This window comes from Pseudonaja textilis, chromosome 6 (genome assembly GCF_049901715.1).
Source record: "Pseudonaja textilis isolate UNSWEBS1 chromosome 6, rPseTex1.2, whole genome shotgun sequence".
In the NCBI taxonomy this organism is placed as follows: domain Eukaryota; kingdom Metazoa; phylum Chordata; class Lepidosauria; order Squamata; family Elapidae; genus Pseudonaja; species Pseudonaja textilis.
The window spans coordinates 46,295,991-46,584,348 of NC_141995.1; the positions used below are offsets into that span (position 1 = coordinate 46,295,991).

General features: G+C 42.3%; 1 protein-coding gene and 1 pseudogene across 2 annotated transcripts; both read right to left on the minus strand.

Moving 5' to 3' along the window:
* Positions 1 to 27,496: 27,496 nt before the first annotated feature.
* Positions 27,497 to 150,129, minus strand: PPARGC1A (PPARG coactivator 1 alpha). 2 transcript variants are annotated; one of them, XM_087936506.1, is made up of 13 exons: positions 150,015 to 150,129; positions 140,428 to 140,607; positions 78,049 to 78,243; positions 75,149 to 75,271; positions 72,318 to 72,522; positions 68,728 to 68,760; positions 65,415 to 65,460; positions 65,229 to 65,302; positions 46,902 to 47,778; positions 45,245 to 45,365; positions 40,941 to 41,062; positions 39,412 to 39,563; positions 27,497 to 33,445 (listed from the first exon to the last, which is right to left on the minus strand). In XM_087936506.1, the coding sequence occupies exons 1-13, from the start codon at positions 150,060 to 150,062 to the stop codon at positions 33,348 to 33,350; spliced, it is 2,274 nt and encodes a 757-aa protein (XP_087792632.1). In that variant the 5' UTR covers positions 150,063 to 150,129; the 3' UTR covers positions 27,497 to 33,347. The 2 variants fall into 2 exon arrangements, with proteins under 2 accessions (XP_087792632.1, XP_087792633.1); XM_087936507.1 differs by lacking the exon at positions 78,049 to 78,243.
* LOC113435957 (U6 spliceosomal RNA) lies at positions 112,487 to 112,585 on the minus strand (annotated as a pseudogene).
* Positions 150,130 to 288,358: the final 138,229 nt, after the last annotated feature.

Genomic DNA, 288,358 nt, shown 5'->3' on the forward strand with positions numbered 1-288,358 from the left:
TTTAAATAAGCTGCCCCATTTCATCTAACAAATCGCTTAGCGCAAAGCAGCATAAAGTTTCGGGATGCGGTGGTTAATTGTTACACAAGCTATTCATCCTTGATTAGGAAATTTCATTTCCATGTTTATAATTGTATGATAATGAGCTTACTTCCTTTTATTTCTTTGAAATCAGAGAGGAGAAGGGGGGAGGGTAGAAAGGAAGACCTGCTAGATACTCTAAGTTGCAACAATTTATTTATTTATTTCCCCATTTATTTTAGTATAGCTTTATTGAAAAGATTGGTAGGGTTGCCCATTTTGGAACACAGCTCTGGACACCTGACAAACCCCAGAACTGCACAATAGCAATAGCCCTTAAACTTATATACAGAGGTGGTACTCAGCCCCTCGAATACTGGAAGACTGCTATCATGTCCCTCCTAGTCCTTCTTTTAGAGTAGCCATTATAATTTTCCAACCTTGAGCCTATGAGAAGACAAGGCTATTTAATGCAGTGATAAGAATATCTTTGTCCGGAAGAAATTGCACCAACTAAATCTTGGAAGAGGTATTCTTGGCCATCGGATTTCTGGTCATTTAAGTAAATAAATATATCATTTTCCAGATATGTAATTGTTCCTATCTAGGAAGGAGAGCATCACCCTTCTATACCATCCAAACTGGAATACTTTCCAATTCATAGTTCTGGAAATCATGAATAATATTGATTAGATGAAGGCTTTTGACAGCATGATCTGCCACAGTTCTATCACAGAGGTGTAATTATGGAGAATAAAATATCTAGCCAACTCCACATGCAAAACATTTTTCACCAGTTTAATGCCAAAAGCTAGATAATTGAGAAAGACCATGACTGATGAACATCACTGGATGGTTAAAAAAAAAAAAAAGCATGAACAGCTAACGTTACATTTTGTTGGATATTAACCTGGGACAGAAAGTTGAAAACAGCATTCATTCCTACACTGAGTATTAAGAATGATGTATTGGTCATAAATGGAAATAGTGATAAAGGTAAAATAAATAAAAATAAATAGGCCATACAATCTTGCAGAGATGATACTTAATCACTGCATTGGATTCTCGGCTATCAAAACCGTCAGTCCATGAATCAATTAAGCCGCCATATTTATGCTTATATCAATTAATCCAGTCAAAGCTGGTGTTATAATCCAAGTGATCCCAGAATCTGCAGAATCGGGGCATTGGGTATCATCTTCACTGAAACATTTTGGAAACCCTGTTAATTTTAATGGGCTATCGGGGTAAAGTTGGGAGTTTGTGAGCTTTGATTGTATTTAGGCCACAGACTCCATTGGGGAATCACAGTTTCTTCACAATTCCAGGTGTTTCAAAAAAAAATCTGTTTATTTGTTATTTACTGGTAAAAAAACAAGGGGGTACTGATACCACCTATTCCCTTCCAGGTAAGTCTGGAGCGCATACCAGGAAACTCATTTAAATGCCGGAATGTATTCAACATCTTTCTACCAAAACATTTATTTCTTCAAGACAATTTCTATGTCATCTCTGTCCTAGGATTCTTGGAAGTGTACATATTTAAGCACCATTAAAACCTCCTCCTCCTCCTCCTCCCTCTCCTTTTCCTCCTCCTCTTCCTCCTCTTCTCCCCTATCCTCCTTCTCCTCCTTCTCTCCTTTCCTCCCTTCCTCCTTTTCCTCCTCCTCCCTCTCCTTTTCCTCCTCTTCTTCTCCCCTGTCCTTCTCCTTCCCCCCCTCCTCCTCCTCCGCCCCTCCTCCTTCCATTATCTAGCACCACTGCTGATATTACCTAGTTGGGTAGTGAAATATCTGCAAGAAAACATCCAAGTTCAGAGAGCAATCAGGACTCCACCATCCAACCCTAAGCTACAAATAACACTCTCGGAGCAAGGATGGCCCAGCCCATATGTGGCAGAGTTCAGATCTCATTCACATCGCCAAAGTCAAATAAATCCCAGGTGACCATAATAGAGAGACTTGGTAACTGTAAGAAAGATCTCACACACACACACACACACACAGAGAGAGAGGGAGAGAGAGAGAACTGGAGAATAGTTACATGAAAGAAGTCCTTTAGAATTCCATCGTATGAAACACAATAGAGCCAAGTTGTAAGAAATGTTTTTCTTGCCAATGTGCAGTTATTAAGCAGATGGGATGGAGAATTGTACATTCTCTTTAACTTCCCACAGAAATGTAAAATTTTCAGCATTTACTGGAGCTGCCGCTGTAATTTGTCTTTCTCTGGTGTAATTCTGCTGGGGTGATGCACATTTTGGAAAGAAAGAGAGGGAGAGAGAAAGAGAAAGATGAGAGAGAGAGAGAAAGAGAAAGACGGGAGTGGGAGAGGGAGGAGAGAAGAGAGAGGAAGCAAATTAACTTCACGAGAAACTGTAATGTATTTTGTGTTCTGGTGTTATCAGATCCACTCCATTGCCCTTTTGCAATCAGTCAAGAAGAAAGAAGTTACAACAGGGATCCTATCCTGTCCTGGGGGTGCAGGCTTTGATTGCCCCCCACCTCTGAAATCTCAATTTTTGGGAAGACCAAAATTTCCTTATGTTGTTGGGAAGAACCGATGGCTGAAAGTAGGCACTTGGTGAGCATGATTGCCATCAGAGTGGAGAGTGGTAGATGAGCCATCAAGAGCCTTTGAAATCAACCACATGTCTGCTTCATTTTCACCTATATCATTTCTAGGGCTCCCCTGGAGCAGCAGAGAGAGTATGTCCATCAGTCTAGATCTAACCAACTTTCTTGGTTTTTCCTTGAAGCTGTTTTGCTTCTCATCCAAGAAGCTTCTTTGGTTCTGACTGGGCTTTCTTGGTTTTTCCTTGAAGAGGTTTCGCTTCTCATCCAAGAAGCTTCTTCGGTTCTGACTGGGCTTTCTTGGTTTTTCCTTGAAGACGTTTTGCTTCTCATCCAAGAAGTTTCTTCAGCTCTGACTGAACTTTCTTGGTTTCCTTGAAGACGTTTCGCTTCTCATCCAAGAAGCTTCTTTGGTTCTGACTGGACTTTCTTGGTTTTTCCTTGAAGAGGTTTCGCTTCTCATCCAAGAAGCTTCTTTGGTTCTGACTGGACTTTCTTGCTTTTTCCTTGAAGAGGTTTCGCTTCTCATCCAAGAAGCTTCTTCGGTTCTGACTGGACTTTCTTGGTTTTTCCTTGAAGAGGTTTCACTTCTCATCCAAGAGGCTTCTTCAGCTCTGACTGGACTTTCTTGGTTTCCTTGAAGACGTTTTGCTTCTCATCCAAGAAGCTTCTTTGGTTCTGACTGGACTTTCTTGGTTTTTCCTTGAAGAGGTTTCACTTCTCATCCAAGAAGCTTCCTTCAGCTGAAAAAGCTTCTTGGACTTTAGCTGAGAAGTTTGAGGTAAAAGAAGGTACAATAATTCCCCAAAGAAGCCAAAATTCCTTTACATGCACCGCAAGAACCAAAAAAGGATCCCAAAACTTTTCAGGATTAGAAAAACGGAGTTCCTGAGCCCACATGACAATGCTGGAAGAGATGGAAAAGACAAATCTATTTCTGGAAACAATGGTGCTATTGCACATGAAATTGGAGAAGCAAATGTGGCTTAGGTTTTTATTTGTTGGTTTACATGACGCAGTGCTTCAGGCTCATACCTATGGGATGCCGCCAGACATTTTCTAACTCTGCCCTTCACACTTAGAACCAAGTTTACTTATCACAAGTGCAGCTTACATTATTATCACAAGAGATAAAGTGTCTCCAAAGAAAACAGGATTAGGGGCAAGGGTGATTAGATTTCAAATTACCAGGGTAAACAGCCAACTTCCTGAGCAGCCCTGCAGAATATTTGACTTTTCTTGAAATCAGGAACATTTATCAAGAGGTAGGAATATATTGTTCCAGCGTGACTATATTGAATATGTCATTGGCAGTTTTGTGGGTTGTTCTGAAATGTGGTAACAGCCATTTCACACACACACACACACATACACGTTGCAATTAGGGGTTTGAACCATTTTGCATTTTTGACTTTTTCAAGTGGCAGGAAGTTCCAAAGACTACTCACCTTACTTTCCACCGTTAGCACTGAAAACAATTTAATAAGTTACAAGTAAAGGGCGAATGAGCAACTCAGTTTCAGTGGAGCTGCTGAAAGGTACCAACTAGGCAAAAAGAAGTTGTTTGCCTTGAAGTTAACTCTTTTATGACTCTTAATTATAGTTACCTATTCTTTTTTTTTCCTCCTTTGCTTTCATTTTTGGTACTGCTTCCTGTTATGCCACATCTAGTTTTGTTGTCCTTCTCTTCCCCTTCTCCTCTTCCCTCTCCTTCCTTTCCTTCCTTTCCATTCCATTCCATTCCCTTCTCTTCCTTTCTTTTTCCTTCCCTTCCCTTCATCATCCATTTATTTCCTTTCCTTCTTTCCTTTCTTTTCCTCCTTTTCTTCTTCCTTCCCTTCTGTTTCCTTCCCTTCATCATCCGTTTATTTCCTTTCCTTCTTTCCTTTCCTTCTTCCCTTCCCTTTCCTTCTCCTTTCCTCCTTTTCTTCTTCCTTCCCTTCTGTTCTCATCCCTTCTTCATCCATTTACTTCCTTTCCATTCCTTCCCTTCCCTCTTCCCTTCCCTTCATCATCCACTTATTTCCTTTCCTTCTTTCCTTTCCTCCTTTCCTTTTTCCTTCCCTTCTGTTCTCTTCCCTTCCCTTTTTCATCCATTTACTTCCTTCCCTTCCCCCTTCCCTGCCATTTCTTCCTTTCTCCTTCATGTTATTTATTGTCTTTTAGGATAATTCTACTGGAAGGAGGCAGGGTAATATATCCATGTGTTTCTCAGCTTATGTGGAATTTGCGAGAGAGAATTTGTATATGCAAATGGAGAACCATTAATTTTAAAAGCTAGGTCTTGTTTTAGAGGCAATTAATTCTAATAAATATAGTTATTAATTGATTTATTTTCTTCTGGTCCTATCATTTTTTATAATGTAATTTCTGGACAATACACTGCGCCACAAATACATTTAAGCAGGAGAGGGATTTTTTCAGGTTTGCTAATAGCTGAAGTGCACAATCTTAAACTGGCATATCAGGAAGGGTTTTTTTTTTTTAAATTTGTGTTTCTAGGTATTTTTCATTTAGCTCCTACTTTGTGTTATGGTGTGAACTATCTTAAATTCAGAGTCACCCTCGTTTGGGATAAATGCAGTATTTATCCTTGAGTGAGACTTAAGGTAAAGAATGTTAATGGAAGGTTGTAGGTTTTCAATTGCTTTTTATAATGAAGGACCCAACGGTTGTTTGTGTTAAGTAAATAAATGAAATTTGAATTAAATTGGAACAAACGTGGATATTCTTTCTCCAGCAACCAAGGACATTTTCTGACACCACCTACACACAAAAATCTATTTCCCAATCGGCATTTATAGAATTTTGGAACTTGGGAAAATATACGGAACGGTTTCCCCCAACACGATAGTTTCATGTACGTGGACTTTATTCCTAGAGCTTTCGGGAATGGCTGTTAGAAGAGCAGGAAGGAAAACAGAAGGAGAATAAATATTTCCTAATGTTTAATGAGAAAGGAAAGGCAGTTGTTTTCCCCTTATCTCTAAAACCTTTAAAACAACAACAAACCTAATGGAGTTAACATTCCAACTGGTTCCTTCTGTTAAAATAAAAGAGAAAAAGAAGCCAAGGAACATGAACCATCATCAATTATCATCACTAAAGTAAAGCATTTTTTTTTCCTATTCATCGCCTAGAATCCAAAGGTACGAGATTCTCTCCAAGTGTTGATGTTGAATCGCTGGCTAACCATCCACCCTAAGACAAAGTTCGGTGCAATCTTTTTATTTCAGAGTGTGGGAGAACTCTTCTGGAACTCAATTTAATTCTGACATCCTATTCATCTTCCTGCTTATTTCCCATCACTGACCCTGAGCTTATTAAAAGAAAAAAACCCAGCCTCAAGGAATGCCAACAATGGCAAGATCTCTCTTTGTTTTGGACAAGCAGCTCAGAAATATATTTAATGTTTTAAAAATGGTCATTGACTGAAAGTAGCAATTATAAACGAGTAATTTAAGTCTAATTCACCCTTTTCAATTTCTGGGCATAGAAAGGGAGGGAGGGAAGGAGGGAAGGAAGGAGGAGATGGGTGGGAGAGAAAGAAGGAAGAGGGAGGGAGGGAAGGAGGGAAGAGATGGAAGGGAGGGAAAGAAGGAAGAGAAAGGAAGAAAGGAAGAGAGGGGAGGAGGGAGGAGGGAAGAGATGGGATGGAGGGAAAGGAAGAGGAAGGGAGAAAGAGAGAGAGGGAAGGAGGGAGGGAAGAGATGGGAAAGATGGGAAGAAGGAAGAAGGAGGGAGGGAGGTTAAGAAGGAAGAAGGAGGGAGGGGAGGGAAGAAGGAAGAAGGAGGGAGGGAGGGTAAGAAGAAGAGGAAGGGAGGGAGGGAAGGAGATGGGACAGGAAGGGAAAGAAGGAAGAGGAAGGGAGGGAGAGAAGAAGGGAAGGAAGGGAGGAGGGAGGAGATGGGTGGGAGAGAAAGAAGGAAGAGGGAGGGAGGGAGGGAAGGAGGGAAGAGATGGGAGGGAGGGAAGAAGGAGAGAGATAGGAGAAAGAGAGAGAGGGAAGGAGGGAGGGAAGAGAAAGATGGGAAAAGATGGAAAAGAAGGAAGAAGGAGGAGGGAGGGAAGAAGGAAGGAGAAGGAGGGAAGGGAGGGAGGGAAGGAGGAAGAAAGAGATGGAAGGGAGGGAGGGAAGAAGGAGATGGGACAGAGGGAGGGAGGGAGGGAAAGAAGGAAGGGAGGAAAGAAGAAAGGGAAGGAAGGGGGGAAGGTATTCTGATTATAAGTCGAAGAATCACCCTAGAAATGTGGACTTTTGCATTCAAAGGCTGCCATATAGACATCCCCCAAACTGAGGCTGCACCATATCAACACCATCAACTTGAACAATCCCATTATTTACAATGAATGAAATAATTACAGCAGATTCCATTTTTGGCATTAGCTAAAGCGACATGACTTGCCACTAATCTCTGGTTATCAGATCCTTGTTTCTGATGAGTAAATTCTGCTGGCTCAAGATAGTACTTTAAAATTGGCCATTACCTTCCAGAGCAGGTGAGCAAGAATCTTGGATAGTCTTGACCCTTATAATGAGGTAGCTCTGTAATTAGCAGCTGTGTGTGATCTTTATATGGATTAGACATTACAGTGATACAAGCTTTGTTAAGGGAAGATAGCCAGAGACATTTTGATAAAAGTTTCAAAAGTTAAGACTCAGCACGGGGAATATTAGGTGCTTTTCTCTGTTTAATAGGAAAGGCTTTTGCCCTGGCATTTTAAATGCCTTCCTTGGGTATTGAATTCCTCCCACTCCTTCACAGGACCAAAGGTGCTGATATGTATATTTCAAAAGGAGGAAGAATCTTTCCCATTAAAAGCTTCCTTTTTTATATGGCTTTTAAAATGCTTGAAATTTTGAAAAGAGGCAGTTTGGTGTAGGTTAAGATGCTGGCTGAAAAGACTGGGAGTTCTAGTCCTACCTTAAGGTATGAAAGCTGGCTGGGTGACTTTGGGCCAATCACCAGGAGACTGAGAGTTCTAGTTCTGCCTTTGATGCAAAAATAGACTGGGTGACTTCGAGCCAATCACCAGGCGCCTGTGAATTTTAGCCCTGCCTACTCACAAGGTTGTTATTATGGGGAAAATAGGAGAAGGGAGGAGTGTCCATATATTTGCTACCTTGAGTTGCTTATTAGGCAATAAAGGCAGGATAAAAAAAATCTAATAAACCAATAAATTTATGTCTTCAGATGTTTTCAGGGTCGTCTATATGGGAGGGGGTCAAAAAAAAGTAACGAAAGGATTTTTTTAAAAAAATATGCAAACTTCATTTCATCTGGACTTCGCCCCCATGCTGGGCATTGCATATCTAATATAATTATTCTAAATCACTGGAATGAAACTCCTACCTAGCTGCTGTTTTAATCTGGATACCCAAACGGGACCGTCTTGGTCGGGAACATGTGGAAGAGGCAGCGGGAAGACAATGGCTAAAATGATGATGCTAGCCCTCAAACTTGGCAACTTTAAGACTTGGGAACTTCAACTCCCAGAATTCTCCAGCCAGTTGAAGTTCCCAAGTCTTAAAGTTGCCAAGTTTGGAGACTTCTGTGCTGGCCCAAATTTTACGTCTGTGTTGTCTCGATTCCCAATCCGTTTTCCTTAATAATGCTTTGCATGAAGTCGGCTTGGGCAGGAAGTAATTTATTCAAGTCATATTTAGCACTTTTTAAACAATTTGTTGAAAGGATTAGGAGGGGACTCATAACAAGCCCAGGCAACATGCTTTATCTTCCTTTCTAATTTCTTAGGCTGCCCTTTCCTTTCCCTTCCATGTAGTGCATGAGAAAATGCCTGTCCTCCCGTTTGTGCTTTGTGCATCTCATCAATAACGCAAGAAGATGCTGAACCATGAACCCCAGTTAGATTAAAATTTATTTTTGAGGCTCAACACCTATTTGCTTTTTAAAATTGCTATCATTTCATCAGGAACTTTCCCCACATCTGTCACAATTCGGGCGAGACAAAACAGCTTCATGCACTGATACGTCTTGTTTGGGGGATGGTTTCTAAATTCCAGCCACTTAGTGTCGTTCTGGGAGTTGGGTGGCCATACAGGTCGAATAAACAAGGGCCCATGAGCACCCAACAACCCAGGTGGGCAAAGGATGCCTCCTACCTCACAATTTGTTCGGTTGTGCGAAGGGGACATGATGCAGGCAACACAACATTGAGATTTATACTGGACACCATCGGGGTGGGCTCCAAAAATTTTAGCAGTGGGTTCTCTGCGTGGTTGCTGGATGAGTGTAACCTAGTTGGCCTCTTGCATCCTGATGTGGGGAGGGGGCATTTTTGCCCTCCCCAGGTTCCACCTGATGAGAAGGAAGGACTCCTGGAGATGATGAATGCTGGGAACAGTTGAGGGCAAAAGAAGAAGGAGATGAAGACGAAAGAGAAGGAGGTGGCTGGATGGAGTCCCTGAAGCAGTTGGTGTGAGCTTAAATGCACTCCGGGGGATGGTAGAGGGCAAGAAGGCCTGGAGGGACATTGTCCATGGGATCATGATTATTAAGTATGGTCGGTGGGTCCCATGAATAGACGAGGCTTGAGTAGTGAACAACAGCTCTTTATTTAACAGATAGATTCTGAGATGAGAGACCCTAGCGTGCGGCAGCTCTTCTTTTAGAGCTGGCCGTGGCTAGGCAGCCAATGACAACTCTTTGAGTTTGCTGCGCTTGGTTTAAGCCAATCGCAGCAAACCCTGTATGAGCCAATCAGGAAAGTTCAAGCCATCCAATCACGATCCGGCTTTTCTGGACCCATAGGAACGCAGGGTTTCAAGCCTGCTAATATGGAACAATGATGAGTTGGGCACGACTTCGCAACTAACAACAACAAAGGAACATTGAAAATAAAGTTTATTATTTGCCCCCTGGTCATACCCTGTTTCTCCAACAATACGGCCTCCCCCAATAGGAAGTCCCAGCATGTTTTATAGGCATGAAATGAAATTAAGCCCCTCCCCCCAAATCAAGGCCTATATTAAAACATGCAAAATGGGGGGGGGGAATGGTGCGTGGGGGCTTGCCGTTAGGAAGTACTTTTGTTGCACACCCGGATATGGTGTTGCCTGCGTTGACCCCGATATGAAGTGCCCCACCAACGCCGAGGTCAACATCCAAGTCGTCGCCGCCCACCCGCCCAAAGATGCAAGGGGGGGGAATTAAGTCACCCCCGAAAAGATGACCTAGCCATTTTTTCGGGGCTCAAAAAAAATAAGACCCGGCCTTATTATATAAGAAACACAGTAGAAACCTTGGCTCTTCTCTGTTCAGTTTAGTTAGACTTAGTTAGACTTGGCCAACGTAATCTAAATTCCCAATTCATCTAAAATCCCAAAGAGCAAACCTCAGAGAGACTTCTTCTTTCCAAAAACAATCTTCTTAAATTCCATCCGAAGCAACCCAGGAAAGACTATTTTCTACACTAAGATTTTGAGACAAAGCATTTTATTCTTTAAAAGTAGCTTGACCCCCTTACCATAAATACCTACTAATTTATATAGTCCAAAGGTTCCAGCACAATCGTTGTTTTTTTAAAGGCCTTTTTTTTTCACCTCGCACAAAAGCAATCAAGTTCCAGATGTAAATGTCACTTTTGCATGAATGATAGCTCCATTTCCAGCACCACTTGGCCTACCTTTCTTAAAAACAAAAATAAATAAATAAATCTGCACGCATGTGGTGATTTGGAATACTGAAGCAATTACAAACTCATGGTTTGTAACACTTCAATTAACTTAAGTGCTGAAATCATGCTTTGTTCATAGGAACCTGCTTAATCCGTTACCCTTACAAAGATAGGTACTAAGCAAATATTGTAGGCTCATTTCAGGGTGCCTTTGCATTCACAAATGTGTAAAGAGCAGTAACAATAACAGAGATGGAAGGGATCTTGGAGGTCATCTAGTCTAATCCTTTGCCCAGGCAGGAAATGCTACGCCATTTGAACAAATGGTTGTCCAGTCTCTTCTTAAAAGCCTCCAGGGATGAAGCACCCACAACTTCTGGAGGCAACTTCTGTTCCAGTGGTTAATTGTCCTCCCTGTTGGGAAGTTTATCCTTAATTCCAGGTTGCTTCTCTCCTTGGTGAGTTTCCATTTCTTGCTTCTCATCTTGCTTTTTGATGCTTTGGAAAATAAATTGACCCCTCTTCTTTGTGGCAGCCTCTCAAATACTGGAAGACTGCTATCATATCACCCCAGGTCCTTCTTTTCATTAGACTAGACATACCCAAGTATACCCTTCCACACCCAGGACATAAAACAGTCTCTCTGTACCTCATTTCTTTGCAGCTGCCCCTAGAGGCAAACTGTTGGCTTTGAGGAATGGAATGGAATGGAATGGAATAGAATAGAATAGAATAGAATAGAATAGAATAGAATAGAATAGAATAGAATAGAATAGAATAGAATAGAACAACAGAGTTGGAAAGGACCTTGGGGGTCTTCTGATCCAACCCACTGCCTAGGCAGGAAACCCTACACCACTTCAGACAAATAGTAATCCAATCTCTTCTTAAAAACTCCCAGTGTTGGAGCATTCACAACTTCTGAAGGCAAAGCCATTCCACTGATCAATTGTTCTCACTGTCAGGAAATTCCTCCTTAGTTCTAAGTTGCTTCTCTCCTTGATTAGTTTCCCATCCGTTGCTTCTTGTCCTGCCCTCAGGGGCTTCAGAGAATAGCTTGACTCCCTCTTCTTTGGGGCAGCCCCTGAGATATTGGAAGACTCTGCTATCAGATCACCCCTAGTCCTTCTTTTCATTAGACTAGACATACCCAGTTCCCGCAACTGTTCTTCATATGTTTTAGCCTCCAGTCCCCTAATCAACTTTGTTGCTCTTCTTTGCACTCTTTCCAAAGTTTCAACATCTTTTTTACATCATGGTGAGCAAATAGAAATACATACAGTAAGAACCCAACTACAGAATAAGCAGTGTTGAGTTGCTGGTGAACATAACAATCAACAAATACAGATACATATGAATCTCACCAGTAATGCTGTGTGTATGGGATGTGGGTTTTTGTCCTCAAACGAACATGGGTTAAATGCTGGATTCTTCCTGGTACTTCTCTTTCCTTCCAAATGCTAAAGGAAATGAAGTCTGGCTTCCCAGAATGTGTTTGTTTTTGGAGTGAGGGTTGATGGGTAGATAACCCTTAAAGGACCAACTCAGCTTCCAAACCATACAGATTGTTGTTTGATTCTGACCACTAAATGGGGCCAGCATACAATAACAGTGTATACAAAAATTATATGTTGTGGGCCTAACAATATGAGTGGGGCTGAACTTTTCTAAAATTTTTAGAGTTAATGGAATGACCTAGCATTTCAGTACAAGGAAGGATCATTCTGTGGTCAACCAAATTCTCTTTGTGTTGTCATCTCCTTTGTGGAGACAACAGAGGCAATGATGAGAGCAGGTTCCATTGAAGGATTTGGAGGGGCCATGGAAATATTTTGCCTCCGCTGGTAGTACCTCATGACTTTCCCATGCACAAAGTTAAAATAACAGCAGTAACTGTGGGAGATATCTTGGAGTCCCAGAGGACAATCACTTAAATGTGAGCCAGTCATGTGCTGCAGTTACCCCCCCCCCCCAAAAAAAGCCAATGCAGTCCTAGGCTGCATCAACAGAGGGATAGAATCAAGATCACATGAAGCATTAGTTTACGATGCCTTTACGATGCCTTGGTAAGGCCACACTTGGAATACTGCATCCAGTTTTGGTCACCATGATTCAAAAAAGATCTTGAGACTCTAGAAAGGATGCAGAGAAAAGCAACAAAGATGATTAGGGGACTGGAGGCTAAAACATATGATGAATGATTGCAGTAACTGGATATGTCTAGTCTAATGAAGAGAAGGACTAGGGGGTGATATGATAATAGTCCCAATATTTGAAAGCTTCATAGAGAAGAGGGGTTTCACCCTATTTGCCAAGGCAGGACAATAAATAACTTATGAAGGAGAAGAACCAACCTAGAACTAAGGAGAAATTTCCCATCAGTGAGAACAATCAATTGGTGGAATACGTTGCTTCTAGAAGTTGTAGGTGCTCCATTACTGGAGGTTTTTAAGAAGAGATTGGGCAATCATTTGTCCAGAATGATATAGGTTCTCCTGCTTGAGCAATGGGTGGACTAGAAGATCTTCAAAATCCCTTCCAACTCTGTTATTCTGCTGTTATTCTTTCTCAAGTTGAATTTGATTCCCATTCATAGTCTTCTTGGTCGTAAAAAAAAAAAAAAGAGGAAATTGTCATATTTTGAACCTCCATTCTATCCTATGATTCAGCTACACCTAACGGTCTTCTATTTACTAAGCAGGATCGGTCCTGGTTAGTTTCTAACTGAGTCTGACTCCACACAAGACCGATCAAATTGCAGAGCCCTCCCTAAGTCATGAGTTTATGCAAACACACACACACACACCAAAAAACCAACACCACGTCCATTTTGTCACCCATCCCCATTCTCAAAGCGAACTGCCTTCATGATCAAAACTGTCTACCTTCATTAGCAAAAGTTACAGAAAATTATGGAATGTGACAGGACAATAAACAGCATTCAAGACACTTTTTTAAAAAGTTGCATTTAGAGTCTTTCTGCATCATTTATCTAGCCAATGGACAGAGTTTTTCCTTCTCCTAATGGGGGTCAGGTGACCTTTATCCTTTGCTAGTTACACGTTTTTCTTACCATTTAAGGTACATATGCCTGGGCTTAATGATGAGCGAAGAGAAATGTCCTAGATAAATAAATCCATCGATGGGCTGGAATAAATCTTTGGCCTGTCAACAGAGTGAAGGAAATGAACAGAAATAGCCAAGATGTCTGTTTTATGATGGGAGATTGAAAATGACATCTGCAGGACTGGAGCCAAAGGCAAGCTTTCATTGGACTATCCTTGCAAAAAAGAAGAAAGAAAGAAAGAAAAGAAAAAAGGATGGGTTGAGGAAATTGTCCTGTTTATTTTTGTCCAAGCTTTCCATCCCACCAATAAATTTAATCCCTTGCTACTGGTTACATGTTGTCTAAGAGATATTTTAGATTTAGCTGTTGTTTTTATTGCTGCTATTGCTGTTATTGCTAATTAGATCTCTAATCTGATTGATCGCCAAAGTTCTGAGTTAAAATGTTAATAACCAGGGAAGGAGAAATAAGATCACTTCCAGGAAAGGCATGGCGGACTGAAGACGACTGTTGAAAACAGAACCAATGATTGAGGGAGAACAAAGAGCTGGCATATGTCCCAAAGGTGCTTTTTTTTAAAGAGACAACTGGACTTTTTTGTTTTTCTTAGAAGACGTTTCACTTCTCATCCTGGGAAGCTTCTTCAGCTTTGACAGGATGGTGGGGATGCAAGGATTTATATCTCTTGCAGACAGCTGGTCATTTGCGTTCTTTTTAGAGAGTCATTGAGGCCACTTAGGATTGCATTAGTTTTTTTGGCTGCTGCTGCACACTGCTGGCTCATATTTAGCTGGTTTGTCTGTCTCTATTAGAGTGTATACAGCTTTACTATGTAGGAACAATAACAGTAAACAAAGGTTTGTAATAAAGTAGTTTTATCTACAAAAGAATATATACTGTACATACATGTACTACAGACAGAGGTCAAACAAGCTGCAAATTACAGTAGGGAAGAACACACAGTGAGAGAAAGAGATGCCCTAACAGGGCCTCTTCTTATTACATAGTCTCTTAAAGGGATAACAGCCAAAAACCTTGCTGACTCATTCCCATCATTGCATCAGCTGGACAGTTCTTAAATCACTACCCTGATAGCATCATCAAGAGCACCTGAGTAGTGCAAATGGGTGTAGAGTCTTCTTGGAACTGTTGAAAGGAGACCCATTTGCACCACTCAAGTGAGCCTGAGAACATAGACAGACCAGCAAGTGGCCTCAACCACTCTCTGAAAAGATGCAAATGACCAGCTGTCTGCAAGGAGTATCAATCTTTCCGTTCCCCACCATCTAGCCAGAGCTGAGGAAGCTTCTCAGATGAGAAGCGAAACGTCTTCAAGGTTTTAAAAAAGGAAGGAGAGACTTTTGTGCCATCTTTTGTGCTACGAGATGCATTTGGATCTGTGACCATCTCAGAATATGTCCCTTGTATTCTTTCTTTCCTTCTTTATTCTTTTGTGAATAGCAGCTGAAGTGGTTATCACTTGTTATTTCATAATTTTCCAATTCAGCCCATGGCAAAAAAATGGATAGAAATATTATCCATGTAAAACGAACAGAAGAGGAATCGGTCAGAAGATAGAAATTAGCTATTTAAGCAAAAACCAGAATTCCTTATCAAGTTTCTTGTGTTCTTTGAAATTTTTGCCCATTACGTTCTCTCCAATGAGCCACAAGCAGATGAGTTATCCAGAAAAACCCCAAATTTGCTTTCCTGTTCATACATATGAAAGAACCTGATTATTATTATAGTTCAAGAACAATATTTGTTGCTATTGGGGTTGATTGGGAAGCCTTGATTTGCATTTGTTTGTGGCCTTTGTGAATGAGAAATCATCTCACATAAGATATGCAACAGCTCTTTTCTTCCTTCAGAGCAAATAGCTTTGGCTAAAATCATTCAGTATTAATTGGGCTTTCCTGCATTAACTAGCATTTTGAAAATCAGTTCTATCCTTCCTCCAACAGATTATTTCCAATGAGTTCTATAAACAGTGATTACACCTTATGCCAAGAATAAATAACACCGCCAAAGAAATAATAAACTGCCTGAAAATAGAAAAAGACATATTTTTGTACTTGTTGAAATTGTTTACTATTGTGCTTCTAATATCTCCTTTTTAAGAATTTCTTCGCTGTCATAGCTTTCCCTTCACATTAGTTTCTTCTGCTATGGAGGCCCAGTTGTCATTGTCCTATTAAAATTTGCTTTTTTGAAGTCAGGTTAATCAATTCCACTTTTCCTGAAGATCAAGAACTCCAGGATTGCATCAGGAATTTCTCCCCATGTTCATCTAATTTGCATGTCATTGATTGATCTTCCTCTTGATGTCTCTAGTTAAAGACAACCAATTCTCTTGCATGTTTTTCCATCTTCTGAAAGACAAAAGTTCTCAGCAACACCAAGGAATCTTCTGGAAGGACCATGCTTGACAGATGTTAGGAAAGTTAACAGATAACAGATAATCAGTTGGAAGTGACCTTGTAGGTCATCTAGTCCAACCCCCCACCCTAGCGGGAGACCCTACACCATTTCTGACAGATGGCAGTCCAATCTCTTCTTGAAAGTCTCAAGTGATGGTGCTCCCACAACTTCTGAGGGCAACTTCTGTTCCATGGGTTGATTGTTCTCCCTGTCAGAAAGTTTCTCCTTATTTCCAGGTTAAATCTCTCCTTGTTCAATTTCCATCCATTATTCCTTGTCTGGCCTACAGGCACTTTAGAAAATAGCTTGACCCCTTCCTCCTTGTGGCAGCCCCTCAAATATTGAAAGACTGCTATCATATTTCCCCTGGTCCTTCTCTTCGCTAGACTAGCCATGCCTTGTTCCTGTAACAGTTCTTCATATGTTTTAGTCTCCAGTCCCCTAATCATCCTGGTTGCTCTTCTCTGTACTTTTTCTAGAGTCTCAACATATTTTTTGTAATGTGGCGAACAGAACTGGATGCAGTACTCTAGGTGTGGTCTTACTAAGGCTTTATAGAGCGGTATTAGTACCTCCCTTGATCTTGATTGTATCCCTCTGTTAATACAACTTAGGATTTCATTAGATTTTTTGGCTGCTTCTGCACACTGCTGGCTCATATTTAGCTGGCTGTCCACTAAGACTCCAAGATCCCTCTGACAGTTACTGCTATTGAGCCAGGTTTCATCCAGTCTATATGTGTACTTTATGTGTAAGTTAGATTTTCCCATCCCTATGACTTCACGCGTATCTGACATTTAAATCCTGAGTCTCGAGCCAAACTTCCAAAACTTCCAAAGGATTTATTGGGAGCTAAAAGGTCCAGCACTGCCTGGGTGTAGCCAACTCTGAGACACATCATTCCTTGTCACCCTTGACCCTGGTTTTCCCCCACCCCCTGGGTGTATCGTAAATCATATTCTCCAATGAGACACGTCCATAGCTCAGAATCATCAATCAGGCTCTCCAGTTAGAATTTTGCACGGCAGAAACTTCAGTCACCTAGTTACTATCTTTGAAAACATTTATGGAATGCACTTTCGGTTTCCAAGTTGCTGCACTGCTCTCCCCTCCCTTTCTGTTGGGAACTCTAAAAAGACCATAGAAATATTTTATGAGTTGACAGCATATCTGACATATCTACAGTTTATTTTTGGAAGACCTCTGAAGATATCCAACTTGACTGCACATGGATCAACAGCACTGATCCATGTGCATCTACCACTTATTTTAACCCAGGTGCTCTTAACTCTTATTTTCTTGTCTTTTTCATTGACTTTGTTTTCTGAGAAAGGAAGAGGAACAATTCAGTTCCTCCATTCATGTTAACCAAGGGCATCTTGGGAAGAGCCTGTTCTTTAACACTTCTGTTCTAGGCTTCAAGTTGGCACCCTTGAATCCCAACTGGCAGCTCCGGTAAAGAGATAAATGAATTACCATCAAAACTCTCATTCAGCAAAATAGGAAGCCAACAACATTTGTGATGTGTGTCGCTGAGGAAACAATCTCATATAGAGCTGACACAGCCCATGTAACATGCTGTACGACCAGTTTACTAAAGTAAGTATGGCCAGGAGGGAGCATAATTAATCATTATTCAGTGATAGCTTCTACCCTCCAGAACTCACTAGCTGGAGTGCCCAACCAAGACTATGTCTAACTAATATATCACATTATTCATGCTACAGAAAGTTCAAATTAAAATGGCATGGACTACTGGAAGGGTAAGGGGAAAAAACAGTTTTCAAGGGGGTAGATGGCATTTTTTTTTCCTTGCTTCTAGGCAAAACTAGGAAACCGAGCTGGCAAGACAAGAAGACACAAGAGAGAAACAGATTCAGGAGGTCACAGTGATACAGGTAAAGGTAAAGGTTCCCCTCCTTGCACATATGTGCTCGTCATTTCCGGCTCTAGGGGATGATGCTCATCTCTGCTACAAAGCCGAAGAGCCAGCGCTGTCCGAAGACGTCTCCTTGGTCATGTAGCCAGCATGACTCAACACCTTTGAAGGCGCACGGAACACTGTTCCCTTCCCACCAAAGGGGCCCCTATTTTTTCTACTTGCATTTTTTAAACATGCTTTTGAACTGCTAGGTTGGCAAAAGCTGGGACAAGTAACAGGAGCTCACTCCATGATGCGGCGCTAGGGATTCAAACCGCTGAACTGCCGACCTTTCTGATCGACAAGCTCAGCGTCTTAGCCACCGAGCCATACAGGCATTCCTTGACTTAACACAACGGGGACCAGGGTTTCCATTGTTAAGCAAAGTAGTTGTTAAGTGACTGGCACCCAATTTTTATGAAATATTTTGCCATGGTTGTTCAGAAAATCCTTGCAATTGTTAACTGAATCATAAGGTCATTACCTGTCTTTCCTCATTGACTTTGCTTGTCAAAGGTTGCAAGCAATGATCACATGCAACGTTCATAAACACAGGCTGGTTGTTGAGTGTCTCCATTTTGATTGTCAATTGGAATAGAGCTGGAAAGGACCTTGGAGGTCTTCTAGTCCAGCCCCCTTGCTCAAGCAGGAGATCTTATGCCATTTCAGACAATCTACTCTCTTCTTAAAACCTCCAGTGATGAAGCAAACACTCACAACATCCAAAGGCAAGCTGTTCCACTGGTTAATTGTGCCACTTCAGACAAATGGATGCTAAGTTTTGGGAATGTTTTTTTTTTTTTGAAGAGAAAAGTTTAAATCCCAAAATAAAGGATCCTAAAAATCCTGAACATGAAATATTGATATCTCTTTTGAATATCTTTGGGACCATACAGCATTGCCTTCTCAAAGATGATGGAACAAAATAGATGCAAAGGACGTGAAATTATTTATTTTTTCTCTGATTAAGAAAGGGTGGAAGAAGAAGGAGAAGGAGGAGGAGGAGGAGGAGGAGGAGGAGGAGGAGGAGGAGGAGGAGGAGGAGGAGGGGAGGAGGAGGAGAGAGGAGGAGGAGGAGGAGGAGGAGGAGGAGAGAGGAGGAGGAGGAGGAGGGAGGAAGGAGGAGGAGGAGGAGGAGGAGGAGGAGGAGGAGGAGGAGGAGGAGGGGGGGAGGAGGAGGAGAAGAGGAGGGAGAAGAAGAAGAAGAAGAAGAAGAAGAAGAAGAAGAAGGAAGAAGAAGAAGAAGAAGAAGAGGAGGGAGGAGGAGGAGGAGGAGGAGAGGAAGAAGAGGAAGAGGAAAGAAGAGGAGAAAGAAGAAGAGGAGGAGGAGGAGGGAGGAGGAGGAGGAGGAGGAGGAGGAGGAGGAGGAGGAGGAGGAGGAGGAGGGAGGAAGAAAGGAGGAGGAGAAGAGGAAAGAAGAGGGAGGAGGAGGGAAAGAAGAAGAGGAGGAGGAGAAAAAGAAGAAGAGGAGAAGGGGAGGGTGTATATAAGTATGTCAGAGAGAGAGAGAGAGAGAGATGATGATGATGATGATGATGATGATGATGAAACTACAGATTTGGCAGTTTCTAAAGAAACATTCAGCAAGTTCCTGTCCTGTCTGGCAAACAGTTTCAAACTGTTCCCAACCTCTACACAAGTTTACACAATCACAAACCCCAAAACTGATACCACTGCAGATACAGTATTTTCCCCATGAGACAGGAGTTAAACCGAGTGAAACTGCTCTGCTGGGGGTGCATCAGGAAGCTCCCCCTCTAAGGGACCTTGGCTTCATGTCTTAACCACATTCCTGCCCGTCGTGATGAGTTGTTTGGTGTCTAGTGATAGAATCTGTATAGAATTGCTTCCCTAAGGGATTAATTCCACCTTTGATTCAATCTGGGGAGGTTTAAATTAAATCATGAAGTTACAAACCTCCAAGGAACTGGTGTACAGTTGGTGAACTTCTCTATTACTTTCTGCTATTGGATAAAGTAGAGAAAATTGATTTGTGGCACAGCAGAGTCAGGGGCCTGTGAACCAAGAATATCAATGTTGAGGCCAAGTTGACACAACCTGCTTGTGGTCATAAGAGTGCTCCGTGGAAAGATTAATGAGCACTGAACGCAATCAGAACCACACACGTTGCCTTCATGTTAAACCTAAAACCCAGTGGCTTTTATGAGTTTGTTTGTGCTAAAACAGGTTTTCCTACTCAAATGCCTCTGTAAGTACAATGGACTAAGGCAGAGGTCAACAAACTTAGCAATTTTAAGACTTGTGGGACTTATAACTCCCAGAATATCTTTGCCAGCCATGCTGGCTGGGTAATTTTGGAAGTGGAAGTCCACATGCCTTAAGGTTGCCAAGTTTGGAGATCCCTGGACTATGGTTTCAACAAAGTACCCTGTTTCCCCGGAAATATGACCTACCCTAAAAGTAAGTCCTAGCTTGATTTTTAAATGGGAACCCAATATAAGCCCTATCCCCCCAAATAAGCCCCAATTAAGACTCTGCCCACTCCAGAGTGCATGAGTAAAAATTAAACTGGGATGGAGATAGCAGGAGTGGAGCTGCCCTACTACTTACCTTTGGACAGTTGTAGCCAAGCCTCTCACATTCCAACACCTGCCTTGCTGGCCCAATTCTTCTGCTGGCAAGGCTGGCAAGGTTTTCCTGAAAGCCTCTGGAGCTGATAACAAAGCTCTGGCTCAATCCAGAGGTCTCTTATCGGCTGCAGAGGCCTTCAGGGAAGCCTTGCTGGCCATAGAAGAAGTTCCTGAAGGCCTCTGACAGTGTGAAAAGGAGGCCAGGGGTGACACACACAAGCGAGGTTAGTCAGTGGATGACATCCCCTGAAAATAAGACCTGGTGCTTATTTCTCCACTTCCATGCTTTGTGTCAAGGTTATTCCTACATCCTTGTGCCGCTGCCAATGCCAGAAAATTTGATCGTGATGAAAATAAGGTATAATGAGAGTGGAGGTGGGAGGGAAGATAAGACAGCCGCAAGGACAATGATGTCCATTTTACCCCTTCATATTAATCCAAGTGAAGAATCAGGCACAGCTGCCATTCCAGAAATGCAATATCCCATAGTAAGGTAGCATAACCTAATCTTGAAATCCTGCCCAGGTTTCTCCCTATCCCATCTTGTACTTAGGTAAAGGTAAAAGGTTCCCCTTGCACATCCATGCTAGTCATTTCTGGCTCTAGGGGGGAAGGTGCTCATCTCCATTGCAAAGCCAAAGAGCCAGCGCTGTCCGAAGACATCTCTGTGGTCATGTGGCTGACATGACTAAACCCCTTAAAAGGTGCACGGAACACTGTGACCTTCTTCCCACCAAAGCGGTCCTATTTTTTTACTTGCATTTTTTTACGTGCTTTCAAACTGCTAGGTTGGCAGAAGCTGGGACAAGGAATGGGAGCTCACTCCATTACGCAGTGCTGGGGATTCGAACCACCGAACTGCCGACCTTTCTGATCAACAAGCTCAGCGTCTTAGCCCCTGAGCCACTGCGTCCCTAATATTGTACTTAGCTTCCCTCTATTTAGAATTAGAATTAGAATTCTTTTATTGGCCAAGTGTGATTGGACACACAAGGAATTTGTCTTGTGCAAATGCTCTCAGTGTACATAAAAGAAAAGATACATTCATCAAGAATCATAAGGTAGCCCCGAGCCAAGCTTCAAAAAAACTCAAAAGATTTATTAGGAGCAACATGCTGGCATTAACCTAAATGAAACCAACTCTGGCATACGTAATTTACAGTCACCTGTGACCTTGTTTCCCCTCCTCCCTCCTGGGTGTGTCATAAGTCAGATTCTCCAACAAAACACTGTTCACGGGCTGGGTGTCATCAATCACATTCTCCAATGAAGGGTTTTCCCAGCCAGAAGATCCTAGCTACAATCTTTTTAAAGATAATGGTGGAATGTACTTCTGGTTTTACTGCTGTACAGCTCCTTTAGATCCACCCACTTTGTTTATGGCAACTTGAAAACAGGCATAGGAATGTTTTACGAGTTGACACTCCCCCATTTTTTCTGTATTTGTTCCAAAGGTGTTTCCCCCTCAAATGGCAGATATTCTTGTTTTTTTTTTCCCCTCCTTGTACCTGTTTCACTTCTCATTCAAGCTTCTTCAAGTCCAAGAAGCTTCTGGTATGAGAAGCAAAACATTTTCAAAGAAAAACAAAAAACAAGATTGTCTAGGTGCGTTTTGGAGGGGGTGGGAACCACCTTTAGGACAACCATGATCTGGATGATTGAGAATCTCCATTGACGGGTTTTTTACACTTGCACAAAATCCCCCAAAGTTTTAGAGTACAGATTCTACATTTTGAATAACAGAGTTGGGAGGGACCTTGGAGGTCTTCTAGTCCAACCCCCTGCTTGGGCAGGAAACCCTACACCACTGCAGATAAATGGTTGTCCAATCTCTTCTTAAAACCTTCCCGTGTTGGAGCATTTACAACTTCTGGAGGCAAGTTGTTCCACTGATGTAATTGTTGTAATTGTCAGGAAATGTCTCCTCAGTTCTACGCTGAAGAAGAAGATAGATGGAAACATTTCTTTATCCCTTTATTTTGTCTTGCAAGCCTGATGAATGTTGCACTTAAAAAAAGAAGAAGGGGAAAAATCACAGGTTCTTGTTCTACGATGAGCCTTGAAGAAGAAAATCTCGTAACAGTGTGGAGGACAAAGATGGCAGGAATACCCAGGAATCTGTCTGCCCAGGGAGCTTTATCCTTCCTGTTGTAGCATTTCTTTCTCCCAGTAGATTATTTCCCAGCAGTTGCAGGAAATCAGTGGTTTCACATTATTGAAAATGCTGGTCACATTGAGGCAAATTTAGAGTCATCATATTACACAGTTATTCTAGGTCATTTATAGATCGGATTTCTACTACAGTAACTCATTACCGCTATCCCCAAAAGGAGAGAGATAATCATGGACTATTGGAAGCTCATCTCTAAAGGGATATTAGGGTTTCATTTTATTTTTCTTCCCTTCCCCCAAACTGTCCCAAATTACTGGATTGCTAGCAGGAGAAATGACTCTTCCCTGCCTTACAATCTCCGCTCGCAAGCTTGTAGTGGGTTATACAGTAGATATTTGGGACCAATTGCTATAATTTTTATCCTCAATTTGGAGGTGGCCCTTTCCTTAGTTACTGGTCTTTTGGGCATTAGAAAGGAATGGTTTGGTTATGATGCTGATGGTTTGTTAATGTTGCACATCCTGGACATGAATTGTTTCAACTTCTATTCATGCAATATCAGGGGGTTTCAATTCAATTGTACAGAATGTGAAGGATGCATGTTTGTGTTTATTTTCATAGTCATAATGGACATTGAAGACGGTATTTAATTTCATTGTACGAGGCGCAATGACCATCAAATAAACTATCCTCAAAATGACATTGCACCAGAACACAAGGGCAGTTTTCCCCCCGAATGCCATCACTCTGCTAAACAACTAATTCCCACAAAACTGTCCAACTATTTATTAAGACTATTACTATTCTTCTCATCCTTCCTGTTACTTGTCTCCTTCTACTCATGACTGTAACCTTGTTGCTTGTATCTTTATGATCTGTATTGTTTTATTTAGTTTCCTAGTATCATTTTGATTGCTTCTTTAGTATCCTATCAGTAAGTGTTTTATCTTATGATTCTTGATGAATGTATTTTATGCACACCGAGAGCTTCTGCACCAAAGAAAAATCCCTTGTGTGTCCAACCACACTTGGCCAATAAAGAATTCTATTCTATTCTATTCTATTCTATTCTATTCTATTCTATTCTATTCTATTCTATTCTATCCTATCCTATTCTAATTTTTCTATTCTATTCCTATTCTCTATATTCTATTCTACTGTATTCTATTCTTTATTCATTCCTTTATTCTGTTCTATTCTATTCTATTCTAATTTTTCTATTTTTCTATTCTAATTCTATTCCTATTCTATTCTCTATATTCTATTCTATTCTACTATATTCTATTCTTTATTCATTCCTCTATTCTATTCTATTCCGTTCCATTCCATTCCATTCCATTCCATTTCATTCTTATTCTTATTTTTATTCTTATTCTTGTTCTTGTTCTATTCCATTCCTAATTCTAATTCTATTCTCCTGGCAGATGCCATACTCATCCCTTTGTATCGACAAAGTTCCCAGGCTGTTGCCTAAATGTCAGAGAACCATCCTGCAATTTGGAAATGTGAAATGCAATATGTGATAATTTGAAGGAGGTTTGGGAAGAAGGAGGGCTTTTGACCCAAGGATGTCTGAAAGACATAGTAAAAATACCTATGTTTTTCATGCCTGCAATCCTAGAAAAAAATCCCTTGATTTTTTAATTTTTTTTTTTGAAAGGCAATTGCCAGCATCATATCTGGTTCTTCTTTTTTTTTTTTTTAACAATAATTTTAATCACTTTTTAGGACCAAAACATAATAAAAACCAGTCAAGACTTAAGAGACAGTTTGAAACTTCTTTTGCTTGATTTTATGAGCAGTGAAGTCTGTAAAATCAGTTACCTGGGTTGGTGAGAAAATGTAGATTGTTTTTTTATATATATTCAGAATTAAAACAACACCATTTCTAACTGAGAAGCATTTCCAGGGATTTTAGATGGAAACTCTTCTCTAAGGAATCAGGAAAGGTAGAAAATGGCTAGAACTGAACTGCTTTTTAATGATGATTAGTTGAATAAATTATTGTAATGGTGGTGGAATTTACCCAACATGGCAAACTAAACAAGCCATATCCCACATGCGTGGCATATAGTATGATTAATGCTACATGTAAACTCGATTCTTGTTTTACTGAGGTTCTGTTCTGGGGTTGCCTGGTTTAAACAAATCATGATCTATAAAAGGCTATATTTTGATTGCAGACAGGTTCTTGAACACATGAAACACTCAGCATTCGTTTCTTAAAAAATAATTTATTGCTTTTTTTTCTCCCCATTACAATAGAAGACACTCAAAATCAAGAAAGAAAGAAAGAAAGAAAGAAAGAAAGAAAGAAAGAAAGAAAGAAAGAAAGAAAGAAAGAAAGAAAGAAAGAAAGAAAGAAAGCTGTAAACGTTTAGTTTGGCATTCACACAATCAAAAGTTAAAATACCTGTATCTTCAACCTACAAAGCAATTGACGGCAAGAGCTGCAGAGATCGAACAGGTGCTACAGTATGCAAACAGAACTTGTGAAAAAGTTCTCATTTATTATTATTATTGTTATTCATATTATTATTATTATTGCTATCTACCTACTTCGAAATACAAAGACAAAATGAGGCAGAGGGAGCAAGCACAGGACACAGAACAAGACACAGTGGGGTTTACAAGAACATAAAATGCTGGTGATGGAAGAATGAAGGGAGTTATTAGGCTTGCCTGCATGGACCACCGGAGAAATCGGTTCTCTGATACTTCAAAGAAAGAGGAAAGAGGAGAATTGAGACAGGTGAGGATTTGACCAAGTGATAAACGCCAAACAACCAGCAATTAAGTGCACTCCAGTTCAGCCCTGCTTAAAATGAATTACTCATTCGAATTACTTGTAGGAGGAGAACAAGGGTGACAATAGGTCAAAGGAAGACTAGCAACCAGGGTTTAATTTTATTAAAAGGCACAAGCTTTTGTCAGCCGATGTGTCAGAGGGAATGAGCTGCAGTTCGCAACCACTTATGCAGGGGTGCGATTTAACCGGTGTAACAACTGGTTTGGTGAGTGTTTGCTACTGACCATCTCCATCAATCCCTGTGTGTTACACAGCTGACACGTGGCAATCCACTGTGCTGCACGAATCAGCTGAGCTTGAAAAACAGGATATAAAGCACAGCCTAGAACCTGGTCGGGTGAGTGGGCCCAACAGCTGATCATTGGAGCAAACTGAATGGTTCGCTCCCAGCTGATCCTCAGGGCCCAAACCGGTAGAATCCCACCTCTGCACTTATACCTTTTAATGAAACAGTGTTCCACTGCTAGCAAACACCTTCTGAATTCTGGGTTTCCATGCCCTTTTCGAGGTGGTTCTCGACTTATGACCACAACTGAGCCCAAATTTTTTATTGTCAAGGGAGACATTGGTCAGGGTAGTTTTTTTTATCCTGTTTGAATGACCTTCCTTGCCGCAGCTGTGAAGAGAATGATGGCCATTGATAAGTTAGCCACCTGGTTGTTAAGTGAATTGAACTTCCCTTCTTGGCTTTGTCAGAAGGTCACAAAAGGGGGATCACATGACCCTATGACACTGCGACCGTCATAAATATAAGTCAATTGCCAATTTCGACCACATGCCCATGGGGGTGTGAAAGACAGCTGCATTTTTCAATGCTGTCACAACTTTGAACGGTCACTAAACAGACTGTTGTAAATCCAAGGGCTATCTGTAACTGTAAGATCTTATGCTTGTGCTGTCATAAAAGGTTTTGCTACTCAACTTTCACCCTTTCAAAGGTGCTTGGTTCTACCGGATACTACCTGATCACAGTAGAGTCTCTCTGAATAAAAGACAGAAGGAAAAAAAAAACCCACAGGAACCGTGCCCATTATATCCTCCACAAATTAAATGGGATTTCCTGTGATTTCAGCCTACCCACCCTGGGATACAAATGCACCACGGCTTCCTTTTGGGACTGACAGCATCTGGAGGAAAAACCCATTCTGACTTTTTTTTTTTTGCTCCAAATCACGTGGCTTGTGTTCAGAGGTTGATTGCTTTGGGAAAAGTAGACCACATTATATTGTGTTTCCCCAAAAATAAGACCCTGCCTTATAATTTTTTCCCACCAAAAAAGGCACCAGGTCTTATTTTCAGGGGATGTCATCCACTGACTAGCCTCACTTACGTGCATCACTCCTTGGCCTCCTTTTCGCTGTCAGAGGCCTTCAGGAACTTCTTCTTCTGTGGCTGGCAAGGCTTTCCTGAAGGCCTCTGCAGCCGATAAGAGACCTCTGGATCGATCCAGAGCTTTGTTATCTGCTCCAGAGGCCTTCAGGAAAGACTTGCCAGCCTTGCCAGCTGCAGAAGAAATGGGCCATCCAGGCAGGTGTCAGGGTGTGCGAGGCCTGGCTACAACTGTCTGAAGGTAAGTATTAGGGCAACTCCACTCCTCCATCCCCATCCTTGCTTAATTTTTACCGGTGCACTCTGGAGTGGGCAGGATATTAATTAGGGCTTATTTTTTGGGGGGGGTAGGGTTTGTATTGGGTGCACATGTGAAAATCAAGCTAGGACTTACTTTTGGGGTAGGTCATATTTTCAGGTTAGATTTCACAAAAGCAAGACGGTTTTTCTTCTCTTCCTTTCTCGTGAAAGGCAGAACTGGCTTAGACACGAAAGCTATGGCAGTGGACTTATTTTGATTCAGGTTCTTCTAAAGCCTTGCTCCAGAGAAACACTAAGCAGGACAGATCAAATATGAAAGATCTTTCCTTAAAAACGCTTGCCTTGTCTCTCACAATGGGAACAAGCAAGGAAGAAAAACCCCAAGTGTGCTTTTTTTTTTTTTTTCAAGAGGCAACTGGACTCTCATTTTTTTTCCTTTGAAGATGTTTCACTTCTCATCCAAGAAGCTTCTTCAGCTCTGACTGAATGGTGGGGAATAGGATTTATACTTCTTGCAGACAGCTGGTCATTTGCATCATTTTTAGAGGGTCCTTGAGGCCACCTGGAGGTTTATCTGTGTCCTCATAGTGCCTTTTTTAAGAGGCAACAGGACTCTTGTTTTTTCCTTTGAAGACATTTCACTTCTCGTCCAAGAAGCACGGGAACTCAATTTTTCTAACCCTGAAAGGTTTCCAGATCCTTTTTCTCTCCTCTCTGTGCATATAAAGAAATTTGTGGTTTCTTTTTGGGGGGAATTATTGTACCTTCTTTTACGTCAACCTTCACAGCTAAAGTCCGAGAAGCTTCAAGATGAAAAATCCAAGCTGAGAAGCAAAACGTCTTCCAAGAAAAACCAGAAAGTCTCAGTTGACTCTTAAAAAAGAACCTCTGGGACAACCATGAACCTGGAGAACGGCAAATCTTCCTAGACTTCAAGAAGGAAAAGGCTCTGCTTGTATACGGAGCGTGGGCCATTTCATGATCTCCAAATCTTGACGGCCTCCTCCAAGGATTATCAGGTCCAATCAACACGATGAGTGGCAAGAAACTGTGGGGGGTTATAGTCTAAAGCAGGGGTCTCTGATCTTGGCAACTTTAAGACTTGTGGACTTCAACTCTGGGAGTTGAAGTCCACAAGTCTTAAAGTTGCAAAGGTTGGAGACCCCTGGTCTAAAGTATCTGGAGGCTATTAGATAGCTTAGCATGGGTCCTATCTCCTTGAACACCTAACTTTGGAACCCCTACAAATCATGGTGTGATTTCTTCTACTGATATGAGAAAGTTTAACGTGAGAGACCTAAGCAGGAAACTTTATTCACGTGATCCAATTCTCCTCTGTCCTCCACTACAGGGAATATATCTCTTCCTGTTATATGGGTGTGCAAAGATGCCATATTGATCACACAACTCATAAAGTATTCCCTCTTTCACGGCTCACAAAAATGTATTAACAATTGCAATAGTACTTGGACTTATATACCATTTCGCAGTGCTTTATAGACTTCTCTAAGAGTATTGCCTCCAACAGTCTGGGTCCTCTTTTTACTGACTTCGGAAGGATGGAAGGCAAAGTCAACCTTGAGCCAGTCAGGATCGAACTCTGGACAGTAGGCAGAGTTAGCCTGCAATGCTGCAGTCTAACCACTGCGCCACCAGGTAAAAATGTATAATTTTTGTATACCTGGGGGATGAATACCTTGGCACGTAGATCTATCGGCTGTGTTTGAACAGGGCCTTATCTTTCAGCGTGCATGTGAAGAAAAGCTTAATTATACTTGAACAATTAATTCTGCTACATAAGCAGGTAGAGAAATGCCGATAAAAGACATTTGTTGTTTTATTTTGACCAACCACGAGGGACAGAGTTGAAGTCCACTAGTCTTAAAGTTGCCAAGGTTGGAGACCCCTGGTCTAAAGTATCTGGGGGGCATTAGGTAGCTTAGGATGGGTTTCTTAGAGCCTGACGAATTTAGAGGAAACTCTGGCATTTTCTGGAAATGCAGTGAACGCCCTAAAAATTAGGACTGTAAGAAAAACGGGAACATTTTACCAATTTTGTGATCTCTTAAGAGGCATCAATAATGGAGGTGCTTTTGTTTTTCAAGAGGCAACTGGTCATTCTTTGTTTTTCCTTGAAGATGTTTCACTTCTCATCCTAAAAGCTTCTTCAGTTCTGGCTGAATTGATGGAGAACAGAAAGATTTATGTGTCAGTCAGAGCTGAAGAAGCTTCTTGGATGAGAAGTGAAACGTCTTCAAGGAAAAAACAAAGCCCAGTTGCCTTTTGGGGGGTGGGGGGGAAGCACCTTTGGAACAATCCTGTCCTGTGTGATGGAGAATCTCCATTGGCAGTTAACATGTGGAGCCAAAATGTAGGATTTCTTTGGCTTGGGAGGATCTTGGGCAATTGGTTTGGCTGAACCGGTAGTGAGTTTTACTACCAGTTCATCTGAACTGGTCCAAACTGGTAGAATACCACCCTTTCCTCCATCCTTTGAATCTCCTTCCCCAAACCCTCATTGGCTCTGCCTTCCTCGGAGAGCTGGCCTCCACCTGTCTCAACCCCATGAATGGGAAGACGTAACAGGAATGGACTCCTCTTGTAATGGTGCAGGTGGAGTTGGAATCCAGAGAAGTGATGGACGATGATGACTTGGGACAGACACGATGTGAAATGAGATGATGCACAAATTCGTTCTTTTTTTTTTTTTTTAGCAGCTTGTACTAGGTCAGCCCAGAAACTTACAAATGGACTCTACAATTCTGAAAGCTCCCACAGATTTATGGGGGCTCCTAAGGCCATAACAGTGCATAGCTAAATCATAGTAAAGAAGGAAGAAAGAGCCACTGTTTCGTAAGGGGGGAAAAAGGACATTAAAAAAAAACTTAATATACATTTAACAACCTTACAATAGGGTGTGCATCTTAGGTATAAAATTTCCACTGGCCTTTTTTTTATTATTTTAGTCACCTCATAATTTATAATAAATAGTTAATCACAACTGATAAATATGCCTCTTTTCAGTAAACAAAGGAATGAAAGTTAGTGTTTATACAGGATGTATACATTTAAAGTCATAGAACACTGCCAATGAAAAGCTTACTGGCTTCAAGAAAGAGTGTTCAGAAACACAGAATTATTTTAAAAGCAGAACTGTGCTCTGTACCACAACAATTTGTTTTTTTTTATCAAATTAAAGCCACAGCAGTGAAAAGAAAGCAGAATTTTTTTATAAAGATTTCTGACTTCTAGTTTTGAAACTATCGATAGATAAAATAAAAACTTATCTTGATTACACTTTAAGAAGCAGTAAATAAAATAATGAGATCTCCTAGAAAAAAAATGAGAAATATCTGCCACCCCCCACACACTTTAATAAATTTTATGTATATAAAAGCACTAAAGATATGCAAAAAAGGAAGGGAGGGAGGGGGGGAGGGAGGGAGGGAGGGAGGAAGGAAGGAAGGAAGGAAGGAAGGAAGGAAGGAAGGAAGGAAGGAAGGAAGGAAGGAAAAATAGAGATATTAGTTATACCTAGGTGGTTAAGATTTTAAAAAATTCAGGATACAGGCAAAGTTAAGATAAATCCAAACCCCAGACAAATTTGCACCAAAAAACACATTAAATGAGAATGTAAACAGGACAGCAGTGTTAAGCTCAGCCAAGCTAGATTGCAAACTCTGCTAAACCATCTGACTGATATCTATTGGGCTGAATACCAAATAGGCCTAGAAGTTAAACTGACCACAACAAAGCTTCTCAATCAATCAGAATAGAGCTGGAAGGGACCTTGGGGGTCTTCTAGTCCAGCCCCCTGCTCAAGCAGGAGACCCTGTATCATTTGAGACAAGTGGCTATTTAGTCTCTTCTTCAAAACCTCCAGGGATGAAACACTCAACTTCTGAAGGCAAGTCCTTCCACTGATCAATTGTTCTCACTGTTCAGTAGTTTCTCCTCAATTCCAGGTTGCTTCTCTCCTTGATTAGTTTCCATCCATTGTTTCTTGTCTTGCCTTGTTAGTTACTCTGACAACTCTGCTAGTCATTCTGTTGCTTGTTAGTTCTTATCTTATTTCTCAAGAGCCTCTTGCTAATAGTGGATAACAAAACTACTAACTTGGGGTATATCAAGTTAGGTTCCTTGATAATATATCCAGATTGGTTGGCCATTTGTCTCTGAATGCATAGATGTCATCTCTAGAAAATCCTCCGGTCATGTTAGTTTTAATCACTTTCCTAACTCCCTTAATGACATTTGTAAATAACTAGAAGCATTTCTTCAGGAAACACTTTGAACTTTGACACCCAGTAATTTCACTAATTCAAGACAGGACATTTGTAGTCCGGGAAGTTGTAGAATGCTCTCTTCTTTTTTTAGCAGACTGTATTTGTGATTTAAAGCACATTTTTATTCTGAATATCAGAATTGGAAGAGACCTTGGACTTCTTCTAGTCCAACCACCTGCTCAAGCAGCAGAACCTATATCATTCCAGACAAATGGCTGTCCAATCTCTTCTTTAAAAATGTCTAACGTTGGAACACGCACAACTTCTAGAAGGCAAGTTGTTCCACCGGTTGATTGTCCTCACTGTCAGAAAGTTCCTCCTTAATTCCAGGTTGCTTCTCTCCTTGATGAGTTTCTATCCATTATTTCTCATCCTGCCTTCTGGTGCTTTGGAGAATAGCTTGACTCCCTCTTCTTTGGGACAGCCCCTCAAATATTGGAACACCGCTATCCTATCACCCCTAGTCCTTCTTTTCATTAGACTGGACACACCCAATTCCCAATTCTAATCCAGACAAAGGCATCCTATGTGTTTTCAGCAAGCAAGACTAGAAATATTTGATTGGAGTTCTTCATATTCTATTTAGAACATTAGTTAAGAGGTTGCAAGACTCCAATTCCATGTCCAATATGAATATTTGGGGTGGGTGGGGGGAAAGAAGTGTGTATCGCAAGTATAGGTTACTTCTAGAAAACTTCTTTCCTTCAGAATAATCCCACTTCTCTTCTTCTCCCCTCCAACCAAACATTTTAGGACCATGCAGCTTTCCAGATGTTAAATCTTGAAATCCAGCCTATTCTAGTTTGGAAGACAGCTTCTATCACTTGCAAGGGCTAAACTGTGTGGAGAAGAAGAAGGAGAAGGAGGAGGAAGAGGAGGAGGACGGGTGGGGGGGGCGGAGGAAGGCTTTGTGAATCTCTAATCTATATCTATGACCTGGTACATCCCTTTCAACCTGCCTTAACACTACCAGCACAAATAGCAATCATATTGCAAGAGACACCACTGGCTGAGACAAAAGTGATAAAAAGATTAAGAGGCACCTCTGCTAATTGTGTTACAAGGGAGGTTTTGAATATTCTTAACTTTGGCTGAATTCTGATCATTAAAGAAAGGGAGATGGTCAAGGATCAGCATTTTCCCATCCAGTGCACACACTCACACATTCATTTGCACACTTTACTTTTTCCTTTTTTGAAAACAATCAAATATAGATAAGCGTTAAAGTTCAGCTTTCTAAATACGATAGTGTACAATATTGTTTCGCCTTGTATAATTAATTACATTTGAATAGTCTCGATTAAGAAAAAAAATCACTTGGTTTTTTTTGTTTGTTTAAAAGAACGCTGCATTTACAGTGCATAGCTCTAACAAAAAGAGAGAGAGAGAGAGAGAGCGTCCTTTTTTCTCTCTCTCATACACTATGTACACGAAATAAAAATGCTCCATTTCTCAAATGTAGTCAGGTACATTCTTTTCTCCTTTCCTCCGTAAAGGTTACCCTCAATGGTTCTGTAGAGTAACGCCATCTGGGTTCATCAAGGAAGAAAGAAAAGAAACCATCCCACATGCTGATGTTTTAATAAGGAGGATCTTGAAGTTTCCCTATGTTAGATCACTCTGTTTTGGGGACACACACACACAAACACACTAAATAAAAATTTTTTAAAAAAGGAAGTCACAATTAAAACAGCAAACTTTTAAAACCCTCTAGGACGTTTTTCGACCTTCCACTGTTTTCGTTTTTCTCCCCTGACAAGCAACCCAAGAACAGAGCATGGGTTGTTTTGCAGTATCCGCCGTTCTCTTTTGAGATTGTCATCCTCTTAAAACAACCCAATGTGAGAAGCTTGCTTTACGGGAATTTGTTTTTTAAAAAAGAAAGAAATGAAATAAAATAAAGCACCCAAACACAGTTGTGTATCTCAGATGCCAGCAGCTAAAAGTTTTCTAATTGCTCCATTCAGGGAAAACAAAGAAACAAATGCGCCATTATGTACATATTTTCTAAGTTTTGTTTGGACTCGATCTCTATGGAACTGCTGCCCCTTCTCAAAAACCCAACCACCTCCTTCACCCTGGAAAAGCAGCACCGTAACTTTAAAAAGAGATTACACTCGTGTCGTGATCAGTCCCAGCTGCCTTCTCTTCGTCTGCCTCGACTTGTGTCCGCGCAAACCACGTTTTTTTGTAAGGGAGAAATGCAGAGGGGGGAGATGCAGGTGAAGGATGGCTTCTTTACGGGCTATGACCGAACGGCACGATGCTTGGTGAGGTATTCCGCCAAATTCCCGCTCTCCTTCGCCACGGCCAATGTTACCTTCGGAAGCTCCGTTGCACCTCTTTGAGTAAACTATCGAAATCCATGGAGTCGTACTTGCTCTTAGTAGAAGCAGGATCGAAATCGTCTGAATCTGGAAGTAAAATAAACTTTTGAGGCAGGCTTAGGGGCCTTCTTCCTGACAACCTGACCCTACCAGCTCAGGTTTTTTTTTTCCAAAACAGGTGGACTTTCAACTCCCAGGTGTCAGCGTTCCAACTAACCAGCTCCAAAAGCAATCAACTCCGAGACAAACATTTCCTCAAAGTTCTATTTTATTAGAGTTGTCCTATTGGCACATCTGGGAAAACCCAAATCTGAGAGTTCCAGGTTTTGCCTTCCCAAAAGAGAAATCAAAGATCCATCCCCTGCGTCCATCAGTTCATTGTCAACTCATAAAATATTTCCATGGTCTTTTTAGAACAGCCTAGAACAGAAGTGTTAAAGAACAGGCTCTTCCTAAGATGCCCTTCGTTAACATGAATGGAGGAACTGAATTGTTCCTCTTCCTTTCTCAGAAAACAAAGTCAATGAAAAAGACAAGAAAATAAGAGTTAAGAGCACCTGGGTTAAAATAAGTGGTAGATGCACATGGATCAGTGTTGTTGATCCATGTGCAGTCAAGTTGGATATCTTCAGAGGTCTTCCAAAAATAAACTGTAGATATGTCAGATATGCTGTCAACTCATAAAATATTTCTATGGTCTTTTTAGAGTTCCCAACAGAAAGGGAGGGGGGAGCAGTGTGGCAGCTTGCAAACCAAAAGTGCATTCCATAAATGTTTTCAAAGATAGTAACTAGGTGACTGAAATTTCTGCCGTGCAAAATTCGAACTGGAGAGCATGATTGATGACCCTTGGCTATGGATGTGTCCCATTGGAGAATATGAATTACAATACACCCAGAGGGATGGGGGAAAACCAGGGTCAAGGGTGACAAGGAATTATGTGTCTCAGAGTTGGCTACACCCAGGCAGTGCTGGACCTTTTAGCTCCCAATAAATCCTTTTGAAGTTTGGCCCAATCAAATCTTCATCCCTTTATTGGAGAATGTGATTGATGACACCCAGCCCATAAATGTGTTTCGTTGGAGAAGCTGAATTATGATACACACAGGGGGCTGGGGGGAAGAAAGGGTCATAGGTGATTGTAGATTATGTATCTCAGAGTCAGCTTCATACAGGTCATGCCAGCATGTTGCTCCTAATAAATCTTTCAAAGTTTTTTGAAGTTTGGCTTAAGGATTATTAATTAAGGCAATTGCCAGAATCCTGACACTGGAGACATCCCTCCAGTCACTCCCCTCCAAGTGCAGGGCAACATGTCCTTGACGCTCTGAGAAAGAATGTTGTTGAGTCTAATCTTCCACCTCTCAATGAAATCTTCTCTCCCAAATTCCCAACCTCTAAATGTGACAGCCTCAAAGCTTCCAAGTCAAATATGGCTTCCAAGGCTGACACCAGATTTCCCTAGACCAGTGGTCCCCAACCTTTTTGGTACCAGGGACCAGTTTCAGGCAGAAACACTTTTTCAAGGACCGCGGGGGGGAGACACTTTTCAAGGAGGGGGAGGAGGAGTCCGAGTTTGGTGGTTTGCTTGCAGATGGTTCATTACCTGACTAGATAACATCTGATGTTGTTACCTAGTCGGGTAATAAAACGTCTGCCAGCAAACCACCAAGTTCAGGGAGGCTCAGGACAAGCCCCTGCAGGATGGCTGAGAAGCCCCGCCTCTCAGCCCTGACTCCCTCAGCCTCATCCCTCAGGTGTCTGCCTCGTTCCTCTCTCAGTCGCTCTCTCGCTCCTCCACCAGCCCAGGAAGAAACTGCTTCAAAGAAGCCGGCACGGTGGCTTTTCCTGTCGGTGCAGTTCCTCCAAAGCGCCCGTTCACCCCCACCCGCCGCCCGCCCGTTCAATCCAGTGCCTGCCTGCCTGCCTCTGGTTGTTTCGGAGCAGCTTCAGCTGAGTAAAAGAGGCGAATAGTTATTATTCTCAGCCAAAGCTACTCCGAAACAACCAGAAATGAAGGCAGGCAGGCAGAATGGAGCACTGGATTGAACGGCGGGCGGCGGGTGGGGTGAACGGCGCTGAGAGCTGCGCCGAAAGGAAAGCCACCCTGCTGGCTTCTTTGAAGCAGTTTCTTCCTCGGCTGGTGGAGGAGCAGAGCGACTGAGAGGAACAGAGGCGGAGGAAACCGAAGCCGCTGAGCCGGAGAACAGGACAGGCTTTGGTTGCTTCCTCCTCCCCTTCTTTCATTTGTGTCCTTGATCCTGATCCCAGCAGCATTCACCGAAGGCGAAGAAAGCTGCCATTTTTATTTTATTTTTATTTTCTTTGCGGCCTGGTACCAAATGATCCACGGACCGGTACCGGTCCACGGCCTGGTGGTTGGGGACCCCTGCCCTAGACAACATATCAAGGAATTCTGGGAATTGGAAGTCTGGTAATTTCAAGTTTGAAAAATGCTGATACAGGTAGTCTTTGACGTACAACAGTTCATTTAGGGGACCGTTCAAAGTTACGACGCCACTGGGGGAAAAAGTGACTTATGACCATTTATCACACTTACAACTGTTGCAATATCCCCATGGTCACATGACCCAAATTCAGATGCTTGGCATCAGGTTCATTTTTAGGATGATTGCAATGTTTCTGGGTTGTGTGTGTGTGTGTGTGTGTGTGTCACATCATCCCCTTCTGCGACCGACCTGATGGGAAAACCAGGTTCACTTATCAAACAGGTTACTAATTTATCAACTGCAAAGATTGACTTCACAAAGGTGGCAAGAAAAGTCGTAAAATGGGGCAAAACCAATGTCTCACTTCATAATGGAAATTTTGGGCACATTGTGGTCAGAAGCCAAGGACTCCCTGCATAACACAATGCGTTTCCAGTACATTTTTTTTTCTCACAGACTGTTATAAAATTGCAACCATCATAAGTACGAGTCAGTTTCCCAGGGCCTGAATTTTGATCACGTGACCATGGGGATGCTGCAACGGTCATAAGTGTGAAAAATTACCCCAAATCACCTTTTTCAGTGCCGTTGTAAATTCAAAGAGTCTGTCAGGATTCCAGCACTTAACCTCATTTAAATCATAAGTCTCAAGCCAAACTTCCAAAACTTCCAAAGGATTTATTGGGAATTAACATGTCCGGCACTGCTTGGGTATAGCCGACTCTGAGACACATCATTCCTTGTCACCCTTGACCCTGGTTTCTCCCCCCACCCAGGTGTATCGTAATTCATATCCTCCATGGGACACATCCATAGCCCAGAGTCATCAATCATGCTCTCCAATTAGAATTTTGCATGGAAGAAACTTCAGTCACCTAGTTACTATCCTTGAAAACATTTATGGAATGCACTTTTGGTTTGCAAGCTGCCACACTGCTCCCCCCACTTTCTGTTGACTACTCTAAAAGACTATAAAAATATTTGATGAGTTGACAGAGTCACTAAATGGACTGTTGTAAGTCGAAGACTACCTCTATAGTTACATGATCCACATGAATGACATGTATTGAGAATGATAGTAGAAAGACATTGTTGTATCAGTAGGCAAAATTAGTGTAGAACCTAATTTTAATTTTACAGGCTTCACTGGCAGCAATTCTTCTGAAAGTTCTTTGATACTCTTATTGCGGCTATATTGTATTGTACTCTGTATTGTATTGAAAAATTCTCTTTTTGCAAGTCATTCTTATGGGTTATTATATTTTTATATAAGCTCTTTGATGAATTCCCAATAGAGAAGGGTAACGTTCCAATGTCATCCCAGACAGTCCTAGTAAACACATTGTTTCTCTAAAAATGTTATCCAGAACAAAATATAATTTAATTAGTCCACAAAGTTCATTGCTTTTAGTGATTAGCTATTTGGGGTTGATCTAGAACAGGCATGTCAAACTCAAGGCCTGCGAGCCAGATCCGGACTGCTGGGTGCTTAGATAGGATGGGTTTCCAAATTGTTTCCTACCAGTTGGGAGAGCGTGCTTTGCTTTGCGCATGCATGCACAGGCCTCAGAGTTTGCCTTCTGTATCAATGCTGGTGAGCGGTGCTCAGCTTTTTTAGCTCAGCTGAGGTGCGGCAATGTGCTCTGCTACACAAATCAGCTGAGCTAAAAAGCAAGGGAATATAGGAGCAGTAAGACCTGGGGCAGGTGGGCAGGACCAGCCAGAGGTGGTATTTCCCAGTTCTCCAAACTACTCAAAATTTTTGCTACCAGTATGCCAGAACCGTTCCAAACCAGCTGAATACCACCTCTGGTTGCAGGAGGCCGTTGCAGCCCAAAAGAGAGCTTGGGAGCCCTTGATCTACAATATGTCCTGATCAGGGATGGGATTCAAATTTTTTAACAACCAGTTCTGTGGGTGTGGCTTAGTTGGTAGGCATGGGTTCTTGGTCATGTGACTGGCTGGGCGTGGCCAACTCAATATCACTCACATTGAGGCACGCATCTCCTCGCCTGGCCTCTCATGACTGTGGGGATGCTGCAAAAGCCATAAGTGTGAAAAACGGTCATAAGTCACTTTTTTTCGGTGCCATTGTAACTTTGAATGGTCTCTCCACACAAGCAAAGTTCCAGCAAATGAGGAAAAAAAAAACTCCAGAGAAGTTCCTGAGACAGGAAGTCTAGTCCTGCAAAGAATCTAATAAGAGTTAATGGAGAGGCAGTTTATGTAAGCAACACCCGAATGTTTCCTTCCTGTCTTCCTTACAGGATTAGGCCAGTAATTTCTTCTAATAACCGGTTATCCAAACTGATTCGAATGTTAACAATCGGTTCTAGCGAATAAGTGCGAACCTGTAGAATCTCACCCCGGTCCTGATGCTTTATTCTCCATAAGCTGGGCCTCCCTCCTCTTCCCTGTTTAATTTATTTATTCCCTACCACTTGAAAGTCAGGATTCTGACAATTTCCCCTGACATCCGTAGACATTTTCCTAGTAAAACAGTGAAGAAAACACAGTGAAGAGGCTTGGAGAGCTAAGAAGAGCCTACTCTCAGTAATGAATAATACTCAAGCCGCTGTCAGGCCACTTATTTTATATCCTAGATGTTTTGAGATACTAGCAACACCCCTGCTTTCATCAACGAAGAAGATAAGTCAAATCAAGTCAGGACTTCAATCCGTCTTTGCTGGTTTTTATCAGCCAACGTTGCAGCAAATGATTTGTTAATGTTGAGATTTTCACTCGGCTTCTATCTCCTTGCTTTCTGCAACTTTACAGCTATCTATTTTAGCCAGTGAGCGATCGCATATTCACTTTAAACAAATGCATATTGCTGTTATCATTGCAACTGTGAGAAAATGTCAGAGGCTTAGGGAAAACTCGTGTATTCACTCCCGGAGCCAGTGGCGGGATTCAAATAATTTACAACTGGTTCTCTGCCCTAATGATTTCTTTCAACAACCAGTTCACCAAACCGGTGCGAACCGGCTGAATCCCACCACTGCCCGGAGCGTGCAAAACAGGCAGAAGAGAACATACAGAAGTATGGCATTCTGCAGACCAAGATCTTAATTTTGACCATTTCTCCAGAAGCAAATTAAATCATTAAAAGAGGCTAATAATTCCTGAACCATGTGTATTTTTAAAATATGTTATCTTAGGGGGTTAGGAGCAGAGCAATCTCAAAAATCAGAATGTCAACTGGAGAAGCATACGGCAAATGAACTTAGAAGCACATTCCAACTTTATCTTTAAAAAGATTGTAGCTAAGCGACTGAAGCTTTTGCCGGCAAAAAACTTTAATTGGAGAACGTGATGGAGGACACCTAGCCAGTGTACGTGCTTAATTGGATAAACTGATTTATGGCACACCCAGGGGTGAGGGGGGAAACAGGGTCACAGGTGACTATAATTACATTCGCCAGAATCGGCTTCATACAGATCATGCCAGTATGTCACTCCTAATGAATTCTTTGAAGTTTTTTGAAGTTTGGCTCAAGGCTCATGATTTAATTAGGGCGAACATTGGAATACTGACACAGAATGCCCTCTGGCAGACTGAAACTAAGTCTTACTACATTCAGCTAATAGTAAACATCATACCAAAATCTGCATAGTTAGCCTTGCAGGATTGCCTCTGTCCACAAAAATACAGCTGGAAGGCAGGTTCATTGGCTCTGCGTAGAGTATTTCCATTTTCTAGTGCAGCGAATGCATCACAAGTATAGCGGTAAGTGATGAATCCATAGCTATCTCTGAAAAGAATAAGAACATTAATGCGTTACAACCTTGTAGAGATATTGATTAAGGGTATACCTCCCCCACAGAAATAAAGGGAGAGGTTTACTTCAAGTCGAACAAAACTGAACATTGAAATGATGTAATAAAAACATGAACAGAATGCTGGCAAGGCAAAACATTATGTGGTAACGATTTATCCAAGATTGAGAGCAAAGTGGATAAAAGATGAATAGCTGACAATGCCTTACAACTAGAATATTTAAAAAAGAAACTGAAGGCTTGATTTTGGCTGCCCAAGAGCAAGCTATTCAAATTAACACGGCCAGAATTGAAAAATCATCAAAGTGCAAATTTTTCAAAGAGGAAAATGAAACAATAGATCATACAGTCCCAAAGGTGCTTTTTGAAAAGGGAATTGGATTTAATATTTAAATGTATGGTTTTATTATATTAAAATTTAATATTTTAATGTATGGTTTTATTATATTAGATTTATCGAATACGGAATAACAGATTTGTTAGTGTTAGATAAATGAAGATGGCATTATTGTAATAGAGGGGTTTAGAATATACCATATTTGATTTATTTTACAGTTGCCAATATATAATTGTACTCACTTCCTGATTGTAATTGCTGTCATTTATCTCTCTTTTTATTACTTTATGTTTCTGGTCATTGACCGAATAAATAATAAATAAATTTCAAACCCTCACAGTAACCCTGACATATTTATTGAGGGAACATCTCATCTCATCTCATCTATAGATAACTTCATAAACATGGGTTGAAGAGGAAAGAGAAGAGAAAACCATAGTTTGAACATTATTGCATTTTTATGGCCATTTTTCAAATCTCTGGGTTCCCCATTATCCTGTCAGAGTTGAAGAAGCTTCTTGGATGAGAAGTGAAACCAATGATGGTATTACCAGTTCGGCCAAACCGGTTGTAAAAAAAGCCAACGATCAACTGAGACGAGGAAAAAAAATCCTCCGACAATCATCTGAGAGGAAAACGAAGAGAAAAGCTCAGGATCAGCCCTCTTACCCACCTCTGTACTTTTCTCTTCTTTATCCTCACAGCTGATTGGCACTGCAGGTCTCAGCTGGTGTGGGAAAAGCTGCATGCCGGTGTTAGGCAAAGCATGCCCAACAAGCCATGCCCACCAAGCCACACCCACCAAACCGATGGTAAAACAATTTGAATCCCACCACTGAGCGAAACATCTTCAAAAAAGAAACCAGAAAGTCCAGTTGCCTCCCGAAAAAAAGGCATCTTTGCGACAACCATGACCTGGAGGACTGAGAATCGCTACAGATCTCTGAGTTTAGTGTATTTTTTTTCCCCTCTTCTGAGTGAAGGGAGTCAAAGGGGAAAGGAAGAGTAATTTTACCCATCATCTTGTAGATTCAGTGTACACTCCTCAATTTCACCGAAAACTTCAAACCGGTCTCTCAGTTCTGTTCGAGTAGTACCAGATCCAAGTCTACCAACATAGATGACGCGACGTTCTTCCTGTTCGTAAGAAGAAACGGTACAGAAGTTCTACATAAGTTAGCTCCAAATGGTAGAGTATTTCCACGAGTGCATAAAACTAAGGTGATTCTTCTCAGTCTTTCCATGTCCTCAAATAAAGGAGCGATGCCCTTGAGAAGCAAGGCATCTTAGTATTGATGTGGTAGACATCACTGCCTAAATCCCTAAAGGTGTTCAGCAATGAGAAGATCCATTTTCGGTTCCTCAGATTCTTTGGCGTAGGTCTATCCATCCACTTGATTTAACAGAATAACAGGATTGGAAGAGACCTTGGACTTCTTCTAGTCCAACCACCTGCTCAAGCAGGAGAACCTATATCATTCCAGACAAATGGCTGTCCAATCTCTTCTTTAAAAATGTCTAGTGTTGGAACACCCACAACTTCTAGAAGGCAAGTTGTTCCACCGGTTGATTGTCCTCACTGTCAGAATTTCAGCAACCTTAATTTCAGGTTGCTTCTCTCCTTGATGAGTTTCTATCCATTATTTCTCGTCCTGCCTTCTGGTGCTTTGGAGAATAGCTTGACTCCCTCTTCTTTGGGACAGCCCCTCAAATATTGGAACACTGCTATCCTATCACCCCTAGTCCTTCTTTTCATTAAACTGGACACACCCAATTCCCAATTCTAATCCAGACAAAGGCATCCTATGTGTTTTCAGCGAGCAAGATCAGAAATATTTGATTGGAGTTCTGCATATTCTATTTAGAACATTAGTTAAGAGGTTGCAAGACTCCAATTCCATGTCCAATATGAATATTTGGTGGGGGGGAGAAGTGTGTATCGCAAGTATAGGTTACTTCCTAGAAAACTTCTAGGTTACTTCTAGAAAACTTCTTTCCTTCAGAATAATCCCACTTCTCTTCTTCTCCCCTCCAACCGAACATTTTAGGACCATGCAGCTTTCCAGAAGTTAATCCTGAAATCCAGCCCATTCTAGTTTGGAAGAGAAGCTTCTATCACCTAGAAGGGCTAAACTGTGTAGAGAAGGAGAAGGAGAAGGAGAAGGAGAAGGAGGAGGAGGAGGAGGAGGAGGAGAAGAAGAAGAAGAAGAAGAAGAAGAAGAAGAAGAAGAAGAAGAAGAAGAAGAAGAAGAAGAAGAAGAAGAAGAAGAAGAAGAAGAAGAAGAAGAAGAAGAAGAAGAAGAAGAAGAAGAAGAAGAATTCCTGCAACCGTTCATCATATGTTTTAGCCTCCAGTCCCCTCATCATCTTTGTTGCTCTTCTCTGCACTCTTTCTAGAGTCTCAACATCTTTTTTTTACATCATGACAACCAAAACTGGATGCAATATTCCAAGTCATTTAACTATTTAGCTGCTCTATTCTGGGCCTGGACACCTGTTCAGATTTTCATTGATATGTTTACTTGGAAGTGATAATCTCATTCTGAATATTTTATCCACTTTAAGATACGGAGGAGAGAAGTGAAAGATGGAACAATTCTTTAAGACCACAACCTGTAATTTTATCTCTGAAGAATTACAAGCGTTCCTCAGCTATTAAGCCACCAGTCATCCAGAGAACACGTTTATAGACAGGCCGATTAAATAAAAATAGTTAGATCGTGGACAAGGAGAAACTCAAGGAGCAAAAGTTTTAGTGTTAAGTTCAAAGGCTTATCGGTATCAGGCTTATTCCGTGGCTACTGTGGTTCTTCTTGTTCTCTCTCTTTCTCTAGGAACTAAAATAGTACTCAAAAGCTCTCTCAGAATGTCAAGGACATGGCCCGAGTAAATAAATTGCTTTTACTGCAGATTGTAAATAGCTGTAAGGATGGAGCTCAGCATATATATCCCTTAAGTAATAATTCTTCTTCTTCTTCTTCCTCCTCCTCCTCGTCCTCCTTTTCCTCCTCTCCCTCTTCTCCCCTCCTCTTCTCCCTCTCTTTCTTCTCCCTCCTCCTTTTCTTGTACTAGGTGTCCTTGGATCATGAGCTGGTGTGTAAGCCAAACACTCTTTCTCCTCCTATTTCTCCTTCTTTTTCTCCTTCTCCTCCTTCTTTCTCTCCCTCTCCCTCTCCCTCTCCCCCTTCTTCTTCTTCTTCTTCTTCTTCTTCTTCTTCTTCTTCTTCTTCTTCTTCTTCTTCTTCTTCTTCTTCTTCTTCTTCTTCTTCTTCTTCTTCTTCTTCTTCTTCTTCCTCCGCCTCCCCCCTCCTCCTTGTTATTGTTGTTATTGACATCTTGTATTGCATTTCTCAAGCTGGGATGTTAATGGTGTCTCGCTGTGTTTTCATAACACTTGGGTTTTGTCCCTGATTCCTTGTTTCTCACTTGTGTGGCTCAGCTCTTATCCCAAAGCACCACTCTGAGCATACAGATACTCTTACAACTCTTAGTTAAAACTGCCCCAGGTTTTAGAGCCTAAAACGATGGCCATGCTGAGATTCTTCTACGCTAGATCTCTGCAGCTTTGGAAGTGCTGCTTAGACACAGCCAAGCTAATGAGGCAGATAGACAGAGAATCTTTCCGTCTTTATTTTCTTAAAAATACCTTGAAATGGGAGAGGATTCAGCTCATAAATCTGAAAACAGTAAAGATTGGCTCCTGTACAGTGAAATATATATTTTCTCCCCTGAATGTTCAGCAAAACAAAGAATTAACTCTGCGGAACCTCTTGGTAAGGAACAATTTGGTTGACACTAGCCTATTGAACATAAATGACTGACCAGATGGAGCATATCAGCTGATTTTCTCATATACTCCATTTCCGATAAAATACCGAAGTTGGAAGGGGGAGAGAGAAACCCATAAAGTCTCACACACCAATGTAGAGAATGCAATGAAACTACCTGATGCCAATGAGCTCCTTCCCAGATGCTTCCATAAAATTTGTCATGGATGCAATTATTTTGGGGCTTTTCTCTCTTGTTTAGAGAGGGGGGAGGGCAAAATAAACCCAACTCTGCTTTCCTCCTCCTCCTTCTCCTCCTCCTCCTCCTTCTCCTCCTCCTCTTTCTCCTCCTTTCTCCACCTCCTCCTCTTTCTCCTCCTCCTCCTTCTCCTCCTCCTCCTCCTCCTCCTTCTCCTCCTTTCTCCTCCTTTCTCTACCTCCTCCTCTTTCTCCTCCTCCTCCTTCTCCTCTTCCTCCTCCTCCTCCTCCTCCTCCTCCTCCTCCTCCTCCTCCTTCTCCTCGTCCTCCTCTTTCTCCTCGTCCTCCTCGTCCTTCTCTTTCTCCTTCTTGTTCTTTTAAGAAAGAAAGAAACACTGGGGAAAGCACAATGAAGGGAATTAGTCAAAGAGCTCAAATGTAGAAATTGAAATTTAACACTGAAAGGCACCGTATGTCCTCGAAAGCACAGGAAGCATTGAACTCACTCTTTCTTTAAATGGCAAACCGTCATGCCGTTCGGAAGGCATCCTGCCTGTTGTCATTGTGGCACAAACTTTTTTAGTGCTTCCCAATCATATTTCTTTGCAGTCTCTCTTAACTGAGCATGAAAATTGACCAGACGATACACTAGCTCTGAGTATGAAGTCCCCCATTGTTTTATTTTTGTGCCTTTGATGGCTGCCTGGATAAGTCCTCATATGTTTTTTTTTTTCCCTTGCCAAAAAGGCTAACACAATCTTGGGTTGTATAAACAGAGGCCTAGCATCAAGATCCCATGAAGTGTTAGTACTGTTTTATAAAGCCTTAGTAAGGCCACATCTGGGATACTGCCTCCAATTTTGGTCACCCCATTACAAAAAAGACATTGAGACTTGGGGAAAAGTGCAGAGAAGAGCAGCTAAGATGATTAAAGGCCAGGAAACAAAAACATAGGAAGAACAGTTGCAGGAAATGGGTATGGCTGGTCTACAGAAAGGAAAGACTAGGGGTGACATGGTAGCAATCTTCCAGTATTTGAGGGACTGCCCCAAAGAGGACAGGGTCAAATTATTCTCCAAAGCACCAGAAGGCAAGAAGCAAAGGATGGAAACTCATCCAGGAGAGAAGCAACCTGGAATTAAGGAGAAACTTCCTAATAGTGAGGACAACCAACCAGTGGAACAGAAGTTGTAGGTGCTCCATCACTGAATGTTTTTAAGAAGAGACTGGGCAACTATTTGTCTGAAATAGGGTCTCCTGCTTGAGCAGGGGGTTGGACTAGAAGACCTCTAAAGTCCTTTCCAGCTCTATCCTGATTGAATGAAAATAACAGTGCGATCTGTATAAAGCTTACAACTGCTTTCTGCCGCTCTCTTTCTCTCTGCTTTGCCCTTTCAGATTCTCGTTTTTCGTATTCTTTGCGATATTCTTCCCTCTTCAGCCTCTCGTGCTGATATTCCTCGTAGCTGTCGTATCTAGGAAACAAGTGTGAATTGTTGAAATCAAAGGCACAAGTTTCCCCAAGGATGCAAATGAACAAAGCCGGCCTCATACTTTATGTTCTATTGGCTTTATTTACTTTATTTTTTGGTATATGCAAAGCAAAGCAAACTTAGGTGTACTACCTTCATATATCTACAGACCCCTCACATATCAAACATCTGCCAATCCCTCAAATATCCTCAAATACAGACCCCTCACATATCATCCCTCAAATATTTACAGATACTTCACATTCTGGACATAAACAATTTGAGCTCCTATCCTCAAAACGACTCTACAGGGCACTGCACACCAAAACAACTAGACACAAGGACATTTTCTCTCCTGCCATCACTCTGTTAAACAGCTAATTCCCAAAACATTGTCATGCCCTGGGATATCAAACCACATAGAAAGTCTGTGTTACTATTATCCTTGCCATCTTTCCTATTGCCTGAATGCTTTTATATCATCTCATCTCATTTCATCTCATTTCTCTCTCTCTCTCTCATCTGTCTGTCTGTCTGTCTATCTATCTATCTATCTATCTATCTATCTATCTATCTATCTATCTATCCATCCATCTATCCATCCATCTCTCTACCTATCACTATCCCTCTATTACTCTCTCCCTATCTCTATTTATCTATCTCTATTTATCTATCTCTATTTATCTATCTCTATTTATCTATCTCTATTTATCATCTATCTCTCTATCACTATCTATCATCTCTCTTTATATATATATCACTCTCTCTCTATTTCTATCATTTATGTATCATCTCTCTCTATCTCAGACTCCATCTCTATTTATCTTTCTCTATATCTACCATCTATGTATATCTATCTATAAATCTATCTGTCTGTCTGTCTGTCTATCTCTATCTCTATCCATCCATCACTATCTCTTTCACTCTCTCTCTCTCTCTCTCTCTCTCTATCTATCTATCTTCTATCTATCTATCTATCTCTATATCACTCTACCTATCATCTCTCTCTCTACCTAGCTCTGTCTCTATATTTTTATTATCTATGTATCATCTATCAATCTATCTATCTATCTATCTATCTATCTATCTATCTATCTATCTATCCATCCATCCATCCATCCATCCATCCATCTCTACTTGTTTGTCTCACTCTATTGCTATCTTTCTCTTTCACATTCTCCATCTCTCTAACTCTATCTGTATCATCTCTCTCTCTCTCTCTCTCTCTCTCTCTCTCTCTCTCTCTCTCTCTCTCTCCCTCCCTCCCTCCCTCTCTCTCTCTCTTCATTTACATGCTTTCAAACTGCTAGGTGGTCTGGAGCTGGGACAAGTCATGAGATCTCAACCCACCACGTGCTGCTCGGGTCTCAAACCCTGGGCTGCCAACTCTCCAGCTGACAACCATCGCCCCCCCACCCCCCCTTGTAAATTGGAATCCGCTTCCTACCAAAGAAATGTACTGATGGAATGCAGGCTTTCCAACCTTCTGAAAGTGAGAGTTCCCTTTCATGAAGCGAAACCTGCTTCCCTTCCAGTTACCTGGAGCATTTGCCGGGTGACCTCGACCTCGACCGGGAAGATGGAGCATGGGAACAATGCCTGCATTGCGGGAAGGATCTGGACTGAGAGCGTAGTCTTTGGAACCGTTGAGCAAAGGGGTTGGGGGGGGACCCTGAATATCTGCACGGAGAATCCAGGGATGAACCAGAAGGTGATAAATCAAATAAGGTGTAGCCCGATATCTTTTCGTTTTCCTCTTCGCTGTCCTCCAAGAAACCCTCCATCGCTAGCCCCGAATTGATAAACATAGATAGCTTAGAGAACTGTTCATCACTATAATGACCATAGTCCCTCAGATTGCTAGTCTTGTTGGTCTCTTCATCAAAAACAGCTTGGCTGGGGGGACCGAAATGCTTGTTGAGTTCGGCCCGGATTTCCTGGTCTTGGAGCAGTTTCCGGTTGTTGCATGGTAAGTCCAGCTTTCTCGCCTGCCAACTTTCTCTCTCGTCCTCCTGATTGCTTTGCTCCAAGGAGGAACAAATGGGACACCACCAGCCTGTTAATTCCACCTGACTGGAGTTCTGCAGTTCCAAGGAACGGTTGAGGCATCGTTCTGTCTTGGAAAGGACCGACTGACAGTAATCGTGGTCGCCAAACAGTCTCAGACCAAGCAGCCTCGTCTTCCTCTCCTCTTGTCCCACAGGTGGCCCACTGGTCTTGCTCAGCTGCGCATACAGCTCCGACTGCTCTGGAACCTTCCAGAACAAATTGTGTCCTTGCGAGATGGAAGACTCACTGCAACGAGGTTTCGGGGAAGGTGGCATAACAGTCTGGCATGACGCCTTGGGCTTTGGTGAAGTTCTAAAAGGGTTGTCTTGGGTGGCCTTATGAGGAGGGGTGGTAGGTGGAGTTAGGCCTAAAATACAAAAGGAAGGGGGGGAAGAGGGGGGAGCAACACAGGTTAATTTATTCTTAATGTGATGACAAGGGGCATGGCACAAAAGCAACGAAGTCACAAAGGTAGGTAAAGTCCCTTTAATTCCTCCAACTTGGCCCCCAATGTTCAGTTATAATCGGCTGGAGAAAAAACTCTCCCAAGAATAGTTTTTAAAGGGAAGAAATTCCATCCAAACTCAAAGTACATATAAAATATAAATAAAAACCAACACAAACCACAATTAACAGCAGCAATTAACGAGTCAGGGCAAGATAAGGGATTTAAGACATCAAAATAATGAACCATACACACTTGGGAGGACACCAGAACTCAGATAAGATTTGAGAAACCAGAATAATTTCACGCTTTGCTTCCAGCAACTTTGCCACGTGCAGTCTGCCCTTTTAAACAGTCTTCCCAGCTGCAGCCCATGAAGGGGATCAGGGCCCTTTCCTCACCTGTAAACCACGCAACTAACGTTGCTCCCTTACCCATTCCTCCCTGCATGCCCTAGGATGAAGAGGGGGTGGCCCTGGGTCTTCCTCTGAAGGCCCTGTTGGACTGTGCCCTTCCCCAGTTTCTTCCACAGCCACTGGAGCCACACTCCCACTCCCTGTCAGCTGCTCGACCTCCCCCTTGGAATCAGATTCCAACCGGGGCATAACACTTAATATTGCAACCGATTCTGCAGTGGGATCTTATCTGTTCCACTACTGGTTCGATGATCACGCATGCACCTAACGCGCTCACGCAGCTTTCCCCACACCAGCTGAGGCCTGCAGCGCCAATCAGCTGAGAGGATAATGAAGAGAAAAGTGCAAAGGTGGATAAGAGGGCCAATCCTGCCCTTTTCTCTTCTTTCTCCTTTCAGCTGATTGTCAGAAGATTTTTTTCCCTCCTCTCAGCTGATCATGGGAAGCTTTTTTTTTTTTTACTACCAGTTCGGATGAACCGGTCCAAACCGGTAGCATACTACAATTGTGGTCACCATACTACAAAAAGATGTTGAGACTTTAGAACAAGTGCAGAGAAGAGCAACTAAGATGATCAAAGGCCTGGAGACTAAAACATACAAAGAATGGTTGCAGGATTTGGCCAGTCTAGAGAAAAGAAGGACTAGGGGGATGACATGATAGCAGTATTCCAGTATTTGAGAGGCTGACATAAAGAAGAAGGGGGGGGCTCAAATTATTCTCCAAAGCACTAGAGGGCAGGACAAGAATAGATGGATGGAAACTCATCCAGGAGAGAAGCAACCTGGAATTAAGGAGAAACTTCCTAACAGTGATGACAATTAATCCGTGGAACAGAAGTTGCCTTCAGAAGTTGTGGTTGCTCCATCACTGGAGGATTTTAAAAAGAAACTAGACAGTCACATATCTGAAATGGTATAGTTTCCTGCTTGAGCAGGGGGGCTGGACTAGAAGACCTTCAAGGTCTCTTCCTATTCTACTGTACTCTACTGTACTGTACTGTACTGTACTGTACTCTACTCTACTCTACTCTACTGTACTCTATTCTAAATTCTATTCTATTCTTTATTCCGATATTCTATTCTATTCCATTCCATTCCATTCCATTCCATTCCATTCTACTCCAATCCTCTACTCTACTCTTTTTTTATTTTCTGCCACATACTGAAATACAGGTAGTTCTTAACTTCCAAAAGTTTGGCGCTTGGCAAGTGGTTCATATTTACAACAGTTCAGCATCCTGGGGTCATGTGACTGGCTTTGGGGACCTCCTGACAAGCAAGGTCTGTGGGCAAGCCAGATTCACTTAACAACCATGTTACTAACAAATCCAGTGATTCACTTAATGTGATTCTCTCCAGCGTCCCAGTCTATGGCTGACGGAGGTCAAAAGCCACTCAGCTGGTTTCAAGGGAGGGCTAGCCCAGTCCCTTAACCACTAACCCACATGAGATGTTCATTTTAACTGTATTTACCCCATGGTGGCATAGTGGTTAGAGTGTGGTACTGCAGGCTCCTTCTGCTGACTGCTGGCTGCCTGCAATTTGGCAGATCGAATATCACCAGGCTCAAGGTTGACTTAGCCTCCCATCCTTCCGAGGTGGGTAAAATGAGGACCCAAGTTGTTGTGGGCAAGAGGCTGACTGTGTAAACCACATAGAGAGGGCTGCAAAGCATCGTGAAGCAGTATACAAGTCTAAATGCTATTGCTATTTCAATGTGTTAATTTTCGGAGTATCGAAATGCTTAAAGCTAGTAGCATTTCTTGCTCGGTATCCCCACGGTATTTTGAAATAATTGGATTTATTTACCTTCCCTTTTTATGCAACGTGGATCCTACAATTTTATAAATAAAACAATGAAACCGAATTAGCTACCATACAATGGTTAAATCTACATGATAAAGGGATATATAGCCTTGGGCGCTGATTCGCTCTTTTTAAAGCCAGATACAGGAATCCAAACAACAAAACCTGCCCCTCCTCCCCCCCCAAATAACCAATCTGTTATGAATGAAATAAAACATTAACTATATGCCGTTGAAAGAGACAGCAAGGCGCAAAACATTATGTCATATAGACGGAAACATTATGCTATCGATGGACAGCTGTGATTGTGATTTGCACAATCACAGGTTGGGAGGTTAATGGACAGTCACTCACTGCTACCCTGTGCAGAACACACACTTGTGGCACTGCAACTTTGTAAGAAAACTATGTGTAGGGAAAAAAAACGATCGAGAAATTGAAACGGCAGGTAAGCCGCCTAAATTGCCCCAGTGCTCCTTTAGCATCACAAGAGAGAAGCTGAAATTTACCTTCCGTTTAACAAATAGAGGCTTAAGTAAATAAAAGAGGAGACAAATGTCAGATCAATAAGGGTTTTCCCTCCCAGCATGTTAATTTCCTCGGCGAGATCTCTTTGTAGAGAGGAAAGATCACAGCTTTGCCGAAATCCTCAAATGAAAGAAGCCAAAGCTTTCGTCTCCAAGGTTTAGTTGTGTGCAGGAAGCATTTGCAACCCTTCTGCCTCCTTTCTGATTTTATCAAAGAGGGTGTCTCGTTCCCTGGCTCACACACAGACACATTTTTTTTAAATATTTTATTTTAACGTAATACAGTTTGCCTTCAGAAGTTGTGGGTGCTCCATCCCTGGAGGTTTTTAAGAAGAGATGGGACAGCCATTTACCTGGAAGAGTATAGGGCCGTGGCGAACCTATGCCATGTGTGCCAGAGGTGGGATACAGAGACCTCTCTGTAGGCACCCATGCTGTTGCCAGCTGTTCTTTAGGTTTATGCCACATGCATGACCGCTGGCCAAACTGGTCTTCACATTCGCCAGAAACTCGAAGACCAGCTAGCTAGCACATGCATGCGCACCGGCCAGCTGGTCTTCAGGTTTCCAGTCTGCATGAAGACCAGCTATCCAGCATGCATGCATGCACCAGAAATCAAAAGAGTAGCTGGTGACAGTGCACATGCCCACAGAAAGAAACAAGAAAACCAGCTGGCCAGTGTGCATGCACGCACCGGAAACCCGAAGACCAGGTGGCCGCCATGTGCATGTGCACTGGCCAGCTGGTCTTCGGGTTTCTGGCATGCATGCGTGTTCTGGTTTGGGCTCTCAGTGTCAAAAAGGGTTGCCATCACTGGAATAGGGTCTCCTGCTTGAGGTTGGTCTAGCAGACCTTTAAGGTCCCTTCCTGTTCTCTTCTGTATGCTATTCTGTATTCCATACTGTTGGGAACTAAATCTTTCCAGTTATGAGATGCCCTGATGTTTGTTTGTGTGCTTGAAGGAGACTCATAAATTGTCATGAGGGGAAATGCGTACAGAATACTGTAAGGTTTTTTCCAGAAAACGTAGATATTTCCTGCTTCGGGCTCCAAAATGACCTAACTGATGAAGAGTTTGGCTCTTTGTTTTTATTCTGCCACCCACAAAAATAAATAAATAAATAAATTCAACTACAGTATTTGAGAAAGTTGTACGGCACAACCATCAGTAACTTGTCTTGAAACAACAATAACAACAATCCAATATTTACTAAACAGTTTCAGGAAACTGTCATAAGGCCTAAGACAGACAGACAGACACAATTAGGTTGTGCTACTCCAAACACCATATAGAGGGCTAGAAAAATCAACAGAGGATTCCTCTATCTATCTATCTATCCATCCATCCCTCTCTCTCTCTCTCTCTCTCTCTCCTCTCATCTCTCATCTCTCATCTATCTATCTGGCATGTCACACAAAGAGCCTAATAGCACAATAAGAAAAACTTTCAAATTAGTACTTTCTCACCAATTTCTGCTTTTCTGTTTAAAGGAACTTTTCAACTTAAGGTGCACCCTACCATATGACACGTCGCACCTAAAAGTCTTGAAAGCGAGGTTTGTGTTAAATTCATATTTGCAAATGGAATGACCAAAACTGAATTTTTGTAGGAAGTGGCCAGGCTGAGCTGAGGTCAGGGTCAAACACGTCATTAGTTTGGAGTCTGCAAGGCAGCTGAGTCCAGCCCTTGGTGAATTCTATTGACTCTTATCTAGCCCCAATTTGCCTTGACCATTAGTAGATAAGATTCTTGTACATAGGCAGCATGAAATAAACTCGTAGCACTTTTGAACTCTATCCCTGCTCTTATTTATTTTTTTTGCACCAGACAGTTTGACATTTTTATGCTTCTGTTGTAGTTCCCCAAACAAGGTCAACAGTGACTAACGCTTGGATTGAAGGACTAGCAGATAACACCAGATCTCTAAGCGAACTTAAGAACTTGAAAATGAAAAGAGACAAGAAAAGAACCAGTTCTATACTCTCAACCTGAACTTATCTACGGAGCCAGCAAGACTTGAGTTTAACTTTCCCCTAAAAAAAAAAAAGGAAAATGGGACTAGGTAAAACTCACGTGATGATATTGAATGGCAAAAGAAGTTTTAAATAAGGTATTTTTCTCTCTCTCTCCAATTCCCTCCTTTCCACTTTCCTGGGATCGAAACTTGAAGAAAATTAATCCTCTCTTTATTCACAACGAATAGCGTTGTGCTTTGCCTTCCCTCTAATCACAGCAATCTTGAGTTCCATACTCATGGCATGATCCTAAATCAATAGTGCTAAAACATTCGGGGCCAGATTATTTCACCCTGGTTGATTTTTAACTCCCCCTCTCCTGCCAGCAAACGTGGTTAAAAAAAAAACATATTTTTTTGCACAGAGAGAGCGCAAGGTATATAGTCTCTGCTCTCTCTTGAACCTTCCCAGAGTTTGACAGATTTATGGAAGGACAGATGGCCATTACAGGTTGAAAGCTGACAAGAGGCAGCATTGAGAGCATTGTTAACACACTTACACAAACTCTGAGCTTCGCAGCGCTGCACCGCATGTAATTCTGACGATTGCTTTTTTATTGCCGCCTATTTTCCTTTTTTGTCAAATGGGCCTGGTGCGTGCAGGAACAAATGGCTCCTATTACCCAGAATGTAATGGGCGTCAAGACAAATCACGTAAAGCAAACAATCAAGAATATATAGGTCATATTTCAACAGGGCACAGACCCTAGCAATATTTATGATTGCTGCATTGAAATGTGCTCTCTAATAAAACAAGGACCCGCTACATCACACCGCGCCGTATTTTGGCACGGCAAACTTGGAAAGGGATACATCCGCTGGGCTAATTTGTGCTTTCAGATCTGAGATTTTTCGTTATTACGATGATTTTTTTTTTCATTTTCTGAAGGAAGGGGAATAGAACGTGTCCCAGGATCCAATCTAGGTCGGTTAGCTGCACCGGAGGTTTCGTTTTTCGAGCTTTTGGACTCATGCAGGTGCCCATCTTCAGCGAACTTCTCTCTAGCAAAGTGGGTGCTTTTGGGGTACTCTGTGTGTAGTATACTTTGGTGGTGCCTAGTTGTGTGTGGCTTTTTAATTGTTGATTGGGGGGGGTGATGGGCAGTGGTATTTTTTGTTGGTATTTATTTATTCTTTATTCTTTATTTATTTATAGGTATTTATTTGTTGTGTATAGTATTTATTTGTTCTGCAACCCAACAGGACAGACACAGACTGTCTGTGTAATTAGGACTGCAGAAAAAACAATAGCTACCAACCTGCCTTCCATGGAGGACCTGGATACTGCCTGAGTCAAAAAGAGGGCTGTGGAAATACCTACAGACCCCTCACATCCTGTACACAAATGGTTTCAACTCCTACCCTCAAAACGACGCTATAGAGCACTGCACACCAGAACAACTAGACACAAGGACAGGTTTTTCCTGAACACCATCACTCTGCCAAACAAATAATTCCCTCAATACTGTCCAACTATTTACAAAATCTGCACTACTATCACTATTAATCTTTTCATCACTCCTTATCACCCACCCCTCCCACTTGTGACTGTATGACTGTAACTTTGTCGTGCCATAGGTTCGCCATCACAGGTCTAACTGCTGATCGGCACTACCAGGTCACTAGAACCGGTGCGAACTGGCAGCATATCACCACTGGGCAAGTTTGCCATGGAGAATTGTCCAGCAGTGAGTTGGCCATGGCAAGTTTTTGCAGACCCCTCAGTCTGCCTCATCAACCACAATAAATATCACAAGTCACCCTTAACTAGAGGTTCGACCATGTGCTTGGTTCAGGAAGTGCGCACCGGTTTCCATCTACAATGTTTACCGACCCTTGTCCTGATTAATCGTGTCTCATGTCACGTACAACCGATAGGACTTGAGTGTTAATCTTTGGGCATCTAATAATTCATCTTATTTGTCGATATACCTATTCGTGAACTCTAGGAAGAAGTGAATCCGTCAAGTGTTTTGAAAAGCAGGCTACAATATCAGCCTAATTTAAAACAACAACAACCACCCACCCACAACAGATTCTTTTACATCTGAACAGTTTTGGAAATGGAATTATCCAGTGAATCATTATTTAAAGCCACTTAAGGCAGTGAACACAAGATAATGGCCTGATTCAGTGTGAAAAAGAAAACCCCAAACCAGCAGGGTTTCCATGTGACACAAAACAGCCAAAGCTCTTTGAACAGATAATAAAATTAAATAGCCATCATATAATAATAATAAAAAAAACCACATGTCAGTCAAAGAGTCAGTTTAATCTTCTTGTCACTAAAGCAGAGGATGAATATAGACCTCTGGATATATATCTAATAATTTACTAGATAGTAATCCCTCCGGTTAAAATTCCTGCCAACTGTGCTTGCTCCCCTATCACTTTATCAGAAGACAAATTTGTAGTCAGCCAGCACACAGATGTGAGAAAAGAGAGAGAAATTTTTTACAGGCCTTTGGTACTAAAGTTAAACATTCTCAGCAAAGTTTTGCGTTGCTTCTGAAAGCTCCAATACCAAATTTCTGCTGACAGCACTGTGGTAAGAAAGAAATGCCTAAATGTCAGTTTCCTTTTTGTGAGTATCCCAGGAGAATTCAGTTGCAGAAGGAAGTCAAGATATTGTAAACAAATAAACGAAGGGGGAAAAAACAGCTATATTGTCAAAGTGGGAAACCTTTACTTTGGAGCATTTTTTAAAAAAAGGCTTATCAATATTTAATTTAAGAGTATATTTATGTGTATACCTGTGGGATCTGAGTAGATATAAATCATTGCTTGGCGTCTTGCAATTGTTTTGAAGCAGGGAATACAATTTAAAAAATGAATTATTATTATTATTATTATTATTATTATTATTATTATTATTATTATTATATCTTTAGTGACATTCACAGCCTTTGGGGCTGGTTGGTAGCTCAACAGCTCGAGTCCTAACCAAGGACCTAGGAACTGCTCACGTAGCACTGGAGGATATTATAAGCTGTTCCAAGTAGGGTGGCTTTTTGTAGAATCAGGGTATTCAAGTCTGATAAATTCAGGATTTCCAAATAGCCAGGTAGCCCTTTAGGTGTTGCTCCAAGGGCTCCAGTTACAATTGGGATTAACACACGATTTCTTTTTCCAAAGTCGCTCAACTTCAATTTGTAAGTCCCGATACTTTGTGATTTTCTTCTTGCTGCGTGTCTTCAATTCGTGCATCCCCAGCTATTGCAATGTCAATGAATCAAACCTTTTTCTTTTCAACTATTGGTATGTCAGGTGTGTTGTGGACCAAATGCCTGTCTGTCTGAATTCTGAAGTCCCGCAAGATCTTGACTTTTTCATTCTCCAGAACCTTCTCAACCTGATGTTCCCAGTAGTTGTTACTATACTCAGATCCAAACTTTGGGCACAGTTTCCAGTGAATGATTTTAGCAACTCGGTTATGGCGTTCTAGGTAGTCAGTTTGTATGATTTTGCTGCATCCACTGATTAAATGATCAACTGTTTCATCTTTTTCATTACAGAGGAGGCATTTGCTGTTGGTGGTGACATGCTTTACGCATTTTGTGGCTAAGGCTTGTTCTTGAGCAGCCTACAGTTTCTTTTTTCAGCATTCCTGATTTTAGTCAATTCCAAGTAAGATTTTGGTCAGATGATGATGATGATGATGATGATTTAAAAAATATTTATTTATTTGTAATAGAGATTGTACCGACATACAAAGCTGTATCCGAATTTATCATGCCCAGTTAAATCAAGGAGATGTTCCTGAGCTGATTTCAATCCATCATTTCTGGGCGTGTTTCAGTCTGGATCCAACCAACAAGTTGCTTTCTGAATTGTCTTTCATTTAGGGCAATTTTGCAGCGATGGGGTGTGAAGCATCACACCGTGAGAACCAAGAAAGCTCCATCTGCTTTTCAGCCTGAGAAGGAGGGCCAAAAAAGACACTGCAGAAGCATGCAAAAAAATATATATATATTTTCTCTTATACACACTTGGTTGCTTCATTACCAAAACTGTTTTCCTTTTGGAGTAGAAGAGTCTTAAAAACATCCTGGATGTTTTTGGAGAACATCCCTATTTTCAATAATTTTGACAACATTGCATGATGTTTCAGGAGGAAAAGATGGGACCTTGTGGAATATATCAGTAGGCTTACACAAATTTAGATAGTTAGTCCATGCTAACGGAGACAATAACTTTAACCTCCTACAGAAAGTGAAATAATATTAGTCTGTGCAGAGATGAACAGACTAACTTTAGAAATCAAAGATAAGGGTGAGACAGAGTATTATGAAGTATTATGGAGTAAAATGTATCAATGGCTATAGAGTCAAGGAAAAAGAGAGGAAGGGTTTTCGCTTTATAGGAATGAAAGTTAAAAGTTTTGTAAACCAAAGAGAATGGAATATAATGGACAAATATGAGGTGGTACGAATGCATGAGTATAAAAGACAGTTGTAAATATGTATATAATAGTAAATAAATGTAGATAAATGTAAGTAGAAATAATAAGCAGCTATCACTACACTAATAACATAAGGGAAAAAGTAAATTAACTATTATGTGTATCTCTATACTATAGCCTGTGTGGCCAAAATGATGGCCAAGAAAGTTGCACTGTGTTCAGTTGTTTTTAACATTTATTCAAAATAATAATAATAATAACAACAACAACAACAACAACGGTTCCTAGGTCCTTGCTTAGGACTTGAGCTGTTGAGCTATCAACCAGCCCCAAAGGCTATGAAACTCACTAAATATTAAATAATAATAATAATAATAATAATAATAATAATAATAATAATAATACCACCCTTTAATAAACTGTAATTTTCTCATTTCTTCCTGGAGGAGGACATAGCTTAAATCTGAGCAAAGCATATTTTACCTCTAAACTATCCTTTTTCCTTTCGTCTTCAGTCATTGACTGAGAGGGGCAACCAGAGAAATGGAAGAAACAAAGAAGCAAAGAAATAAAAAATCTTCCCAAACTTAGAAAGCTTCTCCAAGAAGCCATTCATGGTCCAAACTCTACAGCCTTAGGAGAGATCTGCAAGGATCATGGTCAAAGATCCCTTCCTGGATTTGGACTTTAGGATAGCTCGTTTCAAAATGTACTAACCAAAGATTAGAATCCGCAAATTAAAGGACAACTCTGGCATGGGAATGTACTGCATTCAGCCCATCAAGAGTGAATCAATGGCATAGGAGAAACCTCTGTTGAAACCTCTCCCAGCCAAAAAATAAAACAAAATATATGAAGCATGACTCAGTCTTCAGTCATTTTTGTAGCCTCTACCTTGTCTTTCCAAAGGAACTCTGCTGTACCCATCAGTAAGGAAAAGACACAGGAGCTGAAAGATTAAAAGCCTGTGTCAACAATCAAGGATGGATTGGTAGGATATTTAAATTGAAATGTCAGAGGGGGAGTTTGCAATATTTCCCAGGGCACAAAGAACGATGTTTTAATTGCTGTTCTTTCACGAGACACTTTAAACAATCTCCAGAGCTAACCAGCAAAAAAAGAAGGAAAAACTTTTCCTTTTCTTCTGACAAATAGTTTTCAGCTGCTTCGTCTTCCCTGTTAAACAGGGAAATTGTGACACAGTCAAGCACAGAATGCGTTCCAGGATACCCAGCTGAAATCATTATTATATATGGGAGGGAGAAAAGGTCTTGTAAGTTACACAGCATTTTTCAAATTCATCTAAAAAAAAATCTTTTGCATTCATCTCCTGCTGAACTGACCCTTTCTAAGCCCTTCCTCTTTCCTATACTTGGTTCTCCCTTCACCAAGTCATCCATCGTCAAAAGTTCACCATAACCTCCTTGAGACAGAAACGGATTCCATCATGGGGTAACCAGCGGTAAAGTTATTCTTTTTCTTTTTTTTTTTGTTCGACTGTTCCATTTATTCTGCATTTCCTTCAAGAGTTCAAACCAGGCTTCTTGCTCCTTCAAATTTTCCCTCAAACAAGCAGAACAAGAGAATAGCAGAGTTGGAAAGGACCATGGAAGTATTCTCCAATTATTGAGTCTGTCACCTGCACCTCTATAACTGTCTGATTTGGTTCTGCAACCCAACAGGACAGACACAGACTTCAGAGAGTAATTAGGACTGCAGAAAATAACAATGGCTACCAATCTGCCTTCCATGGAGGACCTGTATCCTGCACAAGTCAAAAAGAGGGCTGTGGAAATATCTACAGGCCCCTCACATCCTGGACATAAATCGTTTCAGCTTCTACCCTCAAAACGACGCTATAGAGTCCTGCATTCCAGAACAACTAGACACAAAGACAGTTTTTCCCCTGCACGCCATCACTCTGCTAAACAACTAATTCCCACAACATTGTCAAACTATTTACTAAGACTGTATTACTATTCTTCTTCTCATCCTTCCTATTACCTATCTCCTCCCCTTATGTGTATAGCCTTGTTGCTTGTATCTTTACAATTTGTATTGTTTATTTAGTTTCCTTAGTATGATTTGATTGATTATTTAGTAACCTATGACTATCACTAAGTGTTGTATCTTATGGTTCTTGATGAATGTATTTTTTATGTGCACTGAGAGCATTTGCACCAAGACAAATTCCTTGTGTGTCCAATCACACTTGGCCAATAAAGAATTTCTATTCTTCTGTTCTATTCTACTTCAACCCCCTGCTCAGACACAGGAGACCCTACACCATTTTAGACAAACTGTTGTCCAATCTATTCTTAAAAATTTCCAGTGATGGAGCACAATTTCTCAGGCCAGCTGTGCTGCTGATTTAACTGTTTTCACTGAGAAGATTTTTTTTCCCTGTAATATCTGCAATCTGACAGGCAATGACTAGGATTAAGGCTAAAATAAGCTATTAAACTATTATAGCCACATTGATTCTTAGCAGTAAAATCCACCTTTGCTTTTCTATGTTCATTGCAGCCTGCAGATGTGCCGTTTGTTCATTTATCCCTATCACTTCTGAGATGTTCCAGTCACCAAAAACACTTATGGTCAGGAGTGGTAACAGGTAGCTGCAGTATGGTTATGGCTTTAGAGGAGTTACTGCCTTACTGTTCTAGTTCGCCGGCAGCAGATGCGGATGGCTGAGGTCTCGGAGAGCGAGGACTCAGAGGAGGGGTCTGCATGTGATGCAGGGATGGGGACAGGACCATCAGGGAGTGGAGTGCTGCCTTCGGAGCTTGTGGAGGCTGGCAGCAGTGATGCAGAGGTCCCCAAGGAGTCTGAGCCCAGTGTACGTGCGTGCAGGGCTGCTCGAAGGAAAGAGCAACTGCTGCAGCATGGGCGACTCGGGAGTAAGGCTGCAAGGTTGTGGCCCCTCCCTTAAGAGATAAAAGCCAGCTGAGAAACGGAAGTTCTTTGCAGAAAGCAAAGACGTTTTTGCACTCAAGCCTTGTGGACGTTTGGAGTATCTTGGTAGGTGTTTGGAGACTCTTTGTGTTTGAAATATTTCTTAGTAACTTTATGTAGTGTTCTTGGCAGCCTCGCACCACCTTGGCAAGGCTTGTTCTTATCAGAGACAATTAGTTGGAAACAGCCTTTTAACCGGGAAGGAATGGAATTCATAAAGAATCATTAAAAGGTTTTGCTGTTACCTCTGTTTCAGGTTTGTTTCCTTGGAATAAGGTTTGTGTCAGAACACTTACTGTCCACCCAGCAAAAGCAACACAAACAGAGGAAAGTTGTGTATGTATGTATGTATGTATGTATGTATGTATGTATGTATGTGTATATATTCATATTCCTTACTTTCATGCAATGCCCATCTTTACAGAAAATGTAATCCCGTGTTCTTATTGCCTTTGCATTGTGGGACCGTACCACAAAAAACGGTTGTAAAATTGGGCCCAATCTGTTTGGCTGCCTCGACTTATGACCATCATGACTTAATGACCAAAATAACAATCCTATCTGGGACCAAAAGCCGAGGATTGACTATATATCCATTTTGTCCTCTGCTTCATTGTAATTCTAAATTTTCTAGCGCTGCACTGCTCCATTCACTGTAATTATACTCCTTCCTCAGAAAAAAGTCGCAATTAATCAGGAACGTTTATTTTATTTTTATTTTATTATTTTTATTTTATTTTATTATTTTATTTTATTATTTTATTTTATTTTATTATTTTATTTTATTATTTCATTTTATTTACTGTATGGCATCTACAGAGGTCATGCAATCAAATAGGAACTGATTAGGTTTAAACACAGCCCACCTGTTCTAGATCTTTTGAGGGGGCAGGAAAATTCTCACTACCATTACCGTTTTATTCCAAATATAAAATGGCACCCTCATCTACAGTATATATTATAGCCATTAAAAATATTTTCATCTAAAAGGCAGAGTTCTGTTGAGCTTGTTGGGTTAAAGGCAGGGAACGTGACAATGAAGTGAGCAAAATATTTCTGGAAGTCAAGAGAGGAAGAAAACATAAAGTGAGATTCATCCAGAGATCACACCCCATGGCAGAGGTTCTCACAAATGTTTTAACACCACTGCAGAATCTGTCCCCTCTGCTTATCAATGTTCATCTCACAATATACACGTAGAATTGCATTTGGGTTACAAAACTGAAAGCAATAGAGAGAGGGAGGGAGGGAGGGAGGGAGGGAGACAGAAAATGAGAGCAAAGGAGAGATAGAAAGAGAGAGAGGGAGAGAGAGAGGGGGAGAGCAAGGGGGAGAGAGGGAGAGCAAGGAAGAAAGAAAGAGAGAGAAATGAAAGCAAGGGAGAGACTGAAAGAGAGACAAAGGGGGAGAGAGAAAGACAGAGAGAAAGAGGGAGGGAGAGGAAGCGGAGAGGGAGAGCAAGGGAGAGAAAAAGAGAGACAGAAAGAGAGATACAGAGAGAAAGAGAGTGAGAGAAAGAGAGAAAGGGAGAGAAAGGGAGAGAGAGAAAGAGAGAGTGAGAGAGAAAAGGAGAGAGAGAAAAAGACAGAGTGAGCTGGGGGAGAGAGAGAAAGAGAGAGGGGGAGGGGAGAGAGGGAGAGCAAGGGAGAGAGAGAGAAAGAGACAAAAAGAGATATACAGAGAGAAAGAGAGTGAGAGAAAGAGAAAATGAGAGCAAGAGACAGAGAGAGAGAGAGCGCAAAGCAAAATCAAGGAAGTTTCTATTTATATTGTCATAGTTTGTGCTTGGATGGCATGAACAGGCTGGCTAATGGCCTTTTCAGTTCAAGATCAAGGCAACTGCTATTTAAACGGTTATAAATAGAGCCACGGTAGCACCAGAATGACACAATCCGCAGCTGTAATTTGGACTCGCACGAGGCACCTGTGACCCTTATCATTTGTCAAAACTAATTTTGGTCTGGTTGTGTGTGTGTGTATTTTGTGTGTGTGTGTGTGTGTGTGCGCGCGCGTGTGCGTGGTTGTTGCTTTTCAGCTAAAATGGAAGTTACCCAACACATTTGCTTTTTCAAATGAAGGGCATGGAAGCAGCTGTGTCATCTTACATGGTGGGGGGGTGGAGAGAGAGAGAGAGAGAGAGAGACTATATTCTTAAGGGAAGGGACACCATTGAGAAAGGGATGTAAAACGTGCAGCATTGCTACGTATTTACCTGGATCTAGATAAACCAGAAGACAGTCAATAAAATATGCCCCTTGGCTTAAAAATAACTGAAAACAGAAAGAAAGAAAGAAAGAAAGAAAGAAAGAAAGAAAGAAAGAAAGAAAGAAAGAAAGAAAGAAAGAAAGAAAGAAAGAAAGAAAGAAAGAAAGAAAGAAAGAAAGAAAGAAAGAAAGAAAGAAAGCCTCATTCAGACAACCTCTTCACCTGCAAAACACAGATAAAAAAGACTCTCTCTCTCTCTCAAAGAAAAATATTGCAAATAGATTCTAATATATATCTTGAAGTGGGAATGAATGAATGAATGAATGAAAGGAGGGAGGGAGGGAGGGAGGAGTTGTGAGGCTCCATCACTGGAGGCATTTAAGAAGCAACAGGACAACAGGACAACAGGAAATTATAAAGGGTCTCCTGCTTGATCAGGGGGTTGGACTAGAAGATCTCCAAGGTCCCTTCCAGATCTATTCTGGCATTGATTGATTGATTGAGTGGAAGGAAGGAAGGAAGGAAGGAAGGAAGGAAGGAAGGAAGGAAGGAAGGAAAGGAAGGAAGGAAGGAAGAGAGGAATTGATGTTAGCAATGATGAATAAGACGATAAAACATTTCCACATTACTTCAAAAAAAAACTAACAGTGTATCTGTGAAGTCACTCAGATCTCAGCTGCAATACACATAACAAGAGGTTGGGATTTGCCTCCATGATTGTGGTCACCATTTTGAATGTTTGTCACTCCTGTCTCCCATGGATGCCTCTGGTTTCAACACATGTGATTGAGGCCTTAACTGCATAGTTAATGTCAGGTTAAGAACTCCTCAAATCTATTTTTCAATTCACTGAAAACTTTTCAACTTTGTCTAGGTAGGCCATTCTTGACTTACAACCACAATGGAGCCCCACATTTCTGTTGTTAAGTGAGACATCCATCATTAAGTTGACTTCCCCCCCCCCGCCATTATGACCTTTCCTGCCACAGTCATTCCACAAATCACTGCAAGTGTTAAGTTAGGGACACGGCTGTTAAGTGAATCTGGACTTTGAAAGTCACAAAAAGGGAACCCCGGGAACGCTTCAACTGCCATAAATACGAGTTGGTGGCCAAGCATCTGAATGCTGATCAAGGGGCAACAGGGATACTGCAAACAGTCGTAAGTGTGGAAAATGATCGTAAGTCACTTTTTGCAGGGCCGTTGTAACTTCGAACACTCACTAAATGAACCATTGTTAAGTTGAAGACTACCTGTAGGTACTGTGATGACCCAAAGGGGCGTACAGTAGGAGTCTCTTTATTAGCTCCAACTTTGCCCCCAATGTCCAGGTTACCTTCTGGCTGGAGAAAAACTCTCCCAGGAACAGCCTTTGGCTGCAGAGAATCAAGTCCAAAACATGGTCAACAAAAACTGTAAGTATAAGTCCAATCAAGGCAAAATGAGGTCATTAGTCCTGCAGGGCAGGAGAAGGAATTCCAGATGTGAAGGCACGGCAATAATTCAACACAGTTGGGAAGACGCCAGGAACACAAATAAGCAAAGCCACACTCCCGCTCCCTGCCAGCTGTTCAGCTTCCTCCTCCAATTCAGTCAGCTGTTCGGCTTTCTCCTCCGACAGGGGCATGACAGGTACATATGTCTAGAATATACAGTTTCTGACGCAACAAAGAGCCCCATACCTTAAGCAAAGTCCAAACTTGGCCATCTGTAACCCGTGATGGCTCATCATGCAAACAGGTCCTGTGTATCCATGTTGTCCGACATGCACGTGGAGATTTAGGTGAAAGAGTCCCAAAAAAGGGACAGCAAAGCTAAGGAAAACTCCAGGAAAATATATATTTTGGTGTCGCAAAGCCATCAGGGAGCCACAAATTCATTCCTGTTAAAATAATCTTATTCCTTTTTTCCTCCCCCTTTACACTATATCTATAGACACCTATCGTCGTCATCATCATTATCATCATCATCATCATCTTATAACGACCCCATAATTCTTTGCAGGGTGGAATCTGGGCAATTGAATAGAGCTAGCAGAGTGTTGAATGGCCGGATGCCCTTCCTGTCACCAATGCAGAGTTCTGTTCAGCAGATATATTCTCAACATGCCCAGAGAGAGAAATATTTGCCTCTACCTAGGATCGAACTCACAGCCTTCTGATTGTGAGGCAAGAGCTCCACTTCTAGGTCATTGTACCACTCAATCTACCGACCCTCACATCCTGGACATAAATTGTTTCAACTCATACGCTCTAAATGATGCTATATGGCACTGCACACCAGAACAACTAGACACAAGGACAGTTTTTTTCCCTCATGCCATCACTCTGTTACACAACTTACTCCCACAACACCGTCAAACTATTTAGTAAGACTGTGCTACTATTATTGTTTTCATCCTTCCCATTACCTATCTCCTTTTCTACTTATGACTGTAACCTTGTTGCTTGTAGCTTTACAATTTATATTGTTTGATTTGGTTTCCTAGTACAATTTAGGTTGATTGCTAATTTAGGATCCTATGACTATCACTAAGTGTTGTATCTTACAATTTATGGTGAATGTATTTTTATGATGACTATGATCATGATTTATCACTTATAGCTTTTATATACACTGAGAGCTTATGCACCGAAGACAAATTCCTTGTGTGTGTCCAAATCACACATGGCCAATAAAGAATTTCTATTCTATTCTGTTCTGCTCTGCTCTACTCTACTCTACTCCATTCTATTTCCCCCTTCCCTTCCCTTCCCTTCCCTTCCCTGTTCTACTCTACTCTACTCTACTCTACTCTACTCTACTCTACTCTACTCTACATTACACTACACTACACTACACTACTCTATTACTATTTCAGCAAGGGAATAGTCCCTTTTAAAGGAGATCTCCTCTGAGAGAATTGTGCAAGGAGGAAAAGTTATTCTCCAACACTATCCAAGTTAATTTCTTATGAGACCACCATAACGCATCGCTGCAGTCTTCATAATATCAAGCCATCCATAAAAGGCCTCCGGTGAAGGCAGAGAAAAGGGGTGTCTCACCTGCAGTTCCACAGAGTTCGGCATTCAAAGTTTCTTCCATAGTCTTCTTCTCAAATGGAGAACCCTTCAGATCACTAGAAGACAGGCCACATTTATAAAAACAAGCTGAAATGGAGTTGCTGTAGCCAAACTAGGTGTAAAAACCCCCCCACCCTCTTAGAAATATTTGCAATTCTTGATACTTACTTTGGCGACTCGGGCGTCAAAGGAAGTGATAAATTCATTGATTTGGCTGAAAGGTGGTCAGGAAAGAGAGACAGGGGGAAAAAAAGACAGATGAAATGCTTGCAAAAAAGTACAAAAACTGCACATCAGCACTTGAGGTTCATTGGTGGGGAGGCATGGAATGTTGTACGAACACAATATATAGGTGGTCCTCAACTTACAACAATTCATTTAGTCACCGTTCAAAGTTATGATGGCACTGAACAAAACATGACTTCTGTCCTTTTTTCACACTCACGCACAATGTCCTCATGGTCAAGTGTTCCAAATTCAGACGGTTGGCAGCTGACTCGTATTTATGATGGTTGCAGCATCCCCTGGGGTGGTGTGACCCCTTTTGCGACCTCCTGACCAGCAATTGTCAGATTCATTTAACAACCATGAATGGGCTTAACAACGGTTGTCAAGAAAGGTCATAAAACAGGGCAAAACTCCCCTAACAAGTGCCTTGCTTAACGACAGAATTCCCGGGCTCACTTTGTGGTCATAAGCCAAAAACAAAGCAAAGCATTTCATTTTTTTGCTGCCCTCCAAAGAATCACATAATATAGGAACTCCTTGAGTGCTCTCTGAGCTGGGTTGCTTTCTTGCTGATGTTTCATTACCCAACTAGGTAACACCATCAGTACAAACACAACGGCAAGAAGCACACGAGCAAGAGGGATCCAGAAGTAGGCTGCACAACTTGTGTTATGCAGGTAGTCCTCAAGTCACGCCCTGAAATTTACGTTGCTAAGCGAAACATTTGTTAAGTGAGTTTTGCCCCGTTTTTACAACTTTTCTTGCCACTGTTGTGAAGCGGATTGTTGCATTTGTTAAGTTAGTAACACAGCTGTTAAGTCAACCCGGAGTCCTCCTTGAGTCTCCTGTTGACCATGGGGATAAGCGGGGGGAAACACTTTTTTTCAATGCCACTGTAACTTTGAATGGTCCCTAAGTGAGCTGTGGTAAGTTGAGTATTCATTCTGGCCCACAGATATATTATACCATTCTTTTAACAACGGAACCTTTGATTGCAAAACTATTTAGGTCAATTGTACTCTAAAATGCACACCTGATAATATATTTCTCAACATCTCTCTCTCTCTCTCTCTCTTTATATATTTAGAGATAAGCAATCCAAGCTGGGTTTGGCAAGGAAGGAAACAACAGAAATTAAACCATTGACCAACATGACTGAAGCAAAGACAACAGAGTTAACTATAGGTGCAAGGGCTAAATTGGTTAATGATATATTAAAGCAAAGATCTCTGTAATGATAGCTTAATACTCTGATGATGTCAGCAGAGACTGACAAAAGCTTAGTAAATACAATAAATATAACTTTAGTTCCAGAGATTGCAAGATGTCTGTTTCTTCTCTTACACACACACACATATATATACCAGTAGTGGGATCTTACCTTAATCGCTACCGGTTTGGTGGGTGATCACGTGAGCGTGAATGCGCCCCTAATGCATATACCCCTGACAAGCCAATCAGCTGAGAGTATGAATAAACGGAAAGCTAGGAGGGACCCTTCCAGGCGCTTTTCGGTCTTTTATCCTCTCAGCTGATCATAGGATGGGAGACGTTTTTGCTCCTCTCAGCCAATTGGAGGCTTGTTTTTACTACTGGTTCGGGTGAACCAGTGCGAATCGGTAGCATACCACCACTGATATACACACACATGCAGTGGTTGTGTTTGTGAATACACACACACACACACACATACACCCACATAAAATATATAAATGAAAACAAAACCTTCACAACAATCCACGGAACAGACTTTGAAAATGTGGCTTTTCTTAACTTAGCTTTAATTTAGCCTAAGACTCACATTTTCTCTTGCATGTGACAATAGCAGGGGGGGCTATTAAAATAACAGACCCCTCTGAATATTCAGTTGATTTGACTTTTGCAAACAGCCAAGTTTTAAACTCAGCAACAGGAAAATTGGCAGCTTCTGGGATCAAATGGGAGTGATGGTTCTTCAAAACTGAGTGGGAGAAGAATCATAGATGGCTTAAATTGTGGTTTAACTTCTACACACACACACACACAAACCCTCCAACATGAGTGAACAAACTGGACATCTAGCTAACTGAAGAACAACCATGAATTCTCCAGAATTCCCCTCGCTTTGGGATAATAGCAGAAGAGGGAAAGCAGGAACAAAACTTTAAAAAGATCAGTTGGTCTTGAGAAAAAAAACAAAACAAAACATTGAGATATCCATTTTCTGTTTCCATTTCCAATTTATTCTTTAGTTTCCAGTGCTTGAAAAATTCCAAAACAGAACTCTTTATATTTTTCAAAGCAGCAATGGCTGGTGGAAAAGAAATGGCAAAAAGGTGGAGCAATTGTCACTTTTCCTTGTGGCGTCATCTTGCTTGATTTTTCTTCCATCACCACATCATCTGAAATGTTCCCGCTGCATTTCCCAAAGGCGATTTTTTTTTCCTCAAGGGGCAACTGGACTTTCTGGGTTTTTTTTTTTTTCCTTTTTTCTTTGAAGATGTTTCGCTTCTCATCCCAGAAGCTTCTTCAGCTCTGGCTGGATGGTGGGGAACGGAAGGATTTACACCCCTTGCAGACAGCTGGTCATTTGTATCCTTTCTAGAGAGCCGTTGAGGCCACTTGGAGGTTTATCTGTATCCTCAGGGTTACCTGAATAGTGCAATTGAGTATGGAGCCTTCCTGGAACTGTTGAAAAGATCTGTGTTGTAGACTGGAGATAGATGATTTCCTACTGCGTTTATTCTACTGTGGTTAAGAAAACAGTCTAAAGTTCTACCTTTAGAAGTCATGTCATCCTTCCTCACTGCTTTACATATTTAGTACTGGGGTGGAGGGGAAGGGAGAAGCTGCACTAAAATATTCCTGAGTCAATCTTCTGCAGACTGGTCCATTAAGAGTAAGATAACCTTTCCGTCCAGAATGTAATTCTATGAATGCCAGATTGATTCTGGTTCATTCCCCAGTGAGTAGAACAGGCTTAAGAAAGTCAACATTGGCATTGAGTCATTGGGCTTTGATAAATATATAGGATCGGGATTATTGATGTACTTTGGACTCAGGATCAATGAGGAAAATCCCCTTCTCTTTTGTCCTGTCCTTAAATGAAGCCCGCAGAGAAATCACTTGGTGGGAGAATCCATTGGTCCCAGCCTCATGGCTCTTCCTTACTATTTTTAAAACCTCTAAATAACAGTTTCCCCAAACTGAATAGAATTCAGAAGAGAGGATTCCTTGTAAAGTGAATAAAGCCAATAAATTAGGAAATACTTACTCTGCTTAGCAGGTGCCCCATAACATTCGTTCTCTAAACGACACAGAAATACAAGAATTAAATTTTTTTTTTTAAAAAAACGATGCAATTCTCTCTCTTGCCTTCTATCCACAAGGAAATTCATTTCATGAACATTTCTTTGCTCATCAACACAGCAATAATTTAAGCCTGTAAAAAGCCTAAGAATGGCTGTCACAGGTGTGCTTCAAAAATTCCTGAAGGACCACTATCCTGAGGTTAGCAAAGTGAGTTGAGAAACTTATTTTTCCCAACTAACGGTTCCCCAGATTTCTGCATGCTCTGCTAGAGAAAATATTAAAATATTAATAATAAGAATAGCAAAAGGAATATATACTTGGAAAAACATCAGTTTTTCCCAAACTTGGCAACTTTAAAATACATGGACTTCAACTCCTAGAATTCTCCATCCAGAGGAGTTCTGGGAGTTGAAATCCACATATCACCAAGCTGCCAAGTTTGGGAAACACTGGTTTACATGCTCCAATGATGGTTTAATACCATTCACACAACAATATCTCCCTATCCCATTTCCTTGAGAAAGAGTCACTGGGGGATAAAAATGCTAAATGCAATCTACAAATCTGGCAGACTGTGCTAACAACAACAATAATAGAAGTTGAGTGACTGTGGAAGAAGAAAGCAATGGTTGAGCCAATAGTAATAGGAACCCTTGGAACAATACCCAGAGGGGTTGCCTAGATACATGGACATTTTGAACTTATCAGACCCGAATATTTTGACTTTGCAAAAAAATCAGACTTCCTTGAACTGCCTACATGCTCAGACGTCACCTTAACAGTTCTGAGGGCCTTGGTTAGGGCTTGAACTGCTAAGATTGTACCAATCCCAGACTATTAATAGAACTGGAGAGGAAATCTTAAACAAACAAACATACAAACAATAATTGTGTATTTTAAGAACATACTTGGTTGATACCTAGGATGGTGGCACAAGACCCGTATCAACCATTAGCACCAGTCAATGATATTTGTGATACATTTTAAAAAGTTCAGTTGATTGAGATTCATGTTTAATGAATAAAAGAGAAATAATAATAATAATAATAATAATAATAATAATAATAATAATAATAGGTACATAATGGGCAATTGTATCTCTGTAAAGACAGCAACACTCGCTTTACAGAAATATATTATTATTCTCTTTTATTCATTAAACATGAAACTCAGTCATCATCATGATCATTATTATTATCTTATTTTATTCATTTTTAAATGTTCAGTTGACTGAGTTTCATGTTCAATGAATACAAGTTTTATAATAATAATAATTATAATAGTTACAATAATTTTAATAATAATCATAATAATATACCCCGTGTTACTGCCTTTACAGAGATACAAGTGCTGCTCATTATGCACCATTTACAGCAGGACTCAATGCTCCCATGATTTAATAGGTTTCTAGCTCTAGAAGAAACCTTCATTCTTCTTTCATCACATTTTGGGACACCATAAAACCAGGGTGGAGGGGCCTGGGAATGAAGTGTAAATTTTGGTTGCTCCTAACTCAGAGTTCATTAAAAAAAAAAATGGCACCGAGCTCCAGATGTTGTGCTGAAGTGTGAGAGCAGTTCTATTCCCTTTGGAAGCAGGGGATAAAAAGGAACGCGTTTCTCAAGAAGCAATATTTGTAAATGACCCTTTTCTTGGGGGATCCTAAGTTGCTGGAGGGGGAAAAAATTAGCTGTAGAAACAGAGCAATACATCAGGGCAAGGCTGACATCCTCGCCTCCTACTCTTGCCATCCCCTTACGAGGAAGAGTAACAAACGTTGTCACACCAGAGGATATTCAACTTCATTACAGATGTTCAGCTGGCCATAAAGAAACCCTTTTGTGGTTTTTAGTTCTTAAACTTGACAATAAAATGGCGAGGAGTTTTTAGATGTAATAGGGGATGATACATTTATTGCCTATTCAAAAGCTGCAAGAAAGCTGTTTTTGGTGTCTCAGAAGGAATATATTGCTGGTTTAACAATCCTTTTGCCTTCTAGTTTGGTTAAAAATACACACACGGGGAGGAGAAGATGCTCTGAGGACATCCCTTGCCCGACTTGTACAAAACAGTAGAAAAATTGACAATCCCAGCTTCCTTCTGAGGGTGAGGACCAGGGTTATTCCACCTTTGAGCTATTGCTGACAGTTGCCTCGCTCTACGTAACGGTGGAGATGTCCATAAGAAGGTAAACAAAGAGGTACAGGTTCCCCTCTCCAGTGGTGTCCAACTTCAGAGCACAGCGGTCATCTCTATTTCTTGGCCGAGAGAGCCAGCGTTGTCCGAAGATATGTAGCCAGCATGGTTATACGTCAAAGGCACACGGAACGCTGTTATCTTCCCACCAAAGTGGTACCTATTTATCTGCTTGCATTTGCATGCTTTCCAACTGGTAGGCAGGCAGCAGCTGAGGCAAGGATGGGAGCTCACTCTGTCCTATGGCGCTTGGGTCTCAAACACAGACTGTCAGTTTTCCAGCTGACAAGCTCAGGGTCTTTAAAGCCATCATCCAGCATTTCAGATGGAAAAGAAGTCAACGCCTCCAACGCTCCTTCTTTCCCTCTCTTATTTATTTATTTTATTTAGTTTAGTTAGTCAAGCATGTATGAGAAAACAAGTATGAACATAACATATAAACACATAAGTATAAACTGGTATAAGTATATACATCAGTGGTTCTGTGGCCGTGGCTTTGTGGGTGTGGCTTTGTGGACGTGGCAGGGGAAGGATACTGCAAAATCCCCATCCCCTCCCCACTAACCTGCTTTCCAGTTCTGTTTTCCTGTGCAGGGCAACCAAAGTAGACCCAGCTGATCATCTGGGACTCAATGGGAGGCAGAGAATAGATGGGGGGAGGGGCCAGTCAGAGATGGTAGTTTCCGGTTCCCCAAATTACTCAAAATTTCCACTACTGGTTCTCCAGAACTGGTCAGAACCTGCTGAATACCACCTCTGATATAGATAATAAATGAGTATGAATAAATGGGAACTGAAGGAGAGGCATGTTGGTGCGCTTATGCATACCCCCTTACAGACCTCTTAGGAATGGGGTGAGGTCCGCGGTAGACAGTTTAAGATTAAAGTTTTGGGGATACAAAGGTATCCCACTTAGTTTCATCGTGAAGCCTGTATGCCGACCACCTTGGCTTAGGGATCTGTGTGCGTGCTTTTGAACTGCTAGGTGGGCAAAGAGCTGAGGCTAGGTATGAGAGCTCCCCTCCGTCATGCGCTGGGGTCTTGAACCTAAGCTTTCCGTCTGACCAGCTCAGCGTATCTAACCACTTGAGCCACCAATCACGCTCGGGAAAGAAGCAGAAGAAAATTATTTCCAATATCTGTAAACACATCAGAATAGAATGGTGGGTCTGAGCAGCCAAGGCGCCCCTTCCCACAGAAGTTGGAAATAATTGTCTTCTTCTTTCTTCTTCTGCGTTCACCTCCCTTCACATTTATGCTTCACTGCCTCGTCCACAGTAGCTACGTGCTACAATGTCAAATGAGACACCCCTCCCCTCGCCCCCCCAAAATGATTTCTGCTGGTCACCTACCTACCTTGTAAATGATGCATCTGAGAATGCAACAGTGCCTTCTTTTTAGAAGTGTATTTGTCCCTGTTGCTGTGCCTGTTTTCTGTCTGCTTGGCCTGGCTGAGGTCATCACTGGTAGTCAGATATTTGAGAAGTTCTGAGCAGGGACGTCTTTGTGGCTTTTGTGGCTGGCAGGTGCTCTTCGCTTTATTGCTCCATGAATTCTCAGTCTTAGGGAATGAGTCGCAGCGAAAGAAAGGAAAAAGGGTGAAATTAAGGAACTGAACCTTAGCAGAATGGATACCGAGCATTGTTTTTAAAAGAGAGAGAGAGACAGAGACATAGAGAGAGAGAGAGAGAGACAGAGACAGACAAAGAGAGAGAGAGACAGAGAGAGAGAGAGAGACAGAGAGAGAGAGAGACAGAGTGAGAGAGAGAAAGACGGAGAGAGAGAGGCAGAAAAAGAGAGAGAGAGTGACAAAGAGAGAGAGAGAAAGAGAGAGAGACAGAGAGAGAGAGAGAGAGAGAGAGAGACAGAAAGACAGACAGAGAGAGACAGAGAGAGAGAGAGAGAGAGAGAGCAACAGAGAGAGAAAGACAGACAGAGAGACAGAAAGATATTAGCAGTGAAGGATTGAGTTTAAGCCACTAGATCGATGAGCTGTGAATAATTATTTCCAGAATAAAGAAGGAACATTACATTAAAATTCCTAAATGACTTCGATGCTGCTTTTTATATCCATCCTCTTACATTTCAAGGCTTCCAGGCAGCGCTATATACTTCCTAGGGCCCTACAGTTCCTTCGCTGCTACCAACAGGAAGGAAAAAAGATAGAGGAAGAGTTTAAAGCTTAATTTGATGCTGATTGCTCAAGTCTTACAACCTGTTTGCAACTCTCTTAAGTACCCCTAAATGCTCTGTTTTCAGTTACAGTGAATGGCAAGACAAACATTGTTTAATACAGACTGCTAATGGAATTACCCACTGCCAGAACCTCAAGCAATCAATGGCCATCATGGAGATTCCAAGGTGCCAAAATAATCTTCTCTTGAACTGGATGGCTGGCGGAGGAGCAAACCAGGCCTGTATATCAAACAAGGCCTATCGCTAATATTTTAAGGGCAACCACATCTCTCTCTCTCTTCTCTCTTTTTTGTCTCTCTCTCTCTCTCTCTCTCTCTCTCTCTCTTGTCTCTTTCTCACTCTCTCTCAAGCTCTCTCTCTCTCTCTCTCGTCTCTCTCTCTCACACTCTCTCATCTCTCTCTCTCTCACTCTCTCTTGTCTCTTGCTCACACACTCTCTAGTCTCTCTCTTGTCTCTCTCTCTCTCTCTCTCTCTCTCATCTCTCTTTTTTGTCTCTCTCTCTCTCATCTCTCTTGTCTCTTTCTCACTCTCTCTCAAGCTCTCTCTCTCTCTCTCTCTCTCACACTCTCTCATCTCTCTCTCTCACACTCTCTCTGTCTCTCTGCTCACACCTCTCTCTCTCTCTTGCTCTCTCTCTCTCTCTCTCCTCTCTCTCTCTTTTGTCTCTCTCTCTCTCTCTCTTGTCTCTCACTCTCTCCAAGCTCTCTCTCTTCTTCTCTCCCCTCTCTCTCACACCTCATCTCTCCTCACTCTCTCACACTCTCTCTCTCTCTTGTCTCTCTCACTCTTCATCTCTCACACACACTCTCTCCTCTCTCTTCTCTCTCTCTCTCTCTCTCAACTCTCTCACTCACTCTCTTGTCTCTCTCATCTCTCTCTCTCTCATCTCTCTCTCTTTCTCACTCTCTCTCTCTGGTCTCAAACCCAAGCTTTCCATCTGAGAAGTTCAGCATCTTTAACCCCTTGAGCTACCAGGAAAGAAGCAGAAGAAAATTATTTCCAACATCTGTAAACACATCAGGATAGAATGGTGGGTCTGAACAGCCAAGACACCTCTTTCAACAGAAGTTGGAACTAATTGTCTGCTTCACCCTGACTTAGAGATCTGTGAGCTAGCTTCTATGCCAGGGGTGGGCAATTAATTTTCCCAAGAGGCTGCAGGAGAAACTGGGACTGTTATGAAGGGATGAACCAGTTGGGCTGTGAAGTTACGTGGGCATGCAGGCATGCACAGGCATAAATTGAAAAATAAAATAAATAACACCCCGCTTCAAAATAAAAGCAATGCAGCTGTATTGCATGCATGGTGTACCCTTATTAATATTTGCTTTCTAATTTCTGATTGACCTCATGCAGGCTGGACAGAGACAGCCAGAGGGCCAGATGTAGCCTGGGGACTTATAAAATGCCCAGATCTGCTCTAGATTCATGAAAGGGATGATGTTTTCATCTATTGTCCAATTTTGTGCACTGTGGTGACACCAAGGGTAGCAGAAAAGTAGGACATCTATTTCTCCTGAAGCAAAGATCTGACATCTGTCAATATCAGTGTCAGGGTTCCGATGGATGCCCTAATTAATTCATGAAGTTGAGCCAAGTTTCAAAAGAAATCCAATTATTTTATTAGGAGCAACATGTTGGCACTTTTCGCCCCCTGTAATTTACTGCCCACCTATGACCTTGTTTCCCCCCCCCCTCCCAGGGTATGTCATAAATCACATTCTCCAACGAAGGGCTGTAGAAAACACACCTTTCCAGCTGGCTCTGGTAACCTGGGATGCAATCTGGAGAAAGGTATGCATGGAATGTGCTTCTGGTCGTAGCAACCGAGCTGCTCCATCAGTTCTCCCGCACCCCTGCCTATGGCAACTTGAGAGCAGGCCAGGAATGCTTTACGAGTTGACAACCAGACTATGCTCTGTGATGAAAGTGCAAGGGTGAGCATTTGCAAATTCATCTAAATATACGCCTTCGGAGGTGAACACGGTACCTTGGCCAGCGCAGGGTTTGCTCTGATCCTGTGGTTGGAGTTTGCATGGTTGCGTGTGCCGAGGCCGCTGCATTCATTGTAATTTAGCTGGATGTTCGCTGGCGCCAACAAGAGCTTCTTAAGCTGCAAGGAACAATGGAAGGAAGGTATTGGGTGGTTGGGAAAGGAGGGAAGGTTGAGAAGAGAAAGAAAAGAGGTTATGCGTTCTTCTTTCTTATTCCTTTTTCTTTCCAATTCACACTCTTTGATTCATGCGTTTGTGTTATTTCCAAGGACCTATGTAACTGATCGTTGCAAAGTCAGATGTTTTTGGCTCAGGAATCCAATAATTGGGGGGGGGGGGATGTAGAAGAGACCAGGAAGAGGCAATGATGAAAAGGTTTAGTTAACCATTATTTTGTTTAGCTAACATTCCCACAAGGATGTATTACATCCAGTAAGCTAATGGTCTTCTCTCTTAAATTAACAAGATGTGGCAATGAGGATGGTTCATTGGCCGTGTGTTCCAGGCACTGACAAAACCTCTACCTATTTTTGAACTTAAATCCCCTTTCTAACTCGCGATCCTGAGATGACCCCAAATAATTTGGTCCACAGGCATTTGTGTTCAAAGGGAAAAAAGGAAATTTGGAATTTTCCTTTGTGATTTCTATGTCCTACCAAAAATGTGCCAGGCTAACAAAATCGGTGGCTTATAAAGAAAACCAACATAAAATGTTTTATTGCTGGCATTCGGCACCCACAAGATTGGCCAAGATCTACCCAAATGAATAGAATAGAATAGAATTCTTTATTGGCCAAGTGTGGTTGGACACACAAGGAATTTGTCTTTGGTGCAAATGCTCTCAGTGTACATAAAAGAAAAGATACATTCCTCAAGAATCATAAGGTACAACACTTACTGATGCAAACCCAAACTGCTGGAAATGCAAACAAAAAAAATGGTACCTTCTGTCAAACATGGTGGTTATGCCCCGAAGTGAAAAAAATATCGGAAGACAACACAAACGTGGTTACAGGAATTAATTGGAAGCCAAACAGATTTTGTCCCAGAATTATTTCTTTTAGGGATAATGAAAAGGAAATACAACAGAATGATAAAGTATTTGGTGTTACCCATATTCACAGCAGTGTTGGAAGAAAGACTGCATACCATCCGAAGGCTTCAAAATTTTAAAAAAATATGAGTGTGTGGAAATGGATAAATTGACCATTGAACTAAAGGGAAAAGTAGACACCGAATATTATGCAACATGGGAAAAATGGTACCATGGGATAGACAACAGAAATAAGAAAAGAAAGTGCATACAATAAATCTAGAAAGTATAGAAATAGATTGTATAGATTGTATTGGACGTGATATGTAAATGTATTTAAAATGTCATAGTTCTGTTTATTAAGTGATTGAGTTGTGTAAAAAGAAAAAAAACCCAATAAAGTATCTCTAGAAAGAAAGAAAAAAGAAACTTTTCAAACTTTCACGCCTAACTAAAGACCGACTGGTCTTAATGAGAAAACCCTGGAGGCCCCACGCATAATGCAGTGTTCTATCTCAAAGGACTTTGGCAAGCATCTTCCTGGTAGTTGATTACATGCTTTTAGGAGATGTACTTTACAAGTTTATCTTGATAGTCCTAGTTATAAGATTCCCTGAGCTTCTCAGTTCCATTATGCCTGAAAGATTAAAGTTGTCGGGCAACTGAATTGGGTTTTCTAAAGTTAGGGTTGAGAGAGGCAATTTTTTTTTTTTTGTTATTATTGCTCTATAACTTCTCACAAATCTTCCACCTGAAGGACATTCATTACACACTTGTTCCAATCATGTGTGAGATCTACCATAGATTAATGGGCTGGATGATTTATGTTGAACTTCTCCAACTAAAACCCATGAAATATCACCTTGAAATCCAGTGTTTTTTGAATCAGAAAGCTGATGTAGGAGAGCTACAGTACGGTTTCTCTGTTTCATTGCAGAATGTTCTTGCAACTCTTTTCCTTCCTTCCTCCCATTCTTCCTTCCTTCCTCCCATCTTTTCCTTCCTTCCCTCCCTCCATCCTTTACTCCCTTCCGTCTTTTCCTTCCTTCCTTCCTTCCCTCCTTCCTTCCATCCCTTCTCTTTTTTCTTCATTCCTTTCTTCCATCCTTCCTTCTGTCCCTCCTTCTCTCCTCCATCCTATCTTTTCCTTTCTTCTTTTGGTTCTTCCTTCCTTTCCTCCTTCCTTCCCTCCCTTCTCTTTTTTCTTCATTCCTTTCTTCCATCTCTCCTTCCTTCCCTCCATCTCTCCTTCTCTTTTTTTCTTCCTTCCTTTCTTCCTTCCTTCCTCCCTCCCTCCCTCCCTCCCTTTTTTCCAAGACTTGTTCATTGAGCCAAACTTAACAAGAGCTGGATAGACCAAGGGTCTTCAAACTTGACAGCTTCAAGACTTGTGGACTTCAACTCCCCGAATTCTTCCTCTAGTCATGTTAGCTCAGGAATTCTGGGAGCTGAAGCCCATAAGTCTTAAGCTTGCCAAGTTGGAAGACCCTTGATGTAGAGGGACTTTAATCATGTCCGAATGTAAGCAAAATCTTAAACCAACCTCCATAAACCAGCAACTTATGCTTGGAATGAAATGCACATGAACGCGCCCTAGTAAGACTGCACGAATGAACAACATTCTCCCCCAAAACACCAATCAAAGGAAGAGAAGGCAATGACTCAATCGGGCTGATAAGAGCTCCTTGAGAAGGAGACCAATTTTTTCTCTTCCAGAGACTTTATAAACATCTCCCAGTTGGAATTTAGCTTTCTTGATGTGTTGAGAGTAACCAAACCGAACTGTGACTTCATAACCCCAGCTTTGTGGAGTCAAAAGACAACTCCATTTCCCCAGAAAACCTGAGGAAAGTAGACTCTTACTAGAGATGTCTCTTCTGTCTCCTGAGGTGGAGGTGAGCTGCCAGGTACCGATGAAGGACTAGCCTCATTTTCGCTGGTCACATCTCCATTTGTCAGGGCATCGAAGGAAGGCAATCCATCTTCGTCCACTGGGATACTATCCAACGTTTCTGTGAGGACTGCTAGTAAGTTTGCTTCATTCTCTTCATCTATCTTCTACTCGTGCAGAGAATACAGGGAGAGAGAGGGAGCGGGGAGGTGGGGGGAAAGGGGAAAAAAAACCATGACTCAGGCCAGGAAACTAAGAATGCACAGCCTTATACATTAACATTGAGTCGCATTAATCCCTTGCAAACCATCTGCAAACTTGCAAATCCAGGAAGGTTGCAAGTGAATGGTGACCTCCGCACACTTCTAACTACCTATTTAAAGTTGCAATTATCGTTACATTACATAGCTACGATAGAACGTTACAGGGAGAAAACCCTCACAGAATCATTTCTGCTTAAACCCCGCACTCAACATTTCGAAATAATAGGATCCGTAGTTGTAGGAATCTCAAGGAAAAGAAATCAGGGATGTTGTTTTCAGTATATTCTTCTGGCTTTGAAGTTGGCCTTCCCAAGGATGTGCTTTAAAAAAAAAATCCAAACAGAATTATTTATAAGCTTTTATCCAATTCGAGTTGCAATGATTAAAAGTAGATTAATTTCTAATCAGATGTGACTATAACATTAATCTGCATTAGATGTCTTGTTGTAAAATGAAACATTTATATTTATACATACATACATACATACATACATACATACATATTTGTTTTCTGTGGTTGTTGCGGGTATTTGTATGTGGATCTTTGGTTATTCGGGTTTTCTCCCGCGTAGGAGTGGCAGTATCTAGGCAATGTTTCGATGAAGTCTCATTCATCATCTTCAGGCTTGTGTGCTTCTCAGAAGCACAGAGCCGAAGACACAAGCCTGAAGATGATGAATGAGACTTCATCGAAACGTTGCCTAGATACTGCCACTCCTACGCGGAGAAAAACCAAATCCACAAATCCAATAATATATATATATATATATATATATATATATATATATATATATATATATATATATATATATATATAAAGTTTTCACAGGTATTTATATGTATGGTATTCAGCTTTATTCAAGTATTTTTCCACGTCATTATACTTGTGCTTTTAAAGTTGTAGCAACATTTCGGCAGAATCTCATCTGCCATCATCAGGCTTCTTTATAGTGTTTGACGACACTACGACACTAAAGCTGAATACCATAGATGATAGATAGATAGATAGATAGATAGATAGATAGATAGATAGATAGATAGATATAGATAGATGTGTGTGTGTGTGTGTGTGTGTGTGTGTGTGTGTGTATGTATGTATGTATGTATGTATGGTATTCAGCTTTGTTCGGGTATTTTATACCCATACATGTAATACCATACATGTAAGTACCCACGAAAACTTAAGAAAACATATATATACAGAACACGCCTCCAACCAATCAGAACACGGCTAACCCCCCAACCAATCAGAACACAACCAAACCCCCTACCAATGAGAACACACCCACCCAATCAGAACACAGCCAAGCCCCACCCAATCAAGTCCCACCCCACTGGCAGTTAAAGGAGGAAGCAGCTGCAATCTCATTACTCTGAAAAGCACAGAGGAGACAGAAGCCTGAAGATGATGAATGAGACTTATCGATATATTGATTTACGCGGGAAAAAACAACCAAAGATCCACATATATATATATATATGGATCTTTGGTTGTTCGGGTTTTCTCCGCGTAAGATTCAAGTATCTAGGCAACGTTTCAGCAGAATCTCATCTGCCATCATCAGGCTTCTATAGCTTGCAGAAAACAAATATATATATATGTATGTGTGTGTGTGTGTGTGTGTGTGTGTGTGTATACACACACACACACACACACATATACATATACATGTACATATACATATACAATCCTCGCATTCTTCAAGATAATACATCACAATTAGGATTCCTATTTTAGGGAGGCAAAAAAAACAAAGCTATATTATATTGTGGAGATTTGCTGTATTTGTATTTTTTTCATTAAATTTTATTTAGTTTTCAAAATTTAAAAACATAAAATAAAACTTTATACATCTTTATATCAACATCAAGACATCTTTTACATTTCCTCATCATTTTTCTATATACACATTTATTTCATTATATAATTTCAACTTAATATATAAATAAATATAGATAGATATGAATATAGATAGTATTTATATAGTTTCTTCTTTACCTACTTGTAATCTTAATTCATTTGTAATTTGATAAAATATTTTTGGTAATGTTTTCCTTTTATTTTTTTTATCCATACTCTTTTAGATTTGTTGTTTTGTTATTAATGATTTAAGCTTGGAAAAACATAATACAGCATCCAGTTTTTGTCACCAGACTACAAAAAAAGAAAAAAGAAAGATGTTGAGACTTTGGGAAAAGTTCAAAGAAGAGCAACTAAGACGATTAAAGGCCTGGAGACTAGAACATAGGAAGAACAACTGCAAGAATTGTGTTTGGCTAGTCTAGAGAAAAGAAGGACCAGGGGGCACGGAGAACAGTATTCCAGTATTTGAGAAGTTGCCACAAAGAAGGGAAAGGGGTCAAATTATTCTCCAAAGCCCCTGAAGGCAGGACAAGAAACCATGGATGGAAAGTAACCAAGGAGAGAAGCACCTGGAATTAAGGAGAAACTTCCCAACGATTAGCCAGTGGAACAGAAGTTGCCTTCAGAAGTTGTGGGTGCTCCATCACTGGAGGCTTTCAAGAACAAATTGGACAACCACTTGTTTGGAATGGTCTAGGGTCTCCTACTTGAGCAGGGGTTTGGACTAGAAGACCTCTAAGGGTACCTTCCAGCTCCATTCTGATTGAATTGAATACTCAGGTTCCCTGCAGAAGTCCATGCACAAGAGTTTTGCAGGCAGCCAAATCCACTTTTCCCCAAAAGTTGAAAGAGGAAGGAAGCTGCCAAGAGCTCTGCAGATGTTGTACTAACATACTGTAGCTCCAGCTAGGAAGATAATGGGATGGTATCTAAAAAAGCAGCATAAAACTCAAAATGAACAATTTTCCCAAACAGGGATGAGTTCAGATGGGTCGTAACTGGATTAAGTCCTATTTGGTGAAGTCTACCCTTTAGCAATTCGGGAAACAATTAAACAGAAATGCAATCATCATGCTTGTTTATTTATTTTAAGCAAACATCACCACTCCGCCCCCTTCCCCCCAAAAAAAAAGTCCAACATGAATTGACCGGATTAGGTGCAAACTTCCCTTCTTGACATTTTGCTAGTTGTGCTTATTGCGTGTTAATGAGGTAACAAGGAAACAACAAGGTTATAGGTGTTACGATGCAGCACAGTGAGAATCTGTGTAGAGGCCCTTTGCATGGAAAATCAAATCATTACTGAGGTCGGTCAATTTGCTTTGCCTGATTTCTTTCTTTTTTTTCCTCTTTCTTTCTTTTTTCTTTCTTTCCTTCCTTCCTCTTTTCTTTCTTTCTTTCCTTCCTTCCTCTTCTTCCTTCTTCTTTCTTCCTTTCTCTTTCTTTCTTTCTTTCTTTCTTTCTTTCTTTCTTTCTTTCTTTCTCTCTCTATTTTCTTTCTTTCTTTCCTCCCTCTTTCTCTCTTTCCTTCCTTTCTTTCTTCCCTCTTTCTTTTTCCTTCCCTCTTTTCTTTCTTTCTATTTCTTTCTTCCTTCGTCTCTCTACTTCCTTCCTTCTTTCCTTCCTCTCTCTCTATTTCCTTTCTGTTTCTTCCTTTCCCTCCCTCCTCCCTCCCTCCCTTCCTTCCTTCCTTCCTTCTTTCTTTTTTATATGCCACCCATCTCACCTGGAGACAATTCTAGGTGGCTTACAACAAGTAAAAACAACAAAATCAAGCATTAAAATGTTTCAGTAATAATAATAATCAGTGTTAAAAGTATAGACTAAATTCTCTTCCATTTAATTGGTTCTAGTACTGAAGATTCATTCTTATATTCCAGTTCAATATATTGCAGGCAATTAAAATGGAACATTTTTTGCAGTATCTCAGATTTCATCTAGCTATTTATCAAACCCTACCAGAAGATTTATGCAAATGGGCAGAGGTAACTCATTGCAAATAGAAGGAGAAGTAGTAAAAAAAAAGTGTTACCTTCCTAGGCTCAAAAATTCACAGAAATGGAGATTGTAGCCATGAAACAGAACTGTCCAATATTTGGACTATATATGCATATATATACATATACATATACACACACACACACACATATATACATATATATTGCATTGACAGTCAAGATACACACAGTCAAGGCTATAGCTTGCCTAATTGACAATTTTGAAAAATTGGGAGGTGGGGGTGGAGAAAATTGTTGAGAATTCCTTGGATTAAAAGAAGACCAATAATGCAATACTAGATGAAATAAAACTGCCCACTGGAAATGCCAAACATCAACCTAAAATGTACTGTATTTTGGAAGCAATAATAAAAATGTCACTGAAGAAGACCAGATCCATGGGGAAAAAAATGGAAGGCCATTGAAAAAAGAGACCTACAATGGAATGTATGATAATATAAATTAGATTTTGTAAAAGTTAAGCTTTTGCTCGAAAAGGATGATGTGAATTTATAATTATAGTCTAATAAGGAGATAATAATAATATAATATGCATAGTTGATTTATATAATATGAAGTTTAATTTAAATCAGAAAAGATAGACTGTTGATATTGTGCATAAAAGATACGTACCAACTGACACACTGTATGTAATGGAAAGATGGTTTTATTTGATGTTTTATGCTTGTACTTGTTAATGTTTGCTTTCATAATAAATAAAGAATTTTTTTTTTTTAAGAGAGTCCTACGGAACACCAGGGGACAGGATGCGATCCCTGAGTTTGGTAGGAATTCAAAGAAATGCGGGTCATTTTCAACCTGGAATCCCAACTTAGACCAGCATTTCTGACACTATACAAGACTGTTGTTAATTGAGTTTTCACCCCAGTTTATAACCTTTCTTGCCCCCGTTGTTAAGTGAATCACTGCAGCTAGTAAATTAGTCACCCGGTCGTTAATTGAATCCAGCATCCCCACTGACTTTACTTGTCTGAAGGTCACAAAAGGGCATCCCGTCCAGGGCTGAGCTTCAAATTTTTTAGCAAGGGGCTCTCTGGCCTAATGTGTGGCAGGGTGGGCATGGCTGGGTGATCATGTGATTGGGTAGTCATGAGATCAGGTGGGTGTGGCTGGGTGGTCATGTGACTGGGTAGGTGTGGCCAACTTGATGTCACTTCTTTGCTCTAATTTCCTAAAAAAAAATGGATATATACCAAAAAGTTGTTTTATTATTTCATGCATTGAATATTTAAATAAAAGACTGGATGAAACCAGGCTTAATAGCAGTGACTGTGAGTAGTGACTGTGATAGGGACCTTGGAGTCTTAGTTGAGTTTCTGGTGAGTTACAGGATTCTTATTATTTGGGAATTAATCCCCTCGGAGGCGAGTGGCTATGTTATCTGATTTTCTCCATGACTCTCCCTCACAAGCACCAAGTGGATTGTTTATCTAGTTTGCCACACTTTTACCAGGTGTGAAATGCTCTTGGCTGAACACCCAGAACTTCAATTAAGCCTATGAAGAGCTTTCCTTGGCTGCTTGTCTTTCTCAGGTTATTGGAGAGTCTTAGCTAGCCCTGTCAGCCCCCAGCAGCCCACCCCCTGACCCTGGGACCACTACGACTGTCATAAGTCCATGCCAGTTGCCAAGCATTTTAATTTTGATTGCATCACCACATGGAGGCTGCCACTTTTTTTTCAGTGCTGTTGCAATTTTGAATGGCCACTAAACAAGACTGTTGTAAGCAGTGGTGGGATTCTACCAGTTCACACCGGTTCTAGTGAACTGGTGGTTCTGGTGAGCAATTGGCCCTGCCCACCCCCCTGTTCTTTCCTGTCCTATATTTCCCTGTTTTTTAGCTCAGCTGATTTGCGTGGCACAGCAGACTGCCGCGCATCAGCTGTTTTACTCACCAGCACTGACATTGAAGCTAAGTTTTTTAGCTTAAAATGGGCAGTTTCTAAACGCTGCGCGCACGCACTCATCAAAGCAGTTGTTAAACCGGTTGCATCCCACCACTAGTTGTAAGTCGAGGGCTAATTGCATTCCCTGACAAAATGATATTCACTGGGTCACAAGTACACAGACCCAAATGAATGCCACCATCACCTAGAAAACGCTGTAAAAGAATTCTCGTTCAAAGTCGGCTTCCTTTCTTTGATAATATGGACTTTTTGCAAAAATCCTTTGGTTTTACTGATTCCAGTGTTTGCACTTTAAAAAACCAGGGTGAGGGGAGAAAAGAAAAGAAAAGAAAAGAAAAGAAAAGAAAAGAAAAGAAAAAAGAAAAGAAAAGAGAGAAACCCTCAAGCACAGTGAAGCACGCTAACATTCAACGTCTCCACGCAGACTGGACTTACTCATCACAGCCATTTTGATTAGTGTTTTGGTTTTCTTTTCTTTCTTTATTCATAAGGAGTTTCAGACGTTCCTCAAAGGAAAAGCAAAGGAGGTGACAAAGAGAACTCTGTTAAAACAATTAATGTCATTTTTCATTATTGCCCGGGTCCCAATTTACAGAGCAAATAAATCAAAGTCACCAACAGCGGATGGCTAATACATATCTGCACACAGATGACACAGGAGCAGAACTGCATGGAGGCCTAAAAAAATGACGGGAGATAACCTTTCCGGAGCTGAGCCACGCGCCTGATTTTAAGTCATATCTCATGCCCAATGTTTTTATTAGGGAACATAGCAAGAACGGGGTTGACAAAAGGGAGGAGAGAAAGAATCCCGTTTCTGCTCATCTGATACTCCCGAGAAATGAGCAAAGAGTGCAGAGAAGAGCAACAAAGATGATGAGGGGACTGGAGCTAAAACATAGGAAGAACTGTTAAGGGAACTGGACATGGCTAGTCCAGTGAAGAGAAGGACCAGGGGAGACAGGATAGGGAATTTCAGAATAGAATAGAGCTGGATGGGACCATGGAGGTCTTCTAGTCCAGCCCCCTGCTCAAATAGGAGACCTTATACCATTTCAGACAGGTAGCTGTCCAGACTGTCACCCCGTGATGAAGCACCCACAACTTCTGAAGGCAACTTCTATTCCACTGGTTAATTGTCTTCACTGTTAGGATGTTTCTCCTCAATTCCAGGTTGCTTCTCTCCTTGATGAGTTTCCATCCATTGAATCAGGATAGAGCTGGAAGGGACCTTGGAGGTCTTCTAGTCTAGCACCCTTCTCAAGCAGGAGACCCTAGACCATTTCAGACAAGTAACTGGCCAGTCTCTTCTTCAAAACCTCCAGTGATGAAGCACCCACAACTTCTGGTGGCAAGCTGTTCCGCTGGTTCATTGTCCTCACTGTTAGGAAGCTTTTGCTTCATTCCAGGTTGCTTCTCTCCTTGTTGACTTTCCATCCGTTGCTTCTTGTCTTGCCCGCTGGTGCTTTGGAGTGTTCCAATATTTGAGGGGCTGCCACAGAGAAGAGGGGCTCAACTTATTTTTACAAAGCCCCCAAAGGCCTGACAAGGAATGATGGATGGGAAGTGATCACGGAGAGATTCAACCTAGAACCAGGGAGAACTTTTCTGACAGTGAGAACCATCAACCTTTCAGCATTCCTGAAGAAAAAGACAAGGAGGAAAATGGCAGCAACATCATTTGCAAGACTGTGTAAGAGAAAGAAAGGAGCAACTTCAAGGGATAGTAGCGCTTCTGGCCTGCTGTCATGAAAACAATCTTGATTTTCTATCTCATTATTTTAACGATTTTCTTGTTTTTTTAAAAATGCTCCTCTTCTAAGGAAGGTCACAAATTCCAGTCAGGAGTTCCATCAGGATACAAGGAACGCCATTTTAGTTCTTACAATTTACAAGGTCATTGCTCCAAACCAGAATTATTATATTACCGTAGACAAAGTTTTAACTGATTTATTAAATATCTCTTCTCTGCTTCATGCTTATGATATGAGATCTTGTGTTGACAGCCCAAGGACAATGGCCCTGTTGCCTCCAGAAGCCGCAAATTTCATTATTCCAATGTTGTCACTCATTTATCCACAAGGGATAGTAGTATCCCTGCAATTATATACTCCTTTTTGAAGAGGAGTTACTCAAAATGTTCTATCTACATTTTAGTTGGGATGGCACGGCTCGCTGATCAATTCTCATAGTGCCCCCCACCCTCAAAAAATAAAAATATTTTTTCTCTGAACATTCCCAGTCATCCCGAAGTGAAATAATTCTCACGATATTAAAAAAAAGAAAGAAAGTTTTTCTCAGATTGGCACACAACGCAAAGGTGGTAGCCCTCTCTTGGTGGTGGGCACTTTCCCTCACAAAATGTGTGAAATTAACATGTCCTGCTCTGGCTGACACAACCTAAAATGGATACCAGAGGGAGGGATGCTTTCTGAGAATTTTGTACCACTAACTAGAGCATACAAAACATTTGCTAGACCAATTCTCGAATACAGCTCACCTGTCTGTAACCCGCATTGCATATCAGGCATTAACACAATCAAGAGAGTCCCAGAGATATTTCACGAGAACAGTCCTCCATTCCTTTACTCACAACAGTATACCCTATACCTCCAGACTTGAAACTTTAGGCTTAGACAACCTAGAACTGTGATGGCGAACCTATGGCACATGTGCCACAGGTGGCACGCAGAGCCATTTGTGCCGGCACGCGAGCTGACAAACTTACCTCACTGAGCATGTGCATGCCTCACAACTGACTTTTCTGCTGGTTTGAGGCCTTTTGTGGCCACCCAGAGGCTTGAGGAAGGCTTCTGCAGGCTTAGCAGGCCGAAAACTAGGCCCATTTCATCACTTCCTGTTTTTCTGGAAATACCGGAAGCGATAAAACCGGTCTAGTTTTTGGCCTGCAAAGCCTGCAGAAGCCTTCCCCAAGCCTCTGGGAGGCTGAAAATGGCCTCAAACTGGCCGAAAATCAGCTGGGAGGCCCAGTGCAGGTAAGGGGTGGGGATTGCATGTGCATGTGTAGGGGGCATTTGGGGGATGGCACAGGAGCCCAAAAAGGTTAGCCACCACTGAACTACAGTGCCTTCAATCCGACCTAAGTGTAATAAATAATTATCCATTGCCATGTCCTACCCATCAATAACTACTTCAGCTTCAACTGCAACAATACAAGAGCACACAACAGATACAAACTCAAAGTAAACCGCTCCAAACTCGATTGCAGAAAATACGACTTCAGCAACAGAGTGGTCAACGCCTGGAATGCCCTACCTGACTCTGTTGTTACATCCTGTAACCCCCACTCCTTTAACCTCAAACTATCCACTGTTGATCTCACCCCCTTCCTAAGCGGTCTGTAGGGGGCGTGCATAAGTGCACCATCGTGCCTCCCGTCCCTGTCCCAATGTTCCTCTTTTATTCTTATCCATTTCATGGATTCATAATCATGTTTATACTATGTGATCTAATACATGCTTGATCAAAAAATAAAACAAATTCAGAGGTTGTGCTTTTCTGAAACCAGAAAACGGAGCCACACAGCATGGAAAATGGCCTTTTGGTCTAAAACACCCCTGGTGAGAGAGTTAGTGCATTCACACCGTCAGAGAAAAATAACTCTTGGTAGCAGATCTGACCATTGCAAAAACAAGGGACAGATGGAAATAGGCCTCCTGCCGGGAAAAGGGAGCTGGGCAGCCCATTATATAGGGCGGGAGAGACAAAGCGAGTTTAAGCATTGATTCTCTGAGTACATCTTACTCTTAAAACACAGCGGTGAGTGGAAGGCTTCCCTTCTGGCTTATCTCATCAGATCTCCTTGGATTCTGAAGAGCTTATCGAATTGGATCTGATCTTGCCTGCTGGTTGAAGCCTGCTCCCCAGGAACTCTGACTTCAACACATTCCCAGCCCGACAGGGGATTGCGTACTTTTCCATTTTTGCCTGAAAAACTGCAGCCAAGGGAGATCAGGAATAAGGAGAGATTCGGAATTTTTTTTAAAAAAAAAAAGGGAGGGGGGGGGCTTTGAAGTCCCTGGGGACTCAAACTGTTGGATCTCCTTAAACGAACTTTTGTCGGAGTTCCATAGCCGCTCACCACAGGCCTTGGAAGAGCCCAGAAGAAAAAAAGGGATTTGAGGATGTACATGAAGTATCTATACACACACGAGACAGGCAGGTAGCTAGGTAGGTAGGTAGGTGGCTGGGTGGATGGATGGATAGATACATATGATGAAGATAGATACTATAGATGATGGATGGATGGATGGATGGATGGATAGATTCTATTCTATTCTATTCTATTCTATTCTATTCTATTCTATTCTATTCTATTCTATTCCATTCCATTCTTTATTCTGTTCTGTTCTGTGCAAGTACAATTTACGACCTGCTGAGCTGCCCGGACAGCTGAGCAGCACTGTGTGCGGGTGCACAGCGGTTGGAAGAGCCCTTTTTTCCTGCTTTTTCAACCGTAGCTGTGCCACGCAAAACAGCTGCGGTTGAAAAAGCAGGAAATAAAGGACAGGTAAGAGCCCGGGCAGGCGGGTGGGCCAAAACAGCAGCAGACACAGAACCGGTTCTGTGTCTACTGCTCTTCAGAGCTACCGGTTCTGTAGAGCCGGACAGAACCGGTAGAATCCCACCTGATTCTATTCTATTCTATTCTATTCTATTCTATTCTATTCTATTCCATTCCATTCCATTCCAATGTCTAAATTCTATTCCATTCATCATTCTTCATTCTTCATTCCTCTATTCTATTCTGTTCTGCTCTGCTCTATTCTTTAGATATCACTTCATCAAGATGATGTAAAAAATCTTTCTAACCCAGTACCACTTTGATTCTTAAACAAAGTCAACCAGCTATTCTTTTCCAATATAGTCCCACAAAACCATCATCTTGTTTTGATTCTGTTGTCATCAACAATTAACACTAATTTATTTAAAGACATTTTAAATGCCTTGTAAAGATGTGTTGATATATTTAATTAGAAGGTGGTTGTAGTCATTTACATATCCTTGACAGAGGCATGATTTTTTTAAAAAAAAGATATTATTCTTTCAAGTTTCATCATTTCTCTCCATGCTTCTTTATTTCTGTAAAGTCAGCTTAACCCTAGTTTTTCTCCCCTGCTAGTTCCTGCCCCACTTTCCTGCAGCTACTGTACAATTTAATTGTTTTAAGATGATATAGTACCTCTTAAGCTTAAAAAAAAGGTCAGGTGAATAGGCCTGTAAATCCCAGAGTCTTCCTTCCCTATTTAAAAATGTGTAGTCTACTAGCTCTTTCTTACCATCTGGGACAACCACAGTTCATTCTGAGTTTTCAAACAGCTAAACTCTGCCAGAGTTTTTAAATATATATATATATATATATATCTGAAGATTTGGTGCAGGGAAAGGAAGGAAAACAGCAGATAAGCATGGATAAATATGGAGGTACATGATAAAAACCCAGAGGATAGTAGTGAGGAAAACTCAATAAATCGCCAACCCAATTTTAGCAACTTGGAATGAAAATCATACAATATATGAGGATATCTCCCTTAAAATACCAAGAGAGAAAGATTAAAGCCTCCTCGAATTCTAAAAGCTGGCCTTCTCCACCCAAAAGCTCTCCAGCCACTACCAGAAATATTGTCCATTCACAGTTTTAAGAGTTGAAGCCTCAACAAGTGTACACAACATCACAGTATCTGTGTAGGAGATAACGAGGTGGAATGTGGGATCAAATATGTCATCAGTCTTGAGTCTTACAAGCCCACAAGAGATCTAAATCCAGCCCTCATTGAATTCCATTGACCCAGGGGTGGGTTTCTACCGGTTCTGTCCACCTCTGTAGAACTGGTAGTTCTGAAGAGCAGCAGACATAGAACCGGTTCTGTTTGCTGATGTTTTTGCCCACCCGCCCTTCCGGGCTCTTACCTGTCCTGCTCAAAAGGGAACGCAGGTAGAAATTCCTTGCACCTTTGTGATAATATTAATTGTTCTCATGATTTATCATCGTTTTTATAATTCTATTTTTATGACGTTGTAAGCCACCCAAGGTAGTGAGATAGGGAGGGACAGCATAAAAATTAATTAATTAATAAATAGTTTGGATGTGTTCCTGCTAATGGCTCAGTTCTACAATCTTTCTATTGCAGAATCTTGGAATCCATAGGTGTGATCCACAGGGATAATAGCGGTAGAGGAGGAAGGAGAAAAAGATGTTGAGACTCTACAAAGAGTGCAGAGAAGAGCAACAGAGATGATTAGGGGACTGGAGGGTAAATCACATGAAGAACAGTTCCAAGAATTGGGTATGTCTAGTCTGATGAAAAGAAGGACCAGGGGAGACAGGATAGCAGTCTTCCAATATTTGAGGGGCTCCTACAAAGACGAGGGGAGGTGGCTGTCAAACTATTTTCCAAAGCACCAAAAGGCAAGATGAGAAACAATAGATGGAAGCTAATCAAGGAGAGAAGCAAGTTAGAAATGAGGACAAATTTCCTAACAAAGAGAACAATTAACCAATGGAACAGCTTGTCTTCAGCAATTGTGAGTGCTCCATCATCCGGGGGCTTTCAAAAAGAGACTGGGCAACCATTTATCTGAAATGGTATGGCCCTTCCAGTTCTATTTATTCTATGTTCTAAGAAACTACAATGAATGCTACCTCAAAAGACTTCCAAAATGTGTATGGATTCCGAAAGCTTTTATCGACAGATAGAGGATCAAATGTTATAGCTGTACAAACTTTTGCTAATATTAATTGTATTCACTATTAATACCAGTAAGAAGTTGTTTTAATTCTGTTACATGCAAAAGAGGAGACGGTCTCTGAGCAGCACCTTTTTTTGACGGTGGCAACATTAGGAATAAGAATTTTAATTATCTCATGCTTCCCTCTTGTTTTTATACACAAAATATGCACATCGGTGTGTGTATTTGACCTCAGAAGTGCCTGGCTTATGTTGATTTCTCTCTTCCAAGGAACATAATCCTCCTAATTTTGTTCTCTGCCTATATGGCTGTCAAATCGGGATGACATGATAGCAGTCTTCCAGTACTGGAGGGGCTGCCCCAAAGAAGAGGGAGTCAAGCTATTCTCCAAAGCATCTGAAGGCAGGACAAGAAGCAACGGGTGGAAACTCATCAAGGAGAGAAGCAACTTAGAACTAAGGAGGAATTTCCTGACAGTTAGAACAATTAACCAGTGGAACAACTTGCCTCCAGAAATTGTAAATGCTCCAACACTGGAAGTTTTTAAGAAGAAATTGGACAACCATTTTTCTGAAGTGGTGCAGGGCTTCCTGCCTAGGCAGGGGTTAGACTAGAAGACCTCCAAGGTCCCTTCCAACTATTCCATTCCATTCCACTCCACTCCACTCCACTCCACTCTACTCTACTCTATTCTACTCTTATTGTATTGTATTGTATTGCATTGCATTGCATTGCATTGCATCGCATCGCATCGCATCGTATCGTATCGCATTGCATTGCATTGTATTCTACTCTACTCTACACTACTCTACTCTACTCTACTCTATTCTATTCTAAATTAGGGACAGAGGTTATCAAGCATCTGAAGAGCTGGAAAACATGACAGGAGCTGGTTTGGTGCCCAGCGGAAGGGAAGTTAGAGATGACAGATACTCAGGAAGAGAATTAAAGTTTCTCACTTGGGAAGAATTCCTTAAACGGAGTCCTTCCAAATGTATCGGCACGTCATTCTTCCAAATGTAGCCTTTGTGGGTAAGTGGAGAGAGCAAGCCATAGTTTATTAAGCGTGTTGTGCCCAAAAAGTTATGCTCATATGACTCCTGTACTTTTCAAGTGGCAACAGATCTTTCACACTTGATCTAATAGCCCAGGTTGGCACACACGGCAGGGTGACATTCCTTATATTCAGAGATTACTTTTACGGGGAAAACCGAACAGTCTTCTAATTCACTGATGGCCTTTCCAAAGCAGAGGGACAGGCTTGGCTCTGTCTGCTGTCAAATCCAATCCCTGGAGGCTTTCAGGAAGAGACTCTGTCAGAAATGGTGCAGGGTCTCCTGCTTGGGCGGGGGGTTGGACTAGATGACCTACAAGATCCCTTCCAACTCTCTTAATTTTTTAATTAATTTACTATCCCTGGAGGCTTTCAAGAAGAGACTGGACTTCCGGACTTCTGGTTTGAGCTTCTTCAGCAACAGACCAAAACCTAGTCTCTGTGAGGCTTCGATCCGTGCTCGCCGCTGGAGTGCCCCGAGCCGGCTGGTTTCGGGGCTAAGCCACCCCGTAGAGGTGGTGAAGAGGGGGGAGATTGCCTGCAGGGTTGAGGAGAGCCGCATCTCTCCTCCCCAGCTGGCCATTACTCCCTTTCCCGAAGGCAGTTGCAGCGGTGGTCAGAAATGGCCACCACAAAGAAGAACTCGACTGGAAAAGAATGTGCAGGAGGAAGATAAAGTTTTGGTTGACTGGGTCAAACAGGAAAAGAAACAAATAAGGTACCCTGGAATTGAAACTGTTAAAAAACAATAACATTGTTCCCTAAGAAGATTTTTAAGCTGAGAAAGAGAGAGAAAAGGGAAAAGATTTGGTTTTCTCCTTTTCCTATACTGACAGCTAAGAGACTTATGCAAGAAATTGGAAAAAAAATCCATTTTAACATCAATAGGCATTTAATGCTTAAAATAAAAAGTCAAAGGGATAAGAAAGATTTCTGAATAATTAAAAGCTTTTGAAAACAGGAAAGGAGAGAAAAAGAATAAAAGGGTAGGATCTGGAAGGGAGGAGACTGCCTGGAATGAAAAAAGAACTTAAAGCAAAATCTCAACAAGACTTCCAAAAGATACATTCTAACTGAAATATCGCAACAAAACCCCCAGGAAGAGAAAGTCGAAAAAGAAATAAAAAGATATAACTCGGGACTATCTGGATGATTTCTACTACTTGATGATTTCTAGTTTCTTGGTTATTGTTTTGAATGACTAAATCGGGTGGTTGTTTAAAAGTGTTTAAAATGGCACCACCTTTAGAAGAACTGAAAATGGAACTTAAAAAGTACAAAGAAGATGTACAAGAAGGGAGAGGTTCTTTTGGCTTCGTATTTCAGTTTTTAGAAATGGAGATTTGGAATTATGAGAAACAACAAGAAATGCCTGCAGAACAAGAAGATAGCGACAAAGAAGAAGCCATCTTTAATGAACGAGTAATCTTAGATGGGGGAAAAAAAGGAAAGGGGGGAAAGAGAATGGAAAGTTTAAGATTGGGAAAAACAATTCCAAAAAAAATAGAGTGAAAAATAAGTATAAAATCAGAGAGCAACAGAAGACGGAAATGCAGAAGAGAGAATTAGAAGTAGAGAGATAAGGGGGTAAAAAGGGGAGGGAGAAGATGAGAGGGAAGAAAGAAAGGAAAAGAAGTTATAAAGGACAGAAGCAAAATATAGAGAAACAGGGCCTATTTAGAGATAATGGGTGAAAACGTAACGGAAAAAGGGATTCTGCAAAGGTACATAAGATAGTACGGTTATATTCGAAGCAGAAATAATTTTAGAAAATATGAAACAATGTATGGTTAAAATGTCTGATAAAATAGCTATCAAAATTCAGTGGAATGCTTGTTAATAAATAAATGTAACAAAAGGTATATTTAATGGTTTATAAAACATATGTGAAGAGAAATAAGGGGAAAATTAATTATGGAGATTATATGTGTTTTTAAGGAAGTATGATATTTAATTGAAAAGAAGTGTTAAAGATGTTAAGATTTTAATGATTATTAATGATAGAACTGAACTGGAATGGAATGAGGGTTTATAATTACATATATTTACAATCTTTCTTTTTTTTTAAAAAAAGAATATAGTGTGTATTATAAGAATGTACCAAGCAGAATTCGATTGGAAGTTATGTATTATGTATTATACTGAAGGTCATAAAATTAAGATATATATTGAAGTTTAAATAAGAGTTGAATGGATGTAATTAAAAGATATAAAGGTGTCATACTCCAATTAGTAAATACAGGAGAAAATTTGTTTAATGAGAAAAGATAATATGAAATTGAAACAGAACAGACAAAAGTATAAATATAATGATTTGAATTGAGATGAGATAATCAAAATAAAATTGAGAAAATTAAAAGAGGGGAAAAACTATACAGAAAATGTAAAATAGTATAAGATATACAATAGAATACAAAAAGGAGCATGAAATTGAGTTTTGTGTCTGTATAAAGAAGTTCAATCCGGGACCATGCTATTTTCAAAAAAGATGTTTTACTTGTATTTTGTATGTGTGAAAACCCAAATAAAACTTTATTGAAAAGAAAAAAGAAAAGAAGAGACTGGACTGCCCTCTGTCAGAAGTGGTATAGGATCCCATGCTTAGGCGGGGGGTTGGACTAGATGACCTACAAGGTCCCTTCCAACTCTGTTAATCTAAATCTAAGAAGTACATATTCAAAAGCATAAAATACACTACATATAGATTGTGTTACAAAGAAAGCAAATGCACACTCTAGTTATATATCTGCTTCTTTCTTAACCTATTGAATCCGTAACAGGACAATATATTTGTTAAGGGTACAACTATTACCTTACAAAAATTTTAGGTGTGTGTGGGGAACTTATTGAATTTAATAACTTTCTTTGTTTTTTGAATCTGGCAGTCATAACGTCCTTCATTTCCTACAAACCTTCTTGGAAAGAAAATCTACACTTCAGCTAGAGGTTTGCTTTGCTTTGTTTCATTTTTTCGGGAAGGGGGGAATTTTCTAAATTCGGGGACCTTTAAAAATTATCCATGGGCCATCTAAGGTGCCCGTCCAAGAAACTGATGTTGGAGACCCCTGATCTAAAGGAATTCATGGATTCCAGAGGTTAAAAGATAACAGATCATCAGAGTTGGAAGGGACATTGTAGGTCATCTAGTCCAACCCCTTGCCCAAGCAGGAGACCCTACACCATTTCTGACAGATGACAGTCCACTCTCTTCTGGAAAGCTTAGAGGGACGAATCTCCCACAACTTCCGAAGGCAACTCCTATTCCATTGGTTGATTGTTCTCCCTGTCAGGAAGTTTCTCCTTATTTCCAGGTTGAATCTCTCCTTGTTCAGTTTCCATCCATTATTCCCTGTCTGGCCTTCAGGTGCTTTAGAAAATAGCTTGACCCCTTCCTCCCTGTCAAATATTGGAAGACTGCTATCATGTTTCCCCTGGACCTTCTCTTTACTAGACTAGCCAAGCCCAGTTCCTGCAACTGTTCGTTGTATGTTTTAGCTAATCATCCTGGTTGCTCTTCTCTGCACTCTTTCTAGAGCCTCAGTGTGTGTGGTGACCAAAACTGGATGCAGTGCTCTAGGTGTGGCCTTACTAAGGCTTTATAGAGTAGTATTAGTACTTCCCTTGATCTTGATTGTATCCCTCTGTTAAGACAACTTAGGATTGCATTGGCTTTTTTGGCTGCTGCTGCACAGTGCTGGCTCCTATTTAGCTAGTTGTCCACTAAGACTCCAAGATCCCTCTCACAGTTACTGCTATTGAGCCTGGTTTCACCCAGTCTGTATGCATACTTTTGGTTTTTCTTGCCTAAGTGTAGGACTTTACTTTTCTCTACATTGAATTGCATTTTGTTAGATACGGCTCAGTCTGTTCTAGTCTGTTGAGATCCATCTGGATCTTGAGCATATCTTCTTGGGTGTTGGCTATTCCTAACACCCAAGAAGCTGTTCCTTAACCCAAGGTTAAGAGATACCTCCAAGTTCTCTTTCAGCCTTCACAGGATTCAAATTCTGAAAGAGGACATGACTTGAGTAAACCTTTATTCTTGGCCCAAAGAATGTGACATTTTCTTGAAAGCAGTTGGGTGTTCCAACTTTCCTTGCTAAATCTAAAAGGAACAGGGTCTTCTATCTTATCTATTGCAAACAAAGAGCAGGAATTACTCTTTCCCCGGAGTGGCCAGTAGCTGCTGTTTATCCCAAACAGCAAACGGGTGCTTTGTAAATTCTACAGAGTAGCTCAGACAACTACACACATTTAAAAGGCGGCAGTTATTGGGAATGAGATGGGTTGAAGTTCATCATGGCTGGAACCTACCAGCTTGGGACAGCTTGTTTAGGTGGATTCCAGACCCTTGTGTAGATCCTTCCTTGTGAGTTTACATATAACATGTTATTTGTACCATCAGTTCATGAGTCACAATGTCTTTGCTTACAATGCTGATACAACCTGAAGCACCTGTCTACCAGAAGATAGCACTTGGGACTCATATACCGCTTCACGGTGCTTTCCAGCCCTCTAAGCGGTTTACCGAGTCAGCCTCTGGCCCCCCAACCATCTGGGTCCTCATTTTACCCACCTTGGAAGGAGGGAAGGCTGAGTTGGCGACGTTTCGATGAAATATATATATATACATATATACATATATACATATATACATACATACATACGTGTATGTATGTATGTGTGTATATATATATATATATATGAAGCGAAAGACCACTCATGCATCATCACAAAATCTAAAGAACCATAAAGCCTACAACCTTGACATTTGGCATGCATGATCCTCTTGACTTCTAGGTGCTCACTAAGGAAGGATTTTTCTAAATGACCATCAGAGCATTAGTATTTTATGTATTATTATTATTAACACGCTCTGATGCTAAGGAGTTCTCTTCCCCCTCCCCACCTGGAAAGAAATCTCTTCCAAATGCAAAACCCAAGCAGAGGAGAGGAGTTTCAGTTTCACAGCAGCACCAAGTGGCTTTAGTACAGAACAATTGAGCTAAGCCACGCCCAGGCTCCTTGCTGTCTCTTTCTTGCTCACACAGCAAATACTCTTTCAGTTTCCAAACAGCCCTCAACTCTCTCACACACTAACAAGGCGCTAGCCAGGTGAATACCGATGGATGCTGGTAGGCAGAGGCAGAATTCTCCCCCCCTTATTTTCCTCCCCCAAAACTAAGCCCGCCCACATAGTTTCATTGCAAAGCACGGGGATCGAGCGAGTATTTATATCTATCTATCTATCTATCTATCTATCTATCTATCTATCTATCTATCTATCTATCTCTATATATACACATACACACACACACACATTACACACATATTATATCTATACATTCTCATTTTCTCCCCTAAACACACACCCACACACCCACCCACACATACACACATACAGAGAGATACACACATACATATATATATATATATATATATATATATATATATATATATATATATATATATATATACCCCCTCCCCCCCTATCTCTGTGTTCTGTGTTTGTGTGTGTGTTTAGGGGAGAGAGAAAGAGGTCCCGTATTGGCAGGGAAGGAGGCAGGGAAGGATTCTCTTAAAACCTGCAGATAAGCTGAAATTCTTTCCCCACTATCTCTCCTCCTGGTGTAAGGCGGAAATCAGAGAGCTTAATGGTTTAGCTTGTAAGGCCAGGTTAAAGGAAAAAGCACAGCTGAAAAGGCTCTTAGGGAAGCTTAGGAGGGAACTAAAAATAGCCAGCACTTGGGAATTATCTTCAATTCCCTCCAACTTGTTCTGTGCTGCGAATGCAGATAAACTGCAGGAAGGTTTCCTTTCGGAGGGAAGCGTTTAGCGCTTTAACAGCTCTTCAATTAGTTTTATTTCTGTTCAGCACATCCCTCTCCTTCCACCCTGGGTAGAGAGAGAGAGGTGGGTGGGTGGGAAAATGAGGTTTACCTACGGATCCAGCCTTGGCTTTTTAACAAGGATCTGCCCCTTTCAAATATCCGGGTTTGATTTAAAAAAAAACAAAAAACGGTGGGAACTTAAAACAGATCGTCCAAGGAAAGTGGAAGTATAAAAGTGTGTGTGTGTGTGTGTGTGTGTGTGTGTGTGTGTGTGTGTGTATGTGTGTGTGGTCTCTGAGCTCGGGGGTTTTCTTGCAGGCGTTTCATGACCAAACTAGGTAAGGTCAGCACTGATAACGTTACCTAGTTTGGTAATGAAATGTCTGCAAGAAAACAACCATGCTCAGAGACCGTCAAGGACTCCACAGTTATCCTCCTCCTCCTCTTCCTCCTCCTTTCTACAAATCCCACCTCCTTCTAGCACTGATGATGTTACCTAGTTTGGTAATGAAACATCTGCAAGAAAACCGCCAAGCTCAAAGAGCACCAAGTACCCCTCATGTCAACCCTGAGCTGCAAATGTTCTCCTTTATTGGGAGAAATATAAGCTAAGAGACCCTTGTTTGAACATGAACAAACTGAATTTTATTAGAAGTAGCAGGTTAGGCTCCTAACAGTCAGACCAGCAAGGAATTCATCTTCAAGAGTTGTCATTCCTTCTCTTTCCACAGATATCCAAGGTCTGAGCATAGATTGGAAAAGTTGTTCCTTTTACCTCCCAAATTTAGAGGCTAGGGTTCATGCTTACAGAGTTCGTCCTATTTCCATAGTTTTATTGGATCAAACTAATTACAAAACTTCAGTGAGTCCTTTATTACTTCACAGTTAGAGGCCAAAAAAAAAAAATATGCTTCAGAAATAGCAGCACCTGACATTCAATGCCGGACTTGAATACTAAGCAAAGCTAAGACATGGATGGAAACCTACCAGGATTGTAAAAGAGGTTGGGAAGATGAAAAACCAGTGGCAAACCACACTCCATGCAATTATCAAGACCTGGGCTTAAAAAGAATTCCTCCCCCTTTTTAATTCACAGAAATCAGAACACAAAAAGCCTGGATAATTATGCTGTAAACACAACTCCAAAAAGATCTGATCACAGTGCTAAAAAGGATTCTTCTGCCCTGGCCCTTTGTCAAAAAGTAATTCAAAAAAAAATTTCATTTAAATGTTGACAAGCCGTACACATCGATGATCCATTGCTATGAATCCAGGGTAGGTTCTCCAATGTTGTATAATAATTTGTTTAATGCCCACGGGCCTGAAAAATTCACCATTGTGATGCCTTGGCAGAGGTCAGATTCTTAGGGAATATAGCTAAGAAGAATGGGGGTGTTTTTAGCCCAGAGTGTGTTGTGACCCGCCAGCGGCCACCTGAGTGGGTAGCAAACTCAAACAGTGAGGAGTTTGGGGAGAAACATGGGCCAGCCCTGGAGTCTGGGGAAGGCTCTGACAAGGAGGCAGAGATGGGGCCAGGGCCGTCTGACAGTTATCAGCTGCCTTCAGAATTGGAGATCAGTCAGGAAGAACAGCTGGAGCCTGTTCCCAGTGTGCGCATGCACAGAGCTGCCGGACGAAGGGAACCAGTGGTGGTATTCTACTTGTTCAGCCCAGTTCTGCCGTGCTGGTAGCTATGATGAGCAGCAGAGAGCAAACTGGTTCTCTCCGTTGGTCTGCTTTGGGGCCCAACCACCAGCCTGGGCTCCCAGACTCACTTTTATCCTCTGCTTTTGAAGCACGGCTGCTTTGCACGGCATAGCAGAGTGCTGCGCGGCAGCTGCTGAAGTGACCGGGAGAGGGCAGGCTTGTAGGAGGTGAGTTGGAACGCCTCCGTGCCTGCGCAAATGCCTCTGCACAAAATGTACATTTGGTGCGCTTGTGGTGCATGCGTGCAAAGCGCGCCCACCAAGCCACGCCCAACGAACCGGCGGTAAAACTTTTTGAATCTCACCACTGAAGGGAACAGTTAAGGAACCAGGGTCAACTCGGGAGTAAAGGCACAAGTGGACAGTGGGAAATAAAAGAGGAGCAAAAGGGGAGGAGGCTTTGGCAGGAAACAATTAGTTCATTTGGGTGAAGATCTGTTCCTGCATTCTTGCCAAGTATTGTCTGCAACAGTGTGGTGTCTGAAAGATATCGGCCTGGCAATTCGCCCAGCCTGATAAAAGGTCTGCAATTGGGAACTATCTTGAAAGACTGTTGAACAATACTTGATTCTGCATCTTATAATGGCAGCTAGAATAAGTTTTGCTCAAAATTTGGAAATTGGCTACGACCCCTTCAGAAAGCATGATAATCCATAAGATACATGATTGTGCCGAGATGGATAGACTAACTAAACTGCTAAAAGATCATCAAGGCAGTGAATATTACAAAACATGGGATATCTGGTACAACTGGCTAAAGAAAAGGTAACATCTGATGACCTGGCAACATTTTGAAAATAAGGGTGACGTGTAAATAAATGTAAACAAACTACATGTATGCCTATATAGAGTTTAAAAGGACGAAGGAGTTATTATGACAATTTATAACATGCTATCAGAAAGAAAGTGCAAACAATGCACTTTCATTGCTCAAACAATGCTGTAAAATGTAAATATACATTTTTAATTTTACAAATGTTGAATCAATATATTTATTTTAAAAAGAAGGAAAGAAAGACCATTGGCCGGGACTTTGCTGGAGAGGAATTCCCTGCAAATTAAATAAAAGGGGTTTTATCAGGACGAGGAGTCAGCTTCGTGCTGTTGAGGGAAGCCTAGGGCAGACCAGTCCAATCGATTCAGCAACATGCTATTAACAACTGTGTTGAACCCAGCCCTAAAAATGGCAATAATAAAATAAAGCTAGATGATTAATTATCCCCTGAACTGCATGTCCAAGTCCAACCTTTACTTGCATTTTTCTAAGACGTCCAATAAGCCAAACATTTTGGTAATACAGGTAGTCCTCGACTTTCGACCACAACTCGACTTGTATCCCCCAAATTTTCTGTTGCTAAGTGAGGCCTTTGTTAGGTGGGGTTTTGCCCTGTTTCACCCCCTTCTTGACACCGTTGTTAAGTGAATCACCAGAGTTGCTAAGTTAGTCACCTGGCTGTTAAGCAAATCTGGGCTTCTCCCCTGGATTTCGCAGGACAGAAGGTCATTAAAAAGGAGATCATGTGACCACGGGACCCTGCGACCGCCATAAAGGTGAGTCAGGTTGCCAAGCGTCTGAATTTGGACCCTGAAGATGACGCAGCAGTTGTTAAGTGTGAAAAACGGCCATAAGTCACTTTTCCCACTGTCGTCATAACTTTGGAATGGTCACCAAATGAACTGTTGTAAGTTGAGGGCTACCCATACTACAAGGGTTAGGGTTAGGGTTATTATTTAACACCGAGGGGTGTGTCATAAGTGAGATTCTCCAATGAAACACCGTTCATAGGCTGGGTGTCATCAATCACATTCTCCAATGAAGGGTTTTCCCGAGCAGAAGATCCAGTAGCCTAGCTACAATCTTTGTAAGATAAGTGTTGGAATGTACTTCTGGTTTTAAGCTGCTATACTGCTCCTTCAGATTTCCTCCCCCCTCCCTTGTTTACAGCAACTCGAAAACAGGCGTAGGAACGTTTTACAAGGGGACAGCTGAATTAACAGAGGGATGGAATCAATATCACGTGAAGTGTTCATACTGCTTTATAAGGCCTTGGTAAGGCCACACTTGGAATTCTGCATTCAGTTTTGGTCACCACAATGTAAAAAAAAGGTGTTGAGACTCTGGAAAGAGTGCATAGAAGAGCAACAAAGAGGATTAGGGGACTGGAGGCTAAAACATGGTGCAATAGGATTGTGTATTTGTTAGTAGGATTCATTGGGTTAGGGGTATTCTGTCTTTCACTGTGAGTTGCATTATATTGGAGGGGAGGTGCACTAAGGGCACACTAAGAGAGGCTCAGCCAATCTCATTATACATATGTTGTACACTGACAATAAAGGTTTGAATTGAATCTATATGTATATACATAAAAGCGAAAAAGAACTCATGCATCATCACAAAATCTCCAGAACCGTAAAGCCTACAAACTTGAAAGTTGGCCCTTATGTTCCTCTTGGCTTCTAGGGGCTCACTAAGAAAGGATTTTTCCAAATGACCATCAGAGCATTTAGAGTATTTCCTATATGATTATTATTAACACGCTCTGATGCTAAGGAGTTCTACTCCCCCTCCTCACCCGGAAAGAAATCTCTTCGAAATGCAAAAGACAAGCTGAGGTTTCAATTTCAGTTTCAGAGCACCAAGCAGCTTTAGTACAGAACAGTTGAGCTAAGCCATGCCCAGGCTCCTTGCTGTCTCTTTCTTGCTCACCCAGCAAATACTCTTTCAGTTTCCAAACAGCCCTCAACTGTCTCACCCACTGACAGGACACTAGCCAGATGAATACCGATGGATGCTGGTAAGCAGAGGCAGAATTTTTTTCCCCTTATTTTCCTCCCCAAAAAACTAAGTCTCACTACATAGTTTCGTAGCAAAGCATGGGGATCAAGCTAGTTGAACCTATAAAGAACAGTTGCTGAGATTGCGTATGTCTAGTTAAATCCAACGAAGGACTAGGGAAGATATGATAATAGCCGTGTTCCAATATTTGTAGGGCTGCCCCAAAGAAGAGGGAGTCGAGCTATTCTCCAAAGCCCCCGAGGGCAGGACAAGAAGCAACGGATGGAAACTCATCAAGGAGAGAAGCAACTTAGAACTAAGGAGGAATTTCCTGACAGTGAGAACGATTAACCAGTGGAACAATTAATCTGTGGAAAAGAAAAAAAAAGGGGGGGGGTGCTCCATCACTGGAAGTTTTTAAGAAAAGATTGGACAACTCTTTGTCCAAGTTGTGAGAGAGGCTCTCCTGCCTAGGCCAGGGGGGTTGGACTACACCACCTCCAAAGGCCCCTTCCAGCCCTCGATTTGACGATTCTATCGAATGGTTCCCTCTCGCTTTGAACTTCTAAGCAGGAAAGCATGGCTGGTAAGAAGGGAGAGCATCGTTCACCCCTCAAAGGATGGAATGGGGTTCCCCCGTGGCGGAACCGCATTATTCAGAAAACCTAATTTCCGCTCTTGTTTGGAGGGAGGTAAGACCGGGGGCTAAGACAGCCGGCTTAATGAAGGAGCAGCTGGGTGGAGTTCATGGAGGAGTCCCAGCATGGCCACCGTTCATCCTCATCCACCGTAACATCCCGTTCTCCCACCGGGAATTGCCGGAGAAGAAATTTAGAGCAGCCTCAAAGCCGTTAGGTTTCCTGCCCTCCTCACAACTCCGAAGGGAAACCCTTATATTGCATGTCCTCTCCGGGACTTCAGCTCTCGTGGAGAAGAGCCGGAGGAGAAAAACTTACCAACAGTCTGTAAGACAGATTAACAGAGTTGGAAGGGACCTTGGAGGTCATCTAGTCCAACCCCCTGCCCAAGCTGGAGACTCTAATCCATTTCTGACAGATGGCAACAACAACAACCACCTAATTATCTACTACAAGGTTCTACCCGTCAATGACTCCTTCAGCTTCAACCGCAACAATAAAATAAGGCAGGAAAGAAGGAAGGAAGGGGGAAGGAAGGAGAACAAGGAAGGGGAAGGAAGGGAAGGAGGGAGGAGAGAAAAGAAGGGAGGAAGGAGAGAAAGGAAGGGAGTGAATACCTATTCTTAAGAGGTCTGTAAGGGCATGCTTGAGGGCACCATCGTGCCTACTGTCCCTGTCCTATTGTCCCCATTTATTCGTACCTATTTCCTGTATTCTTACTTGTGTTTATTCTTATACCTATTATCTTGTAAGTGATTGACAAATAAAATAAAAAATAAAAGAAGGAAGGAAGGAGAGAAAAGGGAGGAGAGAAAAGAAGGGAAGAAGTGGGAGGAAGGAAGGAAGGAAGGAAGGAAGGAAGGAAGGAAGGAAGGAAGGAAGGAAGGAAGGAAGGAAGGAAGGAGAAAAAAGAATGGAGGGAGGAGAGAAAGCCCTCTAAGGGGCATGCATAAGGGCACCATTGTGCCTACTGACCCTGTCCTATTGTCTACATTCATTCCTACCTATTTCCTGCATTCTTACTCATGTTTATACTTATACCTACTATCTTGTAAGTGATTGACAAATCAAATCAATCAATCAAATAAATAAAATAAAAATAAAACCCAAGGATACTTTACAGCAAGAAATCATCATCATCATCATCATCATCATCATCATCAATCATAATCATAATATCCCATTAGGTCAGCATCCATGAGAAATGCTGAGAGAAAGGGTTATGATTGCCCCCAAGCTACAGGTGGACTTTTCTGTTTCTGGGTTGAAAATCCAAGGCGACGCTTTCAAGAGGAATGAGGTAAGCCAGGAGGGCACGCCAGTGGTTCCCATCCAAGGGCATGCTCATCCAAGGATCTTCCTGCTCGCCAATTTAATACTTGAAAAGGGATTGTTCTCACTCTTCCTTCAATCTCTAAAGAACATTTTTGACAACCCCAAAGTTAAGGGCAAATCATGAAAATCCTAGCCTTGAACGAATGGTGTTACCTAGTTTGGGCCATGAAATGTCTGCAAGAAAACCACCAAGATCAGAGAGCATCAAAGACCTCGCACTTCTCCTCCTCCTCCTCCTCCTCCTCCTCTTCCTCCCTTCTGCAAACCCACCTCCCTTCCAGCACTGATGATGTTACCTAGTTTGGGTAATGAGACATCTGCAGGAAAACAAGCAAGCTCAGAGAGTACCAAGGACCCCACACTCCTTCTCCTCTCCACAAATCTCTCTCCCATCTACTGTTGATTATATTACGTAGCTGGGTCATGAAATGTCTACAACCAAGCTCAGAGAGCATTAAGAATCACACAATCCTCCTTCTCCTCCTCTCCACAAACACCATTCCTTTCTAGTACTGATGATGTTACTTAGTTGGGTCATGAAATGTCTCCAAGAAAACCACCAAGCTCAAAGAGCACCAAGGACCCCACAGTCGTCGATGTCCTCCTCCTCTTCCTCTTCTCCACAAACCTCACTCCCTTCTAGTACTGATGATGTTATTTAGTTGGGTCATGAAACGTCTGCAAGAAAACCACCAAGCTCAGAGAGCACCTAGAACTCTACTGCCCCCCCCCCGTCCTGCCCCTTTCTGCAAATCCCACCCCCTTCTAGCACTGATGACGTTGCCTAGTTGGGTCGTGAAATGTCTGCAAGAAAACCACCAAGCTCAGAGAGCCCCAAGGACCCCCTCAAATCATTCCATTCCTATCACAGACGGCCCCAAGAAGGGCCATGGGTCCCGACGCAGGAGAAGGTGGCCGGAAACGACTGGATCTCCCCCCCCCCCTCCCATGGCTCTTATCATCCCCCAATGCCCCTGGACCCATCATCAGCCACCTACAGCATGCGAGCCAGCTGAGCCCTGTGCCTCCGCAGGCTGCGTCCTTCTCTCCCGTAGCTTCCCACAGAGGTTTAGTGTCACAAAACCGAGAAGACAGGATTGCAAGTGATCGCCCAGATCACAACAACCTCGTGAATCCCTGTTCAAACATGCGCTTGTACCATGTTTTCCCCCCGGGCGCTGAAAGGATGCAGAGGGAAGGGAGGGGCACTCTTGATTCTTTTGATGGATTTTATATGTTCCTATTAAAATTTAATGGTTTGTCTATTTTTACAGCCGCTCTTCTCTTTTACAGAAATACATCGACATTAACGCTAAGCACGGAAGGCTTCGCGTCAGCAACTTTCCACTGATCTGCCCAGGACTCCTGGCTACTGTTTTACCCAAAAAGCTGAGCTGGCCTTCTCTGGCCTGGGAGGCTTCCCCACACCTCGACTGGAAGATCCTGTTTTGCCTTGTCTCTTAATAAATAACGGTGTTTTTAATGCTATGTTCTGGAATGAGGAGGAGGAGGAGGAGGAGAAGAGGAGGAAGAGGGGGAGGAGGAGGAGGTAGTAGTAGTACTAGTTGTATTAGTAGTAGTAGTAGTGGGTAGCCATTCTTTTTTTGTTACACAGTTAATATGAACGATGCAGGAGAATTAAAAAAAATCCAAAACCCAGGGCAAAAGCTACAGACAGCTAGAGGAACTTAATGCTTCCCTTACAGAGAGTTTGTGCAACCATAAGTTATATACCCTGTTGTAGGTACTCAAGCACTTTGCTTCTACAATAGACGACAGGAGGATCTTTCCCAAGAAAAGGTGTATTACAGATGGGTACCTGTCAGGAAAGATTTGAGAAATGCTCGGGGTCTTATGCGGCCTGCCCCCATTTCTAATTAAAGTAGCCGCATCTTCTTCCACGATTCCTCGAGAGCCAGAAGAAAGATGCTGCTGCTTTAAGAAGTCGATTCATTAAAGCGCCGGCCTTTTTCTTCAGGTTTGAATGGAGTCTTGACAAGACTCCTTTGAACAAAATCCTAGAACCAAATAAAACTTGGAAAAGATGGTAACAAGGCACCTGTAGCTGAGGAGAAGACGCAGATCCAGGTGGATTTTTTTTTAAGGAAAAAGAAGAAAATGTCCTGTGAAGGAGTGAAGAAAGAGATTTGCATTCGCTCAGAAATAACACTTTTTTTTTTCCTTTTTGACAAGCATTGATGCCCTGCGAGATGCCATTTTTATTTTGTTCCCCTCCAAAGTTCTGAGAGTAGGGAGGTATGTGAATACTATGTGTGTGTTTGTGTTGTTCCCTTTCCTCTTCCTTTTCTTCCCTCTTCTTTTTCTCTTCCTTCTCTTCCCTATTCTTTTCCTTCTCTCCCTCCCTTCTTTTTTCCTTTCCTCTTCCTTTTCTTCCCTTCCTTCCTACTTTCCTCTTCCTTCTATGTTTCCTCTTCCTCCCTTTCCTCTTCCTTGTTTTCCTTCCCTCCCTCTCTTCTCTCTCTCTCCTCTTCTATCCTTCCTTCTTCCTTTCCTCTTCCTTCTCTTCCCTGTTCTTTTCCTTCCTTCCCTCCTTTGTCTCTCCTTTTTCCTTTCCTCTTCTTTTTCTTCCCTTCCTTCTTCCTTCCTTCTATCTTTCTTCTTCCTTCCCCCTCCCCTCTTGTTTTCCTTCCTTCCATCCTTCCTTCCCTCCCCTTTCTCTTCTCTTTTCCTTTCCTATCCTTTCCTCTTCCTTTCCTCCTCTTCCTCCCCTCCCCTCTTCTCTTCTTTTCCTTCCTTCCCTCCCTCCTCTCTCCTTTTTTCCTTTCTTTTTATCTTCCTCCTTTTCTTCTTCCTTCCCTTCCCTTCCTTCCTTTCCTCTGCAAACAATTTTCATTAACCCTCCTTTATGTCTTTATTTTAAAAGCTTACTTTGTTTCAGCCAGAACTTCACTCTTTCCTAAAAACAACATCTCCATATTTCTCTAGATGTGCAGAGCATAACCAGTAGCTCAAATGACTGGGGGTGCTCCTGTTTCTCAACATCTCTATGCCAAACCCAAATTTCAGAAAGTTTTTTGGCAAATTCATAGGCAATTAACTGAAGCACCAAAGCAACGTAAAACCTCAGCTTTCAGGGCATGGCAGGTAAACGATATTTGAAATGTTATTATTAAAGGTCACGAAAATCAAAGGGTAAGATTTTAAAAATACACATTCAGAAATAATGTATGGACTTCGTTTTCACGAGTTGTCATGAAGAGTTTTATATCCCCAAAATAATCTTTTTGGCATAACTGCCTCCTGTTTCTGAACAACATCGCTCTTAGTCATCCTCAGTTGCTGGAAGGATCACAGCTCCAAACAAGCTTATAGATTAAATATATAAATATATGAAGAAATTAATATTTGTTGCCTCTCTGCTCTGAACCTCGAGAATGGGAATATATACTTAAAATTCCTTACAGAGAGTCAAGTTTTCTGTATCCAAGCTATAGAAAAGTAGGACAGGAACCGTTATCAGTTTTAAAGAAAGCCATCCAGAGGCTGTTTTGAAGGTTGAGATATACGTATGTTGTGAATGAATACAAAAATGCATGCTATTATTATTATTTTTTGCCTGACTCAAGGGCAACAATAAAAAGATGCTTTTTTGCTTTTTTTGAAATGTGTGTTTTATATGAGAAATTACGAATGATGGAAATGAGAAAGAGGGAGAAAGGGGGATGAACAAATAGCAGAGTTATAAGCCATGGAAACTCATATTGCATAGATGACAGCATTACGTTGCTGTACAATATCCTACCGTGTTTCTCCAACAATACGGCCTCCACCAATAGGAAGGCCCAGCATGATTTCTAGGCATGAGGTGAAATTAAGCCCCGCCCCCAAACTTTAGGTCTATTTAATCCATGTGTTTCCCCGCCATTTCTCACATCGTTCGTTAAAACTACATGAGGTGAAGAGAAATGGGCGGGGGAAGGAGAGGAAGAAAACTTGCCTTTAGGAGCGCCCTGAAGGTAGCCTAGGCTACAATACCCCAATCTACTACCGATAGAACATTGGCCGATAGAAGCTCCCTGACGGCAGAGTCACCAGCCACTTCTATCGGCCGGTAGAAGCGGCCTTGGGGTGAGCGCCCACGTGCACTCCCCTCACCACGAAGCCATTTCTATCGGCCAATGGAAGCTCCCCAAAGGCAGAGTCACCAGCCACTTCGGGGCGAGGCATGGCTGCCCACGGAGCTTTCCTGACAGGAGCACCCCATGCACACTCCCCTCACCACAAAGCCGTTTTTATCAGCCGATGGAAGCTCCCCAAAGGCAGAGTCACCAGCTGCTTCTATCGGCTGGTAGAAGCAACCTCAGGGCGAGCGTCCATACGCAGTCCCCTCACTACAAAGCCATTTCTATCAGCCGATGGAAGCTCCCCTAAGGCAGAGTCACCAGTTGCTTCTATGGGCTGGTAGAAGTGGCTTCGTGGCGAGGGGAGTGTGCGTGGGATGCTCGCCCTGAGGCCACTTCTACCGGCCAATAGAAGCAGCTGGTGACTCTGCCTTAGGAGAGCTTCCATCAGCCAATAGAAATAGCTTCGTGGCGAGGGGACTGCGCATGGGCACTCGCCCCGAGACTGCTTCTACCAGCTGATAGATTTCCTCCCCCACGCACACCACCACCTAGAGCACCCCATGCGCGCTCACCTCTCCACCACGCCGCTTTTACCGGCCGATAGAAGTGGCTGGTGACTCTGCCTTCGGGGAGCTTCCATCGGCCGATAGAAGAAGCCTTGTGGAGAGGTGAGTGCGCATGGGGCGCTCTAGGTTGGGGTGCATGTGGGTGAGGAAATTAAGTCACCCCTGAAAAGACGTCCTAGCTGTTTTTGGGGGGCTCAAAAAAAATAAAACAAGACCCGGCCTTATTTTATGAGAAACACAGTAGTTTGTGTTCATACATGCTGCAAGTTCAGAAAGACTTTGAAATATCCACAATGGTGGGTATTTCTGCTGCCCCAAATTGCAGAATTAGGAGAGATGGCAAAATTGACTTGGGTGATTAGAGAAAGGACTTCCTTCCATTTTTTCTTCTTGTCCTGCCCCTCAAGTGCTTTGGAGAATAAATCAACTGTTCTGACCTAAGACTTCTCAAGATCATGAAGCCGACTTCTCATCCTGATAAAACCCCTTTTATTTAGATTAAAGGGAATTCCTCTCCAGCAAAGTCCTGGCCAACAGTCTTCCAAGAGATTTCATAACTACAGACCTTTATCAGGATTGGAGAGCTGCCAGGCCAATATCTTCCAAACACTACACTGTAGCAGACAATACTTGGCAAGTAGTCAGGAACAAATCTTCACTCTCATGAATTGAACTAATTGTCTCCTGCAAACCCCACTCCCCTTTCCCTCCTCTTTACTCCCTATGGGAGGGGCCATTCACCATCCACCTGTGCCTTTACTCTAGAGCTGACCCTTGTTCCTTAGCTGTTCCCTTCTCCTGGCAGCTCTGTGCATGCACACATCGGGAACAGGCTCCAGCTGTTCTTCTTCCCCACTGATCTCCGACTCCGAAGGCAGCTGATAACTGTTGGACAGCTCTGGCTCCATCTCTGCCTCCAACGCAGAGCCCTCGTCAGAGCCTTCCCCAGACTCCAGGACTGGCCCAGAAAAGAGAAAAGAAAGGAGAGGAGAGGAAGAGAGGACAGAAGAAGAGAAGAGGAGACCAATAGTTCTCAACCTTTTTTGTTTACCATAGATCCTCTTTAAATATGGCTATAGACCCGCCCCCAAGACTTAACTCAAGATTTAAATCATCACATTTTTTCAAGTCTTTTCAGACTCCCTGTGTCCATGTCCTTGGTGGGGTCCCTCGCTTTAACGGTTTCTTGCAGATAAGACCTGCACCACTTAACAAAAAAACAGGAAAGCATTCCAACATATAAAATGTAAGCAGATTCAGCTTTGTTGAGTCAGGAACTGGGGCAGTTGGAGCCAAGAATTTTGTATGATGGGGGGGAGAGAATCTTAAATTTCCTCCAAATATAGGGATACACAGATAAATCCATTAGACACGATTATATGATATGACACATGCATTGCGCACATAATATGAATATTAAATAGGAATATTTTGATGCCGGGTTTTGGAAACAAATTGTACATTTGCTTCCTAATTTGGGGCAAAAAAAAAACCCTGGGTGGGTTTCTTTCCAGAATTCTTAATGTGTCCTTATATTTTTTTTGCCTATATATATATTATATATTTAATATTTCTGTACATTCCTCCAACACAAGGCATTCAGCATAATATTTCAGAAGTGTGGCTAAATCTGGCTTCTATTTTCTTACCCAGTTCTGCAATTTTTTTGTTACTAACATGGTGCTCAATGACTCCATAAATTAAGGCAAATATATTCCAAAGAGTAGGAAAGTGAACTTCAGAAAAGAAAACCTGGTCAACAGCCAAATCTAATCTGGGTGATTAACCCAACCTGCAATAAAAAAAACCTTCTTGACCAAAAATAGGCTGGAGAGCTTCGTACAGTCTTCAGCTCTCATCCCACACATACAACACAATTTTAACAAAAAAGGTGATTCATTCTCCTTAGTTATTTCTTCTCTGTATAAGTTCGACTTGTCTTTGGTTTAACAAAAAATCTGGATGAGGCAAACATTTGCAAAAAATAGCATTTAGAAGAGTCCTTTGCAAACTTTGCTTAAACCTAGATCTTGTCAACAATCCTACATTTTATGATTATGCCACTGGTTTTCTCACGTATATCCTGTTTCTTGATTTTTTTCCCCCCAAACTATCCCATTTTTCCCTGCCACAAAACTCCAGGGAAATAGGATCTTCAAATCTTCCAGAGCTAAAGAAACAAATCTGACAATAGGACTTTATCGTCACTTCCACGCATTATTCAACATCTAAAAGCAGAACTAGAAAATTTTCCCTGAATGAATATTCAAATAGCCTGGCGATCCATCCGTGAAAGCAATGAGTAAAAATCAAAAGATGATTGGAAATCTGCAAATTCTATCAGACAGGATTCTTCTAATGTGGAACGTATACAGTTTATGTGTGCAACCAGGAACATGTAGGATGCATAGCGAGCAATCAAGATTTATTCAATTCTAGCTGCATACCCATGCTTCGCAACAAAACTATGTGGTCGGGCTTAGTTTTGGGGTAGGAAAATAAGGGGGAAAAAATGTGCCTCTGCCTACCAGCATCCATCGGTATTCATCTGGCTAGTGTCCTGTTAGTGGGTGAGACAGTTGAGGGCTGTTTGGAAACTGAAACAGTATTTGCTGTGTGAGCAAGAAAGAGACAGAAAAGGAGCCTGGGCGTGGCTTAGCTCAACTGTTCTGTACTAAAGCTGCTTGGTGCTTTGAAACTGAAACTGAAACTCCTCTCCTCTGCTTGTGTTTTGCATTTGGAAGAGATTTCTTTTTTTCAGGTGGGGAGGGGGAGTAGAACTCCTTAGCATCAGAGCGTAATAACAACAACAACAACAACAACAACAATAATAATAATAATAATAATAATAATAATATAGGAAATACTCTAAATGCTCTGATGATCATTTGGAAAAATCCTTTCTCAGTGAGCCCCTAGAAGCCAAGAAGAACATAAGGGCCAACTTTCAAGTTTGTAGGTTTTACAGTTCTGCAGATTTTGTGATGATGCATGAGTGGTCTTTTGCTTTTATATATATATATAGAAGAAGAAGGAGAAGGAGAAGGAGAGGGAGGGGGAGGGGGAGGGGGAGGGGAGGAAGTAGTAGTAGCAATGGTAGTAGTAGTAGAAGTAGTAATACCTTAAGGACAGTTTTTTCCCTTTGCAGCAATTAAAAAATTGCACATCTAAGTCTTGCTTAATTCATTTTAAAAATGCAAACTACATAATGGGTTTCCACCAGCTACTAGTAGTGAAACTGGCTCATTTCTTGGAAAGGTAAGGGGGGAAAAAAGGATTTTGATCCTTCTGGAGTATGGAGAATTCCAATGGAATCTGCTCAAGGAACTTCCTTTGTAGCTCCATTTAAATATCACTTTACAATAATTATTTGAAGAGGCAAGAGGACAGCAACTTAGCCATTTTTCATGGAAAAGAGCAGCTTTGAGGTCAAAACAGATTTTGTAGGTCAATTCCCTTTGGCTGACTTATCATTGGAGTTACACATTGGTCCTTTCAAGATAAGTCATCAAAGAAAATATATTTTACCTATAACTGAGGTAAAGAATATCAGAAGCTATTTCTTGGAACCTCTTTTCTATCTTTCTTTTACTTTTTTTCCCCATCTTTCTCGTACTTTTTATCTTTCTCTTTGATTTCTGTCTTTTCTCTTCCTTTATATTAGTTCTAATCTTCCTTTTCAAAAGGCTTTTTAACGCCATGCTAATCTTCTCTGCATCGTTCCAATTTTAGTGTATGTGCTGCCAAAGTGAGCACGGTTTGATTGTTATATCCTAAAAATATGTTTTGTACCCAAACAACACACTGTTCAACTGAAATTGGAATTTTGTTGTGCTACAAAAATAAAAACAAACAAACAAACAAAGGCTTTAACCCAAATGATATTTTAAAAATATTTTTTTTAAAAAAAAGAAAGAAACTGAAAATTTAATGTAGGCAAAACATATATTCTGTAGTTCTCTTTCAACTGATATTTCTTTCTTCCCTTTGACAATTTGAGCAAACATTTCTGAGTTAAGAGCCAAGAAGGGTTGTTGGGTGGCCATTCTATTTCTTAAGAAGAAAATAAGGGAATCGTGTTTTTTTTAAAAAATTTAGAATACTTTTTACACCCATTCATTCATTTTGCACCAATTCAATTCATCTGGGCATATAATTATACAATAATGAGTCTACAGATAATCCTTTCGTTTCAGGGACCAATTTGAAGTTACAATGGCATTGAAGACAGTGAGGAATGACTAATTATCATTTTTCGCACTTACGACCATTGAAATAGTCCCATGATCAAGATTTGAATGCTTGGCATCTGTCTCATATTTATTATGGTTTGCAGACCCCAATGGGGAAGCCATATTCACTTAACCTTGTTACTTACTGAATGACTGAGTTGGTTCACTTAACCTACGAGGCAAGAAAAGTTGAAAAATGGGGCAAAACTCACTTAACAAATGTCTTGCCTAGCAACATAAATTTTGGGCTCAATTAAACAACATATAGCTTTAAAACCAGAAATACTTTTATTGGGAATTTTGCTCGAAGGTTACAATAGAGAGATAACCTATATTGATTATCAATGTATTAAAAGCAGCTAGAATTGTATTTGCACAAAACTGGAAAAATGAGAAAATTCCGACAGAGGAGGAAACTATTAAGAAAATAATGAACTGTGTGGAAATGAGTAGATTGACAATGGCAGTTAGAGAACAGGAAGAAAAAGATTACTATAAGATTTGGAATTTATTCTACGAATGGTTAAATAGAAGAGTAAGAAATTGAAACATGTGATAATAGTAATAAGATATTATAATGAGTTGATTTGGATCGAGTAAGAGAATAGGTAAGGACGGAATATATTTTTGAAAGATAATAATTACAATGTTAATGATAATATAACAATTGACCAATGTAATATAAAATATAGATTAGAAATAAATATAAACAAGTAAGAAATGTATGATAATATTATTATGTGCACAAGATATATGTACCTAACCGACGCACTGTAGAACTGAAAAATGGTTTTATTTGTTGTTTTTATTATAAAAATAAAAACCTTTTGGGCTCAATTGTGATCATTAGGTCCTTAGTCCAGATTGCAGTCAAATCGAGAATTATTTAGAAAGAAGGAAGTTTGTGGCTGCATCTCGAATGTCAATTCAAATGACCCAGGATAAAAATCTAATACCACATTCTAATGATAAGATGATGACCCTTAATTTAAGATGAGTCTCCATTTCACCTCCAAAGAACAACCTGGCTAAAAGTCTCATTTGTTGCCCTTATCCTATCCATGGCACTCCTCAGATAGCCTTCCTATTTTAAAATTATTAAAGGAAAGGGAAGGAAACCAGACCGAAAGGTAAGAGAAAAAGAAATCGAGAGAATATAACTCAGCAGTTCAGAAAGTCCAACACCTCAGCAAGATGCCTCCCAACATTTTAAAGTTGTTATTAAAATAGATAAACACGCCAAGGGCACGCGCAGGGCGTTTGCACGGATAAAATCATTTCCACTGCTACTCTGGACCTATGAACATGTCATGCTTCTCATTGCAAACCAAGAAGAATCCACACCAGTTTAGCATTTGTATATTGCAGCAACAAAAACAAAATAAAACCCACATTATTTGCATAATTGTCCTTCTACTCTCTACAACTTCCATCCAGCCTGAATGCAAATTCAGAATGTGAGTTAAGGTTGACCTGAGTCGACAGAGAGAGAGAAGGAGAGACAGAGAGAGGAGAGAGAAAGAGAGAGAGAGAGAGAGAAGGAGAGAGAGAGAAGAGAGAGAAAGAGAGAGAGAGAAGGAGAGAGAGAGAGAAAGGGGGAGATATGCAATTATATAATCAATGCCAAACGTTTTAAAGCAAAACTGAATGAGATGCCCTATATACACACCATGTTGTATCATTCAGAAATCACACCTGGCTGACCTTGACTCATCTTTAGAAACCTAACCAGAGACAGATCTGGTGAATTTTTAGGCAGGAAGCCACCAAAAAATTCAGAGCTAGAATGGGAATGAACAAATAAAATTAAGTTTTAACAGACTGGGAAAAAATGGAAATATTCGGGAAACGTGAAATTTTCTGCCATACTTTTGCACAGGGTATCAAGTTCAACTTAATTTCTGTAATTTATTTAATAGTTCAGAGACAATCTTGCATTGGGAAGAAAGAAAGCTTCCAATGCACTTTAGAATAGAATAGGAGAGGAGACAGAAGAGAATAGGAATAGAATAGAATAAAGAAAAAAAATAGAATAGAGAATATAATAGAATAGAGCAAGGAAAAAGAATAGGATAGGATAGGATAGGATAGGATAGGATAGGATAGGATAGGATAGGATAGGATAGGATAGAATAGAATAATAGTAGAATGAATTAAGAATAGAATGGAATGGAGTGGAGTGGAATTATATCAGATTATAGAAGAGAATAGAATAATAGATTATAGAATAGAATAATATCAGTTTATAGAATAGAATAATATCAGTTTATAGAATAGAATAATATCAGTTTATAGAATAGAATAATATCAGTTTATAGAATAGAATAATATCCTATTATAGAATAGGAGAGGAGAGAAGTGTGAATAGAAGAAAGAATAGAATAGAACAGAAAATAGAACAGAATAACAGATAATGATGTAACAAGGCCAGGAAGGGATGCCAAACTCTCACAGGGCTTCCTACAGAGCCTTCCATACAAACAGCCCCACCAGCTATAAATCTTCCGACTACGGTAGCCTGACCTCAACCCAAGATAGTTTGTGGCTGGAATGACATCTGAGCTTCCTGGAAAAAGCTGACTCAGAGCCGGCAAAGGCCATGGAAGGCCTGATCACCTCCAGCTACTGCCCCCCCCCCCCTCAAATAATCAAAGCAAAAATAGCCCCTGGTTGGCGGAGGAGAGAAAGCGCTGGCATTCACACACAATCAGCCTTGCCTTGCTCTGCAGCAAGCTTCTTCTACCTTGGCAGTCCCTTCATTCAGCCAACCGCAAGTACCTTCTGAAACCTCCTCCAGGGAGCCAGGTTCATTCATGAGTTAGATAAAGGCTTGGGACTGTGCTATTGGTTTCCCTGGTCAAGTCCAAATCCACACTATTTATTTTTATTTTTTTGTTGAGCAAAACATTGAAATTTGGAAAAAGCGTAGAGAAGAGCAACTAAGATGATTAAAGGCCTGGAGACTAAAACACGTGAAGAACGATTGAGGGAATTGTGCTTGGCTAGTCTAGAGAAAAGAACAACTAGGGAGGACATGGAAGCAGTCTTCCAGTGTTTGAAGAGCTGCCACAAAGAGGAGGGGGTCGAATTATTCTCCAAAGCACCTGAAGGCAAGAAAAATTGGAAATGCATCAAGGAGAGAGAAGCAACCTGGAATGAAGAAGAAACTTCCTAACAGTGAGGACAATCAACCAATGGAACAGAAGTTGCTTTCAGAAGTTGTGGGTGCTCCATTGCTGGAGGCTTTTAAGAAGAGACTGGACAGCCGCTTGTCTGAAATTATATGGACTCTCCTGCTTGTTGAAGGGGTTAGACTAGAAGACCTCTAAGGCCCTTTCAGCTCTATTCTGATTGATTGATTGATTGATTGAAAGTTGCATGATTCAGTCAAGGCCTCTGCACCCAAAACTCCACCCAAGATCACAAGATTTACAAAATCCACAAAACCGCAGCAGTGAATCCAAAGATCATGACCTCACTTCTCAGCTAAACCTGCCTCAGGTTGCTAATTGCCCCCGCTTTCCCACGTAACCCACAGAAAGTACTACACCGATAGTCGACAACTTGCAACCACAATTGCAACTAGAACTGCACAATTGCAAACTAAGATGGGCCTTAAGTCACTTCTGTCCGATTTGATGACCTCTTTTGCCACGGCTCTTAAGCAAATCACTGTGGTGAATTAAGTGAACAACACAGTCCTTAAGCAAATCCATCTTCCCTTTTCCTCAACTGGTCAGGTGCTTCAACCATGGTTATTATATGCTGTTTAGCAAGTGCCCAAACTTTGGTCTCGTGACTGTCAGGATGTTATGATGGTCGTAAGAGTGAGGACCAGCCAGAAGTCACTTTTTCAGTGCCCATGGTAACTTTGGGTGGTCACTAAATGAATGATGGTAAGCCAAGAGCTATCTGTAGGTTTGCAATAAGCAAACTCTTGATACGGGAACCTGGTTTAAAGCAGGTTTAGCGGGATTATCAGTCAGCTTAACAAGCATCGGTTTTTTCCACAACATTATGACCACATTTTCCAAAAATGAGAGTCAAATCATCCCAAGAACTAAGTCCTCTTCTTATGACTACAAGTGAGCCCAAAATTTAAGTTGCCAAGTGAGACATTTGTTAAGTGCCATGCCCCCCATCAGAGTCTGAATCCGAGGAGGAAGACGAACAGCTGACAGGGAGCGGGATTGTGGCTCCATTGGCTGTGGAGGAAACTGGGGAAGGGCAAAGTCCGGCTGGGCAGAGCAGGGAAGAGGTAGAATAAGGGAGAGGGAGTTCAGAAGAAGACCAAGGCCCACCCCCTTTTCATCCTATGGCACACAGGGAGGAATGGAGAAGAGAGCAATGGGGGTTGCATGACTTACGGGGGGAGGAAAGGGCCCTGATTCCCTTCTTTAGCCACACCTGGGAATGAGAGTTTAAAAGAGATGTAAACTGAGAGCAGCTGCTGGGAGCAAACGTGAGTTTATCTTGTGTTGGCCGTTTTCTGAGTTCCTGGCATCCTCCCAACTGGTTTGGTTTACTGCCTTGTTACTTCATTTCTGGAACTCCATATCTCGCTCTGCCAGATTTCTTACCTTATTTTGCCTTGTTGGATTTATAATTTAAAGTTTTCAGTTTACAATGTTTGGACTGGAACATCTGCAGCCAAAGGCTGTTGCAGGTTCGTGGGAGAGTTTTTCTCCAGACCAGAAGGTAACCTGGTCATTGGGGGCAAAGTTGGAGCTAATAAATGGACTCATACTTATTCTCTGACTGTGATGCCTTTCTGCCATGCCCCGGGCTATCACATTAAGTGAGCTTTGCCCCATTTTATGACCTTTCTTTGCTCCCATTAAGTGAATACTGCCGTTGTTCAATTAGGTACATGGTTGCTAAGTAAATCTGGTTTCCCTACCGACTTGGCTTGTCAGAAAAGGAGGAATCACATGACCTCAGGATACTGCAACCGTCATAAATGTGAGTCCGTTGCCAATTATCTGAATTTTGGTTGTGTGTCCAGAGGGAGGCAACGGTCGTAAGTGCGAAAAAACAGTCCTACATTATTTTTTTCAATGATGTAACTTTGAATGGTCACTCAATAAACTGTTGTAAGTCGAGGACTTATTATGTATTATGGCCACAAAAAAGGTCTACAACAGAGGTTTCCCAACTTTATACACACATACATACACACACACACACAGTATATATATACACATACATATATAATTTTATTTTATTTTTTGCACAAATTGGAAAGCTTTCATAATGATAGCTTGCGTTTCACAGGGATCATTCCTGGAATTGCAACACTCAAATACAAATCCAGATTGCAGCCCTACCAGCTAACTTAGCCTCTGCAAAACGTTGGAACAGTATTGTACGATGAGGTTGGATGTCTCTTGATCCATGTTTACAAGCTCGATAAAACTAGTTGGACAGGGAATTTTAACCTGAAGGCAGATGCAGTGAAGTTATCCAGCTGTGGTTTGTAGGCAACCAGGCTTCTCTATAAGCCCTTATGAGTGTTTTCATATTTAGCTTTTTGTTTATTTAGGCTTTCATGCCACTGTAATAATTGATACTTGGATCTAGTTTTACAAGAGTTGTCACATTTACCTTGTGGGCTCAAATTAAAATGGGTTGAGGATGACTTAACTGCAGTTCATTCAGTGACCATTTCAAGGCAGATGAAAAATCCTGTCCATTTTTCAGAGTTATGACCATTGCAGCATCGCCAGGGACACCTGGTTTTATATTTGCATGCTTGACAACTGACTCACATTTATGACGGTTTGCAGCATCCTGGGGGAGGGGCAAATCAAGCCTGATTCACTTTACAACAGTGTTACTCATTGAACAATTTTCATGATTCGCTTTAAAAAGGTGACAAGAAAAGTCATAAAATGGAAGCCACGCTCCCTTCGCAAATGCCTCACTCAGCGTCGTAACATAATTGGGCTCAATTGTGGTTGTTAAGTCAAGGATTTCCTGTGCTCCCAAGAGACACCTTGTGAAAGAACAAACTGCTTTCAGTTACAAGGTCTGTCAAAAAAACATTCTCTGGGAAGGCCCGGGGAGTATTTACTATAAACTTTACACCAGGTCTGGCGTAATCACACCTAACAAAGCTCGAAGTGGCAGCTTTTCCCATTTTTAGTAGCACAACGTTGCACACATGCTGTGCACGTTGTGCAGCTATTGCAATTACTTACCTTCAATGTTACTTCAGGGAAGTAACACAGCTGAGGTGCAAATCAGCTGAGCAGAGAAGGTGAGTACAGTGCAAGGGCCATGTGATCGTCCGGATAGAACCATTTCGGAGCCAGCCAATCATCGCAACCAGGGGTTCACCCAAACTGGTCCAAACCAGAAGAATCCCACCCCTGAAGCAAATACTCTGTCAGCTTGGAAGCTATTTTTCTTTGAGGTTTCCAGGCTTCCACATTCCATGCCTGGGAATTTGGGAGAGTGGACTTCAAGGAGCAGTGGAAAATTAGCCACAACAACATTCCTTTCTCAGAGAGTCAAGGACAGGTTACCCTGCACCTGGAGGGGAGTGACTGGGAACAGTCTCCAGTTGGAACGAAGTAATGATTGGACCATTGTAAGGAACTATTGGGTGCAGGAGTTGGATTTTGGATACTCTTTGGGCTAAAGAAAACCCAGAAATCTCAGATTCGGGTTTTCCTCGGATGTGCCAATATGACATCTCTAATAAAATGGATCTTTGAGAAGATGGCAGTTTCAGAATCCTTGAATTGGGAGGTTGTTACTTGGAACGCTGACATACTTTCTTGGCTGCAATGCAGAAACACCCCGCCAGTCTTTAAAAATGGGGGTCCCCAATTCAAAGTCCGTGGATCGAGGCATGGCATGCCAGAAACCTAGCCATGCAAACAAGCGAAGCCCCATCTGTCGGATGCAGGCAGCACGTGAAACCACTCTGGTCCACGGAACCAGTCCCTGATGCCCAAAAGGTTAGAGGCCACTGTTTTTTTAAAAAACAGAAGCATAAAGTTAGGAAAACTGCGAAGCTAAGAGCCCACTATGATCTAGAACTCCAAACTTGGCAACTTTAAGACTTGTGGACTTCAACTCCAGAAAGAGAGGGAGAGAGGAGAGGGGGAGAGAGAGGCGAGAGGGAGAGAAAGGGAGAGAGAGAGAGAGAAGGAGAGGGAGAGAGGGAGAAGGAGAGAGAGAGGGAGAGAGAAAGTGAAAGGGAGAGAGAGAGAGAAGGAGAGAGAAGGAGAGGGAGAGAAAGTGAAAGGGAGAGAGGGGGGGAAGAGAGGGAGAGGGAGGGAACACTAACATCATCCACAGTATGCAGGTATACATCGTGTCTTGCATTAGACTTGGCCGCTATATTTTCTATCATTTTCTAATGATGCTGTCAGTATGGAGGCCACCTGCCCAGGTTGAATTGTAGCATTTAGCAGCAATTAGTGCCAATGTGAAACACAAAAATAGAAAGTGTTTTTTTTTAAAAAAAATGGAGATGAAACCATTACGGAGTTCAAAAAATAGCTTGCCCGATTAGCATTTATTGAAATAAATATTTCCTCCCCTACTCATTGCTGAAGGGGGGAAAAAACATATCCTCCGAGATTACCTATAAAATAATAAAGACAATGACGATGATAATTGTAAGGTAGCATTTGCTGTTAAATCCAAAAAGGAAGATTCTGACTCTTTTTTTTTCCTTTCGCATGATTTCGAAGCAATGAAAACATTCCGTCCAATCTTACTGTAACAGAGAATATGGCTCTATTTATATGACAACCTGACAACATACAATTTCATGGTTGTTGAACTGATCTGTGTTATATATTCACTGTGAATATTATGAAGGCTCGCCATTATAAATATGAAACAGGACACACTTCTTCAAAATAACTCCAGGAGCCATTTATAGCTGGCTTGTTTGTGTGTGTGTGTGTGTGTGTGTGTGTGTGTGTGTGTGTGTGGCTTCCAAGGTTACATTTGACTCAAGCAGATGTGTGACACACAACTGTGAAAGAAGTGGATTTGTGGTGACCTATGAGAAGGAAGGCTAATACACTGGAGGGGTTTGGATGGTTGTTTGGGGTTTTTTTTTGCTGGCACGACAGCTGACTCCAATTTGTATTTGCAATTCTGACTTGTAAGAACACAGCGTCCTCGTGACAGTTGTTTCCACACACAAACCAAGATAGGATGTTCATCATTTAGGGGAGCTTAGCTGCCTGATCCTGGATGAACGTTTGTCTTCCAAATGTCAGCTCTTTGACCAGAGACCGCAACACAACCACCGTCAGTTGTAACCCTGGGATCCAGAACTGCTGAGGTGCCTCGGCTTGGGCTTTCAACCTGGATGAAAGCTACAGAACGATCCCTCAACCCGGGGGGGGGGGTGGGGGATTCAGCCGGTTTGGAACGGTTTGGGAGAACCGGTTGTTACATTTACACGTGGTTCGCTGAACTGGTAGTTGAACCGATCGGCTGGCCTTTCCCGCCCCTCCCCTCCCTCCCCTCCCAGGAGTCTCCACATGGCCTGTTCTGGATGCAGGTAAGTGCAGGGTCCGTGCGGAGGCTCTGGGACGATGAAAAATGGGCCTTCCGGAATTTCTGGAAGTCCGGGAACAGGCCTGTTTCTACCTTCCAGAGGACCTCTGGACCCTGGGGAAGGTGAAAAATGGCCCTCCCGGAAGTTCTGGTAGGTCACGCCCACCACGGCCATGCCTACCCAGCAACCAAGCAGCAAACCAGTTGTTGGGATTTTTGAATCCCACCCCTGACTACTTCGTGCAGCCACTTTTAGCGCTATGTCTGGATGCCTGGACTTGCCATTCAACGGCCTTGCAACCCTGGGATCCAGAACTGGGGATGTTCCTCAGAACTCTGATGAAAGCTATGGAATGTTCCCTCAACCCCATCAGATTCCTTCCTGCCTACTTCGTGCAGCCACTTCCGGCGCTGTGTCTGGATGCCTGAACTTGCCGTTCAAGGGACTTGTAACCCTGGGATCCAGAACTGGGGATGTTCCTCAGCTTGGGCTCTCAACCCTGACGAAAACTACGGAACAATCACTCAACCCAGGGGTGGGATTCAGCCGGTTTGGATTGGTTCGGCCGAACCAGATGTTACATTTACACCTGGTTCGCTGAACCGATAGTTGAACCGATCGGCTGGCCCTTCTCTTCCCTCCCCTCCCAGGAGTCTCCACGTGGCCTGTTTTGGATGCATGTAAGTGCAGGGTCCATGCGGAGGTTCTTGGACAGTAAAAAACGGGCCTTCCAGAAGTTCCAGAAGTCCAGAAACGGGCCTGTTTCTGGCTTTCGGAGCCCCCTCCCCCAGAGCCCGTGGAGGTCATTTTCACCATCCCAGAGGTCCGAGGGAAGCCTCCAGACCCTGGGGAAAGTGAAAAAAATGGAAGTTCTGGTAGGCCACACCCACCATGGTCATGCCTACCCAGCAACTGGGTAACGAACTGGTTGCTGGGGTTTTTGAATACCACCCTGCCTCAACCCCATCAGATTCCTACCTACAGCCACTTCTAGCACTATGCCTAGGGGCCTGAACTTGCCGTTCAAGGCAATTGTAATTCTGGGATCCAGATCTCATAATGTTCCTCAGTATCCTGAGGAAAACTACGGAAGGATCCCTCAACCCCAGAATCCCATTCTATATTCTCACAGCCACTTCCTGCATTGTGCCTGATGCCTGAACTTGCCGTTCAAGGCATTTGTAATCCTGGGATCCAGAAGTGAAGATGTTCCTCAGCTTGGACTTTCAACCCTGATGAAACCTACAGAATGATCCCTCAACACTATCAGATTACTGGCCTACCTACTTCTTCAGCCACTTCCAGCACTGTGTCTGGATGCCTGAACTTGCCATTCAAGGCAATTGTAATTCTGGGATCCAGATCTGATGATGTTCCTCAGAACCCTGATGAAAGCTACGGAATGATCCCTCAACCCCAGAAGTTTATTGGCGCTTCTTACAGCCACTTCCTGCATTATGCCTAGATGCCTGAACTTGCTGTTCAAGGCATTTCTTTCCTGGGATCCAAAAGTGGTGATGTTCCTCAGCTGGGACTTTCAACTCTGATGAAGCTACGGAACGATCCCTCAGCACTATCACATTACCGGCCTGCCTGCTTCTTCTCCCTCTGCCCCAGATATCTTTCATTTTCACAGCCGACCTCTGCTACGTTGTCCCTCGAGTGCCAATTTCCACCCTCCAGACATCAGCTTTAATCTTGACCGCTCCAGGGGTAGATCAAGAAAACTGCGGAGAAACTGCCCAACAGGATTACGCTGGGCATTTTATGACTTGGACAAAAGGTTGCCCGCACACCATCCCTGGAGAAACTTAGCAACGTTGCACCTGGAGTCCTTTTGGGCTGAGAGTTTATGTGGGCTTGCTTTCAACAAGAAAAAAAAAAACCAGGGGAAAAAAAATCTGGACTAACATTGGAATATCTGGAGTAATATTTTGCCAGACCAACAGAACACACCTTGCAAAAGCTTGACAAGGAACGAGAAGTATTGTAAAGAAGAGACTGGACAGTCACTTGTCTGAAATGTTCTAGGGGCTCCTGCTTGAGCATAGGGGTGGACTAGAAGACCTCCAAGGTCCCTTCTAACTCCATTATTCTATGTTTCATGCATTAGGTATATATCTGGTTTAATGAAAAGCAGGATATGGGGTGACAGGGTAGCAGTGTTCCAATATTTGAGGGCCTGCCCCAAAGAAGAGGAGGACAAACCAAAAGGCAAGACAAGAAAGAAGTGATAGAAATAAATCAAAGGAGAGAAGCAACCTGGAACTAAGGAGGAACTTCCTAACAGTGAGGACAATCAACCAGTGGAACAGAAGTTGCCTCCAGAAGTTGTGGGTGCTCCATCACCGGAGGTGTTTAAGAAATGACTGTCTGAAATGCTATTGGCTCTCCTGCTTGAGCAGGGGTTGGACTAGAAGACCTCCAAGGTCCCTTCCAACTCTGTTATATTATCTTCTATATTCTGAGATCCATACTCAACATATGGAGGAGGAATTTCCTAACAGGGAGAACAATTAATCAAGGGAATAACTTGCCTCCAGATGTTGTGGGCGCTTCATCACTGGAGGTTTCTAAGAAGAGTCTGAACAGCCAGTTGTTTCAAATTGTATAGGATCTCCTGCTTGAGCAGGGGGCTGGACTAGAAGACCTCCAAGGTCCCTTCCAGCTCCATTCTGATTGATGGATTTCCAAATGTGAAATCCAAAATGCAGGCGAATCCCTGGAGAAGGATCGTACAGGGAAAGACAAGCTTGAGAGACAAGCTAAAGTTTACGATGCAACAGCCAAAGAGAGTTTATTTTTTTTCTTAAACAATGTTGTTGGAAACAACAGCCTCTTTATTTAGTAAACTTTAGGGCTCCCAGGTGCAAGGCCTCACCCTGTAGTTGTAGCTAAAAGTGTGGGGTTCTGTGGGGTTTATCTCACTCTCAGGATCGGCAACGGTTTAGATTTGGAGCTCAGGAGAAATGGCTGTCTTTGGTGGGGGGCTGGGGGAGGGCAAAATTTCTGTGGCTAAATGAGAAATTTGTCAAGTTTACCCCATTTTATGACCTCCATTTCCACAGTGGCTAAGGGAATCCCTGCAGTTGTTCAATTAGCAATCCGGTCGTTAAACAAATCGGGTTTCTCTGTTGCTTCGTCAGAAGATCGCAAAAGAGGAGAACGCGACCTCCCACCGGGACACTGCAACTGTCATAAGTATGAGTCAGTTGCCAACAAGCATCTGAATTTTGATCATGACCGTTGCAACACCATGGGGGTGTTGCACCAGTCATAAGTGTGAAAAATGGCCACACGTCCCTTTTTTCTCCCCAGTGCCATGGTAACCTTGGCCACTAAACCATCTGTTGTAAGTCGAGGACTTCCTAAATCGCTGTCAACTCCTATTAAAACAATCCGAGGCGTCTCTCTTGTTGATCCACAGTTAGTTTATTATTATATCTTTCATAATGTAGATAGACTAATCGGATAATTCGTGTGTTGAGCCACACACGTTAATTTGTAAACATAATAAACCTACTGCAACCATTTGCATAATAGCATTTTAATCTCTCTCTCTCTTTTTTTTTTAGCAAAAGCTGTAATTCCCTGAGAAGAAGACTGCAGTGGGGAAGGAAGGGACTATCTATCGGCGATCGTAAAAAAGGAAAAAAGGAGAGGGGGCCTTAAAATTCGGATCCTATTATGGCAGTTGGAACCTACCCAACCTGCCTCCCTAATCTCTTGAAAATGCTACTTACTGTTCCCTGATTTAGGTGTCTGGGGCGAGAATAAAAAGAAAAATGCGGCATAACAAGGGTTTTCTCCTTCGTGGTGCAATTTAGCATTCATGAAGCACGGCCGGGTTCATGCAAAAGTGCTTGGAGGCTTTCCGTCCAAATCCAGAACTCCCGTTACACACTGCAAGCGAAGGAGGAACGCAAAGCTCCCTGGGCTGAAGAGATGGCCGAGATAAATCAGGTCGGCGGAGGGGTATCTGGCTACTCACATCACCCCGACACACCCCTAATTCTGGGGACCGGTCTTGCCGAGATGCTTATCTTGCCCTTAACGGCTTGCCTTGAGGTGACAGGTTTGGGGGCAGGAATGAAGCCATGGCATTAATACACACCCACACCTCTCCGTCTGTGAGTACTGGCTGAGGCCAGTTGAGCGAGCTGCTAGGGCAAATTCGAGGAACTCATTAACCCCAGTCACACGGTGGTTGAAAGAAAACACTGGGGGGTTGTTGAAAAGTCTTTTTTCTTTTTTTTCTTTTTGGTTTTGTTTTTATGCAAGATCTGGTCATTCATTAATCCACCGGGCTGCAAATGTTGAATGACTAACTTTGCAGTAGCAACTTTAAAAGGTAAAGGTTCCCCTCACACATCCATGCTAATTTAATGCAAGTATCCATTTAATGAATTGCTATACAAGCCGACTGGAAAAAAACTTAATTCAGCCTAGAGAGAATATCACTTCCGTTCCTTGATCTCCATTTCCTTAATTTGTGAAAAAAATTAATATGTTAGACTATATAGTAAGGTTTCCTGCCTGAATGGGATTGGACTAGAACAGTGGTCACCAACCACTGGGCCGGGGACCACTGGTGGTCTGTGAGAAAACTTTGGTGATCCGCAGAGAAATGTCCCCCCCCCCCCAAAGCAATTAATCCAGGCTGCATGGGAACACAAGGCTGTGCCGCCCACATGGCCTGCAGGAACACAAGGCTTGCATCACTTGCATTGTGAACAACACAAGGTAGTGAGGGGAGGGGGAAAGGGCACCTGGCCTGGCCACCGGGCTGCTTCTTTCCACTTCTTTCTTCTTCTGCTTTTGGCTGCCCCAAACTCCTCCAGAAATGAGTCTTTGGGACCCTGCAAGGCCTCCTGCTCCAAGAGGCTCCGCTGGCAAAGACTCATTTCTGGCAGAGTTTGGGGGAGAGAAAGAAAGACTTCTGCTGCTTCTGCTGCTTTCCTTGCATGAAGTCAAAAGTCTCTCTCTCTCTCTCCCCTTGAGAATGGAGCTGGAGACGGTACCCTGCGATCCCAAATAAAGAACGATCAATCGGTAGGAAAATGGGGTGAGGAATTTTCCTGCAGACTTTTGGGGGGGATTTTCCCAGGGTCTCTGGCCTGTGGGATTTAAAATGATGAGTTTGGTGGTCCCTGAGGTCCAAAAAGTTGGTGACCCCGGACTAAAAGACCTCCAAGGTTCCTTCCAACTCTGTTAGTCTGTTATTCTCTGTCACGCTAAAATATCTTTGCTTGGTTTTCTTCCGTTCTAACTGACTGGTGGGGACATTTACCCACTACTCAGTTAGGAATGAAGTCGTTTTTTGGATGAGAAGCAAAATGGTTTCAAATGTAAGACCAAAAATGTCCAGTCACCTTTTAGAAAAAGCATCTTTGGGCCATCAAGTTAAAGCTCAGCTCCTACGGAGTTATGCTAACCAAAATTTCTGTCCAATATTTCAATGCAGATAAATTGGAGTATTATTAGCTGATCAACTTGGTCACACAAAGACTCATCATGGCTACATGTTAGAAAGAAAGGCCCACATCACCATTCCTTCCCTTATATGTTCCTCCGTTTGGCAACAACATACATTGTTTTCATCTGGGATGTTTTTCAATTTCTCCATCTAGCTGGAGGTCTGGGAAATTCCTAGGAGTGTCCCATTTATGTTCTCACCACACTGGATTCTTTCAGCTACTGAACTCCAAGCCCACCAGATGCCACCAGATGCCAACTCAGCTGCTTGTGCAGAAATAGGAAAAGTCAATTTATCAAGAAATTCTAGAATCCAGATGTTTATAGAGATTCTCAATCATCCAGCTCACAGTTGTCTCAAAGTTGCTTTCCCAAAAGGCAACTGGACTTTGTTTTTCCTTGAAAGTGTTTTGCTTCTCGTACAAGAAGCTTCTTGGGTTCTGAAGAAAGCTAGAAGATGTTTCACTTCTCATCCAAGAAGCTGTGATGACCCGGGGCGTGACACAAAAATAACCAGGTCACAAAAATAGAAGAAAGTGCCTTTAATGCCTCTAACTTGGCCCCAATGTCCAATTATCCTTGGCTGGATATCAAACTCTTAAAGAAAGTAAAGTTAACTCGAAATAAAAAACCCAACACACCACACTGAAGGAATTACTACAGTAGCCAAGGATGATTAATTGCAGACTTCTACCAGATAACGCAGCACCCATAGTTGGGAGGAAGCCAAAACACAGATAAGCTCTGACAAGAATGCACGCTTTGCTTCCAGCACGTTTGCCATGAGCAGTTTGTCCTTTTAACCAGTCCACCCAGCTGCAGTCCATGAAGGGGATCAGGGCCCCTTCCCCCCACCCCCCGTAGACCACGCCACTCATATTTCTCCCTTATCTGCTCCTCCCTGTGTGCCCTAGGATGAAGAATGGGTGGGCCTGGGTCTTCCTCTGAATGCCCAGCTAACCTGTACCCTTCCCCAGTTTCCTCCACAACCACCAGAGCCACACTCCCACTCCCTGTCAGCTGTTCCATCTCTCCCTCGGAGTCAGATTCTAACAGGGGCATGACAGAAGCTTCTTGGGTTCTGAAGAAGCCTTGAAGATGTTTTGCTTCTCATCCAAGAGCCTTCTTCAGAACCAAAGAAGCTTCTTGGATGGGAAACGAAATATCTTCAAGCGAAAACCAAGTCCAGTTGCTTTTTGAAAGAGAACCTTTAAGGTGTCTAGAAACATCCCTGTAACCCAACCCAGTTGAAGAACAACAATAATGGCTGTTATGTCCTCTGTTTTGTGTAACTTACCCTCATCCTAAACCTGGTTTTCACTGAAATAACAAACCCATATGTGGGCACTCCTTTCTGTCTGCAGATGAGGGCTAGCTCATTCGGCTCCTTGTTTCCCTGGACAGAAAAATATAAATATATCCAGCTTTGTCGTGGAATTAAAGCAAACTCTTTCATTTAAAAAGAAAAAAAAATGGGACATCAGAGGCAAGGAGGGAACATGTAGAAATGGGTAACTTAATGGGCTGACTAACACTAAAAATAAAAGATAAACGGGATACAGAATACTATTAAACATGGAACATGTTTTATCAATGGTTAGAAACACAAGGTAGGAGTTGGAAGGCGAAAGAATCCGGGGAAGGCGACTTGGAAAGGGACACTACCTGTATTATTGATAGAGGAAAGTAAGTATTAGAATGATAAGAGGAGTTGACATATTATATGATGATCAGAAGTTTTTGTACGAAAATTGATATATACTGTATAAATGTACATATATATTATTTGGTTTTTACTTCTGTTTTATGGCAGTTGGAATGCCAGGGTCAATTATACTGTATTCAATATATTTATATGTAAACAATAAAAAATATATTCAAAAAAAAGAGAGAAAAGAAATGGGTAACTCTTGCTTAGGAATAACCCAAAACCAGCTTTACTGTGCTCTCCAATATCTTCTCAAAATTATTCTTTCACCTTCGAACCGCCGAATTGCCGACCTTTCTGATCGGCAAGCTCAGCGTCTTAGCCACCGAGCCACCACGTCCCTCCTCAATACAGGTAGTCCTCACCTTATAACAGTTCATTTAGTGATGGTTCAAAATGAACATGACTGAAAAAAAGGGACACATGATCGTTTCTCACGCTTATGACTGTTGCCGCATCCCTGCGATCATGAGATCAACATTCAGATTCATTTTTACAATGGTCGTGGTGTCATTCCCCTTCCTGGGTCATGCAATACCCCTTTTGTGACCTTCTGACAGACGAAATCAAGGGGGTGGGGAAGCCCGATTCACACAATAACCCTCGTTACTAACTGAACGACTGCAGGGATTCACTTAGTGACAGTGGCATGAAAGCTCGTCAAAAGAGAGCCAAGTTTGCTTCACCGCAGTCTCACTTACACCAGCAGAAATTTTGGTTTTGACAGTGGTCATAAGGGCGAGGACTGGCCCAACGCAAGGCTAGTTCCGTTGCCCAATTTTAGACTCTGAACTTAATAACTGAGAAAGGTGAGTCCATTATGCATCGAATAGGGATTACAAAAGTGGTTTCGAAACTGGTGGAGCAGCCCAGCCTTTACTGGGGCCCTTGGGTTTTTGCAAAAGAGTGCAAATTTTTGCAGAGTTTTGGCTTCTTTTAATTGGGTGGATGGGTGGGGGAGAGCATTGGGTTTCTGGCCTTGAGCCCTTCCCAGATTGCAATCTCATTTTCATTTTGATAGGGGCAGATTCATCCTACCGAGTGGTTATTTCCTCTCCCCGCTTCTTTTCCTTCAAGTCAATAACCAGCAGAGTGTCGGGGTTTATAAGAAGACAATGCTTTCTGTCACTTTACGCACTTATACAGGGAAATAACCCTGTTCTGACCCAGCTCCCCAAACACAACAAACCCCCTGAAGTTAACACAATGATTCCTTTATTAGAAGTGCCAGCAACCCCGGCAAAAAGTTTCTCTCTCACCGCAGGCTAACAAGTCCGTCCAGCAGGGAGATGAATAGTTGTCTGTCACACCTATTCGTCTCCACCCCCTGCCCTTTATCTCCAGAGCTAGGGTGGGAATTTGCTAGCAGCGATGGTTCTTCCGTCCCAAGGACCGGCCCATAGATTTCCACTACTCTCCTCTCCTCTGCCTTTTGTGCATCCACACACCAGGCACTGTTCCCAGCTGTTCCTCCACTTCCTCATCAGCCACCTCCAGATCTGGGGCTGTTGACTCTCTATCTGAGGGCTGACGGGCAGCCAGGCTCCACGCCTTCCTCCCTCCCCCTCTCTCCCTCTCTCTCTCTCTTTCTCTGTCTCTCAGCTCCATTTCCTCTTCCCACTCTGAGCTCCCAGACTGCCTTGAAGCTGATCCTGACTCCTACACCACCGCCACCTCCTCCTCTTCCGATTCAGCTGTGGGAGGGGCCAGAGGACTACAGGCCACAACAAACCCATTTTTAAAAACAACAACAACTCCTCAGTCCTGTCTGGTCACAGATCTGATCTAGGCACAAACCCTGATCACAAACCCTGATCTAGTCCACAGTTAGAGTTCCTGCATGAATTGGGAGGAGATAAGTTCAAATAAGAGGCAAAGCACCTGCTACTTCCAAGAACATTTGGTGGCCTCTGGATCACCTCTGGCCTTTTGGCCATCACCATGCAGCCCACGTGAGGGTCAATCAGAAATTAGAAATCAAATATAAATAACATGTATGCCATGTACCAAATTCATACCGCTGAATAGGTTTTGAAGGTCACTGCTATTTTTCGTTTTTCCCAATTTACCTACATGGGTGCATGAGTGCCTACGGATCTTCCCAACTCCACAACAGACCCAGGTTCCCTTGGGAAAATTATTTGCCCATCCCTGCTCTAAAGCAGGGGTCTCCAACCTTGGCAACTTTAAGACTTGTGGAGGTCAATTCCCAGGATTCCTCAGCCAGCTTTGGGATTCTGGGAGTTGACGTCCACAAGTCTTAAAGTTGCTAAGGTTGGAGACCCCTGCTCTAAAGCATAGTTCAAAAAACATGTTGGCTGTGGGAGATCCCAAGGCTCTGTCTTAGGCCCAATACTCTTCAATATCATCATCATCAGTGATTTGGAAGAGGGGATAGATGCAGAACTCAATTTTGCAGATGACACCAAGCTGGCAGGAATGGCCACCACTCCAGAAGATAGGCTTAAGATACAGAAGGATCTTGACGGACTTGAACATTGGGTGCTATGTAACAAAATGAAATGCAATGGTGAAGAAAGTAAGGTTCTGCATTTAGGCAAGAAAAACCATATGCACAGGTATAGGATAGGTGACTCCTGGCTCCACAGTAGTAACTGAGAAGGATCTTGTAGTCCTAGTGGATAATCACTGAAATATGAGCCAGGAGTGTGTGGCAGCTGTCAAGAAAGCCAACACAGTTCTAGGCTGTATTAACAGGCTAAAACATATGAAGAACAGTTGCTGGAATTGGATATGTCTAGTTTAATGAAAAGAAGGACCAGGGGAGACAGGATAGCAGTCTTCCAATATCTCGGGGGCTGCCCCAAAGAAGAGGGAGTCAAGCTATTCTCCAAAGCACCTGAAGGTAGGACAAGAAGCAACAGATGGAAACTCATCAAGGAGAGAAGCAACTAAGGAGAAATTTCCTGACAGTGAGAACAACTGATCAGTGGGAATGTTCCATCACTGGAGGTTTTAAAGAAGAGATTGGACAACTATTTGTCTGAAGTGGTGCAAGGTTTGCTGCCTAAGCAGGGGTTGGACTAGAAGACCTTCCAACTCTTGTTATTCTTTTATTCTGGCTCAGCTCAGTTGCCTCCTATAATTTGCCAGAATGTGCTTTGTTCCTTTCCTGCTACCCAGATTTCATCTGAGGTAGAACCGACCTGCATAATGAACAAATTTTCAGCACGTGGTCGTTGGCATTACAGGTGGCATATTTTCTGCATTAGGGTCTTTAGTAATAGGAATAAGAACAGATTAGTAAATGGCAAGGACGCAATTAGTTATTGTATTATTTAATTTGGTGCAATCATCTGATTAGAGTTCATATATTTGGTATGCATTGTATGCATTGATTTTTTTTTTTAATCGATGTTTATTCATACAATGAACTTTAGCGTTCCTTTCACCATATGGATGAGATTGCAGCTTATGGAATATATTTTTCTTTCACCTGCCAACTCTTCCCAAACACGAAGAAGCAATAAAGGTTGTTTTATCTCATTTTCAGGCAGTTGACTCTTCAAATATTTCTGTGCCCACCTACAAGAATCAAGGAAGTCGTGGCAAGCACTTACCTCAGAATTTTGGAATTTTTAAAAATGTATGGCAATTGACTAATCTAAAGTTATCATCCAAAGATAGATTAAGACCACATGCCCACATTAATGAGCAATTTTAAAAAGACGGATGGGATAGGATAGGATAGGATAGTGCAGAACAGAACAGAACAGAACAGAACAGAACAGAACAGAATAATAGTGGAATGAAGAATAAATAGAGTAGAGTAGAGTAGAATGGAGTAGAATGGAATGGAATACAATAGAATAATATAATAGTGGAATGAAGAATGTGTAGAGTAGAATAGAGTAGAGTAGAGTAGAGTAGAGTAGAGTAGAGTAGAGTGGGATAGAACTGAACAGAATAATAGTGGAATGAAGAATGAATAGAGTAGAGTAGAATGGAATGGAATACAATAGAATAATATAATAGTGGAATGAAGAATGAGTAGAGTAGAATAGAGTATAGAGTAGAACAGAACTGAACAGAATAATAGTGGAATGAAGAATGAATAGAGTAGAGTAGAATGGAGTAGAATGGAATGGAATAGAATAGAATAATATAATAGTGGAATGAAGAATGTGTAGAGTAGAATAGAGTAGAGTATAGAGTAGAATAGAACTGAACAGAATAACAGTGTAATGAAGAATGAATACAGTAGAGTAGAATGGAGTAGAATGGAATGGAATAGAATAGAATAATATAATAGTGGAATGAAGAATGAGTAGAGTAGCGTAGCGTAGCGTAGAGTAGAATAATAGAACAGAACAGAATAGAATTTGTCTCTGGGTCAGAAGATCACAGTGTACATATAAACAGCAAGTAATAGGCGATAGGTCATAAATCATAGTTACAATCATTAATCATAAGTTACAAACAGCAATTGATAAATCATAAGAAAACAATAGGAAAAAATCATTAAAAAAAACCTGAAGAGCACAATTGCACAATCACAATTGTGATTGATGGCACACCCACCAAAAGGGATCAGACCATTTCAACGGGTTCTTAACACAATTGAGAGAAGTAGCTGCAATCTTGATCCACATTGCAATTTGCTTCTCTACAGTCAACCTGGATTCCCCTCCCTCCCACTCCTTTCCCCTCCACTTCCACAGCCTCATCCTAAATTAAAGCTCACACCAGTTAATCTTGGAGTTACAATAGAATTACACAACGTCTTCTACAAGGTGGAGAATTGAGGTGTATTCTCAATCAGGTAGTACGTTACTGGGTGGATACCACTTGCTTAAAAGGGCTGGGAAGAGAAGGAAGCACTAGTTTTGCAACTCTTTGGAAAGAAGGAGTTATCCCAAGGAAGGAGAATGGACATCCTAAGGGAGAATGACCTTTGAACTACTGGGCAGTACAGGTACAGTGCAACAGTTTGCTTAGTGTATCAGGGTAGTGATTTAGGAGCTGATGCACTGATGTAATGATTGGAATGAGTCAGCAAGGTTTTTGGCTGCTATCACTTTAAGAGCCTGTATAATAATAAGAGACCCTATTAGGGCAAATCTCTGTCTCTCTCTCTCCCTCCCTCCATGTTCTTCCCTGCTATAATTTGCTGATTGTTTGACTTCTGTCTATGTGTATGTACAGTATATATTCTTTTGCAGATAAAACCACTATTTATTACAAACCTCTGTTTGCTGTTATTGCTCCTGGCTTGTCTCACATAGTAAAGCCATGCACACTCTGACACAGTGACCATTAAAACTTACAACAGCACTGGGGAAAAAAGGGGGCTTATGGCCATTTTTCACACTTACTACCGTTTGCAGCCTCCCTAAATGGTTCCCGTGATCAAAATTCAGATGCTTGGCAACTGGCATGTACTTATGACAGTTGGAGCATCCCACGGTCATGTAATCAATCCCCTGTTGCAACCGTCTGGCAAGCAAAGTCCATGGGGGTCAGTGGTGGTAGGCTACGGGTTCGCCCCGCTTTAGCCGAACTGGTAGCAAAAGTTGCCAGTAGTAAAAAAAAAAAAAATCCTCCAACAATCAGCTGAGAGGAAAACGAAGAGAAAAGGTCAGGATTGGCCCTGCACTTTTCTCTTCTTTATCCTCTCAGCTGATTGGCGCTGCAGGCCTCAGCTGGTGTGGGGAAAGCTGCGCACACATTAGGTGCGCGCGCATACACGCACAATCACCGTACCAGTAGTGGAACAGGTTGGATAGTGCTGCGGATGGGAATTCACTTAACCAACTGTGTTACTAATTTAACAACTGCAGGGATTCGTCTAACAATGGTGGCAGGAAAAGTCTTAAAATGGCGCAAATCTCGCCAAGCAATAGTCTCGTGAACCAAATAAATGCTGGGCTTGATTGTGATCGTACGTCAAAAACTCTAGTAGGCTGTGGCTGATTTTTTTACCTCTCTGGTTTTTTCTTTTTACTTCTGAATATAATGCATGCTTGGAGCAGTTGAATTTAAGCCAAATAATCTTTCTTTCTTTCTTTCTTTCTTTCTTTCTTTCTTTCTTTCTTTCTTTCTTTCTTTCTTTTTCTTTCTTCCTTCCTTCCTTCCTTCCTTCCTTCCTTCCTTCCTTCCTTCTTTTTCTTCCTTTCGTTTTTAAAACAAAAAGTCTCTTCCTGATCAGAAAGCCACCTCACAACACTTTCTATAAACCTCTCAGGAGAAAAGCAAGGAGAAAATTCAATCGGCATCTCGAGCTTGCAAAACAACAACAACAAAAAAAAAAGCAAAAAGCAACATCAGGGAACTCACCCGGTTGGGTTTATCAGCATGTGAAAATGGAGTCAAAGTGATTATCCAGTCTATTTAGCTAATAAGGATAGATCTAAAATTGGCTTTTCCATAATACAGCTTCCTCCTCCAGCTTCGCTTCCAGCTATAACCTCTATGTCAGTTAATGAGTAGGTTTCGGGGGGTTACAGTGCAAGTATTTAAGGTCCAGGAGAAGAAGTTACATCCCAGCGATGACAAATTGCTCCTTGAAAGATCAGGTGGCAGTTTCATAGTCTACATTCTTCCTGCAGACAAATACCAAATTCTCTCAAAACACATACACACACACACACACACACACACACACACACACACACACACAGAGCAATCTGGGTCTATGACAATTTGCCAAGGCCAACTCACCACAGCCAACTTGCTGCAGCCAAGTCACTGGGGGCCAAGAGTTACTCTAATATTAAAGAAATGGTGAAATAAAATCATTAATGAAAGGATGCAAAAGGAGGGACAGAATGAAGTGTGAATTTTTAAATATTTATTTTAAATGTAGAGTAGAGTAGGAGAGGAGGGGAAAGAAGAGAAATAGAAGAGAAGAGTAACAGGAGAGAAGAGAAATAGAGTAGAATGCAGTATTCTAAGTGTGGTCTTGCCAAGGCCTTATAAAGTGGTATTAACACTTCACGCGTTAATAAATCCCATATAACACTTCTTGACAACAGATTCATCAATGTGAATTGTTACATTCCATTACTTCTTCACATGACTTGTTTAAAATACCCCACCTTTCCATCAAATATGAACTCTGAGGAAGCTACAGGTAGCTATTAAAACCATGCCAGCTATAACGAAGCACTGCAGAAAAAAAAACCAAGGAAGGATACCGAAACATCTTATCCCCAGCTGTTCCAAGCATGATGAGAAACATCAAGGAATTCACCTGCAACTGGAATTGAACCAATGATGAAACCAATGAGGAATCACCAAAGCTGGCCCTTCATGACCCATATACTCATTTAGTTTCAACCCATATACTCATTCAAAGTTTCAACCACACTTTAAAAAGTGACTTATAACTGTTTTTCACACCTTCTCACATAAGAATAGAACAGAACAGAACAAAACAAAACAGAACAGAATAATGAAGAATGGAATGGAACAGAATGGAGTGGAGTGGAGCGGAGTACAACAGAACGGAACAGAGTAGAATAATAAAGAATGGAAGGGAAGGGAAGGGAAGGGAAGGGAAGGGAATACAATGTAGAGTTTGGAGAATGGAATGGAATAGAACGAAGTAGAGTAGAACAGGAGTAGGAGTAGAATAGAGTAGAGTACAACAAAATAGAACAGAACAGAACAGCACAGAATAGAATGAAGAATAGAATGGAATGAAATACAGTGTAGAATTTGGAGAATGGAATGCAATGGAGTGGAGTGGGGTGGAGTAGAACAGAACAGAATAATGAAGAATAGAATGGAATGGAATGGATAGAATGTAGAATTAATGGAATGGAATGGAAGGAAAGAATAGAATAGAATAGGATAGGATAGGATAGGATAGGATAGGATAGGATAGGATAGGATAGGATTATTTATTGGCCAAATGTGATGGGACACACAAGGAACTTGTATTTGGCACATAAGCTCTCAGTGTGCATGTAAACGACAAAGTGACAGATCCTAGTTCTCCTTCATCATAGTTACAATCACTAATCATAAGTTACAAACAACGATTGATAAATCACAAGACACCAACAGGAGACGATACTAAGAAAGATGAGAAGATGGGAGAATGCTGTGGGAGTTAAGTGTTCAGCAGAGTGATGGCAAGGGGTTGGGTGTGTGTGTGGAAACAATCTTTATGTCTGGCTGTCCTGACATGCAAACAGATGTTTGTTTGAAAGAGACCGAAAGTATTGGAGCAGCCCGCAGCACAGGAGCTCAAAGGAAAGAAAAATGCAAACAAGAATTGCTCAGTGTAACATTTCTCCCTTCAACCGTTACTACCCTTCCTTCCAACCTGCTCCAGGCAGCTTCATAAACATTAACAGCCAGCGATGTTAAATGTAATCTGGGAGAATGGGAAGAATTTCAGGTTTGTCCTGGCAACCTCCATCTGGCTGATGGGTGACCCAACCACACAACCCAGCAATCCCCGTGGCAAAACACCCTGTAAATCAGACAGATAAGAAACCTTAAGGGCCCCAGTAAAAATAACTCAGATCTCCAGGATTCTTGTTAAAGCCTTTTAAGTGGCTACAACTAGTACTTTTATCCACAACAAATTAAAGGTTGCTATCCCTCTGGCCACAGTAGATCTCCTAGCCTGAAGGAAAAAAAGAGAGAGACAGATAGAAGATCTGTCTTGCTTTTATTGATCTTCAGGGAGCAGCCCGAGGGGAATTTTTTTCCAGTTGAAAACGTGGAATAAAAAAATGTCCTGGGCCAATATTATAGAAAAGGTATAGACCACAAGTCAATTTTCCGTCCAATTTTCGTGCACATCCAAAAGAGATTTCCACCTATTCAATTCGAATCGAGATTGATTGGGCCGATCAAAGATCAATCGTATTACTAATCACTGCCAAATAAACGCTCGCAATTGGACGCAGAACTTTCAAAAGTCAAAACGGATGGAACAAAATTGGAAGAGAGGGGAGAGATACCTATGGATGAGAACGTGATTAGGTTAAAATTAAGGGGCGTGCATAAGTGCACCATCGTGCCTCTCATCCCTGTCCTATTGTCCCCATTTATTTCTACCTATTTTCTGCATTCTTACTCATGTTTATACTTATACCTATTATCTTGTAAGCGATTGGCAAATCAAACCAAATCAATCAATCAATCAATAAATACGAGAACGTGCAGAAATGAATAGATTAATAATAGCAATGAAGGAGAAAGAGTGAACTGAATACTATATGGCATGGGAACTGTTTTACCAATGGTTAAATAATAAAAATGGAAACAAAACACAGCCTCAGAGGAATTAGTAATTCAAAAAATTCTAGATTGTGCTGAAATGGATACATTGATGTTAAAATTAAAAGATAAAGAAGAGTCAGGGTATTACAAAATTTGGGATAATTGGTATAAATGGTCGAACAATAAAAATAAAGATAACAGAGATTAGAAGATTATAGTTAAATGTATATGAATGTATGTAAATGTAGATATTTACATGAGATTACTTTATATAATAATAATGGCACAGCACTGTTAATATTAAGGTTAAAATATGTAAAAGTTGAACAAGAACAATAAAAATTATTGGGGGGAAATAAATAAATAATAAAAATGGGAGTTAGAAACAGAAACAAAGATGCATGAAAAGAGATAAGTAAATATGTTGAATATTATTATGCTAATAGTGTAGAATTAATAGGCAAAATATTATTTATGGTAAAGATTGCAGAATCAATATTAATTTAATGAAGGGTAATTTTGATTATGGTTTAACAAAGGTATTTGTACCCAGGCAACACACTGTTCAACTGAAGAGGGAATGATTATATTAAAAATAAATTTTAAAAAATATTATATATATAAAAAAGAGTCAACGGATGATGAATTAGGTGCTAAAGCCACTGGCATTTCCAGACTGCCATGGTTTCTCTTCAGAGCTGATCATAATTAGATTCCCTGGGGCCACAATAAACCCTGATAAAACCAACTACGAACCAATTATGACTCTCTGGGCCATCAGAGGAAGCAAACGTAGTTTCATCCCACTCACTGTTTAATTTCCTTCTGTCTACCTTTCCCCCCCCCAAAAAATTGATTTCCCCACATCTTAGCATTTGCTATAGGGGAGAGCTGCAAAACGTATAGAGACAGTCCTCAACTTACAACAGTTTGTTCGAAGATACAATAGCACTGAAGCTTATGACCGTTTGTTCACACTTACGGCTGTGGGAGCATCCGCCACGCTCATCCGGTTCGTATTTATGATGGTGTCCTGGGAGGTCATGTGATCCCCTTTATGACAAGACAAGCCCCCGGTCACATGATCAAAATTCATACATGACTCACATTTATGACCGTTGCCACATCCCAAGGTCACGTGACCCCCCCTTTTGCAACCTTTTGACTAGCTGTTATTCCCGAGATCACGAAGCCGACTCCTCATCCCGATAAAACTCCTTTTATTTAGGTCAAAGGGAATTCCTCTCCCGCAAAATCCTAGCCAACAGTCTTTCAAGAGATTCCACAACTACAGACCTTTATCAGGCTTGAAAAGTTGCCAGGCCAATAGCTTCCAAACGCCACGCTGTAACAGCAATTACTTGGCAAGAAGTCAGGAACAAATCTTCACCCAAATGAACTAATTGTCTCCTGCAAATCCCACTCCCCTTTTGCTCCTCTTTATTCCCTATGGGAGGGGCTGTCCACCATCCACCTGAACTTTTACTCCTGAGTCGACCTTTCTTCCTTAGCTGTTCCCTTCTCCTGGCAGTTCTGCGCATGCACGCACTGGGAACAGGCTCCAGCTGTTCTTCTACCCCACTGATCTCCAACTCTAAAGACAGCTGATAACAGCCAGACAGTGGCTCCATCTTTGCCTCCAACACAGAGCCCTCGTCTTCCGCAGACTCCAGGATTGGCCCATTATTCCTCCCCAACCTCGTCACTGTCTGAGTCTGCCGCCAGCTCTGCTGACCGCTGGTGGGCCACAACACCAGCAAAGTCAATGGGGGAAAACAGATTCATTTAACAACTGGGTTGCTAACTTATCCACTGCAGTGATTCACTTAACAGCTGTGGCCAGAAAGGTTGTAAAAAAGGGGGGGGAACCCACTTAACAAATGTCTCCCTTAACGACAGAAATTGGCTGCTCGGAATCTGGTCATAAGTTGAGGACTAGATTCTACCTGGTTAAATGCACCCAGATCTACAAAATTCTATCGTCCATGTCACATTTTCCCACCCCGCTGGTTCTACCCTCCAAACTAGATCCATATTTATTTATTTATGAGAAAGGTGTTTAAATCACCGCCCTCTGTAAAGTTTCTGGGTAGCACCTAACCCAAGTTGACCCAATAAGATGTTGGTGAGTTTATTGCCACTAAAGCAGGCTTGCTTTGGGTGAATTTCTCCTTCTGTCCAATGGTTACACCAACTGGTGTAACAACTGGCTTGGTGAGTGCATGCTTCGCGAAACAACCAGTTCGCCCAAACCAGTCTGTACCGGCTAAATCCCGCTTCTGTCCCATAATTTCATATCTGCAGAGTCCAAAACCACAATTCCCGAGAAACAGAATCCAATAACTCTGAGCCTTGGAAAAAATCTCAGATCAAAGATCAAAGCTGAGAGACGACTAACCCATCACCAAAAACACTAAACTTCACTCAGACAAGCGTCGGTTGTTTTTCTTACCTCAAATATGTTGGATGTCTCCGTAGGATACTGATGGGAGATGATTTCGGATTGGTCATTGTACCACTTCAGCCCACCCAGGAACCCGTTGTCATCCAGGTCATTCACGTCTAATTCGGAGAGGTCGAGTTCTGGGAGATCTGGGCAGAGAGGTTGGTCTTCCCCGACTAACGCAGCACACTGTGGAGAAGCAGAAAGAAGAAGAGAAAGAAGAGAAAGCTGAGAAGGGTGACAGAAGGATAGCTACCTCTCTGCTAATTCCCTTCCCTCACCTGATAAATCAAGCAGAGTTGGCTGTACAGATAAGTCCTCAAGTTCACTTAGTGACTGTGCCAAGTTACAACGGCATTGAAAAAAAGGGACCGATGAATGTTTTTCACATGTACAACTGCTGCAATATACAAAATTGGACACTTAGCGAATGACTCGTATTTATGACAGAGTGTCCCGGGGCCACGTGATGCCCTTTTGTGACCCTCTAACAAGCCAAGCCCATGAGGGTTCACTTAATGACCAGGTTACCAACTTATCAACTGCAGTGATTCACTTAACAACTGTGGCAAGGAGTGTCATGAAATGGGGCAAAACTGATTTAATGAATGTCTCACTTAATATCCGTTATTTTTTGGTTGCTTCCATCCATCCATCCATCCACCCACCATCCAACCAACCAATCAACTATCTAACCAACCAACCAACCATCCAACCAACCATCCAACCACCCATCCAACCAACCAACCATCCAACCAACCATCCAGCCAACCATCCAACCAACCATCCAATCATCCAACCATCCAACCAACCATCCATCTATCCGTCCATCCAACCATCCATCCATCCATCCAATCAATCATCCAACCAACCATCCAACCAACCAACCAACCAACCAACCAACCGCAGTCTTTGAACGAGAGAACTAGATAGAATGTTATGCCATGTTCCACCTCCCTCCCTTCTTCCTCCAAACCAGATACTAGCAGGAGATCACAGGGATGACACTGGAGTCTGTCTTTCCAACAGCAGCTGTCCATCTCGAGACATAATTGGCTCATGCACGAAAGGAAGCAGCATCTAAAATGTCACCAGGGCAACCCCGGCTCCCACCTTTTCCCTTCTTCTGCCAATCACATCCAAAATTATTACACCCAACACACATAAGAGCAAGCTTCCGCAGCTAAGCCACACTTTGCTCACAATAAACAGGTGCTGAAATATGTTCATGGCACGAGAAAGCGGAGCACCTGCCAAATAATGACCCAATATCTATAAGCGTCACTTTCCATTTATGGAATCCTCCCAATCTAGATCAGCTGTACTTATACGGCCACTAGATGCCTGCTGATGGACAGCTGGTTTCCAGCCAAACTTACTGGGATCATTAATTGGGGATTATTTTTTTTAAATATAGCTTGCTCCCCTCTTAAGGATAGAATTACTTCCTCATATTAAAAATAGCTAGAGGAGACCGATCAATTCTATTAGTCTTTTACCAATAGGGAACCAGACCCAGATGACGAACTGGTTGGCATCAAGGACTAAGAACCAATTCCAAGATTTGAAGGGACAAGAATCCAATTCTTCTCCCACCACCACCAGGCAGTTCTGCATTTAATATTCTCCTCGTCTGCACCTGCCTTCTTTGGGCCAGGTAGAAACCACAGGTAGATATGAATTGCAACAACCATGACCCTGAGATTTACACAATGCATTAGAATTTGTGGCACATATAGCATTTGTGTACTGTGTTTCCTTGAAAATATGACCCTGTCTTATATACTTTTTTGCCAACAAAAAAAGGCACCAGGTCTTATTTTCGGGGGATATCATCCTCTGACTAACCTCACTTGTGTGTGAGTTGCCAGCCTCCTTTTCACTGTCAGAGGCCCTTGGGGACTTCTTCTGTGGCCGGCAAGGCTTCCCTGAAGGCCTCTGCAGCCGATAACAGCTCTGGATCAATCCAGAGCTTTGTTCTCAGCTCCAGTGTCCTTCAGGAAAGCCTTGCCAGCCTTGCTGGCTGCAGAAGAAATGGACCAGCCAGGCAGGTATCAGGGTGTGTGAAGCCTGGCTACAACTGTCCAAAGGTAAGTAGTAACTCCACCGCTCCATCCCCACCCTAGCTTAATTTTTACCCGTCCACTCTGGAGTGGGCGGGATCTTAATTAGGGTTTATTTGGGGGGTTGGGCACACATGTAAAAATCAACCTAGGACTTACTTTCAGGGTAGGTCATATTTTCGGGGAAACAAGGTATGTATTCCAAAATAAGATCACACCTGGAATATTTGCGTCCCGTTTTGGTCGCCATGATTAAAAAAAAATGTTGAGACTCTGGGAAGAGTGCAGAGAAGAGCAACGAAGATGATTAGGGGACCGGAAGCTTTATTCTGTGGTTATTTGAGGGGAGGGGAATAGCAGATAAAATGCAAATGGTTGGGTTAGGATCACGATCAGATTTCAGGGGCCTCAGATGGCAAAGATATGGTTTTTTTTTCTCATGTCCTAGTCTTCCTCTGTGCTCTTGTGTGAAGTCAACTAAGGTTGACTTAGCTCTTCCAACTCATGCATATACCAGCCTATGTTCTAAGCCAGAGATGTCCACACTTGGCAACTTTGAGATGTGTGGACTTCAACTCCCAGAATTCCCCAGCCAGCATGGCTGGCTGGGAAATTCTGGGAGTTGAAGTCCACAAGTCTTACGTTGCCAAGTTTGGAGACCTCTGACCTAAGCAGAGGTTTCTTTCCGAAGTTGGAGGAGGAGTAAACTTTCTACTAACATTTAAAATACAGGTGGACCTGAACAAATGAGCCCAAAATTTCGGCTGCTAAGTGAAACATTGGTTCAGTGAATTTTGCTCTATTTTACAGCTCTTTCTTGACACGTCATTAAGTGAATTGCTGCCATTGTTCGGTTACTACCACCGTTGTTAAGTGAATCCAGTTTCCCCACTGACTTTGCTTGTCAGAAGGTTAAAGAAGGGGGATCACCTGCCCCACCCCCCAGCCCAACCCCGGGTCATGGCAAACCATCATGGATGCCGAGCGTCCAAATTTTGACGTGGGGATGCTGCAAATGGTTGTTAAGTGTGAGAAATGTCCATAAGTCCCCTTTGTTCAATAACGTTGTAACTTTGAATGGACACTAAATGAACTGTTGAAAGTCAAAGGCTACTTGTACAATCTTGGAGGGAGCGGGGTAGAATTGGAGCTGCTGCATATCTCACTGCAACTGCAATGTTTGAACCGAGAAATGAATTCAACACCCAACGGATTATTAACGGTAAAAGGTAAAGGTTCCCTTCCTTGCACATCCATGCTCGTCATTTCCGGCTCTAGGGGGCGCTGCTCCTCTCCATTGCAAAGCCAAAGAAGAGCCAGAGCTGTCCAAAGACAACTCCATGGTCATGTGGCCGGCAGAACTAAACACCAAAGGCGCACGGAACGCCGTTACCTTCCCACCAAAGGGGTCCCTATTTTTCTACTTGCATTTTTTACGTGGTTTTGAACTGCTAGAGCGGCAGAAGCTGGGACAAGGAACGGGAGCTCACTCCATGATGCAGCGCTGGGGATTCGAACCGCTAAACCACCGACCTTTCGACGAGCTCCGCATTTTAGTCCCTGAGCCACCGCATCCCTAACCAATTATTAAGGAACTGCAATTTTGAAGCCAACATTCCTTGGCCAGAGTATCCCATACAAAGCAGGTAAACAGATCACAGAGTAGAAGAGGAAGGCTTGGGTATAATAGCTCTTTTATTCTGATCCTTCCGGGGTGTAAGTGGTTAATCACTCTGGGGTTACTTGAGGTATCAATGTACTTCTTGATAGATCTTGTTCGAAGGGACCAAAAAAAGGGGGGGATTTATCGATGTTACATAGACTTGGTGGGCTCATAGAAAAATATCGTTCTCTTTGTGCACAAATAAAATAGCTGCTCAAAGGAAAATCTGTCATTTAAAAGTCTTTGAGCTCTTCTCCAGGTTGGCATTGTGGAAGTCAAAAGCTTAAGACCAGGAAGGGGGGTGGGGGGGAGGAATGCAAAACAGCTTGCCAGGTTGTTTACCATCTCCCTTCCCTCTCCTTCCTCCTCCTCCTCCTCCTCCTCCTCTTTCTTTTCTTCTTCTTCCTCTTCTTTTTCTCTTCTTCCTCTTCCTTTTCTTCTTCTTCCTCCCCCTCTTCCTCTTCTTTTCTTCTTTTCCTCTTCTTCCTCTTCCTCCTTCTTCTCCTCTTCCTCCTCTTTATCTTCTTTTCCTCTTCCTCCATTTCTTCTTCTTTCTCCACATCTTCCTCTTTTCTTCTTTTCCTTTCTTCCTCCTCTTCCTTCCTCCTTCTTCTCCTCTTCCTCCTCTTCCTCTTCTTTTCCTCTTCCTCTTCCTTTTCTGCTTCTTCCTCACTTCTTCCTCTTTCTTTTTTTCCCTTTTGTTCTACCTTTTCTTCTTCTTCTTCCTCTTCCCCCTTTCCCTTTTTTCCTCTTCCTCCTCCTCTACTACAACTACTACTACTACTACTTCTTCTCCTCCTCCTCCTCCTTCTCTTCCTCCTGTTGCTGCTCCTGCTCCTCCTCCGTTTGTAAATTCACCTCTTTTTTTCTGTCTAGTTAAAGTGGCTGCAATCTCAGAATAAGTACACACACACACACACACACACACACACACACCAGAAAAAATGGCCTGCAGAGGCCATTTTGAAGCCAAGTAAGAAATAACTATGTAGTAATAACATTCCTGACGGTGGGCTTGTAAAATAGACAACCGCTCCGTTTGGATTTTCATTTAGGTTGATCAACTACAGCGTCACTTGTAACAACAACAGTGGGGGGAACCCCCACTGGTGGACGAGGGAGAGTTAGGGACCGGGGAGGAGGGAGAGATACGAGAGAGAAGCCCAAGTGAAAGCGGAGAGAGAAGGGGGGAAAAAACCCACCTCATCCGTTCTTGTCCATGTTGACATGGTAATAAAATTAATCCCCCTGGATATAGAGAGAGCCTGGCAGTTGTGACTCCAGGCACATTAGGAGCAAGTGTTTCTGTTATTAGTTTAGCTTTGGCCTTTGGGGGATGCCAGGATGGACATGCTAAGTCTTTAACTGTCCTCATTTGACTTGGAGATAGTTGGCATTCGCTTCTCTCTCCCCCCACTCCTTTCCTTTTGCTTCTCTCTCTCTCTCTCTCTCTCTCTCCTTCTTTCCCCTCTCCTTCCTCTCTCTTCTTCTCTCTCTTCTTCTCTCTCTCTCCTCTTTCTTCTTCTCTCTCTCCTCCTCCTCCTCTCCTTTTCTCTCTTTCTCTCTCCTCTCTTCTTTTGCCCCCTCCTTCTCGCTTTCTCTCTTCTCTCCCATCTTTCATGTTCTCTCTCTCTCTGCTTCTCTGTCTGCCTCTTTTCTCTCTCCTTCTCTCCTTCTTTCTCCTCTCTCTCTCCTTCTCCTGTCTCCTTTTCTCTCTCTCTCCCCTCTCTCTGCTTCTCTCTCTTCTTCTCTTTTTCTCTCCTCTTTCTTCTTCTCTGTCTTCTTCTCCTCTCCTTTTCTCTCTTTCTCTCTCCTCTCTTCTTTTGCCCCCTCCTTCTCGCTTTCTCTCTTCTTCTCCCATCTCTACTTTTCTCTCTCTCTGCTTCTCTCTCTGCCTCTTCTCTCTCCTCTCTCTTTCTCTCCCCTCTTTCTTCTTCTTCTCTCTCTCTCTTTCTCCATCTGTCTGTCTGTCTGTCTCTTTCTCTCTCTCTCACACACACACACACAGATGCACCTCTGCACTTCCACCCCCTCCCTTTCCCAGCTTCCAGCCTAGGGCTAGGGCTTCCCAACTATACTCTTAATTCCCTAGGAGGATTTGGGGGGACACCAGTGAGACCCTTCCCTCTGCAATGGCTCTCCGTCTTGGGTCTTTCCATCAAGCCCCTTCCCCTCCCTTCACCAGGACCATCCTCCCTCCCACCTTCCACCTCTCTGGGCTTAGTGAAAAAGTGAACAATAAATGAGCCTCTCTGTTAATGAATCTCTCACAATTAAGTCTACTCCCCTCTCCCCATAACCTTTAAGGAGGCCCCAGTGCCTATGAAGGGATTTTTTTTTTAAATAAAATGATTTGAGGAAGAGTGTATGTGTGTGTGTGTGTGTGTGTGTGTGTCTGTGTGAGGGGGAAAGGCAGGCTAATTCCTGCTTATTAATAATCTGTATTTAACAACGACGTTGTCTAAAAGAAAGCGAGGAGGGCATAACTCCTTTGCCATATTCGCAGCCTCCTTGGATATCCTTAAAACCCTCCGGGGATGTTGGGGTATGCCCCCCTGAGCCTGACACACACACACACACACACACACACACACACACACACACACGTGTCTTCTGGACTGTAAATCCATGCCCGAGTATTTTAACCACCCTGGTGTGAAGCCAGAAGTACTTTTAAGAATCGAAAAGGCGATTCCTCAGAAGGACGGCGGCCAACAGAGAGAGTAAACTGGCAACGGCAATAGAGGTTATCTTTTGCACACACACGCGCGCATATACACACACACATATGCATGCACAGCACACACACAAAATGTTCTAAACAACCTGCCCTTCGGAAAAACAACCACAGGCTCCTTTTCCGTGCAACAAGCAAAGAAAAAGCCTAGGGTGCCTTGCATTTTTCTCGCTCCCAGGCTGGAATTCCTGCAGGAAGGCTGGAAGACGAGAAAAAGAATAGACGACTCCACATTTATTTCCACAGACTGGGCTTCCTCAAAGAAGCTCCTAGGAGCCGTAGGAGTAATGTATGGTGGAAAGAGAGGAGTGGGGAGGTGGTGGGATATTTGTGGGGGGGCGCACAATCCACAGCAGGGCAATAATCCATTGGAGACTCCAGAAACAAAATTAGAACATTGGGAGCCCCACCATAAAAAGTCACCTACTTAAGAGCTTGGCAAACCCCTGTGAATTATCCACAGAGGTTTGCCTGACTTGAGAGTCAAAACCGGCGAGGAGCAATTGCCGCACGCAAGCAACAGAACTTTATTCGGCAAACTGAAAACCTCCGTGAAATATTTGAAAGGAGAGAAAGAGGGAGAAGGAAGGAAAGGAAGAGAGGAGGGAGGGAGGAAGGGGAGGGAAGGAAGGAAATAAGGGAGGGAGGGAGGGAAGGAATGGAGGAAGAGAGGAGGGAGAGAAGGGAGGGAAGAAGGGGAGGGAAGGAAGGAAAGGAATGGAGGAAGAGGAGGGGAGAAGGAGAGAGAGGGAGGAAGGAAGGGGAGGGAGGAGAGGAGAGAAGGGGAGGCAGGGAGGATGAGAGGAGGGAAGGAAATAAGGGAGGAAGGGAAGGAGAGAAGGGAGGGAAGGAATGGAGGAAGAGAGGAGGGAAGAAGGAAGGGGAAGGAAGGAAGGGGAGGGAAGGAAGGAAAGGGAGGAAGAGAAGGAGAAAAGGGAGAAAGGGAGGGAGGGAGGAAGGGAAGGAAAGAAGGAAGGGAGGGGATGGAAGGAAAGAGGGAGGGAGGGAGGGGAGAGAGAGAAGGAAAGAAGGAAGGAAAGAGGGACGGAGGAAAGGAGGGAGGAAGGTCCCACCACAAGGGGGAAATAACGACTAGGGTGAAAGTAACCAAGTCTTCCCCCCAAGACCAACCAGGTATCCTGTATCTCCATACAAGAGAACCACCATAAGGTTCTCCTCTCTTGACGAAGGCACCTGGCGGGCTGGCTTCAGAGAAATCCTCGCTAAATCCCCCCAGGTGGTGGTGGGGGTTCCCCCCCTTTCTTTTCACTGCAAAGAGGGGGGCGGAGAAGGAGCTCTGGTTTAAGGCTTTGTGATTTATTTATTTTTGAAAGTATCCGGGGTCAAAAACTTTCTCCAAGTTCTGAGAACTTCGGGGAGGGGGAGCAGCCCACCCCTCTTGAACTGGGGGCTGCGTATTCATCTCTCTCTCTCTCTCTCAGGGTCCTTCTTTGCCTGCTCACAAAGGCTGAGCTTCCCTCTAGAAAGGAGGTGCTCTTGGCCCCCCCGACCCCCCCAGCCCCCCCCACTTTCACGTGCCCCACACCCATTATGAACCGTAGCCGATCGCAGTTTTGCTCTTATTGTCTCTTCTTATTAGATTCTTTATGCATTCAACGTGAAACCCAGTTAACTGAACATTTAAAAATATACCACAAATATTAACTAACACTGATGGGTGATGATGATGATGATGACGATGATTTCCATCAACATCGAGAGCAACCAAAGCCTTCCGGGCTGCACCCTTTGGGCCGTCTGGATGAACCAGCCAGGCCCCCACCACTATTACCCGGTCGTCCCCCCCACCGTCCCCCAGCGCGCCGCCGCCGTTCCCAGCCCCTTCTCGGAGTCTTCCCCACGAGCATCTCCGGCCGAAAAAAGCTCTCCCCGGCCGAGGAAGGAGCGCATTCAACCGGGTGCAACTTCGAAGCATCCTCGCTCAGCAGATGCGCCCGGAGCAGATCGCCGCTCGCTGGATCTGCGCAGCGGAGGGGATCGAGTTGAAGAGGGGTGGGGGGGTCGAGAGGTCCCTGCCCCCCCCCCAATTCTCCGTCTCCGGGGGGCCTTTCGCCCATCAGAGGCCGGCCGGGAGAGCAGCTCCGGGCTTTTCTGATGGCGACTGAACGGGAGGGGGGATCCCTCCACCCGTTAAAATAGTTTTCTAGTGCAGGACATTCCGCGCCCGCCCCCCCTCGCCCCCCCCCTCGCCCAGCCATCCCTGGCAGGAGCCGGGCTTGGGAAGAAAAAGGTGCTGAAGCAACCCAAGACTAATCTGGACACGGAGGGTGGGAGAGACAAGAGGAGAAAAGGAGGGGAGAAGGGAAGAGAGAGGGGGGGAGAGGGAGAGGGAGAGAAAGAGAATAAGAAGGAAAAGAAGGAGGGGAAAGAGAAGGAGAGAGAAGGAGAGGGTGGATGAGAGACAAAAGAGAGAGAATGAGAAAGAATCGGAGAATGGTAAAGAATGAGAGATTGAGAGGGGGAGAATGAGAGAGAGAGGGAATGAGAGCGACACAGAGGGAAAAATGACAGAATGAGAGAGGGGGAGAGAATGAGAGCGACAAGAGAGAGAGAATGACAGAATGAGAGGAGGGAGAATGAGGAAGAATGGGAGAAAGCGGGGAGCAAGAGCGACAAGAGCGAGGGAACGAGAGAGTGAGCGTGAGGGGGAGAATGAGAGAGAGGAACGAGAGAGAGAGAGAGAGAGGCAATGAGAGGCGGGGGAGAAAGAACGAGAGGCAGAATGAGAGAGAGAAAGAGAGGGAATGACAGAATGAGAGAGGGGGGCAGAATGAGAGAGAGGGGAACAGAGCGACAAGAGAGAGAGGGAACGAGAGAGAGAGAGAGAGCAACGAGAGGCAGAATGAGAGAGGGAGGGAGGGAATGAAAAAGGGAGAGAGAAGGAAAGCGGTGAGCAAGAAAGCCCAACGCCGGGAGGGTCTTCCGGCGGAAAGTCCTTCTCGGACCCCTTCCTTCTCCCGAGGAGAGACGGAGGGAGGGAGGGAAAGAGAGAAGGAGAAAAAGAGCGAGAGAGAGAGAGAGAGAAGAGAAGCGCGGGCCATGCCAGCCGGGCCAGCCGAGCCCCAGCAGTGCCGAGCGATGCCGGCTTGCCTCCTCCCGCCCCCGGGCTCACCTCCAGCTCGCTCCAGCCCGCGTCCTGGTTGCACATGTCCCACGCCATCCAGCTCCGGAATGACGGCGGCGGCGGAGCGGTGCGAGCCCCGTCCCCGGCGGAGCCCGCCCGCCCGCCCGCCCGCCCGCCAGGAGGAGGAGGGAGGAGGAGGCGGAGGGAGCCCGGCGGCAGCCCTTCCCGGCGCGGCTCCTGAGCCAGCCGGCTTACTACTCTGCCCGCTCACGTGAGCCGGCCGGGAAGGAAGGAGGCTGGACCCGCGCCGCCCGCCCCCCGCCTCGCTCGGGGGCCGCCACGGGACGGGGGGCAGAGCCAGCTGACGTCACGGCCAAGGGCTCTGCGCGGGGGGAGGAGGAGGAGGAGAGGGAGGGAGGGAGGGGAGCGCGCGTGCCCGAGCAAGCCCGCTGCGCTTGGGGGTTGGGAAGGAGGGGGGGGAGAGAAAGGGGAGGGGGCGATGGGCGAGCCTTGTATTCAGGGTGGAGGGTTTCCTAGGGTTTGAAATGGTGCCCCCCCCCTCCTCCGTCCTTTTCTTTCCCTCCTTCCCTCTCTCTCCTCCTCCTCCTCCTCCTCTCCCTCCCTCTCTCTTGGCGCTTCTCTCCCCTCTCCCTTTCCGTGTCTCTGCGTCCCTCCCCTCCCTCTTTCCCTCTATCTCCCTCCCTCCTTTCTGTGCCTATCTCCTTCCCTCTCCCTCCTCTCTCTGTCTTCCTCCCTCCCTCTCTCCTATGCCTCTCCCTTCACCATTCCCCCCCCTCCCCCTCCCCTCTCTCTCTTCCTCCTTCCCTCTCCATCTCTCCCCCTATCTCTCTCTCTCTCTCTCTCTCTCCCTCTCCCTCTCCCTCCACCACTCTCTGTCTCTCTCCCTCCTTTCTTTTTCCAACTCGTGCCCAGCATGCCAGGCAGCTGCCCAAATGGAAAAGCCGACCAGGAGACGCCAAAAGGAGAACCTTGGTCCTTACAGGTTGGAAGGGAAGGGGAGGGAGGGAAGGGAAGGGAAGGGAAGGGAAGGGAAGGAAAGGAAAGGAAAGGAAAGGAATGGTAACAAATAAAAAGGGAAGGGAAGGAACAGAAAAATAACAGAAGGAAAGGAAAGGGAAGGAAGGAAAGAAGGAAGGAAGGGAGGGAGGAAAGGAGGGAGGGAGGGATGAAAGGAAGGAAAGGAAAGGAGGGAAGGGAAGAGAAGAAAGTAAGGGAAGAAGGGAAGGGAAGGAAAGAAGAAAGGAAGGAAGGAAGGAAGGAAGGAAGGAAGGAAGGAAGGAAGGAAATCCTCTGCTCTGTTCTAATGAAGAACCCCCAAATTTGAAAAGAAAAGTTTAAAACTGCTGCTGGCAGCAAAGACAAAAACAGGAAATAAAAAGCTGCAGAACACCGATGCATTTTTTTTTTATTTCAAAAAAAGACAGACAGACAGACAGAAGGGAGAATGATAAAAAGGATGGAATTTTTTCCCTCTGCCATAGGAAATCCAGCTTACTCCCAAAGAGTTTTCTTTGAGTTGAGCAAAGGATGTTTCCATGCAAATATCCCCGCCCCCCACCTCCACCCCAAATCAAGCTCAGCATGTCCTTTTAATGCAGGGGGTTAAATAACCCGGTTCAGTCTGTTTCCATTGTGCAGGTACACTGCTCCTATCCAAGGAAGCTCTCTTTTGAAGGGTTGGGGCAGGCTGCATGAATGCTGCAGTCAATCCAAACTGCACGCTTTGGAAGGGGAGAGAGAGAGAAAAAAATGTTGACCAAGGAAGAAAACCTTGTACATTTCGGCTTAGTTGGGCAAGGAGGCCTGCCAGATGCATTTTTTAAAAAAAAATTAAAAAAATAAAAATGGATGCTCACCTCTGTTTTCATTTTTAATCCTGTGGTTTTAAACTCTAGCAGGCATGTGACGGTGAAGTGCTCTAAGGCCTGAATAGGGAAAGCCCTTGCGAGGGAATATCAGGAGGAGGAGGAGGATGATTAATCTGAACACTGCTAAAAACTCTTGGTGGGCCTCTGTTGCCCACAATAAAGCAAAGAAATTTCTCTCTCTCTCTCTCTTTCTCTCTCTCTCTCTCTTTCTCTTTCTCTCTCTCTGTGTGTGTGTGTTTCTCCTCCCTTTTCTCCCTTCTCTGCATTCTTTCTGCTGTTGCCCTTAGAAGCTGTTTTGGTATAAACATCCACAACTTGCTTTTACTCTTGCCAGCTGACCTGGGCTGTGCATTTTGCAAGCAACTCCCCAAACACACACACACACACACCCCTTCCCCTTTGTACTCCCAGGACTGTTGTTTCCCCTTTGCAGACTTTTACAACAGGTGCTTCTGTTGTGCGATAACACGGGCGGGCAGCAGCACACAACAAATGCAAGGCGTTGTTGAAAAACACACACACAAAAAACCAGGATCCCATTTTTCCTCCACCTGTGCCTTAAATTTCTTCCCTTTCTTGGGCTTTTTAAGATGAAAAGCCCCACTTTTAATTAGCTCTGAGTGCCAGGGTGGGGGGCTCCTTGGACAAGTGTGGAGAAGGCACAAGCAGGAGTCACGCTCGCAGAATTCCCCCTCCTGCTATGAAATATTCATTCGGGCTGCCATTTGCAAATTTGAGTCTTCTAAATGCTAAATGAGTAGAATGATGATCTGGTGACAAGAGCCCAGCTGACAAGAAAATGGCCTTCCTTCAAACAAACCTTCCCTCCTTACCTTTCCTTGCCCACTCAAAATGTGAATCTCAAGTCAATGTTTAACTCTTTTATGACCTGCTCCAGCTGTACCAAAGCTTGGCTTGGAAGTTCCCAACCGGGTAATCCAGCCCTGCCCTGCCTCCTTTGCGGTGTGTTTCCACTCTCTTTCCTCCCTTGGCTTGTGTTTTCACCCAAAGCAAATCATAAATCGTTCTGCAACCCAATAGGACAGACAGAGACTCCAGAGGATAATTAGGACTGCAGAAAAAACAATGGCTACCAACTTGCCTTCGGTGGAGGAGCTGTATCCTGCACGAGTCAAAAAGAAGGCTGTGAAAACATCTGCAGACCCTTCACATCCCGGACATAAACTGTTTCAACTCCTTCCCTCAAAATGACGCTATAGAGCACTGCACACTCAGAACAACTACACACAAGGGAAGGTTTTTCTCAAACGCCATCACTCTGCTAAACAAATAATTCCCTCAGCCATGTTCAACTATTACAAAGTCTGCACTAGTGTGACTATTAATGTTTTCATCACTCTTTATCACCCATCCCCTACCACTTGTGACTGTATGACTGTAATTCTGTCGCTTGTATCCTTAAGATTTATATTGACTGTTTCCTAGTATAATTTGATGGCTTATTGTACCCTATGACTATCACTAAGTGTTGTACCTAATGGTTCTTGACTCTTGAGGAATGCATATTTTCTTTGTACACTGAGAGTATTTGCACCAGGACAAATTCCTTGTGTGTCCAATCACTCCTGGCCAATAAAGAATTATATTCTGTTCTATTCTACTCTGCTTCTGTTCTGTTCTGTTCTGTTCTATCCTATCCTATCCTACCCTACCCTACCCTCCTCTACTCTACTCCTATTCTACTCTACTTTACTCTGATATTCTATTCCTATTCCTATTCCTATTCGTGGGATTTTTTTGGTTTTTTTTCTTCCCCCGGTTTTCTGCCATTCTGCATGGATGCTTTCCTGTCAAATTAGCTGACCGATAATTTTAAAAGTGGCTCAGAATTCATGGAGGAAAACTCCTGCAATCCAGGCCTTCCCCAAATAGAATTGGGATTAAGTGAGTAGTCAAGAATTATTTGCAGAGAGAGGATAGGCCTCTCAGGAGCCCAGTGTTGTGGCCCGCCAGCAGCCAGTAGAGCTATCGGCAGATTCGGAGAGTGAGGAGGTTGGGGAGGAACATGGGCCAGTCCTGGAGTTTGGGGAAGGCTCTGACGAGGGCTCTGCATCGGAGGCAGAGTTGGGGCCAGGGCCACCCAACAGTTATCAGCTGCCTTCGGAGCTGGAGATCAGTGGGGAAGAAGAACAGCTGGAGCCTGTTCCCAGTGTGCACATGCACAGAGCTGCTGGGAGAAGGGAACAGTTAAGGAATGACTCGGGAATAAAAGCTCAGGTGGATGGTCCCACATTCACTATGGTCCCATAGTGAATAAAGAGGAGCGCAAGGGCAGTAGTGTTTGCAGGAATCAATTAGTTCAATCCATTAGGGTGAAGATCTGTTCCTGACTTCTTGCCAAGCAATTGCTGCTACAGCATGGCGTTTGGAAGATATCAGCCTGGCAGCTCTCCCAGCCTGATAAAGGTCTGTAATTGTGAAATCTCATGAAAGTCTGTTGGCCGGGACCTTGCTGGAAAGGGATTCCCTTTAACCTCAATAAAAGGGGTTTTATCGGGACAAGGAGTCGGCTTCGTGATCTTGGGAAGGTCTAGGTCAGAACACCCATCCTGAGTTAACAACAAAGTCCATCTCTCCCTTTTTTGGGGTGGGTTGGGGGGGGGTGACCTAATTTCAGCAAGAGTTCAAAAAAAAAAGAGAGAGAGAGGAAATTTCCGTCCCTTTCTTTTTTAAAGAAACTCTTCCAGGTGTTTTGAAAAAGATGAAAGATTTTTTTCCCCATCACATCCAGAAGGTGCTTAGTTGGGATTGCCTGACCTGAGTGAAATCTGATTGACAAAAACATGAAGGAGTGTGAAAAAAAAAAATCCCAATTTTGGTGCCGAATCTTATTGAAAAAAACTTTGGCTCTTTTTTTTACAAAACCTTGGGTTTCTTAGGCTACGGTAGGAAAGATTGCAAAAAAGAGTTAACTTCTACCCATTGTATGTGTCCTTGCCATTCTCTTTATTTATTACATTTATATAACTATCCATCTCAAGTATACGTAGTCCATGACTTACAACCACAACGGACCCCAAAACCTATGTTGCTAAGTGAGAAATTGGTTTGTCGTACATTTTCATCCCAGCTTTTGACTCAAGAGATCCTCTCCATTTTATGTCAGCCTTCTGAACACTGCAAAAATACTTGGCAATAAACATAGTTTAAACATGGGTTTCCCTCGCTTTAATCTGACATTACAATTCCTGCATCCCCAATTTCTTTTTCTTTTCTATTTTTTTTTAAAATGAGGAGGAGATGATCATTTACAATACAGTGTCCTTCTATCTGGAAATTCCCAGAAGCACAGCATTATTTAATTTTGCAATTATCGGGTAAGGAAGATGGATTATTTCCAAAGCCCTGGAAATAACCCTCAACTTTTTCCAAGAGACAACTTCCTAACGTGAAGCATTCAAGTCTCGGCTATTCCTTATAGTCATCACCCCCATTAGACAGAAAAGACCTGTCATTCTTATTAAAAGCTCCAGCATCTAAGACAGGCATTCAAAATAAATGAACCAGAATAACACTTCGCCATTAATTAATTTAGGGTATATGAATTCACGGATGCTTTCTTTTTTCTTTCTTTCTTTCTTTCTTTTTTTTTTTTTTGAGGGTGGGTGCATTGCATACATTGAAATTCTAAAGCATGCAGAATTCAGAGCTCGGCTCTCATGAAAAACACTAGAATTCATTAAGAGAATGGAAACCTTGGGGAAGATAACATTTCCCCAAAAATATGACCTACCCTGAAAGTAAGTCCTAGCTTGATTTTACACATGTGCAGAATAGAATAGAATAGAATAGAATAGAATAGAATAGAATAGAATAGAATAGAATAGAATAGAATTCTTTATTGGCCAAGTGTGATTGGACACACAAGGAATTTGTCTTTGTTGCAAATGCTCTCAGTGAACATAAGAAAAGATCCATTCATCAAGAGTCAAGAATCATCAGGTACAACACTTAATGATACTTATAGGGTACAATAAGCAATTAAATCATACTAGAAAACAGTCAATATAAATCGTAAGGAGACAAGCAACAAAGTTACAATCAATATAAGCCCTACCCCCAAATAAGCCCTAATTAAGATCCCACCTACTCCAGAGTGCACAGGTAAAAATTAAGCTAGGGTGAGGATGGGAGGGTGGAGCTGCCCTACTACTTACCTTTGGACAGTTATAGCCAGGCCTCGCACACCCCAACACCTGCCTTAGTGGCCCATTTCTTCAGTAGCCAGCAGGGCTGGCCAGGCTTTCCTGAAGGCCTCTGGAGCTGATAACAAAGCTCTGGATCAATCCTGAGCTCTGTTATTGGCTGCAGAGGCCTTCAGGAAAGCCTTGCCGTCCGCAGAAGAAGAAGTCCCTGAAGGCTACTGGGGGCGATGCACGCAAGTGAGGTTACTCAGTGGATGATATCCCCCGAAAATAAGACCTGGTGCCTTTTTGGGTGGCAAAAAATATATAAGACAGGGTCTTATTTTGGGGGAAACACAGTAAGCCTTCCCATCCAAAATGCTTACAAAGTAGAAACCCTATCCAAGAAAAGGAAAGAAATGTCCTCCATACCTGATTGAGCTCAAATTAAACTTATCCACGTCATAATCAAAATCAAGGAGAATCAATCCATCAAGTTTAATACAGCATAGGTTTTTTTTTATAAAAAAAAACTGAGTTAAAAAAAGAAACTCACATTAAAAACTGCACTCCTTTCTCAATGCCTGTTCATAATATCATTCATATCAACATCTAATATACCATGTTCCCAATGGGAGCTCTTCTTGCTTTAATTAAATTCAGCCAACCCCCCAAAAGTTGGCTGTAACTCTGAATACAAGTTCCTATTCAATAAACACTTATATCTACTGCTTTAGCCCTTTTCCTAGTTCCCTCCATTTTTTTCCAGAAGCCACTTAACTTGTTGTCTTAGGACAAGGAAAAAATTGGCCTTATCTCGGGATCAAAAGGTCACTAGAGAATTAGCTAGATGCTTGGATTTCTGCCAAAACTGTAAAGATTGAAGTAAAGTCTTAGACTTATATTCCGCTTTATATTGCTTTCCAGCCCTCTCTAAGCAGTTTACAGAGTCAGCCTCTTGCCCTCAACCATCTGGGTCCTCATTTTACCCACCTCGGAAGGATGGAAGGCTAAGTCGACCTTGAGCCGGTCAGGATTGAACTCCTGGCAGCGGGCAAAGTCAGCCTGCAATACTGCATTCAAGGGAGGAAGGAAGGAAGGGTGGGAGGGAGGGAGGGAAGAAGGAAGGAAGGGACTAGCAATAGACCTTAGACTTATATCCTGTTTTCCATCCCTCTCTAAGTGGTTTATAGAGTCAGCCTCTTGCCCCCCCAACAATTTGGGTCCTCATTTTACCCACCTCAGAAGGATGGAAGGCTGAAAAACAACTTGCCTTCAGAAGTTGTGATTGCTCCAACACTGGAAGTTTTAAAGAAGAGACTGGGCAGTCATTTGTCTGAAATGGTCTAGGGCAGGGGTGTCCAATCTTGGCAACTTTAAGACTTGTGGACTTCAACTCCCAGAATTCCTCTTTAAGCAAAGCTGGCTGAGGAATTCTGGGAGTTGAAGTCCACAAGTCTTAAAGTTGCCAAGGTTGGACACCCCTGGTCTAGGGTTTCCCGCCTGAGTAGAGGGTTGGACTAGAAAACCTCCAAGGTCCCTCCCAGCTCTATTCTGATGATTGATTGATTTCCAAATCCCTTTCAGGTGGGACCTGTTTTCCTTCTTACTGCCCCAGCAACACAGCTCCATTCTCCCAACAAACAATACCGAACTCAAGGAAGCAAATGTACTTTATCTGGAGGAAAAGAAGAGCCAGGCGCCTGTTGTTGATTTGGCAGTTTCCCCGCCAGTCGTCCGTTTCCATTAGTCTCCCCACAACCACTTCCCAAAACCCCTGGAAAGCAGGATGGCCAACAGCTGATCGATTTTTCCTTGCTCGAGAATCATAGCTAGTTGTGCAATAAGGCAAGGGTGCCCCTCCCCCCCCCCTTCTCTTCCCTAAGGCTCTTTTTGATCTTTCCACGTATTACTTCATTTCACAGTAGTTTCCTTGGGAGGAATTCAAAGAGGGAGTGAAAGGAGGAGCAGACAATCATCCTAGAGAGATCAGACCAAACAAAAGATATGCCAACGTTGTTTTGAGCCGATCCAAGATGGTCGGGCAAGGCTTGGAATCAATAATGAGGGAAACTTGGACTCTAGTCCGTCTTCTTTTTTTAAAAAAAAATCCTTTGATTACAAAACATGGGGAAGGAAGGAAGGAAGGAAGGAAGGAAGGAAGGAAGGAAGGAAGGAAGGAAGGAAGGAAGGAAGGATGGAAGGAAGGAGAGGGGGAAGGGAAGCAAAGGAGAAAGGGGAAAGAAAGCGGAGGAGGGAGGGAGGAAAGAAGAAAGGAAGGGAAGGAAGGAAGGGAAGGGAAGGAAAGGAAAGGAAAGGAAAGGAAAGGAAAGGAAAGGAAAGGAAAGGAAAGGAAAGGAAGGAAATAGGAGGAAAGGAAAGGAAAGGAAAGGAAAGGAAAGGAAAGGAAAGGAAAGGAAAGGAAAGGAAAGGAAAGGAAAGGAAAGGAAAGGAAGGAAATAGGAAAGGAAGGAAATAGGAAAGGAAGAGAGGAAAGGAAAGAAATAGAGAGGAGGAAGGGAAAGGAAAGGAGGGAAAGAAAGGAGGAAAGGAAATATTTATAAAAATGTTTATGAATATTCACAAAAAATATTCATCATCCATTTGAACTGTGAGTAATACTGCTAGCTGAAAGCCTCTGAAAGAAGAACCAAGGACTTTCCCATTCTTCCTGTAGAGAGATCTATTTTTCAGTTCTGATACCCCCCACCCCACCCCGCCAGTCCCTCTGCATACAAACAATACACAAATGTATTTTTCTGCAGTCACATATTGAAATTGAACAGCAAAGGCCTCCCTCACTTCTACTTTTCCATAGTGGAGGAAAGGGCATTGACTGATTTGCTACATAGCTCTGCTATCAGAAAAACCAGGCAAGGAATACCTCTTCTTCCTCTTCTTCTTCTCCTTCTTCTATCCTACCATCTCGCTTACTCTTTAAGGCAGGGCTCCCCAAACTTGGCAACTTTAAGACTTGTGGACTTCAACTCCCAGAATTCCTCAGCCAGCAAGCTCATATTTTTTTTCCAAAAGACATCAACATCTGAATTCATCCCACATTTCATCCAACACAGATCCAAGAACGATTACAGCTGTACTGAGTTCAAATCCCATAGCTTCCATTTTATTTCAAATAAAAGCTAATCCGTGCCTGGTCACTCCAGATCTTGGTTTCTTACACATGTTCCTTGTTCACCAGGTCCATAATCCACCGGGTCCATAATCCAATTCTCTCAGGGGCATGGTTACATTTCTTTAGTAAAAGTTAGTATTATGTGTGATTTTTTCTTAATTGTATTGATTATTCTTAATCATAAATTAAGAATAAACCCTTGAAATAAGAAAAAAAATATGGCAAGCGTAATTCCCAATTAAATTACTGCATAAACCATGGGCACAGTATATAACAGAGAGGTGTTAAATTGTATAAAACCATCACTGGAAGTTAAGATTATAATACTACGTCTGATTTACTTTGGCCTGTTTTGTGTGCAAATTCATTGGAAAAGACAAAGATGCTAGGATTGTCCCAAAGGTGCTTTTTTCAAGAGGTAACTGGACTTCCATGTTTTTCTTTGAAGATGTTTTGCTTCTCACCCAAGAAGCTTCTTCAGCTCTGACTAGATGGTGGAGAATGGAAGGATTTATAAATCTTTTCATTCCCCAGTCAGAGCTGAGGAAGCTTCTTGGGTGAGAAGAGAAATATCTTCAAAGAAAAACAAGGAAGTCCAGTTGCCTCTTGAAGATAAGCATTTGTCCATCAATGTTTGTTGAAAACATCTTGGAGGCTGCCTGTAGCCATTTTCAAGGAAGAACAAGAAAGTCCAGTTGCCCTTGAAAAAAACACCTTAGTTTTTCCAAGTTCAATATTATTCCATTAATTAACAATGAAAAGTCTTAACTTTTAACACCCCCGAAGAAAAACAACAGGAGTCACCTACAACATACAATGTAAGGCCTGCAACAACCATTGTGTAGGACAAATAGGCAGAAGACTGGCAGAAAGCATCCACAAGCACCAACCGGCAATCAGAATTTTAATTTCACAACATCTGGACAGATTTAACCACAGTTTCAATTGGGAAAATGGGACCATCCTAAACCAAGCCAAGTCCAAAAAATGCCAGGGAATTTCTAGAAGCCTGGCACTCTGACAAAATGAAATTCAATGTAGAGAAAAGCAAAGTCCTACACTTAGGCAGGAAAAAACCAAAAGTACACATATAGACTGGGTGAAACCAGACTTAATAGCATTAACTGGGAGAGGGATCTTGGAGTCTTAGTGGACAACCAGCTAAATAGGAGCCAGCAGGGTGCAGTGGCAGCCAAAAAAGCTAAGTTGCATTAACAGAGGGATACAATCTAGATCAAGTGAGGTACTAATACTACTCTATAAAGCCTTAGTAAGGCCACACCTAGAATACTGCATCCAGTTTTGGTCAGCACACTATAAAAAAGAGGTTGAGACTCTATGAAGAGTGCAGAAAAGAGCAAGCAGGATGATGAAGGGACTGGAGGCTAAAACATATGGTGAACGGTTGCAGGAACTGGGCATGGCTAGTCTGGGGAAGAGAGAAACCAGGGGAGACGTGATAGCAGTCTTTCAATATTTGAGGGGCTGCCACAAAGAAGAAAAGGGGTCAAGCTATTTTCCAAGACACCTGAAGGCCAGACAAGGAATAATGGATGGAAATGGAACAAGGAGAGATTCAACCTGGAAATAAGGAGGAATTTTCTGACAGTGAGAACAATCAACCCCTGGAACAGAAGTTGCCTTTGGAAGTTTGGGAGCTTCATCACTGGAGGCCTTCAAGAAGAGATTGGACTGCCATTTGTCAGAAATGGTGTAGGGTCTCCTGCTTGGCCGGAGGGTTGGACTAGATGACCTATAAGGTCCCTTCCAACTCTGTTAATCTGTTAATCTAACAAATTGGTCATCAATAGACACATAGACATGAATAACATCTATAGACTATGCAAAAGAGACAACCAACCAGCCCAAAAGGGAACAAATTACTGCAAAGAAATGTTTATAAAAGGATGACCCAATAGTTCATGGGTGGTCTAGTAGAACAGTAAATTAGAAGAATGTTTCATGATTTGACAAGGGAGTTGTTTACAACTGCACACTTCCATCCAGATGCTAAATACTAAGACCAACTTTATAACTCTTGTCCGCTTGTAACACCTAAAGTAGACATCTAGTAATGACCCTCTTACATAAGGGATATCTACAATTTGTAAGGTTTGGACTTTTAATGCATCCCATACTAACATTCCCTCAGGATTTACATTTAAATGTCTTGAGATCAGAAATGGACAATTATAACTTATGAAATCATAGCTCAAAAGATTCCAAATGTTGGGTGAAGTCAATTTGACGGTTTGTTGACACAAATCCCAAAGGAAAAAGAAGAATTGTATTGGCTCTTCAAACTGGCATCTTCCAGATTGAAGGACTGCACTTGCCATTTTGACAACTCTTGGCCAGTTGCAATCCCAGCTTATCTTCCTGAAGGATGTCAGGCTAAAGAAGGTTGAATCATTGCACACAGCCTCCTAGATTCCTTTGCAACGAATCCTGTTCTCTTTGAAGCCAACTGGCTTCCTTAATACACACGTGCTTCTCTGAAAGTAATTTTGTGTAATGGCATTTGCTTCCCAGTCAACGTGCGAAACTCCACAATGTGCCATGAGCAAGAAGGATGGTTGGCAATAGTCCCAGGTTGACCAAAGTCTCAGGGAGAAGGTGTGATTTGCAGCAAAGGCATGGGAAGCTTAACTTTTAACCTAACCATTCGATTCCTTCTCCAGGATTTGGGGGGTTAGGAATTTTCCTCCCTGTTCCGTTGCTTTCCGTTCAAGACTACCCTGAAAAATATGATTGTAATGCTGATCTGCTGTTAATCCTCTCATTCAGCTTTGAAACAGTAAATACAGTTCTGGAGTCAATTCTACTAAACTCAGTGAGACTTCTTTCTCAGCAAACATGTGCTGGATCAGTGTTTAAATCCTTTAAGCCTTGTACGCAGCAAAATACGCCTTCACATTTGGTCATTATTCCCTTTGGGAAAAGCTATACTGTACCAAGGAATCCTGAAATGGGAGAAAACAGCATTCTCTAGACGTTTCGGCCATTTGCAATTCCAGGTGCTTATTTTTCTTAATTTTATGCTGGTCATAGAAAGAGAAAGGATAGAGGGAGAGCAGGAGGAGGAGGAGGAGGAAGAAGAAGAAGAAAGGAGGAGGAGGAGGAGGAGGAGGAGGAGGAGGAGGAGGAAGAAGAAGAAGAAGAAGAAGAAGAAGAAGAAGAAGAAGAAGAAGAAGAAGAAGAAGAAGAAGAAGAAGAAGAAGAAGAAGAAGAAGAAGAAGAAGAAGAAGAAGAAGAAGAAGAAGAAGAATGTACAGTTGATGGTTCCTGGCCCAGAGGAAGAAGAGAATAAAGACATCAGCTTTCCCTGAGAGAAAATAAGTGAATACCCAGACAGAGACCTGTCCTTCACTTTAGGCCCAATCACTTCAGGCCCAATCATACAAAGCAGAGGGACAGGCCCAGTCTGTGAAGAGAAACATGCAAGTATAATGGTCTCATCTAGGATGTTCCCAAAATCTACTGCAATCAGGAGATCTAATGGTTCTTGAAGAGTTGAGATGTTCTACTCCCACCAGCCTCAAAATGACATGGCCAACCTTGAAGGATGCTGGGATGTATCTTTGCTCAAGTGATAAGTTAATTCTTGATTAAATGAACTCTCTCGGGAGTCTTGTTATTGATCAAAGATAAATCACATGTTTAATATCGTTGACCTCAATCCAAGAACCCCTGATAGCTTGGATTATTCTTGAAGTCCCTTTCATATAATCTCCTACTGAAAGATATTGGGGTGCCCAGGGCCCTTCTTTTCATTTCCATCTCTTCATTGGTTAGGCTTATTACAGGGTTTTTTTGTGGTAGAGGTGTGCAGAGATGAGGTAGTCAGCTACCATTAACCAGTTGCCTGTGGGGGGACCAACCAGTTCTCTGAAACTTGGGAATAGTGGGAAGAAGAAGCTATGAGTTCAAACCACTCTGAATGGTATAAGATTGTAGGTATAAGAACCCTTGCATACCCTCATGCTGGTGGGTAGCTTCTATTTAGAATGAATTGGGAACAAATCCATGACCCAACTAGGTAACATCATCAGTGCTAGAAGGAGTGGGGTTGAGGAGGAGAGGGAGGAGGACTGTGGGGTCCTTGGTGCTCTCTGAGCTTGGTGGTTTTCTTGCAGACATTTCATGACCCAACTAGGTAACATCATCAGTGCTACCGTGTTTCTCATATAATAAGGCCGGGTCTTTTTTTTTTTTTTTTTAGCTCCGAAAAAATGGCTAGGACATCTTTTCAGGGATGAATTAATTTCTTCCCCCCGCCCCCCGCGCGCGCACCACCACCATCTCCAACAACAGCATCTGAGTTGCTCCCGCTTTTCCCCCGTCCCCGTAACAACAGGGAAAAAAAGATTTTGAGGTACCTGGGAGCACTGTGTGCTGCGTTTTGGTTTAATCCCAAGAGGCTGGGTGGGTGTAGAAGTTACAGAGGTGGCTCCCCCACCCAAGAAGCGGCTGAAACACTTCCATTGTTCCCGCCGCTGCTGCCGCTGTTGTCAGAATATCTTGGTTGGTGTTGGAAGACTTTTTGTGTTTGAAATAGTTCTTAGTAACTTTATCTGGTGTTCTTGGCAGCGTTGCACCACCTCGTTCTTATCAGAGACAATTAGTTTGAAACAGCCTTTTAACTGGGAAGGAACGGGATTCGTAAAAAATCATTAAAAGTTACCTCTGTTTGGTGTTTGTTTCCTTGGAACAAGGTTTGGGTCAGAACAGGTGGTTTTCTTGCAGACATTTCATGACCCAACCAGGTAACATTATCCATGCTAAAAGCAGTGGGGTTTGTGCACTAGAGTTTCTCTAGTGGAACGTCTGCCAAGGCCAGAGAGCACTAAGGACTGCCAAGTTCAACCCTAAGTTACAAATATTCTCTTTGATTGATACTCTTTGAATGTTTGATGTTTCTCCTCAACAGGGTCAGTTAATCGGCTCAGGTGAAGTAGAAGCCAGCAGCCATCAGCCTTAATTTGGATTCTTCCACCGAGTAAGAGTTGAGAGTTTAGTTCTCTAAGCTAAAATCCAACTTTAAGATTCCGTTACGGTATTCTGAGCTAAACGAGGAGAGGTGGATACCTCCAGTTTTGAAATACCCTGACTTACTAGGGGAAAGGTTCTTAGATCTTTCCAGTCTGGGGTTTGTTTTTTGTCAGAGGAGAACTCCCTGGAAGATTATGTTTCATTACAGCAACCTCTCTACTTTCTTGTCATTTCAGACGATGAAATTTCAAGCATATCCTACCAGGCCCCAAGTCTTAATGTAAAAATATGGGGGAAAATATCCCAGGAAAGAGAAGGAAGGAAGGAAGGAAGGAAGGAAGGAAGGAAGGAAGGAAGGAAGGAAGGAGAGGGAGGGAGGGAGGGAGGGAGGGAGGGAGGAAGGAAGGAAGGAAAGAGGAGGGAGCTTGGAAAAAGGAAGAAAAGAAAAAGAGAAGGAAGGAAGGAAGGAAGGAAGGAAGGAAGGAAGGAAGGAAGGAAGGAAGGAAGGAAGGAGGGGGAGGGAGGAAGGGGGAGCTTGGAAGGAAGGAAAGAAAGAAAAAAGAGGGAAGGAAGGAAAGAAAGAAAAAAAAGTGGAAGGAAGGAAGGAAAGAAAGAAACAGGAAGGAAGGAAGGAAGGAAGGAAGGAAGGAAGGAAGGAAGGAAGGAAGGAAGGAAGGAAGGAAGGAGAGAAAAAGTGAATATTTTTATATTATTTCCAATTTATTCCATCAAGTCTTCATATGATGAGAAATAGGAGTTACTGTAAGACACTTTCTAGAGGTGTAACTCCAATTGTTCCATGATCGTATGTTTACAAAGAAGTGGGGGGGTGGGGGGGAATGTTTGTTTCAGTTAAATATAATATCACAATGTTTGCAGATGTCCTTACTGCTGAATGGACAGTGTAGTACAAACCCTGAGCCTATTCACTGGTGTTAAGATGCCGAGATAACTTGAAGAGGTAGAAATGATTTAAAATTTCTGCTCTTAAGGAGCCCCAGGGCAAAAACTCACATTACAAACATGCACTTCAGTCCAGTAAACATATTTAAACCTGCCTCACCCGCAAGAACGAAGGAAGAAAATAGTAAATCCATTTCGAATTTCATTTGGCGGTACAGATTTTGTTGAATGATAAACATTATCGTGTCAATTGCCACAAAAATTACAGTGGCGCTTAAGCTCTGGTCAACTTTTCAGCCATTTCTCCACATCAGCAAAAGTTCTCAAATAACATGTAGAAAAGTATAATACATGCTGATTTAGGAGAAACGTCAACTGCTAAACATACATTGCTCATTGACAAAAAAAAAAAGAATTATTTTTTAACGAGGAGGCACTTTTAAAAACAATGCATTATGCAAAACAATTACCTTTAATTATTACTGTTACTACAATAGTATCATAGTTAAACTATTATAACAATATATATTATAGTATTGTTAATATAATTAGCATCACAGGGTTGGAAATGGCATTGGAGCTCTTCTAATCTAAATTATTCTTCATATTATAATAATACATAATCCTATATATTCATTGATAAATCTTATCTATGTATGTGTGCGTGATTATTCTGCCATAGGGGGTTATTTTCAGACAAATTCCCAGTTATCCTTAGCTTAGAATTTTATTTCAGTCAAGAAGGAATGTTAGAATCAAAGAAAACAGGAGAGAACCGAACTAATTCCATGTTTTAAACAGGAAGGCACAAAAATCAGAGTAAGTGTGCATTGAGCAACTTCGGAAGATTTACTGTGCAGCTTCCAGAAACTCACAACCATCTGCCCAAAGGTCAACATAAGTGTGCAACGAGCAACTTTGGAAGTATTACACTGTGCAGCTTCCAGAGACTCACAACCATCTGCAGGACTACTGTGTAGTATGTGCACAAGTACTATGAAACTCCTATTTTGCGTGTTGAAGATGAACAGATTAAATGATGTATAATTTCGTTCTTGCCCTCTCGCACCACCAAAATTTTTAACAGAGATGTTTTGATGATCACCTGAACACTCCTTCACAGAAGACAACATTGTGCAGATGCTAATAAATCCTGCACAGTGCACTGAAATATCACAACATTCTTAAATGCACGGAAAAAAATTGCTTTTCTCCGTGCAAGATAGAATTTTTATTATTATTATTATTATTATTATTATTATTATTATTATTATTTATAAATAACCTTTACTGAAAATTTAAAACATTAAAATACAAAATACAATACAGATTATTTAAAATGGAAGTGTTGTGTATATTACAAACCATTATGACAGGACAGAATTATTTTTACTTATCCTGCTTGTGAGTAGTTCTTCTGGGGTCCTTTAAAGTAAAGATTTTGATCTCTTTCTCAGTTACGCAGGCCACGATATCTCTCATTATGCCCTCAGTAACTTATTGCTCTTCGCAAGAGGCAAAGGGCCTTCAACTCACAAACCAGTTAATCATGCTGGTAAACCTAAACTCTAGTTCCATTCAAGTATTTCAATGCTCGTATTTTATTTTTTTTCTTCTCTCGGATAGCAAATGCTTTTCCTTTCTAAGAAAAATTGCCTATTTCGTAGCTTATCAGAATTTCCCTTTTAAGTAATTTTTTTTCCCAATTAAGCCTTAAATAAGGAGGAATCAAGGAAAATAGACCTTGGAGGCTTTTCATAAAATTCTTAGATGGTCACACAATGAGTAAAGAACTACTCTCAATAATGTGATATTTTTTCCCCGATGGATTTCTGATGAGGCCACTATCTCACTCTGGGATCAGTCTTTGAAGATCAGACAATATGTATGCCAGAAGCAGAGGTGGAATTCAGCTGGTTCAGATCGGTTCTGGAGAACCGGTAGCAGAAATTTTGAGTAGTTCGGAGAACTGACAAAGACCACCTCTGACTGGCCCCGCCAACCCCATCTCTTCTCCGCCTCCCATTGAGTCCCAGCTGATTGGCTGGGTCTTCTTTGGTTGCCCTGCACAGGAGAACGGAGCTGGAAAGCAGGTTAGTGGGGTGGGGAGGGGGTGGGGATTTGCAGTAACCTTCCCCTTTACTCCCAAGTCAAGCCTTGTTCCTTAACTGTTCCCTACTTCTGGCAGCTCTGCACATGCGCACACTGGAAACAGGCTCCAGCTGTTCTTCTGCCCCACTGATCTCTGACTCCGAAGGCAGCTGATAACAGTCTGACTGGCCCCGCCAACCCCATCTATTCTCCGCCTCCCATTGAGTCCCAGCTGATTTTGTTGCCTTGCACAGGAGAACGGAGATGGAAAGCAGGTTAGTGGGGTGGGGAGGGAATGGGGATTTTGCAGTATCCTTCCCCTGCCATGCCCACCAAGCCATGCCCACAGAACTGGCAATAAAAACATTTGACCAGAGGTTGTGGGTGCTCCACCATCACTGGAAGTTTTCAAGAAGAGACTAGACAACCCTTTGTTGGAAATGGCAGTGATGACTAACCTTTTCATCGTCATGTGCCAAAAGTGTGCACATGCATGCACATGTGTGCGCATGAGTGCCTGCACCCATAATGCAATATGCATGTGAACCCCTGGCCCCCAGCACATTTGTGTGTGTCTCCCGCATGTACCCCACCCCTCCATGCATGCACAGCAGATACCCAAGAATCAGCTGGCTGGAGGGAGGTGCGCAGGCACAGGCACAGTGGATCTGATCCGGGGCAACAGCTCGCATGCTGGCAGAGATGGCTCTGCGTGCCACTTCCTGCACATGTGCCATAAGTTCGATGTCATGGGCACAGGGCTTCCTGCTTGAGCAAGGGGGTTGGACTAGAAGACCTCCAAGGTCCCTTCCGACTCTCTTACAGGTAATTCTCAGCTTACAACAGTTCATTCGGGGACCGTTCAAAGTTACAAGGTCACTGGAAAAAGTTACGGCTGTTTTTCACACTTACGACCAGTGGTGGGATCCAACCGGTGTAACAACCGGTTTGGAGAGAGAGCGTGCACAGCATTTCAAAACCGCCCAATTTCAGCTCTAAAACTTACCTTCTGTCGCAGCCCCGGTGAGAAAAACAGCTAAGGCATGGCAATCCACTGTACCACGCGAATCAGCTGGGCTGCAAAACACGGAAATAAAGTAGACTAGGGCAGGGGCAGGAGGGTGGGGCCAACTAATTGCCAGAACTACCGGTTCGTCTGAACCAGTCCAAACCGGCTGAATCCCACCCTTTCTTAGTGTTGTGGTTCACTGGCAGCCTGTGCAGACAGCAGCGGAATTGGACAATGGGGAAGAAAGGGGATCAGTCCAGGAGTCTGGAGAGGACTCAGACGAGGGTCTGCGTCCGATGCAGAGATGGGGCCAGGACCATCTGGAAGTGGGGTGCTGCCTTTGGAGCCTCTGGAGTCTGACAGCAGCGAGGCAGAGGACTCAGGAGAGCCTGTTCCCAGTCTGCGTGTGCACAGAGCTGCTAGAAGGCAAGAGCAGCTGAAACAAAAGGGGCGACTCGGGAATAAGGCTGGGAGGTGATTGCCCTTCCCGTAAGATATAAAAGTAGTGCAAAGGTAGAGAAACCTTTGCAGGAAGCAAAGTTGTTCACTCTGTTTGGGTTCAACTTCGAAGCTCTTTGTACTTCAGTTGGGTTTTTTTTTTTTTCTAGTTCATTTGACACTTCTGCTATTGGCAGCACTTCACAGAAAAGAAAGTTGGGTGCTTATCTCAGGAGACCGTTTGGGATTCATTACCGGCTGGGAATGAAAATAATTCCCAGCATTGCAATAAAACAAGACATGTTTTTAAAATAAGCATGTGCATAATTACAGTCTTGGAAGCTTTGGTCAGAACACTTAGCACCATTTCAGCAACTCCAAGGTCACGCGATCAAAATTCAGGTGCTTGGCAACTGACCCCTATTTATGATGGTCCCCGTGTCCCGGGCTTACGTGATCCCCTTTCACGACCTTCTGACCAGCAAATTCAACGGGGAAAGACAGATTCACTTAACGACCCCGTTCCTAATTTAGCAACGGTGGGTGATTCACTTAAGAACGCCGGCAATAAAGGTTGTTAAATATTTGGGCACACATGTAAAAAAAAATCAAGCTAGACTTACTTTCAGGGTAGACTGTATTTTTGGGAAAATGGAGGTATTTATTTCTATTTCAGCTTGAGTGGAAGATGTTGGCACTTTGAAGAAACCTAATCTGCATCAATCATCCCTTAGAAGGATCGAGTAGGCAAGGAAACCCAAAATGGTACAAGGAATTACAGTGGTTTTGGCAGGTGACGAGGTTGGAAATAGCATTCATAAACTTGCCAGTTGTCAGTTAGGCAACATTTTTAGAAGATGGGAAGCATTATAGACATAGATATAGATATCTAGGAGGAATTATATCAAATTGCCTGTTTCAACTTACAGGGGAGAAATTGTGAATTTGGGGCTGAAACTGCTGACTGTTGTATTCCTCACTATTGTAGAACGACGAACTTCGGAGGTTTCCCTGGCAATTCTTAAAAGGATAATTCTTCTGCAGTCAGACCTTCCCTTTACGAACCAGGTCTATTCTGATCCTTTGGACTTTTTAAAATTCCAGCTAGGGAGTTTTGAGTAACATGCCTGGCTCTAGTTCTTTAACGATCATATCTGTCTATCTTATCCATCACCTTTGTGTGTATGTCTGTCTGTCTTTCTGTCTATATCATTATCTATTTGTATCAATCTATATATCTATCTATCCATCTATCCAACCATCTAATTATCTATCTATCTATCTATCTGTCTATCATCTATCTATCTCTATCATCTATCTACATCCATCTATTTCTCTCTCTATCCATCTATCTATATATCTGTGTCTCTATCATCTATATCATCTATCTACATCCATCTATTTCTCTATCTCTGTCCATCTGTCTGTCTGTCTGTCTGTCTGTCTATCTATCTATCTATCTATCTATCTATCTATCTATCTATCTATCTATCTCTATCATCTATCTACATTCATTTCTCTATCTCTATTCATTTATCTATCTGTCTGTCTGTCTCTCTCAATCTATCTCTATCATGTATCATCTATCTACATCCATTTCTCTATCTCTATCCATCTATCCATCCATCTATCTATTTATCTATCTATCTATCTATCTATCTATCTATCTATCTATCTATCTATCATCTATTTCGTCCATCCATCCATCATCTATCTATCTACATCCATCTATTTCTCTAACTCTATCCATCCATCTATCTCTATCATCTATCTATCATCTTTCTACATTCATCTATTTATCTATCTCTATCCATCCATCCATCTGCTAATTTTGTAACTTTCAAGAGACAGAAAATACTTTTTTTAAAAAAAAATGCTTTTTTAAAATAACATAGGGGTTATAAAGCACTCGCAGGAGCACACTTCCACCATACTACACAAATATTTTAACCTGAAAATTTGACTTTTCAACTTGAGAAGATGGCAAACATTATTTATTTTTACAACTGTTCACCCATCTTCAACCTGCCTTTTGTTAATTGAACCTGTTCATTAAGTGACTTCTGCCCGACTCTATGACCTCCCTTCACCACTGTGGTTACGCAAATCCCTGAGATTCTTAAATTAGTCACCATTAAATTAGTCATTAAGTGAACCTGGCTTCCCCATTTGCTTGTCAGGAGGTCGCAAAAGGGAATCACATGGGACACTGTGGGACACTGTGACCGTCGTAAATATGGTGGCCAAGCATCAGAATCCTGATCACGCGATCATGGGGATGCTACAGTGGTTATAAGTGTGAAAAAAACAGTCCTAACTCCCATTTTTTCAGTGTTGTTGTAACTTCGGGTGGTCATTAAACAGACTGTTGTAAGTCCGGGACTATCCTTATGTCCCCTCTAAGGCAGAAACGAGTCAACAAGCCTAAAACAAACCAAGAAGATAAAGAATATTATAACATTTGGAATTTATTTTATCAATGATTAGATAAGAAAATAGAGAAGTAAACTATGTTAAATTATGTTATAAAAAGGAATAGTAAGATAATATGATGTAATGATATTATATAATTGAACATAATAAAATGAATTGTATGTTCCCAGATTTATTAAAACTCAGATTCACTCGATAAGAACTATGTAAACTTATAGTTGAGTTAATAATGATACAATAATAATACAATATAATATAACATAATATGTATAGTTGACTTATGTAATATGAATATATGTTTGGAAGCGGAATACTGTAGATATTGTGACATTGCACAAAAGAAATGTGCCAACCGACACGCTGTATCTTGGAAGATGGTTTTATGTTGATATTTTATGTTTGTGTTTGTTAGTGTTTGTCTTTAAAAAAAAACTTTTATCAAAAAAAAAAGCCTAAAGCAAACCACGATTGCTGAGTCTATTCCTCTCACAAACACCCCTCCTTCCATGCCGTTTAAACAGGCACACTAAAATATCCTGCGAGTAATTTGAGACCCCCAAATGCAGTTATACACCTATATATTTTGACTATTTTAAAAGCTCGTCCCAGGGAATATTCCATGGCTTAATGTGAAAATTTGCTTGCAGCCAAGAGAGTGCCAACTTCCAGCTTGAGCAGCGTTACGTAAATGAGTCACACCGTTTCCAAAACTTGTGTTAAAGGCACATGCTTCTGGTATGACAGAGAGAGCATGGCCACAGCACATGAAAAAGGTCACAACACACACACACATATATAACTAACATATACACACACACACACACTTTTAGAGCAACACAGAGGGGGGATTTCTTTGCCGGGTAGGTGGCTGACCTGCAAATTTCCAAATCAGATAGGAACCTGGAGTAACTAATGCAACACCATGTGCTTTTCCAACAGGTTTCTGGTGTCTCTGGGTGGATTGTAGGAGTAGCAGGGAGGGAGAGAGAGAAAGTGGCATCAGTCAAGAGTTTGAACTTTGCTTTATAGGCTCAAGCCTGATGTGGATTTCAAGCTGTGGCTCTCTCCTTCGAAGGCCACTTTGCTATATAAACAATTCAGAATAATAGAGTTGAAAGAGACCTTATAAGTCATCTAGTCCAACCTCCTTAAGCAGGAGACCCTATATCATTCCAGACAAGTGGCTGTCCAATCTCTTCTTGAAAGCTTCCAGGGAGGAAGCATCCATAACTTCTGGAGGCAACTTCTGTTCCATGGGTTGACTGTCCTCCCTATTAGGAAATTTCTCCTTAATTCCAAAGTTGCTTCTCTCTTTGATTAGTTTCCATCCACTGTTTCTTGTCCTGCCTTCTGGTGCTTTGGAGAATAATTTGACACCCCACCCCTCCTCTTTGTAGCAACCCCTCAAACACTGGAAGGCTGCTACCATATCCCCTCTGGTCCTTCTTTTCTCTAGATTAGCCATATCCAAATCCTGCAAAGGTGAAAGAAGCACGGCATATGTCAACTGGTGGGAAACGGGAATAATTTTTATTTTTTAGCAAAGGTGCCGAAAATTCTAGTGACAACCCCGTGACAGCTTGGCAAATTTAGCTATTAAACATCTCTTGATATAGCCAGACTGGCCAAACCTGGTTTCTTCCATCTTCTTCTCATTCGTTTCAGGGCCTCCTTGTCCCAAACGTGAAATCCTTTATAATTTCAAGAATAACCTTTTGTGGTCCCGCTGGGCTCAGCCTTAAAAGAGAAGAGGGAGACCTGATTGGCCTCCTCTGCCTTGTAAGGAGTTACTTTGCTGTTACTAGTCCTTCCCAGGGGAACAACACACGACACTCCTTCCGTCCAGGGTATCTCGCAGCCCTCCAAGCAATGTTTTTATCTTGCTTGGTTCTCAACGCTTTAAGGGTAGGAGATGTGTGAGACCAGAGGTCCCCAAACTTGGCAACTTTAAGACCTGTGGACTTCAACTCCCAGTATTCTCCAGTGTTGGCTAGAGAATTCTGGGAGTTGAAGTCCACAAGTCTTAAAGTTGCCAAGTTTGGGGACCCCTGTGTTTAAAACACCATCATGCGAGAGAGCGGTTTGCTCCTGTCCCCGAAATGAAGATCCTTTTATATAGTGGCGGCTATTGGTTGCTGTCTCTCCTGCTTCTCCCCCCTACAATCTGTTTTTTTCTTCTTCTGTGGCTGTCCTCAGAAACATAAATCTTTTTCCTTGGCAGTAAATACGGATCCACAAGCCTCAACTAGTACTCCCTTGCAGATTTAATTCACAGTATGGGTCTGGAAAGGAGATCAGCGTGATTTTATGTTTGTTGCTGCTTTTTTCTAAAGCTTTGTGTATGTTTTGTGCTGTGGATGGATGGGTGGATGGATGGAAGGGAGGGAGGGAGGGAGGGAGGGAGGGAAGAAGGGAAGGAAGGAAAACATGAAGGAAGGAGGGAAAAGATGGGAGGAAGAAGGGAGGGAGGGAAGGAAGGAAGGAAAACATGATGGAAGGAAGGAAAAGATGGGAGGAAGAAGGGGAGGAAGGGAGGGGAGGGAGGGAAGAAGGGAAGGAAGGAAAACATGAAGGAAGGAAGGAAAAGATGATGGAAGGAAGATAGGGAGGGAGGGAGGGAGAGAGGAAAGAAGGGAAGGAAGGAAAACATGAAAGAAGAAAGGAAAAGATGGAAGGAAGATAGGAGGGAGGGAAGGAAGGAAGGAAAACATGATGGAAGGAAGGAAAAGATGGGAGGAAGAAAGGGAGGGAGGGAGGGAGAGAGAAAGAAGGGAAGGAAGGAAAACATGAAAGAAGAAAGGAAAAGATGGAAGGAAGATAGGAGGAGGGAAGGAAGGAAGGAAAACAGATGGAAGGAAGGAAGATGGAAGGATAGGAGGAGGGAGGGAGAGAGGAAGAAGGAAGGAAGGAAACATGAAGAAGAAAGGAAAAGATGAAGGAAGATAGGAGGAGGGAAGGAAGGAAGGAAAACATGATGGAAGGAAGGAAAAGATGGGAGGAAGAAAGGGAGGAGGGAGGGAGAGAGGAAAGAAGGGAAGGAAGGAAACATGAAAGAAGAAAGGAAAAAGATGGAAGGAAGATAGGGAGGGAGGGAAGGAAGGAAGGAAAACATGATGGAAGGAAGGAAAAGATGGAAGAAGATAGGGAGGAGGGAGGGAGAGAGGAAAGAAGGGAAGGAAGGAAAACATGAAAGAAGAAAGGAAAAGATGGAAGGAAGATAGGGAGGGAGGGAAGGAAGGAAGGAAGGAAACATGATGGAAGGAAGGAAAAGATGGGAGGAAGAAAGGGAGGGAGGGAGGAGAGAGAGGAAAGAAGGGAAGGAAGGAAAACATGAAAGAAGAAAGGAAAAGATGGAAGGAAGATAGGGGGAGGGAAGGAAGGAAGGAAAACATGAAGGAAGGAAGGAAAAGATGGGAGGAAGAAAGGAGGGAGGGAGGGGAGAGAGGAAAGAAGGGAAGGAAGGAAAACATGAAAGAAGAAAGGAAAAGATGGAAGGAAGATAGGGAGGGAGGAAGGAAGGAAGGAAAACATGAAGGAAGGAAGGAAAAGATGGGAGGAAGAAAGGGAGGGAGGGAGGGAGAGAGGAAAGAAGGAAGGAAGGAAAACATGAAAGAAGAAAGGAAAAGATGGAAGGAAGATAGGAGGAGGAAGAAGGAAGGAAAACATGATGGAAGGAAAAGATGGGAGGAAGAGGGAGGGAGGGGGAGAGGGAAAGAAGGGAAGGAAGGAAAACATGAAAGAAGAAAGGAAAAGATGGAAGGAAGATAGGGAGGGAGGGGAAGGAAAGGAAAACATGATGGAAGGAAGGAAAAGATGGGAGGAAGAAAGGGAGAGGGAGGGAGGAGAAAGAAGGAAGGAAGGAAAACATGAAAGAAGAAAGGAAAAGATGGAAGGAAGATAGGGAGGAGGGAGGAAGGAAGGAAAACATGATGGAAGGAAGGAAAAGATGGGAGGAAGAAAGGGAGGGAGGGAGGGGAGAGAGGAAAGAAGGGAAGGAAGGAAAACATGAAAGAAGAAAGGAAAAGATGGAAGGAAGATAGGGAGGGAGGGAAGGAAGGAAAACATGATGGAAGGAAGGAAAAGATGGGAGGAAGAAAGGGAGGGAGGGAGGGGAGAGAGGAAAGAAGGGAAGGAAGGAAAACATGAAAGAAGAAAGGAAAAGATGGAAGGAAGATAGGGAGGGAGGGAAGGAAGGAAGGAAAACATGATGGAAGGAAGGAAAAGATGGGAGGAAGAAGGGGAGGGAGGGAGGGAGAGAGGAAAGAAGGGAAGGAAGGAAAACATGAAAGAAGAAAGGAAAAGATGGAAGGAAGATAGGGAGGAGGGGGAAGGAAGGAAAACATGATGGAAGGAAGGAAAAGATGGGAGGAAGAAAGGGAGGGAGGGAGGGGAGAGAGGAAAGAAGGAAGGAAGGAAAACATGAAAGAAGAAAGGAAAAGATGGAAGGAAGATAGGGAGGGAGGGAAGGAAGGAAGGAAAACATGATGGAAGGAAGGAAAAGATGGGAGGAAGAAAGGGAGGGAGGGAGGGAGAGAGGAAAGAAGGGAAGGAAGGAAAACATGAAAGAAGAAAGGAAAAGATGGAAGGAAGATAGGGAGGGAGGGAAGGAAGGAAGGAAAACATGATGGAAGGAAGGAAAAGATGGGAGGAAGAAGGGAGGAGGGAGGGGAGAGAGGAAAGAAGGAAGGAAGGAAAACATGAAAGAAGAAAGGAAAAGATGGAAGGAAGATAGGGAGGGAGGGGAGGAAGGAAGGAAAACATGATGGAAGGAAGGAAAAGATGGGAGGAAGAAAGGGAGGGAGGGAGGGGAGAGAGGAAAGAAGGGAAGGAAGGAAAACATGAAAGAAGAAAGGAAAAGATGGAAGGAAGATAGGGAGGGAGGGAAGGAAGGAAGGAAAACATGATGGAAGGAAGGAAAGATGGGAGGAAGAAGGGAGGGAGGGAGGGGAGGAGGAGAAGAAGGGAAGGAAGAAACATGAAAGAAGAAAGGAAAAGATGGAAGGAAGATAGGAGGAGGGAGGAGGAAGGAAAACATGATGAAGGAAGGAAAAGATGGGAGGAAGAAAGGGAGGAGGGAGGGAGAGAGGAAAGAAGGAAGGAAGGAAACATGAAAGAAGAAAGGAAAAGATGGAAGGAAGATAGGGAGGGAGGGGAAGGAAGGAAACATGATGGAAGGAAGGAAAAGATGGGAGGAAGAAGGGAGGAGGGAGGGAGGAGGAAAGAAGGAAGGAAGGAAAACATGAAAGAAGAAAGGAAAAGATGGAAGGAAGATAGGGAGGAGGGAAGAAGGAAAACATGATGGAAGGAAGGAAAAGATGGGAGGAAGAAGGGAGGAGGAGGGGAGAGGGAAAGAAGGGAAGGAAGGAAAACATGAAAGAAGAAAGGAAAAGATGGAAGGAAGATAGGGAGGGAGGGAGGAAGGAAGGAAAACATGATGGAAGGAAGGAAAAGATGGGAGGAAGAAGGGAGGAGGGAGGGGAGGGAGGAAGAAGGGAAGGAAGGAAAACATGAAAGAAGAAAGGAAAAGATGGAAGGAAGATAGGGAGGGAGGGAGGAAGGAAGGAAAACATGATGGAAGGAAGGAAAAGATGGAGGAAGAAAGGGAGGAGGGAGGGGAGGAGGAAAGAAGGAAGGAAGGAAAACATGAAAGAAGAAAGGAAAAGATGGAAGGAAGATAGGGAGGAGGAGGAAGGAAGGAAAACATGATGGAAGGAAGGAAAGATGGGAGGAAGAAAGGGAGGAGGGAGGGAGAGAGGAAAGAAGGGAAGGAAGGAAAACATGAAAGAAGAAAGGAAAAGATGGAAGGAAGATAGGAGGGAGGAGGAAGGAAGGAAAACATGATGGAAGGAAGGAAAGATGGGAGGAAGAAAGGAGGGAGGGAGGGGAGAGAGAAGAAGGAAGGAAGGAAAACATGAAAGAAGAAAGGAAAAGATGGAAGGAAGATAGGGAGGGAGGGGAGGAAGGAAGGAAAACATGATGGAAGGAAGGAAAAGATGGGAGGAAGAAAGGGAGGGAGGGAGGGAGAGAAAGGGAAGGAAGGAAAACATGAAAGAAGAAAGGAAAAGATGGAAGGAAGATAGGGAGGGAGGGAAGGAAGGAAGGAAAACATGATGGAAGGAAGGAAAAGATGGGAGGAGGAAGAAAGGGAGGGAGGGAGGGAGAGAGGAAAGAAGGGAAGGAGAAAAGGAAACATGATGGAAGGGAAAGAGGAGAGAAGGAAGGAAGATGAAGGAAGATAGGAGGAGGAGGAAGGAAGGAAACATGATGGAAAGAAAGATGGGAGGAAGAAGGAGGAGAGGAGGAGGAAGAAGAAGGAAGGAAAACATGAAAGAAGAAAGGAAAAGATGGAAGGAAGATAGGGAGGGAGGGAAGGAAGGAAGGAAAACATGATGGAAGGAAGGAAAAGATGGGAGGAAGAAAGGGAGGGAGGGAGGGGAGAGAGGAAAGAAGGGAAGGAAGGAAAACATGAAAGAAGAAAGGAAAAGATGGAAGGAAGATAGGGAGGGAGGGAAGGAAGGAAGGAAAACATGATGGAAGGAAGGAAAAGATGGGAGGAAGAAGGGGAGGAAGGGAGGGGAGGGAGGGAAGAAGGGAAGGAAGGAAAACATGAAAGAAGAAAGGAAAAGATGGAAGGAAGATAGGGAGGGAGGGAAGGAAGGAAGGAAAACATGATGGAAGGAAGGAAAAGATGGGAGGAAGAAAGGGAGGGAGGGAGGGGAGAGAGGAAAGAAGGGAAGGAAGGAAAACATGAAAGAAGAAAGGAAAAGATGGAAGGAAGATAGGGAGGGAGGGGAGGAAGGAAAACATGACGGAAGGAAGGAAAAGATGGGAGGAAGAAGGGGAGGGAAGGAAGAAGGGAAGGAAGGAAAACATGAAAGAAGAAAGGAAAAGATGGAAGGAAGATAGGGAGGGAAGGACGGAAGGAAGAAGGGAGGGACTGAGGAAGGGAGGGAGGAAGGAGAGGGGCGGAGGAGAAAAGAGGTGGGGAGGAAACTGATTTCTTCTCCAAAGCACCTAAGGGCAAGTCAAGAAGTAATGGGTAAATGATCATTAAAGAGAGATCCAACCTCCAACAAAGGAGAAATTTCCTGTCAACGAGAATGATCAAGATCAAGAGAGGGACTAAGGCCACTCTGTGAGGCCACACAGCTAGAATCCTGCATCCAGTTTTGGTCACCATGCTATAAAAAAGATGTTGAGACTCTAGAAAAAGTGCAGAGAAGAGCAACCAGGATGATGAGGGGACTGGAGGCTAAAACATACAACAAACAGTTGCAGGAACTGGGCCTGGCTAGTCTAATAAAGGACCAGGGGAGACAGGAGAGAATCTTCCAATATTTGAGGGAAGGCCTGAAGGCCAAACAAGGAACAGTGGATGGAAACTGAACAAGGAGAGATTCAACCTGGAAATAAGGAGGAATTTTCCAACAGTGAGAACAATCAACCAACAGAACAGAAGCTGCCCTTGGAAGTTGTGGGAGCTTCAATCACTTGAGACCTTCAAGAAGAGGCTGGACTCCCATCTGTCAGAAATGGTGTAGGGTCTCCCGCTTGGGCAGGGGGTTGGACTAGATGACCTATAAGGTCCCTTCCAACTCTGATGATCTGTTATTTTTCCACGATGAATCCATGGAATGGCTTAACTCCAGAAGTCATGCCCCCGGGGGGGTGGGGGTGTCTTTTAGAAAAAAAACTGGGCCATGATTTGTCCGGAATGGCATAAGATTTCCTGCTTAAGCAGGAGGTTGGATAAAGCCTCCAACCCTGTTATCCCACGCTGTGTATTCTAAAGGGTTGGGGAAAATCAGGCGATCCATTAAACAGTCTAGTTTTTGGATCTAAGACTCTCCTAGCATCCTGCTCTTCTCCAGCTGAAACAGGACTGCACAGTGTAATCCGCGTGAAAGGTTTTAAAACGGCGTGTTGCTCTTTTTATTTTTAGCTATGCACAACGAAATTTGTTCTGCTGATATTTACTGCCACTGTCACCACAAACCCTCTTTTGAACTTGGGCAATAAGACTTTAGAGGAAAATCTAGATGAATAGGATACAATTCAGATCTTGTCCTGTGTGTTTTTTTTTTAAAAAAGAGAGAGAGATAAATTTTCTAATGAGAATTTCAGCTGAGCATTATAAGGCAGAATCTATCCCTTAATTAGCAATTTTATTAGTTATGCATGAGCCAGGACCAAATCTTGCTCCTTTTCTCTTCATTATGATGATGAGGGCTTGGTTGAATTTCAGCAAGAGAGCGGAAGAAACTCTGATATTTTCCAAGGTTGAAAATGTGAACTTTAAACTGAGAGTAAAGCAGAACAGCCTACTGAAGCGCAGCCAACTTCCAACCCTGCCCCCAAACTCTATACTTCTCCCACATCTGTAGGTAACAGCTGGAATTTCACATCATTCACCTGGACAGTCCTAAGGACTCTACTTGCTATTCAAAGATCTTATCACAGCCACCGACTTGGCTGATGTATACAAAGTTGGTTTCCCCATTGCGCTAACTTGTGAAGTTGCTTCCTTCCCTGAAAGCTGCCTTTTATAGAGTACTCATCTTGAATATTTTACTACCCATGTTTCCCCAAAAATAAGACCCTGACTTATATTTTTTTTGCCACAAAAAAAGCCACCAGGTCTTATTTTCGGGGGATGTCATCCACTGACTAACCTCACTTGCGCGCTTTTCACTGTCAGAGGCCTTCTTCTTCTGCAGCCAGCAAGGCTTTCCCGAAGGCCTCTGCAGCCGATAAGAGAGATCTGGATCGATCCTGAGCTCCAGAGGCCTTCAGGAAAGCCTTGCCAGCTCTGCTGGCTCCAGAAGAAACGGCCCAGCCAGGCAGGGGTTGGGGGTGCGAGGCCTGTATACACCCATCTAAAGGTAAGTAGAAGGGAAGCTCCACCACCCCATCCCCACCCTAGCTTAATTTTTATGTTAGGGATCTTAATTAGGGCTTATTTTGGGAGTAGGGCTTATATTGGGCGCACGTGTAAAAATCAAGCTAGGTCTTACTGTCAGGGTAGGTCGAGGAAAACAGGGTAATCTTAATTTAGAAGCTACCTGAGGTCAGCTGAGATGCATCTGCTCTGGAATGGAGGAAGTAAAATCAATCAAATCATTGCTATTCCCTTGGGAAAAACTGGGTTATCCATTCTGCATGGCTAGGAAACTGAACATGAAATAGCATCATGGACTATACTGAGAAGAGAGAAATTTGGGGGACCTTAGCAAAAGCAAAATTGTTCCAGTTCCCTACCAGTTGACATAAGCCATGCTTCTTTCAGGTGGCAGGAACTGGGTTTGGCTAGTCTAGTGAAAAGTAGGACGGGGTGGGTGGGTGATAGGATAGCAGTCTTCCAAGAATTGAGGGGTATCACAGAGGGGAAAGGGTTCAACTTGTTTTCCAAAGCCCCCTGAAGGCAGGACAAGAAACTATGGATGGAAACTCATCAAGGAGAGAGAAGCAACCTGGAATTAAGGAGAAACTTCCTTGCAGTGGGGACCATCAACCAGTGGAACAGCTTGCCACCAGAAGTTGTGGGTGCTCCAACACTGGTGTTGTTTTTTTAGAAGAGATTGGGCAGCCATTTGTTCAGCCATTTGTTTGGCAGAGGGTCTTTTGTCTGTTCAGGGCACAACTAGAAGACCTCTAAGGTCCCTTCCAACCCTATTATTCTATTATTCTGAAGGTGGCTTGGAAACACCACATCTGAGAAGAACTTAGATGAAATCACTGACGGGTGAGTCAGCAGGATGATACAGATGCTAGAAAGTTAATGCAATTTTTGGCTGCAACTGTAAGAAGTGTGATGTCAAAGAAACATCCAGCCATTATTCCTCTTTGCTTTCCATTGTTGAAACCACATCCACATACCATTCTGGGCACCACATATTTTCCAGAAATATATCGATACCTTAGAGAGACATTTAAACGACCCCCCAAAGAAATATACAGTATATATACTGTATGTGTGGTACCTTGCTCAGTAGTAGTAACTGCGAGAGGGACCTTGGAGTCCTAATGGACAACCATTTAAATAGGAGCCAGCTGTGTGCAGCAGCTGCCAAAAAAGCCAATGCAATTCTAGGCTGAATAAATAGAGGGACAGAATCGAGATGATGAGAAGTAGATGACACTAGATGACACTACTGCTTTAAAATTCCATCTGTAAGGCCACACTTGGAATTCTGCATCCAGTTTTGGTCGCCACAATGTAAAAAAAAAGATGTTGAGACTCTAGAAAGAGTGCAGAGGACAGCAACAAAGAGAATTAGGGGGCTGGAGGCTAAAATGTATGAAGAACGATTGCAGAAACTGGGTATGTCTAGTTTAATGAAAATAAGGACGAGGGGAGACATGATAGCAGAGTCTTCCAATATCTCAGGGGAGTCTGCCCCAAAGAAGAGGGAGTCGAGCTATTCTCTGAAGCACCTGAAGGCAGGACAAGAAGCAATAAGGATGGAAACTCATCAAGGAGAGAAGCAACGTAGAACTAAGGAGAAATTTCCTGACAGTGTGAACATCAGCTCAACAACTTGCCTCCAGAAGTTGTAAATGTTCCAACACTGGAAGTTTTTAAAAAGTTGTTGGAGAACCCTTTGTCTGAAGTGGTGTAGAGTTTCTTGCCTAGGCAGGGGGTTGGACTAGAAGACCTCCAAGGTCCCTTCCCACCCTGTTATTCTATTCTTATTCTAAATAGTGCCAGGCTGGTCTACAAGCAATGGAAAATCCTGAATAAGATTTGTACCTCACATGGCCTGTGCCAGGACTCTCTGTATAAAAGGGCGACAGGATCCTCCCCACTCCACCCCCAGGGTGACTGCGGGATCCCATATTACAATTGTAGATCACATTGTGACTGGCTACAAGCTGAGGGCGTATACCAGTCTGGTATCTGATTCCCCCACCCCCCCATATGAACGATGCTGTCCTTCAATGGATGAATATAGACCTTCTTAACATTCCTACTTTATTGCATTTTTTTTAAACCTAGGTGAAATGTTAATCTAGGTTTCGTGTCCTTGTAGGATATGCCATAGGCTAAATAAATCAATAAGGGTCTTGCTTAGCAACGGAGATTATGGGCTGTTCTGACCTAGGCTTCCCAAGATCATGAAGCAGACTCCTCGTCCCGATAAAACCCCTTTTATTGAGGTTAAAGTGTCTCCTGCAAAGCCCAGTCCCTTTTCCTTCCTCTTTATTCCCTATGGGAGGGGCCATTCACCATCCACCTGAGCCTTTACTCCCAAGTCGACCCTTGTTCCTTAGCTGTTCCCTTCTCCTGGCAGCTCTGCACATGCATACACTGGGAACAGGCTCCAGCTGTTCTTCTTCCCCAATGATCTCCAACTCTGAAGGCAGAAGATAACTGTCGGACGGCCCCGGCCCCATCTCTGTCTCCGATGCAGAGCCCTTGTCAGAGCCTTCACCAGACTCTGGGACTGGCCCATGTTCCTCCCCGACCTCCTCACTGTCCAAATCTCCTGCCAGCTCCGCTGGCACACCACAACATGGACTCAATTATGGTCATAAGTCAAGGACCACCCTGTCTCGGGGTTTGGTTTGATTCCCTCCCTCGATCGGACACGGCAGCACAGATTTCTTCATTCCTTCTCACCCTCTTCCTCTGCCCTTAGAGACAGTTACCCCCTTCTGTGTTTTCATAAAGAAGTGGAAAAATACTTCCTTAGGTTGACACGCTTTTAATTGGTTTAATAAAACAAATACTGTACGGCAGAGATAATCCTCTCCTTGTCGCCGATTGCCGAAGAGCCAAGCCTGCAATGGAGCCTCAGAAACATTGGACCCATTCACAAAGCCCATAGTTAAAGACTCTATAACTGGATAATCGAGTTTTCTATTAATTCTGCACACAATGGACTATGCATTGAAAACATTGCTGGCTTTTCTCCTCCACCCCCACCCCCACCCCGCTTACCTGTTGCAATGATTTATTTGCCTTCCCACGAACGAAAGCTCCAATTTACAGGGATAAAAATATGTCAACTTTTTTTTGGGGGGGGGGGGTGCTGCAGGCACCCAGCTTGGCTGCTCTGAAGCGATTGGCTGTGCTGAGTTCCTTTCGTTCGCGTCAGATAATAACCAAATATCCGCCATCAAATGATGTCAAAACCTAATCATGTGGCACTCAAGAGCGATGGCGATCAGTTGTTGAAGATCAAAACTCGATCCAGATAGGGGAAGAGGTGGGGGATACAAGAAGACAGGATACAAGAAGATAGGATACAAGAAGATGGATCTTGACAGACTAGAACACTGGGCCCTATCTCACAGAATGAACTTCAGTGTAGAGAAGAGTCAAGTCCTAAAAGGACAAAAGGACACATATAGACTGGATGAAACCAGGCTCAATAGCAGGAACTGTGAGGGGGATCTCAGAGTCTTAGTGGACAACCAGCTAACTAGGAGCCAGCAGTGTGCAGCAGCCGCCAAAAAAGCTAATGCAATCCTAAGTTGCATTAACAGGAGGATACAATCAAGATCGAGGGAGGTACTAATACCACCCTATAAAGCCTTAGTAAGACTACATTTGGAATTCTGCATCCAGTTTTGGTCACCACACTATAAAAAAGATGTTGAGACTTTAGAAAAAGTGCAGAGAAGAGCAACCAGGATGATGAGGGGACTGGAGACTAAGGCATATGAAGAACGGTTGCAGGAAGTGGGCATGGCTAGTCTGGGGAAGAGAGAAACCAGGGGAAACATGATAGTGGTCTTCCAATATTTGAGGGGCTGCCACAGAGAGGAGGAAGGAGTCAAGCTATTTTCTAAAGCGCCTGTAGGCCAGACAAGGAATAATGGATGGAAACTGACCAAGGAGAGATTTAACCTGGAAACAAGGAGAAACTTTCTGACAGTGAAAACAATCAGCCCATGGAACAGAAGTTGCCCTCGGAAGTTGTGGGAGCGCCATCACTTGAGACTTTCAAGAAGAGATTGGACTGCCATTTGTCAGAAATGGTGTAGGGTCTCCTGCTTGGCGGGGGGTTGGACTAAATGACGTACAAGGTCCCTTCCAACTCTGATTATCTGTTATCTGTTGTCAGATAGAATCCAGGGCTAAAACGGAGCACGGCTTATCAAATATGCAGAGAACAGTTGAGGAATGTGCAACTTTAAACAGCTTTGTTTCAGGTCTAATGGAGCAAGAAGGAAATGTTCTTTCCAGACCTGATAAGGATAATCTCACATCGTGCGTGTTTGTTGGGAGGGAAAAACCTGGGATCCAGGTTTTTTTTTAAAAAAAAATCAAGACAGGGAGAGGAATTATTTAAAACGGAATAAAAGAGTTGGAAGAGACCCTGGAGGGCTTCTAGTCCACCCCCCTGTGCAGATAGGAAATCCTATTCTATTTCAGACAAATGACTGTCCAATCTCTTCTTTAAAACCTCCATTGTTGGGAGCATCCATGACTTCTGGAGGCAAGTTGTTCCAATCATGGATTGTTCTCATTAGTTCTAGGTTGCTTCTCTCATTCTTCCTTGGAAAGCCAATCAATCAGAATAGAGCTGGAAGGGACTTTGGAGGTCTTCTAGTCCACCCCTCTTCTTGAGCAGGAGACCCTCTACCATTCCAGACAAGAGCTGCCTTATCTCTTCTTAAAAACCTCCAGTGATGAAGCAACCACAACTTCTGAAGGCAACTTCTGCTCCACTGTTCCTCACTGTTCAGTAGTTTCTCCTCAATTCCAGGTTGCTTCTCTCCTTGACGAGTTTCCATCCATTGTTTCTTGTCCTGCCTTCTGGTGCTTTGGAGAATAAGTTGGCCCCTCCTCTTCTCTGGGGGCAGCCCCTCCAAATACTAGAAGATTGCTATCATGTCCCCTCTGGTCCTTCTTTTCATCTGACCAAAACACCTCCCAGGAAGGCTGCGGGGGACATCTACAAAAGATTCCCTCCAGGAGGCTCTTCTCTCTCTCTCTGAATATCAAATGGTGCTTTTTGTTCCTCTATCACAGTCCTGACAGGTCTCTCTGCTGTTAGACTTTTATACTTTTGCATGCAAGCAGAAAAAACACCTCTGGGAGAACACATTTTTGTTGGCTAAATCAGGAAAGGAACGAGAAGAATCAATTTCAGGAGAATAATAGCAAGGGATTGATACGGCTTTGTGTTTCTTTCCCAAAGGCATCTGGTCGGGCGTTTTGAGATGGGCTGTGACCACATCCAATAAGCTATTCTTAGGAACTTCTCTATTCTGTTCTTTGAAGCTAACCAGCTAACAATAATTCTTCCTCTTCCTCTTCCTCTTCCTCTTCTTCTTCTTCTTCTTCCTCCTCCTTTCTCTTCCGGCTCAGACAATTTTCAGCATTAGTTCCACCAGGCAACACCACATAAATAACTAAGGCATCATCTTCCAGAAGCCACATTTTAAGGCTGAGGAAACCCTGACTTTTCTGAGCCAAAGTCTATGTCCGGAGCAACAGAATAACAGAGTTGGAAGGGACCTTTGGAGATCTTCTAGTCCAACCCGCACTTCAGGCAGGAAACCCTATATGTCATTTCAGACAAATGGTTGTCCAATCTCTTATTAAAATTTTTGCAGCATTCACAACTTCTGGAGACAAGTTGTTCCACTGATTAATTCTTCTCACTGTCAGGAAATTCCTCCTTAATTCCAGGATGTTTCTCTCCTTGATTAGTTTCCATCCCTTGCTGCTTCTTCTTCTTTTTTAAAAAATTTTTAAATATAAACATTCCATCTTCCATTAAACAGTGTGTCGTCTGGATACAAAAATCTCTGTGCAATAACAATCAAAATTTACCACAGCTTACATTGTATTGGTATTAATTTTCTAATCTTATGATAATACTATTGTATACAGGAGACCTGTTCATTTCTTCCTCTTAACAAATCTTCTAATAAAGAATATAATAATAATATTAAGCTTAGTAAACCTAACAGTCATGTCAATAGCAGTCATCGTATTGTATACATCTCTATCTTGACATACTTTCTATAAACATGCCTTCAGGGGCTTTGGAGAATAGCTTGACTCCCTCTTCTTTGGGGCAGCTCCTCAGATCTTGGAAGGCTGCTATCCTGTCTCCCCTGGTCCTTCTCTTCATCAAACTAGACATACTAATAATGGAATGTGCAGAGATGAGTAAATTGACACTGGCAATTAGAGAGAAAGAAGAAAAAGAATATTATAAAAAGTGGGATTTATTTTATCAATGGCTAGATAAAAAAATAGGAAAATGAAATATATTATAATATAAATATAACACAACAGTAAATATAACACAATGGTAATGATATGGTATAACTGGAATTATAATATGAATTAGAATTTGTAAAAACTGAAGTGGGCTCGAAAAGAATAATGTGAATTTGCAATTAAAGTCTAACGATGATGTAATAATAATATAATATGACATAGAAAGTTGACTGATATAATATGAATACAAATTGAAACTCAGGAGGGAAAGACTATTGATACTGTGCACAAGAAATATGTACCAACCGACACACTGTACAACTGAAAGGCTTTATTTGTTGTTTTGTGTATGTGTTTGTTTATGTTTGTTGTTAAAAATTTAAAAAATTGTAATCCAATCCTAAGTTGTATTAACAGAGGGACACAATCGAGATCAAGTAAGGCACTAATACTACTCTATAAAGCCTTAATAATCTAGTTTTGGTCACCGCACTATAAAAAAGATGTTGAGGCTCTAGAAAAAGTGCAGAGAAGAGCCACCAGGATGATGAGGGGACTGGAGACTAAAACATATGAAGAACGGTTGCAGGAACTGGGCATGACTAGTCTAGTGAAGAGATGGACCAGGGAAGACAGGGGAGCAGTCTTCCAATATTTGAGGGGCTGCCCCAGAGAGAAGGAAGGGGTCAATCCATTTTCTAAAGCGCCTATCGGCCAGACAAGGAATAACGGATGGAAACTGAACAAGGAGAGATATAGCCTGGAAATAAGGAGGAATTTTCTGACAGTGAGAACAATGAGCCAATAGAACACAAGTTGCCTTCAGGAGTTATGGGAGCTTCATCACCGGAGGCTTTCAAGAAGAGACTAGACTGTCCTCTGTCAGAAATGGTGTAGGGTCTCCCGCTTGGGCGAGGGGGGGTTGGACTAGATGACCTCCAAGGTCCCTTCCAACTCTGATTATCTGTTATTATTATCTGTAAACACACAAAAAAAGAGAGAGAAACTAGACCTACTCAGTTCCAGCAACCGTCCACTTGTTGAGTGAGAGAGACCTTGGCAATCATCAGTTCACCCAGTCTTGCAGTTCCTCTACATCGGCTCCCCCTGGGAGGCCTGAAATATTTAAATCTGATTTCATGCCTCAGGTCTGTGGTAGAAAGAGAAGACTGAGCCTCACTCCATGTGCTTGAAAGAAATGTCTAGAATGGCCCATCGTAGTTTGGAAGCTTCTGTTCTTACATGGCTGAGAGAAACCATTTAAAAATGTAATCTATTTTTAAAGAAAACACGTGTATGGAAACGGCACTACATGTGTGGAATAGCTGCCTGGAACCGAAGGACCACTTCAACTAGGTAGACATGCAGTTGGGAATTCAATAGCTGAGCGAGGAGGACTAAGATCGTATTCTAGGGACCTCGTGGAAACATCTAAGGTTTCTGAATACTCTTCAAGAAGAACTTGTACTTCTCTTAGGACCCGTCATCCCTTGCATTAAAAACTCATGTCAGCTTATCCCAAGCCAAATATATAATCTGGTTCTTAAAGCTGCTCTTTCAAGAGGCAGAGCTGAAGGGGCCTCTTAGCAACGTCTTCAAAGGAAAATCAGAAAGTCCAGTTGCCCCTCAGGAGGCAGGAGGGGGGAAAGTACCTTTGGAACAACCACGACCTGGAAGACGGAGAATCTCCATACATGGAATATGGATCCTTTTGTCCAAAATCCCGCATCTTTCAAGATTGGGGAAAGCACGACTGCAGATATGTATCTATTTTTATTTTTTTTAGATTGGGGTATGGAATAACCTCAGTAGAAAATGCAGGAAAAGAGGAGACGTTTCATGACCCAAGTTGGTAACCTCATCAGTGCTAGAAGGGAGCGGGATTTGCAGAGAGGGGGAGGAGGAGGAGGAGGAGGAGGAGGAGGAGAACTGTGAGGTCCTTGGTGCTCTCTGAGCTTGGTTGTTTTCTTGCAGACGTTTCATGACCCCACTAAGCAACAATATCAGTTGACGGTTCAACCCTGGAACTCCACATGTTTTCTTCTACTTATTGGCATTACGATCAGCCTTTCCACTACTTCTTCAGAAAGCAGCCTTGGAAAGTGAAAGGAACATTCATTTTTCATCCCCAAGAAGAGAAGGCATTTTTCATGATCATGCTCAGTTAGCAAAGGGTTGTTTTTATTTTATTTTTTTCATTGAGCTCTTGCAATCTCCCTCACGCTACGGAGAGAAAGGAAACTACAGAAGTGAATGAAATGGATTTGATGGATTTTTTTTTTTTAAATGCAAGTGTAATTCTCGGCACCTCAGCTTCCAGTGCCACACGTTGTACATAAATCCAAGAGAAAAGAGAAAAGAATCTATGAAGGTAACCCCCTTAGGCCCAGGGCAGAAACATTTATAAATAAAGAGAAGAATACTAAATCAGTTTCACCGCTCTGTTTTGAAATAAATGGGCTCCATTAATTAATTTTGTGACTCAGAGCAAATGTGTGTGGTAGGAAAAAGGGGAATCCCGCTGATAACAATCTCACAGCAAAGGATAGCTCTGTTCATGGAGATATATAGCAGCCTAAATCTTAGGATATCTTCAGGAACAGGCGAAGGACTTGGGGGGGCGGGCGCAGAAAATCAGCAGCTTCCGCCTGTAGAAAGTTCTCTATCACCAATGATTTCTCTGTGAAAAGTATTTTGGAGCCTTACTAAATATGAGAGATATTTAATATCTAAATTCGCTGAGTTGGCACTAGAATTTTGGGGCTCTTTGCTTAAAAAAAATCAAAATTAATCCAGTTTCCTACCAGTTGAGGGATGCCATGATTATTTCAGCTTGCAGGAATTGTGTTTGGGCTAGTCTAGAGAAAGAAGGACAAGTGGGGTGGGGGGGAACATGATAGCATTATTTCAGTATTTGAGAGGCTGCCCCAAAGAGGAGGGGGGTCAAATTATTGTCCAAAGCACCAGAAGGCAAGAAACAAAGAATGGAAACTCATCAAGGAGAGAAGCAACCTGGAATTAAGGAGAAACTTCCTAATAGTGAGGACAATTAACCAGCGGAACAAGAAGTTGCCTTCAGATATTGTGGGTGCTCCATCACTGGAGGTTTTTAAGAAGAGTCTGTAGACAGTCACTTATCTGAAATAGTACGGGTTCTCCTGCTTGAGCAGGCGGCTGGACTAGAGGACCTCCAAGGTCCCTTCCAATTCTATTCTGATTCAATGGATGGAAACTAACCAAGGAGAGAAGCCACCTGGAATTAAGGAGAAGCTTTCTAACAGTGAGGACAATCAACCAGTTGGGACAGCTTCTCTGCAGAAGTTGTGGGTGCTCCATCACTGGAGGCTTTCAAGGAGAGACTGGACAAGCATTGAAATGGTATCAGGTCTCCTGCTTAAGGAGGGGTTGGAGTAGAAGACCTCCAGGGACACTCCCAGCTCACTTCTGAGTATTAAAATACCTCAATGGGCAGAACGTAAGCAGGTGTAGTGCACCCTTCCTCCTAACAAATGTCTCCCTCAGCATATAAATGAGATTTTGCGAGGAAGGGCATCTAGTTTCTCCAGCAAGGAAACCTGTTGGCTCAATGCTTCTATTGATTTGCTAACTCCCAAGCCGTGTAAGAAGCACAATTCTTTCGGCTATCTCCCTCCCTCCCTCCCTCCCTCCCTCCCAAACACACGACACACAACACCCCCTACAAGCCCACTGGAAGCGTTGACCTCTCGAAAACCCAAGTTTTTGTCCTGCCACACACACAAAGCAGAGAAGGGAGAAAAGGACAGCCGAGCTTTTTCTCATTCACGCCAGAGCCCCCAGAACGTCGGCTGCCCATCCACGGTCACACAAAAGGGGAGTTCATAAGAGTTGTTGCCATTGATATTCCGGCGATTGCACAACCTACATTCCAGCTCCTGAGTTGTTGGAACAGGATCAAGCTTTTGCCTGCTTGGTTTTTTTTTTTATTATTATTATAAAAGTGGAAGTTGTTGCTGAGACGGGACAGACCGGGTGATGAAAATAGAATAGAATTCTTTATTGGCCAAGTGTGATTGGACACACAAGGAATTTGTCTTTGGTGCAAAGAAGAGCAAGGGGGGGTGGAGTTGTGTGGACACATACAGGCTCCAAAAGCCACAGGGAAAATAATGTTTGTTTAACATTAAGGAGGAAAAGAGGAAAGGAGAGAACTTAAAAAAAAAGAAAAAAAGAACAGGGGTCTGTAAATAAAGGAACACCTTGTTTGGGGTGTGTGTGTGTGTGTGTTTGTGTATGTGTTGGCATTCAGCAAAGCTTTGTTTTCACTGCTGTAAAATTCTTCCTCCTGGCAAGGGGACTCGTGTCCTGTCACCACAACATGATTAATTTTGTGGGTTTTTTTTTTTTTAAATGGGACAGCTTCCCAAAAGATCTACCTTTCTCCTTCTTTTAACGTGCTGCAGGATGAATTCTCCCAGGCCTGAAAGGGGTACAGATTGTCCTCACTGTACGGCCAAAATGCAGCCCAACCTTTCTGTCGTTCAGCGAGACTTTGGTTCAGTGGAGTTTCGCCTCATTTTGTTTCTCACCACAGCTGTTAAAAGAGAATCCCTGCCGTAGATAAGTGAGTCACCCAGTTGTTAAGTGAATCAAGCTTCCCTGTCGCAAAAGTGGATCATGTGATCCACCCCAGGGAGACTACGACCATCATTAAATAGGAATTAGTTGCCGAAGCATCTGAATTTTGACCACTATGGGGGAGCGAGTGCTCCAGCAGTCCTAACTGTGAACATGCGGTCATAAATCCCCTTTTTTCAGTGCTGTTGTGACTTTGAACGGTCACTAAATGAACTTGTTGTAAGTTGCCATCTACCTGTACTGATTGATTTAAAATATTTTACTCTTCTGCTGAAATATTAAGAAAGTAACAGAATTGGAAGGGACCTTGAAGTTCTTCTAGTCCAACCAGATGTGGGATTCAGTCGGTTCGGACCAGTTCTGGAGAACCAGTAGAGGAAATTTTGAGTAGTTGGGAGAACCGGCCAATCCTACCTCTGACTGGCCCCACCAACCTCATCTCTTCTCTGCCTCCCACTGAGAGTCCCAGTTGATCAGCTGGGTCTTCTTGTGTTGCCCTGCACAGGAGAAGGCAGGTCAGTGGGGTGGGGTGGGGAGGGAATGGGGATTTTACAGTATCCTCCCCTGCCACACCCATCAAGCCACACCATGCCCACATAATGCCATGCCCACAGAATTGATATTAAAATAATTTTAATCCCACCACTGAGTCCAATCCCCTGATCAAGCAAGAGACCCTGCACCATTTCATTCAAATGGCTGTCCAATCTCTATTCTGTTCTTTATTCTGATATTCTATTCTATTCTATTCTATTCTATTCTATTCTATTCTATTCTATTTCCATTCTATTCTTTATTCCAATATTCTATTCTATTCTATTCTATTCTATTCTATTCTATTCTATTCTATTCTATTCTATTCTATTCCATTCCATTCCATTCCATTCCTAATTCATGCTACTTCTATTCTATCCCATCCCATCCTCTATTCTATTCTATTCTATTCTATTCTATTCTATTCTATTCTATTCTATTCTATTCTATTCTATTCTATTCCATTCCATTCCATTCCATTCTATCCCATCCCAACCCATGCCATCCCATCCCATCCCATCCTCTATTCTGTTCTGTTCTGTTCTGTTCTGTTCTATTCTGTTCTATTCCATTCTTCCTTACTCCACTCCACTCCATTCTAAATATATGCAGTTCTCCAAGCAACACAAGTGACTTGCTCATTGAGATTGCTCCATCTGAGCTTCAAAAGGGCAGACAACCACTAGATGGAGACAAAGAGGTCAGTAAACATGTTGATGCCATCTAGTGGCCATGGGTCCATTACAGCCTGTGCTCAGCCACATGCAAATGGGAATCCATCTTAGTTTATTCTGCTGCAGATAAGTTTCTTCAGCAAGTTGCACGATGCATGAGCCACTGCTACTGACAGTTCCTATTCATTCATTCACTCACTCACTCACCCGTTAATTCATTCATTCATACCTTCTAAAATGCCGCAGGTTGTTAGGGTTATTGGTGACAGCTTGCAAAAAATGGAGGGGAGGGGGAGAATTGGGGAATCTTTTGCAAAGGGGCATATTTCTTTACATGTGGGAAAACAAAACCAGAAACTTTTCTAAAGACTTAAAAAAAAACAAAAATACAGAAGTTCTGAAGAACCCCCCGAACAGCTTCTGCAGCCGTTCTCTGCCTTTCATCTTATCCATTTCATCTCTTACTTCCATCTGTTTTTCTCTAAGCCAGTGTTTGTTTGTTTTTAAATAAAAAAAATGGCAACTTTAGGTTTTGAGTGGATTTCAACTCCCAGAATTCCCCAGCGAGCATGGTGAGGGGGGGGCAATTCTGGGAATTGAATTCCACACATCTTAAAGTTGCCAATTTAAAAGAAGAAAAAAAGAAAAAGGGGGGGGGGAAACCCCACCGTTCTAAACTGCTTGGTGTAAACAATACAGGCATTTTTCACCTTTTCAGCTGTCATGCAAAGCTCCCCATCCCTATAGCCTCTTCCTAGAAACGTCTTCATCAGTGGTGGGATTCCAAATTGCACGGTACCGGTTCTGCGTGCTTGGCACACGTGCTGCACTCTTAAGGTCACTTCCCCCATGCACGCAGCACTCACTGATCACTTCCCGTATGCGCGAACTCAAAGATTACTTTCCCCGTGTGTGCAGCACTCATCAATCACTTCCCGTACGTGCGAACTCAAAGATTACTTTCCCTGTGTGTGCAGCACTCATCGATCACTTCCTGTGCACGCGAACACAAAGATTATTTCCCTCACGTGCGCAGCACTCACAGATTGCTTCCCATGCGTGAGAACTCAAAGATTACTTCCCCCACGCGCACAGCACTCGTAGATCACTTCCCGTGCACACGAACGCTAAGATTACTTCCCCTGCATGTGCAGCACTCACAGATCGTTTCCTGTGAGCACGAGCACAAATATTACCTCCCTGCGTGCGCAGCTCTCACAGATCACTTCCTGTGCGTGCGCAGGACTCAAGGATCACCCTCGGTGAGGTGAGCAGTTTTTAGCTCAGCTGAGGTGCGGCAATCTGTTCTGCTGCGCAAATCAGCTGAGCTAAAAATCAATGGAATATAGGACAGGAAAGGGCTGGGACGGGTGGACGGGGTCAGTCAGAGGTGGTATTTGCTGAACTGGTCAAAATTTGCGTTACCGGTACACCTGAACCAGTCCAAACCAGCTGAATACCACCTCTGGTCTTCATGCCTCTAAATACCAAGAGAAGGATCATATACGCAGCACCCATTGTCTTCAAAGAATTCTCTCTTTTCACCTCTATATATTTTGCACACCGCTGCATCTGGCATTATTTTCAAAGGGCTCTATATAATTGCAAGAGACTTTATTTAAGGCGCCAGCATGTACGTTCACCCCTGGCTTTACTCCTTGCACAAATCAGGGCCTCCGTTGTTTGCATTGCATGCTGACCCTGACATTTCTGTGATGTTCAGAAAACGTTTTCTCCCACCCGTGACTCAGGTGCACTTTGCAATATACTTTACCACTGAAACAGCCAAACGTGTGTGTGTGTGTGTGTGTCCTTCCTTTGCCAAATGCATCTGACATTTTCTTTGCTCTTTTATAAGAACTTTTAAATTCACTGCTCCACACTCTCAGCCTGCAAATCTTTATTCTCACCCGCCCTCAAAGTGTAACGCAGGCCAAATGAGTTCAAGAGAAATATTGCTGGCCCTTCCTTTTCATGGAAATAACACTCGGTGTAATTATACCCCCTTGGCTTCGCTGTCCTTTAATTGCCAAGCCTGCAATTCACACATCAAGATACCGCGGAAAGAATGGGTTAATATTAGCTACGCGTGGTGTACCCAGCGTTGCCTTAAAATAAGCGTCACATGGGCCTTGCAATCTGCTCCATGCTGTCAGCACCGGGTTAGTCATAATAATATCAGATAACGGCTGTTCAAAGTGACATACTAACCAACATGTGAGCTGCGTGACTTTCTGCCAGGGAGGGCTGCCCTTCATTCGAACTTTGGTTTAGATATTCATAGCTGGGCTTAAAGCCCAGGGAGCAGCTGAATGGTAAGAATGCACCTTCGCCTCTCTCTTGGAGACGCCTGTTGACCGATGATGAAATTAGAACAGTGGAAGTGAGGGGATTTCAAGTCATGAAGAAAACCACAGAACTGGACCTTGGAAGAAGCTTCTCCCACTTCAAGCAAAGCTTGAGAATGGTAGAAGCAGAAGGATGGACCGTACATGCCTGTATTTTCTACCAGCTGAGCCTTTCTGTCAGTGACAACACAGGGAGACAATCCCATGTCTGGTTTACAGGCATCATTACAGCACGAGGGAGTCAAAGAAGTCATGATAAAATGGGCTCAAAATTTTGGTTATACTATTGAGTTAAGACAATTGGCAAAAGTTATGGGAAAGAAATAGAAAATTAACATTGGCAACATCGTATAAAGAGAACCAATACAAAATGTTTTACAGATGGCACCTTCTTCCAACTAGATGGGCCAAAATTAGTAAAATGTACATCACCACATTGTTGGAAATGTCACATAGAGATAGGGACCTATTATCATATGTGGTGAAAGTGTATAAAACCAAAAAGTTGCTGGTGTAAAATAAAGGTTTGGATAGAAGAGATGGTTAACCAGAAAATAGAGTTCAGACCAGAAACATTCTTACTAGGAATTATTAATGAGGAATACAGTAAAGGAACAATATATTTAACTATACATATAATAACAGCTGCAAGATTGATGTATGCCCAAAACTGGAAGAAGGAAGATACCCCTACAGAAAGTGAAATAATAAGGAAAATATTAAGTCTGTGCAGAGATGGACAGAATAACTTTAGAAATCAAAGAAAAGGGTGAGGCAGAGTATTATGAAGTCTGGAGTAAAATGTATCAATGGCTATAGAGTCAAGGAAAAAGAAAGAAAGGGTTGACGCTTTATAGGAATGAAAGTTAAAGTTTTGTAAACCAAAGAGAATGGAATATAATGGACAAATATGTGATGATATGAATGCATGAATATAAGAGACGGCTGTAAATATGTAGATAATTGTAGATAAATGTAAATAGAAATAATAAGCAGCTAGCACTATAGTAATAACATAAGGGAAAAAGGAAATTAACTGTTATGTGTATCTCTATACTATAGCTTGTATGGCCAAAACGATGGCCAAGAATGTCACACTGTGTTCAATTGTTTTTAATGTTTATTCAATATATTATTTTTTTTAAAAAGAGGGAGATGGACAGCAACAAGTCACCCAAAATGCCCAGCTGCCCTTCCACTTCTAAGCTTCTTCCTCTGTGGAGTGTGCATTCAGGTGCACGGAGGCCAAAATGAGGGGAGAAAATGACAAAACGTGTGTCAGGATGGAGTGAGGTAAACCTCACATTGGATACAACAAGTCAACAAGGTCTGCACGGAGAGGCGGGTGGGTACGTTGTATGGGTTGGTGGAAGGGGAAGGCTTACTTCCTTACCAGGCCCTCGCCACCTACTTTTGTAAGTCTACACAGTAAGTAACCTCCTACAAACAAACGGCAAGTAGAGAGAGATGAGTTACGGCAAAGAATTTTGATTCCAGGATCCAATCCAGGTCGGTCACTGGGACCAAAAGTTTTGTCTTCTGAGCTTTTGGACTTGTGCTGAAGCCCACCTTCAGGGCAGTTCTCACTTGCAGGAACTTCTCTCTAACCTCGTGTCCAGGTGGCTGAGCCCAGATTGGATCCTGCAACATTATCCTGGGACACATATATTTGCCTTCGTCCACAAGAATTAGACTGCACATCACCTGAAGACAGGTTTTCACACCTTGCCCCAAATCTTCTAATGTCCCCCCCCCCGAAGGATCATCCAACAGGATGGAACTAAAACGGAACCTGTCCAGTGGGTGGGATTCAAAAACTTTTACGACCAATTCTGTGGGCGTGGCTTGGTGGGCGTGGCCATGTGACTGCATGGGTGTGGCTCTTTTTTGCAGCCCCCACCCGTTTTGGGGAGCTTCCTAGCCACAGAGAAGCCTTGGGGGCGGGGGGCATTTTTGCTCCCCAAAGGCTCCTCTGAGGCTCTGGAAGGCAAAAAATGGAGGGGGGGGCCCTGAGCTCCTCCCTCCATTTTTTGCCTTCTTGAGCCTCAGCAAGGGGAATCCCAGCACAGCTGATCTTATCTACAGTTGATTGTCGGGAGGGGGAAAAAGAGGTGAAATACCTTAGGCAAATGTCAGGCAGGTGGGTGAGGTGAGCGAGCATTGGGCGGGATGGCGACTGGATGGGGGGGGGGGGGGCAGCCAGAACTTACTACCGGTTCGTTGACCCATGCCAAATTCTTGCTGCCATTTCACCCGATCCGGTGCGAACCGGCTGAACCTGTCCCAGAACCAGGTCTGAACTGAGAGTGGAAAGGGAGCAGCTAAGGAGGGCCAGTGTGAGCTCTTAATCTAATAATACCATCCTTTCCAGTCCCTTGCCCTGAAAAGATATATTGGTTACCATGCACCACAGGTGGTTCTAGGAAGGTTTCCTAAGGCATCAGAGACTCACCTCTTTAAATAATGGATTGACCACACCCTAGGCCCGTTTTTCTCAACCTTGGTAGTTTTTAGATCAATACATTATTATCAATACAATATTGACATCAATACAATTGAGAGAGTCCAGAGATATTTCACAAGAAGAGTCCTTCGCTCCTTTACTCGCAACAGAATACCTTATGCCACCAGACTTGAAATTTTAGGCTTAGACAACCTAGAACTATGCCGCCTTTTGTCCAACCTAAGCGTAGTACCTAAAATTATCCATTGCAATTTTCTACCCATCAGTGACTACTTCAGCTTCAACCTCAATAACACACAAGCACACACAACAGATACAAACTCAAGGGTAAATTGCACCAAACTCGATCGCAGGAAATACAACTTCAGCAACAGAGTGGTCAACACCTGGAATGCACTACCTGACTTTGTGGTTTCTTCCCCAAACCCCCCAAATTTTAACCTCAGACTGTCCACTGTTGACCTCACCCCATTCCTAAGAGGTCTGTAAGGGGCGTGCATAAGTGCACCAACATGCCTGCTGTCCTAATATCTCCCTTTTATTCATATCCATTTGATGTATTCATAATAATGTTTATACTTATATTTCTTATCTAATGCATGCTTGACAGACAAACAAACAAACAAATAAATAGATGTCTGGACTTCATCTGGAAGTTGACATTCACACAACAGAAAACTGCCTAGGTTGAAAAAGGCCTGGACTCACTCAGCTTTCTTCCTTTCCTACCCGAGACGAGCCAGGAGGAATGAAAGTCAAGATAACAAGTAGTTGCCTTAACTTTTCTACTGCTACTATTCTCAGGGTACATAAACAGAAAGAGGTATCTCAAATCTGGAGAGATTATCCTGCTGGGTGTTTCAGCGGGAACATTAAACATGTTTTCTGCAGAGGTTAGGGAACTGATATCCCCAAGTTTATCAAAACAGGTCTTTTTAATCAGAGATAACTAGTTTACAAGTTCACAACTAGTGGCTATTTAAGGTCAGGAGACTGTGTAAACTAAAGCTCTCTAAGCTGAATTCCTCACGTTTCATTCCTGAAGTTCCACAGAAACTTTGGCCTTCAAAAGATTGAAGGAGGTTTCAGAGAGATCGCATTAACAGCCTACATTAGTTCCCCACTGAAGGTTTTGGCTCCCAGATTCCACCAGTTTCTGAGAGTAGAGACTTCTTAGAGAAATACACCAAGGAAAAAAGGACATCACATGAGGAGGAGACTCTATGGTGGGGGAACTGGACTTCCGGTCAGCTCCAGAATTGAACAGGAGGGATTCCAGTTCGGACCTTTGTGGCTCTTTGAGTGTTTAAGGTTGCCGAGCCCTGAACATGGGTGGTCCTTGGTGCTCATTCCAACATGCTACAAACATTCTCCTCAAAGGGAGACAGCCTGACCACTGCCACAGAAGCCATGAAACCCTTATGGAGTTCGAACATGATTGTTGATGATCGCAGAATAACAGACCACGGAGGTCTTCTAGTCCAGCCCCCTGATCAAGCAGGAGACCCTAGACCATTCTGGACAAATGGTTGTCCAGCCTCTTCTTGAAAACCTCCAGTGATGGAGAGCACCCACAACTTCTGAAGGCAAGTTCTATTCTACCGGTGAATCGTTCTCGCTGTCAGGAGAAATCTCCACAAACATTTCCAGGACAAATGTCCAGGGCCACACTGCCTGAGTCATCTCAAATAAGAAACCAACTGAGTAGACAATCAATCCATATGTTTCTTATTGATCCACACTTGTAGGTAAAGGTTCCCCTTGCACATACGTGCTAGTTGTTTCCTGCTCTAGGGGGCGCTGCTCATCTCCGTTACAAAGCCGAAGAGCCAGCGCTGCCTGAAGACGTTTCCATGATCATGTGGCCAGCGTAACTAAACACCAAAGGTGCATGAAGTGCTGTGACCTTCCCACAAAAGTGACCCCTATTTTTCTACTTGCATTTTTTACACCATTTCGAACCGCTGGGTTGGCAGAAGCTGAGACAAGGAACGGAGCTCACTCCATTATGCGGCGCTAGGGATTTGAACTGCCAAACTGCCAAATTTCCCAATCAACAAGCTCAGCATCTTAGCCACTGCGTCCCTGTATGTATGTATCCACACATACATCCCCCTTAATGCAGATTGTCACATCTTATCACGACCTTTCCAAGTCAAGAAAAGCCACAACACTTTGTTTTAAGGTTGGTAACAATTCACTCGAAGGGTTCCCTCATCCCGGATCAAATTATAGATCTCATTGGCTCTTCGCAAAGGAAGTTGCTTAGATATACCAAGCAAAAGGAAAAATACAGGTAGTCCTCAACTTGCGATCACAATTGAGCCCAAAATTTCTGTTGCTAAGTGAAACCTTTGTTAACTGAGTTTTGCCTCATTTTGCCATTTTTCTTGCGATTTTTCTTGATTCATTTGACAGTTGTTGTGAATCACTGGGGTTGTTAAATTAGTAACCTGGTTGTTAAGTAAATCCAGCAATTCTAATTCTAATAATTCTAATTCTACTCTACTCTATTCTTCATTCCTCTATTCTAATTCTAATTAATTCTAATTCTATTCTTCCCCATTGACTTTGCCTGCCAGAAGGTCGCAAAAGCGGGTCCATATAACCCTGGGACACTGCAACCCTCATAAATGGGAGTCAGTAGCGAAATGTCTGAATTTTGATCACACGACAATGGAGATGTAGCAACAGTCATAACTGCAGAAAACAACCCTAAGCCGCTTTTCTTCAGTGCTGTTGTAACTTTGAGCAGTCTCCAAATGAACTTTTGTAAGCCAAGAATTACCTGTACAAGGACATAGCAGGCTGCCAGTTGCTCGATGGATTGCAGCATTGTTATGCAATTAATATTCATTCTAATTAAGAGATGCGATTCCTTGAAATAAAAGGTGAGAATTTGACCTCTTCATCTCATGCTTATTCTGCACCAAGTTTTTTTTTCTTTCCCCCAAGCAGTTCTGGAAAAGGAAGAAGAATGTTAAGTCTCCTGAAAGACTGTAGCGGGAGTAGACAGGAGGCACGTGAGGCCAATTATGAGTAAATATTCCCAGGGAAATATATTAAGAAAGCATACGGACGGCAACAGCTGATTGAAAAGTATTTCAGTTCACGAGAGACTGCAGACTGTTCTAGCATCACTTTCCTAGTGGATGGAATGAAACCTTCCATACGAGGTCCCCGGTGGCAAGTGGACGGGGGCTGCCAACGTCCTTGTAGTAGGTCAGCCACCTCTCGTGAATCGTTGTATCCAGAGGTGGTTTCCAGCCGGTTCGGACTGGTTCTGGCACACCAGTACCAAACATTCTGCCTAGTTCAGAGAACCGGCAAATACCACCTCTGGTTGGCCCCTGCCACCTGCCCCTGCCATTACCTCTCCTATATTCCCCCCCTTTTTTTTGGTTCTAGCTCCATTCTCCTGGGCAGGGCAACCAAAGAAGACCCAGCCAATCAGCTGGGACTCAATGGGAGGCAGAGAATAGATGGGGTTGGCGGGGCCAGTCAGGTGTGGGATTGGCCGGTTCTCCGAACCACTCAAAATTTCTGCTACCGGTTCTCCAGAACTAGTCAGAACCAGCTGAAGACCACCTCTGGTCCAGACTTGGTTATTTGAGAGATAGTCTTCTCCTGCCTGTCCCACCAGATTAAAAAAGGATGAACTCCAGCTAGGTCCATCCCCAAAAGATTGTCACCTGATGGAGCCACAGAGGCAGGGAATTCTTGGTGATCGCCCTCTGGAATCCTGTTGTAAGTAAAAAAAAAATTAAAAATGATCACCCTCACACTTTGTAGACATCTGGAGAGCTTTAGGGACCTACCAGGTCCTCCTTCCACAGAAAATGGGTGTCCTGTTACTTGAAGATGGAATTGGAGGCACATTTGCATTTTATTGGCGATTACTTCTTATTTTATTAAATGCTTTTGTGATTAGCTGCCTACAGGAACAGACAGAAAGTACACAAACTAGCGAGAGAAATAAATTGTCAGAAAAGGATTATTTGGGCAGAGTGGTTTCCCCCTGCAAGCAAGTTGGATGTTTGTTTTTTTAAAGCGATGCCTTCTAAGAACTGTTTTTTGGTGGGTTTCGTTATCCTTACCAATAGTTTGCACCTTTGGCTTTCTTCACGCAGATATTCAATCAGCCCATTTGCAACCTGGCTCGTGCAACAACGTCTGCTTATTATACTTCCATCCCTAGACAGAGCAAGTTCTTGTGGACCAGAAGAAGCCTTACACAAGTGCTTCTTTTCCCCACAGGTTAAGAGTAAATATACAGTTCTTAGAGAACATCTCCTCCAAAATGCTCAGGGCAGGAATCCATCAGCAATCCTGACAAATAACTATCAGACTCCAGTTAAGTGTCTCCAATGAAGGAGAGTCCAGTGCCTGCTGTAAACTGCTGAAAACATTTTCACTAGAAATGGCATTTATTTATTTATTTATTTATTTATTTATTTATTTATTTATCGATTGATTTGATTTGTCAATCGCTTTCAAGATAATAGGTATAAGTATATACATAGTTATGAATACATGAAATGGGTACATATAAGAAAAATAAAAGAAACAATAGGACAGAGACGGTAGGCACATTGGTGCGCTTATGCACGCCCCCTACAGACCTCTTAGGAAAGGGGTGAGGTCAATAGTAGACAGTCTAAGGTTAAAGTTTTGGGGGTTTGGGGAAGAAACCACAGAGTCAGGTAGAGTATTCCAGACATTGGCCACTCTGTTGCTGAAGTTGTATTTCCTGCAATCAAGTTTGGTGCGGTTAACCTTGAGTTTGTATCTCTTGTGTGCTCTTGTGTTGTTATGGTTGAAGCTGAAGTATTCTTTGACAGGTAGGACATTGATTTTATATACCATACTTAGATCAGACCGAAGACGGCGTAATTCAAGGTTTTCTAGGTCTAGAAATTCAAGTCTGGTGGCATAAGGAATTCTGCAACGAGTAGAGAAGTGGAGAACTCTTCTTGTGAAATATTTCTGGACTTTCTCAATTGTGCTAATACCAGATATGTAATGTGGGTTCCAGACTGATGAGCTGTATTCAAGTATTGGTCTAGCAAATGTTTTGTATGCTCTAGTTAGTAGTGTGATATTACCAGAGAAAAAGCTATGTAAGATTAGGTTAACAACTCTTAATGCCTTTTTGGCTATGTAGTTACAGTGGGCTGTAGCACTTAGATCATTAGAGATGAGTATTCCAAGGTCCTTTACAGAGCTTGGATCATCAACAAGATCTTGACTATTCAGCTTGTATTTTATTTTCTGATTTTTTTTGCTAATATGTAAAACAGAGCATTTATTTGTTGAGATTTGAAATTGCCATTTGTTTGATCATTCTGATACATAGTCAAGGTCTTTTTGAAGGGTAGCAGTATTGTCTGTGGTGTTGAATAGCTTTACATCATCAGCGAAGAGAATTCAATTGCTCTTAATATGATCACAGAGGTCATTTATGTAGAGTATGAAGAAAGTTGGTCCCAGAACACTGCCTTGGGGACATCACTATTGACAGGTACAGAATTTGATAGGACACTCCCAATTTTGACCATCTGTTGTCTGTTTGGCAGGAATGCTTCTATCCAGTTATGCAGGTGTCCAGAGATACCATAATATTTTAGTTTTAGGAGTAGTTTGTCGTCTACCACTGGATCAAAGGCTTTTCCCCCTCCCTACAACCTAACCAAAATATACTTTCTTCTCATTGAATACCACTTCTTGATCTGGATGCTGAAACATCTCTACAACATGCTGCCCCAGCATTTACAAGACAACCCTTCAGATAGTTGAAGACAAGGATCATCTCACCCCAATGTCTTCTCCTAACTAAGATCCTTAACACGGATTCCCACCACTCTTTTTAAAGGTTTTTCTTCCAATCTTCTTGATTGCTCTCCTCTGGACACACTCCAGGTGGTTAATGCCCTTCCAAAAATGTGGTGCCTAGAACAGCTATGGCCTGACCAAACGAAGAACAGGGAAGAACAATGATGGCATTTGATCAACACCGTCTTTCTGTTGGTGCACCATAGGTCTGCCTCCCTTCCCTTCCCTTCCTCTGCCTCCCTTCCCTCTGTCCTGCCTTCCCTCCCTCCTTCCTTCCTTCCCTCCCTCCTTCCTTCCCTCCTTTCCTTCCTTCCTTCCCTCCTTTCCTTCCTTCCCTCCTTTCCTTCCTTCCCTCCCTCTGTCCTTCCCTCCCTCCTTCCCTCCCTTCCTCATTTCTTCCTTCTTTCCCTCCCTCTGTCCTTCTTTCCCTCCCTCATTTCTTTTCTTCCTTCCTTCCCTCCCTCTTCCTTCCTTCCCTCCTTCCCTCCCTCATTTCTTCCTTCTTTCCCTCCCTCTCTCCCTCATTTCTTCCTTCTTTCCCTCCCTCTGTCCTTCTTTCCCTCCCTCATTTCTTTTCTTCCTTCCTTCCCTCTCTCCCTCCTTCCCTTTCTCATTTCTTCCTTCCTTTCCCTGCCTCCATCCCTCTTCATTATAATGTTGGCTTGTTTTTACTCCCAATGTGGTCTTCCCTATTCTGTTAATCGTGCTTTTGACCTCCTTCAACTGAAACAAAGAATTTTTGCAATTTGCCTAGATCTTGAGTTATCTCGTCTCTTGGCTGTCCTATTTGTTCCTCTTTTTTCCCAGATTTAATAACCACGTCTTTAGCCTGTCATCTGAGCCATTTACAAACACGTTGAGCAGTGCGGGACCTGCACTCCATCACTCAAAAAAATATTTATTTTTAATTTAGCTTGACATCCATTGGAGGGATACCCTTGTTCCAGCCATGTTTGCATTCATCGAGCAGTTTAGCCAATGGTTTGTCACCTCGTCTATCTTAGGGGAGATGTTGTTGAGTGGTTTGCAAAAGTCAAAGGACATTATGCCCACCACATTCCTCTGGATATCTAAACTGGTCACTTTCAAACATGGAGATCCGTTGGTATGGCATGACTTCTCCTTGTTAATCCACATTTGTTCCTGCCAAGCAAGGCGTCTTTTCAAAACGCTTGCAAAGCCACTGCAATCTCTTCCAGAATCTTCAAGTTGACAGTTCTCAGGTTACCCAAGTCCTCTTTCCTTCCCCCCTGCCCCATCCCATTTGCCCACCTCTAGTTCTCTGGCGTTTTACCCACCCTGCTTGATTTCTCAAAGATACCAAAAGAAAGCTTGTATGTGACACTAGCAAGTTCCTTCTGGATTGTCCCACGCAATAAGTTGGATCTGGAGGGGTAGGGCCACAGCAAAAGGACAGGCTATCAAGTATTTGTGGGTGAGAAATAAGTCCACCTATGGTTGGACCTAAGCGTAGTACACAAAATTAACTGCTACAATGTCCTACCAGTCAATGACTACTTCAGCTTCAACCACAACAATACAAGAGCACACAACAGATACAAACTCAATGTAAACCACTCCAAACTTGATTGCAGAAAGTACGACTTCAGCCACAGAGTGGTCAGTGCCTGGAATGCACTACCTGACTCTGTTGTTACATCCTCCAACCCCCACTCCTTTAACCTCCAACTATCCACTATTGACCTCACCCCATTCCATAAGTGTACTATCGTGCCTACCATTCCTGTCCTCTTGTCCCCATTTATTTGTACCTATTTCCTGTATTCTTACTCAGGTTTATACCTATACCTATTATCCTGTAAGCAATTGATAAATCAAATCAAATAAATAGTAAACAACTAAGGGTGGCATGATTGTAGAGTTCCAATACTTGAGGGGCTGCTCCAAAGAAGAGGGAGTCAAGCTATTCTCCAAAGCACCAGAAGGAAGGACAAGAAACAATGGATGGAAACTAATCAAAGAGAGAAGCAACCTGGAACTAATTCCAGCAACCTGGAGTTAACGAGATTATGTTTAATCTAGAGAGAAGTTACAATGGATGGAAACTCAACACGGAGAGAGGCAACCTGGAATTAAGGAGAAACTTCCTAACAGTGAGGACAATGAACCAGTGGAACAGAAGTTGCCTCCAGAAGTTGTGGGTGCTTCCATCACTGGAGGTTTTTAAGCAGAGATTGGATGGACATTTGCCCAGGGTTGTATAGTCTCCTACTTTGGCAGCGGGTTGGACTGGAGGATCTCTGGGGTCCCTTCCAACTCTGTTATTCAAAATTTGGTCACTTGGCAATGAGCCTGTATTTATCACAGTTGCAGTGTGCCGTGTGTGTGTGTGTGTGTGTGTGTGTGTGTGTGATGTGATTCCCTTTTGCGACTTTCGGACAAGATAAAGTCAACGGAGAAGCCAGATATGCTGAACCAGCCCGTTCCTAATTGAACAACTTCGAGGATTCACAGCGGTGGCAAGACAGGTCATAAAATGGAGCAAAGTTAGCAAATTTCTCACTTAGCAACAGGAATATTGGGCTCAGTTATGGTGGTAAGTCAAGGACTACCTATAATAGAGGTCTGAAGCAGCCTTCATGTCCCCCGGGTAGAATGGAATAGAATAACAGAGTTGGAAGGGACCTTTGGGGGTCTTCTAGTCCAACCTAAAGGTTTCGCTATCATATGCTTCTGCAACTGAGATATCATGTTTCTGCTAAGTTCCTAAAAATCTTTTTAGCTTTCTGCTCAGTGGCTGAGTGAAAATACAACACTCTTTGAGATCCCTGGGTGGATTCCTGGAATAAACAGTTTTTCTAAGGTTTGCCTGCAATATTAAACCATCAAGTATTGGTTCAACTTTTAATGCTATGATTGACGCTTCCCTCCTGTATTATAGCTTAATATCATTGCAGAAGCTGGTAAGCTGGCATGGAAAGCAGTGCCAAGGAATAAATGACACAGAAACACAGCGGAGATAATTTATCCCATTTTCTCTAAACGATGCACCTGGAAATAATTAAGAGTTCAGGAGAGGAAGAAGAACCGATGAAAGTATATTTAGGAAATTAGAGAAACCCCTCCCCAAAAAAGTGCTTTATTTTTTAAATTTTTTTAAGGTTAACCCCAAAGGAGGAAAGAAACGGGTAGGACGGTAGGAAAACATGGATATGAAATATAAAAATTAAAAGCAAAAAATGAGTAACTTGAATTCTTTGAATGCACATCTTAACCCGGTGTCCCAAGATAGACTGAGCGATGGATTAGACGAGTGACCGATTTCGTAGGCCGTCCAACTTCAGCATAACTCTTGGCGGCTGGGAGCCATTAAAAATAGAATAATACAAAGAGATAAGGCATCATGTCAGAAATGGTGTAGGGTCTCCTGCTTGGGTGGGTGAGGTGGGGTGAACTAGATGACCTACAATGTCTCTTCCAACTTTGTTATTCTGTTATATACTGTTACATCATCTGTCTCCAGCAGTGGTGATATTCCACCGGTTCAGCCCGCTTCAGCCGAGCTGGTAGCAGCAATGAACAGCAGAGACTGAACCAGTTTCCTCCGCCCCTCTGCTGTTGGGCCCATCTGCCCACCTGGGGCTCCACGCAGCAGCTGCTGAAGTGACTGGGTGAGTGCAGGCTTGGAGGAAGTGAGTTGGAATGCCTCTGTGCCTGAGCAAAGTGTGCATTTGATGCGTGCGTGCATGCAAAGGTGTGTGCACACGTACAAAAGAGCGCCCACCAAGCCATGCCCACCGAACCGGTGGTAAAACTTTTTGAATCCCACCACTGATCTCCAGTCTACAATACAGTTCCTCCACACCCATTTTGCAGATTCTGACCGGTTCTGGAGAACTGGTAGCAGAAATTTTGAGTAGTTCGGAGAACCGGCAAATCCCACCTCTGACTGGAGATTTTACAGTCTCCTTCCCCTGCCATGCCCACCAAGCCACGCCCACAGAACCAATAGTAAAAAAAAATTGAATCCCACCACTGCCCTGAGGACACAGGCAAACCTCCAAGTGGCCTCAACAACTCTCTAAAAAGGATGCAAATGACCAGCTGTCTGCAAGGAGTATAAATCCTTTCACCACTATCACCACCAGTCAGAATGGAAGAAGCTTCTTGGGTGAGAAGCAAAACCTCTTCAAAAGAAAAAAACCAGGAAAGTTCTCTAGAAAAAAAAAGCACCATTCAAATAAAAGGTGGAAAAAATGTGAATGCTACTCAAAAAAAAGAAAAAACCCATCTCACCAAAGAGACACCAACAGTCAGGCATAAAACAGGGCTCAACGCATAAAGTCCAATTAAATGGATGTATTCCCAGTCATGCCTACACAGAGGAATCTTCTCAACTAAAAGTCAGCACCAGCTTGGGGTCCCCAGAATTCAAAGAGAGTTGGACATAGTTTACTTGTGGCTACATAAAGATTCTAGGCTAATCCCTCTCTTAACTCCACCTCCACCCCTTTACCAACTATTCTTATCCAAGACCAGGGAAGAGCCAGGTTTTAAGAGCTTGTTTCATTAGTCATTTATTTGAAGAGCTGCCACAGAGAGGAGGGGGTCAATCAAGGACCTGTATACTTCATGAGTCAAAAAGAGGGCTGTGAAAATATATACAGACCTCTCACATCCTGGACATAAACTGTTTCAACTCCCACCCTCAAAACAACACTGTACAGCACTGCACACCAGAACAACTAGACACAAGGGGAGTTTTTTCCCGAAGGCCATTCCCTCTGCAAAACATATAATTCCCTCAACACTGTTCAACTATTTACAAAGTGTGCACTACTATGACTATTAATCTTCTCATTACTCCTTATGCCCATCCCTTCCCATTTGTGACTGTATGACTGTAACTTTGTCACTTGTATCATTACAATTTATATTGACTGTTTCCTAGTATGATTTGATTGCTTATTGTACCCTACAACTATTATTAAGTGTTGTACCTGATGATTCTGGACTCTTGATGAATGTATCTTTTCTTTTATGTACACTGCGAGCATTTGCACCAAAACAAATTCCTTGTGTGTCCAATCACACTTGGCCAATAAAGAATTCTATTCTATTCTATTCTATTCTATTCTATTCTCCAGAGCAACATAGTTTCAGAGGGTGGGCGCTATGATAGACAATGCCCATTTCCTGGATCAATCAAGTGGCATTTTCTAATGGGTGGGTCTTGAAATCTGCCAGGCCGTAATGAACCACCAATCCTTAAAATGCTTTAACAAGATATATAAAACAAGCCGACTGGGATGCCTAGAGAGACGAGCCGAACCGGTGATGCCACCAAAACAAGACATCTGCAAAACGCTAAACTCTTACAATATTAGCTTTAATGAGCTTCTCAATTGAAACGCTCGGTGTACAAGCAGCGACTGTTTTACAATTACCAAAACCTGGCAACCAGGCCCAGTGTTTTGGCTTCTATACAAAATATCCTGGCAACTAGCCCAGAGATCACAAAAGCTGCCAGCTCATTAACTGGCACTCTACTTCCATCTTCATTGAGACACAAATAATATGGCCCACCGTTGCTCTTCCGTCATGTGCAAGATTCAATTTGATTGGTCAGAATAGAGCTGGAAGGGACCTGAGAGGTCTTCTAGTCCAACCCACCACTCAAGCGGGAGATCCTATACAATTTGAAACAACTGGCTGCTCAGACTCTTCTTAAAAGCCTCCAGTGATGAAGCACCCACAACTTCTGAAGGCAAGTCCTTCCACTGATTAATCGTTCTCACCGTTCAGGAGTTTCTCCTCAATTCCAGGTTGCTTCTCTCCTTGATGAGTTTCCATCCATTGAATCAGAATAGAGCTGGAAGGGACCTTGGAGGTCTTCTAGTCCAGCCCTCTGCTCCAGCAGGAGACCCTAGACCACTTCAGACAGGGGGGGTTGCACTAGAAGGCCTCTTGTGTTGGACACCCCTTCCAATCCTATTATTTTAAATCAGAAAAAAAGAGGAGGGGAAACTATTTTGGATCCACATACTCAAACGGGCCATGATATGTGTGGCTCACGAACCACATTTTTTTCTGTACCTGCAAGTATTATCTAATACAATATCCATTTTTTTCAGCCAGAGACCATAGATAGATACTCTGCAGGGAAGCCATGAAGATACAAATATACAAAATGCCCTGCCTTTAACTAATTAACCTGCATGTGCATGTAGGGTTGATATTAGACGCGGATTTTACTTGTAGGTCTAGTCAGAAATTTATACATTATTTAGAAAATGTATTGGCCACTAATCTTAGGTCAGGGTTAAGTCTCTTCATGACATTTCAGCTCTCTTCACGTCATTATACAGGTAGTCCTCGACTTACAACTGAGCCCAAAAAGAGGGCTGAGCCCAAAAAGATGCTATAGAGCTCTGCACATCAGAACAACTAGACACAAGGAGAGTTTTTTTCTCAAACGCCATCACTCTGCTAAACAAAGAATTCCCTCAACACTGTCAAATTATTTACTAAGTTTTACTATTCCCACCCTTCCTATTATCTATCTCTTCCCACTTATGACTATAACCGTGTTGCTCGTATCTTTGCAATTTATGTTGTTTTATTTCTTTTCCTAGTATGATTTGATTGCTTATTAGTAACCTATGACTATCACTAAGTGTTGTATCTTATGATACTTGATGAACGTATTTTATTCTTTCTTTATGGACACTGAGAGCAGATGCACCAAAGACAAATTCCTTGTGTGTCCAATCACACTTGGCCAATAAAGAATTCTATTCTATTCTATTCTATTCTATTCTATTCTATTCTATTCTATTCTATTCTATTCTATTCTATTCTATTCTATTCTATTCTTTATTCCGATATTCTATTTTATTCCTCTATTCTATTCTGTTCTATTCTATTCTTTATTCCAATATTCTATTCTATTCCTCTATTCTATTCTGCTCTGTTCTATTTTGTTCTATTCTATTGTATTAATTTTATTCTATATCTACATTTATATCTATATCTATATCTATCTATCTATCTATCTATCTATCTATCTGTCTATCTCTCTATCCATCCAACCATCCATCCATATCTATATCTATCTATTTACACACACAAAAATAAACATACAAAAGCACACATGTACACACACACACACACATAATCTCATAAAAACAATAGGTATGGCTTTATGCTACATGTATTTACCTATACGGCTTTCATCTTTGTGTAAAACATAATGCTTGGCTAATTGTGTATTGCTGCAGAGCACAGATGTTGTTAAATTCAGGTTGTAGCACAGAAGGAAGAAACTTCAACTAACCTTGGAGCTTAAACTCTTTTTTTTTCTCTTCCTTTGAATGATCGGTTACATGCCAACTTAAGTTCTCCAGGTAGGAATGGGAGAGAGCTCAAAGCTGTTTTCTCTCATCGTGATGTGTAAGCACACTTCCTAGTTACTCATTTGAGAAAGAAATATGTTCTTTTTCATCCATTCTTATTCCAAGGCCAGGCACTTGGAAACAGATGCTGGACTGGAGCTGTGAAACAAATGACACCTTATAACTGCCACTAAATTTCATTTCACTGGGAAGCTCAACTCGAATTTGGTTGGACTACAAAAAAGCCAAAGAAATTCAATCAACCAATCAGAATAGAACTGGAAGGGACCTTTGAGGTCTTCTAGTCCAACCCCCTGCTCAGGCAGGAGACCCTGGACTATTTCAGACAACTGGCTGTCCAGTCTCTTCTTGAAAGCCTCCAGTGATGAAGCACCTACAACTTCTGAAGGCAACGTCTGTTCCAGTGGTTAATTGTCCTCACTGTTAAGAAGTTTCCCCTTAATTCCAGGTTGCTTCTCTCCTTGATTAATTTCCATCCATTGTTTCTTTTCTTGCCTTCTGGTGCTTTGGAAAATAAGTTGACCCCCTCTTCTTTTGGGCAGCCACTCAAGAACTGGAAGACCTCTATCATGTCTCCCTGGTCCTTCTCTTCATTAAACTGGACATATCCAGTTCCGGCAAATGTTCTTTGTATGTTTTAGTCTCCAGGACTTTAAATCATCCTAGTTGCTCTTCTCTGCACTTTTCCAAAGTCTCAACGTCTTCACCAAGCTAGGCAGCATTTTGAGGGGGGATAGATAACATTTGGCTGATTGATGTTCTTCCTTAACCTCCAAGCATTTGGGACACAGCACAGCCAAAAGAGAGTTTAGGAGCTGAGCTTTGTGGTCTCAAGGCTTCCGTGTGGGCATTTGAAGACAGGGTTCAAAACCTCCCACAGAATTTGGCAGAAGGAGAGCTCTTGCCTTGGTAAGGCCACCCTTGGAATCCTGCATCCAGTTTTGGTTGCCACAATGTAAAAAAGGATGTTGAGGCTCAAGAAAGAGTGCAGAGAAGAGCAATCAAGAGGATTAGGGGATGGAGGCTAAAACCTATGAAGAACGGTTGCAGGAATTGGGTATGTCTAGCGTAATAAAAGGAAGGACCAGGGGAGACAGGATAGCAGTCTTCCAATATTTGAGGGGCTGCCCCAAAGAAGAGGGAGTCAAGCTATTCTCCAAAGCACCAGAGGGCAGGACAAGAAGCCATGGGTGGAAACTCATCAAGGAGAGAAGCAATCTAGAACTAAGGAGAAATTTCCTGAAAGTTAGAACAACTAATCAGTGGAACAATTTGCCACCAGAAGTTGTGAATGTTCCAGCACTGGAAGCTTTTAAAAAGATGTTGGACAACCATTTGTCTGAATGATGTAGGGTTTCCTGCCTAGGCAGCGGGTTGGACAAGAAGACCTCCAAGGTTCCTTCCAACTCTGTTAATCTATTCTATTCTATTCTATTCTATTCTATTCTATTCTATTCTATTCTATTCTATTCTATTCTATTCTATTCTATTCCATTCCATTCCATTCTTCATTCTATTCTATTCTATTCTATTCTATTCTATTCTATTCTATTCTAATTCTATTCCATTCCATTCTTCATTCCATTCTTCATTCTATTCTATTATTTCATTCAATTCTATTCTATTCTATTCTATTCTATTCTATTCTATTCTAATTCTAATTCTAATTCTAATTCCATTCCATTCTTCATTCCATTCTTCATTCTATTCTATTATTTCATTCTATTCTATTCTATTCTATTCTATTCTATTCTAATTCTAATTCTATTCTATTCTAATTCTATTCTATTCTTTCATCCTTCAGTCTGAGAAGGTGTGCTCAGGTATAACTCCAAGCGAGTTCATTAGGAATTGTACTGTATCATAGCATTATTAGAGCTGTTAATCTATGTGGTATTATATTATTAGTATTATTATTAGTAAATGGGATAATATTTTGTACAGTATTCGCTATGTTTTTTGTTTTTGCAAATATTATTCCCAGACAAAATGCTGTCTTCCAAAAAATGTTTATAAATAAAATCTATTTTTAACACACACACACACACACACACGCATTCTAGGGTTTCTTTCTGAGCTGGGAGATGGGGCTTGTGTGCCAAGCATCCCTCCCTCCTCCCCCCCATAGGACAAGCAATACACCTAAACACAGAACATTCTTGCTAAAATGTACAATTTAATTCCCTGCTAGAGCAACAGTAGTGAGTATAAAGAGAACAGTAATTCCCAAGGGGTGCAAGGAAGTGGAGTTCTTAAGCACATCAGTTCTGGCCACTGACGTCTTCATCCTTTCGTGAGTGAGCCCAGCAGCAGAGATAGGCAAGGCTTACTGACAATAATCCTGCCTTTTCAGGGTTACTCATCAATGCCATTTATAGCCAAGAATCTGCAGCGAGAAAGTTGATGCCTGCTGTCACTTACAGGAGTGCAGCTTAACTCCTGCCAAGGAGATTTGGGAACAACGCAGCTTCCCTAAGGCGGAACCTCCAAATATATTCCATGGGTCACATAGAACATAGAATAAGAGAGTTGGGATGGACCTTCCTAGTCCAACCTTTCTTGCTCAAGTAGGAGACCCTAGACCATTTGCCCAATATCTTCTTAAAAATCTCCAGTGATGAAGCAAGCACCTACAACTTCTGGTGGCCAGCTGTTCCACTGGTGAATTGTTCTTACTGATAAGAAGTTTCTCCTTAATTCCAGGTTGCTTCTCTCCTTTGATGAGTTTCCATCCGTGGTTTCTTGTCCAGCCTTCTGGTGCTTTGGAAAATAAGCGTACCTCCTTCTCTTTGTTGGCAGCCCTTCAAATACTAAAATACTGGTATCATCTCATCCTTAATTCTTCTTTTCTTTAGACAGGCCAAACCCAATGCCTGCAACTCTTCTTTGTACGTTTTAACCTCCAGCCTCCTAATCCTCTTTTTTGCTCTTCTCTGCACTCTTTCTAGAGTCTCAATATCTTTTTTTTTTTATATTGTGGCGACCAAAACTTGATACTGTATTCCAAGCCTGGTCTTCCCAAGGCCTTATAAAGCAGCATTCACACTTCGTGTGATCTTAATTCTATCCTGCTCTTAATGCAACTTAGGATTGCGTTGGTCTTTTTGGAGGCTGTGGAGACACAGCTGGCTCATACTTAAACGACTCTCCCCATATGAGATGGATAGAGCAAATGAAACTGTGCTAAGGGGGAAAAATAGCATTTGATTTTTGCTTGCCTGTTATGCCCAGTGGTGGGATTCAGCCGGTTCGCACCAGTTCTGAAGAACCAGTGGTTAACTTTCTGAGCAGTTTGTTGAACTGGTTGTTGGAAGAAATTATTAGGGCAGAGAACCGATTGTTCAGTTATTTGAATCCCATCACTGGTTATGCCACGAACTTTTCAAGAGCTGCCACAAAGTTGATGCTCATCTAAACCCTCTCCAAAAATCCCCAAGTTGAGTTGGAGCACCTCAAGGGAAGCCCCACCCATTTCAATGTACCTATGCAAATGGGCGGGGCTTCCATTGTGATACCACACCCACTGCTCTGGCATTGCCATCGGGTAAAATAACTTTGCCTTTAAATTTGGTTTGAATTGATCCTTCATGATCTATCAGAATCTCCTCAAACTGTCTGTCTCTCATCCTTCCAGGGACAACAATCCAGTTAGTCACTATGAACCTCACCTATAATCACTCTTATATATAATCCTTTTTATCTATAAAGTTTTATTAATTTTCTATTGTTTACATTTTGTTAGTGCTTAATAAACATCATGTTGTCCGGGTTATTTTATTTGCTTAGCGGTACAAGATTGCCTTCTTAATCTCCATCCCTTCTTTCCAACCACCGGTAGAATAAATTCCATATTTGATAATATTCTGTATCTCCTTTCTGTTTGAACTTCAACATGAGTCTGCCCATTTCTGCACAATCCAGTATCTTCCTAATTATCTCTTTGTCTCGTGGTGTTTCTTCGTTTTTCCAATATTGTGCAAAATATAATCCTCACTGCACTTAATACATGCAATGTTAAATGTATATTTTGTTTATCAAATTTTTCTGCTGCTATACCTCATAGAAAAAGTTCAGGTTTAAAATCTACATGTTTTCCTGTCATCTTTTCTAATCACTTATGTATTTTGCCCAATTATTATTATTATTATTATTTTGCTTTAATACAAGTCCATCACATATGGTAATATATGCCCGTTTTAATGACATTCCCAACATTGGCTAGATATAATTTGTTCTTACATATCATCTTATAAGGACATTTTGTCCTCATACCTGTTGACATTATTCTTCCCATTCGGATACATACCGGTAAGTCCACCAATGGGGCACTTTGGTTCCAGGGGAGGCAGCGAAACACATACTCGAAATTGAACTGCAGGAGATGATAACGGGTGGATGGACAGATGGAAATTTCAAATTTGAAGTACGGGAGGATTTGCATATTTAGTTCTGCTTTATGGCTTCTTTTTGCAGAGTGGGATTAATGATCTGCTAAATTATGAGTGTCGTTGGCCGCGTCTGGGATCTTGTGCAGGGCCAACTTTTCTTTGCTTTTCCTTTTTTCTTTTCCTTTTCCTTTTTTTTTTTGAACCTTTGAAGGCATAGAGAAACTAAAACTCCAGAGGCATGGCGCATAGCGTGACAGACATAGCTGCTTGTCATTAGAAGCTGCGGAATTCAGCCCTGCCTCCCCGGATGGCAGCTACGGGCACCGAAAGCTTGCAGGCTCCTCTTGACTAATGAGATGACTCAGAAGGTTAAAGAGACTTTAAAGGCACACCAACATGGTGGGGGAAAGGGGGGGAAAAACTCTCGGAGGTTGCTCGTTGCTCCCAGCCTTGTCCTGACTAATGAGCCTTTTCATAAAATCACACTGCAACGAATCGGTCTTGGGAAAAGATCTCAACCTCTATTGATGTTTGCTGCTCCAAAGGAGGCCTGGACAGCTTGATTTGGAAGGAGAAGGCAGAAGATGAGGAGAGAACAATTTTCACTCCACCTGTGCCGTTTGGCTAATGGACGGGGCCGTCCGTGAGGCTGGTTGTCCTCCACTTGTGACCACAGTTGAGCCCAACATCTGTGTTGCTAAGCGAGTCAATTGTTCAGCGGGTTTCACCTCATTGTACGTCCCTTCCTCAACACGGTTGTTAAGAACACACATTCTAAGATTGAATTGAATCCCTGCAGTTGATGAGTGAGCCACATGGTTGTTAAGTGGATCGGGCTTCCCTGTCGACTTTGTTCATCGGAAGGTCGCCAAAGGGGATCCTGTGTCCTAGGGACACTGCTGTGATCATCATAAATAGGAGCCAGTCGCCACGTATCTGGATTTGGATCACACACCACGGGGGATGATTCAACGGTCCTAAGTGTGGAAAAGGGATCAGTCCCTTTTTTTCAGAGCCATTGCAACTTCGAACAGTCAGTAAATGAACAGTTGTAAGTTTGAGGACTGCCTGTATTGGGTTCAGCTCCTTGGCGGACTCTGTGGGAATGGGGGGAGGACTGCTCTCCCTCCTGAGGTGCACCATTGCAACCCTTAATATGCTGTTTCGTTGCCTAATGAACTTGGTGGGAGTTATACCTGAGCACACCTTCTCAGCCTGAAGGATGGAAGAATAAAATTGACGAGACTAACAGAGTTGGAAGGGACTTTGGAGGTCTTCTAGTCCAACCCCCTGCCTAGGCAGGAAACCCTACATCATTCAGACAAATGGTTGTCCAACATCTTTTTAAAAGCTTCCAGTGTTGGAACATTCACAACTTCTGGTGGCAAATTGTTCCACTGATTAGTTGTTCTAACTTTCAGGAAATTTCTCCTTAGTTCTAGGTTGCTTCTCTCCTTGATGAGTTTCCACTCATGGCTTCTTGTCCTGCCCTCAGGTGCTTTGGAGAATAGCTTGACTCCCTCTTCTTTGGGGCAGCCCCTCAAATATTGGAAGACTGCTATCCTGTCTCCCCTGGTCCTTCCTTTTATTACGCTAGACATACCCAATTCCTGCAACCATTCTTCATATGTTTTAGCCTCCAATCCCCTAATCCTCTTGGTTGCTCTTTTCTGCACTCTTTCTTGAGTCTCAACATCCTTTTTTTACATCGTGGCAACCAAAACTGGATGCAGGATTCCAAGGGTGGCCTTACCAAGGCAAGAGCTCTCCTTCTGCCGAATTCTGTGGGAGGTTTTGAACCCTGTCTTCAAATGCCCACACGGAAGCCATGAGACCACAAAGCTCAGCTCCTAAACTCTCTTTTGGCTGTGCTGTGTCCCAAATGCTTGGAGGTTAAGGAAGAACATCAATCAGCCAAATGTTATCTATCCCCCCTCAAAATGCTGCCTAGCTTGGCGAAGACGTTGAGACTTTGGAAAAAGTGCAGAGAAGAGCAACTAGGATGATTAAAAACCCTGGAGACTAAAACATACAAAGAATATTTGCCGGAACTGGATATGGAAATTTCCTAACAGTGAGAACAATTAACCAGTGGAACAAAAGTTGCCTCCCGAAGTTGTGGGTGCTTCATCACTGGAGGTTTTTAAGAAGAGACTGGACAGCCAGTTGTCTAAAATAATGTAGAGTTCCTGCTTGACCAGAGGGTTGGGTTTGAAGACTTCCAAAGTTCCTTCCAGATCTATTCTGATGGATTGATATAAAAGATAATTAGGGTGCAAAAATACATAGGCCAAACAGGACAATAAGTCACATCGATCTGAACCCAACTCCTGGTAATGTTGATTTATGGGAAGACACCTGAAAGCACTTTGTTGTGTGAGTGCATTGTGCAGCTCAATCACATCACTACTGTTTCACAGTGTTGTTTAACTGTCAACATACGGCAAAAACACATAATTCCTAGGAACCAGTGGATTCCCAAACATACTTGAAAAGGTATGAAAAAGGGAGAAAAATAAACAAATATTGGAGGGAAGCGGGACTACCGCCAATCAGGAATATAGATTCGGGGTGAAGAATAACCTCTATTCTGTTTAGTAGAACTGTTTGAACACCCGTTCTCTGCCAGAAAACAATTACTTGAAAATTCAGCAGATGTGTATGTTGACCCAATTCCAGTCGATCTTGGAATGCATTCACCCTATATTTACTTAGTAATAAGTAGGCTATCTGTCAGTAGGAAGCAGGAAAGGTTGCTCAGAGGCCCAATCCTTGGGCTGGAGTGAGCGATAAAAATATAGGCAATGCTGCATCCAACAAAATAAGAATCCGTCATACCGTAGAGGCGGGATTCAGCCAGTAGCAGAAATTTTGAGTCATTTGGAGACCCAGCCAATCCCACACCTGACTGGCCCCACCAACCCCATCTATTCTCTGCCTCCCATTGAGTCCCAGCTGATCGGCTGGGTCTTCTTTGGTTGCCCTGCACAGGAGAACAGAGCTGGAAAGCAGGTTAATGGGGTGGAGAGGGAATGGGCATTTTGCAGTAACCTCCCCCAGGAGTGGGGAGGGAATGGGGATTTTACAGTATCCCCACCCCCATGCCCACCAAGCCATGCCCACAGAACTGGGGGTACGAAAAATTTGAATCCCACCACTGTTGTACTGGCAATATGTTCCAAATTGGGGAACAAAATCTAGGATTGTCCGTAGAGGGTCAAATTTGATGGTGATATTATCGCACGGTGATCTCGCATACGTATCAGTGATTGTTTTACGTTTTTGGGGTGTGCAGCATTTGCCTCTACTGTATTAATTCAACACAATATGGCTGTCCATTATTTTGGCCGGGCAAACACAGTGGGGACTTCAGCTGTGTGAAATGTAATAGAAGCTGAATTTGCCAAATTGAAAGGCAAGGAATTTACAACGGAAAGAAACGGTGGGGTTGTACTTGTGCTACTTCTGTGCATCAGCTCTGGAGGGAAAGTACAGATAGAGGAGGGGAAAATGGATGAAAGGCAGAGAAAATGTAAGATTTTCTGAAATATCTTAATCCGATTTCTAGAATGAAATAATTCCTCCTTTTTGCCAGCTTTGGAAAAATTTGGATATGTCCTGTGGTGGGATTCAAATAATGCAACAACCAATTCTCTTGCCCTAATGATTTCTTCCAACAACCAGTTCACCAAAGTGCTAAGAAACCAGTGCGAACCAGCTGAATCCCACCACTGGATATGTCTTGAATAGCAATAGCACTTGTTATATACCGCTTTCCTATTTTCAGTGCTGTTGTAACTTTGAACAGTCACTAAGTGAATAGCTGTAAGTCAAGGGCTATTTGTATCTCTGTGTGCATGCCTGCATTCATACATGGGTGTGCATGCACACACACACGCATCTCACATGCACACAAGCGAGCAAAGTATACCAAAAAGAAAAAAGAGGGCTCGTTTATTTCAATCAATCAGAATAGAGGTGGAAGGGACCTTGGAGATCTTCTAGTCCAACCCCCAGTGCAAAGGGAAGTCCCTAAGTCATTACAGACAAAAGGCTGCCCAATCTCTTTTTTAAAAACTTCCAGAATTGCAGCCTTCCCAACTTCTGGTAGCAAGCCGTTCCACCGGTTAATTGTCCTCACGGTAAGGAAGTTTCTCCTCAGTTCCAGATTGCTTCTCTCCTTGATTTAGAAAACAGCAAATCTAGAACCTCCTTACCCTCAGAGCCTTTGCAATTTAGCTAGGGCGGAATTCTGTTTGTTCCCCTCTAATTAGGCCCTTCAACCATCTGTCCTGGCATTCACCACCAACCATATTTATGGGGAATAGACTTTTATTTGCAATGCAGTATTTACGGAAGACAGCCGTACATCCTTCAGTGTGGGTGAAGGCAACAGCCAAACAAGTAAAAAAATAAAAATAAAAATCTGTAGTGTTGGCACGAAGAGAAAAAGCAACAAATAAAGCATCCCTAAAATAAAGAATTGATGCTCCTGTCCTATTATCAAGCATTTCTCGCTTTATTGGATGACTTGCACGCTTTATTTTCAACAGCCGAGCTCTCGGGTGTCAGAACTTATCAATCTTTATTTTACCTCTGTCACAATCGCTCGCCGATCTCACCTTCCAATAACGCTTAATTAAGAAGGAGTTAGGGAGAAGTGCCACTAATTTGGAACTCAAAGGCTATATAAGAGGGACTGGAAATCAAGTGGCAAATTTAAGAACACCAGCCACAGGAGGCTCACGCTAAGACCTCGCGCAGGCTAGTCCAAACGAGATCTCTGCTATTTGCAAATTGGATCCTTTGAGACGCTTTGACTTAAGCAGGGGTGAGATGCAAATATTTGTACTACTGGTTCTGTGGGCACGGCTAGGGGAGGCGTGGCCATGTAACTGGGTGGGCATGGCTTTTTTCGCAGCACCCTCCTCCGCGCGCCCCTTTTTGCCTCTTGGGTCTCAGGGGTGCCTCCTGGATGAAGCAGTAAGACAGTGAGGGGGATCCCGGCACAGCTGATCATCGGAACAGCTGATATTTGGGAGGAGGAAAAATACCATAAGGAGTAACTGGGTGGGGCAGGGCGGGTGGGGGAGAAAGAAGTCAGAGATGTTGCGCATGCATGTGATGTTGCGCATGCGCAATAAGGACTGACTGGGTGGGGAGGGGAGGAGCAGGTGGAGAGGGGTGAGGCCAGCCCGGGGCATAATTTGCCAGTTCTCCAAACTGCACAGAATTGTAACAACCGGTTCTACCAAACCGGTCTGAACCGGTAGAATCCCCTGGACTTAAGCAAATATCATAACGCAAATCGAAGGTTTACTGTGAGAATCAAGTGTTTTTACATAAACAATTTACATTCGGGAGTGCAATTCCATCCAAGCTACTGCAACTCCTTTTCAAGATGAAGTCTTTTAAAGTCACAGGCGATAAAGCCAAATACATTTGCGTGCTAGAGTTTTTCACTTCAGGTAATCTGTACAATTTTCTGCACAAGAGCCCAGCAGGTCAGACTAAAAAAAAAAAAAAAACCATTTAGAAGTGATTTAAAATAAAAGGGAGGGGAAATAATACGACACTTTTAACATGGAAGCCAAAGGCTATCTTTCCAAAATGATATTTGGAGCAGATAACCCACACGCAGAGGGTACAAACTAGATGGAAATAGAAAGGAAGCAGGGGAAAAAAAGAATTCACACTTTCTCTCCATCTGAAATAAACTTCACTTTGTCTTCAGTACCTGCCAAACACAGGGGCTTCTCTTCTTTTATGGGACAGTTAATTAAGGATTCAACCAATTGGCGCTGTTGGGTTTGTATCTTTATTGCTTTCTGAGCTCAGGGTAAGGTGTGGGTTTGCACAGGTAAATTTCAAAGTGAGACAGGTGGCGGAATACCTATCCAGGTAGTCCTTGACTTACAGCCATAACTGAGCCCAAAATTTCTGTTGCTATGTGAGACATTTGTTCAGTGAGCATTGCCCCCTGTTTTACAACAGGCAGAAGTTTGATCCTGACTGGCTCAAGGTCGACTCAGCCTTCCGTCCTTCCGTGGTGGATAAAATGAGGACCCAGATTGTTGGGGGCAAATAGGCTGACTTTGTAAACTGCTTAGAGCAGGCTTGTCTAACCTTTCACCTTCCTGGGCCACATTAGAAGATGAAAATTTGGTTTGGGCGCACATAAAATAAAATAACAGTAACGATACCTGATCATCCAAAAACCCATAGAAAACATAGGGGGGCGGGGGGAAGAAAGCTTGCCCGCCTTGCGCCTACCTCTCCTCCTGCAAATGGCCCAGCTGGATATGGCAGGACTGGAAGGCGAGGACCGGGAGGCTCGGTGAAGCAGCGGCGGCGGCAGCTGCGGGTGCAGAAGCTGCTACAACAGCTCCGACAGCAGCGGCGGCGGCAGCGGCAGCAACAGCAGGAGGTGGCGGAGCGGGACTCTTGGGCTGCAGCTGCCTCAGCACAAGGAGCGCTCTGACGGCATCCACCTTTTCTGTTGCTGCTTGGCGTGGCGCTCGCCTCGCCCTGCCTCGCGCCTGCCTCTTCTTCTCCTCCTTGCTGGCTCGTCCTCTTGCACGAAGGTTGGGGTGGGCACTGGGCCGCATTACGAGCTGACCTGGGCCGCATGCAGCCCGTGGGCCGCGGGTTGGACAAGCCTGGCTTAGAGAGTGCTGTGAAAGCACTGTGAAGCAGGATATAAGTGCTATTGCTGTTGCCCTTCCTTTCTTCCTATTTCCTTCCTTCTTTCCTTCCTTTTCATTTCTTTCTTTCCTTCCTATTTCCTTCCTTCCTTTTCATTTTGTTCCTTCCTTCCTTTTCCTTCCTTCCTTTTCAGGCCACTGTGAAGTGGTATATAAGTCTAAGGGTTATTGCTATTGCTCTCCTGACATAATTAAGTTATTGAGTCATTCATTCAGTTTCCTTAAGAACAGGGGACAACTGGGAAATTTCAACATAAAAATTAGTATAGCCTGTCCGAATTACTATAAAGCGCCTCAGCTGGAACTCCGTGCGATAAAATCCTTATTTGAAGAGAGAAAGATAATTGAGACTTTTGCATTCCTTACTTTCAATTTGTGTGTGTGTATGTGTGTGTGTGTGTGTGTGTGTAATTTTAAGACCTTAGGCATATTATGTTCTTTACAATAATCCTCCATTGGTTTATCCAAAGAGGAAATTCAAGCTCCTTATTGCAGAGATAGTTTAAGTAACTGAGCTTAATTTCATTTGACTTCCTGTAAAAGGGGCTTAAGAGGCGTGTGTTATTTCCTTCACAACTCTTAACTACTTCCAAACTTTTGAAGCATCAGTGGCGAATAACAAAGCCTTGATTTGAATCCAATGTAAAGAAACAGCTGGAGGTAAATCACTTCCTTAATTCTGCAAAAAGTTTTAAATGGGTTTTCTTAGAATTAAGTTAATCCAAAATAATGATATTGTGAGAGCCACTTTACTCAAGAAACGGGCTACCTTCGTCTTCCTTTAATGACCCCATAATCCCTTGCAGGTTGGAGTCTGGGCAACTGAATGGAGCTAGCAGAGTGTTTTAATGGCCGGATGCCTTTCCTGTTGCCAATGAGGAGTTTTGTTCAGCAGATACTTGAGTGGACTCAATTCACAACTGTGGCAAGAAAGGTCGTAAAAGGAGGCAAAGGCCACTTAGCAAATGTCTCACTTAGCAACCATAAACTTTGGGCTCAGTGGTGGCCATAATTCAAGGACTATCTGTATTGCAGGCCATCTGAATTAATATTCAGAGGAGCAGATGAGAGAGAGTCAAGCTTCAATCATCACCATCCTCTTTTAATGACCCCATAATCCCTTGCGGGGTGGAGTCTGGGCAACTGACTGAGTGTTTTAATGGCTGGATGCCTTTCCTGTCGCCAATGCGGAGTTTTGTTCAGCAGATATATTCTCATTGTGTCCAGAGAGAAAAGTATCTGCCTCTACCCAGGATTGAACTCCCAGCCTCCTGATTTTCACAATGGGCAAAGGTCACGTGATCCAAATCCAGATGCTTGTCAACGGATTCATATTTATGATGAGGTCATGTGATACCCTTTTATGACTTCCAACACGGTTCACTTACCAACAAAACAACAGCAGCGATTTGAATCCCACCACTGCACACAAGGAATTTGTCTCTGGTGCATAAGCTCTCCATGTACATACAACAATACTGATAGATCATTGTCATAGTCATTGTATAATATCATATATATCTGAATAATGTAGAAATGTCTGGCAAAATCGGTGTTCCTATGGAGTTTAAATGCCCTCTAATGCCGTTTTTCCTATTCCACCTGTTTGCATTCTAGATCGTGTCTCTGGGTGTGTTTTCCTCTGCTTCAATCTTACCAAATGAGCACACTTCCCAGGAAAGTTTATACCACCATGAACAGAGGAACAAAACACAAATCAGCAAGCAATACAGAGAGTCAACAGACAAGCATATCAAATTCATATACTAAGGGTATAAGATCGGGAACTAAAAACTATAAAGCATAATACTATCTTCTCAATACAGGATAAGTGATTTTTTTTTTAATTACAGCCACAAACTACCAATTGTAACGAGCCAATAAGAAGGCAGGGTTTAGACAGTGTGTGTAAAAGAAAGCAATAAAACATCCCACACCCTGCATGCCTCTGTTGGGGTGCCACAAAATTTCCAGCTGTACTTTTCCTCTAATTCCATTCATGTTTTCGGAATGTATATTGATGCAGGCAGGCGTTTGTAAAGCTGCATTTCAAAAACATGGGTTTCTTTTGTGTCACAGTCACACAGACTGTGAGAGAGGAGGGGTGTTAACTTATCCTTGAAGACACCTGAAGGCAGAACAAGAGGTATCGGGTGAAAGCTTAACCAAGAGAGATCCAATCTAGAATTAAGGAGAAATTTCCCAACAATGAGAACAATCAACCAGTGGAAAACTGCTTGAGGAGGGAGAGTTGAACTAGAAGATTTCCCAAAATATATTTCAGGGTTGCAGAGCAGAGAACATATGGCAAAAAAAAAAAAATAGGCATAGCCAAATATTCATTTTTAACAGTCTTAATTTCATCCAACTGTTCAGTCCGGGAAAGCTATTCCAATCTGTTGGCTATTTCTCAGAGCAATAAATGACATTAAATATTTCAGTTTAAAATAAAAATACCCAATATCATCTCTCCAAGCCCTCTTGACAACTCTCATCCATGCTGAAACACGAGCAGTCCGACTTTGGTAAAATGGCGTAAGGTAAAATGTGGATAGATTTGTTCAGGAAAAAAAACTCACTATAGTTTGGTTTTTAACAGACAGATTGCCAAGGCTTGGATTTTGGTATATTCGGTAATCTTGGTTTATGTGATTGACATTCATCTAAATTTTAAACTTCTCTTTCTTTTTAAGTGGGTGTATATCATTGTTCTGACCTAGGCTTCCTTCGAAAGCATAAAACACAATCATAGTCCTGGCAAAACCTCTGTTATTTCCATGGCTGTGAATTACGTTCATTCACAGCCTGCAAGGCTTCACAAACAGTCTTTTGGGGAAATGTTTATAAACACCCACCTTATTGCACTTGGAATGGGGCCAGAGAATGAATTACCAGATGCAGGGCAAGGCCAAACTTGACTCAGAGTCAAACAGGAGTTCTCAAAGTTTCAGTCGACCAGATGAACTAATTGCTTCCTGCAAAAGCTCACATCCCATTCGCTCCTCTTTTATGTCCTATGGGAGGGGCCAATCATCTCCAAGGTGTGCCTTACTCCTGAGTTGACCCTGCTTTCCCAATTGTTCTTGTCTTTTGCTATCTCTGTGCATGCGCAGGCTGGGAACTGCTTCCAGAAGCTCCTCTGCCTTACTGCTGTTCTGGGCCTGAAGGCAGCTGCTGACTGCCAGCCTGCCCTGGCCTCATCTCTACCTCTGATTCAGAGCCCTCCTCCAGGCCTTCCTCAGCCCCCAGAACCACCCCAAGTTCCTCCCCAACCTCCTCATTACTGTCCGACTCTGCTGCCAGCCCCATCAGTTGCCAGTGAGCCACAACAACAATTATGATGGATGGATGGATGGATTGTAGAAGACTAGGCTGAGCCTGAAGGAGGAAGGGTCAAACATGCCATAAGCCGAGTAGCACAGTTTTTTTGCAGCTCTGCTGGTGTTTTTGCAGGAAGCTGCAAATTCTTGATGTATTTTATAAAATTCTTGGACATGGTACCAAGTGCCTCTCTTATCTCCCATTCATTTCCCTTGACTGTTAGTTGGCCAGATTCTTATAGAGAGTATAAACTTTCAACAAATCTTTATGCTCATTTGAATTGCTCGAAATGCCTGTTTTCCCAGGACTTGACCTGGATGGATGGATGAATGATGGTTTTTTATTATGATACTATGCTAGCAAAATATATATATATATATATATATATATATATATATATATATATATATATATATATATATATATATATATATATATATATATATATATATATATATAACAAAATTCAAATCAATCTAGTAAAGACATGGAATCAAGGAATTATGAAAGAATGAAAACAAATCAACAAAGGGATGAATAGGAGGTGCACTCATTTTTGTTTCTGACACAATTCTATTTCCTCTATATTCCCGATAATTTTACCCTGCAATCTGCGTAATTCTGTGGTTATTATTCTGCATAGGTTTAATTGTACAATAAATGGTAGTGTATTTGCTCCATAGTTTCCCTCTCTATATTTTACCCATTTAGCAACGAAGGCAATCATAATTTTCTCTACAATCAGTCCAAATCCCTTACAAGCAAATGACTCGTTAACTGCCTCTGGCATGAAAGTGGAAAAATTAATTTGGGTTAATCAAATGCGGAGGATGGGTGGAAAAGGAAGGCATCCATTTAAAAAAAAATTGGATTTGGAGGGGGGGAAACTCATAAGTGCACACAGGTGTGAAGAATGAAGGTACAACTTGCAAAGAGATTGCTGGTTTAAAAGAAAAAAGGAAGAGGAAATATAACACAAAAATAGGGATCAATCTTATATAGGTTTCCAGGTAGTGCTTGACTTACTACAAGTTGTTTTATGACTGGTTACAGTTACAAGTGCCTCTGAACTTCTGGCTGTTGTAAAATACCCCCTCTTCTTTGTGGCAGCCCCTCAAAAGTGGAATGCTACGATCATGTCCCCCCCACCCAGTCCTCCTTTTCTCTAGACTAGGCAAACCCAAATCCTACAAAGGTCCTTCACATATTTTAGTTTCCAGGCCTTTAATCATCTTAATTGCTCTTCTCTGCACTTTTTCCAGTCTCAACATCTTTTTTTTCTAATATCATGGTGACCAAAACTGGATGCAGGATTCCAGGTGTGGCCTAACTAAAAATTTATAAAGCGGTGCTACTACTTCACGTGATCTTCATGCAAATAGGAAATCAGGTATTTCATCTGTAGTAAAATTAACTGCCTTGGGCTGAGCCAGGTTACCAATTCATCTGTATTTTTCAGCCTTCCATGGATTTCAGTTTAAAAAGATTAAGGGTAAAGTGGAAATTTTTGTAGGGAAAGCAAAAACAGCTAACCTTAACCCTTAAATTAACCCTTAACCCAAGCCCTAACAGTAACAGTAACATTAACACTACCCCTGAACCCAAAGCCTAACCCCAACCCTAACCCCAATCCCTACACCATAACCCCAAACCTAAATCCTAACCCCAACTTTTCCTGCCACCCATTTTCTACTGTGTTTCCCCCAAAATAAGACCCTGTCTTATATATATATTTTTGCCACCAAAAAAGGCATCATCAGGTCTTATTTTCTGGAATGGGCAGGATCTTAATTAGGGCTTATTTGGGGGGTAGGGCTTATATTGGGCACACATGTAAAAATCAAGCTAGGACTTACTTTCAGGGTAGGTCATATTTTCGGGGAAACAGTATGTGTCTCTTTATTATACACATTCTCATTCTGTAAATTCCTTATCTGATGGTAAAAAAGGCCCCAAATCCTTTCTCACAAAGATCTGGCTTGAATGGTCTTCATCACATATTTCCAGAGTTCAAGACAAATCTTAGAACTTTCCTAACAGTGAGGACAATCAACCAATGGAACCATTTGCCTTCCAAAGTTGTGTGTGCTCCAACAGTGGAGGTTTTCATGAAGAGAGTGGACAGCCATTTGACCGGGATGGTCTTAAGCAGGGGGTTGGACTAGAAGACCTCCAAGGTTCCTTCCGACTCTGTTATCCTATTCTCTGTTCTCTATTAGTATATTTTCATGCTGGACAGAGAGGCACTATTGCAAGTGATCTTGAAAACACATAAAAGAGGCCATGGGGAAATTTGACGACATGACTCTCTTGAGCAAACAGGCTGTAAAAAAATATTTTTTAGAACCCACACAGGCCTCAACACATATTTACAGATATATGTGTTGATCAGACATGGAAAACCTTTCTAAGTAGGGATCACAGATCTCTCTCTAAACATACAAAGGGCTTTGCTGCTTTAATTAGAGACCTTCCACCAGAAGATTCCTGATTTTCTGTTGAAAACAAGAGTAGAACAATTGGAAGTCTTTGGAATTGGGAAATTAATTCCCCTGGTGATTATTAAGGTAAGCAGAATATACAGACTATTCTTTAAAAAGGGTGAGGCAGGGACGAGATAACAAGAAATAATAGGAAAGTTTTCAAAAGTTGTTGCCATGATTTAGGTGCCTTTGCTTTGCCTGCAGAAATTTCCACTCTTTTTTTTTTTAATTCTCTGCTAAGATCCCAGGAATGTTATGGTCAGACAGGACTGAGTGGGATAAAAATATATCATTTGTGAGCCAAAGGTATGTAACCACATGTGTAAATTATAAAGCATGTTCTCCCATGTAAAACAGAAAGCATGTTCTCAGACAACGAGTTTTTCAGCAAAGGGAATTTTCCAGAGTAGCCAAATCCAATTCCTGTAACCGTTCTTCATAGTTTGTTTGTTTTTTTGTCTCCAGGCCTTTAATCGTCTTAGTTGCTCTTCTTTGCACTCAACATCTTATTTGTAATGTGGTGACCAAAACGGGATGCAGCATTGCAGGTGTGGCCTTACTAAGGCTTTATAAAGCAGTACTAATACCTCACATGGTTTTGATTCTATCCCTTGCTCAAACAGGAGATCTTATATCATTTCAGACATGTGGCTGTCCAGTTTTCTTAAAAATCTGCAGTGATGGAGCATTTACAGCTTCTGGTGGCAAGCTGTTCCATTGGTTGATTGTTCTCAGTGTGAGGAAGTTTCTCCTTAATTCCAGGTTGCTTCTCTCCTAGATTAGTTTCCATCCATTGTTTCTTGTCCTGCTTTCAGTGGCTTTGGAAAATAAGAATAAATAGTAAATGAATGTGGAAAAGTTGATGCCACAAATTACTGCAAAAATTGTAAATGTGATTTGTTTTCAAAAGTGTAAAATGTAATAAAATTTATATTTTAAAAAAGGAAAATAAGTTGACCCCCTCTTCTTTGGGGCAGCCCCCCAAATACTAGAAGACTGCTATCATCTCACCCTTGGATCTTCTCTTCATTAAACTAGACATATCCAGTTCCTGCAATCGCTGTTTATATGTTTTAGGCCCTTTGATCATCCTAGTTGCTCTTCTCTGCACTTTTTCCAATCTCCTTTGTTGCTCTTCTCTTTCTAGAGTTACTATCTTTTCATATTGTGATGACCAAAACTGAACGAAATATTCCAGGTGTGCTTTTACCAAGGCATTGTAAAGCAGCACTAACACTTCAAATAATCTTCATATGTTTTCATCTCTCAGTCTTTCGTCATCTTAGTTGCTCTTCTCTTTACTTTTTCCAAAGTCTCAACATCTTTTTTGCCATGTGGTGACCAAAACGGGATTCAGCATTCCAGGTGTGGCCTTACTAAGGCTTTATCAAGCGGTACCGATACTTCATGTGATTTTGATTTCTATGCCTAAGGGAGGGAAAAATTTTATAGATTTTTGCAGCAAACTATCTCGACAGGTATCCATTTTCTTCGCTGGAGGGGTGAAGGGGAATGCTTCAACCGCCCTAATAGGACAGGCATTTTTGACAACCTGAAGCCCATGTGTGTTTGGGCTGTTGAGGTATAGTAGGGAGTTAAAAACAATGCGCTTGGATCCACAAGAGCCTGCTTTTGAAGGGCCCATATAACTGGCAGCAGTGGTTAAATAAAACAAAGGAGGGTTTGTTTATTCTGAAAGTAGGAAAGTTACCAGAAGAAATGAATTAACCGGCTTTAGGAACAGAAATCAGGTGGTTGAAGTCATTCTATTGTTTATGAGTTCACTTTTAAGAGAAGGCAGGCGCCATGTCAAGGGCAAAATACAATGAAAATAAAATTACCATTTAGTGCTCTTAGGTTGTTCTATAAATGGCCAGTGTTTCATTTTCTTTCTTTCTATCTATCTATCTATCTACTATTTATCTATCATCTATCTATCTATCTATCTATCTATCTATCTATCTATCTATCTATTATCTATCATCTATCTATCTATTATCTATTATCTATCATCTATATCTATCAATCTATCTATCTCTTTCTATTACCGTATTTTGCGGACTATAGAGCGCATCAGAATATAAGCCACACCCACTAAATTTTAAAAGAAAAAAATATTTTTACATATATTAGCCACACCAGACTATAAGCCGCAGATATATACATTGTGAAATGAGATATTTACACAGAAAGAGAAGAATGCTTTTCGCATGCGGCCAGACGTCTCCAAAGTCTCACCATTGATTCATTAATGCCGAGCTTACGTGCAGCAGTTGTATTTCCTTCCTGGATAGACAGATCAATTGCTTTCAACTTAAAAGCTGCATCATATGCTTTTCTTCATGTACTTTCCATGATGAGAGTATGAAAAATATTTTGCGTTCATGCGTGTTGTGCTACTTGCGTCAAGTGCGCCAAAAACTACTGGTAGTCTTCTTCTTTGCATTGACCTCTTGGGTCTGTCACGTTTTTGTGCCCTCTGATGGCAGTTAGTGAAGAAAAATCTATAGATAAGCTGCATTGTTGTAGAAGCTGCAGGGTTCAAAGTGTGGTAAAAAAGTAGCGGCTTATAGTCCGGAAAATACGGTATTTATTATGTATCTATATCTATCTATCTATAGCTATCTATCTACCTACATACCCACTCATCCATCCAGAGTGGGATTCACATTTTTTAATAACTGGTTCTGTGGGTGTGGCTTAGTTGGTGGGCGTGGCTTGGCGGTCATGTTATTGGCTGGGCATGACCAACTCAATATCATTCACATCGAGGCACGCATCTCCTCGCCTGGCCTCTCATGACTGTGGGGATGCTGCAACAGTCATAAGTATGAAAAATGGTCATAAGTCACTTTTTTCAGTGCCATTGTAACTTTGAATGGTCACTCCACACAAGCAAAGCACCAGCAAAGGAGGGGGGAAAAACTCCAGAGACATTCCTGAGACAGGAAGTCTAGTCTTGCCAAGAATGTAATAAGGGTTAACAGAGAGGCAGTTTCTGTAAGCAACACCAGAATGTTTCCTTCCTGCCTTCCTGACAGGATTAGGCCAGTAATTTCTTCTAACAACCAGTTCTCCAAACTGCTTAGAATGTTAACAACCGGTTCTAGCAAATAGATGTGAATTGGTAGAATCCCACCCCTGCATCCATCCATTGTCTGTCTATCTATCTATCTATCTATCTATCTATCTATCTATCTATCTATCTATCTATCTAATCTTTCTATTATCTAGTAGGTATCTATATCTATTTCTATTATCTATCATCTATCTATGTCTATCTATCTATCCATCAATCTATCTATTATCTATCATCTATCAATCATATCATACCTATCTCTATCTACCTTTATCTATCTATCATCTCTATCATCTCTCGATTTATATTTAGCGCCTCTCTATCATCTCTCTCTCCCTCCCTCCCTTCTCTTTCTCTTTAAAGAAAAAAGACAGAAGGAGAAAAATAAAAATAGGCCTCATGTCCTTCAGGTCAGAGTTGGGAAGGGATAGTGAAGATCTTGAACCATACTCAGTCCATAAATCCAAACTAAAATATCAGAGATAGTTGGAGGTCAAACCTGTGCCTGACAGATTCAGTGAAGCAGAATCCACCAATCCTTGTATTCAATCAGAATAGGGCTGGAAAGGACCTTGGAGGTCTTCTAGTCCAACTCCTTACTGAGGCAGGAAATCCTATGCTGCTCCAGACAAGGGATTGTCCAATCTCTTCTTAAAAACTTCCAATGTTGGAGCATTTACAACTTCTAGAGGGAAGCTGTTCCACTGGCTAATTGCTCTCACTGTCAGGAAATTCCTCCTTAGTTCTAAGTTGCTTCTCTCCTTAATTAGTTTCCATCCATTGCATCTTCTCCTGCCTTTGAGGGGGGGCTCCTTCCTAGTACAGTGTTATATTTTACACTCTGGTCTGGCTGCATCGAAACGCATTCTTCTTGTCTTGTAACTATTGGGACAATTATCAACCAAAGGGATTTTAAAGTACCAAATCCTGAAAGCATTCCCCTCGCCATTTATCTCGCATTATGCTGCCAGTTAAAATGGCCATCTCTCTGGGCCTCCTTGTCAATATCTTATGGCTCCAGAGCAAGTAACTTGATTTACTAGCTGGGGTGTTGTTGTAACCTTCACCTCCCTGTCTCTTTCCTCCCCCCCGTTCTGTTACTGGGCCGGGAGATACATTGACACTTTGATATATAAACTAGGGAATAAAGCAGAGCTGTAAATACTGCACAGCAGCCCAAGTTTCCACGTGGATCGAAGGATCTAACATGTTCATTAGTGCGTGGAGGTGTAACGACAGACGTGCACACTGGCTAAAAACTGGGGAGGTGTAACAGAAACAAATAGAAAATGTTTGCAGGAGTCAATAAAGCCCAGTTGGAAAGCTCGATAGTATTTTGGAAAGCTCTACCCAGCTAACATTTAATAAAAAGTAGCTCTATACCTGTGCTTCACTACAAAACTATGTGGGCTTAGTTTTGGGGAAGGAAAATAAGGGGGGGAGGGAATTCTGCTGCTGCCTACCAGCATCCATCGGTTTTCATCTGGCTACTGTCCTGTCAGTGTGTGAAAGAGTTGAGGGCTGTTTAGGAACTGAAACAGTATTTGCTGTGTGAGCAAGAAAGAGACAGCAAGGAGCCTGGGTGTGGCTTAGCTCAACTGTTCTGTACTGAAGCTGCTTGGTGCTCCAAAACTGAAACTGAAACTCCTCTCCTCTGCTTGTGTTTTGCATTTGGAAGAGATTTCTTTTCAGGTGGGGAGGGGGAGTAGAACTCCTTAGCATCAGAGCGTGTTAATAATAATAATATACGAAATACTAATGCTCTGATGGTCATTTCAAAAAATTCTTTCTTAGTGAGCCCCTAGAAGCCAAGAGGAAAGGCCAAATTTCAAGTTTGTAAGCTTTACGGTTCTGGGGGGTTTGTAATGACACGTGAGTGGTATTTTGCTTTGATAGATAGATAGATAGATAGATAGATAGATAGATAGATAGATAGATAGATAGATAGATAGATGATGGATAGATAGATAGATAGATATAGATAATGGATAGATAGATAGATAGATAGATAGATAGATAGATAGATAGATAGATAGATAGATAGATGATAGATAGATAGATAGATAGATAGATATAGATAGATAGATGCAGGTCTTGGCGTGTTCAGGTCTTTTCCCGTGTAAGATTGAGAGTACCTTGGTGACGTTTTGACGAGGTCCCACTCACCATCTTCAGGCTGGTGCTTTTGGCTTCGTGCTTGTGCGAGCAAAGCATGATCGGAGCTGCCGTCTCTCTATAACACGACACCTCCCCACCAGTATCTATAGAGAGACGGCAGCTCCAATCATGGTTTGCTCGCACAAGCACAAAGCTAAAGCACCAGCCTGAAGATGGCGAGTGGGACCTCATCGAAACGTCAACAAGATACTCTCAATCTTACACGAGAAAAGACCCGAACATGCCAAGACCTGCATACCCGTACCCATGAAAATCTACGAAAACAAATATATGTAGATGTAGATATACAGATACAGATACGGATACAGATGTATAGATATAGTTTTGAAGTTTCCAGGGCTGGAGGTTCATAATAGCTGCTAAAATGAAGCATGGCATTTGCCAATATCAAAGTGGGATGCTGAACTCCAGCTCAGAATGAAATCATGATGAGGAATTAAACCAGAATACCAAACCACCGTTGTTGCTCTACGAGGCTTCTGGATGCTCTCCCTGTTTAATTGAATCTCCATGTGCTGATGATATATTAATTAAAATACAGACTTAATTAACACAGGCTAAAGAAATATATGGCAGGTGCGTGGTAAGAGAGATTGGTTTGGTCAGCTGAGATGCTTTTGCATTGCCATTGCTTTATTGTTATTGGCACTTCTAAATCGGAGCCTGCAGTAGAGTTGGAATAACTGCCTCTCCGAAGCTCACCAGTATAATGCATTATGAGGCTATGAAACTGGAGGAGCACATTACATATTCATGTGCGCTTGGCTTTTCCCCACTTACAGTACCACAGTGAATCGAGGATCATTATGCACCAAGTTTGCTGAATCAGGGCTCTCCCTAGCATAAACATGGCAACAATAAATACTGGAAGGGCCACCTAACAGAGGAACCCAAGGAACAGTGTGGGATTAATGGTGTCATTCCCCCCGCCACCCCCGTCGCCAACGGATTTAAAGGAGAAAAGAGAAAAAAAGGACTACGGGGTGATATGAGAATAGTCTTCCAGTATTTGAGAGGCTGCCACCAAGAAGATGGAGTCAAGCTATTCTCCAAAGCGCTTGAAGGCAAGACAAGAAACCATGGATGGAAACCCATCGGGGAGAGAAGCAACCCGGAATTAAGGAGAAACTTCATAACGGTGAGGACAACTCACCAGTGGAACAGCTTGCCAGCAGAAATCATGGGCACTCTATCACTGGAGGTTTTTAAGAAGAGACTGGACACTTATCTGAAATGGTAGAGGGTTTCCTGCTTCAGCAGGGGGCTGGACTAGAAGACCTCCAAGGTCCCTTCCAGCTCTATTCTGATTCAATGGATGGGAATTCATCAAGGAGAGAAGCAACCTGGAATTAAGGAGAAACTTCCTAGCGGTGAGGACAATCAACCAGTGGAACAGAAGTCGCATTCAGAAGTTGTGGGTGCTCCAACACTGGAGGTTTTCAAGAAGAGACAGCCACCTATTTGAAATGGTGTACATTGGACTAGATGACCTCCAAGGTCCCTTCAAACTTTGTTCTTCTGCTGTGGGTGCTCCATCATTGGAGATCTTTAAAAAGAGACTGGACAGCCACCAGTCTGAAATGGTCTGCTTGAGCAGGAGGTTGGACTAAGAAGTCCTCCGAGTCCCCTTTCAGCTCTCTCCTGATTCTGATGGAGAAAGTACTGTGAGCAGGGGTGGGGGTTCAAGAATTTTATCAAAGGGTTCTCTGCCTGGTTGTGTCAGGATTCCAGCACTTAACCCGATTTAAATCATGAGTCTCGAGTCAAACTTCCAAAACTTCAAAAGGATTTATTGGGAGTTAACATGCCGGCACTGCCTGGGTGCAGCCGACTCTGAGACACATCATTCCTTGTCACCCTTGACCCTGGTTTCTTCCCCCCACCCAGGTGTATCGTAATTCATATCCTCCATGGGACACATCCATAGCCCAGAGTCATCAATCATGCTCTCCAGTTAGAATTTTGTGCGGCAGAAGCTTCAGTCACCTAGTTACTATCTTTGAAAACTATTTATGGAATGCAGTTTCGTTTGCAAGCTGTTGCATTGCTCCCTCCTCCCTTTCTGTTGGCAATTCTAAAAGACCATAGAACTATTTTATAAGTTGACAGGTTGCTGGGTAGGCGTGGCCATGGTGGGCGTGGCCTCATCATCCTCCTGCACTCCGACACGGGTGCGTTTTTGCCCTCCCCGAGCTCCGGAGGCTCTCCAGAAGCTGGAAACGGGCCTATTTCTGGCCTTCCCAAACTTCTGAGAGGCTCATTTTTCGCCCTCCCCGATCCTCCATGCTGGCCCTGCACTTACCTACATCCAAAATGGGCTGCGTGGGGACTCCTGGAGGGGAGGGGCAGAGTGGGCAGGACCTACCAGGAGCGGGATTCGGGGGTTCTGCAAACTGCCCAGAATCTTAGCTAGGGCCTCTCTGAAACCCCTGCGAACCCCCAGCAGTCCAGCCCTGACCGAAAAGTACTGTAGTTTTATCTTATATCTCCCATTGGGCCAAAGTCTGATCATGGTGCACAGGATGATATCCAGAATGAAGAACCGGTGTATGAATTCCTCACCTTAAAACCACAACTGAGCCTCATTTTTTTTTTTTTTAAATTTGGGACTTTAAAAAAATTGAAACAAAATGCTAATAAGTTAATAATAAAATGTTAATAAGTTGATCCCTGGCCTATTTATTGGTTTCTAAACATTTATGGGTAAGGTAATATGATAGTATTTGAGACTGCATATTCGTTTCTTTCACAACACTTTTTAAAATAATGATGATGATGATGATGATGATGATGATGATGATGATGATAACAACAACAACAACAACAACAACAACAACAATAATACTGTCAGAATTCCCATTTGGACTTCACAGAGCTCTCGTATTTTACAGTTTGCAAAACTCTTGAGGTTTTTATGCTGGTGCATTATTTATGGCTTGTTCCGCGTGATGCCAGTAGCGTTATGCAGAGTTGCGTGGAGCAAACAAGGCTGTTACTCAAGCTGGTTGGCGAGTCCAAGACAACCATCTGTCCATCCAGAATGTGGACAGGGTTTTTTTGGGGGAGGGGGTGTTCCATGTGAGAAAGTGAGAGACAGAGAGAGAGGGGGAGAGAGAGGGGGAGAGAGAGAGAGAGAAACCCAAAGCCCAGCTGGACAGGCCAGCTTCAAATTTTAGCAAATCCACGGCAATGTATTTGTCTTGACGATAGCAACAGTTGGCACCTTGGGTTTTAGCTGCATCAAAGGCATTTCAACACCAAATGCCCTCAGGATGCCGTTATGGGACACCGAATGCCAAAACAACCAGATCCTGGGACATTTCTTTCCCTCCTGCCCTCCCCCTGCAAGACAGCTAAATCCTCACAGCATTGTCTTCGGTCTAAGTGTTATTCCGTCCTGTACGGCTGTAGAATTGTCGCCTCTCCTTCTTATTGTTTTCTTTTCTCTCCCCCGTTATTGGGAAGAGGAAGAGGAGGAGAAGGAAGAGGAAGAGGAGGAGGGAGAGGAGGAGGAAGAGGAGAGGAGGAGGAGGACGAAGAGGAGGGAAAATACTGTGGGGTCCTTGGTGCTCAGTCCATTTGCATTTGCTTCACTCAAAAAATAAATAAATAAATACAGAGCCAAATCTATACTGCTCTATTTGAAAATAAGTATTTATATTTAAAATAGAGTTAGGGTTAGGTAGTCCTTGACTTACAACAGTTCATTTAATGACCGTTCTAAGTTACGATGGCATTGAAAAAAGTTACTTATAACCATTTTTCATACTTTTATACTTATACCTGCTATCTTGTACATGTTTGACAAACAAACGAACAAACTTTATCAATGACTATGGGGTATGGAAAAGGTCCTTCCCAAACCACTAATTGCACCAAAGTTTGCACCTGGAGGTGGACACATTCTGCTGTGAATTTGGAACTATTAAATTGGAATAGGATTTCCCCCCCTACCCTTACTGACAATCTTCCCTGAATCCACGTGTTCTGTTGAAAATTCATCAAGGACTCAGAAGGTAAATTAAATCAATTGCTAAAGAAAGAATTATTCTCAGATGTAAATGCTTCTGATTTTCCATTCCTACAAGTGTGTGTATTCTCGCAACAAGCCACCGGGCTTCCAAATATTTCTTCTGGATCCACCAAGAGAGAGACTTAAACTGCTCAAGTGGGACCCGCAATAACTGTCCTGATCTGAATGATCCTCCTCTGTCTCAGAATGAAGAATATTATGTGTAAGTAAGTCTACGGCAGACACCAATAACACATGTCCAATAGTAATGGGCATCCTCTTTGCAAATATCATATATCCGTTTTTTTGCAGATAGATGTCCCAAATATAACATTTGAGATAGCTAACACAGTTGGAATAGATGCAATATGTATATACACACCGTATATATAGCTAGCTTTTGGACATTTGCAAAAATAGAGGGACAGCTTTTGTATATTCTGTTCAAATACATGGTTCTGGAGTATTTAATTCTGAATTCCTGAATTAATCCTTTTACTGTTCATTTTTTTGTTTCAGTGGCATTTTTTTCCCCACAACATTAACCAAACAGAGAGGCAGACTGTATTGCCAGAGTGTAAAATGACCTTCCATGGAGAAAATTACAAATCTGGATGACGAACTATAGCTAGAATTGTCCTTTCTCTTCTCTTCTCTTCTCTTCTCTTCTCTTCTCTTCTCTTTTTCTTCTCTTCTCTCCTCTCCTCTATTCTACTCTTCATTCTACTCTACTCTATTTCATCCCATCCCATATTTTCTGTTCTGTTCTGTTCTCTTGCTTCTTGCTGAATTTGCAAACTCTTCTGGTATACTTTTGAATTGAATAATACTGTCCTCTTGAGTTTCCTAAGGTTTTGTAAGTGTATGTGTCTACAACTGTTGATATTTCAGTAGTTTAGCAACCTCCTTACCTCTCCAGGCTGAAATAATGGATGCTAAAGGTGTAATATTTGAACAATTACAGCTTCCCATAACTATCAATACAGAGTTGAGAGTCCATATGCACTTGATTATAGTGTGGTGTGAATTACTCTTATGGTCTTAATACTGGAGCATTGCAATTTATAGGGTGAGACAGACTAATTTCCCAGGCCTTCACATATCTGACTTTCATTAAAGTTTTTCACTGTTACTCAGATCTGCTAAGCACGGGAATGGGAAGGTATTAATGTGTAGAATACTTAATAAACCAAGTTAATGTTTTTAGAAATGGATTGTATGCCAAGATTGACCATTAATTTTCTTTCACTACAATGTTCTTAAGCTTGACCCTTTGTATCACTTTCCAAACTTACACTAATGTGTACTGGCATGATGGAAATAACATAACCTTCTGGCTATCTTCAGTTGGATGTTGATGATTACAAAACAGGGATAAATTATATCAAGTAAGAGCATTCATGGTGGATTATTGTAGTAGTCTTCTTTCCTTCCTCCCTCCCTCCATCCAATCATCCTTCCTTGCTTCCTTCTTTCCTTTCTTTCTCTCTCTCCCTCTCTCTCTCTCCCTCTATCTCCCTTTCTTTCTTTCTTTCTTTCTTTCTTTCTTTCTTTCTTTCTTTGTCTTTCTTTCTTTCTTTCTTTCTTTCTTTCTTCCTTCCTTCCTTCCTTCCTTCCTTCCTTCCTTCCTTCCTTCCTTCCTTCCTTCCTTCCTTCCTTCTTCAGAACACAACAGAATAAGTTAACTCTGCATCCAGGTTCAACCAGCAATAACAAGGCATGGCTGAGGGCTGAAAAGCTTTCTGGATTAAAAAAAAAAATTGGGTGGGGGACTCGGATGTTCAAATGTAGTCAGCTGCAATCTTGCCCTGTACCTTCTCCTGACCTGCCCACCACAACTGCCTCTGCAATGGCTTTTCAGCCTCTGGCATCTAAATTGTGGCCTTCATCTTCTTTTCTTAAACTCTGAGCATTTCTGTGTCGGTTAGATTCTGCTGAAAGTAACCTTAGAATCATGCAAGCCCAGAGGATTTGCTGAGGCTTTTATGCACCCAAATGTCTTATTATTTGTTTGTTTGTTTGTTTGTTTGTTTGTTTTATTTTGTCAAGCAATTATAAAATAACAGGAATAAGTATAAACATAGTTATAGATATATGAAATGGATACATATAAGAAAAATAAAAAAAGAAACAAAAAACAATAGGACAGGGATGGAAAGCACGTTGGTGCGCTTATGCACGCCCCTACAGACCTCTTAGGAAAGGGGTGAGGTCAATAGCAGACAGCCTAAGGTTAAAGTTTTTGCGGTTTGGGGAAGAAACCACAAAGTCAGACATTCCAGACATTGACCATTCTGTTGCTGAAGTCGTGTTTCCTGCAGTCAAGTTTGGTGCGATTAACCTTGAGTTTGTATCAATTGTTAGCTCTTGTGTTGTTATAGTTGAAGCTGAAGTATTCATTGACAGGTAGGACATTGCAATATATGATTTTATGTACTATACTTAGATCGGACCAAAGGCGGCATAGTTCTAGATTTTCTAGGTCTAGAATTTCAAGTCTGGTGGCATAAGGTATTCTACAACAAGTAGAGAAGTGGAGAACTCTTCTTGTGAAATATGTCTGTACTTTCTCAACTGTGTTAATATCAGATACGTAATGCGGGTTCCAGACTGATGAGCTGTATTCAAGTATTGGTCCAGCAAAAGTTTTGTATGCTCTCATTAGTAGTGTGATATTACCAGAGAAAAAGCTACGTAGGATTAGGGTAACAACTCTTAATGCCTTTTTGGCTATGTACAGTGGGCTCTAGCACTTAGATCATTAGAGATGAGAACGCCAAGGTCCTTGACAGAGTTTGGATCATCAACAAGGTCTTGACTATTCAGCTTGTATTTTATTTTCTGTTTGTTTGTTTTTTTGCCAATATATAAGACAGAGCATTTATTTGTTGAGATTTGAAGCTGCCATTTGTTTGACCATTCTGATACATAGTTGAGGTCTTTTTGAAGGGTAGCAGTATTATCTGTGGTGTTGAATAGCTTTACATCATCAACGAAGAGAATGCAGTTACTCTTCTTGCCAGAAGCCTAAGACAGGATTATGGAGATCTCACTGCTATGACTGAGCTATGATGAGGTAGCCTCTGGAATACTACGGTAGGTTACCCACTTAGTTGAGAGATTGACTTTTCTCCTTTGGATTGGCCCAGTAAAGAAAGACATCTCTGTGATTCTACCACCAAAGCAGGAAAAACTTCTTTCTCTTGGTCTATTGTCTTCTTGTGCTTCTTTGGAAATTGGAGGAGAAAAAAAAGAAGCAAGCCAGATTTTGCAGGGAAGACACTCATTCTGTTTGGCAAGGAATGAGGAGCTTTTTAATTAAACAGTCCATGTGAAACACTAATAGGAGGTTTCTGTAACCAAATCTGTGATTTCACCACTAATAAACTAAGGACATTCATGGTGGATTATTGGAGAAGGAAAAGCCTTCCTTCCTTCCATCCTTCCTTTCCTTCCTTCCTTTCCTTCAATCCTTCCTTTTCTTCCTTCCCTCCCCCCTTCTTCCTTCCTTCCTTCATCTCTTCCTTCTCTCCTCCTTCCCTCTTTCTTCCTTACTCCCTTTCTTCTCTCCTCCATCTCTCCCTTCATTCCTTTATTTCCCTCCCTCTCTCCTTCCTTCTCTCCGACCTCCTTCCTTCTGTTCTTCTTTTTCTCCCTTCTTCCTCCCTCCCCCTTCTCTTTCTTTCTTTCTTTCTTTCTTTCTTTCTTTCTTTCTTTCTTTCTTTCTTTCTTTCTTTCTTTCTTTCTTTCTTTCCTTCCTTCCTTCCTTCCTTCCTTCCTTCCTTCCTTCCTTCTTTCTTTCTTTCTTTCTTCTCCCATATGACACACCTGTATCTGTATATGTTTCATGGATTTTCCTTCTAACTAGTTTCCCTTTAGGGACAAAAGAGTAACAAGAACAAACTGAAGATTTCTGAGCTTTCTCACATCATGTAGCTGCTTTGTAGACATTAAAGATACATTTCCTTTGGCTTGTGAGATGGGAATTACAATTAAAGGAAAATAAACCACAATAAGACATTTTCAAATAAGAAAATGACTGTGACTTCCTGGACAGTAAGTTCCATGCTACCATAATTTTGTAGTCCTTCTGCTTCTCCATCCTGAATATTGCTTATATTAATTTAACGCAAGGGCTGTTTAGCTTGCAGTCCATTTATTATAAATATTTTGTTTGCGTGTAAAATTTACAGTGTTTATTAATCCATCACCCAACTCTCTGAAATATGATGGATTACGCTGCATAAAATGACATTTAGGTGGTTTAGCAATTAACTCTTTAAACTATCACTGCTAACCTGATTTTTTTTTCTTTTATGCATACCTTTCATAGCCCCAGAAGACTTCTATTAGATTTTAAAATGCAAGATAAATCTATACAGGTTGTATGCATCATTTTCTACCAACTTCAAAACTCTCCTATTGGAAAAGTTACAAAATAAGAAAACAAAGAAAACAACATTTGATTAAGAAAAATAATTTTCATTTTGGCAGTTGTAAATTTCATTCTATTGCCTTGTACTACCCTAAGGATATTTATAAACTTGACCCTGGAACACCATTGTTGAGGTAATTCCCCGTTAGGAGAATGAGCGCATACAGGGAGACGCATTTGAGAGTAGTGTTTGAATAATGCACACACAGCACACAGATACGCTGTACAGTAAATGTAGGTTTTTACTTTCAATAGCAAAGTTCAAACACAGTCCAAAGTCATTCATGGGTAAAATCAGTCAGTTTTCAGGCCAGGGATAATTCAATAACGAAGTCCAATGTCAAAACAGTTCAGTAACAGACTTACATCAAATCCAGGAATAGCAGTCAATTAGGAAAAATGGAGGAATGGCAATACTCTCCAACAGAAGGAAACAGAGACTCACTGAGACTTCTTCTGAGACTAAGACTAAGACAACCCAGGTTTCTGGCTCCATCTTATGGCCATTTGCAGAACCACACCCAATTGCAGTTTTTGCAGTCTCTTAAAGACATTGTACTAAAATGTCTATCCTGGTTTATATATTTCCAACCCAAATACCTGTTAGGTGACTTATATTCCTAACAACCATTGTGACTTTAAGTCCAGAATATTGAATTTTTTCATTCCTGCTACAAATGTAATTGTTCTGAGTGCCTATCAGCACACATTCTTTATGTACACAATGTTATTTCTCTTCTTCCAGAAAGTGACTCGTTCATGAAAAAAGAACCTCCATGTAAACAATAGTTCTTTAAATAAATGCAAATTATTTCCCTGGGCTTCTTTATGAGGGATTTTTTTTAAAAAAAAAAAATCCATATGCCGATAAATTCAAAGAGGTATGATATGTACAAGAAGCTCTCTCATTTTTTAATTTCCTTATTAGTAGGACATAAAAAAAGAACTTATCTATGCCGCCCAGGTGTCCAACTAGAGAATGATCCAGCCACCATTTTTGGAAGGTAGGAATGGATGTGACTCTCTATTCATGTCCTCCCATTCAGGTCAAGCCAAGTCAAATCAATATTGTCAGATTCAAAGACTTTACTCATCCCCTCCCATTCAAGTCAAGTCAACTCAAATCAATGTTTATTACAGTCAAAGATTCTATTCATCCCCTTTCATTCAAGTCAAGTCAATGTTTATGAGAGTCAAAGACTGTGTTCATCCCCTACCATTTACAAGTGAAGTGAAGTGAAGTGAAGTGAAGTGAAGTGAAGTGAAGTGAAGTAAGTCAAGTCAAGTCAAGTCAAGTCAAGTCAAGTCAAGTCAAGTCAATATTGTCAGAGTCAACGAAAACCAACACCGGACCCAAAACAACACATGACACCACCACCATTCTCTCTCATCAGACTCAAACCCAAACCCATCCCATAGACGAAAGACAACCACCATCCAGAAACCAGACCATGGCTGCATCACCAGCTGCCACACACCCCAACCCCCAAACCAAGCAAATGGACACACGCCATGAACACATATCCAGGCCTCAAACTCAGAGTCAAACCAAAACCCAGAACATCACATCACAGCCACCCGCTCAGGATATCACATCACAGAACTCAGGAGGTTACACCACAAAACCTCAGGATGTTGCAACACAGCCAAGGACCCAGGAGATTACAGCACAAGACCCAGGATGTCACAACAATAGAACTCAGAAGGTCATCACACAGCCTATGACCCAGGTCATTACAACCCAGGAGATTACAGCACAAGAGCCAGGATGTCAAAACAATAGAACTCAGAAGGTCATCACACAGCCCATTATCCAGGTCGTTACAACACAGGTGGCTGATAGACACACAGCCAATACCTCAGCCACACATTTTCTTACTCCATCAACCAATCAAGAAATGACAACACAGCCAACTGCCCACAGCCAAAGTATATATAGGGAGATGGCAGCTCCAATCACGCTTTGCTTGCACAAGCACGAAGCCAAAAGCACCAACCTGAAGATGGGGAGTGGGACCTCGTCAAAATGTTGCCAAGATACTTTCAATCTTACACGGGAAAAGACCCGAACATGCCAAGACCTGCATACCTGTACCCATGAAAATCTACGAAAACATATACATACATACACACACACACACACACACACACACACACACACACACACGCATATATATATATACAGAAAGCTAGATTCATAGTTGCATCCCTTAAACACTAAGTTATAGGGCTTTTTATGTGTTTTCCTATGAAAGAAGAAACATCATGTAATGCATGGCTAAATTGCAGGATTACTTCCTCATTGAGAATTAAATTATAATTTTATTTTTATTTTTGAAAGTTTTATTTGGATTTTCACAAAAACAAAATACAAATAAAACATCTTTTTTGAAAATAGCATGGTCCCAGGTTATCACCGCTTCATACAGACACCAAACTCAATTTCATGCTCATTTTTATATTCTATTCCATATCTTATTATCGTTTTATATTTTCTACATAGTTTTTCCCCTCTTTTAATTTTCTCAACTTTATTTTAATTATCTCATCTCAATCAAATCATTATATTTATACTTTTGTCTGTCCTGTTTTAACCCCATATTATCTTTTCTTATCAAATAAATTTCCCCTGTAGTTACTTAATTGGGGTATGACACCCCCATATCTTTTAATTTTATCCATTCATATTCTTATTTAAGCCTCAATGTATACCTTCAAGATTATAGCATTCAGTATAATACATAACTTCCAATTGAATTCTGCTCGGTACATTCCCAAAACATACACTATATTCTTAAAAAGAAAATATTGTGTGTGTGTGTGTGTGTGTGTGTGTGTGTGTGTGTGTGTAAACAAAGCACACATTCCATTCCAACTCAACTCTATCATCAATATTCATTAAAATCTTAACATCTTTAACATTTCTTTTCAATTAAATATCACAGTTCCTTGGGAACACCTACAAACCTTCCATAGTTAATTCTTTTCTCTCCATATTTCTCACTTATATTTTTATAAAGCATTACTAATAATTAAAAATGTTCCCATTTAATTCTCTCAATCATTCCAATTCATCAATTTATTACCAAACATTCAACTACACCACAGTAAATAGTTTATCCATCATTTTAATCATATTCCCCCAAAATTATCTCTGTTTACAATACAACAATGCTATCCTATGTACCCTCGCAAGAATCCCCCCTGCAATTAAATCTTCACCCATCATCTCCAAACAAGCTTATGGTCACAAACCCTACATCTTTTCCCTGTTTCTCCACCTCTTGTTCCTGTCCTTTATAACTTCCCCTCCTTGCCTTCTTCCCCCTCCTCTTCTCCCTCCCCTCTCTACTCCCTCGTCTCTCTACTTCCAACTCTCTCATCTGCAATCGCCTCTTCTGTTGCTTTCCAATATTATACTTATCTTTCAAGCTATTCTTCTTCTTTTTGGTTGTTTTTTTCTAGTCTTAAACCTTTCACTCTCCCCACCCCTTAAAATTATTTGATCATTAAAGATGGCTTCTTCTTTGTCCCAATCTTCTCGTTCTGCAAGCGTTTCTTGTTGCTTCTCATAGTTCCAGATCTCCATTTCTAAAAATTGAAATACAAAGCCAAAAGAACTTCTCCCTTCTTGTGTATCTCCTCTCCATTTTTTAAGTTCCATTTTCAGTTCTTCTAAGAGTGATATCCCCCCTCCCCGGGTTCCCCCCCCGGGTGGGGGGGGGGGGTCTCCCCCCCCCCCCCCCCCCTCCCTCCCCCCAACGGGCGACCCACCCCCCCCCTTTTTTTTTTTTTATAAAACCTTTTTTTTTTTCTTTTGTTTCCTTTTTTTTCCCTTCCCTTTAAAAACTTTTAAACAACCATCCGGTTAATCCCAGTCATCCAGATGCAAAAACCAAAAATCACCAAGCAATCCAAATAATCCAAGGCTGTTTCCCTCTGCCTCTTTTTTCCACTTTCTCTTCCTGGGGTTCCACTCTTTTGTTACTAAGTTTCAATTAAGATGTATCTTTGAGGAATCTTGCTCAAATTTCACTGTAAATTCCTCTTAGCCACAGTTCCATTCCCTAGTTCCAGGCAGTCTCCTCCATTTTTTCAGATCCTACCCTTTTACTCCTTTTTTTCCTCCTTTCCTGCTTTTAAAAACTTTTAAATATCCAGAAATCTTTATTATCCCTTTGACTTTTATTTTCAGCTTAGATGCCTATTAATGTCAAAGTGGATTTTTTTCAATTTCTTGCTTAAGTCTCTTAACTGTCAGTATAAGGAAGGGAAGAAAAAAAACCTAATCCTTTCCCTTCTCTCTCTCCTTCACAGCTTCAAAATCTTCTTTGGGAACAAATTTAAATTCCAGGGTACCTTATTTGTTGCTTTTGCTGTTTGACCCGGTCAACCAAAACTTTCTCTTCTTATCTTCCTCCTGCATCTTCTTTTCCGGTCGAGTTCTTCTTTGTGGTGGCCATTTCTGACCACCGCTACAACTGCCTTCGGGAAAGAGAGTAATGGCCAGCTGGGGAGGAGAGATGCGGCTCTCCTCAACCCTGCAGGCAGCCTCCCCCCTCTTCACCACCTCTATGGGGTGGCTTAGCCCCGAAACCAGCCGGCTTGGGGTGCTCTAGTGGCGAGCATAGATCGAAGCCCCACAGAGATGAGGTTTTGGTCTGTCACCGAAGAAGCTCAAACCGGAATTAAATTAGAAGCTCAAACTGAGAATTAAATTAGAATTTTATAAAGAAGCCCACCCCTAAATAGAGCTTCCTTTGCATGCTATGACTCAGAAAATTGTTGACTTCGGGTAGCTTACTCAATTATCTAAATAGGAAAGGGAAAAATCCCAGCAATTTTTTTTAATTGCATGTCCAGTGGGTAGACAAGCCATGAAGAAAGACATGATATTCACACTACAATAGCAATTGCCCTTAGACTTATAGACCACTTCATGGTGCTTTTACCACCCTCCCTAAATGGTTTACAGAGTCAGTCTCTTGCCCCGCAACAATCTGGGTCCTCATTTTACCAAACTCGGAAGGACGGAAGGCTGAGTCTACCTTGAGCCTGGTGGGATTCAAAGGTGCATGGAATGCTGTTCCCTTCCCACCAACGGGGTCTCTACTTTTCTACTTGCATTTTTTTACGTGCTTTTGAACTGCTAGTTTGGCAGAAGCTGCTGGGACAAAAAACGGGAGCTCACTCCATTACATGGCACTAGGGATTCGAACTGCCGACCTTTCTGATCAACAAGCTCGGCGTCTTAGCCACTTAGACACCACATCCCTGTTACTCTACAAAAATACAAAACGTCATGTCTGACACAAAAGACCAGATCCACAGGTTCAATCGATTTATTGCTAAAAGTGTACACACACAAATCTTCTCAGTGAATGGTCAGCACCTGATTAGAGTTAGATAAGGGCCAACAGGATTCAAGGGAGGTCAGACTTAGCACACTTGTGGTTACGTAGGGATTCTAGGCTGATGCCTCTTTTCACTCTATCCCAAGTTCTGCTATTCTTTCTTCTACAAGAGTGGAACCATGTAAAGGTATCCTCCTGAATTATGAACAAAATAGTTTGTGTGCTCAACTTCCTGTTGCATGTGAAGCTCGGGTCCACCCATGAAGGCCCAGTTAAAATGATTTATTGGTAAAAACTTATGCATAGGAATCTTCTCAACAAATGATCAGCACCTGATTAGAGTTAGATAAGGTCATTGTCAGTCAAGGGGGATTGGACTTTGTTTGTGGCTATGTAGTGATTCTAAGTTGATGCCTCTTTTCACCTCTCCCCTGATCAGATGCGCTGTTTCCATATTACATTCCCATGGGATTGCATTTCCCAAACATGTTTTCCAACGCCTGCCATACCGATTAGAAGTAGCAACTCCCTGGCTCTTCATTTAAATAATTTCAATTTAAATAATTCCAAGAATACTCCTGTCACTTTTTAATGGATCATTTAAAACACCCTACCCCTCGCCTGACCATTTTATGAAGCAAGATGAAATTGTTAGCGTAGAGATTTCCACACTAAACTGCTCTGAATTTCACTTTCAAATCGTACTTTCCACTGGGTGCTGGATTATAAATGTTAGCAGGGTAAAGGCAAATCTTCAAAAATAAACGTTTAATTTATTTATTCCTACCAGAGGGGAAACTTTTAACATTGTTTGCATCTGAATAACACCATTTCATATGTGCCTTGAAAACGTGTTTGCATGTAAAGAAGAAGAGATTCAAATGAAGTTTTAGATGCCAAGCACTCTCAAACACACCTTGTGGTATATGGTTTCCTGCCTCGGCATGGGGTTGGACTAGAAGACCATTAAGGCTCCTTCCAATCCTGTCATTCTATTCTGTTCTTCAACTGTATAATGCAATACAACAACTCTTCTGCAGTTCTACACCATAAGGTTTCTATCAGAAAATGGACAGCTTTTTGGTTTATATTTAATTTGAAGTTTGTGTCTGCTAGCACAAATACTATAAACAGGCTACCAAGTTCACTATATTCTCAAGTGACAGATGGGGAACTGGGAAAGTTTTCCAAAATAATTATGAATTTATTTATTTTTTATTCCCTTAATTATCGATATACAACATGTGTACAATGAGATCGGCTGAGCTCATTTCATGTCCTTCATATTCAGCTTTCTTCTGATCAAGTCACCCCTTGGTGACAAAGGTGATGAAGGCTGATAAGCTGTATGGTACCTATTGCCTCATTTTTAAATTTCATTTTCTATCCATCAGCATTTAGATCTGAAACTTCTACTGACAGAAATCCATTGATTAAATTAGAACCTGCCAAGTATACAAATGATACAATAACAATAACAGCGGGAATAATTTTGAAGCTCTTCAGACTTCAAAGTTCTCTAAAATAGCACAATTAGAATTCTGGTTGTTGATGTTTTTTAAAATTTTCCTTAAAAAGTTAAAATGACCTAGCATTTCTTCTGATCCAACTCAATCAGCTCCGAAACCATCAGAATTATTTTTTTGTCAGACTTTGTGACTTCAAGAAGACCCGAAATGATTCCTTTCCAATTGAAATATTTACTTTGGGGTGTTTGGTTTGAAAGTCTCTTAAATGACATTGAAAGGGTGATAATCCCAGTGATAATTTTATTCTGTAATTTTTAAAAGAAAGCCTTCTGTTTAAAATAAGTTACAATTTTCATTCATGTTGCAGAAAGGCAAGGAAACGGGGACCTTGAGGTAACATGCCTTAAACTGCATGCCATATGAAGCATGAAGACTTCATTCAATCTTCTCTATTACAACAGGGGTTTTTTTTAAAGAAAAACTTTAGATTCCAAGATCCGTGGACTTGAAGTTTGACATTACAGTGGTAAGGCATGAGTCCATCACAGGTCCAATTTCCCAAGTGGGAACAGTTCAGAGCTAAAGAAGCTTCTTGGATGAGAAGTGAAATGTCTCCAAGGAAAAACAAAAAAATCCTGTCAGAACTGAAGAAGCTTCTTGGATGAAAAGTGAAACGTCTTCAAGGAAAAACAAAGAAAGTCCTGTCAGAACTGAAGAAGCTTCTTGCATGAGAAGTGAAATGTCTTCAAGGAAAAATGAAGAAAGTCCAGTCAGAACTGAAGAAGCTTCTTGGATGAGAAGCGAAATGTCTTCAGGAAAAAAGAAGAAAGTCCAGTCAGAACTGAAGAAGGCCCTTGGGTGAGAAGCAAAACATCTTCAAGAAAAAACAAAGGAAGTCCACTTGCCCTTTTGGAAATCACCTTTGGGACAACCCTGACCTGGATGGTTTAGAAACTTCATAGACACTTAAACAGAGATACTACAAAACTTTCCTCAAATTCCATCTACTCCACTTCAGCAACAAGCAATTCTCCTTCATCATCACGGCACTGACTTTCCTTCAATTTAAGGCAGAAAACATGCAATGGAAAAACTGTCCCCTAGCATGGGATGGGACAGAATTAAGGGTGATGGCCCAGAAATAGACATCCAAAATGACTTCACGCGGCCCACAGTGATGCCGGGCCGTGGAAAATCTGTTCTCCCCAGAACCGGTCTGTGGCACCCAAAAGGTTGAGGCGCCACTGGTCTAAAGTAGAAGTGGCCTTTGGGAGACAATTGTTCTTCCAACTCTTATTTTCCATCAGCAGAAGAGCAACAATTCCAGTTCCATTAATAGTTAAAAAACTGGAGGTGGTATGCTGCCGGTTCGCACTGGTTCTAGCGATCTGGTTTCACCAGTCAGCAGTTGGCCCTCTGCCCATCCTCCCCCACCCATTCCTGTCCTATATTTCCTTGGTTTGTAGCTCAGCTGTTTGAACTCATCAACGGTGATGGTAAGGTGTCCAAGCAAACTACTGAGAACCATGTCATTAAAAGATAGATTTCAGTCTCGGAATAACCACAAGCAAACTCTAGACAGGATAATATTCTTGTGAGGGGAACCTGCTAAGCTTCAGCCAGGTGGGTATTCTCTCTCTCTGTTAGCCGTACATTTCCTGGAAGGATCATAGCTATCTTAAATAAAATGTGAAAAGGGAAAATCTCTCAAGAGAGAATCAAGGGGTTTCTTTCACTTTTTCATGTTGGCCCCTTCCTCCTGATTGATATCTTCTTGATCACCAAGGACTCAAGGATTCCAAGTAAATAATCAAAGGAGAAATTATCAAACAGGATCTGAATTCTAACTGAAAAGCCTAAGGCAAGGTTTGCCTATTTTGGAAACATTTAAATGAGATAATGCAATGTAAATAAGGAGGAGGAGGGGGGAAGTCTTCCAATTATCTACAACAATTAGTTGATGACTTTTTGACTCCAAGGTTCAACACAGAAGACTTCTATAAACATTTTTTTTTAAAGAAAGAAAAATAAACCTCTGAGGGATAAAAAAAACCCCATCCAAACGGTTTGGATGCAAAACCATCCAAAATACGTAGTTTGGATATCAAATGCCACCATGGAATAAGAGCGGTGCGCCTTTCGCATAAAAAATAATAATTTGGAAAGAAGAATCAACATTAAACTCACTAGGTCCCATGTTTGCAGCTTGGGAGAAGGACCTCAAGGAAAATAAAGTGTGAATCAGGAAAGAAAAAAAAAGGCCGATGAATGTCAGCAAAAAGGTTAAAAGAAAAATCTGTATTTGTTTGTTTGTTCTTCTCTCCGTTTTGTCTTCCAAAATCAAAAAAGGGAAGAGGCTGCAGGCTTATACCATGTATCTGGGATTAAACTCTGTCAGACGCCTGAATATAAATGCGGTGAATTCGTTATCCAAGTTGGATAGTAGGATGCTGTTTGCAGGAAAGACTTCAAAGCTGTTACAATAAAATCTTTGCTCTTATCTGTCACATTCACCACTGATAATTCCAGCTTTGCCATATGTCTTTCCTGAGGGGACTCCATATTTTTTGTCGGCCCGTGGTTTATAGGAGACTGGAAGCTAAAACATACAAAGAATGGCTGCAGGAATTGGATATGTGTAGTTTAATGAAGAGAAGGACATGGAGTGACATGATAGCAGTCTTCCAATATTTGAGGGGCTGCCATAAAGAAGTAGGGGATCAAATTATTCTCCAAAGCACCTGAAGGCAGGACAAGGAAGCAATGGGTGGAAAATAATCAAAGAGAGAAGAAACCTAGAATTAAAGAGAAATTTCCTGATATCTGGAACGATTAATCAGTGGAACAGCAGAAGTTTTGGGTGCTCCATCACTGGAGGTTTTTAAGAAAAGATTGGGGGTTGGACTTGAAGACCTCCAAGGTCCCTTCCAACTATCCCTATTCTATTCTACCGTGTTTCTCACAAAATAAGGCCGGGCCTTTTTTTTTTTTTTTGACACCCGAAAAAATGGCGACGCCGTCTTTTCGGAAGTGACTTAATTCCCCGCCTTTGCATCCTCGGATGGGCAGGCGGCAATGGCTTGGATGTTGACCTTGGTATTGGTGGGGCACTTCATATCGGGAGACCTTCCACCACCATTGCTTTCCCTTTCCCCCATGCTGCCGCAGTGTTTAGAGCAACGCCGTGGCATTTGGCGCAGCCACGTGCGGCCAGCCAGGGCTCCTCCCTGCAACTGGAGCCCGGCAGAGACACTTGGCTTCAGGTGCTCCTGTCGCCGCCTTCCCTTTGCCTTCGAAGGCAAAGCCAATTCTTTTAAAAATGATGCCCTACTACTGGTATGACAAAGCCTCCCCTGCCTGAGAGGGCAGCCAAACCCATGTGGGGAGGTGAATCTCCCGGGGCTGCAGCGCAGGATCAGCCCACCCCGGGAGAAGCGCCCAGCCGCCATCCCTGCCTGGCACCGGGCAGAGCACAAAGAGCTTCGCCTGGGGTGCCCAGTGCAGCTGACAGGTGGGCCCTCCTGCCCAGCAGCAGAGCTCTCACCAAGGCAGCGAGCACCTCCCTGCTGGGCCCTCCGCTCATCCCGCCAGGGCCGTGCCAGAGCCGTGCAGGTGGGGCAGAGCGGGGAAAGTGAGCCACGGGTGCACGCCCGCCTGCCAAACAAAAAAGCCGGGCCAACCTGAGCTTGGCTTCCTCCCAAGTCCCTCCAGCCTGAACCAGAAGAGGCCACCGGTCTCTTGAGAAACATGGTATTCTATTCTATTTTACATTCCTCTACTCTACTCTACTCTACTCTACTCCAGTTGCCTCTTGAAGAAGGACCTTTGGAATAATTTCTGAAGCATTTTTATAGCTGGCTGGGGCCCTCAACAAATATCCTTTGACTGATCCTGCAGTCAACCAGTACTGCATTTCCACCAAAATCACAAGGGATTTTTGCTTGTGGTAGGAGTGATATCATCTGAGATGCAGAAATCTTTAATGTGAAGAGAGTCATAAAAATGTCTCCTTGTTTATTGGCCTCCATTCCAACCAGTCATTTTTCCATTTAATCCTTTTCCTACCCACCCCAAATATTTGTTTTCAAGCCCCCTGAGTTCAGTGTTACAGTGTTCAGATGCTTACCTGATTTCTAACTGAAGAATGATTTATCTTTGATCTCATTGTGGATCATCCAAGTTAATTCTGGCCCTTCCACATCATTCTCATCAAAATAAAGTTGAAGGTTTTAATTTTTTTGGGTGGGGGGGACAAAAGTTTTATCTTTCCTGAAGATGGATATTGTCTATTTTTGAATTCATTTAAAGAAACTTCCCCAAAGAATTTTGTACATTCTGAAAAGGTTTCTGACTTTTTTTTTTTGCTACTTTTAGATCACAGGCGAACAGAAAAACACGTCAATCTAGAAAAAGGTATTATGTGATGGTTACTAAAAATAAAACGGATCATAAAAATTACAGTTATCTACTAAGTTCAACGAATCTAACATCTTTATAGACATTTAACCTCTTTAAAAGGGATGACATCTCTTTGGGGTTTTTTTTCAGATGTGTGTGAACGCCTGGAGAAAGTTAGCCTGTTTCAACTGAAAAGTCAGAAAAACACTTTTCCAATCAGTTTTGAAAGGAACACTGTCCTAAAATTCAGATCCTGGATGGTATTTGGCGTAATTTCTGTTACAAAACCCATAATTGTTTCCTGCACTCTTGACGATAACGTTATGCTCTCAGCAATCACAAAGGCAATCTTAAAATGTATATTCTGAGGAGATTATTGTAGGAGAAGGAGTGGCAGAATCCAGGGTGGAGTTAAAAAAGGGATCAGCCTAGAGTCTCTACGTAGTCACAAGTGGACTAAATCCAACCAAGAAGCAACTTAGAACTAAGGAGAAATTTCCTGATAGTGAGAACAATTATTCACAACTTGCCTCCAGAAGTTGTGAATGCTCCAACACTGGAAGTTTTTAAAAAGATGTTGGATAACCAGTGGTGGGATTCAGCCATTTCACACCGGTTCAGGAGAACCAGTTGTTAAGTTTCTGAGCAGTTTTGGTGAACTGGTTGTTGGAACAAATCATTAGTGCAGAGAACCAATTGTTAAAATATTTGAATCTCACCACTATGGATAAAGACCATTTGTCTGAAGTGGTATAGAGTTTCCTGCCTAGGTGGGGGGTTGGACTAGAAGATCTCCAAGGTCCCTTCCAACTCTGTTATTCTATTCTATTCTGTTCTGTTCTATTCTATTCTATTCTATTCTATTCTATTCTATTCTATTCTGGAAGATGTTGAGTAAGAGTTAATTAGAGAGAGAGAGAGGGAGGGAGAGAGAGAGAGAGAGAGAGACATATCTTCTGTCATAAAGACTTACTTACACTAAGGATTTTAAGGGCTGTGTCAGTCTCTGTTTCTATAGGACCAGATTTGTCGTGCATTGTATATAGAAATGTAATTGTCCTACTTTCTTTTAAATTGCTTTTCTTTCCCATGATTAGATTAATTGTTCCCTCTGCTTCTCGTTTCTTCTGTAACTTGTTTCTCCCCTTGCTCGCTCTTTTACATTATCCTTCATTAGATAAATTTGGATTCTTCATTTATTTTCCCATTCTTATTCATTTAATTATATTTTTCACCACTTACAGGTTTCCTACCCCAGTTTTTGTTTGTTCACATTTTAACCGTCTCACCTCAAAGTTTTAATGGGGACGTTTCCTTTTGATCTATTTTTTTTTGGGGGGGGGGTATGCCATTACCATAAAATAAAATGTAATATCTTCCTGTTTAACCTTTTCCATATTCATTGCAATTACTCCTAATATGCTAATATTATCCACCAATGCCTCAAAGCTTTTTTTTTTTAATCCATATATTAAGAAAAAATGGAGCTGGTTCTTTTTCTTTTAGCCTAACCTTTGTTATTTTTATTTGTCTTTCCAAAATTTATAACTGCTGCTTTAAAACAGGCCCTTATTCTTTACAGATTCCACCCCCGCAAATTCTTTAGCAAGTAACTCTTGTTTGTTTACATTTTCTGTTATGTTTTGATAAAGCATTTTCCCTTTCTTCTTTCAATTATCTCATTTAACATTTTCTATGATGTTTTATTATCCCTGTCTACCTGTTAAGAATCAGTTTTCTAACAAACGGTGTGTTGCAGCAAACGATCATATTTCCGTGTCTTGATTTATACATATTCAGCTAAAAGCTTAAACAATCCATGTCTCAACTCTTAACTATAAGCAAAAACACATTTTGAAAGTATAAAGGTCTGCCTTGGTAAAGCCTCACTTGGAATATCGCATCCAGTTTGGTCGCCAAGATGTAAAAAAGATGTTGAGACTCTAGAAAGAGTGCAGAGAAGAACAACCAGGAGGATTAGGGGCCTGAAGACTAAAACATATAAAGGACAGTTGTCTAGTTTAATGAAAAAAAGGGCCAGAGGGGATATGATAGCAGTATTCCAGTATTTGAGGGCTGCCACAAAGAAGAGGGAGGGTCAGTCTGTTTTCCAAAGCATCACAAGGAAAGACAAGAATCAACTGATGGAAACTAATCAAGGAGAGAAGCAACCTAGAACTAAAGAAAAATTTCCTGACAGTTAGAACAATTAACCAGTGGAACAGCTCGCCTTCAGAAGTTGTAAATGCTCCAACACTGGAAGTTTTTAAAAAGATGGCAAACCTATGGCACATGTGGCATTTTTGCTGGCATGCGAGCTGCAGGCAAACTAACCTCACTGCGCATGCGGGCGCCTCACAGCTGATTTTTTTTTTCTGGTTGTTTTGGGGCCTTTTTTGGCGTCCTGGAGGCTTGGGAAAAGCCTCTGCAAGGCTTTTCAGGACGAATTATAGGTCCGTTTCATCACTTCCTATAATACTGGAAGTGACGAAATGGGCCTATAATTCGTCCTGAAAAGCCTTGCAGAGGCTTTTCCCAAGCCTCTGAGAGGCTGAAAAAGGCCTCAAACCAGCCAAAAAATCAGTTGTGAAGTGTAGTGCAGGTAAGGGAGTGGGGATTGCGTGCGCATGCACCGGGGGCATGGGGAGGGGGCACACATTGCATTCTGGGTGCTGGCACGTGAGTGCGTGTGTGTGGTGCACAGGAAATTTTTGGCATAGGAGCCCAAAAAGGTTAGCCACCACTGGTATAGGGTCTCCTACTTGAGCAGGGGGCTTGACTAAAAGACCTCTCAGGTCCCTTCCATCTCTGTTATTTTATTCTATTCAAAATCACATTTTGAAAGCATAAAGGAATCCCAAGATTCTAATATGGCAAAAGACTGAAATTTAACATGGCAAAGAGAGACAATTAGCCCCATTCTTAGTCTTCTAATAGGGCTAGAAGAAAGACCTTTAGTCAATGTGAACCCATGAGAAATATGCCATCTACTTCTTTTGGTATTATTCTAGTGCATTGAGGTTTACGTTTTAGAAATCTGTGGTTGAATCATGTATTATTTTAATTCATATTTCAGGACAGACAGGGACTTCATTTCAGGGACTTCAAAAAGTGACACAGAACCCTGAACATAATTACACATAAAAATTAGATTTAAAAAAAAAATAAGGAGAAGAAATGAGCCCATCATTGAGGTCTATCAGTCTGAATAGCTTTCATGAAAACTCCATGGCTAACTTTGATGTCCATGTAAATTCAAACAGAAGTAAGGCAGGCTTTCCATAATCACATCAAAATAGGTAAAAATAAAATATTTCTCTTATTGTTTTATTTGAGGCAGAGATTTGTAGAAATTCGTGTACTGTTTTCTTTTAAATGAGAATCTAGAATTCCCCTTATTGGGCACAGTTTAAACTGCCAACAACTTGTTTAACTTCCTTATTTCATTTTTTTGTCCTTGTATTTAAGCAGTTTCAGTCTTCTTTAAATATTCAGTACCTAGGAGAAGTTTTTAATGTTAAATATTTAAAGAAAAATTATTTTGAAATTGGGGGGCAAATGGTTGTTGCTTCTCATGCTATTGATTTTTTTTTTCTCCAACTAGCCATTAAGAGAGAGAAACATGTTATTTTGGCTTACAAAACTCTTCAATTTAGTTATTTACCAAATGTTAGGATGGGGATTGGGGAGTGCTTATAGCAAAAAAAACCCAACAACAAGCCAAACAGTAAATCATGCAAAATTATGTTCTTTTGGAACCATACATTTTGCATTTTAATTGTTTTTAAACTGATCTCATCAGTCTTATGCTTTAAAATAAGCACTACGGAGGCAGATAAGGGAAGTATTTTTTTTTAAAGGTGAGATCAGGAAAGTGCAATAATTATAATGGATGGATATGTTTCCTTCTGATCTGCTACTTTTTATGAGTGCTAAATCGTGAACAAGCATGATGGAAGGTATTTTAATAGCGCAGGCCCACTGTGCCAAAAATGGCTGTTAGCAGCAAGAGGTTGAGATAAAATATGGCTGTCAAGTACTTTTTTAAAAGATCTCCCTGCCTAGAGAACAAGTTTTTATTCTATTATTATTATTGTTGTTGTTGTTGTTGTTGTTGTACACAAAAATGACAGTATGCACAGCAGACGAGATAACCATGCTGGGTTTTGTATCACAAATCACTAGTCGAACACTTCCCAAGCGTTTAGAACTGCGTGATGTATCGGCGGATTATGTGAGCAGATCCCAGTAAGGTGGCCTTCTGCAGCTGACCAATGGTGATCTTGTCAGTGCCAATTGTTTTTAAGTGCTTGCCTAGGTCTTTAGGCACAGCACCCAGCGTGTCGAGTACCACTGGAACCACCTGCACTGGTTTATGCCAGAGTCTCTGCAGTTCGATTCTCAAGTCCTGATATCTGGTGACTTTTTCAAGTTGTTTCTCGTCGATTCTGCTGTCACCAGGCATGGCAATGTCGATGATCCACACCTTTTTCTTCTCCACAATCGTGATATCCGGGGTATTGTGTTCCAGAACTTTGTCAGTCTGTATTCGGAAGTCCCACAGTAGTTTTGTATGCTCATTTTCAACCACTTTTTCAGGCTTATGATCCCACCAGTTCTTTGCTACAGCCAAATGGTAGTTGTGACACAAGTTCCAGTGGACCATCTCATCAACTGTGTTGTGATGTTGTTTGTAGTCAGTCTGAGCTATTGTCTTGCAACAGCTCAGTATGTGACCAATGGTTTCATCCGCTTCTTTGCAGAGTCTGCGTTTGGGGTCATCAGCAGATTTTTCTATTCTGGTTTTGATTACATTTGTTCTGATGGCTTGTTCTTGGGCTGCAAGAATCAGGCCTTCTGTTTCTTTCTTCAGTGTTCCGTTGGTCAGCCATAGCCAGGCCTTTTCCTTATCTACTTTTCCTTGGATCTGTTCAAGGAACTGTCTATGCAGTGCTTTGTTACACCAGCTGTCAGCCCGAGTTTGCATCGCTGTTTTTCTATATTGATTCTTGGTTTGCTGCACTTTGAGCGGCATTATTATTATTATTGTTGTTGTTGTTGTTGTTACCATTGTTATTATTGTTATTATTCTGGACTATGCAACTTCCGGTATCTCAATATATTCCTTATTTATTTATCTATTTATCCATAAATGTTCCCGGGTTTAAGTGAATTAAGCAGTATGTCAAGGTGAGACAAGAAGAGCTACTGTATAGATTCACCCATTCCTTTAGAAATTTTTTGGGACCTTACAGAACTTTTTTTTACTATCAGAAAAGTTTCCTGAACTAATGGAGAGTAGAAAAAGCCAACAGAAGGGAATTTGAATAGGTTTAAGGTTCAACTATGAAGTCCCTGGCTTGTTTTCGTACAGCCGTTTCATGACCCAAACTAGGTTACATCATCAGTGCTAGAAGGGAGGGGGGGTTGCAGAGAGGAGGGGGAGGAGGAGGTGTGTGTGGTCCTTAGCGCTCTCTGAGCTGGATCGTTTCCTTGCAGATGTTTCATTACCCAAACCAGGTAATGGAAGAGAGGAAGAGGAGGAGAACTGTGGGGTCCTTGATGCTCTCTAAGCTTGGTGATTTTCTTCCAGACATGGATGGATGGATGGATGGGTCAATGGATAGATGGATTGATGAACAGATGGATGGATGGATGGATGGATGGATGGATGGATGGATGGATGGATGGATAAGTAGATGCACGGGTGGATCAATGGATAGATGGATGGATAGATGGATAGGTAGATTGATGAATGGATGGATGGATGGGTGGTTGGGGAGATTGATGGATGAGTGGATAGATGGATGGGTATATTGATGAATGGATGGATGGGTAGATGGATCAATGGACGGATGGGTAGATGTTTTGATGGATCAATGGATGGATGGATCAAAGGATGGATGGATGGATGGATGGATGGAGCAGAAGCTTACAGGCTGGGTGGAAGTTCTTCTTGGGTTTGAATTGCCCCACTTTGAATTATTTCCAAACCTCACCCACTTCCACCTGAACCCTGGGGTTTAAACACCTGGAGCAAAAACAGTGTAAATAATAATAGAATTTCTCCTCTTTTGAGCTTTTTCATCGTGCTTGTTTACAGAAACGCTTCTTGCAATTATACAGGAAGGGAGGCCTTGTTTCTCTTCTAAACATTTAGTTGCATGCATGTTTACAGGCATATTTGTTTTTAGGAGAGGTAGAGCAATTAAAGGAGTCATTTGCCTGCAGGCTGTCAATTCAGATGTAAGACTTTCTCTCTGGAGATTTTTTTTCTCTTCCAACCATCCCTCTTATATATATAAAAAATGATACATATCTAGAGTTACCACACATGACTTTAGATGATAACTTGGGGTCCTACTGTGCCCCTTCGCCTACATAAATGTATGAATCATCTCATTGAGGATAACAATTCTTTTTCTTGTACTTGAAGCATGCAGCAACAATATTCAGTGGCAGCTGCATATTTTAGATAAATGACTATCGTTTACCCCAACGTGTGAAAATTCCAGAGGCTTCAATTTCCCTTCCATCAACATTCCATGGATGTTTTGTTAAGCAATCACCCACAATCTCACTTTAAGTGAAATTCGATGGGAGCTCTGTCCTTCTTTCCCACGAAAACTTAGCCAAAAAAGCCAACACAAGCCTTGATTGTATAAACAGAGGTATAGAATCAAAACCACATGAAGTATCCATACCGTTTTATCAAGCCTTAGTAAGGCCACGCCTGGAAAGCTGCGTCCAGTTTTGGTCACCACATTGCAAAAAAGATATTGAGATGTTGGGGGGGGGAAAGTGCAGAGAAGAGCAACTAATGTGATTAAAAGCCTGGACACTAAAACATAGGAAGGACAGTTGCAGGATTTGGATATGACTAGTCTAGAGAAAAGAAGAAATGGGGGGGGGGGGGCATGATAGCAGTCTTCCAGTATCTCAGGGGCTGCCCCAAAGAAGAGGGAGTCAAGCTATTCTCCAAAGCACTAAAAGGCAAAATGAGAAACAATGGATGGAAACTAATCAAGGAGAGAAGCAATCTGGAATTAGGGAGAAACTTCCTAACAATGAGGACAATTAACCAGTGGAATAGAAGTTGCCTTCAGAAATTGTTATGCTTCATCATTGAAAGAAACTGGATAGTCACTTGTCTGAAATGGTCTAGTGCAGGGGTCTTCAAACTTGACAGCTTTAAGACTTGACAGCTTTTGTGGACTTCAACTCCCAGAATTCCTCCTCCAGTCATGTTAGCTCAGGAATTCCTCCTCCAGTCATGTTAGCTTAGGGTGTTAAAGTCCACAAGTCTTAAACTTGAGAAGTTTGAAGGCCCTTGGTCTAGGGTCTCCTGCTTGAGCAGTGGGGTTGGACTAGAAGACCTCCAAGGTCCCTTCCAACTCCATTCTGATTGACTTACATAAAGCAGAGCGGAACAAAGTCTCCTTTTCTTCATCTATTTTAGGAGTCAACCAGTATCAAATAAGGAGCCAGCTGTGATCTTACTTCTTTAACGACTTCATACTTGAAATATAAGCATTAATTTTTATGGTTCCAAAAAAAAACCCCCCAAAAAACAAAAATGCCTGGTGATAATCTTAAATTACATTAATAATTTCAATCAACAATTCTGGACAGTTTATGAGGAGCAGCCAAATAGACAATGTGCTCCAAGCAGGCCACTTCACTTTGTAATTTATTATGGATTTTGATTGTCAACCCAAAACACATTAGAGAAAATTATGCAATATAAATAAAGCTATGTACTATAATATGCACATAGTATGTATTAATGTAGTCATTAGTAAGCACAGCCTGTTGCAGTATTAATGCATATTAGATTATAGAAAGCAAAACTAATACACATTAGGTTAGATTGTGTTGCTGAAGTAATTACTACAATACTGTTTTAATGATAAGAAACTACCATCTGCCTTTAAGAAATATAAATAATACCCTCTATTTGTTGTTTGAAAACACTAAGAACACAAACCATGCCTCTTAAAGACTCAATCCCTGCTGAGAAATATTATCCATTTCACCGACAATGGTGATTTATATGACAGTCCTGGTATTCCTGAGCTCTTGGAGATGAAAGTGATAGAGATGTAAGAATTTGCTACGGACACTGGTATGGAATAATAAACACATGTTTTCCACATGTGACTTCTCAACGCAGACTATGGTTATGATACAGCAGTGCACTTTCTCATCATTTAATACCCATATCCTGTAAAGATAATTGTTGCGGCCTACCAATGGCCAGCAGAGCTGGCAACAGATTCGGACAGTGAGGAGCATGGGCCAGTCCTGGAGGCTGAGGAAGGCTCTGACGAGGGCAGAAGAACAGCTGGAGCCTGTTCCCAGTGTGCGCATGCACAGAGCTGCCAGGAGAAGGGAACAGCTAAGGAACAAGGGCCGACCCGGAAGTAAAGGCACAGGTGGATGATGAATGGCCCCTCCCATAGGGAATAAAAGAGGAGCAAAAGGGGAGGGGGCTTTTGCAGGAAACAATTAGTTCATTAGGGTGAAGATCTGTTCCTGCATTCTTGCCAAGTATTGTCTGTTATAGTGTGGCATCTGAAAGATATCGGCCTGGAAACTCTCCAAGCCTGATAAAGGTCTGTAATTGTGAACTGTCTTGAAAAGACTGTTGGCCAGGACTTTGCTGGGGAGAAATTCACTGTAAATTAAATAAAAGGGGTTTATCGGGATCAGGAGTCGGCTTCGTGCTGTTGGGAGAAGCCTAGGTCAGAACAAGAATTATGAACAATGCTGAAGACCAACCTATAGCTGCAAGTCACTGATCTCAAACTCAGGACTACACATATGATAACCAGGATGTGTAGATTCTCAACGTTTATTGGTAAAATAAGAAATATTACCAAACACTATTCGAAGGACAAGCTTTTCCCAATCATAAGGAACGTTATGGGTCTTATCTTTTAAGGAGGTCCATTTAGTGCAGGGCTGTCAAACTCACGGTCCACAGGTCAGATGCATCACATGTGGCCACGCCCATGTCCAGTTTAGCGAAGGGGAAAAAAACGTCCCGATACATCACATGACATCACCATGATGACATGAGTTTGACACCCCTGTTTTAGTGGGACCAAGAAGAAGAGCCTTATCTGTGATGGCTCCCTCCTTGAAGAACATCTTCTCTATGGAGATAAGTTGCCCCCCCCCCCACTTTAACACACTTTTACAAGATCCCGAGAACCTAGTTTTGCTTCCAATTGTCTTGTTTTATAAGGTGCTTTAATCTTCTTTATAAAGGGATGTGGTGGCTCAGGGGCTAAGACACCGAGCTTGTCTATCAGGAAGATGAGAAGTTCGGTGGTTCGAAACCCTGGCGCCCATAACCGAGTGAGCTCTCGTTACTTGTTCCAGCTTCTGCCAACCTCGCAGTTTGAAAGCACGTAAAAAAAAAAAATGCAAGTAGAAAAATGGGGACCCCTTTGGTGGGAAGGGAACAGCGTTCCGTGCGCCTTCGAAGGTGGTTAGTCCTGCTGGCGTCTTCGGACAGCACCCCATTGGAAAAATACAGAAAAATATTCAGACAAATTCATTAACTTGGCAATACAAGATAGTGGGGTGATTGCGGGGCCAAAGCAGGGATGGTATTCTACCAGTTCAGCCTGGTTCAGCCAAGCAGATAGTTCCGAGGATCATCTGTGAGCAAACCGGTTAACTCCAACAATCAGCTGCTGGGCCCTCCCACTCGCCCCGGCTCTATTCTGAACTTTATTTCCTGCTTTTCAACCTCAGCTGCTTTGCGTGGCACAGCCGATTTCTGCACATCAGCTTGTCAGCTTTGGAAGCCATACTGAGATCAGATGCTCCCGCACTGCCACATCTGAGCCTGGGAAAGTGGAATTTATCGGAGTATATCTAGTTAGACATAATAATGTTCTTTTTCTGATTCAAGGTCAGGTTGTGTGGCGCATAAGTGAGAGGAAGTCTCAAGTTGGTTTGGATGGTGATTGGACCGTGTGATGTGATGATGGATGCAGGGGATGGGTTTTGTAGTTTTTACTTATTGCAAGGAAGCCCGAAACTTTGGGATTTGGGATTCCCCAGTTGTGCCAGTTAACTATCCAAAATAAAAGAACCTTTGAGAAGATGTCTGTCTTGGAGTTATTGGGTGGAATGGAGGGTTGCTGGAACACTGCCACAGCTGTTGAACACACAGGGAAAGTGCAGATTGCAGGAGAAGGTCAGTATCAAACCCTCTGTACACGTGCAAAGCGCGCCCACCAAGCCATGCCCACAGAAAAAAGTGGTAAAAAATGTTGAATCCCACCGCTGGGCCAAAGGCATCGCCACAAATAAATAGGATGCTAGATAGCAATAGCACTTAGACTTATACACCGCTTTATAGTGCTTTCCACACCTCTCTAAGCAGTTTACAGAGTCAGCCTCTTGCCCCCAACAATCTGGGTCCTCATTTTACCCACCTCGGAAGGATGGAAGGCTGAAGCAACCTTGAGCTTGGTGGGATTCGATCTGCCAAATTGTAATGGGAGTAGCTTGCAGTACTGCACTCTAACCACTGCGCCACCGGGGCTCCATAGATGCTAACATTTAATTGACTCATTAAAACATTTTTTTTTTTAAAAAAATATACCAAGTAGGGGAGAATTGTTGCCTTCCTTATCCCTGACCTACATTCCCTTCAACTCCAAGCTCTGCTCCAGAAATATGGAAGCCAGAATCTCTTGAACCAAGAAGTTGGTTCAGCACATCTTGGCACAAATGGCACGCCTGCCCGCATTTAAGAAAAGTCATGTTGGAAAGAGGGATCCAACTGTCCAGATGAAGAAGATTATCCCAAGAAAGGCAAGAGGTGAGGACACCATCTGGGAGCTGCCTCGCAGGCAGAATGGAAAGCTTTCTTCTCTTGCAAAGTTCAGCCAAGTACATTTCTGGTCATCTTCTCTCCTGGCAAAACTCAGAATAATAACAATAATATTTTTTTAAAAAAAAAAACAGCTTTCACGTTACAAAATTGTAATCAGAACTATGCAAGAAAGGCCAGCAAATTTAACTTCAATGAATTCATGAATTGGCCCTTAATCATTTTCCCCAAGTTGTAACATTATAGAGTTTCCCACCCACATATTTTTCATCCCCCCCCAAGCTATCTAAATCTGCTTCTTATAATGGAAAAGAAGAATAACATGGAAAGAAAGAAGTAGAAGAATGGGACATGGGCAAATCGTTCAGCCACATTTATGTGCTTCTCTTGGGATATTCAAACCATCTCCAAAGCCAACATGAGATTGGACTGCCATTTGTCAGAAATGGTGTAGGGTCTCCTGTTGGGTGGAGGGTTGGACTAGATGACCTATAAGGTCCCTTCCAACTCTGTTAAGCTGTAAATATTCCCCCCCACCCCCGCATACATCTGACTCAGAGGTGGGATTCTACCGGTTTGGACTGGTTCTATAGAACCGGTTATTATTCTGTGCAGTTCGGAGAAACAGTAAATCATGCCCATCAACTTCAGATCAATCTTGAGCTCTTGACAAGAATCTGAACTACTAACAGTCAAAGTGGCAGCCCAGAATCTGAATCAAGATTTGTGACTTCTCTAATAGATTCTTACTTTGATGGGCTTTGTCTCGAAGTTCTGAATTGTCTGGAGGGTTTGGGACACTGACACAAAGCAAATTGGGGGTAGATAACAGGGGTGGGCCGCTACAGGTTTGGGCAGGTTCGGGTGGACCTGTATCTAACATTATGGCCAGTTCGGCGAACTGCCAAATCCCACCCCTGGCTGGCCCCACCCACCCACCCAGCCCCGCCCTGCCCCTCCCACCCGACCCCGCTCCTCCCAGGATTCTCCATGCAGCCTGTTTTTGGATGCAAGGTAAGTGCAGGGCCCACATGGAGGTTTGGGGTGGGGGAAAAACGGGCCTCATGGAAGTTCCAGAAGTCCAAAAATGGACCCATTTCCTCTGAAGGGCCTCCGAAGCCTGGGAGAGGCAGTTTTCACCATCCGAGAGGCTCGAGGAAAGCCTCCGGAGCCTGGGGAAGGTGAAAACGGTCCCCCCCCCCACCGTGGTACAGGAGGCCAAGTAGTCCAGCCCAGCATGGCCACGCCCACCCAGCAACCAGGGAGAGGACCCGTTGCTGAAATTTTTGAAGTCCACCCCTGGTAGATAAGAGTCAATTGATTTCAAAGAGGGCTGGACTGAAATCTCTTGTGGACATGCAAGGACTCAAGACCAATGACGTGTTTGATGCCTCCTCCCTTAGGCTCAACCTGGTCACCTCCTCCAGCCAATCATTCTTCTGTACGATGAGAAGGTCCTTCTGTAGGTTGCTCCAGAAGATGGAACTGGAGTCTCTCTTCACCTCTTACCTTTCGGCATTTCAAAAAGCCATCAGAAGCCAGACTTTTCACTGTTAATATTACCATGTATTTGAGAATATGCTTTTTAAATTTCAATATGTTATTTTTAGGTTCAGTGTTTAACTAAAATTAACAATTTAATCTTTTCCTTTAATCCCCATTCTCCAGAGGCTACCGTTTACTTTAAGGGGGTGAAAAATAATTCTCTTGCTTTTGAAAGTAACTTCTACTCTGGGCTATTATTCAAACACGGAGATGGATTTGTATCAAGTGTGCAAATGCAGATGAATTTTGTTATTGTTGTCCATTTTTTTGCTTCATGCAATTCATGGGCTTAACTAGTTATATTTCAGTAAGAAAACAAAATGTTCCTTTGATAGCAACAAAAACTCATGCATTTGGATGCAATAGCCATAGGTATTGTGGTTTATTTATTTATTGAATATTTGTTAATTAAATTTATATGCTCCTGTTTGAGATGACTGTATTATAGTTAATACTGTTGTTATTATTCCTGCTAATCCTTGGCAGCCCGTGTGTCTTATACAAAAATTGTGGTGAATCCTAGAAGTTTACTGCCCTGATGCTTAAGACATCTTTCCCTTAAAATGTGACTCCTTTGGAATAAAATAAAATATAATAACAGATAACTTGAGACAGATTTCCATAAGAACCGTAGGCAAGAGATGTCTGATCAATCTTGCTTTTACAAACAACTGCTGTACTTCTTTTATTTCTCTCTTAGTCAACTGCAAAATGCAATTTCCTCAGGTTAAATAATTTCAACTCCACAATCGTTTGTTCAAGTTCTCCTCCTTTCCCCTGTCAGAAGCTCTCTATCAACATATATTTTATTCTTTATACCGTTTCCATCTTCCCTTAAAGCGCTCACAGAATCCACAACAGTCTGAGAAGCAGCATCTCCACTAGGTAAGCTGAAACTAAATCAAATAAAAAGAACAAAGGGGGAAAAAATCTTTTACTCAAACTTCCTCAGACCCCCCAGGTTAGTTATCCAGACCCAATCCACAAATCAAAGGAGAAGGTCTGTAAACACGATTGGAGTTAATTAAATTGGGTCAACCGGCGATTATTTTCCAAAAAAAAATAATGGGGAAACGGTGGAAGATGAGATCCCTGCTTCTCTGCAACCCTTCCTTGTCCCAACCTCAGCACTTCCAGATCTAGAGCAACTGTGAGAGGGATCTTGGAGTCTTAGTGGACAACCAATTAAATATGAACAGTGGTGCAGCGGCAGCCCAAAATGCCAACGCAATCCTAAATTGCACTAACAGAGGGATACAATCAAGATCAAGGGAGATGCTAATACCACTCTACAAGGCCTTAGTAAGACCACACCTAGAGTACTGCATTCGGTTTTGTTCACCACATTATAAAAAAAAGATGTTGAGACTCTAGAAAGACTACAGAGAAGAGCAACCAGGATGATTAGAGGACTGAAGGCTAAAACATATGATGAATGGTTGAAGGATCTGGGCTAGTCTAGTGAAGAGAAGGACCAGGGGAGACAGGAGAACAGTGTTCCCAATATGTGAGAGGCTGCCCCAGAGAGGAGGAAGGGGTTAAGCTATTTTCTAAAGCACCTGAAATTCAGACAAGGAATAATAGATGGAAACTGATCAAGGAGATTCAAATAAGGAGAAATTTTCTGACAGTGAGAACAATCAACCCATGGAAAAGACGTTGCCTTCAGAAGTTGTGGGAGTTTCATCACTGGAGGCTTTCAAAAAGAGACTGGACTGCCATCTGTCAGGAATGGTATAGGGTTTGCTTGGGTGGGGGGGGTTGGACTAGATAACCTACAAGGTCCCTCCTAACTCTGTTAATCTGTATCTGTTCTATTCTAGAAAAATATACCAACCACATAACTAACTCCCTGAAACAGACGCTGGTGTTTAACGATGGTGGGCATTCCATACCTCCTAATCATAAACATGTTTTTGAAATAAAAGGCAAACTTGTAGCCTAACGGATCGTTTCCCTTGCAAAGAGCTTCTTTTTTTTTTTTCCCCATTATCTTCCTGAGTTACAACAAGGAACCTTTTCAGCAAAGAGGAAATAAATCTGTTCTTTCTTTTCAACAACACACTCCTCAGAGGAGCAGAGTGAAGAGAGATGTGTATTTATATAGTGCAAATTTGAAAGTAAGCCGTGGTTGAAATGCTGGATTAAGAAGAGAAGTCCCTTTTTATCTGCAGTGTTTAAATACACACACACATACACACACACCAGCCTGCAGCTCAGGAGGGATTAAGGAAGAATCCTGCTTTTACTTTAGCATGAACATCTACACAGAGCAAGCTTAAGCCAGATTTTTTTCATTATTAAGATTTAATTACTTACACGGAGTCACATATGGTGGCTGTTGGACACGTGCAGATGCAGTTATATTGGAATATAAATTCCCACTCACCCCCACACCCCAAAATAGGAATGCTATTCCAGATAACCTCTTTGGCTTTATAACACAACTGGATATATATTATAAACCCTTGGCACCCAAATATTACAAACTTTTAAATTTAACACTGACAGTTGTGGCCTCGGCTTTATTTTCCCTTCAATAGTTAATCTGAACATGGCTTATGACTGCACTATATTGTTGATTGATCTATCTATGTATTTATTTATGGTATATGGCGCATTCAAATCATGCTCCAGGAAAAGAATTGAAAAGGAACGCAGGGGTAAAATTCAAACCGTGGTAATCTAAAAATCTGAAATTTTAACAGGAAGATTACAAACATAGATCTATGTTTACTTCATTTGTCACAGCAAAACCTCCATTGTAGGTTCTGTCACTGTGTGTTGGTTAGTTTGTTTTTCGGCCCCTCCACACACGCACGCAATCACAATTCGGGGACCTTATGTTGAGCCACTTATAGAGAGGACACCTGTATGACAAATGCAAATTTGGTGGTCCATATCATCTGGATGATGTTGTCATTGTTGTTAGTTGCAAAGTCATGGGTCAACTAAAAGGATACTCCTTTGGTCTTTTTAGCTGCCAGAAAAAGGGAGTGGGAGAAAACAAGGCATTCCTTAAATGCCTAGATAATCAACTCAGCAGCCCAAAGTTGTCAGAGCATAAGGAGGATATTGGAGAGCATGATGGATGACTCTTGGAGACTGATGTGTCCTATAGGAGAAGTCACATCCAGGGGGTGGGGGAAAGATCAGGGTCAAGGTGATTTAGTACCGGCTGCACGTGACAACATGATTTAGTGATTTAGTACAGCCACGTGACAACATGGCAATTTCTAATAAACAATTTACTTTTTCTGAGATGCAGCTAGAGATCTTTGCTTTGAATGAGGGGGATTTGTTGGAGTCCTGACATCATATCTGATCCACTGCAACTCCATGGGCAACAATCCTCCAGGCCTTCCTGTCCTCTACCATCTTCTGGAGTCCATTTGAGCTCACGCCAACTGCTTCAGGGACTCCATCCAGCCCGCTCCTTCTCTGCCGTCCCCTTCTTCTTCTTTTGCCCTCTATCATTCCCAGCATTTGGCTCTTCTCCAGTGAGTCCTTCCTTCTCATGAGATAGCCAAGTATTTGAGTTTCATGGATGATATAGGGCTAGTTAAAGCCAGGTGGTTTTCCCCCCCACAATGTAAGGAAAGCATTGAGATTGTGAGAGGCAGTTTTTCTCTCCAGTGTTGTCTCCACATGTTGAGAGTGTCAAAATAATCTTTGACAAGTGCTTTAGCAGTAGAGGATGGCTGGGTGTCTGCACTTATTAATAAGTTTAGGAGCAATCTAATTGCTGAATGTGACCCCCGCAGGCTGACCTCTGGAAGGAAAGTTGTTCGGGGAATTCGTTTCATATATTAATTAATGTCATTGCAAGCCTAGCCTAATTGTTCCTTTGAAATGTGAATCTAATTTTATGGATGTCAACAATCTAAGATGATGTTGACAGTCTGAATCTTCCATTTCCTGCTAACTGAAAACAGAACAGTGTATCCAGTGGCGGGTTTCAAATAATCCCACCACAGTTTCACCCAAAATGTGAGCGTGTGTGCCAGTCAGGGGTGATATTTGCTGGTTCTCTGAACTACTCAAAATTTCTGCAACCAGTACGGCAGAACTGGTCTGAACAGGCTGAATACCATCTCTGGGCATATCATTTTATAGCAGACTTAAGGATGCGGACATAAAACACTGTCCTGATGTTAGTCCAGTGGTCCATTCTCATGTTGGCCAACCAACCAGCCCAGGAAGCCCGTTAGCCTTCTAGCAGATGGCCTACAGAGACAATCCCACTGCTCTCAAGAGCCATTGGTCCCCATGACCTCCATTAAAGGGTACAATCTTTTTTAAACGCTGGTTTAGCTGGTAATCGGCATTTGATCACCCGATATTCTACTCTGTCATAATTTATTTTTCAGCTGGAACCTTTAAGCGGATAATTTATGGACCAGGCCTTTCGAGCAACCAGAAGCGAAGAAGGCATGGAAGAGTTATGACAGTTATCACTTAATTCAGTTATCACTTAATTTTAATCACTTAATTAAAATCTGATTTAATTAGATGTCAGGAAAACATTATAAAGAGCACAAGAAGGTAGATCTGATCATTCGCGGGCTGATTTATTCCAGTTCAGGGAGATTTTCTACCCAATTCCACATCTAAAAGAGTATTGCACCACCCAAATTATCTCAAAAGAAATGAACAAAGGCCTGGAACAGTTTTGGAGAAAAGTCTCATCCTAGACTAATCATAGGCTTAGATGTCTACCTATCATTTTTAGCAAACAGGTACTTCCATATTGCTAAAACACCCATTCTCCACCCTCTGAAAATTTTATTGAAGCTAACCTACAAATGAAAGTGAGTCCAACTGGAAAACCTAAGATGAAAGAAAGAAAGAAAGAAAAAGAGAGAGAGAGAGAGAGAGAGAGAGAGAGAGAGAGGAAGGAAGGAAGGAAGGAAGGAAGGAAGGAAGGAAGGAAGGAAGGAAAGAAGGGAGAAAGAAAGAAAGAAAGAAAGAAAGAAAGAAAGAAAGAAAAGAAAGAAAGAAAGAAAGAAAGAAAGAAAGAAAGAAAGAAAGAAAGAAAGGAGGGAGGGAGGAAGGGAAGGAAGAAAAGAAGGAGGGAGGTAAAGAGGGAAAGGCGGGAGGGAGGGAAGGAAGGAGGGAGGGAGGGAAGCAAGGAAGGAAGGAAGGAGGGAGGGAGGGAGGGAAGCAAGCAAGCAAGCAAGGAAGGAAGGAAGGAAGGAAGGAAGGAAGGAAGGAAGGAAGGAAGGAAGGAAGGAAGGTGGGAAGGAGGGAGGGAGGGGGAAGGTAAACACCAAAATTGCTTCAATTCCCTAAAGGACCATGAACTTCACATCCCAAGGGGCGGGGGGGGAATGGGTGAGCACCAGAACAATCTTCAAATTGTAAAGCTGGTGAACACAGTGTTCCTGTTAGTTTTAGAAGGTCCTGGAGAGATATGTGTCCAGGTAGGAATGAATGGGTCATTTTAACAGCTAACTTTTCAAAATGATTTTTAATTGAAACTCTCTCTTATTATTTTGCTAAAGGGCCCAGAGACTTCAGGAATCAGTGGTATACCTTGCAAAATAGAAAAAATAAAACAAAATAAAAAATAAAACTATGAAATAATAATTATATATGTTTGCTGGAGGACATGTTGGGATCCCTCGTCGGATTGGAAATTATAATCTGGAAGTTCCCTGTGATGTATTTATTTTTCAGTTTAGCAGCTTGGGGGTAATTAAAGAAATGAATGAGAATGTGTCTCCTTATAATGCACATTAAACCAGTGTGTTTTTCTTTGCCTTACCCAAGACAGTTGGTGTTATTGTGGTTTTTATATGAGAAGAAGCAAACAAAAATCATCCTACAGCGCAGAGGTGGGTATTCAGCCAGTTCGGACCAGTTCTGGAGAACCGGTAATGGAAATTTTGAGTACTTTGAAGAATCGGCAAATCCCACCTCTGACTGGCCCTGCCAACTCATCTCTTCTCTGCCTCCCATTGAGTCCCAGCTGATCGGCTGAGTCTTCTTTGGTTGCCCTGCACAGGAGAAAGGAGCTGGAAAGCAGGTTAGTGGGGTGGGGAGGGAAGGGGGATTTTGCAGTATCCTTCCCCTGGAGTGGGGAGGGAATGGAGTATCCTTCCCCTGCCACACCCACCAAGCCATGCCCACCAAGCCATGCCATCCCCACAGAACCGGTAGTAAAAAAAAAAATTGAATCCCATCACTGCTACAGCATTTACAGTGGAGGTTTTCAAGAGGCTTGTTACAGAGGCTTTCAAGAAGAGGCTGGACAGCTGGTTGTCTGAAATGGACTAGTACAGGTGTCGCCAACACCTTTTGGACCTCAGGGACCACCAAACTCATAATTTTAAATCCCGTGGACCAGAGACCCTGGGAAAATCCCCTCCCCCCAAAAAAAAATCTGCAGGAAAATTCCTCCCCCCCCCACACACCGTTTTCCTGCCTTCTTTCCTATCATTCTTTGGGATCGCAGGATACTATCTCCAGCTCCATTCTCAGGGTGGGGGGAGAGAGAGAGACTTTTTGCTTCATGCAAGGAAAGCAGCAGAAGTCTTTCTCTCCCCCAAACTCCGCCAGAAATGAGTCTTTATGAGACTTGTCACGCCGGCACAGCCTCTTGGAGCAGGAGGCCTTGCAGGCTCCCAAAGACTCATTTCTGGCAGAGTTTGAGGGAGAGAAAGAAAGACTTTTGCTGCTTTCCTTGCATGCAGCCAAAAGCAGAAGAAGAAAGAAGTGGAAAGAAGCAGACCGGTGGCCAGGCCAGGCACGTGGGGAAAGTTCCTCCCCTCCCCCCTTCCCCCCCTCCCCTCATTGCCCTGTGTTGTTCACAATGCAAGCGACACAAGCCTTGTGTTCATGCGGGCCATGTGGGCAGCACAGCCTTGTGTTTCCACGCAGCCTGGGTTAATTGCTTTGGTGACATTTCTCTGTGGACCACCAAAATTTTCTCGCAGACTACCAGTGGCCCACTGGTTGGTGACCACCAGACTAGATTACCTGCAAGGTCCCTTCCAACTCTAGTCTGAATTGAACATTGAAAATTAATTCCCATTCCAATTTATCAGCCATATGGGAGAAGGATTACAAAAAATGCTGGAAACCAGGTGTTATAATCAGACAGTTGAACAGAAAACCAAAAAACCGCTCCCAGCATTCATTTCAGAACAGGAACCAAAGGCACAAGTCTACCAAAAATACCCAGATGTCATTCTCATTGGTTTAAGGTTTCTTTGCATTATCACTCATGAAGCATTAATGCATTATTGACCCACTAGGCAGAATTCAAAATATCTCCTGCTCAAAACCAAAGATGGGGGACAGCTTTGAAGCAACTCTCTCCTGAGTCCGTTGTAAGACCCCAAATGTACATCATTTCCACACTCATGAGATTGGACAGTGTAAGTTTCCTCCATTGTCAACCCCCTGAAAGCAAATTCCATATTGCATATTTCAATTCAATCAATCAAAATAGAACCGCTCAAGCAGGAGACCCTATCCCATTTCACACAAGGGACTGTCCAGTCACTTCTTAAAATCCTCCAGATTAAGCTAACAACCCATCATCTGGCATTTGCGCACTTATTCCCAGCAGGAAAAAGAAAACCATAGGTAAATCTTAGAAAATACACGGGAGCCACTTTCCAGGTTCTTCTTTACTACAGATAGTTCTCAACTTATTATTTAGCGACTGCTCAAAGTCACAATGGCACTGAACAAAGTTAACTTAGGACCGTTTTTCACCAGTTGCAACCTTTCCAGCAATCCCCGTAGTCACGGGATCCGAATTCAGATGCTCCACACCTGAGTCCTATTTACGATGGTCGCAGTGTCACATGATCCCCTTTTGAGCAAGGTGTTCTGACCAAGGCTTCCTGAGACATTAACAAACACAGGTTAGTCCCAAAAACCTTTTGTTTTATTTCAACCGCTGTGAATTATAGTCACTTACAGACCATAATGAGTCTCAAACAGTTTGTAAATAGTCCCATGGAAGTCTGCCAAAGTCCTTCAGGATAAGTGTGATAACCACCCACCTTTCTCTTCCTTGAAATGCTGTCAATGACTAAATTGCCGATTAGCTGTACAAGGCCAAACGGAGCACAAAGTCCACATGGAGCTACAGGTTTCAAACCAACCAGTACAAACAAAGTTGCTTCCTGCAAAGGTTCCTGTCCCTTTGTTCCTCCTTTATATCTTATGGGAGGGGCCAATCACCTCCAAGCCTTACTCCCAAGTCACCCCTTTTGTCTTAACTGTTCTTGCCTTCTAGCAGCTCTGCGTGAGCGCGCACTGGGAACAGGCTCCCCTTGTTCCTCTGCCTCACTGATGTCGGATTCTGGAGGCTCCGGAGTTAGCACATAACTTCCAGATGGCCCTGGACCCATCTCTGAATCAGATGCAGGACCCTTGTCTGAGTTCTCCCCAGACTCAAGGACTGGCCCATGTTCCTCCCCACTGTCCGACTCTACTGCCATCTCCGCAGGTTGCCAGTGAACTGCAACACAAGTCCATGGAGAAGCTGGATTCACTTAACAATTTACGGGCTGTCCATGGTTCGCTTAGCAACCGGAGCAAGAAAGGCCCATAAAGTGGGGCAAAACTTGTTTGACAAATGCCTCACTTAGCGACAGAAATGTTGAGCTCAACAGTGGTCAGAAATCAAGGACTACCTGTATAAGGAAAGGGGAGGGAGGAATTTAAAAAAACAACCTGTATTTAGTTCACCAAAGTATTGCTCTCTGCAGAAAATGATCAAATCCTCCTTCCCTTTATGACTTTGGCAGGAGCTAACCTCTTCTGGGAAAGGGATCACCCTGTTAAGACTTTGCCGAACATATTTGATATTAAAACGTTAAAGTGCCAGCAAGGTGCTGATTAATTAACTCAGGTAGCAGAGCTGAATCATGCAACAGCTGTTTAGAGAACTGTCATTAACTCGGTCTCCTTTCCTGTCTATTAACTGGCTGATGGCATCGGTGCCAAACGGGAACTCCGGGGAAGAGAATCTGCTCCAGAGCTACTTTGAGCTCCAAGCTGAAAATAAGAAGAAGAATGATATAAATACCGAGGCTGATAAATAGGAAATAGAAGGAACCGTGGCAAAGGCAAGCAAGGGTACTATAGATAGGAATAGGCGCCATTGGAGCGCTGCTTGAAACATCACTGCCGGCATTGACAAATTTGCCATCGGTCAATTGCAGAATGCAGCTTTACTTGGGAGAGCTTCCATCCTGCAATGATATCTGTAATATCATCAAATATCCAGATCTGCCTATCCCAGGTCCTTGGTAAGTGTGAACATGGGGCGGGGGGCAGGAGGAGGAGGAGAAAGAAGTAGAAGAAGAGGAGGAGGAGGAAGAAGTAGAGGAGGAGGAGAAAGAGGAAGAGGAAAAAGAGAAAGAAAGAAAGAAAGAAAGAAAGAAAGAAAGAAAGAAAGAAAGAAAGAAAGAAAGAAAGGAAGGAAGGAAGGAAGGAAGGAAGGAAGGAAGGAAGGAAGGAAGGAAGGAAGGAAGGAAGGAAGGAAGGAAGAAAGAAAGAAAGAAAGAAAGAAAGAAAGAAAGAAAGAAAGAAAGAAAGAAAGAAAGAAAGAAAGGGAGGGAAAAAGGAAGGGAAAAGTATAGAAAAGAGGGGAAACCACAAGAAAAGCCATTGTCTTCCCATTTCCTTTGGTGCAGTAAAATAATAACATCAAACCTCAACTTTTAACATTTTTTTCACAATAGTAAAAACTAACCATTTGTATAACAACAAACCTATCTCATCAGTAAACACTGAAATCAAAAGTTCATTTTTCCCATATTGAGCATAAAGTCCAGAAGCGGTTTCCAAGTCGAAGTAAAAGTTATTGTGTCTTTTTTTTAATCAAAGCAGTCACTTTAATCATGATGCTAACTCATCACTTGGTTAAGTCTGTCCATGTATTGTTCACAGATTAACAGAGTTGGAAGCGACCTTTTGGTCATCTAATCCAACCCCTGCCCAAGCAGACCCTACACCATTTTTGATAAATAGCAGTCCAGTCTCTTCTTGAAAGCCTCCAGGGATGAAGCTCCCACAACTTCCAAAAGCAACTTCTGTTCCACTGGTCAATTGTTCTCACTGTCAGAAAATTTATCTTTATTTCTACGTTGATTCTCTCCTTGGTCAGTTTCCATCCATTATTCCTTGTCTGGCCTTTGGGTGCCTTGGAGAATAGCTTGATCCTCTCCTCTCTGTGGCAGCCCCTCAAATATTGGGAACACTGCTCTCCTGTCTCCCCTGGTCCTTCTCTTCCCTAGACGAGCCAGGCCCAGTTCCTGCAACTGTTCATCGCATGTTTCAGCCTCCAGTCCCCTAATCATCCTGGTTGCTCTTCTCTGCGCTCTTTCCAGAGTCTCAACAATCTTTTTTTTAGTGTGGTGACTAAAACTGGGTGCAGTCCTCTAGGTGTGGCCTTACTAAGGCTTTATAGAGTGGTATTAGCACCTCCCTTGATCTTGATTGTATCCCTCTGTTTATGCAATTTAGGATTGCGTTGGTTTTTTCGGCTGCCGCCACACACTGCTGATTCATATTTAACTGGTTGTCCACTACAATCCCTCTCACAGTTGCTACTACCGGTATTAAGCCTGGTTTAACTTCTGCAGCCCTTTGTCCCTCGTGGGAATCCAAGTATCTCTCCATTTCAGAGAGGCCTGTTTAATCTAATATTGTGCCTTTGGTAGCCGATGTTCTTAAACGATGTCCAAGAATCAGGAGGAAAAAACTGGGTAAAACGACAGACATCAACCAACACCAGTGCAACTCACAGTGAGTTGCCAACACAGAGAACAAAAGCCTTCCAAAGGTATCTGAAAATAGCATCATGTGCTCTAGGAGTTAAAATAAATAAATAAATCAAAGGCACGGAAGGATAGCCGTGACTTGATACTGACAAGGCATCTGCCTTGAGATATAACATTTAAGTCTTGTGACGGAAATAAATCATGCTAGGAAAGAATGCAAACCATTCCATTATAGGATCTTTCTTTCTTTCTTTCTTTCTTTCTTTCTTTCTTTCTTTCTTTCTTTCTTTCTTTCTTTCTTTCTCTTTCTTTCTTTCTTTCTTTCTTTCTTTCTTTCTTTCTTTCTTTCTTTCTTTCTTTCTCTCTCTCTTTCTCTCTTTCTTTCCTTCCTTCCTTCCTTCCTTCCTTCCTTCCTTTCTTTCTTTCTTTCTTTCTTTCTTTTCTCCCCCACCTTCTTATGCTATGTGTAAGCGTAGTATGATGATAAATTAGGAGAACAGGCCAGCTACTTTGGGGGAAGATGTTGAGATATTAAAAGGGGGTTGGGGGAAAATACTTCAATTTCTACAAGTAACTATTAAATTGGGAATCTCCTTTGCTTATAATCTAATACTCTGCTCGGGCGCTATATCATCAAACAATGCCAACAAACTGCAGCAGGTAAAATAGATTTTAGACTAAGATGAATAAGCGAGGCAGTTATTTTTTTCATTTCTCTACGCCATGGCTTTGGGTTTTCCTCCTCCAGTTTTATCTAAAGAGTCCAGCAGAAAGGTTACTATTGACATAAAACATTCCCATCAAATTTAATATTCCTTTTACCTTGGGTACCCTTTATTTTATTTTTTTAGATATCTGGGTTTTTATGTTGCATGAAAAAAGGCCCTATGATTGGTTAAAGAAACACAATAAACAGCCAAACTTTTGATATTTGATAAATGTGACTCAGAAAAACAGGATTTGGTCTTTTAAAAGGCTTTCTATTTTTAGAAGTATGCTATTAATTAGCAGATAAAAAGTATTATAACAGCTTGCTTTTTAACCCCTGTCTCAACTAAAATGTGGCAGAGCAGAAGGCCCGTGGCTAAAATAAAATAGTCTATTTTCTTTTTTCCTCAAACTCCTTTCCCATAAAATCCAATTCTGGTAATCTGAAATAGTCTCTCTTATTTAACGATCATCAAGACTGCTCAGTTCAGCTGGCAATTTAATAGCCCCCTGAATTTATTGATACGCTACTCCATTTTTATTTATTATGTGTTTTATATATGTGCATTATATGGACAATTGCTTCGCACACTTTCGACGTTGCTTGGAGCTTTAAAAGAAATTGCTCAGCATATTTTCTATAGAAAAGTTTCAAATATTCTGATAAATCTAAGGTCCAGAAGTGCCTACGCTAGTATAGTTGTTAGAAAAATATAGGTACTGCTTTCAAAATGTTATTCTGTGTACCTTTCCATCGACTTAATAATTCACAAGCAGAGATTCCAAAAAGCTCAGCAAACTGGTTTTTCGATCTCTGATTCATTCACACATGCATAAACACAGGTCCATTTGCTGTATTTATTGCTATCTTAATTTCCTAACTAATTCACCTAATCTGAGGTCTAATGGTACGTCAAAGACGGTCTTTTTCTTCCTGTTGGTACTTTTTCAACATTGTTCAAGACATGAAACCTCACAGATAGTTTTCCTCATTTGGGTTGATGAGTATGAGAAATAAGTGCAAGGTTTAATGTTCATCAGCTCCTCAATTTAAGCCTTGTGCTCTGTTTTAGTTGTGTAGCCTATCACAAGCTCCATAATTCTCCGAAGGTACTTCTCTGTCAATCACCCTGTATACCTCTTTTTTTTTTTTTTTTTTTGAGAAGTGTTTTGGGTAAATCCAATTTCTGTTCAAAGCTAAAATTTTGGTAATCCTTTTCCACCTCACCTCAAATATGTTAGGAAGAATTTACAGATAGAAAATCCATCTCCTTTCCCCTCCTCACCCGTCTCAGAGTTGCCAGGCTGTGATCACTACACAATATTTTTATACTGGCTGTGTTCGGGTAGATGTAAGAAGGAGGAGGTGTGTTGTAGAAAGAGCTTCAAAAAATTTGAACATCTTAACAGATGAATACACATAACAACTCAACCGGTCCTGTGCTGGAAGCATCATATTCTGGTTTGGGGCATTGAATTGAATTTGAATTGTGTAATATGTCAAGAGCAACAAGTCATTAGCCTTCCAAATTTGGCAGAATTCTTTCCATATAAGAGAGACAGATCTTGAAGCTGAAGCTCATTTTTGGCCACCTAATGAAGAGAGGATTCCTTGGAGAAGACCCTGAAGTTGGGAAAGATGGAAGGCAAAAGGAGAAGAAGATAGCAGGGGAGTAGATGGTTGGATGGTGTCATTGATGCAATGAATTTGGACAAACTCTAGAAGACAGTTGAGGGCAGGAGGACCTGGTGTGCTGTGCTCCATGGGTGTTGTGGCCCACCAGTAGCCAACAAAGCTGGTGGCAGTCTCGGACAGTGAGGAGGTTGGGGAGGAACATGGGCCAGTCCTGGAGTCTGGGGAAGGATCTGATGAGGGCTCTGCATGGGAGGCAGAGATGGGGCCAGGGCCATCCGACTGTTATCAGCTGCCTTCAGAGTCAGAGATCAGTGGGGAAGAAGAATAGCTGGAGCCTGTTCCTTATGTGCGAATGCACAGAGCTGCCAGGAGAAGGAAACAGTTAAGGAACAAGGGTCAAGGTAGGAGTAAAGGCACAGGTGGACAGTGAATGGCCCCTGCCATAGGGAATAAAGAGGAGCAAAAGAGGAGTGGGCTTTTCAGGAGACAATTAGTTCCTTTAATTAGTATGAAGATTTGTTCATGACTCTCAGATACTCCTTGCCAAGTATTTCCTTATACAGCGTTGCGCTTGGAAGCTATCGGCCTGGTAGCTCTCCAAGCCTGATACGGTCTATGGTTGCAATTCACCCTTGAAAGACTGTTTGCCGGGACTTTGCTGGATGTGAATGAGAGGAATTCACATTAGCCTAATAAAAAGGGGGGTTGTCAGGACAAGGAGTCTGTTTTGTGATTTGGTGAAGCCTAGGTCAGAACAAAGGGGTTGCAAAGAGTCAGACACAACTTAGCAACTGAACAACAACAACCACCACCAAATTAGGGTTATTTCTATAAGCCGCCCAACGTCACTGTGAGTTGAGTGGGACATATCAATTTTCTTAATAGATAAAATAAATATAATGAGTGTGGTAAGCCCAGTTTCAGAGACCCTTAGATGCTAAGCCCAGCCCACCCTAGGTGAAACACTTCTCCGGTTCTATTCGCCACGCAAGTGTTCTATTTCAGTTTCTTTATTGTAACAAAAAGCTAACAGCAGGCCCAAACTATTACAATTAAAGAGATCAACATATTTGGAAAGGCTAGTCATAAATCTTACTGCGCTAAACTACTGGTGCAGTCTTCCCTATCTGAGAATTTCCTCTCTGCGGCTTGCCAGGGACAGTGCGGAGGGGGTGAATATGAAGGACACGAAATCTCTGGATGTTGATCACTTGTAATTAGGATAATCTTCAGAACCGTGATCTGCTATAGAGTCCGCCTGTCTTCAGATGGAGCTAACACCACGTCACTCCACCTTACAATCCCTAGAAAGAATGCACAACACTAGGGCTGAGTGCCCTTCCTTAATTAGGGAGCAGGGGGCTGACCCATTTAAGAGGGACAATGATATGATGAATTCATTAGCCAAAGAGAGAGAGAGAGAGAGAGAGAGAGAGAGAGAGAGAGAGAGAGAGAGAGAGAGACGGGGAGGAGCTAGAGAGAAGAAAGAAAAAGGGAGAGAGGAGGAAGGGGGAAAGGGAGAGGGGAGAGAGGGAGAGCAGCAGGAGAGAGAAGCAAGAGCAAGGAGAGAAAGAGAGAGAGAAGAGGGAGAGGAGAGAGAGAAAGAAAGAAAGAAAGAAAGAAAGAAAGAAAGAAAGAAAGAAAGAAAGAAAGAAAGAAAGAAAGAAAGAAAGAAAGAGGCAGGGAAGGAGAAACAGAGGGTTGAGACAGAGGAGAGAAAGAAGAGAGAGAAGGGGGAGAGAGGAGAGAGAGAGGAGAAAGAGGCAGGGAAAGGAGGAAGGGGAAGAGGGGAGGGAGAGAGAGAAAGGAGAAAGAAAGAGGCAGGGAGAGAGGGGGCAGGGAGAGAGAAGAAAGACAGAGGAGAGAGAGCAAGGAGAGAGAAGGGGGAAGAGAGGAGACAGAGAGAAGAAAGAGGCAGGGAGAGAGAGCAAGGAGAGAGAGAAAGAGAAGGAAAAGAGAGAGTGAGAGCAAAGAAAGACCAAGAAGAGAAGGAGAGAGAGAGGAGAGAGGAGGAAGAGAGAGAAGGAGAGAGAGAGAGAGAAAGAGGAGAAGAGAGAGTGAGAGCAAGGAGAGACCAAGGAGAGAAGGAGAAAGAAAGAGAGGAGAGAGAGAGAGAGAATCTACAAAGCAGGATTCTTTCCTACAAAGAGATTCCATCTTGAACCAGAAACATTTTCTTGGAGACATTCATGTTTTGAGTGAAGCAAGAGCATGGTAAAGGGTTCGTAACGGAGACAGATACAGTTAATATCCTGGAAAGATCGCTATAGCACTACAGGGAAGAGTTAAAGTACCTGGAGGTACAGAACTCAACTTGCCAAATTTGTCCAGGGAAAGCAATAAATTAGCTGGAAACAACCAATCAAAGCCTAAGTGGAAGCCTTCTGGTATTTTAGCTTTCTTGTGATTCGATTTTAAAAACAATTTTGAAACCTTTTTTCCAAAAAAAGAAAGAAAAGCGTAAAAAGCCCCCAGTTCCCACCCATTTATACTGAGGCTGTAAAACATAATGTCAAATGTCCAGCAGTCTATTCTGTTTAATATATAAAGAATGGAGAACGTGTGATTCTAGCAAAGAAACAATTTCTTTTGCAGACAAAAACAAAACAAAACAAAACCCACAACTCAGTAATAATACTCCTGCTTGAGTAAGGAGTTGGACCAGAACAGGGGTCACCAACCTTTTGGACCTCAGGGACCACCAAACTCATAATTTTAAATCCCAGGGACCACTAATATGAATTTTGACTGATGGTGGTTTGCTGATGTTGGTGGGAGAGAGAGAGACAGAGAGACCTGATATAACCTCTTTCTCTCCCTCCCTCCCTCCCTCTCTCTTTCTCTCTCACACACACATACATACAAACACACTGAGGCAGGGGTGGGATTCAAATTTCTAGCAAGCAAACTCACAGAATTAACTCACAACACACCATATATGTAAATATTGATTTTTTTTTTATTAAAAAAAGAGCAACTTTTACCCAAAATCAGGCAAAGCAGGCAGGCAGATTGAGTTGCTCACAGAATCACAGATTCATTCAGAGATCTGTGTTTCTGCTATCGGCTACCTGATTCTGCACTGCTTCAGTCCCAAGGAAGGTTCGGCTCTGCTTAAAAGCAGAGCCAAAGATCTAAAGATTAGCTAGAAAGCAAGAAATCCAATGGTTTCCTGCTTTCTAGCTAATCTAAATCTCCCAGCACAGCAGAACAGCTGGTGGTGGTGGTGGTGGTCGTGGGGAAATGGAAAAATAGCAACTTCCAAGGTCCCTTCCACCTCTGTTATTCTGTATTCTGCGTTCTGTAACTTCTAGTTTTCTTAAGAGCAAGTTGCGACCGCTGAGAAATACTGAAGCTTCTGAACACATTCCATCTGTTACTTCTAGTCCTGGCAGAGGCGGTGAGCATACGCCTTGGTCTCCTGCCTCATAGGTTTCATGCTTGCCTTGTTGACGGGTCCACTTTTGTCACAGTTTTAGCACAGATAAAAACCTTCGAAACCCAAGGGTAGGGAAAAGTCAATAACCCAAAAACCTAAGCCTGTGGGTACAGAATGGCAGAATGAAGAGAAAAAAAATTGGAAAATTGTTGAAAATGTTCAACAATTATCGAGTTTTCCCGAAAATAAGACCATCTTAATTTTTTTGCCACCAGAAAAGACACCAGGACTTATTTTGGGGGGATGTCATCCACTGAGTAACCTCACTTGTGTGCGTCGTTCCCAGCCTCCTTTTTGCTATCAGAGGCCTTTAGGAACTTCTTCTTCTGTGGCCGGCAAGGCTTCCCTGAAGGCCTCTGCAGCAGAGGTGGGTATTCAGGTTCTGACCAGTTCTGGAAAACGAATAGCAGAAATTCTGAGTAGTTCACAGAACTGGCAAGTACCACCTCTGACTGGAGATTTTACAGTATCCTTCCCCTGCCAGGCCCACCAAGCCATACCCACAGAACCTGTGGTAAAAAAAATTTGAATCCTACCACTGCTCTGCAGCCAATAACTGAGCTCTGGATCAATCCAGAGCTTTGTTCTCAGCTCCAGAGGGCTCCAGGAAAGCCTCGCCAGCCTTGCCAGATGCAGAAGAAATGGGCCGGCAAGGCAGGTGTCGGAGTGTGCGAGGCCTGGCTAAACCTGTCCAAAAGTAGGGCAGCTCCACCACCACCCCATCCCCACCCTAGCTTAATTTTTACTCATGCACTCTGGAGTGGGCGGGATCTTAATTAGGGCTTATTTGGGGGGTAGGGCTTATATTGGGCACACGTGTAAAAATCAAGCTAGGACTTACTTTCAGGGTAGGTCATATTTTTGGGGAAACAGGGTAACTAGTGAACTAGTTAGGAAGGGACTAGTAGAAGGAAACAAAGTTGATGGATATAACTGGCTGGAGTTTTGTTCATCTTGTCCTTTCTGCTGCGAAACATTTTTTTCATCCAACAGAAATTAGATGTCACCAGCTCTGCCATCTGCAGCTGCCCTAGAGGGGCCTCATGCAATTAACACCAGCCTTTTCCCTTCCTTCTCTTTGAAATTGCAACTTTCTGCTGGAAATTAAAAAAAGAAAATCCGACAAACCAAGAATGAATGTTACCTGCCTCTAATTTCCTAACTGTAGCCTTGAAGACATATAGAGACGGTGGATTAAGAAGGACCATCATGAAGCACCAGCCAACAGTTCCTTGGGCACAGCCACGCCCTGCTGCTGAATTGAGAAGGTTTTTTGCTTGCTTTGTTTCCATCATCTTCACAAAGCAACAAACTTTGCAGTCTGCTGTTTATGCTCTTGTACATTGGAGAACACTAGTGTTAATTGCACTGAGGCCTTTTGACAGCAGCTCCAGATGGCGGGTCTGGTGACATCCTTGGATTTGTCACCAAGGACACTGGCTGAGCCGGGGTCAGTTATAGCCCTTTGAGAGAGGCGAAATTAGCAAACAGACTTCAGAAGGACCAGCAGAAACTCAACTTTCTTACTGTAGAGTATAATAATAAAACAAATCTTAAAAACCTAAGAGATTCTCTTTTGTCCTGCTCTTGTACCAAGGAGAGTCAAGGCAAGGCCATCTTGAGTTTCTTCCTCACCCCACCATCCCCCTCCCCCAGCTTCAGAGTTCGGTGGGAATTTACTGGATAAATTCCTTCTTCAAGGCCATCTGTATATTCCTGTACAATCCGATGAACTTCATAAGGGGAGGATTTCTCCATCATCCAGGGCATGGTTGTCTCCAAGGTGCTTTTTCAGGAGGCAACTGGACTCTGTTCTTCCTTGAAGATGTTTCACTTCTCATCCAAGAAGCTTCTTCAGTTCTTCTAACTTCTGGCTGGGAAATTCTGGGAGTTGAAGTCCACCAGTCTTAAAGTTGCCAAGTCTAGAGACTCTTGCTATAAGGCAGTGTTCTCCCCCTGGGTCACTTTAAGCTGTGTGGATTTCAAGTTCCAGAATTCCCTGATCACCCTCCTGGCTGGGGAATCCACACAAAGTGGCCAATGGACAGAAATAACAGCTTTAAGGGGAAAATACTAGAATTCCTTTATAAACCATAAATTACTAATTCTAATCATCATTCTAATGAGGCATACTTTGGGTAAGTCACTAATGCCAGAAAACATTTAAGCGTGGAAATCACACATCCAAATCTTGCTATTATTGTTGTTGTTACTATTACTGTTATTGTTATTATTGTTGTTGTTGTTATTAAACATGAAACTCAATCAACTGAACATTTAAAAATGTAACAATTATTATTATACTTTTATTCAGTAAACATGAAACAGTCGACTGAACAAGTATAATAATAATTGTTACATTTTTAAATGTTCAGTTGACTGAGGAGGAGTAGCAGTAGCAGTAGCAGCAGCAGTAGCAGTAATAGTAGTACTAGTACTAGTAGTAGTAGTATAGTTATTGCACATTATTGCTACATTACCCAGGAGACCACAATGCAATTGCAGAGCAGTAGTTTGGCTGCCAAGCTATCAGCTTTGTTGAAGGAAATGCTTGTGCGCTTCTCAAAGTGTCACAGGAGGGCAAGATGGCTTCACACCAGACAAGAAAGACAAGAGCAGCAGCCTCCAAGCCCCACCTCCCTGGATCCACCCTGCAAACAAGCACTGGGAAGTTTCAGAGCGAGCAGGAATCTGACTGCCTGCACAGAGCAGCAGCTCCTCTCCTCTCCAAAGTGGTACCTATTTATCTACTCACATAGAACATGCTTTCAAACTCTTAGGTGGACAGAAGCTGAGGTGAGTGACAGCAGTTTACCCTTAGATGCAGCGTTGGGACTCAAACCATCAGAGCAGAGACATTTCCATTAAGCCCCTGAGCCACTGCGCCTCCAATCTTGCTCCTGTTTCCAAGGTTAAATTTTAGTCAACTATACTAACAGTTGGACTGCTTCTTCAGGTATAGTACTGGCATTTTAAGGGGGTGGGTTTAAAGGCAGCTCCTATCTTGCCACTGCTGGCATTCAAGAGTAGTCATCCTTCAGGAATAGCAAAAGAATTGGGTTTTGACTGGCAGCCTCTAATAACTGGAGAAAAAGCAGACAAAGATTGCAATTTATTCGCAGCCTCTTCAGATTTTGCAGTTGTTTGTTGACCGAAGTTGTTGTCCTTATTCCATCACTGCTGTGGAACAATCCTGACCTTTCTGAGCCAGGATAAAACCATGCAAGTCCTTTTCCACTAGCTTATATATCTTAGCTCTTGGGTCATTTTCGGAGTTACTTGTCTTTATTCTCCCTCCATCTGTCTTTTTGTTCTTGGAAAAAGCTATTTTACTTAATAACAAAAAGCCTTTCACATTCAGCTCTCCTATCAGTTATTACAGCGACATCTATATTCCCAAATGAAATATTTTCTGCACTCTATCTTGCCAACTTAAATTGGAAAGAGTGGGGGGGAAACCAAGAAACAACCGAGACAAAATCCAGCTAATTCTTAGGATATTTCATAAGTAAATAAAAAATAATTAGAAATATTTCCTTTTTTTACAAAATGTTGAAAAGAGAGTAGGGAGAACTGCATTTACAAGATGCCATTAGAAGGACATAAGCTGATATGTCACCATAATAAAGACTTGATTGATTGATTGATTGATTGTTAGTCTAGTTTTATATTTTTAAGAAAGCAAGTATGAGGAAATACTGGGTTTCCCTGAAAATAAGACCCAGTCTTATTTCTTTTTGCCACCCAAAAAGGCACCAGGTCTTATTTTCGGGGGATGTCATCCACTGACTAACCATACTTGCTCCCAGCCTCCTTTTTGCTGTCGGAGGTCTTCAGGAACTTATTCTTCTGCAGCAGGCAAGGCTTTCCTGAAGGCCTCTGCAGGAGATAACAAGAGCTCAGGATCGATCCAGAGCTTTGTTATCAGCTCCAGAGGCCTTCAGGAAAGCCTCACCAGCCTTGCCAGCTACAGAAGAAATGGGCTAACAAGGCAGCTGTCAGGATGTGTGAGGCCTGGTTACAACTGTCCAAAGGTAAATAGTAGGACAGCTTCATTCCCTCATCCCTACCCTAGCTTAATTTTCACCTGTAAACTCTGGAGTGGGTGGGATCTTAATTAGGGCTTATTTTGGGGGTAGGGTTTATATTGGGCACATATGTAAAAATCAAGCTAGGACTTACTTTCTGGGTAGGTCATATTTTCAGGGAAACAAGATACTAAACCAGGATCTGCCCATTTGTATACATGTTTGTGAGCCTCTGTGTGCTCTTCTACAAGTACAGAAGATTGTGAGAACCTTGATGGCAATCTGACAATTAAAGTCTAGAAATATAATCTGAAGGAAAGCAAAATTGTATCCAGATCAAAATAAATCAATACAGAATCGGCTTGCTAGTAAGAAAGACGCACCGATTTTTCTTATGACTAAAGTCTAACTATTTGTCATTTAGATAGATTTTCACTCATATTAAATCCCTTTGTCCTACACAAATTTCAGTCTAGGACAATGTACGTAGGCTTGAAGGATATCTTTTGGTCAAGGGCAGGCAGAGGTACCACGCTTGCTAATGTTCCCACAAGCAGTTTTGAAATATTTTCTAGGAAGTGAACTTTGGGGAACTCCATTTATCTGAGCAAGGTTGGCCATCGGAGGAAAAATAGATAAACTCACAGCTTAGGTTTGAATGTTCCTTCCTCCTTTGGTGTCCTCTTTAAAACCACACATTCACAAAAATTAATGTATCCAGGAAATTGTACCATTGTTGAGAGCATGTCATTCCTGCATGTCTTTCAAAACAAAAGAACACCAAGGCAACAATCTATGCATTGAACCTTTACCATGTTGGATAACCCACCTCAGTCCACATAGCCCAGACGCCTGTTTTTAAGTAGAGAACTGGAACATCAAAGTTTCATACTGTTCTGACTCAGGCTTCCCAAAATCACAAGGCAGACTCCTTGTCCCAATAAAACCCCTTTTATTTAGGCTAAAGGGAATTCCTCTCCAGCAAAGTCCCAGCAAACAGTCTTTCAAGAAATTTTACAACCACAGACCTTTATCAGGCTTGGAGAGTTGCCAGGCCAATAGCTTCCAAATGCCACACTGTAACAGAAAATACTTGGCAAGGAGTCAGGAACATATCTTCACCCTAATGAATTGAACTAATTCTGTCTGCAAACCCCATTCCCCTTTCGCTCCTCCTTATTCCCTATAGGAGGGGTTATTCACCGTCCACCTGTGGCTTTACTCCCGAGTCGACACTTGTTCCTTAGCTGTTCCCTTCTCCTGGCAGCTCTGTGCATGTGCAGGTTGGGAACAGGCTCCAGCTGTTCTTCTGCCCCACTGATCTCCCACTCCAAAGGCAGCTGATGACTGTCAGACGGCCCTGGCCCCCTCTGCCTCAAATGCAGAGCCCTCACCAGAGCCTTCCTCAGACTCCAGGACTGACTCATGTTCCTCCCCAACCTCCTCACTGTCCGAGTCTGCCACCAGCACCATTGGCCACTGGCAGGCCACAACACATGCACATAAGCCAGGGGTGGGCAAACTACGACCCACGGGCCACATCCGGCCCGTTGGTCATTTTAATACGGCCCGCCTCTTAAAAAAAAAATTCCCCTCTGAAAAAAAAATTGGGGCCGGCCAAAAGAGACCCCGCGCTGCGCGCCATAAAATCGCACACACAACACGGAGCTGGGCAGCCGCTTCCCTGGTGGCGGGGCCAAGGTCACCACCCAGGGAACGCCCAGGCTCCACTCAGGTGTCCAGCTGGGGCTGTCAGGAGCTGCTACCGCGGGCACAGCTCCACGCGGCTGTGGCCCCCGAGCCAAAAAGTTTGCCCACCCCTGACATAAGCCATTCTTGGAGACATCTACCGCTTTCCCCTGCACGGGCTTTGCACCCCCAACTGGATCAGAACAGGAATAGTCAGCCGAACAACGGTGTCTTTTGCTTCATCATATTTTCCACCGAAATCTAAAATAGCTCAAAGAACCAAATACCAACAACGTTGCTGACTTTGCAGCATGAGGATTCTCAGGATCAGACAAATTTATTCATGTGTTGGTTGGTTTGCTTTATTTATATCCAGCTTTTATTATTTTTATAAGTAACTGAAGGCTGCAAACACACCTATCCAACACACCTTCCTCCTCCTATTCTCCCCACAACATCAACCCTGTGTGGTAGGCTGGGCTGAGAGGGAGGGACTGGCTGAAAGTCACCCAGCTGGTTTTCAGGCCTAAGGTTGGACTCGAACTCACGGTATCTCCTGGTGACTGGTCCAAAGCCACCCAGGCAGCTTGCAAGCCCAATGCAACTCACTTTTGTCTGCTTTCTAGCCTGCTGTCTTAACCATTAGACCAAGTAATGGTTGAGCAAACAAGTAAAAAGATACATACAACTTTATTCTAGGACAATTAGCCCACAGTGAGATGGGCGGCAAATGAATTTAACAAATAAAGAAATAAGATCTAGAAATCAGAATAGAGTTGGAAGGGACCTTGGAGGTCTTCTAGTCCAACCCCCTGCTCAAACAAGAGAGCCCATATCATTTCAGACAATGGCTGTTTAATCTCTTCTTAAAAACCTCCAGTGATGAAGCACTCACAATTTCTGAAAGCAACTTCTGTTCCACTGGGTAATTCCTCTCACTGTTAGGAAGTTTCTCCTCGACTCCAGGCTGCTTCTCTCCTTAGTTTCCATCCATTGTTTCTTGTCCTGCCTTCTGATGCTGTGGAAAATAGGTTGACCTCCTCCCCTTTGTGGCGGACCCTCAAATACTGGGATACTGCTATCATGTCCCCCCTAGTCCTTCTTTTCTCTAGACTGGCCATACCCAATTCCCACAACCATTCTTCATATGTTTTTAATTATTTATTAAATAATAAATTGATGTTATTTATTAGATAGATAGATCGATCGATCGATCGATCGATAGATAGATAGATAGATAGATAGATAGATAGATAGATAGATAGATAGATAGATAGATGATAAATAGATGATAGATGATAAATAGATATATACGTAGATGATATAGACAGATGATAGATATAGACAGACAGATAGATAGATGATAGATAGATAGATAGATAGATAGATAGATAGATAGATAGATAGATAGATAGATAGATAGATAGATAGATAGATAGACAGACAGACAGACAGAGACAGACAGATAGATGATGGATGATAGATAGATAATAGAAAGATAGATAGGTAGATGATAGATAGATAGATGATAAATAGATGATAGATGATAGATGATAAATAGATATATAGGTAGATGATATAGATAGATGATAGATATAGACAGACAGACAGATAGATGATAGATAGATAATAGATAGATAGATAGGTAGATGATAGATAGATAGATAGATAGATAGATAGATAGATAGATAGATAGATAGATAGATGATAGATAGATAGATAGATAGATAGATAGATAGATAGATAGATAGATAGATAGATAGATAGATAGATAGATATGATAAATAGATATATAGGTAGATGATATAGATAGATTATATAGACAGACAGATGATAGATAGATAGATAGATAGATAGATAG

Coding starts and splice junctions, on each gene's coding strand:
- PPARGC1A (XM_087936506.1), bottom strand. CDS start 150,062: ATGGCGTGGGACATGTGCAACCAGGACGCGGGCTGGAGCGAGCTGGAG. Junction 65,303..65,414: donor TTGACGCCCGAGTCGCCAAA/GTAAGTATCAAG, acceptor CCTGTCTTCTAG/TGATCTGAAGGGTTCTCCAT. Junction 39,564..40,940: donor CTGAATCTACAAGATGATGG/GTAAAATTACTC, acceptor TATTCTTTTCAG/AGATAGCTATGGATTCATCA.